Here is a 249,989-nt window from a genome sequence, read left to right on the forward strand (position 1 = left end):
TTCAGCCACCCTCCCATGCCTCCTCTCAGCCCTCTGCAAGTGGTGCCAGGAAATCCCAGCTGTAGAGAAACAAAGCTCCACGCAAGGTGTGGCCTCCTACCATGTCTTGTCTTCCCACACTGTTCTGCTTCCTAACATAACGTCTCCCTCTCTGAACTCTGTAAAAAGCAAAGCAATCCATCACAGAAGGTTTTTACCATTATCTCAGCCTTTATCCATCACTAAACAGGAAGGGAAAAATCAATATTTGTGACACCACATTAAGTGGCGTTATGTTTGACTGGGGGAAAAGGCCCCTGAAACAAAATTTAGTTTTAAGGAGCTGCTTTATAACAATGCAGCAAGTTTGAGTGAAGTTAGGCTGTTTTGGTCCTTCCCTTTCCTAATCCCAACACCCTGCAGCTCTTGTTTTGTACCGTACAGGAGGTGGAGGAGGTTGCTCTGAGGAAAGACATGGAAGGAATGATAATGAGTCTGCCCAGTCAGACTTGAATTTAACATGATTGCAGTGGTGGCACCAGGAGCACAGAGTATTTCCTTTGCAAGTGAATCCCCAGCAACTCTGAAGTGGCTTGGGGACTTCTGTTGATATTACTTCAAGAAACTGAACTGAAGCAAAAATCAGATTAGTCCTTAGGTGTGTGTTGTACAATCACATTCGACTGACTTTGATCATGATTGGGAACCCCTCGACTATTAGACACACCAGCTGCTGGAAAAAAATTCCAAACCCAACTAATGTCCACATAGGAATAAGGGACTAGGGATCCCATACAAAATTATTATTTTTATTGTTGCTTTTTTTTACCTCCAGTGGTAACGAAAGATGAACACTTTACATCCCTGGAGATCAAAGACAAGCAAGGAACCACTTTCTCCTATACCTCAGTGGTGTCCCAGAAAGGATCACCTATAAGGAACGTTATAGTTCAGTCACCACAGCCCATTCACCTCACAGTTATGACTGTCAACAGTTACTTCAGTGAATTTTATACTTAGTCTATTAACTGGACTAAGATCCCCAAACTCATTTCGCATAAGCAGCTGGAAAACGACCAGCTTTCAATAAAGCCTTACCCATCTCCTGAGACATTCAACGCCGCTTTCATTGTTGCTTTGTGAAGAGTAATTTCTACATCTTAGTATTCATCTGTCGGTGTAAAACTGACCTCAGAGATGTACCTCCATGTCTGTTTGACTTGCAGTATCATAAAAATGCTATTTTTGTAATAATGCCACATTCTTGTCTCCTGTGTCCTCTTAATATTGTACACACTGTTCCTGAACCAAAAGCACATGAAGATTCTACATAGAAATTTGTCTTAGTTCATGACTTATGGTTCAAAAAAACTTGTGGCAAATCAGTGAAGCTAATTTAAGAATGCAATTAGGTACTGAACCACAATATCACATAACTATTTTTAAACTGATTGCCATGTTCTGACAAATCTTACACAATTATTTCAATGCCTCAGACCTGTAGTTTCCATGTAGTGGGCCAAATAATTCCAAAGTAACTCCACTATAATCAAGGGGGTTACTTCAGGGATGAATTTGGGAGTGAGACCATGTTTCACAGACAGTGCAGCTGTTGCATATATACTTAACTATTTTCTTATGCAAATAGAAGACCTTTCATCCTCCTTCTCAGGAAGGAGAAAACTGGTGTCTTGAAGAGATGGTTCTTCTGATTGTTACCCAGTCAGTTTTTGATAAGCTAAGCAGATTCAGTACGGATTAGTATTTAAATGGGAGATCCTAAAGGAAAAATCCAAATGGTGCAGGATCAATCTATCTTATTGTTGGCCTAAGAGTTGCAGGACTGGGCCCCATCTCAGTACTTCTGGAAGTTGGTTGGATTCAGAGCTGCATTTTCATTTCAGGTTCAGTTACCAGAGGTGTTGAGCGCCCTGAACTTCCATTAAAGTTAGTAGTGGTTAACCATCACAAAGCAGGGGAAAAGAAGGATGGCTCTTAGAAGCAATGTTATTGACAGGCAGGAAAAAATGCTCAGCACCGTCTTATTCTTCATTAGTAATAGGGCATGAGTGATTTAGGCGTTCTGATATAACTTAAAGATATCTGCTGTGGTACAAAGGAATACATATATGTTCTGATTTACATCATAAGGGTAGTAATGGCAAAGGTCACTAATGTAAGAAATAGCTTAACAAATATAGCTTGTTCTTGCTTACTTTTAAAAAGGAGACACAGTTTCACCTAAAATATATATTAGTCTTTATGATATCATACAGTTGATGTTGGATACTATGACATGTCTTGGTATGCTCATGCAAAATATAAAATTGATGTCTGAAATATGGCACCTCTGATTATGGAGATAACAAATATGTAATGTTTTCCATAGCAGGTCTGTCTTGTGATGGAAAACTGCAATCTATCTTTGCCTCCTGTTGATATACCATTAGGTTAGCTCATGTACTGTGAAAATCCAAAATGAAATAAGTTAAAACAAAAAAATGACCCCGAAGTGGAAAAAAGATAGAAGATAAAAGTGAGATGACTACAAATAGGGAAAAATCCCAATAACTTTACTCCCTGGTATTGCCCCCAGGGAGAATGACCTTAATTGTTTTTTATCCTTCAAGACTCTCCAGAAATCAAATGGCCTCTCTAGTGTTTCGTCCCCCTAAGTGACACCTACAAATGCACAATGCCAATGGCAACATAACCAAAATATATTTTTTGCAAAAATTGAATAAGGGAACATTATTTAATCAAACATAAGATACAGTACAAAAGCATGTCTGTTTATTTGTTAGGAAAGTCCATAAAATAAAAAGAAAGTTCTAGCTATATCAAAAAGAAATATAAAATTAAAAAATGAGATCTTAGATAACAACAAACTTTATTATATCTGGATCACTATTGTTTATTATTTTCAAACCTCTGAGTTTATCTTGGGTATCATGTTTGCACACCTAACATTGCTAACATTGTGTGGCATCCCATGGCACCTTTGAGAGGAACTCAATGCACCCTGGTTAAGAATCATTGCTCTAAGTCCTCAGGAGTAGTTTGCACATCTTACCACACTATATCTAAAAAAGTTAAACTTGTTCCATAAAGGGCACATCTACATGCGCATGTTAATGTACAGTAACCTATTTTACTGTGCATTAAAGCAGTGCATAAAAATCCATGTTATTATGCTAATGTGCAGTGACATAGGTTACTGTGCATTAAGTGTCACCTAAAAAGCTTGCACTTGTACTACTGCACATTAGGGCAGCCTAATGCTCATTAATTTAGTACCTCACATTGGATGTACTAAATTTAATGTGCATTAGGGAAAGCTCATTAATGCACATCTAGACGCACCCAAAAAGTGTGGGAACTACCATATGAAACTTCATTCTCCAAACCTGCATTTGGCCAGGGACATAAGTGGGACAAATATAACTTTAAACATTCTTATGCCCCTGCCAGGACCCTAATGCCAATTAGAGCAGTGGTAGGACTCCTCTGATTTACATGATAGGCAATGAGGAACAGACAGTAAGTGCCGTGTAGTGCACTCATTCTGGCAAAACTCTAGAACTCTTGGTTCTGAGTTTTAAAGTTTTGCATTTCTTTTTGTCTCCAACTAGAATAGTTATCAAATTCCTCCCCCACCCCCCATTCTGCCAATGTGCTTGATATGCCATTGATCTACCTCCCATTAGTGGGGCAGGTGGAGAAACTTCATACCAGTTTCTTGAAAGCTCAGTGGCCTTCTCTATTGATTGCAAAGCTGATTTTGGGAGCAGTCTCATTGAAAAGAATGAGGCTACTCACAGCATAAAGCACTATACTGAGTGCTATACATTCGCAGGATGGAACCCCTATGTTGTAGGTTCTTGAGGATAATAGCTATGGGTGGCATTCTGTTCTGTGCCTCGTGGAACTTATTGGCCAGTAAGAAGAGGAGCTAACCTGGCTTTAAAGTTTTGTTTGCACTTTCCTATACCTGCACTGTCCGAGTCATGCCTCTAAAGTAGTCTGTTCTTAGCAACTATATTTGTCCCTAAGTGTGTATGGACAGTACTACTGCACAGGAGTTCCACGAAGCTGTATAATGCAGCTACTTCCCTCCCGCAAAGATATGACCCTCCATTCCCCAACGCCATCCTTCACTGAAGCCAAGTTTGGCAGGGTATCTGGGAGACAGCCTGCTATTATCTTCCTTACCCATAATTCTTAAACTGGAAGGGTTCTTCCTCAGACAGATCCAAGGCTTTGAGAGTCCTTTTACACCATGTCAGCCCCACACCTAATATCTTCTAATCTGTCTGCACATCACTATCCATATACATGCCACTATGTAAATAATACTACATGTAATTAATTAGCAATCCAAATAATTAAATTAAGCATAGTCAGTAAAGTCTTTTGAAAGAGTGTCTACCTTGTACACAAGTCTCTTTATCACAAACTGTGCTACTTAGCTATCAGGCTTGAGTCTGGCAGAACACTTTAACCTCCTTAGCCATTCCATGACTGACCTCGGAGTGCCTGTTCTTAGACAACAAACTTTAAACGTTAATTTGAATGGGGAATTGCAGAATTGTGTTAAGTATGGTCTGAACCAAGACTATGGATTCTTATCCCATTACTTGGATTAGTTTTTCTATCCCCTATGTCTCTCAATGTGTTAACTACTTTGTTTTTCTCTTTCCTACCCACCTTACCCCTCTCAGTTGCGTTCCTCCTTTTTCCTCCACTCTTCCCTACTCTTTGTATTCTAATCACTGCTTTCTATTTTGCAGCTCTACTTCCTTCAGTCCCTTCACACCATCTGAAGTAAGCCCACTGCTTATGAAAGCTTATACTACACATCTCTGATTTAGTTAGTCTATAAAAGTGCAAATCTACCCTGTTTTCTGCCTGACTTCTGACTAGCATGGTGAGATACCTCACTCTGCTAATATATATATAGTGCCATGTTTTAATAGATTACTAAAGTCCCTCTGTATTAAATAGGACATTTGGGGGTCAATTTATATTACAACTTAAAACACATTTATTTGACGTTCACATTCCTTCATGTTACTGAGAAAGTCACAGAAGAGTGCATGTAAAATAAAGCCAGGGTATTTGATGTGTTTCAGGACCCTGGACAGTTAAAAGCACACTGATGGCCTTTACACTTGCACAGGCAGAATGATCTTTCCAGAGAGAAGCTCTACTCTGAACTTGATGACATTTCTTTACTTGTGTGGGTTGGTTGGTTGAACTCTTCATCTGTACCAGCCCCCAGACAAGCCCCCAGCTCTGGCCATTGAGTGTAAAATGCTATCTTCTTAAGACAGGGGAAAAAAAATAATGGAAAAATTTACAAATCCCTCTGAGCATAGGAGCAGAAGGGAAGAGTGGTGGAGCCTGGTATAGAGAGGGGATTAATTGTGATATAAAGGTTCCCTGGTATGGGGAGAAAATTAGGAACACCTGTATAGGAGAAAAGAAATTGGAAGTACTTACTAGAGGAGTCACCCCAGAATGAATAGGGCAGAGGGAGCACAGGAAGCCAAAAAATGTAGCCTCAGTATATTTTTATTGTTCTCAGGCTCTCCAACACAGTGCAGCCTACACAATAGTCTATACTTGAAGCTACTCACTAATCCTGGGATAGAGTTTTCATTATGTTTATCAGCAATGCTCTGCTGGACTATACTATCCTATGCATTCAGTGGACATGTCCATAACAAACCCTTCCCATGGGTAAAAAGCATGGGTCTGATTCTGACCTCACATTGGTATAAAACACAAGAAGTCAAAGGAGCTACTGCAGAGTAAGTGACAGGAGAATCAAGCCTGATATAATCATTAATATGGGAATGCAAGAAACTCACAACAGAGGTGTTGGTAAAAGCCATGAGAGGAAAAGCTTGCCATTATTAAACCTCAAGAGAAGGATACCATAATCTCTCATCAAACCTTTTGGGGTTTTTTGTTTTTCTTTTTGTTTGCTTTTTTATCACATTTATATGCCACCCTTCCTAACACAGGCTTAGAGCAACTTACCGTAAGGCACAAAATAGTTTTAAAAATAGGCACGTATGAGTAGCCATTCTCTTGCAATGTGGAAGAGGTGAGGGTGTCATAGATTTGAAATCCTCCGCATGGCAGAGGGATCACAGACTAAGTTAGCACTTTAAACATCAATTGAAACTTACAAAAATCTCCCCAGATTTGTGTTTTAAGACAGAAGTAGTGAAAGTCTCGTAAGCTGAAATGCCTCTGATGAGATAAATCACCTTTTCCTTCCAAATGCAGTGAGCAAATAAATCTGATCCATGTGTCATGAAACAGAGGCTCACTCTATGTGTGGGAAGGATGTAAAGAGCTCCTCTGATGCACAGAATCATGCACTTTTCAGGTGACTTATTAAAGGTCTCAGAGTAGAATTGAGCCATTAGAATCCAGTTCTGCTTAGAGGTTTGCACCAGATATTTTTGATATAATAGTCCTATATGATCTCCTCCCACATAAAAGTGCACAGATGATCAAACTACTAGAGAAACTCTGTGGCTCGGCATGCATTTCCCCCTGAACCACAGGACAGGCAGGCATGGGAAGCTGGCAGAAGACAGAGCCAAGAGTTACATCAGAGACTGAAGCTGCATTACAGACTACAGTGTAGTGGAGGGATACTCAAGAAGCAGATAACAGTTATAATATTTACATGATGACATTTAAATAATAATCATAATAGTTTGTACCATCTCTACACTACACTGCAGTATGGATAAACTCATAGTAATAGGAAACTTCACATAAGCACACCCATTTAATTTGAGATCTCAACCAGCTATGTACTAAGACTCACATCTTGTAATTCTCTCTTCCTATGCTCTCAGTAGCCATGGCAGCAAAACTGCGCCACCTTTAGTTGCTAGGACAAATTTCAATCTGCAACTCTTCTGCGGTGTTGTATGTACTACAGAGCTTAATTCTGGTTCAAACATTTACCCTTTTACACATTTACAGGAAATTCCTTTGGATCTTGAGATAGGGCATTTCATTTTCCTCCAGCCATATCACCCTTTACATCTGTACACCCACAAACTATAAGCTAAGCAGATTTTTGCAGATAAGTGAGTTTTGCAGTGAAAATGATTCAGAATATCATTTTGGGTACAGTCTATATAGCCTTCAATCCCCTTGCCCCAGATAGATTGTGGTTTTCATTAGTACTTTTCCCCTTTCTATACTAAATAGCAGAGAGAAATATTGGAGAATGTTTAAGGGGATGATTGCAATTTTTTTTTGTATTTATCAACATGGGTTTTTTTAGAGCACTCCAAAGTAATAATAGGAATTTTAGAGAATATGGAACAGATGAGGTTGAGGTCCTTGTCCTGTGGAGTTTTAATAGATTCTAAATTAGGGAATATATTTCTCACATGGACCACCTGCAGACCACAGACAATGTAAGGCCCCAGTACTTGAAAGGTTGATGCCCTAAATCTGCATGTCTTCTGATGGATGATAATTTTCTTAGTGTAAATTAGAAATAATTTTTAAAGAGTAATACAAATTATGAATTATATTAAACAGGATACTATTTGTGCAAATGTATATGAATAGTAGTCACAATTAGCCCACTATCTACCAAGCATTGTAAAATCGAGCAGGAAAACCAGTTTATGCCCCAAAGATTTTATTATATAAGAAAGGAGTAACTTCCAAAGATGTAGACCCAAACACAAGTTATATTTTCCCTGAGTTTCTACCCAATTTTCACATATAGTAAATCAGAGATTTAAATGCAAACTCAAATGTATTTGTCATGCTCCCCGGTGGACTTGGATAAAATAAGGCAATGAATAGACTAGACTGATTCCAGAATACAATGTTGACATCGGTGACAAGTACAATGTTGATCACAGTCTCTGTTTTATTAACTATTTCAGAGCACCTTGTGGGAGAGAACATAATGGAATGGAAATTGCTTATATATATGTGAGGGGATTGCAGCACTTTGTCACATGCTCACTGTACACCAGCTTTTAGGCAACAGCATGACACAGTTAGCTAGTATGCCACAGCCCACTAACCAGCAGGTGACATGCATTTCACGGAATTTTGCAACCCACCACAAGAAATGGTCAAACAAGACCTGCCCACAACAAACCCATGCTGGCTGTCCCTTAGGATGTTAGCCTGGGCCAGTCCATCAAGGATGGCCTCCTTAATAAACTTTTCTGAGATCTTCCCCAGGATAGAAGTCAGGCTAATTGGCCTGTAGTTAGCTGGATCCACTTTCCTCCCTTTCTTGAAGATCGGCACCACATTGGCCTTCTTCCAGTCTTTGGGCACTACACCAGAGCGCCAGGAGTTTTCAAAGATCCATGCCAGGGGCTGGGCTATGACGCTCGCCAGCTCCTCGAGTACCCTGGGGTGCAGATTGTCAGGGCCGGCTGACTTGAAGGTATCCAGCTTCTCAAGATGTTCCTTCACGAGGTCAGCATTTATGGAGGGTAGGGGATCCCCATCACCCGGATCTCCCTGTCCCATAGCAGGCACGGGCATCCCATGGGACTGATGAAAGGCTGACGCAAAGTACCTATTTAATAGGTTGGCTTTTTCCTGGGCATCAGTTGCCCCATCTGGTTTAGCAGGGGTCCAAAGTTGCCCTTGCTTTTCCTCCAGCTCCCCACATATCTGAAAAAGGACTTTTTGTTGTCCTTGATGCTTGAAGCTAGTTGGAGTTCAGTTGCAGCCTTGGCTTTCCTGGTTTGCTCCCTGCAGGACCGGACCAGTGCAGAATAACGGTCTGAAAGGTCACAAACTCCTGCAAGACCGTTTCAGGCTGGACATAAGGAAGAATTTCTTTACTGTCCGAGCCCCCAAGGTCTGGAACAGTCTGCCAGTGGAGGTGGTTCAAGCACCTACATTGAACACCTTCAAGAGTAAATTGGATGCTTATCTTGCTGGGATCCTATGGCCCCAGCTGACTTCCTGCCCTTTGGGCAGGGGGCTGGACTCAATGATCTCCTGAGGTCCCTTCCAGCCCTGATGTCTGTGAAATCTATGAAATATATCAGTTTCCAGTTTGATTGTATATTTCTTTTGTGCCTGTCTTTTTCCAGGGTTTTTTGACCAGGTCTTTAAGTGCTCCAAAAGTGGCATAATTATTTCTGTATGGAATGTATACAACAGCATTGGTATCCTTCTGTATGAAAGGTACTATGTAAATTAAGGTATTATCAATATTTACACTTTAACATGATCTTTGTCTATGAAAATCACATTTTTAACATGTCAGATTTTTTTAAAATTTGCTTATTCACTCTCCCATTGCACTATAATGGTAAATGCTGAGGCATGGCTAATCTCCAGTTCCAAGAGATTATGACACATTTGTTCAACAGCCAGATCAAAAATATTAGCACAAGGAAAAGCGTGCACAGCTCAGATAAGCTCTCTTTTTCCCTTTCTCTCTTTGTTTGTTATTACAAAGAATCAATTTCACATGGCTGTTAGGGAAAGAGCCTGCTTCATTAAAATCCTCCTTTTCGAAATACTAAATAGTAATTGGGGATTGTGCCTATTATTTTGTAATACCAGCACCTGCTGTGTGGCAAAGATTTTCAGAACTGATGAGTGATTTTGTATCTATAACTAGAAATGGATTAAAGGAACCCGATTTTCTGACAGTGTTGAGCACCCATCCTAAGAAAATCAGGTAACTTTAAAGTCCTTCCATTGCTGGCATCAAGAGTTTAGGGTCCCTCCAAAATATACTGGCTTATAAGGACTAAAGCTTAGATCCACAAAAGTATTTAGGTGGCTGACTCCTATGTAGGTGATTAACTTCCACTGAAATCAAATTAAAATGAATGGGAGTTAGATATCTAAATAAATACCTTTGTGGATATGGCCCAAAGTACAAGAAGCTAAATCCATGTTTGATACAACTTCACTAACTTATACAGACAAGGAATCTAACACAAGTGACCTAGGGTTATCTATGGAAGAGGGCTATCTTCATCATTTTTCAACTTAAGTAGTTTGACTGGAAGAAGGGAAGAAAGATGCTGTTACTTTCTCAGTCCTTGATCCTAATTTTTACTAATGTGAATAGTTTTACATATGTACAGAGAAGTAAAAACTGACTCCCCCACAGAATCTAGAAATAGCATGGTCAAGTGTATTTGCTGTCCAAGTTGCTTTGAGTGCCAAGCTGGAGCTCAGAGCAAATATCATTATGGAAATGTTAGCAGACACTTAACTGTACTAATATTAGACATTACTAAACATATAAACAGCTTAGGAATGCCAGCTTGCCTATATCATAGAATCATATCATAGAATCATACAAGTTGGGTCAGAAGAGACCTTGTAGATCTTCAAATCCAAACCCCTGCCTGGACAGGAGAAAAACTGGGCTCAAATGACTCCAGCTAGGTAGGCATCAAGCCTCTTCTTAAAGACCCCCAGGGTAGGAGCCACGGCCACTTCCCTTGGAAGTTGGTTCCAGATCCTAGCTGCCCTAACTGTGAAGTAGTTCTTACGGACGTCTAATCTAAACCTACTCTCCAACAACTTGTGGCTGTTATTCCTTGTTATGCCAGGGGGTGCTAGGGGAAACAAGGTCTCTCCCAAACCCTTCTGGTCCCCCCAGTGAGTTTATAGATGGTCACCAGGTCCCCCCTCAGCCTTCTCTTGTGAAGGCTGAACAGGTTCAGGTCCTGCAGTCTCTCACTGTAGGGTCTGCCCTGTTGTCCCCGGATCATGCGGGTGGCCCTCCTCTGGACCCTTTCAATGTTGTCCACATCCCTCCTGAAATGGGGCGCACAGAACTGGATGCAGTACTCCAGCTGTGGCATGACCAGTGTCGCATAGAGAGGAAGGATCACCTCCTTGGCCCTACTTGAGATGCACCTGTGGATACACAACAAGGTCCAGTTAGCCCTACCAACCGTGACCTCGCATTGTCGGCCCATGTTCATCTTGGAGTCAATAATGACTACATAACTTAGGTCGATTCTACCTCAGGCTTTTTGAATTTCTGTACCTAGCCCATAATTTAAAATATATCCACCAAAGGTTCTTCAATTCTTCTCTTTTCAAGTCATAGTAATCTATGTTGTGTCAACCTATGAATGTAAATCTCACTTCACACTCTCCACCAATTAATTCCCTTGGTCTTTTCAATCACTATTTCATCTTTTTGAGGTGTACTGGACAAAAGTGGACAAAACACTTTAGTTAAGGATGTATTAATAATTTTATATATTACCACTGTAATATTTCTGCTTACATTTCAGCCCTTTCTGATATACTAAGGCATTATCTTTTCTCTGATAACTGCTGTGGTTTTCTGGGAAAACTGCAGAAAATCTAATGCCATATTACACCCTCACTCACTGCACAGATCTTTTGTAGATGGATTGAATTCTGCACTCATTTGTACTCTGCCAGGGAGGTTGCACAGTGTGTAGTATCATGCCTCTTCAGAACTCCCCCTGTCCTTCAGGGCTATACAATCTCCTGCAGAGCAGAATGGTTATTTGTTGAGTCAGGAAGGGAGCAGGAAGTGTAAAGAATTTAAGGATTTTGTATTTTAGACAGCCTGAATTTTAAACAGCTATGACTGTGGAGGTAAAAACAGACACCAGGTTTATCCAGCATCTGATTGTCCTGGGCTTTGACTAGCATCAAAACAAGCCAGGGACAGTCTTTTACACAGGCAGCTTGAATGGCAGATTGTCTGAGAGAAAAAGGTTAAGTGCAGACATTTGAAGTGGGGGGGGAGAGTGGTAAGGGGGAGGTTAGATTGTCAAAAACAGCCACCAGATCTAAGGTAAATGGTGATGGAGGGGGCTAGCAGGAGAGTTTGGGGGGTGGGGAGGCAAGCAGACTGGGGGGTGGGGATTAGGGATCCACAGGGGGGTTGGAGGGGCAAGTGGGTTCCATAGGAGCAATGGGAGGGCAAAGAGGATCTCTGGGAGTAATAAGGGGGCAGATGCACTCCATGGAGGGATGTGGAGGTGGCATCCGCAGGAGGGATGGGGGCAGATGGCATCCATGGGTGAAAGGGGAAGCAGGTACGATATGCAGGAGTGATGGGGGAGCAGCTGCAATCCACAGCAGGATTTGGGGGTAGACAGCATATGTGTTGGCATGGAAGGTGGGGGGACAGGTGGGATCTGTGGGAGTGATTGGGGGAGCTGGTGGGATCCACAGGGAGTTGCTGAAGTCCCAGAGGGTTTGGCAGAATCAGAAAGGTTCTACAGGGGGACCAGAGGTTATATTCAGCCCCCCATTCCCTCCTATGTACTTACATCCCCTCCCTCCTTCCCCTCTCCACCACAGATATTTACTTCCTTGGCTTCCAACATTGGTGAACAGTGATAAAACTGGCACCTGGAGCAATTTGTGGGATAGGGGATTTGGGGAGGGGGGCTGGTTGTTCCACGGGGGCAAGAGGGGACAGAGGAAGTGGGGGGGGGTAGGAAAATGGCCTGATGCCAGGGAGGCGAGTAGAAAAGGTGCAGCGCTAGGACTGGGGCCAGCTACTGAGCTTTCCAAGCCCTAGGGCTGATCAGGTTGTACTGAACTTCAATGCACTAGTCTAACCTAAATCAATTAAGTTTGAGTGTACATTAATCCAGGGCTGTCTTAAACTGGGTTCTTTTTTAGAACGATCTGTATGCACAGAACTTCTGTACAGTTATAGAATTAGATTGATTTCTGATCACTAGGGCCAGGTTTGAGTGTAAGGTCCACACGTGGGTGAATTAAGTTAGTGTTAAAAATGTTAACCTAAACTATCTAACTTCCCTCTGACCTCCACGAATGTCTGTGCTTAGCCAAAGTATTATATCTGATACTTCACAAATACTTAAAGTGAGACAAGTGGCTTGTACATCTATAGCAGGGGTGGGCAAAATACAGCTCATGGGCCAGATCCAGCCTGCGAGACCATTCTATCCAGCCCACGGGGCCCCTAAAAAAAATTTAGAAAATTAATATTGATCTGTCCTTGGTTCCTATCAAAAATGACAGAAACCAGGGGCAGTAGCACCCAGGGGAAGCCTGGCAGGCTTCCACAAGAGCACAGCCCACCTGGCCCTGCCCCACCAGCCAGAAGCCCCAGCAGGGGCTTCTGGCCTGGGACCACGTGGCTGCCCTGGCACCGGAGCCTCAGGTAAGGAGGCAAGGGGAGGGCGGGGGAGGACCCTGGGCAGGGAAGGGCCCAGAGAAAGGCTGAGCTCAGGGAAAAGCTGGCCCTTGCCCACCCCATGGCCGGCGCTCCCTGCTGCAGCTACTCACAGCCCATGTGGGGCTGTTCTGATCAAGCACAGGCAGCCCCACATGGGCTGCGAGCAGCTGCAGTGTGGGATGCTTGCCATGGGGTGGGCAAGGGGCTGCTTTTCCCCTGCACTCAGCAGCAGCTTGTAAGCCACCCCCGCTACCAGCCTGGGCCCCACGCTGGCTCTGAGCTCACCCGTCGGGGCTGCGCTGTGGCAGCAGCAGCTGCAGCCCCCACACTTGCCACGCTGGCAGCATTTGCTGCTGCTGCCCGCCCAGAGCTCACGCACTGGACATCCCAGAGGCAGCAATGGCAAACACTGCCCAGCATGGCAAGCAGGGTGAGGAGCTGCAGCTGCTGCCTCTGCAGCACAGCCCTGACAGGTGAGCCTGGAGCCAGCGCGGGGCCCAGGCTGGCAGCAGGGTAAGTTAGAAGCTGGTGCTGAGCACAGGGAAAAGCGGCCCCTCACCCACCCTGTGGCCAGCGCCCCACTTTGCAGCCACTCACAGCCCATGTGGGGCTACCTGTGCTTGATCAGGACAGCCCCGTACGGGCTGCAAGCAGCTGCAGCAGGAAACGTGGGCCACGGTGCAGGAAAGGGACTGCTTTTCCCTCTGCTCCACACCAACTCCTTCCCTGCCAGTGAGCATGGGGTCAGGGCTGTGTGCTACCCCACAACCTGTACCACGGGGCTGGAGGGCGCTGGGAGTGAGTGGGAACATGGGGCCACACCAGTGTCCCAGGGCCAGTGCCAGCAGGGCCCAGAGCGGGGCAGCAGGATTACAGGGTCCCAGCCAGCAGGCACTCTATGGAGCCAAGCTAGGTCCCCCCTCTCCCTGCTCGTGCAGCCCAGCCTGGCTCTACAGACCCCTGCCAGCCTGCACCCTGCTCTGGGCCCCACCAGCGCTGGCCCTGAGACATTGGTCCCAAGATGGTAACCAGGGAACGGGGCACCTGTCAAGAGACGGGGCTACCCATGAAGCCCTTGACAGCTTGCCAAAACTGGATAAGCGGCCCTCCACCCAAAATAATTGCCCGCCCCTGATCTATAGGATCCCAGGATACACGACTTTGTCCTGGGAAAAATGCAGAATCTCTTTTTAGCTTAAGTGCAGATCTGATCTTTAGTGATCAGGAGTTCTATGTATGCAGCCCAGTTCAAATGTGTGGCTATTTGTCATTAAACTTTTCAGAAGGAATAATTTTTTAAGGTTTGCTTTTGGTATCATGTAACTAATATAGGGGTCTATTTTTGGCCTATGCTATTCTCTACCATCACTTTCATTATTCATTAATCAGGGGTTAGTAAAAGAAGATAGTCATCCTCCTTTTGTTAGCAATTGTTTCTTATTCACAAATAGTAGGAGGAGGAAATCCAGCTGTTGTCAACATTGGATTCGTAAGTCTGACAGCCTATGGCATCTTTGCAGCTGGGGAGGCTGCCATGGGAACTAACTCTTAGTTTTCAAGCTGAAAGTAGGCCATTATTACTATATATTTCATTATTCTGGAGCATTAAGTTATTATCAGATATGTCACACTGCAAGCAGCAAAACAGTAGCTCCCTACCAACATCTAATCAGAAAAATCTTTTGAGACTCAAATAAAAAATATCATTGAACTTTTAAAAAGAAAAAAAATTAGCAACAGCCAAAGTCTAGTTTGATTTTCATGTAATAAAACTGCATTCATTTTCTCTTTCAGTCTGAGAGAAAACAGGAAACCAGAGAATGGCCACATCTGCAAATACCAGTTTTTGTCATGTGATTCAAATAATTCTTGTTTTTCAAACTATTGATAAATAACCAGCTCAAACCAGACCAAGGAAACAACCAGTATTCAAAATTCTGGATCGCAAGTCTGAAGGTGGCCAACCTGTGTCATGAGTGTGTGTGGCATGTCTGGGAGCCAAAGGTACAGAACAGTCACTTGTTTGTCTCCAGGGGATAGCAGGGCAACTGCAATAGCTAATTTTGTGTCCTATTCACAAACCTAGGGTTACTATATTTCCAGTTTCAAAAAAGAGGACACCTGTGGAGGGGTAATATGATTGAGGGGGGGCAGTGCCCTGCCCCTGCCCCTCACTCCCAAGCCACAGCCCCCCAGCCCTGCTGCTTCCCCTAACTTCCAAGCCACAGTACCCAAATCCACAGACTGTGCTGGTGCCAGACACTCCCAACCCTCAGCCAACTGACACTGCCTGTACCCCGTGCTCCCGGCCCATAGTCTCCTACCCTCCTGGTGCCCCTCACTCCCAACCCACAGCCACTACTTTCCCCCCAGCCCTGTTGGTGCCCCTCACTCCCAACCTATGGCCCCCTGCTCCCCCCACCCCAGCCTAAGGTTACCATATTTCCAGTTTCAAAAAAGAGAATACCTGTCGGGGAGGGGATAATATGATTGTGTGGGGACACTGATATGCCCGTCCCCTCTCCCTGCCCCTCTCTTCCAAGCCATAGCCCCCATAGACCTGCTGCTGCCCCTCATGCCCAACCAACAGTACTCCACCCCCAGACCATACTGTTGACTCTTACTCCCAACCCACAGCCCTTGCCCATCCCCAGCCCTGCCAGGGCATGTCCACACATGCAACGACATGCGCGTGCAGCAGCTCAAACAGAAGTGGTACAAATTTGAGCCAGGGCTTTTTGTCTCAGCGCACGTGCTTGGACATGCACTTTTCTGTGCAGCAAATTGTGCCACTTGGAGCAAAATAACCCTGCCTGGCTTGTCCCAGATCTGCAGCCAGGGGGAGCTAAAGCCCATGGCCAGCACCTGTCCTGGCCCCAGCAGTACAGAAACCTGCCCTGGCCAGCAGCTCAGGGTTACTTGACTTCAGGAGCTTCTGGGGCCTAGCATCATAATAAAATAAATCCTAAATATCTGTATGTTTTAATGTTTGCTTTGGGTTTATCACATGGTGTGTGCATGATAGAGGGGGTGGGAAGGCGGGTGGGGGGATGTGGGTGGGTGTGGAGGGATGTGGGAGGATGTGAGTCACTGTGTGGGTAGGTGTGGGGGGAATGTGGGTGTGGGGGCTGCTTAGGAGGGGTGGGTCCCCTACATAAATGCTGCATGACCTTGGTGGCTGGCAGGGCACAGCAGTGCTGGCAGCAGCAGTGGTAAGCAGGGAGCTTCCGCAGATGTTGCCAGCACTGTCAGCAGTTGGAGGAGGGATGGTGAGCAGCAAGCACCCACAGACACCAGCAGCGACAGCCGTGGCCAGTGGTGATTGCTGACTGCTGGCAGACACCTCTGGCAGCAGGGGTAGTGTTGGCAAGCGGTAACTCCCTACAGGCACTGCCAAAAGTGTCAGCAGCGCCTTTTTTGAGGGGGTGCACCACCATGCTATGGGGGTGCATGTGCACTCCCTATGCATCGCCAATGGTCCCCTGCCCCCCACAGGGCAGAGCTCCCCCCCCCAGCACATGGACTACCCTGCCTGCAGGGTCCCAAGCCCCCCCCAGGGGCTGAAGCTCCTCCCCACCTGCCTCTGGTCTCCGGCCCCCTGCTCATTCCCCTGCTTTTCTCCAGAGGCTGGAGATGAGCAGAAGAACAAGCAGGAGGCTGGAGAGAATAGGAGAATGAACAGGAGGCTCGTTCCCCCCACTCCCATTGGTTCCCCTGATCCCCATTCATTCCCTCATCCACAGTTCATTCCCCCTGCTACCCATTTATTCCCCCTGCCCCCGTTCATTCCCCACTTCTCCTGTTCATTCCCCCAGTTCCCTGCTTGCTTTCCCAGCTCCCCACACTCACTGGCAGTAGCAGAGAATGAGCAGAGGCTGGAGAGAGCAGAGGAAGTCTTCAGCTTATACCAGGGGCTTGTCTCCAGCCTTCTGCTGTTCTCCAGCCCCCTGCTTAGAAGGCTGGAGACAAGCAGGGGAAGGAGAAGGGGGCTGGAGACAGCAGGGGAATGTCTCTGGGGCTGTCTCCAGCCTTCTGCTTATTCTCTGGTACTGCTGGGGAGTGGAGGGGGTGGGGGCTGGGACAGGCAGCAGAGAGCTAGAGAAACAAGCGGGGGCCAGAGGGAACTAACTGGGAGTGGGGAGGATGAGGAGTGTGGGGAGTGAGCTGAGAGCTAGGGGAATGAACTGTGAGTGGGGAGAACAAATGGGGGGCAGGGAGAATAATCAGGAGTGGGGGGAATGAACAGGGAGTTGGGGGAGGTCCCCTCCCCCTGCTTACCTGGCAAAAGCAGGGTCCAGGTCCCTGAAGCTTGCAGGCAGTGTGCTTAAGGACCGGGGAAGGCCAATCACAGAGATGCTCTGGACCTCTGCAAGAATGTCTCTGGAGGACTGAGCCTCCAGCTGCTTCAGGGCATGATCTAGGACCGTGCCCTGACCTGGTTTTTTTTCCCCCAGGTTTTTGTTTGGCCCCTGAGCTAATTTTTCTCAAATTTGCAGCAGGTGGAACTTTTTTTTTTTGTTCCTCAAAGGGGTTTGAGATGCTGCAGGAGGCACCTGTGGGCTGGTCTGGACGTGCCCCCAGTGCCCTTCACTCTAGACTCACAGCTCCCTGCCCCACCGAGCTCTGGCTCAGAGTCAAAGCCAGAGCCTGGGGTTGCTACTCTGGTTGCATCCCTCAGTTACACTGCTCTCTAGCTCCACTTTCTTTAAGAGTAGTAAGTATTTTGCTTTATATGAATATTTTATTTTCTACTCCATCTATTTACTGTACTTTTCCACATACCCCTAAATAAGACAAACGCCTTCTTTCTGAGAAAGTAGAATGAAGGAGGGGAAAAAATATTTTTTCCATAGCTATGGGCACACAGAGTAGCTCACTCATCCCCCACCCCCTTTCCTGCTCGGGCAAATGCTACAGTTTTAACCCTTTCACAGATGAATTGCCAGCAGCTCTTGGCTGAAACTAGCTAACGCTAAAGGCTGAAGTCCATTGGGTGGCAGGATTTTGAAAAGAGCTAGAAATAGCCTGCAGGACTGCAAAATAGAAGAGAGACCAGAAATAGAGAACTTGCTGGAGAAAGAATAACTTGATCAGTGGACCATCAAGACCATTACAAAGGAGAGTGGGTTGTTATACCTGTGAAGACCTTGTGGTCTCAAGCAATACAGCAGGAGAATAAACATCATGGAAGGAAAATATCTTTCTGAGCTGAAGGACAGCATTGGCATCAAAATAAGTGAGTACAAATTGGTCATAAATAAATGTACAGCAGAAATTAGAACAGAGTTTCTAACCATTAGTGTAATGAGAGTCTGCAACAACCTTCTAAGAGGAGTAGCCCAAGCAGAAAACTTAGCTGATTTTAATATAGAGTTTGATTTGGTCATGAAAGCGCTTCTATAAAATGATTGCCTACAACAGGCAGAAAACTGAACTTGAAAGCCAAAGAAGCCCTTCAGACCCCATTTCCTATGCTTCTATATTCTAGTCCAGACATTTTTTGCAGGCATGAAGAGTGGACTGCTCCTTTCCAAGGTAATCCTTCAACCCCTTCTTGTCTGGTACAGTGTCTATACACCAGAGGTAGGCAAAGTTTTTTTGGCTGGAATGCCGAAAAAACCACAATGCCTACCTTGGAAGGTGCTGGAGTGCTGACATGCTGGAGCCCGGAGCAGCTGCTTGCAGTCTCTCGGCTGCAGCCAGCCTACAGAGCCCAGTCTGCTTGCAGCAGGGCTTGCAGCCTCCCAGCTACCTGCTGGGAACAGCCTGGGCTCTGTGGCTGGCAGTAGCTGCTTAGAGCCTGGGCTGGCAGTGGTGTGCTGAGGAAAATGGCATTGTGTGCCATGCTCAGCACACATACCAGGGGTTGCTGACCCCTGCTATACATCTTATCATGCTGTCCTTTTACTATCCACGGTTCTTCATTAATAATAGCAAGTAGCTTCTTTCATCTTATTGACATTAGTAATGCTACATGAGGGATATTTTGTACCCCATACTCAGCATTTATCAGTACTACTTATAATCTGTGGATCTCAGAAGTATTTTAACAAGTGATTCCATTTTTATTGATGAGGAATTAGATCAGGTCAATTTCAGTTTATTTTCATCAGTCTTATATATTTCTAAAGTGCTTACATCAATACCCAAAAACCAATCTAGGAGAAGTGGACTGTTTTCGTAAATTCTAGTTAATATTAGACTGAAATTCTGTGATTGTTGCAATATAACAAAATAAGCTAATTGCAATTTTTATTGTGAACTTTTCAGTTATAGTGAATTGTTCTGAAGCAATACTTCCATTAAAGGATTTTGATGCAATAGCTACATTTCATACTCTACATTTGCAGCTTTTGAAATTTTATTGCATGTTGTTCTCTTTAGCCTTACAGTTACAAATTATTCAGATTATTGTTGCTTGTAAAACAAAGCCTGCTAGATATTGTTTCCCAGTCTGTTTTCCCCATCCACCAACACACAAACAACAGCATTTATCTCTTTAGGAAAAAAATATAATATAGTGAACTATTCTTTTTAGAAGCTATTTTGACTTGTCTAAGCTCTAGTTCTTGACTGAGTTACGTTCCATGTTCATGCACAAAGCTGTGTGGATATTAAAAGTGCATTCAAATATTGTGACAAATTCAATCCTAGTGAAGGCAGGATTATAATTCCACTGAGTTCCATGGAGATCTTTCATTTACATCAGGGCCAATATGACCCATCATTTTCTGGTATTTAGTGAGATACATAATATATGAAATAGTATTTTGAATATGTGTTAATTCTTTTGATCAGTAACTATTATGACTAAGTATCTGCATATAACACAACAGGTGTTCATGTCACCTTACATAGAGAATAAAAACATATTTTAAAGTCTGAATGACTGATGTTAGATTCTCACTTACACAGTTTCTTTAAACTCCAATTACTCTTCAAATTAATCACTGTCAGCATTCTTTAATAAATACCAGTTTAAGGAAAATAGCGGGAATAGAACAACTCCCAGCAGTCAGCACTAATAAAATGCAGAAGCAGTTTTTCATTTTCATCCTCCTGGCTGTAAAGTTTGTAGAAACAGTAGGTATACAGAATGTGACACAGCGTAAGAATGAACAGTAAGCAGATTTAAGCTTCCTCTACGGCTACATTTTGCATTACAGCACAGAGTAGCCTCACTAGACCATGTAGGTGGGGCTAGGATTTATGGATTTTTTTTCTGACTGCATTTATAAATAGGCTTTTATAGACCACATGGATGGATGCAATAAGAATTCAGATAAGACTAAGAAAAAATATGCAAAGCTTCAGGCATGACAGCATTATATAGAGGGATTATTTATATTACTAAATATTAATATTTATTAATACTCCAAGGGAGATGTTTTCCTAATTTGATGAATAGGAAGATACTATAATTTTGTATCCATAGCCAGCCAATGCAACTGTGTATTCTTACTGGTAACTCTTCTAACACTCACTCATTACACTAGGTCTTGAATTAGATTGTAAGCTTTTCAAGACAGGGATCATCTCTTCCTAGTAGTTTGTACAGGGCCTAGCTCATGGGGCTCCAATTTTCTTGTTGCCTTTGAGCACTACTACCATACGAATAATAAATACAGTGTAACTAAAACAGAATAACCAAACTGCTGCCAACATGCAGTAAGTATTCATGCATGCAGTAAGCTTTCAGTAAGTATACATAGTGCATGAAGGAGTCCATAATTGTGACACACACAACATATTCTCCATGCATGAACTCCTATCCTGCTTATGTGCATTTGGTATCATTTGTCTTTTCCAATGTGTGCTGAAAAGGAAAATATCATGCAGAAGAAGAGAAGGAGAGACCACAAGCATTTAAGGCAGTGCTTCCCTTTTGCAAGACAGGGAGGAATATTGTAGACTCAGTTGCATCCCTGCTGTCTTGACAGTGACAGACCTTCCTCCTGGTGCATTTGTATACTGTATATTTAGGCTCCTTTAATTACATATTTTAAATTATTCTCTTCAAAGCCAAAAGGAAAAAAACATATTTACATGAGGCAAAGGCAGTGTAAGGCACCATACAAACAGTAATAAGGAAACGTCGGGAAGAATTAAACTAGCAAGCAATGCAAGAACCTTTGCAGTGTGTTGCCACAGGAGGCTGAGAATTTCAGACTCAGGGCAGCTCTAATGTATTGTGGCAGCTGATGGACAGAGAAACCGTAGAAATGGTTACATTCTTTAAGCAACAGAGATGTGTCGCCTAGTTACTAGAGAATGGTTGTGATACTCTTAAAATATTTTGTGCACCTAGGCATAGTTGATTCTTTTTCTTTTAAGGAAACTATTAGGTGGAAATGAAAAGAACACTAGGAAAGAGATTGTGAGAAGATAATTGGGGGCTGGACTGATCAGCTTTGTTATTGTCTGTTACTTACAACCCTAAGCACTCTGGATTTGATTTCCAGATTAAAGAATCATTGAGAAATTATTAAATTAGTTATAATGAAATACAGCAAAATTGATTAGAAGACTGCATCTTCTGCGTTGTCTGCATAATCCCCTAGCTCAGGGGTAGCTAACCTGTGGCATGAGTGTGTGTGGCATGCAGTAGGGCTGTGTGAAGCTTCAGGTGCTGATTCGATTCAGAGGAGATTTGGCCCGATTTGGTGGCCAAATCTCTGAATCTGAATTGAATCGGAAAACCAATGAAAAGGTCCAAATGGAATTGAAGCTCTCCAAATTGATTTGGAAAAGGTTTGGAAAGCTTCAGAGATTTGGACAATACCTGCTGGCTTCCACAGGGACCTGGACCTGGACTCCACGCTGATAAGTGGGGGTCAGGGGAGGGGCAACTGGAGAAGGGGGAAGGGGACCATGGGAGGACCCTCCCAGCCCCCCTGAGCACCCCTGGGCCCCTGTCTGCTCTCCCAGCCCACCCCCACCCATGGCTGCCTCACTGGGCCCCAGCTTCTGGATCTTTAACAAAAAAAAAAGCCTCTACTCACCAGCTGCTGCAGTAGCCATAGGGACTTTGGGGTCTCATGACAGAGCCCCCCATGCAGCATGGGTCAGTGGGGGGCAATGGAGATTGTTCCTCTCTGCATCCCACCTGGAAGGAGCTGGTGAGTGTGGGGTTTTTTTTGTATTTTTGTTTTAAAGAGCCAGGATTCTGGGGCTGTGTGGGGCAGCCATGGGGGAGGGGCTAGAAAAGTGAGCAGGGTTTGGGGGCTCATGGCAGAGCCCCCCACGCAGTGTTGGGCAGGAGGGGGCAGCGGGAATCGCCCTCAGGGATCGCGCCCCCCCCACACCTGGCAGCAGTTAGTGAATGGGGGCTTTTTTTTTTTAAAGAGCCAGTTGCTGGGGCTGAGAGAGTGGGTAGCAGATGGGGGCTTATGGCAGAGCCCCCAACACAACACAGGGCAGTGAGGGGCAGCAGGGATTGGCCCTGCCTGGCAGGAGCCCATGAGTTGGTATTTTTTTTTAAAGAGCTGGGAGATGGGGCTGGGCAGGGCAGCCACGGCGGGGGCAGGGGCAGGAGTGGGGGGAGGGGGTGTGGAGAAGGTCCTGTCCAATTCAGAGATTCAGCTAAACCAATTCAGGACAGTGATTCAAATTGCCAAATTGAATCACCGTCCCGTGAATCAGCCGAATCTGAAGTGAACACTAGCTGCTTTGCACAGGCCTAGCATGCAGCATATCAGGGAGGGCACAGTCAGAACCATGGGTGACTGGTGCCTCCCAAGTCTGGGGGGCACCAGATTGCCAATGTGGCAAGGAGGAGATCCCCCAGTGGCCAATCACCGAGCCAGCAGCACTGCACTCCTGGTTTCATGACTGACGCTTCCAGGGGGCGCACAGCTGATCTCAGGGGGTGCATGTGCACCCACATGCACCCCATACACAACACCAATGGGCAGAAGAGCAAAAGACAAGGAAGGAAGTAGAAAGCAGGGCAGGAGATGAGACAGCGTTACATGGTAGGGAGCAGAAAACAGAGCAGGAGATCAGACAGGGAGCACTGAGTAGGGAGTAGAGAGCAGAGCAGATCAGGCAGAGGAAGGGATCAGAGTGGCACTTGGGGAAGATACAGGGTTAATTTGTGGCACGCCTGCCGACAGGTTGACCCCCTGCTCTAACTTAATGCTATACATGTTTCATGACAATTTCTTTTGATGTTCTGTAGCAATTAATCTTGTCTTTAAATTTTCTGTAGTATGTGTAGGTAAACTGAAACTGAAATCATATTAAAGCAATCTCCATTTTCACAATATAAAGGGCTAAGTCTTCAAACTGGGATTTTCTACAGAGTCCAAAGCAGTTAAGTAGCCAAATTTGATTGAAATTAATAGGATTTTGACAACTAATTTCCTTTGGTTCTTTCCCAGATTAATGATTTAACAAATTATCAAGAACCTGTTTTATGGAGAGGGAAAAGTGTGACCTCTTTGAAGCTTTTTGAGGCTTCCTGAATCTGTACATTGAGTCTGCACTGAAAAGCCAGTATGATGGATATTCTCTGTGACATCATCACTTTCACAGTCAGAAGAAATATACCATGTAAGGCAAAACAGTGCACACTGCAATTCTCCAGCATAAGACTTAGCTATGACAAAGGGCAGGGTATTTGTGACATTATGGCTCATAAAAGTGCTGGAATACCATGGGGAATTAAGCACATTAGGAAGAATTTGATAGACGGACGGTCCCAAGAGCTTCAAAGTGCAAGGAATACTCTTCTTCTGCCTTTCCCCAGCAAGTTTAAACCAGTTCAAAGGAAACATTTCTACACAATTAGCTCAAAGAAGTTAATGTTACAGTATATAACAGAAGCCAGGAGTTTGGCAGTTTTCCAAAAAATATTGGATATCTGAATAGCTACTGAGACCAGCCAGTGATACAACAAAGCAAATACAAAAGTGATTTAAATACCAAATTTTCTTGCATATAACACACTTAGGAATAAGATATGCACCCTGCTTTTGAAAGGCAGAATGAAGGAAAAAAAGATCCTTCCTTGTAGTAAATAACGGAGTAGAGCAGCCAGGGAGCCAAGCCTGCTCACTCTTCTGCTCTCTGTGGGTTGTGTACAGAGTTACTTTTGTTTCTATCAGACAAACGCTTAAGCGCCAGAAACTATCATAACCACAGTTCCTCACTTGTAATATGCACCTCAATTTCCAACAGCTGTTATTTTTTTAAAGGTGTGTGTTGTATACAAGAAAATGAAGTCTCCATCTTTCAGGCATAAGTTAACTGCTAACTGATAGGGCTTAGGAAGGGACTTCTTTTTTGGATAAGTCATTCTATAACTGCCTGTTGTAGGGTTTCTTGTACCATTCTCTGAAAATATTTGATGCAGGCTTCTGTAAAAGAAAGACTTTTGGACCATATGGACCACTGGTCTGATCCAGCATGATCATTTATATGTAGGGTGGTTTGGCTGGGACAGTCATCCTGGTTTAGCTGGGACCGTCCTGGATTTCATAGACTGGTTCCCAACTGGTTGGTCAAAATTTAAACAGAAGTCCCATCCAGAATTGTGGAGCGGCATTGTGCGCCAGGCAGCAACATCTCCCTGCCGGACTGTGCCCATGTCTCTACTTGCCGGCCTCTGCCACAGCCTGTAGCAATGCCACTGACTTGGGCGCAGGGTGGGAGGGAGGGCAGTGTCCTGGATGTCCCAGATTTCCTTATGGCCACCTGTTTATATGTTGCTGTAAGTTAATGGGAGTTTGGGACTCATGGTACTTATCCTCCCACCCTTTGTTTTTGGAATGACTTTGAATTATTTCAGTTTCATTCACACACTTTTTCAGTGATGCTAGGAAAGGAAGTTATCTGCAGAAAAGGTATATTAATTTCATACTCTATAATCTTTTTTGGATGGTAGGAAGGAAATGTTTGAGGACAAAGATATTTCTTTTATAATTAACATTCCTTTTCCTTCCATGTCCCTGTGACATCTCGTGTTCAGGTGATTTTAATGCAGCACATTAATATTGATATTGCAAAGCAGTTATGGCATTAATTTAAACAGCTCTGATTTAATCAGGGTAATTTATCAACTTCTTTGGACTGGGTCAGACAATAAATTATGCCTTGGTTATTTCTTACTTACAGAATTGGAGTTTTATTTCATTCTTATCCCTCTGGCATATGTGTAAACATCTCTGAGGTAGTAAAACAGGCATTTACAACTCATTTAGACTCTTATCCATTATCTTGCCATTAGTCCAACTAATCACTCTACTTTGGGGGTGCAGGGGCTGAAAGTTGAATGGTACAATAGATAGCACCTACGTTATAACAGCTCTTTCTGCTAAACACTGTGGCTTCCTCTCCATGTTAACCATTCCAGGGAAGTTTCCTGGTGTTCTAGGGAAATGTCTTGACTGTAGAAGGACCAAAGGGTAAAAGAAACATTGTGATTTATCTGCACCAGGAGAGACAGACAGGTGTGACCAGACTCTGGAATAGACTCCCAGTGGGGGTGGTGCAGGCATCTACCCTGGAGATCTTCAAAAAGAGACTGGACACACACGTTGCTGGGGTTATTTGACCCCAGCAGTCTCCTGTCCAAAGCAGGGGGGCTGGACCCGATGATCACACGAGGTCCCTTCCAGCCCTAAATTTCTGTGAATCTGTGTGACACCCATGTCCTGCAGGGGCTTCATTCCAAGTGGTGTAGAAGGGTACAGGAGAAAAGGTGGAGACCTGGTAAGTAGATCCATGACCTGAGAGATTTTTTCACCCCAGGTCAGGGGAACCTTGCAATACAAAGACAGCAGTAATAGCCACACCATCCCCAGTGGTGGTTCAGGACATAGAGAACGGTGTCCCTTGGGCCCACAGCAAGAATCCTCTTGTAAAATCACCTTATTCTGGCTTTGGGAAAGAAGGAAAGTGTTGGTCTTGCTGGCTGCAGTCTCACTGGCTAAACTGCTGTTTCAGTTACAAATAAACAGAGAGCTATTTTAGTTACAGAACTATGAGAAATATCTATAAAGCTCCCTTACGTAAATTCACCTTTTAAATATTTCCTACAGGTGAGATAATTACAAAAAAACTCCATTTGCTCAACACTTTAGGGACAGAACAAGGTTAACTATGGAGAGAACCAGAATTTTAATTTGGCACAGTTTTTGTCTCACTGACAATAGAAAATGGCAAAGAAAATAGTTCATTTCGTCATCATGTTACTGAGGTTAATTATGAAATAGTACTTTTTATCCTTATGATATATATAGTATTATAGAGGTGTGGAGGTGTTTCAAATATTTTAGGATTAGAAAAGGAGCTCATAAGTCTTAATGACATAGTAGGAGGAGGCAGGTGGGGAATGAAAGGAATCATTATTCTTTCTTTCCCTTTTTTTCCTCAAAAAAAACAAAACAAAAAACCTTTGTTTTCTATTTTAGAGGATTTTCCTCTTCTAAGCTCAAACACCCCACAACACCATGTAAGGTTAGATATCATTAAACTCATTTTGCTGCCAAAGAAACTGAGCCAAAGAAGTTTTAATGCTTCATCCAGGGTCACAGAATAAGTCTGAGTCAGGAGCAGGAGTACAACTCAGTACGATTGAAGCCTGGCTCCGAGGTTCCCGCTCTAAGCTTCACCTCTGTTGGAGGCATGGGAATCTGCTGAGTTGCTGAGCAAGCCCCGAGGACCTCCCCCGCCGCGGGAAAAACAACATACAGCGCTTAGAAAGGCAAACCCAGGTTAAACACCTGGGGGGGGAGGGGGTGCAGAAACCAACAGAGCAGCATGAGTCTTTCCAAGGGGCTAACCCTACTGCTTCTTTTGGCAGAGCTGTTTATTTTGAAACGGGCCCAAGGAAACCGGCTCTAGCGCCGGGACACATTTTCAAGCCCTAGCTTGGTAGCTGCTTGGCTCTTTTCTCATTTTTTAAAACCATTTGATCATGACTGCAGGTGTGGCCGGTCCAAATGTATGACCCGATTCACTGGAGGGGGGGTGGCTGTCCCCAGGGACAGGCTCGGGCAAGCCGAGCTCACAAGCCAGGCCCACTGCCCCGGCCGCGTCTCCCCTCCGAGCTGGGCCGGGCCGGGCCGGGGCCAGGACGCGACTCTGCCGGCGACGTTCCCGTCGCCACAGCAACCCGGCCCCGCCCCGCGGAGGGGGAGGCGGCAGGCCGGGCCGGGCCGGGCCGGGCCGGGTGCGGCGAGCATGGGCGTCCGGATGGAGGGCGGCGGCGGCGGCAGCAGGAGCCCAGGTGCGCGGGGCCGGGCCGGGCCGGGTCCAGGCTCAATGGCGGCCCCTCTGGGGCAGACGCCGGGCCCGGTGGCGGGGGGGAAGGCGGGGCGGACGAGCGAGGTCCCGACCCTGGGGACGCCGCCGGCCCCTCAGCGCCCTCCCTGCGGCGGGCCCTCCGCTGCGCCGGGCCGGGCCGCACCAGGCTGCCCCTCGGCATTGGCCGCGCGCCCTTTCTTGCCCCCAGGAAACGAGGGGGCGGTTTTCCTCTCGCAGAGAACCGGGAGAGGCCCCGCGGCGGCTCCCAGCCGACGTCCCCGCCTCTGTCTTGTGAATCCCGCTGTGTAGCTCGTCGGGCTGCGGCCCTGTAGAGGCGCGCGCGGGCCAGGCCGGGCGGCCCTGCGTGTGCCGGCCGCTCCGCTCCCTTCCTGGCCGCTCTTGGTGGCGGCCGGGCAGTGAGGGTAGCGTGAGGCCCTGGCCCCGCATCCTTCCCAGCCACGTTGTCGTGTCAGAGCCTGGACCCACCGGGCCTCGTCTGCAGGGGCGAGGTTCGGCTTCCCAGGTCAGACCAGTGTGCCCGCTGCAGTCTGCTGAGAACTGTGACTCGTGGCACTAGAGGGATGGTTTGGGAATGGAAGGGCAAGGTTTGGAGATCTTTATAAAGCTTAGAATAGTGAAGTTCAGAGGAGGAAAGTATTTTGGGGCCAAGATTCATGCCATGAGAATCATAGAAAACTAGGGTTGGAAGGGACCTCAGGAGGTCACATCTAGTCCAACCCCCTGCTCAAAGGAGAACCATCCCTGACTAGATCATCACAGCCAAGGCTTTGTCTAGCCAGGTTTTAAAAACCTCCAAGGATGTAAAGTCAGCACCCTCTCTGGGTAGCCTGTTGCAGTGCTTTACTTCCCTCCTAGTGAGAACATTTTTCCTGATATCTAGCCTAAACTTCCCTTGCTGCAGCTTCAGAACATTGCTCCTTATTCTGTCATCTGCCACCACTGAAAACAGTCCAGCTACATCCTCTTTTGAACCCCCTTCTGGTAGTTGAAGGCTGCTGTTAAATCCTTTCTCTCTTCCTTTCTCTTCCCTTCACTAAATAAGCCCAGTTCCTCAGCCTCTCCACAGCAGTCATGTGCCTTAGCCCCCATTTTGTTGCCCTCTGTTGATCTCTCTCCAATTTGTCCGCATCCTTTCTGTAATGGGGGGCTCAAACCTGAACGCAGTGCTCCAGATGCTGCCTCAGCAGTGCCAAATAGAGGGGAATAATCACTTCCCTGGATCTGCTGGTAACAGTCCTACTAATGCAGTGTAACAGCTCCATGAAGGCTGCTTACATTGTTTCACTTGTCAGATTACTCGCTATGAAAAAGACCTTCTTAGAGACCTTTCCCTTGGAGGCAGCCCTTCATCCTCAAAATATTTGTTTCAGTGGATGGTTAGGAAGGATTCTTAAGGTATTGGCTTTCCATTGACCCTAGGCAGATAAATAAGACTTAGCATTTCTTCAGTGTCCAGTAGAACTTGCTTATGTAACTCCTGCTTCTGGGAGTTTCTGTTGATTCCAACAGGAATCCTGAGCAGTGGTCAAGGTTTAAAGTAGTGCCGTTAGTTATGTCATATTAGTCAGTGTTCTGTGTGCAGGGTGCTGTCTTTCAGGTGGTTTTCTTTGTGCTGGGCTGTATGTAATATGACTCCACAAAGTTCAAATAAAAGTAGGGTTTCTTGTCCCAGAAAAAAGTGTAATTTTGTTAAAATATGGACAATTTGTTCCTTTTTATTTGCCAAGATTAATTTCAAATGTACATGGTTCACTTTCTTCTTAAATTCTTGATGGAGAATTAAACCCAGTAATTATTCACTGCAGTGAGTCCAGAAGCCAGCCAATCACAGATTCATATAATTTATGGGCATATAAGAAATATGATAATCCTAAAGCAACTTTATTATTTAAAGCTAGTGGTCTTCATGAGGTTGTTGATCTTGTATCTTCTGTGCTTGGCACATTTCTGAACAATGATCAAATAATAGGCTCATTGCTAATCAATGACATATAAATACCATGTTATTGTCATGTTACTACAACTCAGGCATCATTTTATTACCACAAGGATGTTGCTGGGCTATTGATGTAATTTTAAGAGGTTTCAAAGTGTACCAAACATAACAGAAATACTTGATTTATTCAGAAATAATGCCAGGCCTTTCAGTTTCTTCCCACAACACATGCAGAGCCTGCCCAATGTAGCTGAAGGGCACTCAGGATATGAATATGCAACTATGACCAACAGCCTTCCTATCTTCCTTCAATACTCCATTGGATAGCTCAGAAAATCATTTTTAAATTGGAGCAAAGGTGTCATATCATGGGGCTAGTCTGAATTTTTCAGAGGTTGAAATTAGGGATGTAAATATTGTTTAAAAAATTACCCATTTACTTTCTTCTAATTATATCAGTTAAACAGTCTTTTAAACCCTAATAGCTCTGCCACGCAGCTTTGACCAGCTCTGCTCCCCCAGGTAGCTGTTAATTACCTCTCTGCCATAGCAGCCCCACAATGCTGCAGCCCAAATCCACACTGCCTCCCAGGCAGGCCCTGCTGGAGCCACTCCCCCAACAGTGGGCAGTACCACGCCAGGAGGTAAATGGTAAATAACAAACAGTATAAATATAATTACTGTTTAACCTTTTACATCCTTGGTTGAAATTGTCCAAAATGCCTATTTACCAATCAGGAAAACTGAAAAATAATGATTTAGTGGTCTCTAAGGAGGAAAAACAGTCTTAGAGATTATGTATGAAAGATTATCCCGCAACTTGGAGAATAGTATGTCCCATTGGGGAAGGGGAGGGAGGAACATCTCTGCCTATTTATCTGGTGAGAGGCTCAAGTCAGCAAAACATTTTTTTAAGAGTGCACTCAGTTGGACCATGAATAATCCTACCTCCATTCAGCAAAGTTCTTAAATTTATACCCGAATCAAGATACAAATCATTCCATTGACAGCATTATTGTTTTTTGTTTCATATTTGTATTGTGTCAATATCATGGAATTCACCAAATTGTGTTTCAAAAAGTCCAGAAAATGAATAAAATTGATCCGGTAGATGATGGATGTCAGATTAAATCATACCGTTAACTGTATTGCAGTTGTGTTCTTTGTACTATGATAATCAATGAGCATTTTGTCATGTGCAGCATTGAGACTGGAACACTGCCCAATGTGCTTATATTTCATAGATTTCATAGATTTTAGGGTAGGAAGGGACCTATTAGATCATTAAGTCTGACCCCCTGCCCTGGGCAGAAAAGAGTGCTGGGGTCAGATGACCCCAGCCAGGTGTTTGTCCAATCTCCAGGATCCAATCTTTAAGGATCCAGCCCACAGAGCAAGAGGATTTGGCACCACAGCTGGGCTGATGGAGAATTTTGTCAGTGCTGTGGTAGTGGGGAGTGGGGAGAAGTGGCAGCTGCAACAGCAGCCAGGTCCTAACATCATCCCACCTGGTCCCATTTTGGAGTTTTCTCCCTTTTCCTCCTTTTTTTAAATCAGAGAATTTGGGATTTTTAAACAGAGAAAACTAAGATCCCTCATTATTGGTTAACCATTTAACCAATATAATTATGGGAGGTTAAACAGATAATTTTAAAATGATATTTACATCCCTAGTGGAATGGTGGTTAATGATGAAGACAGTTCTGTTCTAAGGATTCTTTACATTTTACATGAAGGAGTCATCAAATAAAATGCATGGACAAGAAGCACCTTGTCCAAGACCCTAAATCTATTTCAGACTAAGACGTAAGTGCAGCGGAATGAACATTAACTGTGCACATGGAGGATGTGACATTTGTAGCAGGCTTATGCCATTTTTGACCTTTTAGAAATGTACATTTTAACCTATGTATTAAGTGGGCTCTTGAAAGGTACAACTGCTTTGCAAGCCACATGTGTTTCCAAACTAAAGGATGGCTTCCTCAGGTATGAATAGTAATTGGAGCAGGGACAGGAATATATGACATTTCTCCCAGATGAGTACTCCAACCACAAGACTATAGTTTTGCTGTCTTGCTATAGACTATCAATGAATCTTGAATTCATTTCTTCATGGTGACACAACTTCAGCAGGAGGAGTGAAGGAGTGTCCACACTTCAGTGTTACATATAGCCTGATAGCTAGTGCACACTCCAGGAGTGGGGGTATGAGAGTTTGAATCCTCTGAGAAAAAGTAGAAATTTGAATCTGGATTTTTCAGATCCTGGGTGATCTACTAAATTATTGCATTAAATAAGAGAAGCTCCACAACTACCACTGCTTCTTCCTCAGGCTGTTTAAAAAAAGAAAGAGGCGTGGGAGGGGGACGTGGGAAGAGGCGTGAGAGGAGATCAGTATGTTTTTGAAAGAAAGGCTGAGAAGCATACATTAAGATGACAGTTCTGGGCTGTCTCCAAATGGTCAGTCGTGGTCAGTCCACCTATGCTGCACTGGGGAAGGGATTTTAAGAACTTCCCTATCCCCAGGGTCTCCTCTTGACTCATCATTTCTGTACTACATCTGTTTTGCATCTAGTCTTTATTAGTGATTTTGAATAGTCAGTTGAACTTGACTGTCTAGTGTAATGTAATTCCTCCGAAGGTAAATGGAATTGATGAGTGTACAACAGGAGGATGTTGAGTAGAAATAGGGCAGTGCCATTACCATTACTAGCATATTCTGTCCTGTTTTGGAGCTTACAATTCAACCAATTGAAAAGGGTGCAGCAAAGAGTGAAAAGAAAGATGTGAGAAGAGAAAAACAGTCTTCCAGTGAGAGACCAAGGAGGCTCAACCTGTTTACTTTATTCAAGACAAGGTTAACAGGTTGTCTATAACAGTTATGGTCTGTGAGGGCTTCCACAAGGATGAGATTCTGATAGTAAGGGACCCCTTAGCAGACAAAGGTATAACAAAAAAGGCATAGCAGACAAAGATCCTAATGGTTGGATGCTTTATCTAGAGAAATTAAAAGAAGAAGCAGGGGTGTAGGTTTTTAACAGTGATGATAATTAACCACTGGAGTAATCTGACAAAGAATGTGGTTGTGTGGAGTCCTTTAAATCCATGCTGATATCTTTCTGAAAGACCTGCTATAACTCAAGTTCTGGGCTTGATGCAGAAAGCACGTGGTGAAATTCTACAGCATGTGTTATGCAGGAGGTCAGGTGCATATAGTCCCTTCTGACTTTAACATTTATGAATAAAGTTTTAAGGAACTGAATAATAAATGGTGGTTTAATACAATACTAGTAGGATGTCATATCTGTTATAGCAAAAATGTATAGAAAAATAAGCCCTGATCCTGAAAAGGTATGTAGCTTTTGTCACTTTATTTTCAGTGTAACTTGTTATATGCTTGAAAAAAGTTCAGACATAAGGGGATAATGTTTGCAGCATAAGGGGATAACAGTGTATTTTTATTAAATGTAGTAGCCATTGTGAATGGAGAAATCTGAGGCTTAACTTTGAAGCTTGTATTTAAACACTTCAAGGTGTGATTTCAAAAGAATCTTAGTAGTTTAGGAGTGCAGGTCTTATTAACTTAAAATTCTAAACTTTGATGAATGAATAAGTAAAGTGTGGTTGAAGTATGTCAGATTTTTTTATTTGTAGCCATTTAAAATATGAGAAGATTGTGTTTGGTGTAAAAATAGCAAGACAATAGCTCATCACTTTTGTGTTTGTGGTTAACATCTTTCTCATAGGAAGAATGTAAAATGAGACAATGGACTTGTATCTTTCAGCATTTAAAATGAAAATTTCATATTTAAAACTTCATGGTAGAAAAATGTATAAAATCTGAAATTGTGTTAAAAATTGCAAAATACCTACCTTGGCAATTTAAAACCATATTTCATAGAATCATAGACATTAGGTTGGAAGGGACCTCAGAAGATCAGTGAGTCCAGCCCCCTGCCCCAGGGGCAGGAAGTCAGCTAGGGTCAAAGGATCCCAGCAAGATAAGTGTCCAGATGTTTCTTAAGAGAGTCCAGAATAGGTGCTTGCACCACTTCTGGAGGGAGTCTATTCCAGGCCTTGGGGGCTCAGACAGTAAAGAATTTTTTCCTTGTGTCTAGCCTAAAAGGGTTTTGGAGGAGTTTGTGACCATGGAGCCTTGTCATCCCTTGGGGCGCTCTGATGAACAGGCATTCCCCAAGATCCTGGTGTACACCCTTTATATACTTATAGGCAGTCACTAAGTCATCCCTGAGCTTGCATTTTTCCAGGCTGAAGAGTCCCATGGCTCTCAGCCTCTCATCATGCCTATGGCTCTCCTCTGGACTCTCTCAAGCTTCTCCACATCCTTGTTAAATTGTGGAGCCCAGAATTGGATGCAGTACTCCAAGGTCAAGTACAGTGGGAGAATGATATCCTGAGATTTGCTTGAGAAGCATCTATGGATGCAAGCCAGAGTTTTGTTTGCTTTACCAGCTGTGACATCACATTGGCGGCTCATAAAAGGCAAATGCTCCAGGTAAGGTTTGAACTCACAACCTTGGCATTATTTTCCCAGTACTGCCTATTACCATGTGCTAACCCATTGCACCACTGAAGCTGACTGTATCAGTGGTGTTGGCATATTATTAATGGGATAATATTACTGAGGGAAAGTAAAGAACTAATAACAGATAAATTAAAATTACTTTTGTTTTTATATTTAAAAAAAAAATAATTTTGTGGGCAGGAAAAAATAATCAAGAATCTCTCAGCCTTTTTTCTTTTCAGACTGCAGTTTCCTGCATTCGCAAGCAAAATCCACAACAGGAAGAAATTAGAAACATTAATTTATACTAAATGACCTAATTGATTTTTTTGACATTTCTTACTTATTTTACTTATTTACTAGCAAAAATGATGCAGGGGCTGGAGCCCAGCCTTCAGCCCTATGCTCCCTCTCCCTGTTAACCTCGCCCGGCCCTGCCCACCACTGCTTTGGGCCTGCCCCCCGTCCCATCCCCTGGTGGTTCAGGTCTGGGTCACTCCCCCACTGTCCCATCCTGCCCTCCCACCGTGGTGACCCCAACTCCGTTCCTCCCCTCCCCTACCACGGCGGGTTCCCCACCACTTCCCAGCCATGGTGGGCCTGCCCCCACCCCCATAGTGTGGTGGGCCCAACTCTGTTCCTCCCTCCCAAGGGGGTCGAGGGGAAGCTTGCCAGCCATCCTCTCCATCCCCCTTGGCCAGCACCCCGTGCTGCCGTCGCCCATCAGCTCCATCCCTTTTGTCTCTGCCGTCATGGTGGCATTCCACCATGCTGTCTCCTGTTCGGATCACTGTTGAAGCACTCTGACTGGCTGCCAAGATGACCAATCAGAGTGTGAATAAAATATTACGGCCAGACAGACTGAGGCTTATATATACAGACAGAGAGAAAGAGAGAGAGAGAGAGATTACATTCTATACTTTGGGAGGATTTCATAGATTTCATAGACATTAGGGCTGGAAGGGACCTCAGGAGATCATCAAGTCCAGCCCCCTGCCCAAAGGATGCGCAGTATGAGAAGCTTTGCATAATTTACCCATTATTAGCAATCTGCTGTTTCTGGGATTTGAAAGAAATGTATGGATTCATATTGCAGTTATATATATAATAGACCAAATCCATGTATTTGTGTATTTATTATCAGGAAAACTTCAGTTTATAAAATTAGACACATGAACACCTCTGAGTAATTTCCTTAATCTAACTGGTTTGAAGACTTCCCAGTACAGTTCTGTATTTTCATTTCCTTAGAGTCATTGCAGGTGTTTATAATAGAATGCTTCATTCCTACAACAAAATGAAAAAAACAGACATTTATAATTTATATTGTGGTGCTAAAATAATCCCAATCTTGATTCCAAACATATGGTCCTTTCCTCAAAGAATTTATCATTTGAGAGCCATTCAGAGTAACTAAAGTCAGAGGGAAACCTGTCATTGGGAAGACTTCTGACAAGACTATAAGTTTGGGTTGTTTAAGGACAAGAGGCAGTTATGTTCCTTTCTCCCTTTCTTTCTACCTTCATTCAACAAAACATCTTTCTGCACTGCTCGACTATCCAAGTGCTCCAGCCACGCTGTAGCCATGGAAGTTATTGAAGAATTGCCTTCCCTTACATTAGGCTTAGATTTGAAAAAAATTATTCTTGATTTTAATTACTAGTCTTTGTCGTTGTGAATCTAACCTTGAAAATATGAATGGAATATAAACTGATTCAGTGTTATCTTCCTGAGTCTGCCAATGGTCTGAAACAATAGTTGTCACAGGTATGAATTGCTTCATTCTTTCAGTGAGCTATTAATTCTGAGACCTAAGGAAGACCATAAGTAGAAATATTGTCTACTTCACTTCTGATTATTTTGAATGATTTAGCTTGGCATCTCAGATGCTTGAACACCAGGACTTGTGTAAGGTAGATTCAAGTTGTCAGTGCAGAAAAAGGCACATTTAAAGTGTAATATGGAGGAAGGATAATTCAAGTAAATAATAAATGAGACAAGACAACTGTACTGATAGTGGTGTTCATGCTTAAGGTTACTTTTACTTACCATTTCAGTTTTTAAGTAAAGCTGCCATAGAAGGCCTGGCTCACTACACTAAAGTATCCATAATCCAGAAGCTTTGCCGCAGAATTAATGTCCAGCTTGTCATGAAGTGCATGGAAACTATAACACTAGGCACAAGATGGTACTGAGTGGTTGTTAATAGTTCTCTATATGAAAATATAACAGATTGCAATAAAACATTGGTATTTACTAATGGTGGGATATTATGCTGCTGTGAGCTTAACATTTTTATTTGTTTTAATCATTGCTGCGTGTGGAATCTAAGTAAGGGAGGAGCCTTTGTGCATGGTTCTCTATCTTCAAGAATATACAGGCAGTCCTAGACTTACAATGTTTCAAGTTACAACGTTTAGCACTTACAACATTTATAAATTGACACCCTGTGTCAACTTCCTGACATCAGTTTCAAGTTTACAACGCTTGATCCAGTGTGACGTGGCACCAGCGAACAAGTTTGCTGCATCGCCCGTCTCCCTGGAGAACATCTGTCCAAACTTTGTTGGACACTTTCTTTAAGAAAGCAGACAAGACTCCAGGAAAAACCTGCAGCCAAGACTCCTGAGAAGACCCCAGCCAAGAACCCTAAAAAAAGTCCAATCAAGAGCCCTTCAAAAAGTCCAGCAAAGTCACCTCAAATAAGTCCTTCCAAATCAATATGTTTGCCATTTACAATATAAATACATTAATGTAGCTATACTACTCATCTGTAATTGACTGAGTACAGAATTCTGGGTTATTTTTGGTGAAAAATCAGAATTTGCCCAATTTGCTTCCTAGAAGGATAATATATGTTGTCCTCTTGCATATATTCTTGAGTCCCTCACAGAAATAGAAACAGAAAAGGATAGATGGTATCGCTGAGGCATCTGTTCTCACTTCCCAGAAGATGGAGAATCATAAACACAGTTCCTCCCTTAGATTCCACACACAGCAATGATATTGCTTGAAAATACATAGAGCATTATTAACAACTGCCTTAAGGCCAAGTTTCCAAACTCTTGGTTGGCTCTACTGGTCAGATGTGACCCACTGGTCCAGGGTCAAGCACCCCTTATGTAGGGAGGAGGATTTGGGTGGGGGGAGGGATTGTTGTTGGGTTTTTTTAAGTCAGATGTACTAACAGTGAGAAGCTGAAAGAGTGACACAAGATACCTAACTTCTTCCAGCTTATCAGTGTGCCACCTGCTGGTGATAAAATGTTCTTCTTTATCAGATGGCAATACTGGAAAATAACGTTTAAGAATAAAAGGGCTGATTTCCTGCACTGCTTGCTGGTTTCAAGTAAAGACCATGAGAGTGATATGTCCTTGGGTACCTTTGAAAATCAAGCCAGATGTATAACTGATCTGAACCAGATGAGTTATTTTTGCAAGTATGTGTCTTTCTCCATCCTTAATGAGCCAATGGTACTCTTTGTAGTTCTCTCAGATAACATGTTAGAAATACTTTTACAGTATATATAGTCATACATACGTGTGTGTGTGTGTACACATATATGAATGTATATATATTATCTGCTAACAGATTTATACAATTTGAGTACAAAGGACTCAAAATTATAAAAATTGTAGGTAATATTTGAGCAGCTTGGGTTGAGACTGTCTTATCTTCCAGTCTTTCCAAAATTAACAAGCATAACTTCAAACATGTGAGTAGTTCTGTTGAGTCTAAATAATTGTGCTTTGCAGGCTGGAGGGCTAAATTAAATCCTAGACAGCATACAAAATCAGCAAACCTTAGTGGTTTTGGGGAAGAAAGGACATTAATGAAGGCAAGAAAAGGAGAAAGGTGGCATTTGGGTTTTAAAAGATTTAGTGATTTTTGTTGGATGCTTAGAATTCTACTAATTCCATTTAATATTTCTGTTTTTTAATTATAAGTATGCATGTTCACTGGCACCCATCATGAAAAGATTGTTTTTATGGAGAATTTGAATGAAAGACATGGGTCAACTGGCATACAAGATCAGTGATGCTATTTCAAGCAGCACAACATCACAGAAGATGGGTTAAAAGTGAAAGAAGGAAGAGCAGAAAGAAAAGAATATAGCTACATTAGCATTTTTTCTTCCAATTTTCTATCGATGTGCTACTACCAGTACCACTGAATTCTCTAAAATCCTTGTGCTATGACAACATTCCAGCCCTACTTCCAGTTGCCATGATATTTTATTTGTCTCATGTTTGAGGAAAGTTTAGTCATATAAATTTGTGGGCATTTCCTGAGATACAGCCCTTAAAAATTACCCTCAGCATTTCACATATTCTACCAACATTTTCTTTCTTGCATCAGAGACTTGAGCCATGCCTGTGATAATCCCCCAACTCAGTTGCTTGATATTTATCCCAGCCATTATGTGGTGCCCCTTTGGAGAAGCAATACTGAAAACATTTAGGAAAGAGTTTTGTTCAGTAGGTTAGCATGTACTAAACATACAACAAAGATTGTAAAGCTCACGTGGAAAAACTAAAAAGAATGCTAATTTACCGAGTGGAGAACCTGCATAATCAAGAAAGCATGTGAAGATCTTGCATGCTGCTGTTTGTGATATGTGTATGCTGCAGCAGGGGGCGCCAGATAGCAAGGAGCAACTTGTGTGTGTTAATAGCTTCTAAAGTCCTAAGAAATTTAATATATCAGGCAACCTTAACTCTGCATTAATGAAGTTTATTGTTAGTTGGTTGAGTATTTCCTGGTATATTAATCACCACAGACAAGATGGTGGTTCAGAGCATTTCTGAGTGATGTAATTAAACAACAGTAACCAGTACTGTGCAGTAATGCTCCTATCCCTGCTAGTCCCAAGGGGATTGCCAGAGTGATTGTATAACAGTGGAAAGTGAAGAAATATGCTAGTGTAACTGTGACTGAAGGTGGTAACTAGGCAGGAAGTTTCAATGAAGACAGAGAGGTAGGATGGAGAAAGATACAAAAGAAAGTAAGTGTGTAACACCAAAGACTTGTTAGTGAGATTCACAAGTGTGAACCTGATATGGAAAGACACCAGTGGAGGAATTCATATAAGGGATTCATGTGATCTGAACACTGAGCAAGAGAGGTGATAAAAGGAAAATTAACATTGTCACCTATTGGCTTTTTTTGGTCAGTACAGCTAATAATGTCACTGATAAAATGTTGTGTGCATGCGCTCAGGTGCAGGCATGCACGCAGCCAGGAATACAGCCAGGCAGCTTGGAGAGCAGCATCCAGTCAGTACATCTGGGATGGTGGGGGGAAGGGGAATGGGGGAGGGAAGGAGCTTGGGGATGCAGATTGAGGCCCCCATGGTGAGGAAGAGAGTGGGGCAGGGGCAGGTGCTGCCCAGCCAGGGTGCTGAATGGGACCATGGGGCCAGGACTGGGACAGAGTTGTAGGTGGCTAATCCAGAGGATGCAGGTGGGTGGGAAGGGGGAGGCAAAATCATTGCATCCCTAAATGCTGCTAAGAAAGCAAACAGCATACTAGGCTGCATTAGTAGGAGCATTGCCAGCAGATTGATGTAAGTGATTAATTATTCATTTCTCTTCTGCACTGGTGAGGCCATAGCTGGTGTACTCTGAACAATTTTGAGCCCCCCGCTATAGAAAGGATGAGGAGAAATTGGAGAGAGTCCAGCGGAAGGCAATAGAAATGGTTTGGGGAATGGGGCACATGACTTCGGAGAAGAGGCTAAGGAAACTGGGCTTATATAAGTATATAAAGGGCACATATCAGGGACTGGGAGAACTTTACAACTTGAGTGTCCAGGGTCTGGAATAGACTCCCCCCAGAGGTGGTACAATCACCTACTCTGGATATCTTCATAAAATGTCTGGATGCTCACCTTGCTCGGGTCATGTGACCCCAGCCGTCTTTCCTGCCCAAGTGGCTGGACCTGATGATCTTGAGAGGTCCCTTCCAGCCCCTAACACCTATGAATCTATTTATTCTGCAAAAGAGAAGACTGAAGGGGGGATTTGATAGTAACCTTTAACTTCCTAAAGCGTGGTTCCAAAGAGGATGGAGCTAGTCTGTTCTCAGTGGTGACAGAGGACAGACCAAGGGGGAATGGTTTCAAGTTGCAGTAAGGGAAGTTTAGGTTGGATATTAGGAAAAACTTTCTCACTAGGACAGTGGTGAAGCACTGGAACAGGTTATATGGAGAGGTCACTGAATCTGTAACCTTGGAAGTTTTTAAGGCCTGGCTCAAAAGCGCCCTGGCTGCAATGAAATAGTTGGTGATGTTCCTACTGTGAGCAGGGGGTTTAACTATATCAGCTCCTGAGATCTCTTTCAACCCTAATTTTCTATGATTCTGTTTGAAGACTGAAATGCCCCTCAGTTTTCTCTTCTCCAAACCAGAGTGGAAGAATCACTTCCCTTTATTTTCAAGTGACACTCCTGTTAATACAGGGCTGGGCAATTATTTTGGGCAGAGAGCCACTTACTGAGTTTCGGCAAGCCATTGAGGGCCTCATGACAGGCAGCCCAGGGCAGATTAATATTAATTTTTAAAATTTTTTAGGGGCCCTGTGGGTCAGATAGAATGGCCTGGTGGGCCACATTTTGCCTATCCCTGTATTAATACGAACCAGTATTCTCTTGGCCTTCTTTAATGAGAGCTTACTGTTGACTCATATTCACCTTATGGTCTGATGTAACCCCCATTTCCTTCTCTGTAGTACTGCAGCCTAACCAGTCATTCCCCAATCTGTGTTTGTGCATGCAACTAATTTGTCCTGAGTGAAAGATTTTACACTTAACCTTTTAAATTTAATTTGGCTAATGTAGACAGTTTTTCTGTTTTTTGTGGACCCTAGCCCTAACACTCTAGAGTTTCTGCAACTCCACTCAACTTGGTGTCATCCACAGATTTGCTAAATGTGCTCTCACACCCAGGACCCAGGACAGATCCCTGGGGAACCCACTTGATACCTCCTTTGAAGTAGACAATGAACCATTAATGTCTATTTGTTGAGCACAATGATTAAACCAGTTATGTATCCACCTTACAGCACTTTCATCTAGTCTGTATTTTCTTAGCTTTTTAATGAGGATGTTGTGGGAAACAGTATTCAAAGCCTTACTAAGTCAAGGTATATGACATCTGCTGCTCTCCCCTTATACACTGAGCCTGTCACCTTATAGAAGAAAATCAAGTTAGTCAGGTATGACTTGCTCCTGGTAAATCCATGCTGGCTGTTCCTGATCCCCTTTTTCTGCTCTAGGTGCTTCACAGTAAATTCCTTAAGGACCTGCTCCATGATGTTAGTAGGGATGAGTCTTGCAGATTGGGGTGGAGGAGGGAGATTCTTCCTCTCTATTCAGCACTGATAAGGCCTCACTTGGAGTACTATGTCCAGTTTTGGGCCCCATACTTTAAGAGGATGTGACCAGACTGGAAAGAGCCTGGTTTAGAGCAACAAAATGATTAGGGATCTGGGAAGCAAGACTTATGAGTAGGAATCTACTTAATTCACAATTTCACAGTTTTCATGGAAACTGCAAAAAAAAAAAGCGGTTTCTGTGATTACAAGACAAATTCTTTGCAATTCTGCACAGAATCACTGGGGGGAAAAAACTTACTAGTTTTTACTTACACCAGCCAAGATGAGAACTGCTGCCTCCTCCCTCTGCCGCTGATTGGCTGAGAGAGCTGCCTTTTGTGTGGCCCCACCCCTCTCCACCAGTCATTGGCAAGGGGCACGGCCACGTGAAGGGCAAGCCTCTCCACCAGTTAGTGGTGAGGGGTGGGGCCACTGGGGCCTCTTGCCCAATCAGCAGCAGGGGAGAAGGGGCTTGCCATGAAAAGGCTATGAAAATAGCACTGGGTACTGCAAGCAGTCTGCAATATTTGCTTCCCCCCTGCATGTTTTAAGTAGATCCCTACTTATGAGGAAAGGCTGAAGCAGCTAGGGTTATTTAGTCCAGAGAAGAAAAGACTGAGGCAGGATTTGATAACAGTCTTCCAATAGCTAAAGGGCACTAACAGAGAAGCTGAAGATGGTCTTTTATCTATGGCCGTAGGGGACAGGACTAGGAGCAATGCTCTAAAGATGCATCAGATTAAATTTAGGTTGGAGATTAGGAGGAATTTTCTGACTATGAGTTTGGTCAAGTACTGGAAAAGTCTACCTTGAGAAATTGTGGAATTTCCATCCCTGGAAATTTTCAAGAGCGAGATAGACACTTGGCTCGGATGTTTTCATTAGGGATGATCCTGTCTAGAGCAGGTGGCTGGATTAGAGGACCTTGTGAGGTCCCTTCCAGCCCTACTTTCTTATGATCTTTTGAGGTGTTGAGTTCTATAATTCCCTGTATTCTCCTCCTCTTTCCTAAAGATGGACATTATATTTTCTTTTTCCAGTCATCCAGGACCTCAGTCATAGAAGTAATGAAAACAGGGGCCAGTTAAGATACCAATAAAGGAAAAAAGGAGAGGAGGCCTTCCACAGTAAACTAACTCTTCACATTCTAAGAAAAGAGATGGCTAGTTCTTGGGTGTTAACTTGAGTAAGAGAAGTTACATCCGTACTCCCAAGGTGAAGCGCCTTGAATTGGGGAATTTAAAAAACAAAATACTTTAAAAATTAAATGTTTAAGTGTATTGTATATTTCTACACTTAAGAACAATCTTTTTCTTCACAATGCTTTATCTTATTTCTTAAAGTTATGAGTATTAGAGGGAATAACAGATTTCATATAGTGTAGGTGTACTGGAGACTTGCAGGATCCATTTATTGGTTACTGTCAGCCTCTGACATCACAGAGCATGTGAGATGTGTTTTTTTTCTATTTATGACTGCATACCTTGTCATGTGGTGTTACCTGCACACAGTACTGCTATAACTTGCCAAGTAAACATGGATAACATTTCAGACTCTCATAAGAGCTACAGGTGAGAGAAAGAAAATGGGAATGAGACCTATAAGTTGAGCCCTTGACTACAGTCACATTTTACTGGAAATTCAGTGTGAATTTTTAAAACCAGTAGTAAGTAGAGCAAATACGGTATGTTTATTTCAGGAACGGAATCTTTATTAAAATATTTAGACTTACTGGAGGTTTAAGTTCAGTATATGATGCTAAATTATATCACTTCTGTTGCCTGAAAAGATTATATTGTACATCATTTGGTGTAATGGAAATAATCCCAAATGAATCATTAAAAACAAGTTGTGTTTTAGTCCAGCCTAAATTTTCTAGGTTAAATAAAGAGGTATTTGGGTGGAATGTAAAGGCCCATAAAAAGGATGGACTTGATTATTTAATGGTCCTTAAATGTTATAAATCAATATAAAACATAGTGGTCCTATGTGGTCATAGCATTTAAGTAACAGGGGAAGATCATTAAATTGTGACAAAGTTGTATGCCATTTTCATTATAATGCTAAATAAATGTACTTTTCCAATGATCTTCTTGGTTGCCACAAATTCAAGCTACTACTAACAGCCTAAGTCGACCTTTGTACATTAAAGAAAACATGCTGTACTGTGTCAGCATTTATATTCCTTCTCTTCTAATTGCTTGGTATTTTTGTTAAAGGGAGTGAATACCCAACAACTGCGATTCTGAAATATGGTCCAGCAAGCCCGTTTAAAGGACACTTAAGTACTAAGAGTAATGGTAAGCAAAGTGCATGATTTCATAAAAGGGTTTGCATGACTGTGTTATATATTTTTTAAATATTTTTTCATGGAAACTTTTAACTTGAAGTTTTGTTTTCCAGAAGTTTTAACAGGAATGATTTGCAAATTTACTTGACTTTGATAAAGAACTTCTCTTTTTATCTAACAAGAAGGTTTTAAACATCCTTGTGCTTTTGTTGGCTAGGATGTCTACTGTCCAATAAAAATGTCTACTGTCCAACAAATGCTTTATTTTATCATTAAGCGTAGCTCTATAGTTATTTCCTATCAAGTATTTGTCTTAGTAGAATGAGGAACACAGCATACTGATATGATATTGAGTTTGTTTCCATTCAGAAAAGGAAGACAGAAACTGCCTCCCATTCAGCGGAGCACTTTAGTATGTTTAAGAACTTTTAAATTTGCAAGTAACCCCATCTCTGTTACGTAAACCCTGTAAGCTAAACTTTTCTAAACTGTGGGGATTTCTTGGGCCTGTCTAACCTAGAAGTTTTGTGCCCCAAAGAAATCTTAAAAAGTAGCAATTTAGACTTTGGGAACCCTGTAAATTGTTGACCATGTTGAACGCCCACTAACATGAGCACCTTTCAGTTTAGGATGTTACTCTAAAAGCCCTGAATTTAGAAATTTATCTTTTCAACATAGATTTGTAACATCTCTAATAACTCTAACAATATGAATGATATTTTCCTGCAAGCCCTATCTTGGGGCTTGGTAGGTAAGTGAATTGGGGGAAGAAACTGCTTTAAATATATGATATTGATAAAATATACACATTCTGTTATTTATTCACAATAAAACATTGTTTAAAAGTGTTATTTCTGCCCCTGTACAATCACAGACTATCTGTTCTTTCAACAGCTACGTCTGAATGAGATAGAAATGATGGGGGGAAAAATGAGTTTTAGCAACTCAACATTTTAGATATAAAATCCTACCAAGGCAGCTTGTTAATACGGATGAAAGAAAATGTGTGGGGATGATGAGCAGCAAGACAGCTGAACTTGAGATTCTCATGCTCTGCAAGCCAGCCTTTAAAGGGAGGAGACAGCACACTCTTCTGAGCACAGCCTGCAGTGTGCTTTCTTTAGAGCAGCGATTCTCAACTAGGGTACTGTGGCAGTCAGTTCACAAAAGTTAGGGTGTGTTGCTTGGAGTCTAACAAGGTTGAGAACCTTTTTTTTAGAGTTTACAGGAATCAGAATGAGTGCTTGGACACAGAAGAAGGAGAAAGGGTAGCAAGAGGAAATGAAATCTTTGAATGAAAACCTCAATACCCTCTTCCCTGTTTCTGAAATGGAAGCTTTGGAAAGATGTAACCTTGATGCATATCCAGCCTGAAGTTGGCAGGGCAAAGGCAAGAGCAAGTCAATCTTGGATATCTTGTGACCTTCACTATCTAACATTGACTGCTGTGTGGGCAGCTCTTGCTTGGAATAGTGTTTGGGTTTGAACTACACAATAACTACTTTCCTTTTAAGCATTTCTACACCAGGTTTTATAATACTCATGAATGTGTTTTTAATTTTACAGCTTTTTGCATTGATTCCTCTCGGAGCCTGTGTAAGCAGTACTTGATCAGGGATCACATGGTTGTTCATTATAACAAAATCCTTTCAGCCAAAGGTAAAAATGTCCATAAATGAGCCTTTTGAATCCAATTTGAGGTCCTTCATTCACTTTGCATTAGAATAGACCTGTCATAAGAATAGATGATTTGCATTGTAGAATTTCATTTTTTTCTGGTTCATTTCTTTTCTGACATTAGTTTGAGTAAAAGCTGCCTCATAATAATACAAAGCTGTGAAAATAAATTCAGTAACTGCCTATTGTTTGTTTTTATATGAATTTCCTTATTCATTATTCATTGGTGTGATTACAGCGTGTTTAATGCTACGTGCATTCATTTAACTTTTTAATTATTGATTTAAAGTAATAGAAAAGACAAAAGTATTATTTAAATGTGCAAATATCATAGCAAAAACAGATTAGTTGCTTTAGGAATAAACTTAGAACAATTTCATCATTAAAAAGAAACAGCATAATCTTAAAAGTTGCTAAGCACTGGGAGATCACACTGAAGTTTTGAGTATTCAGGATTTGAAAATTGCCCTAAATGTTGATAAATGATGACATGTTATTAATTATTATTTTTACAGTAGTACAAATAACAGATGATCTTTACATATAAGTAAATTCTGATTCTCCAGTAACATTTTTCAAAGAACAAATGTTAAGGAAACCTGGCAATCCAGAGCAAAGGTTACCTCCACACCTTCATTTTCTTCTGGTATAAGAATGAAAACACATGAGATGTATCAGGAAGATTGCTTTTGTCTGTGAAAAGACAAGGCTCATTTGGGGTGTCTGATAACACTGAGTTTATAATGGAGGGAGACAACCATTGTCTTTCCGTAGTGTAGATGTTGTTTCCTTATGAACTGAGAATCCAGCCCTCTGTCCTTTCTTCTTGTCTCACCCCTGTGATTGTATCCCCTAGTCTTTTGCTTGTTATAGGATGAAGGTTAAAGGAAAGGTGGAAAATGACACTGCTTATCCTAAGTATCCTATGATCTCACCATGAGATCATAAGAACATCACAAATACGAAGTTAATAATTAAAAAAACACTAGCGTTAGTGGACAGGTCATGCTTAAGAAAATGACCCGGTAGTTTCAGTATATGATGTTAATGCATGTGCCTCATCTGCAGTTATATTTCTTGAAAATATGATAGGAAGGAGAATATTGACTGTGCTGTCCATACCAATGCATTGCTAGTATACAAGTTAATGTAATTTAGCCAAGAACTTCTGTTTCTCCCTTGGATCTCTGCCAAGATTCTTGCTCCTACAGCATTCTTCCAAAGATGGTATGCTATCCTGATTAATACTTTACAGAAATATACTAGCATCAGTCAGATGAGAAATAAGGTTCACATTTTTATCAATGTGGGTAATAAACCATTGGAACAATTTTCCTAGGATTGTCACTTTATAATCTGTTAATCACGTTATTCTGCATTGCTTTATTATCCACTTTTTCTTACTAACCATGTAACTGCATTATTTAATTTTTTTATTAATTTAACATTTCAGGATTGCATGAAATTAGGGGCATTGGGGGCAGACAGTTTATTAATAACAAACGTACCTTCTGCTGCCAGCTGACTGGCAGAGCTGCCTTCAGTCCCAGGTCTGCTCACTTATAACTCCTTTGTCCAATTTGTCACTTAGTCTTCCATTTTTCTCAGTGCCCTGGGGTTTCTGGGAGTTACAGTCCAAACTGCACTCAGCGTGGTTCTGTAGGACTGCTCCCCCAGTTGACACACATCCAATCAGCCATCATTTTTCTTACGTCACCTTTCTATAAGCTTTGATTATTAATAATCGAAATAGTTTCTTGTCGGTCTGTGATTGTGAGGTAAAATCAATGTTTATCAATGTTTACCAATAAAAAATGAATCCTGTCAAGTCTACCCAGGCAGTAAAGTAAGGGAATGTATTGTGGCCTTCATTCTCACTGAAATGCAGGTTTCTGTGCAAAAAGTCTTTAATTTTGCATGCTAGATGTTGCACAAGTAGCCTGCTTGTGAATGCAAATACGATCTGGGAGTAGGGAAGCAGACTGGGAGCAGTCTGCTTTGCATGGTATGTTCACATGCACAACATTTTCATTTTCTTCTGCCAATTGAAATGCAGCGAATCCCAAGTATCCTACCTTGTATTGCATTTTTTATGTTTTTGTACCAAGGTGTAATTCAGATTTCCAACAAGCCTTTTCTAGCTCCTGAAACTGCTCTTTCCACTTAAATTACATGAAATAAATATTTAACTCCTGTCTTTTGTGCAACTTTAGTGTGTTTCTACAAAGATTAAATAATTATTACATTTTTAAAATCTGTGATCATGCCCTTATGCAAGATTGCTTATAAACATTAAAGAATCAAGTGAAAAACAGGTTACAAAGCTATGCTTCACATCATTTTTAAGTCACATACTAGAGTATGAAGTGGAAGTTAATTAGCAGTGGGTGTGTTTACACATGCATTAAGGAGGTTTTCCTAATGCACATTAGGTTTGGTACCTCCAGGCATTTACAGAAGGCAGCATGGGGGTGGAGGGAGAGGGCAGGGGGCAAGGATGCAAACTTTAATTAACTCAGCTGCAAATCTGTGCTAATTAAAAGTGCCCAGAGCATCATGTGCATCAGCATCCCTGTGCTAAAAAATGGCAGCAGGGTGCTTTGAACTAAAGTTTGTTGAATGAACTTTAAAGTGCCCCGATTGCCACTTTTCAGTGCCAGGATGCTGGTACACATGATGCTGGAGTCTGCTGGACACGGTAATTACCACACTCCAGGAGACTCGATTATTTTTAACCAAATCTGGTCTGACTTAATCAAGTCTGCTCTGACGCGCTGTAAATATAATGTGTCGAAACAATCTCCCTGTACATGTATAGGAGCTCTCTAATGTCAGGTATTAAACAAATGTGCATTAAATTTGGCACCTCCAATGTGAAGTACTAAACAAATGCGCATTAGGCTGCCCTATTGTGTGGTAACAGATGTGCAGTGTTTAAGTGATGCTTAATGTGCAGTAGCCTATTTTACTGTGCATTAGCATAAAAGCACAGTTTTTTTACGACACACTTTAATGTGCAGTAAAATAGGCTACTGCTCTTTAAAGTGCATGTGTAGACATGCCCAGTATGTTTAAAATTTAATATGCATAATAGTAAGAAAAGAAAAAAAACTGTAGGTTTTTGTTGTTTCTCATCACTTTGTAGCTCAGTCTCACTTTTTGTGACACAAACTGATTATTAGAGTTCCAATACTTAAATTGTTAATGCTCATGCTTTAAGCACATAAAGCACAACTGAAATTATCAGCTTTTTTCATGCTTAAAGTTAAGTAGTTAAGTGTTTGCTGGTTTGGAATCTACCTAATGGAAGGAAGACATTCCTTTCCTGCACCTCCCTGGATATGCATTATATTCTGCCATCTTCTGGTCCTTCTCAGAGAAGGTTTTGTAAATGGTAATGCCTATATTTATCCTTATCCAAGCATCACTACACATATCCTTAGGGTTTGCTTTAAAGACGGGAATATTTAAGCTTTTACATCCATTAAAGCCTAAAGTCAACAAATATATTTTATTAACTGCATTGCATTGGGGAGCAATAACTTCAGGTATACAGCTATAGGCAGTGTTGCGTTTTAATTAAATTGTTTTCCATAATTGCAAACATATAGAAGTGTGTACAGAGAATGCTTATTTAAATTCTCAGCATCAAGCTTTTTTCTTTGGCATTTAACTGAATCCTTTAAAACAAGCCCACTGATTTGATTACATAGTAAACACATTTAAAGAACAGACAAACTGCTAAGCTTTAATTGAATAATCCTTCTTTCAGAGCTGCTTTGAAGATATTTTGTTCTAACCATAGCTAATGCTAAGTAAAGGAAGTTGAATCACTCACTTCTTTTAATTTTGTGTTTATTTTCAGCTGCCGTAGATTGTTCTGTGCCAAAAAGCAGGTTGGCTAGCATCAAATGTAAGTATTTCTTTTGAGTTGTTAATTCTTATAAAGGTTTTAAAAAGTAGTGTTTTATTTGCTGTTAACAATTAGCCCTGAACTCTACAGCATCAAAATTTATGATAGGAGCCTCAGAAACACAAGAAAAATCCTTGTCCCTGGCAAAAATATAACACAATACAACACAAGTGAAAGCACAAATGAAAAAGGAAGGACATGGGAAGAGCAAGGTAATGATAAAAGATCACACAGTTACACAGTAAGGCACCTGCACAGCTGCACGGTCCCTTAATACTTTTTATTTCCCATCTTTGAAACACTCTGTAATAAATGTAATGTTAATGAAATATATCCAGTCAACTGTTGAGAGCTATGGAGATTGAAGTGGAGAGTGGCTGCATCACAAGGGGGAGTACTGCAGTGTTCTCTCTTCTTCCTCCCTGGCAATGTGGTGTAATCCTGACCTGAAGGCACCATACTTGGGATGGGGAGGAGATCCAATTTCTCTATGCCCTTACTTTCTTTGAGGCTTTCAGCAAAAGTGCCTGTTAACACCAGGTCTGAAGATGGTTTCTGAATGTGGACATCTGCCTGCCACAGGTGGAACCAGAATGAACCCTATTAGTTTGTTTCACAGAAAATATCATATCTCCATCAGGCAGCGATAACTACTTTCCTGGGCCAAACTGCATTTATTGGCATTGGTAGTTGTGTCTTTTATGTCTAGGACTATTTGTAATGACAGAATGTCTATTGTAACAATAGAAGAAGCTGAAAAGTAATGACTTTCAAATAATTAATTTACTGAGAACTGTACTAAATGAAGAGCATCAGTCAAAGTGGATGAATCTCAGTGGCTCATTAGCAAAGATATTTCTCCTCTAACTGCACTATATCCTTTTCAAGTTAGACAGTACTGATTTTCTGTATTTCCCTGTTTGTATTGTAATTAGTAACACATGCTGAGATTATGTTAAGTTACATTCGGGTATTCATTGTGGATGGGAGGAAGCTGCAAAGTGCTTCTTCCTCTTAAGGTGGAATCCTGACTCTCTTCTTGTTTCTCAGTTGGTCTAATAAAGGAGATCACATCTGCCCAAAGAACCTTGCCCACTTATGTCCTTAGAGACCAAAACAGCTACAACCAAAGACCCTCTTCTTTGTACTTTGTCACAAGTCAGTGTTGGTGGGGAAGGGATATCTGGCCTGGTGCAGGGGAGTTCAAATTCTCTTCCGGCAGGAAAATTTCACTGGGGATGTTCTTGCCAAAGGGGTCTCAGCTATCTATGGCTCTACTGCCTGTTGTGTTCAAGGATGCAGTGTGGAGAAAATCAGGGTCACTGGACATTACTACAGCTATGGTAAGAGTTTCAGATCAGCTGCCCTCAGAGTCACAGCTTGGGAGGTATGATTCCTTCTCTTGAGATCCAAGCTCTATCAAGAGCTTCTCTGTACCGATCTTGACAGTTTGACATTGGTGTAGGAAGGATTTACTATTACCTACGTGCCTTAACAAAGTAAGCCTTTGCTGTTACAGTTCTCTCTTGTTGCCTGTGCCTGGCCTTTCCCCTTCTCTGTCCCCATGTCCCATTGTTCTTTGAGCAAAGATGCATCTCACACCTCATGTGGTAGTAGTCAAGTCTTTCCAAACTCAGTTAATGCCGTGCTATTTTTATTTTTTTAAAACAACACTCCTGCACTAAGGACATAAGATATCATACATTTCACACTGGAGTATATTTTTCCAAATAATATGAGTTCATGCCACAGACTGTGACTGAGCATTAACCTTAACCTTAGCCAATAATTGTAATGACACTAGCAGGCATACTCCTGAGTGGGGAAGGTTTTACTTCAGATGGGCGACCTGGGTATAATCTGTTTTCCTTTCAGTTCATCTTACTCAGACCACTTTCTATGTATCTGTCATGGTTACAGATAGGGCTGCTCGAAGCTTCAGTCGCTGATTTGATTCAGCAGAGATTCAGCTCAATTTGGTGGCCGAATCTCTGAATCCTAACTGAATCAGGAGACCCTTTAATCTCTCTGAATTGAATTGGAACCCTCCGAATCCAAAGACATTCAGAAAGATTCAACGATTTGGACATAGACACAGATTTAAATGCTTTTTCTACATACCTCAAGGTACCAGGCAGCTCATGAATGCTGAGATTCTGGGGTGGATGGAGCATCCCACAGGAGCATGGGGGGGGTCCCCAGCGCACTCAGCAGCAGACCCAGAAGTGGACCATAAGCACTTTTGGTCCACTTCCAGGTCCCCCAGGGAACGTGCAGGGGGTCCTCCACACTCCCCCGGCTTGGCAACTGGTGCCTCCTGGGTCTGGGGGGGGAACCTGGGGTTGCCTCGTGACAGATCACCGAGCTGAGGGGATAAGGGGGGGCACCCCTGTGCACTTGGCGACAGACTCAGAAGTGGACCAGAAGTACTTCCGGTCCACTTCCGGGTTTGCTACTGAGCACGTGGGCCTCCCTACCCTCTCACTCCTGTGGGACGCTCCATCCACCCCACCGTTGCAGCATACACGAACTGCACCTGGTACCTCGAGGTATGTAGAAAAAATATTTAAAGCTGTATCTATGGCCAAATCACTGATTCTCTGACTCAGCAGCAAATCTTCAGATCTGGATTTGGCCCAATTGAATCGGGACAGTAATCCAACTCAACAAATCGAATCACTGTCCCCGATTTGGGCTGAATCCGAATTGAATATGGCCTGTTTTGCACAACCCTAATTATAGATACAGTATATATCTCCTTCCAGTGTATAATGCAAATGTTTCACTTTTGCTACTGCTGCTGTTTTTGCCCATCTGCTTAGTAAAAGCACTAAATCTTCAATAAATTGCTCTTTCATCTTAGTTTCAAAAGGGGCTGAAACTAGCTTATTTGTATCTCATTAGAACATGCAGAAAATCTCATCTTGCCAACACAACTGGAGCAAGATGTTTCTTAGTTACAGCAGAAAAACATTTTTAGACAAGCAAGAAAAATGAATACTTTCAGTTGGAATATCTGGAAATGTTTTTTACAAACCTTATGTTCAAGCCCTGTAGCTAAGGCCCAGACTTATCACGTACTACTGGGCTCTCCAGTTTATAAGTGTCCAGGGGCCACATGCCCCTGGGCTACACCAGCGGGGACCATTCACTCCACTGGCTGCACCAGCAGGGGTTATGGACCCCCAGGCCACATGCCACACTCCCTTCCGCACTGCAGTGCATACCCACATGGATGCCCCTCCTAAGCTACAACCCTGCACAGATACCCCTTTCCCCACAACTGCACCATGCACCTCCAGCCTCACACTGAGTTCCCTGTGTCATGCTTCATCACCCCCAAGGGCAGGTGCAGAGTACAGTGGCCACAGGAAGAAGGGGGAACTAGGAGACTCTAGCTAGGGTGATCATATGTTCGGGTTTAGCTGGGACAATCCCAGATTTTGGAGGCTGGTCCTGGCTGGCTGGTGTGAATTAAAATGAGCATCCCAGAAACCTTGGGGTGCAGGGCACAGTTTGATGGGGAGGTGAAGACGTGCAGAGTGGCACAAGTGCACCAGGAGGGCATTACTTGCCCACGGTACCACCCCACCCAACCTCATTCCTGCCTCTGCCTGCAGCAACACCACTGATTTGTGTGGAGGGTGGGGGTGGATAATGTCCCAGATGTCGCAGATGTCCTTATGATCTGCTTAACTCTAGCTGCCAGAGCAGGGGGAGTGGTATGATTGTGTGGAAGCCCAGAGGGTTAACTCATTAGGGGCTGCCAGTTGGACAGCCTGGACCTGTAATAAATTTAGCTCATCTCATTTCTAAAATAGGATTTAATTTTAAAATAATCTGCAACTCAAGAATTGGTGGGTTGTTCATGGCAATCTTAGGTTTATAACTAAAATGTGAGCCTTTCCCTTTCCTCAGCCTTTCACTGTTCTGAACCTCCTACTTTCTGAATCCTGTGATATTGCTGCTTTTTTGGATCCAGCTATGTTTTAACATATGGCTTGAATTGATTTTTAATTATTTTAATTAAATGGATAGTGCAGTTATGAGCTGTGACCATGAATTTGTCACATTGTAAAAATCTGTTAACAAAAATTATGTTGAATGCACCATAAAACTGGGTTTCCTTAATATCCCAGTTGGTATTACTCCTCTGCTCCAACCTTCAGCTTTTGTTTCTTAAACAGCTTTTATTTAGTAATGTCTGTAACAAAAAGATGAGAGAACTTGCTGAGTGAAAGACTGAAAGCAAGGGTTTCTTGCAAGTTAATGTAAGTTTAATTGTATTAAAATATCACCCCATACTGCTTTATATATAATTTTGCAGCCATGTGAGATGTTCTTCATATTTTTCATGTGAGATCATAGCATTTTGTGTAGCCAGATACTTATTACTTTTGCAACGAGATAGCTCAGCCCCTCACAAGGTCTATGTGCTTTCTATGAATTGCTGAGCAACTCTGAACATCTGACCTTGATAGTTTAGGGCTCTCAGTGCCTCAGAATCAGAGTTAGAGGTTTCAGCTGGTGTGCTTAAAGACAGCGGTGAAACTTTTTTGGCTCTTGTTTTGTCTCTAATGCCATCATTCTCAACCAGGGTGCTGTGGGGTTACCGCTATTAGGTGTGAAAATACCATTTACAAAATAAACACAGGTTTCAAAAAAGGAATCCATGGTGTTAACAATGTTTTGCCCTGCTGTGGTCCTTTTTATTTCTTTTCAACAGAAAAATTGCTTTATTATTTTTCCATAGCCAAAAAATGGGTGAGACCCAACAGTTGGCATTTTCCAAGAGGTACCTTGAGTCCAAAAAGGTTGAGAATCACTGCTTTAATAGTTCCCCTTAAATGATCCTGCTGGATTACATGCAGTCCTTTACTCCAGAACTCATTATCTGATGTCATAATGCAGGGTTGCTTCCCACCTTCACTGCATGCCACACTATGCAGAGTCCCTGGGTCCTCTGAGTCCCCTGACTGCAGATTCCCTTGGCAGCTGTGTCATCCTGCCCCTCCTTGCCCTCAGGCAGGAGCAAGAAGCAGAAGCTGGAGGTGGAAGGGAGAACCCAGAGACTCTGGCAGTCGCAACAGAAGTTGGAACAGTGGGGAGAGCGGTTTCTGGACTAGAAGCCCAGGGGCTTCAGCATAAGCCCACATGTGGCCCCCCCAGCCACCCGTTGGATAGCCCTGTCATAATGCATCACAAATTCAACTGCTTTCCAGCATGTCATGTCTTTTGTTAATTTAGGTATCCAATGTACCCTGTTTTCTTCTATTTACTATTCTGTTTACTAAAATTCAGCAGTACTGACAATCCTTGAATATTTAAATTAGTGTAGTATAGGTGTTTTCCAACTCTTCATTCCTTAGACGATGGGCCTAATTTCAGGATCTTAACACTAGCAAAACTCAGGGAAGGAATTCCATTGATTTCAGTGGAGCTAAACTCTCACCAGAAATTTTTAGCAATAGAATGCCAGAAGGACTACATTCAGCAGTTGGTGAGTAACATAATCATACCAGTTTTATATGGCTAGTTGTGGACAATGAAATATAAAGCAATTGCCTTTTTAACCTTATGTAAAATAGAGGCTTCATTGAAGTCAATGTCAAAAATGCACTCAATTACAACTCAACTAGAATTTTACTTAAGAACTTCTTTCATACTCAAAAATCAGCCTAATTTTGTGTATTCAAATCACATATGTGCCTCTTTATTAAATAAGTGCTTTGAGTCAGACATACTAAACACAAAACCCATCGGGGCTGAAATTTCCAGAGGTTTACCAAAGGTATAATTCCACTGGACATAACGTGTTCCCTTTCAGCATCATCCACTCTAGTGCATTCAACCCAATTAACATTTTTAGATTTCCTTTGTACAATATCAGCAAAATTCTGTTGAATTCTGTCTGTATATACAAGTGAAAACTATTGGTCTTAAGAGAAATTTCAGGCATTTTTTACCTTTAAGAAAGATGGTGTTTTTGTGGCAGACAGCAAACACATTGTGAATAGTGGAAGTGTGTTCCAAAAGCAAATATAAAAAGACTGTCATTAATTAATCTCTCAATTATATTTGCATGTTTGAGTTAGAGGACATGAAGTATAGTTCATTGCTTCTGTTGAGTCATACCAAATTACTATTTTTTCTTTTTGTATTACACATGAAATTGTTTCCTGATTATGAAAACATTTTGTCTGTACTACCATGATCTTTATTTACTGTCATTTAAATGACCTTTTTAGTGTTTGTAAACCGTCTAAAAACATTTTTTCAGATGCTGAATTTATGTGCCATTCTGCTCTAAAATCCTCTTCCTCCTTTACCCCCAGTGTCCTCAAAGCAGTACATTTTCAGTATGCTGCATGAGATTTATCAATATGGCTCCTATTAGCAGCAAAGCGTTGCGAAGAGAATCCCTTGAAAGTAGGTGTCTTAACCTGCTCAGATGGCCAGCAAGTATCCCTTTTGGGGCTGTTGCCATGAATCAGTCATTAGTTCTTAAGCATTAGCACAATACTATCTGTAGCTGGCATTCTCTCTGAACAACTGAATGTGTTCTGCTTTTAAAGTGGATTTGGTTTCCGCTGTTCTTTTCCTGGTATCTTAGCTGGCAGCAAGGCCAGCAAGCTGTCATGCCTCTGGGCCAGCAACAAGCATGTTCTTATGTATTAGATCAGCCTTATTGACTTAAAATAGTTGTTAAAATGTGAAACTTTTTGAAATATGAAACTTCTATGTTCAGAATTACACCAAGCATGTTGAATGATACAAGTGGCTACTATTACAAGTCGATGGTCATAGCTTTTGTGCCAGAGAACTTGACAACAGCCATGCCAAATAAAGACGGCTGCTGCTACACATGCCTGGCTTCTAATAGTAATAACGTTTTCAACCCATCTGTTTCGAGGTTTTTCCACAGAGCATATTGATAGAACAGCCTGAACTTAGTGATTAGACTGATTGAAAACACAGGTCTTTTGCTAAGGGAAAAAAACGCATTCTTGAGAAGTTGCCCACCAGAAATCTGGTGCATAGCACATAGTGGAGGAATATCAAGTCTGAACCTGCCATTACTAGAGACATCATTAAACTTAGAAGGTGTTAGGAAAAAAAAAAGGATAATAATATAGGTGTAGGCTAACTGCTTATTTTTATCTACTATATCCAAGCAAGAAAAGGGACTTTTATTTACTTATTTATTTATATTTTAGGCCTGATTTTTCAACCATCACCTCCATGTCATAAAACACATTACTCTGGTATACATGTTATGATACATGGTATTATGTCTGATTTTCTTAGTTAGTATCCAACGTAAGTCAGCTTAACTGCTTCTATGCAAAAAGTGTGCACACTGTCTTCCCCTTCGGAGTCCTGCCTCATTATATGCACTCCTACATTTTTAATGAGAAGGGTTTCCTTACATACATATGTGTTTTATTATTGGAATAGTAACAACTCTTTTTTAATATTTATTTGAAGTGGCAAGTTTTCATATATCTGTTCTCTCTTAATGGATCACTGTTCCTGTAAAAGCTATGTATATTTTTAACTTTTTTGTACTCAAAAATGTTAAAAACATTTTGTCAGATTTTCCAAAAAGTAACCCCCAGACTGAAAACCTGTCAAATGTAAAAATGTAAAGAAACTGCAATAAGTCCTTTTAACCAAGATACTGATGCAGTTCTGATGATCTTACTTTTGCCTCAGCTACATTATACATATTTTCTATTCTGCAGTAGATGCACATTTTTCCCTCTATAAAAGGCAATTCATTAGAAAAAGAAATTTATTAAAGTACAACATGCAATATTTTCCCCTAGATTTTAAGGTCAGAAGGCACAACCAGATCATGTAATCTGAGTTCTTGTGATACACAGGCCAGGAATTTCACCTGCTTATCATTGTATTCAAGCCAATAATTTGTGTCTGACTAAAGTATGCCTTGCAGAAAATCATCCAGTCTTGATAAGAGGACATTAAGAAGTAGAAGTTCCATCCTTCTCCATGTTTTTTTAATGGTTGCTCAACCTTATTGTTAAAAAACTGTCTCTCACTTTTAATTGAATTTGTCAGCCCTTAACTTCAAATCAGTAGTTTTTGTTATGACTTTGTCAAGTAGGTTAAACAGCCATTTTGTACCTGGTGTTTTGTCCCTGGGAAGGTATGTACACTGTAATCAGTCACCTCTTACTCTGTGATAAGGTAAACTAAGTGAAATTCACTGTGAGTTATTTTTCCTGCCCCTGAATAATTTTTGCAGTTCTTCTCTCTTGATCCAAGGATTAGCAACCCCCAGCTCACGTGGCAGAACATGGCATGCCGGGCCATTTTCTTCAGCACACCACAGCTGGCCTGGCCCCTGGGTGGCTGCCACTGGCCACAGCCAGGGTTGCTTGCAGCAGGCAGCCAGGAGGCTGCAAATCCTACTGCAAGCAGCCTATACTCCATAGCAGACATCTGGGAGACTTCAAACAGCTGCACAGAACTCCACAGCCCTAGCACAAGCTCCATGGCAGTGGCAGCTGCACACGCACCTCTGGGCACACAACCAGGATGGAGCCTTGGGCAATGCAAACTTTGCCCATCCCCTGCCATCTGCCCAGAGGAGTGCATGCAATGGCTGCTGTCATGGAGCCAGTTCTGTGGCTGTGGAGCCCCTTACAGCTGTTTGCAGCCTGCCCACCTCCTGCTGCAGAGATCAGCAGCCCTAGCCCTGGCCATTCTCCTTGGTGGGGACAAGCTTCTGGGAGGCAGAACAGGTTGGTCCTTCCACTCCCCCCACTTGCCCTGGTGTCCCCCTTCCTGGGGCCAGTAAAGGGGGATTTGGCCCAGACATGGGGCTCCTTGCAGGGGACAGTTTGGATACCCCCTGCCTGGGCCAGCACAATCGGGCTCCCTCCCTGCCTGCAGGCAGCCAAGAGGTTGCAAACAGCTGCACGGGGCTCTGCAGCCCTGGCACTGGCTCCGTCGTGGTGGCCACTGCACATGCACCTCTAGGCAGACAGTAGGGGAGGAGCTAGGTTTGTGCTGCCCTTGGTCCCTTTCCGCCTGGGTTCTGGGCAGCTGTATTAGGCAGGCTGCAAACAGCTGCACTGGGGTCCAGAGCACCAGCACTAGGTCTGTGGTAGCAGCAGGTGCATACATGCCTCGGAGCACATAGAGGGGAAGGGGCCAGGGCAACACAACCCCACCGCTTCCCCCACAGTCCACCCAGAGGGACACCTGCAGCTGCTGCCAGCATTGAGGATCAGGCCCCTCACAGCTCCCCCACCTCTAGCATGCCAAGTCAAGTTGGAGGTTTGGGTGTTTTTGGCACTCTGGCCAAAAACTTTGCTGACCCCTGGACTAGATGAACTAAGAATGCTTTATTTAAAGGTATTTGTGCTTACTGGATTATATGTCATTTTAAAGCTTATAGAGTGCAGATTTGCACAAAATTTCCTATAAACCAAAAAACAGCTCAAAGACCATTGGTCTACTTGACATTTTCACATTTTTTCTTTTCTTCTGTTTTGAATACCATGTTCTATTTTACCATGTGAGAGCCCTCAGGAAAAATTATGCTGAAGGGAAACCAGCATGGGTTCATAGCAGGTAGATCATGCCTGACTAATCTGGTCTCATTTTATGACCAGGTTACAAAACACCTGGACACAGGAGTAGGGGTTGACATCGTTTACTTAGACTTCAGGAAGGCCTTTGATATAATATCCCATCTCATACTGGTGAACAAGTTAAGAGGCTGTGATTTGGATGATTATACAGTCTGGTGGGTGGCAAATTGGCTAGAGGGTCATACCCAGAGAGTGGTAGTGGATGGGTTGGTATCAACCTGGAAGAGAGTGGGCAGTAGAGTCCTGCAGGGATCGGTCCTTGGACCGATACTCTTCAATGTCTTCATCAGTGACTTGGACGAGGGAGTGAAGTGTACTTTGTCCAAGTTTGCAGATGATACAAAACTGTGGGGAAAAGTGGACACACTGGAAGGCAGGGAACAACTACAGGCAGACCTGGACAGGTTAGACAAATGGGCAGAAAACGATAGAATGCAATTTAACAAAGAGAAATGCAAAGTGCTGCACCTAGGGAGGAAAAATGTCCAGCACACCTACTGCCTAGGAAATGACCTGCTTGGTAGCATGGAAGCAGAAAGGGGTCTTGGAGTCCTAGTGGGCTCCAAGACAAACATGAGTCGTCAGTGTGACAAAGTCATCAGAAAAGCTAACTGCACTTTTTGTCATGCATCTGCTCATGCATGACAAACAGAACCAAGGAAGTGATACTTCCCCTCTATTGGATGCTGGTCAGTTGGAATACTACATGCAGTTTTGGGCACCACACTTCAAGAGGGATGTGGATAACCTGGAGAGGGTCCAGAGGAGGGCCACTAGTATGGTTAAGGGCTTGCAGGCCAAGCCCTATGAGGAGAGACTAGGGCACCTGGACCTCTTCAGCCTCCGCAAGAGAAGGTTGAGAGGCAACCTTGTGGCTGCCTATAAATTCATCATGGGGGCACAGAAGGGAATTGGTGAGGCTCTACTCACTAAGGCGCCCCTGGGGTTACAAGAAATAATGGCCATAAGCTAGCAGAGAGCAAATTTAGACTGGACATTAGGAGGAACCTCTTCACAGTTAGAGTGGCCAAAATCTGGAATGGGCTCCCAAAGGAGGTGGTGCTCTCCCCTACCCTGGGGGTCTTCAAGAGGAGATTGGATGGACATCTGGCTGGGGTCATCTGAACCCAGCACTCTTTCCTGTCTATGTAGGGGGTCGGACTTGATGATCTATAGAGTTCCCTTCTGACCCTAACATCTATGAATCTATGAATAAAATTCAAATTATGGTAAAAACTCTGGTAAAAAAGTGTGATAAATTAATAGAAAATGTATTGTGCAATACAGTGTGTGTGCATGTGCCCACGCCACCTGTGAACACTTCATCCTGGCAGGCAATGCTGGGCTTCAGTCCTCTGTGAGGCTTCATGCAAAGCTGTGATTCTTTGCCCCAAAAACAAACACTTCAGTGCTATGAACGAGGACGTAATTGGAAATTACATTATTGGAAAAGAAGGGGTATACTTAAGCCTAAAGTCGATAATGAACATGGTAACAAGGATATCCAAAATCTGATCAAGTTTCTCAACAAATTTGTCACTGAGCAATTTGTCTCCCCACAGGCTCACATTTAAGGTGGGATTGATTGTGAAATCTGGTTTAATCAAAGGCACAAGACTTATTGTAAAAAGACTTTACAGTAACACTATAGACTTAGAAGAGGCTATTGGAAAACATTCTTTTGCCAAGAGTTACAGTATACCCATTGGACATAGCTCTACCTTTTAAGATACTCAAGAGGAAATTTGCTATCAGAGTAGCTTTTCTAATGGCTATCAAAAAAAACCAAGATCAAACATTTGATTGAGTAGGTATTTACCTACTGTAGTCTGTGTTTGGACATAGCCAGCTATTCATTGCAATGTCAAGAGTGAAATGATTTGACAACCTGAAAATGCAAATTATACTGACAAAGGATAAAGGAACATTACCAAACATAGAAGGTGTTTGACAAAAAAATGGGTGTGAAATCCAGTGAAGTTTGTAATTATAATATGCCCCCTCAAGATCACATGGTAATTTTCTACCTTTCGTGATTTCAAAATTCACTTCTGAATGTCTGTTCACATGATGCATTTGAATGCCCTTTTGAAGCTACTCTAAGTTCAACAAATGATTTCAAAGGTAAGTGGGCGCTTTTATTATATTTTTAATCCCAGTTTTATCCTAGGATTCTGTGGAAATATTTTGAAGCAAACGACCTAAACATCTTGAACAGATGTATTATGAGGTAGAAGAGTCAAAAAGCTCCTACAAACTAAGCCAAATTTTGAGGCAGAACGGATACGTTCTGTTTGCTTTCCTGATTTCAAGATTTTCAGAGCACATTTTTTGCAAATTCAACACAGAATTTGGCTGAAGAACAACAGGAAAAAAAAATCAAGAAGTAGCCAAATGTTAAAAGGAAATTGTACTGAGGCACAATGGAAGGAAGAAGAGAAGAAGTTGCAAGAAGCGATTAAATGAGCTTGAGTTTATCAATGGCATGATTGTGGTTGCATGTTTTAGCAAAAATTTGCTGTGTACACACTTGTAATTTCTTATTTTATAAAACAGTGGCAAATCATGAACTTTTTAAGATCTTTGGGAGAGTGTTAAAACAGACAAATCCTTTTCTCCTCCTGATGAAGTAAAAGATCCAAACAATGGGAGTAGTTGCCCTTATAGGCTGTGTCCAGATGAGTGCAGCTATGCAGCATGTGGTGCTGCAGACACATCCATAGTGCCACATACTACATGTTCAACTGTCCTCTGTGTTGCAAGGGAGTAGTGTGGAGGGTTTTTCTGACCTCTGGATATCCAGGGGTCAGAAAAACTTGTGGAGAAAAAAGGCAGAGCAGTGCATGCATGGGCTGTGCATGCCACTCAAAAATGGAGCCAAGGAGGCTGTAGTCATGCTGTGGCTGCTCGCCAGGCTCCGTGCAGCACACTCCTCACTGCTGCAGCCCCAGGAGGTCCCCAGGACCTCAGGTAAGGCTGCTGGGGCCAGCCCAGTGCTGGCCCCAGCCTCCCCTACCACTTCCAGGGTAATTTGCCACATGCCAGAGCATGCATGACATAGGTGTTCCTGGGGGACAACTAGCAGTGGTACAAGATGCACTGCTGCTAGTTGTCCCCGGAGAACCAGACATTCACACCACATGTGGACACAACCATAGAGTGTATCCAGACAAGTGTGCGCAAGCAGTTTGCGACTCTGCAGATTTATCTGCACATATGCACTTCTGCTGTGCTGCTCATTTGCAATATGGTGGGGTTTTTGGCACCAGGATCTTCTGTTGTCAAAAAAACCCACAGCAGAAAAAAGCAGGGCAGCACATGTGAGTGGCCATTTCTATTACAGTCACTGCACAAGTTGTGTTGATTTCAGTGAGGCTAGGAGTTCATACCACATGATTAAGTTGTGGTGTAGTTTGACTTCCTACTAATTGAGACCAGGCTGTGTGGGGAAGGAACAGTGTTGTGAAAGAAAACATTTGTTTCCAAAACCCACTTCATCCTGTGATGTTCCAAATATTTTAAATCATGGTCACTGACAGCTCATTAGGACTGAGGTTGGCATTTGTTCTTGGTCAATGGAATTCAGAAGGGAAAATAATGCCCAGAATTGTTTTGGTGTCTAAATAGTTGATTCTTATGGGGAAGTGAAGTGTTATTCAGTGTTAGATTATATTCTGAAACATTCTGCTTTTGGCTAAATGCAATAAAAGCATTCTTTGTGCAGTTGTTTTCAGGTGGACATGATTGGGTTATGTTGAAAAAAAATGACTTGGGAATTGTTTAGCACTGCAAGTTGTATCAAGTTGTGGTGTTTAATGAATGTAGAGATCCAAAAACTCAGAGGAAAGGGCAATCACTTGCACTAGGCAATTCTAAATTCATATCGTCTTTCTAACCACCAGACTTCCAAACCAGCTTGGAGCATGATAGATCTGAGATATTATTTTTAATTGCTCCTAAATTGTATCATCTCCTCAATCTTCATAGTAATTTTTATGTCCCAAGGCAGATTTCTAAAATATTGCTGCAAATATGGGCTTCAAGGAAGAGTCAAGCCTGTAGAGGGAGAAACTACTACAGGGAAGTAACTTTATAAGGAAAGGGTCTTTGATTTGTTTGGTGTATTCGAAATATTATTTGAAGAAAGAAAACAGTTGTCTAGTGAACAAAGCTGCTTCTATATAAGATTATATGAATGTCAGAATGCCATGGGTAGCTCAGGATTCTTTTAAAAAGTAATGGGTAGAAAAGAATACAATTCAAATTTTAAGAGCTCTTACGATCCTACTTACACCCCTTCTCAGTGCCAGCAGAATTAACAGAACAGATTCATAGAGTGGGTGGACTAGATTATGGAATTTAGATTTCACAGGCAATGCATCTGGTACATAGACACTAGTACTTTGCTTACAGTACAACATATCATTTCTGTTACAAAGTCTTGTAATGAAGAGCGTAATTGATGAGACACAGATCTTAGACTCAACTAATGAAATCTTGTAATTTGGATCTAGTATACATTTTATATTCTTAAATACTAAAAACTGCTATTTTTAGGAGTGATGACATGAACAGTGATTTTTTTTTTGCAACAAAATGTGAAAAACATCTTGACATTTGCTTGTTCAACATTACTGTCTAGTTTGGGGAGTCTAGAATTGAGGTTATTTGTAATTACAGCTTTATGGTGCCTTTTAACAAATTAGGTAGAGGTGTATCTTTTTTCAGTTAAATTATTCTGCTAGTAGTTAGGAACTTTTATTCCTTGTCATGATAATAAGAGTACACAGAGCCAAATTAATTATTGCTGTAACCTCGCTGAAACTAGGCTACATCAGGGATTAATTTGATCTAACATGCATTTAGGACAGAAAGAGGTGAAAAAGCTTACCTTTGTGTATTAAATTAATGTATAAGTTTCTCCCCTGCAAGACAACAAATTTCTTTCTTGATGTCTGTGTGGTGAAGTGGGTTTCACGCAGGCTAGCTGTCGCTGGCCTCCCACCTGCCTCTGGGCATACCGCCCACCTGTCTCGTCTGCCACGCCTCGTTGGAAAATTAATGAGTTGTTAAATAAGGTGGGAGGCTGCCCATTATTCTTTGTACCCCGATATTAGGGGGGCATCCGCAGCTCTGTACCACCCCTATACCATGGCCCAAGACTCACAGATGGCATCCAGATGTTATCAGTCACATCAGCCCCCACTAGACTCCAGAATCCTCCTGGCAGGACCCTCCTTTGATCCCTCCACCCAGGCAGCTTATGCCACCTTCATTTGGGCTGCTGAGCTCCTTGTAGCTGGCTCCCCTCTTGGGCGTGGTCCCCACTCAGGACCTTCGGCCATACACAGGCCCTGGCCTCACATCCAAGGGCAGGTGGGTTCCCAGGCCCACAACTCTGGGTGCTCCTTTTGGTGGGCACCTGGTCCTTTTGATGTTCTTGGTCCTGGCCCCAGCGTGGACCAGTCCAGGAGGCACTCTGCCCCTGGCCTCAATAGCCCTATACTCTCTCCAGGTCCCCTTTCCTGGATGTGGAGAGATGGGGTGACTCATACCATGACTGGTGCTCCAGAGTCTCACAGGGGACTCTCACTCCCCCCTGGAGCAGCAAGTCATGATGCTACTCTGAAATCCTCCTTGGGTGGGCTCAGGTGGCTGTAGCCATGCCTGGCCCCCTCTACCTCCAATGTCCTAACCCACCTGAATGTGGGAGCTGGGGTTAAGGCACCCCGCCTGCCTTTCACTGGGGTGGTAACTGGCCTGGCATTTCCTGGAGACTCCCACACCACTGAGAGCCCCACTGCCACCCAATCCCAGCAGGGTGCAGTTTTAGGACATGCTCAAGACCAGGAGCCTCCTATCCATCCCCTACAGCTCCTCCCTTACCTCCAGGAGGATACCAAAGGCCTTGCAGCTAGGCAATGTTGTTGCCTGACCTTCCAGCAGCAAAATGCCCTGTTTATATGGGCAACCCTAGATCCAAAATGGCTGCCCTCATCAGGCACCTGCCGGCTGCTAGCTTCAGGCCCTTAAAGTGGCAGGCACAAACAGTGCCCTCCCACAGTATGTCCAATGCTTGCTGTGTTGAATGTGTTCACAGTTCCAGCATTAGATGTCTTTGTTCATGATCTTTTGTAAATGGTGGTTAGTGCCATGAAGGGAATCAGATGTCGAAGGGGAGTGGTTGCTCCTTAAGGAGACGATCCTCCATGCCCAAAGGGAGGTAATCCCAACAAGGGTCAAAGGGAGCAGGAGGGCACATAAACCCCCATGGCTCACTAAGAGCATCCGGGAATGTCTCCTTGCTAAAAGGGAGGCATAAACCCAATGGAGAGATGGGGTCATCACCAAGAAGGACTATGTTACAGTCGCCCGAGGATGTAGGGGGGCAGTCAGGAGGGCCAAGGCAGAGTTGGAGATAGGACTAGCTTCCCGGATTAAGGACAATAAGAAGTCCTTCTTCAAATACATAGGGGGTAAAAAGAGGGTCCCGGGTAATGTGGGGCCCCTGCAGGACACGATGGGCAACTTAGTTATCACGCCAGATGACAAAGCTAACATATTTAACGATTTCTTTGCCTCTGTCTTCCTAAGTAGGGACCAGTTCAGCCACCTCCCTGCTGGGCCCCCCTCGGGCCCCGAGAGAGACACGCTTGGGCCAGGGGTTAGCGAGGAGTTAGTTAGGGTACTTCTGGAGAGGCTGGACGTGTTCAAGTCTGCTGGTCCGGACGATCTTCACCCTAGGGTTCTATAGGAACTGGCCGAGGTCATTGCGGGACCCCTGGCGCGGCTCTATGAGCACTCGTGGTGCTCTGGCGAGGTGCCGGAGGACTGGAAGAGGGCCAATGTGGTCCCTATCTTCAAAAAGGGAAAAAAAGAGGACCCGGGAAATTACAGGCCAGTTAGTCTTACCTCAATCCCGGGTAAGCTCTTTGAAAAAATTATCCTGGCACACATCCAGGAGGGCCTTGCGGGGGAATGCATGCTTAGGGGCAACCAACATGGGTTCATCAGTGGCAGGTCTTGTCAGACCAACCTGGTGGCCTTTTACGATCAGGTCACCAAATCATTAGACGCAGGGGTTGCTGTGGATGTAGTCTTTTTGGACTTCCGGAAGGCTTTCGACACTGTCTCTCACCCTGTCCTCATCAAAAAGCTGGGAGACTGTGGTGTCGATGCCCACACGGTCAAATGGGTCGCCAACTGGTTGGAGGGCCGCACCCAGAGGGTGGTAGTGGATGGGTTCTTCTCGACCTGGAAGGATGTGGGCAGTGGGGTTCCGCAGGGCTCGGTCCTCGGGCCCGCACTGTTCAACATCTTCATCAGTGACTTGGATGAGGGGGTAGAAAGCACCCTGTTCAAGTTTGCTGATGACACTAAGATGTGGGGGGATGTGGGTGCACTAGAAGGGTGCAATAGGCTACAAGCTGACCTTGACAGGTTGCAACGGTGGGCGGATGAGAATAGGATGGGGTTTAACACTGATAAGTGCAAGGTGTTGCACATGGGGAGGAAGAACCGGCACCACACTTACAGGTTGGGGAACTCCCCTCTTGCCAGCACGGAGACGGAAAAGGATCTTGGAGTCGTCATTGACTCCACGATGAACATGGGCCGGCAGTGTGGGGAGGCAGTCAAGAAGGCCAACCGTACCCTGTCATGCATCCACAGATGCATCTCGAGCAGGTCCAGGGAGGTGATCCTCCCCCTCTATGTGGCACTGGTCAGGCCGCAGCTGGAGTACTGCGTCCAGTTCTGGGCGCCACACTTCAAGAGGGACGTGGACGATATGGAAAGAGTCCAGAGGAGGGCCACTCGTATGATCAGGGGTCAGCAGGGCAGGCCTTATGAGGAGAGGCTACAGGACCTGAACCTGTTTAGCCTCCACAAGAGAAGGTTAAGGGGGGACCTTGTGGCCTGCTACAAACTGGTCAGGGGGGATCAGCGGGTATTGGGGGAGTCCCTGTTCCCCCGTGCGCTGCCAGGAGTGACCAGGAATAACGGTCACAAGCTGGCGGAGGGTAAGTTTAGATTAGATATTAGGAGGCGCTACTTCACAGTCAGGGTGGCTAGGGCCTGGAACCGGCTTCCAGGGGAAGTGGTGCAGGCTCCTAGCCTGGGGATTTTTAAAAGGAAGTTAGATAAGCACCTTGCCGGGGTCATCTGACCCCGGTGCTCTTTCCTGCCAAGGCAGGGGGTCGGACTAGATGATCTACCTAGGTCCCTTCCGACTCTAGCTACTATGATACTATGATACTATGCCTTCCAGTACAGCAACTGCTGTCACTAGTAGGACTCCTCAGTGTCTTACTCTAAGGCTCAGAGCTCATCCTCATTTATTGTCCAGGTGAACCCACACTTTAATGACTGGAGTCCCCAGACTGGATTATTATTCCACTCGGTATCACACCCAAGAGTAGGGGTTTAGACACCTCTGTACTTCTATGTGTTTCTCTTTATGTAGCAGCAACACAAGGGTTCCTCAGGAGTCCTCTACCTTGCATCCAGCTGCTTGCTACCCTGTTTCACCCTTACCAAAGGAACAGCCATTGCAGAATCAAAGTCAATAAGTATTATACACATAGAGAAGTAGAATCCATGAAAAGTATTCCCTAAGATGCAAGTAATGGGAAAGAAAGTAGGTTTATCTTGGCATCACATTTACTTAAACTTCATAAAAGATACAGCTGCTTCAGCCAATTCTAGAAGCTGAACTGTGTCTATCAACTTTGCATTTGCAGGTTGTATCCTGTCATTCTGTGTGTGTCTGTATCTTCAGTCATTTATGTAATGCTCATGTTGATCTTTACTTATCTGAGAAGAAGAGAATGCTTCTGTGGCTGCCTCCATGTCCATTAAATGAGTATAAACTGAGTGTTTTTGTGGCTCAGGCATATGGAAACTATCATTTTTGCTGTACTGGCTTCTTAGGACCTGTAGTTATCTTTCAAGTATGGTTACTATGAATGTTAGGACCAGTGTAGTCAGAAAGTACATTTGAGTAGCTAGCCGTGTAATGAGAATTAAATGTAGCAAGACTAACATGGAGTGTTAATTAATTTAATGATACAGTATATGTACTTTTACTTCTGTTACAACTGCTAATTTTAGTTCTGATTTATAATATTTAGCAAAGCTTATCCTTAGCTGGCAGTCTTCGTAGGATGAAATTCTCAGTAAAAAGCCAAGAGATAATATAAGGCATTCTAACAAAATATGCTGAAATAATCAGCAGCTGTGAAGGCAATTACTTTCATAGTTGTTAGGGGTTGGAAGGGTCCTTACAGATCATCGGGTCCAGCCCCCCTGCACTTGGGCAGGAAAGACTTCTGGGATCAGATGACCCCAGCAAGATGGGCATCAAGATGCTCTTTGAAGATCTCCAGGATGGGTGACTGTATCACTCCTGGGGGTAGCCTGTTCCAAACCCTCGAACTCAACTTCATAGATTTCATAGACATTAGGGCTTGAAGGAACCTCGGAAGATCATCAAGTCCAGCCCCCTGCCCAAAGGGCAGGAAGTCAGCTGGAGTCGTAGGATCCCAGCAAGATAAGCATCCAATTTACTCTTGAAGTTTTTCAGTGTAGGTGCTTGAACCACCTCCGATGGCAGGGTGTTCCAGACCTTGGGGGCTCGGACAGTAAAGAAATTCTTCCTTATGTCCAGCCTGAAATGGTCTCGTAATAGTTTATGACCGTTCAACCTCGTCATCCCTTGGGGTGCTCTGGTGAACAAACTTTCCCGCAGATACTGGTGGTCACCCCCAATAAACTTATAGGTGACCATCAGATCACCCCTGAGCCTGCGCATTTCCAGGCTAAAGAGCCCCATGGCTCTCAGTCTGTCATGGTAAGGTCTGTTTTCCTGCCCTCTGATCATGCGCATGGCTCTTCTCTGGACTCTCTTAAACTTTTCCACATCCTTTTTGAATTGTGGAGTCCAAAACTGGACGCAGTACTCCAGCTGTGGCCTCACCAAGGCCGAGCACAAGGGGAGAATGACGTCCCGGGATTTGCTCGAGAAGCATCTATGGATGCATGCCAGCGTTTTGGTCACTTTACTGCAGCTGCAGCATCGCACTGCAGGCTCATGTTCATCTTGTGGTCAATGATAACCCCCAAGTCTCTTTCTTCCGTAGTGCTAGCCAGCGTAGCACTGCCGAGCCTATAAGGATGCTGCAGGTTTTTCTTCCCAAGGTGGAGAACCTTGCATTTTTCGGTGTTAAACAACATCAGGTTCTCATCTGCCCATTTGCTGAGCCTGTCCAGGTCAGCCTGGATCACCCGCCTGTCTTCTGGCGTGGATGCTTTGCCCCAAAGTTTGGTGTCATCGGCGAACTTGGCCAGTCCACTCCTGACTCCAATGTCCACATCGTTAATGAAGATGTTGAACAGTATGGGTCCAAAGACAGAGCCTTGGGGGACCCCACTGGTCACATGATGAGTGACTGCCATCAGTTACAACCCTCTGGGTCCGACCACAGAGCCAATTTCCCAGCCAGCAGATCATGGTGGGCCCAAGGCCACAGTTGGCTAGTTTCGCCAAGAGGTGATCATGGATACCAGATCGAAGGGTTTTTGAAGTCAAGATATATGACATCAATCTCTTCTCCCTTGTCCAGGTGATAGGTCACCTGGAAATGAGATTGGTCAAGCAAGACCTACCTACAACAAACCCATGCTGGCTATCCCTTAGGATGTTGGCGTCTGCCAGTCCATTAAGGATGGCCTCTTTAATAAACTTTTCCAAGATCTTCTCCAGGATAGAAGTCAGGCTGATGGGCCTATAGTTAACCGGTTCCACTTTCCTCCCTTTCTTGCATATAGGCACCACATTCGCCTTTTCCCAGTCTTCGGGCGCTACACCAGAGCGCCAGGAGTTTTCAAAGATCCTTGCCAGGGGCTGGGCTATGATGCTCGCCAGCTCCTTGAGTACCGTGGGATGTAGATTGTCAGGGCTGGCTGACTTGAAGGTATCCAGCTTCTCAAGATGTTCCTTCACGAGGTCAGCATTTATGGAGGGCAGAGGATCTCCCCCACCCAGACCTCCCTGTCCCATAGCGGGCATAGGCATCCCATGGGACTGGTGAAAGACCGACACAAAGTACCCATTTAATAGGTTGGCTTTTTCCTGGGCGTCAGTTGCCCCATCTGGTTCAGCAGGGGTCCAGTGTTGCCCTTGCTTTTCCTCTGGCTCCCCACATATCTAAAGAAGGCCTTTTTATTGTCCTTGATGCTTGAAGCTAGTTGGAGTTCAGTTGCAGCCTTGGCTTTCCTGGTTTGCTCCCTGCAGGACCGGACCAGTGCAGAATAATCCTCCTTGGAGATGAATCCCGTCCTCCATCCTTTGTAGGCTTTTCTTTTTAGCCTTAGGAGGTTTGCTCGGTCCCTGGAGAGCCAGGGGAGCTGCTGTGCTCTCTTGCTGCCTTTTCTTCGAGATGGAATAGACTTAGCTTGTGCATTGGGGATCGCTCCCTTGGGGAGCAACCACTCTTCTTGAACTCCACTCTCCCTGGGGTCTTGGTCCCTTAGGGCCTGACTGACAAGCCTCCTGAGCTTGTCAAATTCGGCTTTTCTGAAGTCAAGGACTTCTGTGTTGCTGACTGACTTGCCAGCTTTATGGCGGATGGTGAAGGTAATCAGCTCGTGGTCGCTGTCACCCAGCTTCCCATTGATCACTAGGTTGCCAGTTAGGTCATCCCCTGTAGCCAGTAACAGGTCGAGCAGTGCTTTGCCTCTTGTTGGCCCATAGACTTCTTGAGTCAGGTAGAGGTCATCCATGCACGAGAGGAAGCTTTGCGACCACTTGGATTTTGCTGAGTAAGCCTCCCACAAGATGTCTGGGTAATTGAAGTCACCCATGACAACCATGGTCTGGAGCATGCAGCCTCAGCCAGCTCCCAGGCAAACTCCTGGTCAAGCTCAGGATTTTGGGTGGGAGGTCTGTAGTAGACTCCTACCATTGTGTTCCCTGTGCCATGTTCCCCATGAATTTTAACCCAAAGGGTCTCTAGCTGTCCACCTTGGTCACCAATATTGGCTTGCAGGGATATGTAGCTTTCCTTAACATAGAGAGCTACACCCCTGCCCCTTTTATCTACATGATCCCTCCTGTACAGGGTATAGCCATCTATACCCAAGGTCCAGTCATGGATGGAGTCCCACCAGGTCTCCGTTATCCCTATGACATTGTAATTATTTGCATTGAGCAGGAAGATGAGCTCCTCCTGCTTGTTCCCCAAGCTCCTGGGATTTGTGTACAGGCAGGCAAGTGTCTCCTTGGGGGCTCTTGCCTTGCCCACAGATTGTACCAGGGCTGGGGCAGGGGTGGGCTCCCTTAAGTGCCTTGGCTCACTGGCTTTGCAAGGGTTGCTCAGTGGGCCAGCAGTGGCAGTAGTCCCCCCGTCCCCCAGCGGGCTTAGTTTAAAGCCTGGTGAAGCAGATCAGCCAGTCTGGCTGAGAAGAGCCTCCTCCCCAGGGGAGAGAGGTGGAGGCCATCTCTTCCCAGCAGCTCGCTGCCTCTCTCGCCAAAGAGTGGGCTGTGGTCATGGAAGCCAAAGCCTTCCTGATGACACCAGCGCCGCAGTCTTTGGTTGACTACGTGGATCCTCCTCTCCCTCCTCAGCCCATAGCCCAAGACTGGGGGGATCGATGAGAACACCACCTGTGCTCCCAGACCCTTTAGCCCCACTCCCAAATCCCTGTAGCGCCTCATGACCCAGCTGGCAGCCGTGCCATTGGTGCCCACATGAATAAGGAGCATGGGATAGTGGTCTGTGGACTGGAGGAGCTTTGGGATCTTCTCTGCAATGTCTGGGATGCGGGCCCCAGGAAGCAGCAGACTTCCCGGGCTCAGGGGTCGGGGCGGCAGATTGCCCCCTCAGTCCCCCTCAGGATGAATGGAGTCTCCCACAACAAACACCTTACGTTTTGCCTTGGGGAGAGCGGGGATGGTAGCTGCAGGTGAGCCTGTGTTGCCTGTGGGAGTTGGCAACTGAGCAGGCTCTGCTGGAGCAGCAAGAGGTGTGTACCTATTGCTAAGCTCTGGGGGGCAGGGGCCTTGGTGCGGCAGACCTTAGGGCCCTTGACCACCTTGGTCCATGCTCCTGACTGGACAGACTGGACAGAGTGGGAGGTCCCGGAGTCCTCCTTTGTTCTGGAGGGAGACAGTGGTCTACCCTCCGGCTCCCGGGGGAGAAGGGCCTGGCAGTAGGAGTCAATCTCCTGCTCACAGTCCCTGATGGCACGTAGTCTCTGGACTGTGGCCTGGAGCTCCTCCAGCTGGCGCGCCAGAGACCCCAGTAGGGAGCAGACCCTGCAAGGGGAGGTGGCCATGCTCCTGGGCCCCAGAGCCTGAAAAAGGGACAGGTAGCCCGTGCAGCCAAGAGCCAGGGGCTCCGTCTGCGTGGAGCCCGGAACCATGGGCTCCGTCTGGGTGGCCGTCTCTGAGGTGCCCGATGGGGGGGGTCGCAGAGCCTGAGGGGACCCTTGGGGTGTGGCACGTGCCCACCCGTGTCATGCCTCTGGTAGGTTGGCTACGGCTAGGACTGATTACCCTGGGGGGTTCGCAGGCAGGGTCTCGGGCCCTCCCACGCCCCCTCTTGCGTGAACTCCGTTCTAACTCACGCACAGGCAAACAAGCACACCAGTTTGCGCAGCCTGTTCACGCGGCTCCGGTAGCGTGGCTCCCTGGGGGGCTGGGTGAAGTAGGGGCCTGGGCAGGGGCTTGACCCGGCCCGGCTCCATGCACCTGCCTCCTCCCACTCAGAGAGGGGTTAACCCCTTTCCACCATGAGCCCCACTTGCCTCCGGCTGTGCTGAGAGTCAGCAGGGGGCTCTGCAGCTGCTAGGAGGTTTCTGGGGGGCTTCAGGGGAGTGGGGGCACGGTGGGCTTTCACCCGCGCGTCTCTCACCACTCTGCAGCCTAACGGGGCTTTTTTTGCTGTTTTGCAAGAAGTTTTGTAAAAAAGTTTTTCCTTATGTCTAGTCTGAAGTGATCCTCAATCAGCTTGTGCTGTGTGTGTTATTTTTTACCCTCCCCTAGGGGACCTTTGTATCAGTCATGTCTGTTGTAAGAATTAAAAGCAGCAGAAATGGAAATTTGCCAAAGGAAGGAGATCTAGCACATTATGTATGGAAGTACCAATGCTGGCCCAATATTGGACTCAATTTTGCAAAATAATAATAATTTTTACATGAAAAGTGTTCCTCCAAGTCATTTATATAACCCATCTGTAAGATTAACATGTACAGAAGAATGCATTTTAAAGGTGAATGAAAGACCTGATACCTTGTCCCTCAGATCACCGTGTTTCTTTCGCAAGAGCCAAGAATAGAAGTGTCAGTGCCACCACATTCCCAAGATTACTGATATTCATATATGTAAAATTAAGACTATCATGTCAGTTAGTTGGTGTAGGATCGGGGCATAGTAGAGTATGAGTGAAATTTGCAGTGGGTAAATGAAACAGACATTAACAAAGGCCATCTGTGCTCAGAGATGCTGTTTCTGCATCAGGCAGACTGTACAGTCAGTGGGTTAAATAACATATAATGGTCCTATTTGCATAAACTGTAAAATTGCCCTTATTCTTTTGAGCTTCTTTATTCTCATTTAGAAATGTGCATGTTTTCACTCTGCCCCAGTTTGTTTTGTTGCTTTATGTATCAGATCATCCTTCAGAGTCTAACATGCCTCTGTGTACCTGGAATACAAATGAAAACTGTTATAACTTCAGAAATAAAAGCTCATATTGTTGCAGGTGATGGATGTGTGTAGCTACAGAAAACTCATGTTTGGCAGAAGTGCAAAGCAAATGTGACTGCATTTTTTTGGGTCTCATTTCTCATAGGCTGATGGCATAGCTGCCTTGCATGATAGAGAAACATTTGGGATGGTATCTTGAGCCAAGAACTATATGGTTACGTGACTCTTCCCTTGTGACTGAGGAGTGACTCTGACATACAGCCCCTGCCTAAGTTGTTCATGGTTCTGGCACGTAATGTAGTTTTGCGGTGCGTTTGTGTGGCCATTTTGGGGAATATTCAGAGTCCAGTTCTGACAAAAGTAGGATTTGGAGCATGAGGAACTTCCTCCATTTCCTTTGTACATATAAATTAACTGACATTTAACATACATACATACTTATTATTTAAGAATGGGTTTTTTTGCCAAAAGTTTCCATAATTATTCATCCAGACTAAATCAAAAGGGAACATATTTATGTCATGTTAGTCTGGGTCTTCCAATTCCAGTGTAGTCTTGTGTTAGCTGTAGAACTAAAGAATGCTAAATGAAAGAGAATCCAAATCCTGGCTGTTAAGTCACAACATCATTCTTGATATTTTGACAGTGAGAAATTTGTTATGATCATTCTACCCAAACTGCAACCCAATGGAACGTTTTGCTTTTCTGAGTGACTTGAAGTCTGTTGATGCATTTAGAATGAAGAGACCAGTACAGTTCTGTTTGAATCTCACTAATTTTATTCAGTTTTTTCTTTCATCAGTTTCAGATCAGCAACGAAGAGAGAAACTCAGGAAGGAAATAGCCAGGTACAAAAAGGAGATGACTTCAGCTAAAAACTCCTCACGGTCCAGCTCCAGAGGGAGTGGAAAGCCACTGTCATCTACTTTTGAACAGGTACTTGATTTAATATTGTTATAAAGTTTAGGTATTATGGGCCATGGCTTAAAGTCTTTATTTGGCTTTCACTTGCTCCTTGCTAAGGCAAACTCCTATGGATTTTAAAAGGACTTTCAGACCAAGTAAAAACTAAGGAAGAAACAAAGAATTTGGCCTTTTATGTATAAACAAAATGTAAATGATTAACAGTTTATATTCTCTTGTTGACATGCCCCTGAAACTTCCACCTCAGTTTAGATAGGTCCCTGGTAATAACTTACTCCCTAAAGTGGAAATTACCCACATGGAGCTTGAATGTGCAGGCTCTGTTTGGGTAGAGTATGGGGAATTTGAATGAGTGAAATTCAATACACACTCAATTCAGGCCTTGGACATAGGGCTGTTTCAGCCAGTGTGAAAGAGTATTGGACATATCCCTATTTTACAATGCACTGGGGGCAGTGGATTAATATCAGTGCAAATAGAGAATTCATACCCAAGTCTTGGATTGTGTTCAGCCCAAACCTGAAGCAGTCTTATGTGTCAGGTAAGAGCCGAGACCTTTTCTGCAGAAGACAGGAAGGTAGCACTCCGCTCAGCCAATTAATTTTACCTTCTGTATGTAATTCCTGTGCAACACTGAAGAACTAGGGGAAACCATGTGCCAGGCTATTCACAAATTAATTGCTGCTATGGGGGAAGTCAGAAGATTTGTATTCAGTGTCTCTGGTATTGTTAATACAGAAAGTGAAAAAAGTATTGGATGGATAATGATACTTCTGCTGATTAAGTAAGATCTGTTTATTTGTGTTAGACAGTTACATCCTGTTCCATTTCAGTAACAAGCTAGAGAGATGTCCCCTAAAATGTCAGGTACGGATGTCAGATATTATAATACTGGGAAATTTTTGACAATTAATTAGCCAGTACTACAGGTACCTTTCATCAAGAAAAAAGCAATTTGTGTGGTATTTCTGCATTATTGTGTGTGGTTGTGTTTTACAAAATCTACACAACTGTAACTGGCACAGGCATCTGTACAGAGTTTAAGAAGTGTCTTATGCAGAACTGATATTAATTAACACATATGAAGAAAAGTGAACATACTTTTATTTTCCTGTTCTACGCAACTTAGGAATGAAATTCATTGGCTATTGATAACTGCACTTTCACACAGCTGTCATTGCTCAAAAGTGGATCTTTCCCCCCCTTATTTCTTGCCTTCTATTTAACACATATTAAAAGAAAAAGAGAAATTTGCTATTTTTATAAGTTGACTTTTGCTAGCAAGAGGTTTATTCAAATATATGGCATATACTTCCAAGTAAGCAAAAAATAAATTGCCTGGATAGATTATGTTACCTTAGTAAGTGTTATTCACTACCCTGGGGTGGAATTGCATTAACCAGTAAAGAAAGCTTTTATCAACTTAGCATAAAAAAAAATCACATTATTTTTGATATGCTAACTTCAACATGGAGTGCTTGATCTCTTCAGAATTTTTTATCTGTTTAAAGCACGCCAAAAATACTGTAGATTCCCTGGTAATACATAAAACTGCTCATTAGTTTGTTTCTTTCTGCTTGACTGTATTTGACAATTTGAGTAATGACTTTATTAAAGTATAGTGTAATAATACTTCTTCAAAATGTTATGCATGACTCTTGGGTAAGTACAGGCCTGCATAAGAGAGAAATGTCAAACTAAAAATGTGAAATCCCAGATTTTATTCATTGTATTTTTTCCATGTTCATTAAATGCAGACCATCAGTTAAATTTACTCACAAACGGTTCTTGTGCAAGATGTGAGTATACATTAAAGAAAGTATCCTTAGGGTTTGAGAGCGTCGTGGCTACTTGTGTTTGTTTTAATTTCTACCCCCATACATAAAGTTATTTCAAGTAATATCTATCTCACTTAGCACTGCAAATTATTTATAGGTACCTCTCCATCAATATTGAACTTGCATAGTTTCATGGTGACTGCAGAGTAACTGCCAACAAGAACGTTACAGTTTTTCTTCTGTTTGGCAATATTTGAATGAAAAACTGATAAACTGCATGTTTGTGTGCAGACTTTAAAATATGTAAATACAATATTTTAGAAGCAGTCTTGAGGAAGAGCTAAGTGAGCAAAAACAGTAAGCTAAAATCAAGGTGGGGACTTAGTATAGTATGCATCACCTACTCCACAGAACCGCCCATATGCCTGCACTTAATCCAGCAGTAAATGGAAGCTGAACCACAGTAACTTAATGTATTCTAAAATGAAACAAGACAATCACAATTTAGTCATACCTATAGGGTAAATGCAGGCCTGCATATGCAGTTCTTTAGGTAGATGTGGTATCTTTTATTAGGGCAACTAAGTTGGAAAAACAATTCTAACATTGCCTTTTATTGGGGCTACTAAGTAGTTGGAAAAAGCCTTAACACTGCTGTCTGTCTGTCCATAACGCTCTGGGCCAACTGTGCATGTGCAGCCTGGAACCTTAGGACAGACAGACGGACAGGCAGAGGTGGGGGCCGAGGCAGGTGGGGCCAGGCTGTGGTCCCTGCCATGGTGACCGGCTGTGCAGGAGCATGGCTTGCAACCGGGGGGTGTGCCATGTGGCCATGCGGGGGGAGGGGGGCAGGGTGTGCCGGCGCAGGGTGCCAGGACGGGAGTGGGTGGGGGTGGCCGGCAGCACCTGCCAAATGCAGGCCACGGGGTGGGGCACATCCCCCTGCCTGCTCCCTGCACGGCACCCTGCAGCAATGTCCCACACTGCAGGTCAGCACCAAAATACAGGAGGGGCATGGCTCATGGCTGCAGGCAATGGAGCGCATAGGTGGGTTGGTGGGTGTGCATGTAGCTGAGTGTGTGTCATGCGAGTGTGGGTGGGTGTAGGTGTGGCTGTGGGGGGGTGTGGTTGGGTGTGTGTGTGGCATGTGGGTGTGTGTAGCTGGATGTGTGTCTGAGGTGGGGGGCACACAGGGTCAGACACAAAGGGGGGGGTGAGGGGTTGCATGCAGCGGGATGTGGGGCGGCAGCAGTGGGGGGCAGTGGGGTGACACTGTCCCTGCTGCCTGCCTGTCATTCTTGATGGCACTTTGCTAGTTTATTATAATTTTCTAGGTATAGAATCTAATTACTGGAGGCCTGCCTTGAATTTGTCCCCCTTCCACAGTTGCAGCAGGGAAAATAAATCTGGGGTGCCAGGTAGCTTCCATGCCCTCCACCGTACCACTTCATAGAATCCTAGAAAATTAGGGTTGGAAGGGACTTCAGGAGGTCATCTAGTCCCAACCCCCTGCTCAAAGCAGGACCAGCCCCAACTTGGTCATCCCAGCCAAAGCTTTGTCTAGCTGGGTCTTAAAAACCTCCAAGGATGGAGATTCCACAACCTCTCTGGGTAACCTGTTCCAGTGCTTTACTAACCTCCTTGTGAGAGAGTTTTTCCTAATATCTAACCTAAACTTCCCTTTCTTCAACTTGAGACCTTTGCTCCCTGTTTTGTCATCTGCCACCACTGAGAGCAGTTTAGCTCCATCCTCTTTAAAACCACGTTTCAGGTAGTTGAAGGCTGCTATTAAATCCACTCAGTCTTCTCATCTCCAGTTCCCTTAGCCTCTCATCAGAAGTTATATACCTCAGATTGTTCACATACTTTCTGTAGTAGTGGGGCCCAAAACTAGACACAGTACTCCAGATGTGGCCTCACCAGTACTGAATAGAGGGAGAAAATCACTTCCCTCAATCTGCTGGCAACATGTTTAGTAATGCACCCAGCATGCTGTTAGCCTTCTTTGCTACAAGGGCACATTGTTTGCTCACATTCAGCTTATTGTCTACTGTAACCCACAGGTCCTTTCCTGCAGAACTGCTACTTAGCCACTCAGCCCCCAGCCTGAACAAGGATATGGGATTGTTCTGTTTTAGGTGCAGGATTTTGTACTTGTCCTTACTGAACCTCATGAGATTTCTTTTGGTCCAAATCTCCAGTTTGTCAAGGTTTCTCTGAATCCTAGACCAACCCTTCAGTGTATCTACTACTTCCCCTAGCTTGATGTCATCTGTAAACTTGCTGAGGGTGTATTTCATCCCATCTTCCAGGTTGTTGATGAAAATATTGATCAAACCCAGCCTCAAGACCAACCCCTGGGGCACTCCACTTGATACTGGCTACCAACTAGACATTGAGCCATTGATTACTTTCCCCTGCAGCTCTTTCCCCACTCCTTATTGCCAGATCCTACTTTCCCTGAGCACATGGAAGTGAGGGGCAAATTTGAAAACATTGACCTTGAAATACACCTTGAAACAATTTGCATATTGGCAAATTTTTACAGGTACCCATAGATTTAGTTCATTCAGAACTGATGCAATTTACCTTTTTTTCAAACTGTTGCACACTAATCATATGCAACAGACTGATAGAAGGGATGACAGAGGGATTCTGGATGAACTGTTTGAGGCCCTGTTTGGTGATGTTTGCCAGGTATTTAAGGCTGATGAAGAAACAGGAATGTTTGGAAATGGAAAAGAAAGTCATAGCTCAGGTCTGGGAGTGAAGAGGAAGTAAAAATGTATCCAAGGTAGTCGCTCACTGTGAATTTAAGAAGAGCACTGAGGCTTTTTTTGGTAACAGGAGAAGGTGTTGTAGCTTGCTCTGGCCTTTCTGAGTGCCACCCTGGACTTGCAGTACCTATAGGCTCAGTGCTTTTCCCTTTTGGGGGAGCAGCTGCTCTTTTTTTTTTTTTTAAGGGACACACAAGAAAAGGTTCCTATCAGTATATTTGCCCAATATGGGCCACGTGTTTTATGGTCCTGGTCAGTGTTGGCTGTATTTAATCAGCTTCATAGTAGGTTCAGTTGGTTTCTATTACTGAGCACATGCTGCTTTTGCTAACAGTTCAGTGATAGACGATATATTTAATGGGGTTTCCTTGTATACAAATATAAGATGCAGAGGGAAAAAATCTTATCTTGATTTCAAGTAAATGTGGTAGTTACCAAGGAGCAGTCAACACCTGGTCAGTATTTCTCCTCACCACCACCCCCCTTTGATCCCGTAATTTTCCAGACCCTTTGATGATTTTCCATTTTAGTATTGGATAGCACTTAAAATGCCACCTATTTTTAACCAAACTGCTTTTTTTCTGGAGATCTTTTAATTCCCTAGCATACTATTTAGTGCTGGGTGAGTCCTACGAATGCTCATATTCATGGTTCGGAACAAAATGCAACCATCAAATCAGACCTGACCTTACCTGACCCGACCTGGCAATAAACATGATATAGAGTTTTTTTCTTAATTTAACAGAAATATTTTTAATCATTAGGAAGAAAATGTGTTTCTAAAAAGGGGCTCTTTCTAGAAGAATGGGCAGAGGTAGTAATTAGTTATTCTTATTTTTGCACAAAAAACAAGGTAGTATTAAGCACTGTTTAATTCACTAGCTAATATATTATTTTTCAGAAGTTTCCTGAAGTGCTCAAGGAGAAGTATTCTAGTTAATCTATTGGGTACCTCATAATGCATCCTTAGTGTAAGTAACCGGGGTGTAGCTGGTCTGGCTTAATGGTTAGAACACTGAGGGAAAGCAGGGGGCTCAGCCTGGGTCAGAGGGTGGGAGTCATTATACAGAAATGAGGGAAATCCAGGGGCAGATTCCACAGTACAATCCAGGGTCAGGATCCAGGGATCAAATGCCAAGGCGGGGCCCCCAGGGCAAAGTCCAAAAACAGCCAAACTGGAGTCAGGAGTCAGGAAACAGATCCATAGAGGGAAACAAAGCCAAAATCCAGAAATAAGCCAAAAACCAGGGTCAGGAGCCAGGAGGCTTGCTGCAGTAGGACTGTTGACTGGCCTGCAAACCCAGGGCCCCAGCTGGTATTAAATGGGTAGGCAGTAGGGCTGTGCGAAATTTCACTGGCCGTTTCGTTTTGACACTATTTTGACTCATTTCAAGGTGAAAACAGCAAAATCAAAATGAAACACAGGGCTTCGAAACCACCTCAAAACAAATGAGGCTAGTCAAAATACTTCAAAAGTCGAAATGTTTTGACCATAGTGCTGGGGATGGAAGTCAGTCCAGCTGAGTTGACTTCCCACCCCGGCATTAGATCAGGTCATGGCCAAGAAGTCAGCCCAGCTGGGCAATCTCCCCATCCCCACTGCTCGGTCAGATGGGGGCTGGGAAGTCATCCCAGCTGGGGCTGGGGGGGGGGGGCAGGGAGTCACCCCCGGCCTGATCCAGCGCTGTGGGTGGGAAGTCATCCCAGCTGGGCTGACTTCCTGTCCCCCCCCCACCCAATCTAGTACCGGACATGGAAAGTCAGCCCAGCTGGGCTGACTCTCCATCGCTGGTCGATCTAGTGAAACTCAAAACAGAGTCGAAACAGCCTCACTGTTTTGATGAAGCAAACCGGAACAGCTGTTTTGAATCAAAATGAAATTCGATACAAAACGCTGTTCCATGGAAACCTTGAAACTCAAGGTGAAATGGAACAGTGCCGTTTTGCACAGTCTTAGTAGGCAGCACTCCCAGCAGCCAATAAGGATGCTCGCTGCTCCTTAACTGGGGCAGAGTTTGTCAACTGAGGCTTACTGCAGGCATGGCTGCTGAGGTCCTAGGCTTAGGTTGGCCTGTTGGACACTTACGGCAGCATAACCACTGTAATCAACGTTGTTTTTTTAGATGTAGCAGTACATAGATGTGGCAAAAAACCATAAGATGGGCTGCATGCAGATGTTAAAAAAAAATGCTTTACTGAAAGAAGCAGTGCATTACTTCAACCCAGCTCTGCAGCATCTGTATTGATCAGATGCTTCAGTGGGGCTTTTTGCTGCTTTTATCTAACGCTGATTCAATCGGTTATTAGATAAAAGCACCCAAAAAGCCCCACTAAAGCTCCCAGTCTGTACAGATCTTGGGCAATCTGGGTTCTACTAATGCGATGCCTCTTCTGGGCATGTGTGGGGCTTGGTGCAGGAGCACACTGAGTTTGAAATAATGCTCCATTTTGTTTTGTTCTGATATCTGCAAGCAGCCATAATTTCTAAATATGCCTCTTGAAAGATATGGTAGGGCAGAGAACTGTCATCACACAATGTAATCACGCTACTACTGCTCTATTGACATTTTCAGTTTAAGAATACTTAAACAAAAGGTGTGCCTGCCTTGAATCATACTTCTTGCCCAATAAAATTTGCCCTTGTAAAATGTATATATCCAGCTCAAAGTAATGTGTGTGTGTGTGTGTGTGTGTGTGTGTGTGTGTGTGTGTGTGTGTATTATCACCTGTAATTCTGGCAAGGTGAATGTCTGGATGGATTTATCTGCCAAAAATGTGCTAATCAGCTTTGATTTATGCACCTGACTTTCTATTTTTGAACAGCTTCATTCATTAGTATTCACTTCTCATACATACTGGTTAGTCCGGTATTCTTTTTTTCCTCATTTTTCACTCTTTCTTGTGATTGCATTTATTATTATTTAAGGCTGTAGTAGGACACAGAGGTATCAGTCTCAACTAGTGCTCTGTTGTGTGTGTTGTACAAACACAAAGGTAAAAGTCATCATTCCCCCTAAGAGCTGTATTGTATGCTGTTGAATGTGCTCATACCTCTAATAGTCTATTCAGCATGTCATCTTACACATAGAGCCAACTACATGAAGGAATAAATACAGTATTGTTTGCTCCAGAATGACCCACTACTAGATTGTTTTTGTGTAAAAACTGTCATTCAAAATTAACCATTCATAGGCTGAAATTTGCAACTACAAGTTCTTTAGATGTAATGGCTACAATTAGAACAGTAATATTCATGGGCGACTGGTGCCTTCCGAGTCTGGGGGGGGCACCAGATCACTGACTGGGGCTGGAGGGTCCCCCCAGCGGCCAGTCATCAACCAGGGAGGGAGGGTCCTCCAGCGGCAGATCACCAAGCCCGAAATCACCAGCAGCAAAACCGGAAGTGCACTTCTGCTGGCACTTCTGGTTTTGCAGCTGGCATTTCAGGGGGTGCACAGCCAATCTCAGGGGGTGCATGTGCACCCGCATGCACCCCCTACGCATCACCAATGGTAATACTACATGTTTCATTCTTTAAAAAGTTACTGTGGTGACTGAATTTCAAAACCCCAGCTTCTGTTACACCTACACACAGATTCTTTGTCTTACTTTTTACTAAACTGAGGGTGCATCTACATGTTCAATTAATTTGAAGCAATAAATTCTGGTTCATATTATGCCAGAGTTTATTGCTCCCAGCCACCACATTTGAATGTGTGCCCAGGACCACAGCACACTGAGATGGATTGGAGCAGCTCTGGCTGATAGGGGGCTCACGGGTCAGACTGCCAACCTGACGAGGTGCTTCAGTGCAGGACTAGCTGGCAGGCAGCCCCTGCACTGAAGCTCCCTCTTTCCCCAGCCAGCCCCATCAGTATCCATGCATGCATTGCTGCACAGTAAATAACTCCACTGTAGGACAATACTTGTATTTAAAAGTACTTTCCTACAGCAGAGTTTATTAGTTTACGACAGCTTAATAGGGCCACACATGTAGATGGGGAGACTTTACTGCAGAGTTAATTAGGCAGCTCCACAGTGTCTTATAGATATGCCTAGGTTGACCTTAGAAAGCACTTAAATCAGCATGATAAAAATGTTTAACAGTGTCTGTCACTCAAAGGTGTCAGATGTTTCCTGGCACGTAGAAGAGGAGATAAATGGGGTAACACCATGTAGGGCATTGGATGGGATACAGAGGGCAAACAATTGACAAAGTAACAGTAAACATAACTTAGAGCAGTCTCAAGGCAAATCCCTGTTCTAGGTGAGGACATAGATCAGGGAAAGCATAAAAATAGATTAGACTCACCTTTTGCTCTCATCATACAGAACAAATGAGAGCAATTGGAAAAGAAAATCAGAGGAGCAGTTTATTAATTTTCATGGAGGGCACTATTTCCCAGTGTAACATTGTGATTCTTCAAGACAGAGCTTTCCCCCACTTCAGTAAAACCTGGTATTAGATTGCATTTGCAGCATTTCTAAGGTTTCTAGAGCCAACCTATTTCATGATAGCTCTGCAAAGTGTCTGATATGCAGGAAGCTTTGTGGCTTGTTTTGTAGAGTCATGGTTATTCAATAGCAGCCTCTGTGTTACAGATTCTTTTGTTTCTGAAGAACCAACACTCTGATACTGTTTTAGCAGCTAAGTGACTTCTTTTTTTTTTAAATTATAGTTGTGGGTTAGAGTCTAAATATGATTCCAGAGGAGAGAAATCCCAGAGAAATTCCTTTTTTTTTTTTTTTTGGACCTGAGATTTTCTATAAATCTTACCAATTTCTTCAGTCTATGGTGACCCAAAAGCTGTCAGAAATGATAGCTTCCTTCATTTTTAGCTTCAAATGGCATTCATAACAACAACTTACTTATATGGCACCTAGATAGACAAGGTTCTTTGGGTGAATCTGAAATCTTTTATTAGACCAACTTAAATCATTGGCAAAAAATTTTCTTAGCAAGCTTTCAGGTTCAAAAACCTTTTGTCAGGCTGAGGAAGCCTCTGCAGTTGGTGTGTGTTCTTCCTGGATAGAATGAATAGAAGAACACACACCAACCCCAGAGGCTTCCTCAGCCTGACAAAAGGTTTTTAAACCTGAAAGCTTGCTAAGAAAATTTTTTTCCAGTGATTTAAGGTGGACTAATAAAAGATATTAGATTCACCCAAAGAACCTTGTCTGCTTATGTCTTTAGATCAACATGGCTACAACCTACACCCCTGTTATATGGCACGTTCATCCCAGAAGTTCCCAAAATACCATACAGTCCATATGCACAGAGCACCACTGAAGTGTAGCCATCCCTGGGGTAGATAACCGCAACCAGGAGGACAGTATAGTAGCATATAACTCACCCACAAATGCTTACATTTTGACAGTTGTTACAGTATCTTTTAAGCTGTCATGAAAGATCCACTTCTTTTGAACTGCATGAAACTTTGTGTATCCACCTCTGAAGGGTCTGATTTTATCCTGCTAGGAGTCAAATTTGTGATGCAAGCAAGATGAGATACTTCAGAACCAATGCTCAGACCATCCTATTCATGGGTGCTTCTGACTGGTAATGGAAAATTTCAGGATACACAGCCATGCCAAAAGCCAACCTAGATTCCTGGGTTATTTTTTTAACTGTCCCCTAACCATGACTCCCAAAGAGTAAATCACAGCCAATTTTAAGTTATGATAGGGTAAAGAAACAATTGTCTTGGTTTACCTTTGATTTTGGTGGTGTGATAAGAAGCAACTCTGCAAAAGTCAGGAAAGTTACACTGACATATAAAAGCCATGTAGGATGGAGACCCAGTACATTTCTCTTTATTATTGTTGCAACTTTTTGTTTTAAAAAGGGATGGGAGAAAAATGGCTGGTCACTTTCACTATGTAGCATGTGTTTTTGCTATGTTTTGGAAAAAATAAAATAGCAGGTGTGACCGTTTTGAAACGTGCTAGTGTGCAAGAAATATATACTAGAAATGCTTTTAATTTTTAAATTCTGTTAATTCCAGATGCACTATATGTGCATATATAGCAAGATCAACCGGCTTGAAACATTTACGTATATTGACATTAATGTTCTTAGGATATATTATATTCAAATTAGCATTGTCTAAGCGAAATACTTGGACTCCTAAGGAAACACAGATACCTCTTAAATAGCACCCCTGCATATATAGTAAATACAAACATTGAAAACAAGGTGACCTCCACTACATAATTAAAACTAATTTTTCTTTGCTGGGCAGAGTTAAAATCTCTCATGCAGTCCCAAACGGAATGTTTGCAATTCTTTCTCTGTAATGGCAAAAGTGTTGCTACTTTCATTTTCTTCTTTAGATAAATCTCCAGTGGTAAGATGTGTCATAACAAAACCAGATAATATATGCATTTACAGTTTGATTGTTTATACAGAAAGAACTGTTTAAATTTCCAAATCTGTTGATTACATGCAGGCCGTGTCTACATTAGACACTGACTAGTTAGTAGCCTGTGACTACTGCGCAGTAGTGTCAGGTGGCAGAAAGTATGACATGACACTACTGCACAGCAGTCTCAGGCTAGTGCACAGTTAGTGTCACAAAAAAGTCATTTGGCAGTGCTACTGCAGAGAAACTCCAGTTACTGCAGTCATACAGGTACTAAATGACTGTGCAGTAATGACCGTGCAGTCGGCATCTCATGTAGATGCGCATGGCCACTTAATGGCAGAGTTTAGAGATTCCTTTTATTCCAGCTGACACCCCTTGTGCCATGAAATTTGTGAGCTAGTTCCTGGACCCTGAGGGAATGTCTTTGTACCTCCTTGACAGTACTAAGAAACCTTAAAACTGACATGTTTGGAGAACTGCACATTGCCCCAGTTGCAGGGGACGGGGTACTTCATTGGTTTCTATAGGAAGATAATCTCAGGTGTGTCTATAGTATTGCACTGGTCCAGCAATCCCTGACAGGTGTAAGAATTTGGCCCCAGCAGCCCCAGAAATAGGGAGAAAGAAAAAATGGGATGCTACCATCTTTATTTTTTTTATTCCCCTTTAATTTGTGCCAGATTCAAGGACTAGGTCCCACTGGATTTTCATGAGGTATAATCAGTGGAGTAATTGGTCCAGAACCCATAACAACCAAAGAAATAGTATTTATTTTAGATACTACTTCAGAGTTCCCACTTGTCAAAGGTTACCATAGGCTCCCAAAGTATGATTTACTGTGTGGCTTATTTTCACAGATTCATAGAAAATTTGGGTTCGAAGGGACCTCAGGAGGTCATCTAGTCCAATCCTGTGCTTAAAGCAGGACCATTGCCAACTAAATCATCCCAGCCAAGGCTTTTCCTACCTGGGTCTTAAAAACTTCCCAAGATGGAGAAACCACAACCTCTCTGAGTAACAAGTTCCAGTGCTTTACTTTATTTTGAGAAGTGCCTATACCAGTTGTTTTTATAACTGGTAGGCAATTTGCAATTTGCTTTCAAAAACATTCAAATAGGTGGGTTCCAAAACTTTCCAGTGTTATCTGTTTTCCATAGTGCTGAACTACAGCTGCAACTATTTTACATTTAAACAATCACTCTGGTAAACCTTATTATGCTGCCTGCTAACACAGGCATTTGTTTGGTATTGTTATTGCAGGTTATCAGTTCAGCACTTAATTGTGCTGCAGCAATACAATGAAGTTGGCTCACATGAAACACCATCAAGAAGGGTTTATTTCATTTCTACTAACTGTAAAAACATTAGCTCTTTGCCTTAGTCATTAGCATGTAAACACATTTCAAATATTTTCTCTGACTAGACTACTTGTACCTTCTTTATTAAATTTAGAGAAAAGTGGAAAGAGGGAATATGGGGAAGAGGTATTATATGAGCATAGTGTGGGCTGTGATTTATTTTTGATGGTATCCCTTGTTTGGGTTTTTTTTAAATACATTTTAAGCAGTGTTATTAATGTGTTGCAGTAGCAATGTTGATTACCTGAAGTTTTAACCTAAAATGCCATGCAGTCTTGAGATTTCAGCATGGATCAGTCTTGAGATATCAGCAAGGATATCATGGAAAAATGAAGTAAACCAAGGATTTTACCTTTACTGAAGGCAAACGCAGATTTCTCATTTTACTAGAGAAACCTGTGGATTTTGCAGTTTTACAATAAACTCTCTGCAGGCTGGCAGAGTTGCAGCCTGCAAGGGGCTGGGAGGGAGTGGGAGGAGGGCAATCAGGCTGGGGGCACCATGTGCATGTACATACACATGGCCCAGGCAGCCTGGAGAGCAGGTCCCGCCAGTAACTGTGGGGGTGAGAAGGGGATTGAGGTCCCCAAAATGAGGGAGGGACGGAGTTGGACAGAGCTGGGGCTGGGGCTGCGGCTGCTGCCCAGGTGGGTGATGTGTGGGGCCTGTGGCTGCAATACGCAGCTGCAGAGCCCCAGCTGGGAGCGGGATGGGGCCATGGGATGCTCATCTGGGGGGTGAGAGAGTGGAAGAGTGGAGCTGGCTCCTCGGTGCAGCAGTCACTGCCAGGGAGAACCCATGCCCCTAGATCTGTGTGCGGGTAGGGGGCAGGGCAGATGCGAACTTGGGCTCCCGCCCTGCTGCCTTCCCCTGGGGCCTCTGCAGCCTGGCAGGCATGACCCAGCACTGCAGGGAAGAGTGTGGCCATGCAGGAAAGCTGAAAGCTCCACACTGACTTGGTGATGCATCCCCTGCATGTGCAGCATCTTTGAGGGGCACAACCCCATGCCACTGCCCTCACTGCAGCTACTTATGCAGGGGATGCATCTCCAAGGCAGCGCAGAGCTCAAGAGGTTTCCTGTGTGGCCCCACTCTGCCCTGCAGTGCTGGGTCACACCCGCTGGGCTGCAGAGGCCCCAGGGGAGGGCAGCAGGGCAGAAGCCCACAGCATGCAGTCTATACCCAACCTGTGCACATATCTGGGGGGCACAGATCCCTCCTGCCCCCCAGGAGTGCAGGCTGGAGCGGTGAGCTGTCCTCCCCACCCCCAGCCCGCAGCAGGGTGGAGTTGGGCTCCTCTCAGCTACAGTAGACACTGCCTCCTGCTGGAGGCAGAGGGCTACGGATGCAGGTCCCTTGCCCCATAGCCCTGACAGCTGGGGGGCCCCTGCAGCTGGGATGGGGATCAGGGCCTGTGGGTGGGGGGTAGGGGGCACAACCAGTACCAGGAGGCTGTGGGGAGTGAGAGGCACAAGCAGGGCTAGGGGAGAACTGGCAGGGGTAATTTTAATCACAGATTTTGTGGGGTTTATTAGAGAATTTGAGATTTTTTATCAGAGAACTTGCGATTTTTTTTTATCAGGGAAAACCAGGATTCCTGGGTAGCAGAGACACAAAGATTAATTAATAGTTATTGGGAAATAATGCAAATTTTTTTATACAGCAGGAAGTCATATTGCCTAGAGCAGGATTACCAAACTGTAGTACGCATACTCTACGGGGTGCGCCAGGTATCTCGGGGGGAGGAGGGGGAATGCGAAAGAAATTGTGTTATGGTGGATTTAATTTTCATTATAATAATACTTGGCATTTAAGGAGGTAAAATATAAAATGTATACTGGTAGGGATACGCAGGCAGCTTCTAAATTTGGAAGGGGGTATGCAATAAGGAAACCTCTGGCCTAGAACTTTAAAAAATGCTGTTGTTTGGGGAAGGCAAAAGCAGGAGGTGTACCATGGGGAGCCATTCTACTTTTAGGAACAGTTTGGTTTATTTTAGTTCTAATGTTTATGATTCTCTGATGTGAATCATGTATCTTAATAGTTGCCAGACTGCACACTACAGCAGACAAAATGTTCAGGAATTTGCTCATTCTTGTTCATTTTCAGTGGGAGACTAGAAGCGTCTCATGCATATCTGGAGATTATTCTACAAAAGGTCCACAGCTACTAACAGCACTTCCCACAATATTAACCTTGTGCCATCAGTTCCTTATGCCATCTTATTAGTAGAGGAAAGTTGCACACCCACCCTTCACTGCACATTTATCAGCTTATTTTTAATTTATTCTTGAATGTTAATTTTAAATAATGAAGAAACCCAAGAGACCTTAAGTGCCTTCCTCTACTCAAGCAGCACAAAGCAGGCTTAACCGATTGAATCTGCCCTCCTGGCAGATTCTTCCCTCACAAAGCAATTTTCAGCAGCCGTGCCACCCCCACACAGCCCCCAGAGAGGGAGCATGGCCAAGATATCTCTAAGCAGTGGCAATACATGGTTGCTGGAATAGTCCTTGTCCCTGGCACCTGTCATAGATTAGAGCAGTTATCAGGCTACTTCACTTCAAACCAGAAACTAGTTTAGGACCAGGCAGTTTGGAGATAAGTGGCATAAAGTCACTTTGGTAAATACTCACAAACCTGCTCTGGGCAGAGCTTGTATAAGCCCAGGACCTGTGTTCAAACACTGAAGACTTTATTTTAGTGATGGAGAGAGCAAAATACTGCCTGTTTGTGTCTAACAACATAGATACTGTCTTGAATTCTGCTACAACACTGGCATGTCACCCAATACAATCCTCTCTTTTATGTTTCAAAGTGACAATACTTCATCTAAACAAACTCTCAGCTGAAATTATAATAAATACTTTGCATTTTCAGTTAGTTCCTATGCAAATATCAATGAATTGTCTATATATCATTTAGATGGGTGACGATGTTCTTTACTTCCTGCCTTAAGCTCTTGTGTGTGACTGGTGTGCACTGTGACACAGAAACTTCCTGTACTGAATTAGATGTAGCTCCATTTTTATGTCAGCCAATATATATAAATTGAGAACCAAAGGCCAGTTATAGCTCTCTGATTCTGTGTCCCAGCCCAAGTTAGTGCTGCTCCCAAGCTGGCCAAATATTTGAGCTGGCAGTGGTTCCCTGTGAGCTATCCATTATCTGGAGATAGCTGGAATGGAACATGCTCCCATGTGAACGGGCTTTGGGAGGGAGGCATTGGGCCAGGTCAGACTGGTTACACACCTGCTGGAGGATTCCCCACTGTAATGAAATACCTAGCAGGGGAATTGCAGGTCATTTCCACTCGCCGTTCTCTGTCCATGCAGCACAAAGGGAGCCAATTTGGTCAGTGAAGGTATTAACTTTTTTTTCTTTTGGCTTTTTAAAGTATATTCAGCTATTGGACTGAAAAGAAATAAACCTGTGGCTTAATGCACAGGCTAAAATGCTGAGAGTTGGCATCTTTTCAGCCTCTCTGTGGCTATTTTGAGTGTAAAAAGTAACATTTTAAGTGTTAATCTCCACCTTCCAGGCCTTTACTCTTGTAATTCTTCACCGGTTAGAGGTGACAAAAAATATCAGCTGTAACACTTCTTTGTAACAGATTTAACTTTGCTGAAAGGCAAAACCATTCAGAAAAACACCCTGGCAGCTTGGTAAAACTGCCATAGGAGCAGCAGAGACCCCCAATGAGCAAAGCTGTTGTCTGCTTGCTTAGCAATTAAATCATGTTTTAACTTTGTGTTTTCCTAGGTTTCCTGTGAAACAGAAGACAATGAGCAGCTATCTCCCTGCACACAAAATTCACAGAAGTATTTATCTAGGTCATTGTCATTTTCAGACAGGCAAGGCCTGGATGTCTCCAGTCCCACAAAGTGCGGCAGGAAAGATACTCAGAAAACATCTAATGCCTCTGCCTCTAAGTCAAGTGTCAGTAATTCAAGTCCATTGAGAAAACACTCTGAGGTTTCATATAGTTTCTCTGCTGATAGTGTTATGAGCGTTGGTCATTCACACACACAGCAGGAGGCTGAATGCAAACTCTATAGTGGTGATCTCCTAGATAAGCATTCAGATCTCTTTACTGACAACCACCAACCATTCACACCGCGCACCTTAAAATCAGAAGCAAAATCTTTCTTGTCAGAGTACAGGTACTACACTCCTGCTAAAAGAAAAAGGAAGAACATTCGCAAGCAGCAGGTGGAAGCAGAAACACAGACTGATGTAAGCAGGTACAGAAATTAAAATTTTCTTTTGAAATAGTGTGGTTTGTTAATCAGACAAGGCTTTTCATAAGGCTAAAAACTACACCAAATTCTGCCCTCTTTTACCCAGTTAGAAATCTAGGAAAATGAAAGTGAGATCCTTTGACTTATTATTATAAAACTTAGAACAGAACAACTTGGCCTGCTCTTTTTAAGAACCTCTAAGATTCATTCCATTCTGCCTCATAGATCTTGGGCCTGATTCTTTACTGCCTTGTATCCTGTGTTGTCATTTATACCAATACAATTTAGGTTTGAAACGCTACCATGTCCAAACTGCATTGTACTTGAGGGAATTTGCATTGGTGTAAATAGCAGCATGTGTTGGTAGGAAATCAAGGAGCACGCCCTGTGTCTTTGCTCTCCCGGTCCTCTCTCTCTGATATGTACTAGTGTTGGTGGCACACAAACCTTCCACTCGGCAGCCCCTGCCATCTCAGGCAGTTCTCTAATTCTCCAGTTCCTTTTTTAAAAATCTTATAAAGTGATTCAAAGATTCCTTTTCTGTCCTTTTTTTTAATCTTATAAAGTGATCCAAAAATGCCTTTTCTCTCCTTGAATATCTTTTCATTGCCCTTTTAAAAACAAGACACAATAAAAGTGTGAATCTGTGTTTTTGTTAAATTATTTAGGCTATAATTGGTATGAAGCATTATGTACAAAATCAATTGCCTTTGCCTGTGTTGTGTTCTTTCCAAAGTAATAATCCCTTACTGTCTTAGGGTCCCAGTCTCTTCAATGCCTGTATCCCTAACTCTCCTTTTTTTCCTTTCTCTCTCTCTTAGGATAATTTTTTTCTCATGTATCAGATCACTCTTAAGATGGTTACTGGGAGATCTACCATCTTTTGAGGGAATAGAGGATAATCACAGGGTGCCAGTCATGGGAGGGGGTGAATGGCTCAGCTCCCACTGAAGTTCATAGGAGTGCTAAGAGCGCCATAATCTCACGGCTGAATCCACAGAGTTGAATTTGGAGCAGTGACTTCAGCACTCCTGAAACCACTTGGCAGAGAATTAAAAGTAGGAATGTAATTTTCCAACACCTGGGAAGATCTCAGCTGTTGCCTGCAGTCCAGCTGATTAAACTAGGGCACCAGATCTGAAATCCGAGCTTACCTAGTGGGTGTAATTTAAATGATTTAACAGTCACATTTGCAAGACACTCTATGAGCCTTTCTTCTTTCCATCTCCTCTGTTAACTTTATCACTCTCTTATGACACAGGCTGTGATCAAAGTACTGTGGTCTAATTATATTTCAACACAGATGAAATGCCAAAATATCATTAGGTATATTAACATTTTTGGAAAGGCAGCCATTTTATTAAGGCAGGTACACGCCTCACATAGAATTCCTATTAATAACAAGGGGAGAATGGGCATTTTAACATCTGTTTAAAATAAACATCCATTTCTCTCACTTGTCTGTAGCAAAAAGGCAGATAAAAGAAACTTTAAAGCAATTGTATTTATACAGTGTTCTGAATTTTTCAGAAAACATCATTTTTGTTTCTAATACATGAATTTTGGATGCTTCAACCTAATCATTTAAATTATAATTCTTAAGCTTCTTAGGCTTCCGTGAACCTTTTTGAGCATTTCTACTGCATTTTCATTTTACTTTTTCCTTGTTAAATTAAAATTTGAAGTTTTTGATCAAGAAGGGCAATGTATTGGGCAAAATGAACTCTCTGGGCCATTTTTTCCCCTATTTTTCTTTTTTTTTTAAATCTGAACGCCAAGCTGCAGAATTTCTGTTTTCTTCTTTACTGCATTTTCCTGTGCTGGAAGAGAGTTGAGGCTTGCTGCTTTTATTCTATAGATTTTATGAGACTGGGTGTGTCTACATGTGCATTAAGGTGCTTTTTTTAATGTACATTAACTTGAGTACCTCCAATGTGAGGTACTAAAGAAATGCACATTAGACTGCATTAATGTGCAGTAATGAATGCATGTGGTTTTCAAGTTATGCTTAATGCACAGTAGCCTATTTTACTGCTTATTAGCATAATCACCTGTTTTTTTTACATGATGCTTTAATGCACAGTAAAATAGGCTACTGTGCATTAAAGCACATATGTAGACATGCCCACAGAGTGATAACTTACAAAGTTGCATATTTCTACCATTGACTTGCTGAGGATGAATCCCACACATCACCCCTGATGTGTTTTATGTTGAAGTATAGGATAGTTTCCACTTCCAACTATTCTGAATGTTCTATTTACTAGGCCTGTGCGAATGGGGAAGTATTCAATTTGGATTCGGATTCAGCCAATCTGGAGGACAGTGATTCGATTCGGTGATTCGAATCACTGTCCCCATTCAATTTGGCTGAATCAGAATTGGAGATCTGGGGCTGATTCAGAGATACAGATCTACTGGGAACCCAGGCAGGGGGAGCCGCAGAAGAAGCCCCCATGGCTGCCCTGCCCAACTCCAGCCCCAGCCCCCGCCCGGCCCCAGCCTTCCTCCATTTAAAACAAACAAAAAAAAGCCCCACGCTCACCTGGTGCAGCAGGGGCTGTGGGGGCTCTGGGACCTCCTGGCAGACCCCCCCACCGTGCAGACCTCACACCCCAGTTTAAAGTGCCAGGAGGCTCAGGTCGGGTGGGGTATGGGGCTAGGAAGGGCAGCCATGGGGGCTTCTCTTGGTAGCTCCCCCCGCCTAGGGAGAGGCAAGCACAGCTGGAGAAGCCAGGGGAGAACCTGTAGCTACCCGACTATGCCTGCCTCTCTGTGATGGATCCAAATCTCTGAATCTTTTCTGAATTGATTCAAAGGATTCAGATTCAATTCGGACATTTTAATGGGTCTCCCGATTTGATTTGGATTCAGAGATTAGGCCACTGAATCAGGCCAAATTCTGGATCAAATCAGTGACTGCAGCTTCGCACGTCCTACTATTTACCCTCAGTAACTATCCAGTCAGGAGATGGATTTAGATGATCTAAAAATGACTTTATTGCTTTAAATGTTGGCAAACTGAAAACTGACAATCACTTGCTTTTCATATTTAAGTAGCAGCCATGGCACATATTTTCAAATCTGTCAGAGGGATATGAATGCCCAGTTCCCTTTAAAATTGATGGACATTGAGTGTTCCTATCCCCAAGGTGACTTTAAAAAATCCAAGCCTATGTTATGGAAAGTAGACTATTGGCCTATGATGTCCATATATTGTGAGCAGTCTGTCTAATATTTATTTTTTAACTTTGTAGTTTTCAATCTGAGTCGAAAGCATCTGAGAGAAAAGTTACTGACTTCCAAAAGATCATAACACAGGTAATAAAAAAGTATATTTATCAATCATCTAGATGTTTACAAAACATCCTTCAGCATGGTAGCAGAGCACATATTTCATCTGTCACTGCAGCTTAGAGCAAAATCCAGTTTCATTTTCTAGATGGGTTGACAGCTGAATTCACCATGTTCAGAGGCCTGGGTTCCAAAGAAATGAGAGGGAATGATAAGAAATAGGCCCTTGGCAGATGGTCATTTAAAGGTGCCATAGGATCTGATTCACAGTCCTAACAATCAAGCTTCCTGCCATGCTGCATGTGTATGGCAGGAAGTGCAATTCTGGGTAGAGGATCAGATCTCCATTGCACCCTATTGCCAGTACAGAAGGAGCCTGGGATCATGGTCCTGGGCTCCCCCTGCACCAGCAAATAGGAAGCCAGTCAGCTGATCACCTATCTTAGCCTCAGGAGCACAATGGATTCAAGGCCTCCGCTGTGCCCTAGAGGCTAGGAGCCCCAGTTAGCTGTCAATCCCAGCCTCCAGGTTCAGCAGAATCTAGGAGCACCTGTACACACCACAGGTTTTAATTCTCATTAAATTAAATAGATTTATAAAATCTAAATTTGTTTATTTTAGAGCATCACATCTATGTTTACATGCACTAGGTTTTCAAACGAATTAAACCTTAGAGAGTCGCATTTGTGCTTACACGTGTCATGTATTGCAGTCCCTTGTGGACCTGTAGGACACCGCCTTCCGCTCGACTAGGATGATATATATTGTAATTGATGATCTACACGCCCACGTTTTTCCTGCCACAACTTGATGTTAATGGAGTTGGTTCATTACCTGTACATGTAGTCCAATTAGTAGTCTCACCGTTGTCCCGTGGGGTCCTGCGCTCCTGAGGGCTCTGCCACCCCTACACCCTCGCCCGTTCCACCGGGGTCTAACCAGCCAGTTGGTCCTGCCACGTGTTCCAATCAAACAACCAACAAAAGACCAAAAAGAAAACAAGAAAGCAGAGAAGGCTCTCCTGGCCTGTGTCAATGTTCCTGCTGTTTGCAGCCAATATCTAAACCAAAATTGATCTTCGTGTGGCCAGTCCCTCTTTGGTGGCTGTCTCTCTCAGAGCCTCTTGTGGAGGTCACCACGACTTCTTTCATCACCGTGAGCCCATCTCTAACACCATCTTATTGGTTTCTGCCACTTTTACATGTATTACTGTACCGTGAAAGTCTATGCTGCCCCTCTATTACGGTTATTATGGTACCACCTTCCCTGCTGGGCTCTGCCAGCTCCCAGCGTGTAAACAAACAGTTCTGTGCCCCGCAGGGTTAGTAGACTTGGCTCTAAGTCCCCGCTGTGGGTTTTACTCTCTGCAAGAGTCTCCTACCAGCACTCCACGTCGCTTTCAGAGTTCCCTGCAGCATGTGCCGGCTCGCTCCTCCTTCTACTCTTTCCAGTCCTGCGCTCCTCTCGCTTTCCTGTCCCGGGCTTTTCTTTATACTGGCGCAGGAGTTCTCTGCCCCTCCCCTCCCAAAACACCTGGGTAAGGGAGATTTCTGCCGGGCTCCTGGGGCTGCGGACCTGGGGCCGCTGAGCTGTTGTTTAGCCTGTGTGCTTTGGAGCCCTGTGGCTCCTTCTCTCTCTCACAACACGCACTAGGTTTTCAAACAGATTAAACCAGGTTCCTGGCTGGTGCTGCAGGAGGGCAGGATGGTCCAATGCTGTCTCTTCCACCCCAGCCCAGAGCCTCCTACCCACCTCATGCCCGTGCCCCGTCACACAGCTGTGGAAGCAGGGAGCGAAAACCACCCAAGAAAAGAAAAATGAAAGCAATTCAAAAGTGAAAGCAATTTGAAGGGGTGAACTATGAAAAATTTGCAGTGTTAGCTGGTGGACAAAGAGGCTTATTACATGTCTTTGAGTGTCTTTGTGTTTGCATGCAACAAATCCATGGACACAAAACTTTAATTCCGGGTGAGCCAAACTAAACTACATCCAAGGACTTTTAGTTTAACGCACAACAAAGACTTTTAAAGCATCAGGAAATCTTTTTCATGCAAACAAACATGCAGTTTCAGTGCATGAAAGGGCAAAAATCGTGGTGTGTACAAGTAACAATACAGGTAAAAGTAGATGCAAATAAGAAAACAGGCTTTGAGTGCAGCATTCATAAACAGGAGCATATGTTCAGGGCCTTGCTTCCAAGGTGGCTTTTATAATATACTTTAAACAGTCACTGGACAGGGTGCTTAAACGGTCCTTGGAGCAGGGACCAGAACCCAGGACTCTCCTCCCAGGTTAATTACCTAACTGCTAAGATACAGAGTGAGGTTTTCTTTTGCTCTCTGTCAGGTTTAATATATGTTGCATTCTGCACAGTAGTACAGTTTCAACAAAGAGGGTAAAAAGTGTCCCAGCCGCCTGTGGAGGGTTTAGATTGAGAGTGTGGTCAGGGGTAGAAAGGTAAGAAAGATTTATTACTATAACAAAAACACAACTACGTGTAGTAACAAGACAAACGATGAAAGACAAAAGCAATTCACGTCGGCAACTTATCGGCAGTCCCTCTGATGCCTGATACACAGCAAGCTTCTCTTTCCAGAAAGTTCAGCGAGGTCAGGCGTCCCCGAACAATGCTGTCTGAGGGGTACCGGGAAGGACCCTGGAATGCAGTTCTTGGGCTCCTCAAGGTCCATGGGCCCACTGATTCAGGCAACAGCTAACTAATTCTTTCCATAGAGCTGCATCTTCCTTCTGAATGTTTTCCAAATATTTCAGCTAATGTATAGCTTCTGAAGGACACTGATAACGTATGACCACTTAGATTTCTTTTTCTTCAACTGTCCTTAGACTGACCAATAGCAGTACAAGCCTTGCATTCCTTTAATAAGGTAATTTTAACTGCACCACAGGGCCTTACTACTTCTAGGCTTTGCTAAATTTACTAGGCCTTACTTTATACAAAGCCTTACTACATCTTAAACTATCTTTAGGCTTTTAGCAGCAACTTATAGCTTAATATCTAAACAAATACAGAAAAATACTTGATCTAATCTTCATAGAGCCTTCAGCAAGCACTTTTATCACACAGACATACTTTTCAGCTGCCACAAAGAGTAATAGCAAAATAACAAGAACTTATATCAAGCTTTTCAAGGGACTTCATGGGAGGAATGCTACTTTAGTGGTTTTCAACCTTTTTCGACTCAAGGCACCCCTTAGAAGACTGAAGGCACTCCTCCATAATTTTTTTTTAAATTAAAGCGGCAACCTGATTTAGTTATTACAGTCCTAACCTCCTTGTAGAAGGGGCAAGCAGGGAGATCCTGAGCCTTATTTCCTTACACTTCCTGTGGCCCCCTTCAAAGGATCTGGGCACACATGAGAGGTTCAGTTTCTGGCATCCAAAATATGTTAAAGTCAAAATAAGGGCACGGTGTAATTTAGGAACCTCCTGAGTTAGGAAGCATCTGAGCAGGAATTTTGGATCACAGTTGTAGAGCTTGGTGCCCAGATTCTGCCCATATCCTGCTTTATGCCCTTGAGTTCTCTGCTGGATGTTATTCTAAGGTACTATGCCTGAGCAAGGGTGGTAGAATCTGTCCCTCAGATACAATATGTAGTCTTCTGACAATAACGACAATGGTGTATACATTCATCTCTTATACCGGATAATTCTTACTAACGTTTATGTCATGGTATTGATTGATGCTGTTTATGGTGGGGGTTTTATAGCTGAACAAGCTGAATAAATCCTGGTTATCTGGACTTCCCAATAGCACTGCAGTATGTTTATATTTTGGGAGTCTTGAATACATTTTGTTTTATACCAGTAAAGTGAAATTACATCTAACCTCCTCCCTGTCTCTTTAATCTCCCCCTCCCTTTGAAGAGATGAAATAATTTCCCTGGCTTCAGATTGTTGTAACCTTTCCCCATCTTGCTCAGTTTTCCCATGGAAGAGCTTGACATGGAATTTAGGTTCCTCATACAGATAATTTAACACACGCTGGATTTCATCCACAGCCAGTACACTGACAAGAAGTCTTTAAACACAAGTCCTGTCAAAGTTAATAGAGTTACTTGCCTGAGTTGGATTTTGCAGGACCCTTTATGTTTCTGATTATGAATAAAGCAAGTAGTTCTGTCTGTCCCGAGGTGGCTTCATCTGAATTGATTAAAGACAGGTATAGAAGTTACTTGAATGCTATTAAGAAAGCTTTCCTCAAGGTTATCAGAAGATTTTGGTTTTACATTAGACTTTATTTTTCCTGGCTGTTGAGAAAAGGAAAGGAAGCCATATAGTGAGTGCCCTTTTCTGGGTGTCATCATTTAAAATGCATGCAGTAGACGACTTGATCTTCAAGCTGAGTGACTGAAACAATATGCTGTAGGCTAATGGTTACAAGTGCCAAGCCTTATTACTTCATAGAATCATAGAAGTAGGGTCAGAAGGGACCTTGTAGATCTTCAAGTCCGACCCCCCGCCTGGGTGGGAGAAAAGACTGGACTCAAATGAGTCCAGCCAGGTTGTCATCAAGCCTCTTCTTAAAGATCCCCAGGGTAGGAGCCAGCACCACTTCCCTAGGAAGTTGGTTCCAGCTCCTAGCCACCCTAACTGTGAAGTAGTTCTTGTGAATGTCTAATCTAAATCTACTCTCTAATAATTTGTGTCCATCGTTCCTTGTCATGTCAGGGGGCGCTAGGGGAAACAATATCTCCCCTATATCCCAGTATCCCCAGTATCTGGTCCTTCCAGTGAGTTTATAGACAGTCACCAGGTCCCCCCTCAGCCTTCTCTCACTGTAGGGTCTGCCCTGTAGTCCCTGGATCATGCAGGTGGCCCTCCTCTGGACCCTTTCAATGTTGTCCACATCCCTCCTGAAATGGGGCACACAGAACTGGATGCAGTACTCCAGCTGTGGCCTGACCAGCGTCGCATAGAGGGGGAGGATCACCTCTCTGGCTCTACTTGAGATGCATCTGTGGATGCACGACAAGGTCCAATTAGCCCTACCAACCATGACCTCGCATTGTAGGCCCATGTTCATCTTGGAGTCAGTAATGGGGTCATCATTGACTCCAAGATGAACATGGGCCGGCAGTGTGGGGAGGCAGTTAGAAAGACCAACCGCACCTTGTCATGCATCCACAGATGCATCTCGAGCAGGTCCAAAGAGGTGATCCTCCCCCTCTATGTTGCAACAGGCTACAATCAGACCTAGACAGGTTACAAGGGTGGGCAGACGAGAATAGGATGGGTTTCAACACAGACAAGTGCAAGGTGATGCACCTCGGGAGGAACAACCAGCACCATACCTACAGGTTGGGGAACTCCCCTCTTGTCAGCACGGAGGTGGAAAAGGATTTTGGGGTCATCATTGACTCCAAGATGAACATGGGCCGGCAGTGTGGGGAGGCAGTCAGGAAGGCCAACTGCACCTTGGCATGCGTCCACAGATGCATCTCGAGTAGGTCCAAAGAGGTTATCCTCCCCCTCTATGCAGCACTGGTCAGGCCTCAGCTGGAGTATTGCGTCCAGTTCTGGGCGCCGCACTTCAAGAGGGATGTCGACAGCATGGAGAGGGTCCAGAGGAGGGCCACTCGTATGATCAGGGGACAACAGGGCAGGCCCTATGAAGAGAGGCTACGGGACCTGAACCTGTTCAGCCTCCAAAAGAGAAGGCTGAGGGGGGATCTAGTGGCCTGTTACAAACTAGTCAGGGGGGATCAGCAGGCACTGGGGGAGTCACTGTTTCCCTGAGCACCGCCAGGAGTGACCAGGAATAACGGTCACAAGCTGGCAGAGGGCAGGTTTAGGTTAGATATCAGGAGGCGCTATTTCACGGTCAGGGCAGCTACGGTCTGGAACCAACTTCCAAGAGAAGTGGTGCAGGCTCCTACCTTGGGGGTGTTTAAGAGGAGGCTAGATGAACACCTTGCTGGGGTCATTTGACCCCAGTATTCTTTCCTGCCATGGCAGGGGGTCGGACTAGATGATCTGCTCAGGTCCCTTCCGACCCTAGAAACTACGAAACTAGAGTATGAGGTGCTGAGCCGATCTGAGAATTAGGCCCTTAACTGACAGCTGCTTCATTTATCTCCCTTCACAAAGGTTTTGTTGGCTATTTGGAAAGTAATCCTGATTATGTACTTTCACTCAAGTGTTCCTGCATTCTTGGGTGCACATGCTTTATGCTTATAGTTTTAAACCAAAGTGTTTTTAATAAAATTGTATTAAAAATATTGCTAATACATTTTCTGAGCCACATGGTTATATAAGATTTTCATAGTAGAATTATCCCAAGTCTTTGAAGCAGGTATTTCCTTATGGACATTTTCTTCTCATTCCCTGATCCCTTGTGATCAATTGTGGTCCTTGTCTTCTGTGTATTGTTGCTTCAATAATAAAGGTATTATTTCTGCATTGTAGGCGGAAGATGTGAAGTCTGCAACAGATGAGCCTGAGGGAAGAATGGATGCATTTCAGTATTCTTTATCAAGGTGCATGCAATAGGAAACCAGTTTTGAAACGTTTTTTATTGCTTGTCCTACAGCTGCTTAGGCTTGTTAGCCACAATTGCTGTTTCTCTCTCTGAGTTCCTTCATCTACCAGAGTGTTTTTGAAGATTAATAATTTTATGCATAACAATATTCACATTTTCCTTATGGTAAAGTTCTATCCTGAAGCCAATTGAGTGGGATACTTTTGAAATATATGACTATATCTGTATGTACTATGGCATCTCTTATCATGGAAATTGCTATGCTCTTGCACCCAGTTTTCCCCTGTTTATTGAGCAGTGGTTCCTATTAGGCAGGACTGAGGCTGACAGTGCCAACATTACCCTTAATTCCTATGGACATGTGAACTAAGAGCAAAACTTGCAAACTTGGTATTTCTTTCAGTAAGATGATGGTGGACATTATTGATACAGCTTCACACAAGGACATGGGTGTAGAGTATGTTTCAGAGGAAAAAGGAGCCCAGACATCTTATAATCAAAATTTAATCTCTCTGTCCTGAACCAAGGTCATATGCTGCCAGTTTTCCTAGGTCTAGTTTAGTACCTCCCTTCAGCAGGGAGTCATAATATTAGATCAGGTGGATAAGACTTGGGCTTTTTTTCCTCCCTTTTGTTCATAGCTATTTCCCTGCTTTTTTACAATCCTAACTTTGCATCCCTGCCTCAGCTTCACGTGCCTTTTGGCACTATGTCCGCCATAGCTGACAAACTCCTCTGTATTACTGCATATACCACACAGCCAGACTCTCAGTCTGCCCTCCTTCATGCTCTGAAGGTTGATATTTTGCTAGGCAAAAACACCAGGTCTGTCAGATAATGAGTCTTTATCTACTTGCAGAGGCTAAAAATAAATATGTATGGCTAGAATCTACCCAGGGTGCCTAAATCCCATGCTCCAGAGTAATATTAGGACTTTTTCCATTCTGAGACACCTTCCATCTTAATGACATGGGTTCTGTCTGCATCACTATTCAATTTTTTACTTTACTGAGGATGGGAAGGAAGATCTCTTCTAGCTTGGAAGTAAGAAATGGAGTTTCCTGACTGAGCAAGCAGTGTTTTTTTAGAGAAGTGAAATGGATGATGGGTGTAACCCTCACTGATTGAGCAAAACTGTCATTATGCAGTAAGATTAATGTTATTTTTGATGTGGCTATATATGGCTATATGAACAAGGTAAGGTAAGTTAGGGTATAGACTGCAGTTACTCCATTTAATGTGAGATAGTTTACCCCACTTTTACTGAGGGGCAGTCTACTTCCCGTATGTCACAAGGAAGACTGTACACATGGACAGGTACTGCAGAGAAGCTAATGGGTTGTAAATTCATCCAGTAGATTAATTCACAGTAACTTGTTCATGTTGTCATATGCTTTGGTATATGCTTTTGGCAGAGGGGCAGCTCAAGAAAGAGTGTTAATTGCAGGAGAATTAGCTGTTTTTAGGAAATTGCTTAATGCCATTTTTCACTGTTATATTTTCTGACTAGGGAGACATCCTCATATTCTGAGCAGTCTTCAGCAAGGATTAAAATCCAGGCTGAGTAAGTATATTTTTGCCTTTCTTTGAGTTAGAATAAGCTGGCGCATCACTGAATGTCCTGGAACAGGCATGGTTGCAAACAAAGAAATCGGTTAAACAGTAGCTGAAGTATCATTCACAGAACCAGTTTTGCAGACTAGATCTGTTTTATTGTAGAGATCTAAAGCTCCTGATGCTTATTTCCCATGTTCTTTTCTTGTTACTGACATGCAGCAAGTGTTTCCAGAGAACAGAAGTATAATGTCACAATCACACATCAGATGGGAAACAAGTAGCAGGAGCAGAGAAACTTTTCACGGTTATGTAGTAGGGAATGTTGTGTCTATGTATTCTTATATACAAGCATGGACTGAATTTCCAGGATACCAAAGTTTTAATGTGAGCAAGCACAAAAGGTTGGCTTTGTTAGTTTGGAATGTGCTAAGAACTAGACAGAAAAAAGAGTCTGGTATGCTAATAAGCAATAAAGGTATTAAACAACAGCAAGAAGATTAATTTGTAACAGCTTTAGCCCAGCAGTAAAGGTAAACAAGGCAGGTAGAAAGGAGTTTCTCAGTTTTGGAAAGGTAAAGTAGGTGTATAGGTGAGTGGCAGGCTGGATCTGTCCAGTTTCAGGAAAGCAGATACCCCAAAATATGATAATGTAGTTGGAAATCTATGGAAATAAAATTGAAGGAGAAAGTTGTTCTTTGCTAGTGTCAGCTAGATCCCAGGAGCCTGGAGCAGCTAGAGTTACTCCCTTACTAGCCCAGTTAAAGGTACTCCAACTAAATGCATGTCATTCTAACTGCCTTTCTATACGTTCTGTACAATGCTTCTAGTAAAATTTTATAAAAACTTGATTAAAATAATCTGTAGAAAAGTTAAATGTTATTTCATAAAGAAATTTTTACCAGAACTGTTGATGGTCTGTCAAATTTCAGCAGTCATCATGATCACTGTTTTTCTTTTAAGCTGAATCCATGCTTTCAGCACCAAACATTTACTTGGTTGAGTTTTTCCCTGATTCAGGAATTGGGGGATTTATGTTGAATTTATGCACTTTCCAGAACTGATTTGGATTGCAGCAGAGCTTAGGCAGGAGTGAGATCTTTAGGTAGTCTGGATTTCTTCTGATCTTCTAATGCCAAAGTGTAGGCAGCAATAAATGCATCTAATAAATCTAGACATGTAGGTGGTTTTGCAGCTGTTAAGCAAGGTCAGTTACAATCACAGAGGTATCTGAACTTCTAAAGTTTGTTTTAGGCATTCAGAGGTTGATAAGCTTGGGACCTGATGGTCACTGAACTAAGAGATAGTGCCAAAAGCCAAAAATGCGTTGATCTTCTTGGAGTTTGTAAATTATTTCCCTGATCAGGTAAAGCTACTTGTTCCACTCTCCTAGATGTCTCTACTTTTATATATTCATAGTGGATTTTCTGTTCTTTGTGCAGAGAGGAAGAACTTCTGTATCTGACTTTCATTGAAGAAGTAACAGATGAAATTCTTAAGCTTGGATTATTTTCCAACAGGTTGGATATATTTCTTTTCAAGTTCACAATTACTGCGTTTGAACAGACCAGATCCTATAAGCTGTGTGAAATGGCACTTGTCTCCAACACTGGTGTGACCTTTTTAGAATAAATGTTAGCATTTAACCTTCTGTTAAATATATTTTAAAAAATATTATTCTCCATCTCTCTGTTTGCCCTTCCTTTCCCTTATACAGAGGAACAAAGAGGTGGAGGGCAATTTCTGGGTAATCTGGTCTAATCCCCTGCAATTGTAGGCAACCATGTCATATGGTTCATAAACTGATCAAGCTCTAACATAGAACCATCGTTTTTGCCCCCATGACACCTGGGAAGCTGTGCTGGAATCCCTGTCCTCTGATGGCTTAGAAACCTTCAGCTGATTTCTAACCAAAGCTTATTTGTTCTATTAGGGTTGGCCCTTAGCTTAAATGGGTCTTCTCCCTACATGTTTACTTTGCTGACATGCAAAGTAATTGCATTGCTCCTAACCCCTCTACACAAAACCAGGCAACATCTGTTAGTCTCTTTGTGGAAAATAAGATCTCTGTTCCCCTTATTTAGACTACTCTCGCTTCCTGCATCTGTTCCAATTTGACTTCATCTCTCTGGAATGTGGGTGACCAAAATTGCATGCAGTATTTCAAGTGTGGTCTTACCAGTGTCTTGTATAATGACATCAGTACGTCCCTATTTCTTCTGGAATATATCACCATATATATCCTAGAATTGCCCTTGCCTTTTCCATAACCATATCACAGAAGTGATTCCTAGTTATGATTAGTTGATCACAAGGCACTGACCTCTTTCTCCTGTATTTTTTTCTAAGTGATGGGCTTTCAACCAGTAGCACAGATTCCAAAGTGCATGAAATAGCACTTGCTTCCTTCCTTCTGATCTGGTCCTTACTCTTTGGATAAGGTGGAAAAGAAAGGCACAGCTCGTACCAAGAAATAGGGTACTGAGCTGCTTTCCCCTGATTCTGTCTTTGGAGTGTTAGGCTAATAGTTACTTCTCAGTCTCTGGAGAGGGAGTACAGAGATCTTTTCACTGAGCTGGAGCAGAAACTAGGTCTCCACTTGTTTAACTGAGTTGAGGTTAGTTCCAACAGGGTACAGCCTACCAGCCAGTGTTCACATGTATCCTGAAGGTTACTGGCTTTTGCTTTGACGGGCACTTGTTCATGAAGCAACTGTCTAGTAGCATGAAGGCTCAGTATGGGTTTTTCTGTAACTGTGCATAATTAGGGCTATTCAAGCAAGAAAAATCATGAAAATTCTGGAGTTTGGATCTTAACTCTCTAGACTTGTTTCAAATATTTCCTGAAAATACTGTGACTGAGCTTTGTTTGCTTGTCTTAGAGTATTGGAACGATTGTTTGACCGTCACATAGAAGAAAATAGGCACCGTTTGGATGAGGTAAGTCCATTCTCAGAGCAGGGTTGTAACATTCCCCATTTCTGTCAGTGACATCAAAAGGCATTTGATAATGGCAAGCTGGTAAATGTAGCTAGAACACTCAGTGCAGATCCACTAGTAGAATAAAAGATTGTGGATTGGTACTGTGACTCATGCCACTTAGGTTGCCCACATCATGTATAGTCTCATACCCAGACAGCAGTTGTTTCAGGAACTTGATGACAGTTTGCAGCATAGTAATAATAAGAAAAGATTAGGCACTTGCTTTCAAGTATCCTTTCTTTCTTTTAACGTTTGGCCAAACCAAACATTCCAATTAGAAAAAGGTCATTAAAATAATTCAGATATTCACAGCAGGTGTTGGCAGTGTTTTCTAGCCAGAATGACCCAGGCAAACTGGGCCATCTCCACCTCTTCTCCCTGCTGCCCAGCTGTAGCATGGCACAAAAGGAGTTGCCCCTGTACTAAAGCCCTGGGCACCTCCCCTCTATCAAAGCCCCCAGTGCCCAGCTGTGGTGCAGTACGAGCAGAGCTCCCTGCTGCCAAATGTTGCCAAAGCCACATCTCCATGGGCTGTAATTATTGACCCTTGATTTACAGAATAAAAATCAGCTACAAATTCGATCTTACTCCTGCAAGCAGTTATGGAGAGAGCCATCACTAAACTTAAGCACTGTATTTCTTCCTTTAAATTCTAGAACAAAATGCGCCACCTACTGGATGTCCTCAAAGTGGACCTAGGCTGTAGCACAGAGGAGAAATCTGAGAAAGTCAATGGGAATGTGGAGGCATTTGATCCGGAAAAGTCTGAAACCATGGATCAGCTTCAAATTACCAGCAAAAATCAAGGGCGAAATAAGATTACAAAGAGCAGTGAGTTCCTGAAAGCCATGGATTTATCATCAAAGGTTCCAAACAAATTAAAGCCCCAGTCATATTGTGAAACTCCAGAGGAGATATGTGGCCAGAATGGCTTTTCAAAAGATCTTACTGAAGTAGTGAGCATTGGAACAGATCCTTACTCTTCAGTGAAATCTGAATCCGTCCCAGATATTTCACACTCTTGGGAGCCAACATTAAACTCAACCACTTGTGAGAGTGACTTTGAAACCAATAAGGGACTTGATGATCTTGAAGAAAGCTTTGTAGAGGCCCTTCAAATCTCAAATGACTATGTAGAAGAATAGACCAGAATTAACTGCAAAACAGTAATGCAGACAGTACTGTGGAGAGCCAATGTTTGTCAAATAAATACTAGTGAATCATTAATTTTTATCTTTAACTTTCCTATTCAAATGCTGCTATTAGCCTCACAAGAAGGGGTACATGTATTATCAATCAGGCATTAACTGATCTAGGTACTAACATAAGCTGTAATGGTTTAAAAGTTATTGCTCAAAAAGAATGTTTTTGTAATTTAAGCTAAGAGTACAATTTTGGAACTAGCTGCTGACACTGCTAAAATTAGAGTATATATATTTTTAGGTTTATTGAAGATGTAATAATTTATATTATTTATTGTTTATTTATAATAAACGAATGCAGTACCTGTGCCATTGTAAACACATTTCTGGTATAACATGCCATCAAGAGCTAAGATCGTATTTTCAGGAGTTGTTGGGAAGTCTTTATCACTTTCTGAGAACAATTTAATGCAGACAAGCATAAAAAAACCCCACAGTGCATAAACCTGTGGAAAGCTTGCAAAGTGAGCACAGACCATTTCATCAACCATGGGGTGGAGGGGAGGAAGTATCTGCACTTAGAACTCCCTGCCCATTTTTCAAAGTTGTCTTCCTAAGTTCCTACAGGAGATGAGCCTCGCAAATCCAGTTGCTCTCTTAACAATAATGTGAGAGTTAATGAGCATTCTGCTACATTTTCTGCATCAAAAATACCTATTCATCTTGAAGTAAAACCTGAATCAAGAACAATCTATGTATATGCAATCACAACAGCAGACACATAAGCATATCCTTTGGATGGCAGCCAGCAGTTAGTGGGTAATCTGTTCTTTTCACACCCTTCTTCCCTCTCTGTACCTAGTCCTCTTTCCCCTTTGTCTACCTGGCAAAAAGAAGTAGGCCTGCTCTAGTAATAGCAGCCCTCTGTTTTCACTTAACTTTCTGCCATCTTGCTTGATTAGGAAAGGACATTTTTTGCTAATGGCTCTGCTGTGCTGGGCTGGCTGATGTGCTCTTTATATCCTAGATGTTCATGACTCAACTACTATTTTTGGAGTATGACTACAGCAACTGGTTTTCAAATTGTGCAGCACTACATTGTATAATTCCATTTCTTACACCAAAGGTGGCCTTGACCTAATAGCCTTTCTAAAAAAATAAAATAATGAGAGTTGGGCCCTCACTCAAGGGCAGGCATGTCCATGGCGCTGTACATCAAAGAACAATTCACATCCTCAACGAGCAGCACTGGGTGAAAGGAGGGGCAGACTGAAATGGTCTGGGTCAGAATACAAGGGGGTTGGGGGGAAAGGGAATTAATGGTGGGAGTCTACTACAGACTACCCAACCAGGGAGAAGAGCTAGACCAGGAATTCTCAGGTCAGCTCATGGAGGCAGTTAAGTCAAAGGATGTGGTTATCATGGGTGACCTGAACTATCTGGACATTTGCTGGGAAGAGCAGTCAGCCAGGTCTGACCGCTCATTCCTAGCCATGTTACAGGACTTCCATCTAACCCAGGAAATGCACAGTCCCACCAGGAGAAATGCCTTGTTACACCTGGCCCTGGCCACAAAAGACGACTGCGGGTGCTCGATCACCTGGGCAATAGCAATCATCGCCTGTTGGAATTCACCATCCAGCGCAAGGTGGCAAAGGTCTGCAGCAAGACAGCAGCCCTGGACTTCAGGAGGGTAGATTTCATTGACCTAAGGAGACTAGTCGGGGAGGCACTGAGGTCCCGAAGGGGTGGGGAGTTGGGAGTCCAAGAAGAGTGGTCGTTCCTGAAGGAGACGATCCTCCAAGCCCAAAGGGTGGCAGTCCCAACACGGATCAAAGAGGGCAAGAGTGCTCAAAGGCCTCCATGGCTCACCAAAAGCATCCAGGAATGTCTCAAAGCTGAGAAGGAGGCACACACCCAATGGAAGAGAGGGGCCATCACCAGGGAGGACTATACCTCCATTCCTTGGGATTGTAGGGGGGCTGTTAGGAAGACCAAGGCAGAGATGGAACTGGGACTAGTGACCCAGATCAAGGATAACAAGAGAAACTTTTTTAAATACACAGGGGGTAAAAAGAAGGTTCCAGGTAATGTGGGGGCCTCTGCAGGCCATGCTTGGAAATCTGGTGGTCTCACCAGACGACAAAGCTAACCTAACAATTTCTTTGCCCCCATTTTTCTGAGCAGGGATCAGGTCACCCTCCCCCCCCCACCGGGATCCCTGATGGTCCAGGGGAGGCACAGCCAGGCCCCAGGGTCAGTGAGGACCTAGTCAGGGAACTTCTGGTGGGACTGGATGTGTTCAAATCAGCAGGTCCTGACGATCTCCACCCCAAAGTGCTGAGGGAATTAGCAGAGTTCATTGTGGGACCACTGGCACAGCTTTACAAGCACTCATGGTGCTCTGGCGAGGTGCCAGAGGACTGGAAAAGGGCCAATGTCCCCATTTTCAAAAAGGAGAAAGGAGGACCCAGGAAATTATAGGCCTGTTAGTCTTACCTCGGTCTTGGGGAAGTTCTTTGAGAAAATTATCCAGATGTACATCTGTGAGGGGCAAGCAGGGGAGTGTATGCTTAGGGGCAACCAACATGGGTTAATTAGAGGCAGGTTCTGTCAGACCAACCTGGTGGCTTTCTATGACCAGGTCACAAAATCCTTAGATGCAGGGGTAGCAGTGGACGTAGTCTTTCTGGACTTTAGGAAGGCCTTCGATATTGTCTCTCACCCTATCCTCATTAAAAAATTAGGAGATTGTGGTGCCGATGCCTACACAGACAGAAAGGTCGCCAACTGGCTGGAGGGCCGCACCCAGAGAGTGGTGGTGGATGGGTCATTTTCGACCTGGAGGGATGTGGGCAGTGGGGTTCCCCAGGGCTCGGTCCTCAGGCCCGCACTGTTCAACATCTTCATCAGTGACTTGGAAAAGGGGGTGAAAAGCACCTTTTTCAAATTCGCAAATGACATTAAGATGTGGGGAGAAGTGGGCACGCTAGAAGGGAGGGACAGGCTGCAACTAGATCTGGAAAGGTTACAGGGGTGGGCAGACAAGAACAGGATGGGTTTCAACACTGACAAGTGCAAGGTACTGTGCCTACGGAGGAAGAACCAGCACCATACCTACAGGCTGGAGAACTCCCTTCTCATCAGCACATAGGCAGAAAGGGATCTTGGAGTCATTATAGACTCCAAGATGAACATGGGCCGCCAATGCGGGGCCGCAGTCAGGAAGGCTAACCGTACCTTGTCATGCATCCACAGATGCATCACAAGCAGGTCCAAGGAGGTGATCCTCCCCCTCTATGCGGCACTGGTCAGGCTGCAGCTGGAGTACTGCGTCCAGTTCTGGGCGCCGCACTTTACGAGTGATGTGGACAGCATCGAGAGAGTCCAGAGGAGGGCCACTCACATGATCAGAGGGCAGTAGTGTAGGCCCTATGAGGAGAGGCTACGAGATCTGAACCTGTTCAGCCTCCACAAGAGAAGGCTGAGGGGGGATCTAGTGACCATCTGTAAACTGGCCAAGGGAGACCATCAGGCTATGGGAGAGTCCTTGTTCCCCTGAGCACTACCAAGAGTAACAAGGAAGAACGGCCATAAGCTGACTGAGAGTAGATTCAAGCTAGACATCAGGAGCACTACTTCACAGTCAGGGTGGCTAGGATCTGGAACCAGCTTCCAAGGGAAGTGGTGCTGGCTCCTACCCTGGGGGTCTTCAAAAGGAGGCTAGATAATCACCTAGCCGGGGTCGTTTGACCCCAGTATTCTTTCCTGCCCATGGCAGGGGGTCAGACTTGATGATCTGCTCAGGTCCCTTCCGACCCTACCAACTATGAAACTATCAGGCATCAGGTAGAAAATGTAGAGAGGCAGGCTAATTTATTATACAGCTTTACTGAATGTAGTACACTGCCTGCCTGTATCCTGAAGTTCACTGTTCATCCAGAATACAGCCAGGACCTGGGCAGAGATCGTTCAAGTTTCTGTCTGTATCTCTACCAATTTACCTTCATGCTCAGAGGCACAGCTGGGCAGTTCTGCAGCTACAGCTGACCTGGCCACCGACACCGGCAGCCCATCCCAAGTCAGCAGCTGGGACTGGGGTCCCACTCACCCTCCACCCCCTTAGTTAGAATACTGTCTCTACTGTCCTGCAAGCGACACCTTTAAAATAAGAGAGGGTAGCATTATGGATTAGCATTGTGTTTTGCTTGCGAGTATTGCAGGCTTTGTAAGGCATTCATTTTACTATGGAGTCCTGAAATAGTTAAGCTAAGCTGGTGCATGCACTCATCACAACTCCATGTGGTACTTGAAACTTCACTTGTTTAAGGCTGTACACAAGCCAGTAATGTTTGTTCAGGAGTCAAAGGTGCATTCATTTCTATGGCTGCAGTTTTCAGTAATGAAGTTACCCAGGGTCACTACACTGGTAACATTTACTAGGGCTGTGTGAAGCTTCAGTAGACGATTCTGTTCGGAGGACATTCAGCCCGATTTGGCGGTCAAATCTCCAAATCCAAACTAAATCAGGAGACCCGTTAAAAGGTCTGAATATAATTGGAAGCCTCCGAATCGATTCAGAAAAGATTTGGTGCTGCTTTGGAGATTTGGCCATAGACTAAACAGGCAGCAATCCTCAACGCTGGACACAGCTGCTTCCCGCTGGTAAGTCTGTTGTGGAGGACAGAGGGGGAGAGAAGGGACGGGGGCAGATCAACGCCCCCACAGTGAGGGAGGGATTGGGGCTGGGGCTGTGGCTGGGACGCAGGCTGGGGCAAGCGCAGCCCAAGGAAGGGGTGAGGCAGCTCGCACCACTACGCGCCACCAGTCTGGGAGCTGTTTGTGTGGTGGCTTGTCCTGTGGTTTGCACTGCTGCTCCCACCACCAGTCAGGGAAGGCACGGGGTGTGGGCACGTGCCTCAGGATTAGCGTGGGCTGCAGGGCCTGGGCTGTGCCAGGTTAAAGGCAGAAGGCGCTGGGAGTGGAAGCTGTCTGCCCGCCCCTCACCCAGCCAGTGTGGGGCCTGCGTGAGACCCGGGTCCCTGTGCTGCCTCCGGACGAGCAGCAGCTTCGCCCCAGCTGGGAGAGCAGCGGCAGCACATGTTGGGGAGTGGGGCCATGTGCCTCCAGAGTGGGGTGGGTGGTGGAGGGGGGCCGGGGGGGGCTGCAGTGAGTTTTTGGGGGGCCGCTGCTAGTCCGTGAGGCATGGGCACCCGAGGCTGGTTCCGGCCACTGTGTGCTGCTTGTCCAGAGGCAGCGCAGTGGCTCAGTCTCGCGATGGCCCTGCACCAGCTAGGGGGGCAGCGGAGGGGCATAGCCCCTGCTCCCAGTGCCTTCTGCCCAGCACAGCCCTGGCTCTGCCCACCCTGCACAGATCCTGGGGCACTTGCCTCTGCCCCATACCCTCCCAGACCAGCGGCGGGAGCAGCAGAAAGAGCTGCCGGACAAGCTGCCACATGAGCAGCTCCCAGACCAGCGGTGCACGGTGGGCCCCCTCCCCGGCCAGGGCTTCGCTGCGGGCAGCAAGCCCCCACTGCCGGGCTGCGCTTTGCGGGGGGTGGAGCCAGGGCTGCGCTCCAGGAGGCTCGCCCCAGCTGCAGCCCTGCCAGGCCCCAAAGCGCAGCCCTGGCCCCACCTGCCCCACGAGCACGGCCCAGCACAGCGCGCCATTCGCTGTCCCTCCAAATTGGCCAAATCCAAATCCGAATCAAATACTTGCTGCTTTGCACAGGCCTAACATTTACCAGCAATGCAAGCTTTGTCTTCCCTCTCAGTGTTTTTTGTATGATATATAATTTCCTGCGTCACCTAAGTCCAGTTCTGTTTTCTCTTGTACTGTGGTACATTTAAATTTTGCCTGATGTAGGTTTAAACTAAGAAAATCTGGTGGGAATGTGTTACATCTTCTAACTAGTACTAACTACTCAGGTTAGTTAGTACATGGAGCTCCTGTATGTATTCAGGTAACAGCCATATTTTAAAAACACTTTCCTTAATGATACACTATGTTGCAGATGGTTCATGGAATATACCAGACTTCGGGGAAATGAAATTTCAACACCAGGGGGCAGCACTACATTTTGAATAGCAGGCTCAGAAGGAGTCAGTGTGCAAGAGAAACAATTTACTGTTCAAGGCCACTTTTATAAGCTACTTCTCTGTTTACAATAGCACCCACAAGGAGTTGCTCCCAGGAGCTCACAGACTAGGAAGAGCACAGAGACAGACATGGGTGAGTGGAGAAGGAACAGCAGATAGAATCATAGAAACACAGGGTTGGAGGGGATCTCAGGAGGTCACCTAGTCCAACCCTCTGTACAAAGCAGGACCATCCCCAGCTAGGTCATCCCAGCCAAAGCTTTGTCTAGCTGGACTTTGAAAACCTCCAAGGGTGGAGCCTCCGCCACCTCTCTGGGTAACCTGATCCAGTGCTTTACTGTCCTCCTAGTGAGGGAATTCTTACTAATATTCTAACTTAAACTTCCCTTGCTGCAACTTGAGACCGTTGATCCTTGTTCACCATCTGCCACCACTGAGAACAGTCCAGCTCCATCCTCTTTTGAACCCCCTTCAGGTAGCTGAAGGCTGCTATTAATGCCCTCTCAGTCTTCTCTTCTCTAGACTAAATAAGACCAGTTCCCTCAGTCTTTCTTCATAAGTCATGTGCCCCAGCAACCTCACCATTTTGTCACCCTCCACTGGACTCTTTCCAATTTGTCCACATCCTTTCTGTCCCAAAACTGAACGCAGTACTGTAGATGTGGCCTCACCAGTGCTGTATACGGGGGAAGAATCACTTCCTTTGACTTATAGAAATGCACCTACAAATGCAGCCCAGTATGCCATTACAACAAGGGCACACAATTGGCTCATATCCATCCTATTGTCCACTGTAACCCCCAGGTCCTTTTCTGCAGAGCTGCTGCTTAGCCAGTTGGTCCCAAGACTGTAGCAGTGCATAGGATTGTTACATCCTAAGTGCAGGACTTTGCACTTGTCCTTGTTGAACCTCATGAGATTTCTTTTGGCCCAATCCTCCAACTTGTCTAGGTCACTGAATCCTAGCCCTATGCTCCAGCATATCTACTAATCCCTGCAGCTTGGTGTCATCTACAGACTTGCTGAGGGTGCACTCTATACCATCTTTCAGGTCATTGATGAAGACACGGAACAAAATCAGGCCCAGGACAGACCCCTGGTGCACTCTACTTGATCCTGGCTGCCATACAGGCATTGATTACTACCGTCTGAGCCTGATGCTTCAGTCAGTTTTCTATCCACCTTACAGTCCATTCATCCAGCCTATATTTCCTTAGCTTGCCTGCGAGAATGTTGTGAGAGACCATATCAAAAGCCTTCTAAAATCAAGGTGCAGCACATCCACCAGTCTCCCCACATCCACAGAGCCAGTCATCTCATCATAGAAGGCAATCAGGTTGGTCAGGCATAACTTGCCCTTGGTAAATCCATGCTGACTGTTTCTAATCACCTTTTTCTCCTCCAAGTGCTTAGAAATTGATTCCTTGAGGACCTGCTCCATGATTTTTCCAGGGACTGAGTTGAGGCTGACTGATCTGTAGTCCCTGGATTTTCTTTTTTCCCTTTCTTAAACATGGGCGCCGTGTTTGCCCTTTTCCAAACATCCAGGACCTCTCCTGATTACCGTGAGTTTTTAAAGATGATGGCCAGTGGTTCTGCAATCTCATCAGCCAACTCCCTCGGCACCCTCAGGTGCATCCTATCCAGCCTCAAGGACTTGTACACGTCCAGCTTTTCAAAGTAGTCCCTAACCTGTTCTTTCACCACTGAGAGCTCCTCGCCTCCTCCCCAAACTGTGCTGCCCAGTGCAGTAGTTTGGAAGCTGACATTGCCTGTGAAGACTGATGCAAAAGAGGCATTGGGCACTTCAGTTTTTTCTGCATCCTCTGTCAATAGGTTGCCTCCCCGATTCAGTAAGGGACCCACACTTTTCCTAATCCTCCTCTTGCTACCAGCAAACTTATAGAAACCCTTCTTGTTACCCTTCACATCCCTTGCTAGCTGCAACTCCAATGAGAGCACCTCCCCTGTTGCCCCTTCCTGCTTCCTGTTCCTCCAGGTAGGGATGAAGAACTCAGGGGCACTTGCAGGCAGCCTCACCTTTCTCTTACTCCACCCTAAAACAAGTCGATGCCCTTCAGAAAGGGTCTTTGTCACATTTCTTCCCAGAGAAATGAAACTGGTTGTATGAACAAGTGAACAATAAAACAAACCACTTCAGCAGCTGCAGTAGTGGTCCCTACCGGTCAAGAGATTCATGTATGAATTCTGGGCCAGCAGGAGTTGTATGTGCAGCAGGGGCGATGCAGCTCTGGGAGGAAGAGCAGACTACTGGCCACCAGGCAGTTTCTTCCCAGTTGGGCCTAAGAGCAGCTCTGAGCTTCTCTAAGATTGGGACTGCTTAACAGCAAACTGAGAAGGGCTGAAAACAGCATCCAGCCCATGACCAGGAACAAGGAAGGTTAAACCCAGGGAAGGAAACTAAAGCTAAATATGCTTCACGTACTGGAGACTGGGCTTTCTATTATATGAAAACCCACCTAATAGGTGGGTTTTCTCTCTTCAGTCCCAAAAGCAGAGGGCCTCACCTTGCAGCCTTTACTCTTATTTCAGCTTACTACCAGGGGTAGGAGGTGTAGCTGATAACCAGATCAGCTGCTCACATAAGCATCACAGGTTCTTTCATCATTGAAATGGGAGCTATTAGGCTGGCTGGCAAGAACCACAGGGCTTTAAACCCAGAAGCATTCTCTTACCTACTTCCAGTGGCTGGGAACAGTGGAGGAGATGAATGCCTCTGTGGTTAGGCATGACTTACATACTTGAGCAGGATTGCTCATACTGATTACAGAATTGTGTACATGGTCTCCCATGGAGTCTTGTCCAGCCTGCAGCTGGAATGGTGGTGGGCATGAAATTAGACCTTGAGGAAGGGCAAGTAAAGGCTACACACATAGTGTAGGGAGGTATGTAAGACTCAAAATAAACCTGTACACAAAGCTCAGCTAGGCAACCCACAGAGCTATGCTTGCTCGGCTCAGAACGTGTGATCTGCCACATGGCGCTCACAGCTCTGAAGTCATCCCAAAAATTTGACAAGAACGTAGGACTCCCCTTACAGTATCTGGACAGGAGCGACAGCACACATAGCAGCTAGCAGTAGAGACAGGTTCCAGGAGATGAATCACACAGCCACAAGACTGTCCCAAACTAGACCCTGCTGTCTAGATTTCACTCATGCGCCCACACTCAAAATAAGAAACTAGACTAATTGTAGTAGGATACCAGCCCATCTCACCAGCATCAGAGTGCTCTCATAGAGCCAGCCAGCTCTTGAGTAGGCAGCCAGCCCACAAATATGTAGCACATTGCTTTTTGTTGGATGTTTTACAGATACAAGAGGCAGGGTGTGCCCTTCTCAGTAACCAAGTCCTCCGGCTTCTGGCCCTGCTACTACCTCAATTTTCCTTTCCTTTCTCCAGGAAATTAAACTCACACTACGGGTGTTTTATAAATACCGCTTGCTTCTGGGGAATCTGCTTTAACAAAGAGCATAATACATGTCTTTCCCCAGCCCTCCCAGATACCTCACATCTTGAATGCCCAAAGGGGGAGTGCCAGGTGCTTAGTTCTGTCCCTGCTGAAGCTTTCTGCCCAGCAGGTGCCTATTTTGCAGGTCTTATACTCTCCAGTTTCCTAGACCACAACCCAATCCCCCCTTACCCACCTCTTCCTAGCTCTTCTTACACTATTTAAAGACACGCTCACTGCCTGGGGTCTCTTCTCAAATCACTTCAGGTTGCCCTCAGATTCCCCAGTGGGCCTGTTTCTGAGTTGCATCTTCTCCACCCGATGACTCGGTGATCATATCCTCCAGCTGGGTAGAAGACCGAGCCTGACGTTTGTGAGGCCAGTCCCCAACCACCCTAAAGGCCCAGCTCATCTGTGACACACAAACAACAAAAAATCTGCTGCTGAACAAGCAAACAGTGCCATTAATCACTGGTGGATGGGAAAGGGCAACTCCACACCTGCTGCGTAAATCATGGATTGCAAGAATTGGGTTCATATATGTCTGAGTGCACATCACTGCCAAATCTGCATTTTATTCAGATCCTCTGCAAGCCAGTGAGATGCAAGGGAAAATGAACTTCAGCTCTGCTCATTTGTCATTATTTAATAGCTAACTGTGTGGAGGGCTAAATAGGATAACCTGCCCCATGAACAACGACTCAGCTGGAGAGATCAGTGCCAGCTGAGTGGCATAAATACACTCAGAGCCAAATTCACCCCTGGCAGATCTCCTACGCAAATTCACTCTGCCAGCTTCACTGGCTTAGATAGTCACCACCCTCCAGTGACAAATTATTAGACAATTCATGCAAGGATATTTTTAATTTCATGCAGATTTCTTTATAGGATACGATACATCAAAGCCAGTTCATCTAAGACCCCCTGTCTGGTTCTATATAGATCTTTTTCTTGATGTTGAAGTAGAACAGCACTTTTTGCTCCTGAATCATAGGCTGACTGGGAAGATGACAAAAGCTTAATGTATAACCAAAATATGTCTTTATGTTTGTATATAGCAGCACTTTACTGCTTTCTCTCATTAAATTCTGATCTGGATTGTATTTTATTAGGAGTTGATCCAGAGGGAAGAGTAAAGGTGAGAACTGATGTGCTGCTTTGTGTATTGTTCTGGGCACATGAATGTTGTCTAAACAGCGGGGGTGGATCTGGGGAAAAGGGGCGCGCTGGTGCAGTTACACCTGTCTCTGATTCCTACTCCATGCAAAGTTTAAAACCAACTGCCTGGCAGTGGCAGTAGCATTTCTAGTCAAGCAGTGCTGAGGGAGTCCATTGATTTAATGGCTCATTTTAATCTACCTGATCCCTTCTAAACACATAATTCCACAAGTGTTAACAACACTTTCTTCTTTTGAATGGTCTTGATGTTCCACCAATCAAGCTATCCTTTGTCCTGCAATTCTACTGTCAGTTAACAGCTCCTGGTAATGAAGTACCTATTTCCCAGTCCTACAGATTGTTTTTAACTCACTCCAATGAAGTTTTATTTGTCTTTCCTTCAATGCAGCCCTAGCATATTAAAGTAAAGCTTCATTTTTAACTGGAGAAAAATATGTGTTGTTTCACGTGATGATGCAACTCACCAGCTGCACCCCCCCCCCGTTTTCAAAATTCCAGATCCACCCATGTAGACAGCAGCATTAGACAAAAAATTGTCTGCATTACTTGCTGTGCTCCTTCAGTTTGTAAGATTATTCTAACCAGAAAGTGTGAATTCTTAGCTAAAATACTCTCCCCTCAGGAAAGGCCCAGCTGAATAGGTAACAAAAAACGGTGTGTTGTTGACTGTTAGCTTCCTCAGATTAGCTTGGCTTGATCGTGATGTCCCATCCAGGTGTAGGTAAACACATTTAAAGCTATTGTGGCTATTGGTGTTTCAGCTGTCTTGTATCTTGGTGTGCCATTGCAATTGCTATGCTAAGTGAACTGAGCTAAAAGTAGAAAAACAGAAGTCACTCTGCCTATGGCTGCTGGAGCGACCTAGCTGAGACTACAGGGTAGGGAGTGTTTGGATGGGAGTGAGGGTCTGTCAGGGTAGACAGCTGATGCTGTATATGGAGGAGGGCCAGTGTCATATTCCCTGTGTGCAGGACAGTCCTCCCAATGGAAGTCATCACTGGAGAAGAAAGAGAAGGAGCAGCTACACCAGAAACCAGGATACAACCTCTATAATCCTAACTCCTGGGCAAAGAGGCAGCCTGTAACATCCCAGCAGGCTCCCCTGGGGCATCTAACATTTTGAGTTAAACATGGCATTTTCCTTACTTTGGTCAAGCACAGCACATTCACCAGTCTCCTTTCCTGGGACAGCTGGGTCCCTCACTCCCACCCCTTTGGAGGCGACAGAAGCATCTTATAGGGGACACCCTGTCAGTTTGGTAAATATTTGAGATCCTTGGCTAGTGTTTGTCCTTCACTCCTAATAGGTCTTAAAAAGCTAATCAACTTTTTTTTCTGATGGCAGTAGTGGGCCCAGTAACTGTAGCAGGGCTCCTAATAGTAGGAGGAACAGAATATAGAACAACCCTATTAAAAATAAGCTTATGGTATGCAAATGATGCAGTAGATATATTAATCATATTCCTTACATATAAAATTGAGTCACTGCATTATTTGCATCCAATCTCTGGCTTTCTGAACCTGCAGCCTCCACTGGTCAGTTTGCCAGTGACCTCTCAGAACTCAGGGAGTGAACTGGACCTCGAGTCACTTGAGTGGGACCTGCTGTGCCTGACCCTTAGGAAAGGTCGAATTTTGTGCAGGACTCACTATTTCTGGAGGCTCAGAGAAGAAGTTACTAGCTGAGGGGTCTGTTTGTAACTGAAGGAGAAGTATAGGAAATGAAAATCATATACTTGTGAGTGTGAATAACTCCCTGACAATCCAACTCAAACAGTTTTGAAAATAACGCTTGTTGCAGCATTTTGGTAGAGCTTTTGCCCACAGAATTGTATTTCAGTTTTATTCAGTGCAATGATAAAACAACAGATATGTTTAATATGCATGAGTGGCATCAGTATGTAGCTAATTTAGATCACTGATTATCAGTAGTAAACAGGTTTTACAGAGGGTCTTTTAAGTACTTAAATCGTAGCAAAAATTCTTCATTGGCCTCTGAATATTAGAAGCCTGGATCTGGTCTTAAAAAGATGGGCATTTTTTCTAAATTTACATAAGGGCACATGACTGCCACCTTAGAAATGCTAATAACAACAAAATAATAATAATCTGAACTAAATAAAATATTAATGAACCTGATCAGCCCCCCTGCCAAGTCTTGTCTAGTGGTTTTGTTCATTACAGCAGATACCGTAAATCCATAGACTAGCAGAGCTGTAAATAATACTGGCTTGGTATGTGTGGATGACAGATGTTCGATTTAAATTTAGGTATCCATCTGAGGGTTTGTTATGCAGAGCAGTTTTGGAGATGTGATTAGTCAGAAATGGGATAGAAGAATTTTTCTTAGGCTGACTACATATAATCTCCTATATTTGTGTTATGTCCTTTCATTCCCAAGCACTAGACAAGCTATAGGCCCTGCCCTGGAGTCCTAACTCCAACATAATCGCTGCTGAGGCTTTCAGGAAGGACATGGGATCAAATGTTGATCCTTGTCCTTCCCACTGCATATCACAGAGAGGAAAAAAAAATCTTGAAATAGGCACAGAGCTACCAATAGGCTGCTCGCTGTACTGGCTCTCCTTTGAATCACCCCAAGGTCATTACCCTGATTTAAAAATTCTTTATGGAGCTAACCCTACTTCTTGCAGCTGTCACATCCCACAGGGCTTAATGTTCCACTTGAGCCACAGAACAGCACTGAACCAGTGAAAGTGCAATGACTGCATGAGGAAGAAGACAAGACCAAGTCTGTGTGCACTCGTTCAAATGATATAACAAACCTGGGAGAATTCTTTCTCGATAGAAAAACTTGCCTGAAGATGCCTGAATAGACATTTGAAAGCTGAGCCCACAAAGAGTAGAGAACTTACAATGCTGACACTTCACAGCCATCTAAGCGTGCTCTGTGGGCTCCCTCAGTCTGCCTGGAGATAAACAGCAACAGTGCACGGGGCAGCTCTGATCACCTGACCCAGATTTTTCAGGGTCAGCTTGTGTCTTTCTGCAGCACAATTTAGGAATTATGAAGGGGGATATTCTTTTTTTCTGCTCCAGTAAGCAACACACAGTTTCCACTGGGGGAGAGAAGCTGGAAGCAAAGCACTCTGGGATGCTGAAGGACTGTGCTATGGCTTCTGGACAACAATCTCAGCCAGCATTGGGAAGACAGATAGATGGAGGGACACAAAATAGGAGGTCTTAAAAGGCAGGGATTAAGCCTTCTTTTAGTTTTACAGGGCACCAAGCCCTCTACTGAAACTAAATAATAATTAAAAAGAGATGGGGCATTATCAAAGTAATGGGAACAGCAGGAAGAGAAATGGATTTTAAAATCAGCATGTGATATCAACCAGCTTTACCTACAATTTATACAGGGCTGTGATATCCTACAAATCCCTGTCCACTTCCAGACTAGTACTACAGAAAAAAAAAAATGATGTGACCTCTGACTTCAGCAGCAGCAAACTCTAACTGCTGCTCCCACACCACAACTGCAGCTCTGCCCTCCCTACTGCTGAATGCTCTAGAGCAGTGGTCTCCAAACTTTTTTGACAGCGCACCCCTATCAGTAAAAAATTTTTGAGTATGCACCCCCAAAATATATGTATATTTATATAAATAGAAATAGAAGTTCTAATATTTTCTTCCCGCACCCCCAATGGATCATCTTGCGCACCCCACTTTGGAGACCACTGCTCTAGAGTAGGAGCTAGAGCCAGTGGCAGTGGAATGAAGGTGCAGAGCAGGAGGCAGGGAGGACTGCCCAGGGCACAGTACTGGCTAGTTACACCTCAGTTTCTGACCAACTCTTTGGAATGCACCCCTGCCATCACAATCTTGAGTTAAGAAGGCTTTTGGAACAAGTGCAATAATTCAGTTCACCAACTGTGCTTTTCAGCAATGTAACAAAATCCAGAATTCCATCAAATATTTATTTCCATGGCAAAAATAGACTATGATATATTCATTTCACATATATTACATATACAGTAATACAAGCTTTTCTGTCTATGAAACACAATTTGTACATAGCTTTACAAACCAATTTCTGTTGTACAGGAATTAAAGATGTATGGATTATACATTTTTACAGTTTTGTTGGCAAGACAGCAAAACAGACACGTTAACCATTAGCTTCACACTAGAAAATAATACTTGAAAATCCATGTGTGCTACTGCTTAAATGAAGGACTGTGTAAATCCCTGCATACTGGCTCAATGAGAAAGAAGCAATGAGGATCAGGTCCTGCATTCCTTTGACACCCAGAACATATTCCCGCAAGGTGCTGAACAGCCTCAATGGCCACCAACTTCAGCAGGAGTTAGGGGATCTCAGCAACTTGCAGGTGTGTAAGTGCTCGGCACTCTTCAGGATCAAGCCATTAAAACTCCCACCGAAAAGGTCCCCCCCAACATCAACAATCAAGAAGATGAGCATTCTGGGTGCAGAAGCGTTTGAGGAAAGGACCTTGTAAAAGGCCAGCATATATACTATCTTGGTTGGAATTCTCCAGGTTAGGAGATGGGACTGGATTGTCTAATGAGTTCCTTTCCATCTAATTTCTAGGATTCTAGAAATTTCATTCACTATGCTGAAAAATCTGCCTCAAAGTATTTTGGTGTCTCCTAACCTTTACTTTAGCACTTCTCAATAGGAAAAGAAAAATTACATCTTATTTCCCTTTATAAGGCTAGCCATCTTCTTAAAAAACAAACAAACAAATAACCCCTGTGCTTCATAAAAGTTTTCATTTGGTAAAATTCTGATTGGTGCATATCTGAAACAAAACAACATGACAGTGGGCACAGTAGCACTGCCAGGCACTAATCGTGTGGTAATGATGCTACGCAGTAGTAACAAGTGACTGAGCAGTAACGTTGGGAAAAAACCATGCAGTGAAGGCACTGCATGGTAATGCCAGTTACTGCACAGTCATTTAGTACTTGCGTAAGTACTAATTGACTACGTAGTAACAACTGCATAACCTGCCGCTTGTGTAGACACAGCTAGTATATACAAAACAAATCTAGCTCTCCACAGTATAGTATTTTATGTCACTGCTTTCATTAGCATGTTTCATTTGATTCCTGACTGCCTTCATAATCTGTAACCAAAGAAAAACATTTAGAGAAAATATACTGGAGGCACGTTTTTCATTGCCCAATGCAGCACCATGTGGAAAACTGTGAAGAATACAGTCAAAGCTCACTTACTGACTTTTTTGAGATGCCCATAAAGAAGTGGATTTTTATACAATAGAGCTCCTTGCTGACTTTAGTAAAAAAAAAATTATAATATGCATTACCCCAACAGAATGAACCAAGTTAGCTGGTCCCAACAAAATCTATTTAGTAAGTTTTGACTGTACAGCCACACCTGCAAAACTTGTTGAAGTTTGTAATTACTGGTTTTTTTTCAATATAGCAATAGAGATGATGTGCACTGTTAAGATCACTATTCTGCATATGCTGCACCAACAAGGCTTCTAAGCACATGATAAAGGCCTGGTTTTTCATCTATCTGTAACTCGGCACAATTCAAGTCATTCATACCTACTGTAAACACTTTAGGGCATCCACAAAGTATATACTTAGACATCTAAACCTAAATTGCACCCATAAGTAAATATGAGCACAAACTGCACTCATGATTAGTTTCCCCTGCAGTTTGCATGTATGAAACTAGAGACGAGTATTTGAAAAAAATGACTGTAATTTGTAAACAGAAATTGAGCTGACAGGTTACACTGAATGAATTTGCAGCTCCACCATCCCCAAGTCTCCAAAACAAAAAAAAAAAGAAGGAAAAAAATAAGAGCTTCTGAACAAGAATATTTGGAGTTTCTAAAAGCACATTTTAAAAAAGAGTAAAAATAGAATCTATGACTAAATGTTCACTTATCCTATCATGCCATGAAAAACATACTAAACAAATCAAACCATTCTAGCTGCTCTAATGCACATAAAAATTGTTCCAATACTTTTCGATTTGCTGTTGGCCGTTCCCCACCACATCCTCTGTCCCGTTCTACACTTCCATGTTCTCACAAAGGGATGCATCTCAAGCTGTGTGTCTGAACTGCTTTTACTTTTAAAATTTCAGCCTGCAAATGTTTTGGTTTCTTTGAGTGACCTGTGTTTAAATGTGAAAGGCGATGTGATTATTTTGGCTCGAAGGATCTGAGCCCAAATTCTTAGCGAGTGCTTTCAATTACCATTGATTTCAGTGTGTACTGGGGGCATGGGCATATGTATACTTGTACAGGTTTCAAAAGGCGAGGGGGACCTGCTGCTTAGGAGCAGCAGTTAGGCTGTAACTAGTACCTGTACATGATTCTGTAGTGATACAAGCAAGTTAAACTGCTCCAACTTTGACCCTAGATGAGCAGTACACCTCCCCCCTCTCTACTTAAGGCCACTACACCTGTATGTTTTTTCCAGATCCTGAGAGCTTCATACATCGTGAGACTGGATTTTGGCTTTGCAGGAGTTTGTAGATGTGGATAGAACTTTACATGTACAGTTGCCTGCAAATTTCAGTTATGCTGCTTGCCTTTTTAAACTGACATCCATCCGTACCACCCATTCACTTGCCCAAGGAGATCTTGGTTTCTAATCTACCTTTTCCATTTTATTTCTATAGGAGGTGTATGGCAGATTCATTAACTTGAGTAGGGAATGCAAAAATTGCTTAATGTCCCCTCTAAAATGGTCTTTTCTACTAACAAGACTTTGAAAAGAAATATGTCTATTCTTTTCTGAAAATCTTAAGAGGCAAATTAAATCTGCTTATTTAGGCTTGAGGGGGTTGTTTGTTTTTTTAGTTTACAATGAAACCATGCTGTAAAACTCCTCTGAGTTCATTAACTTACTTTGTGGCATTGGTCAGGTATGTTTTTAGTCTGAGGCACAATATCACAGATACTCTGTAAGCTATTTATCAGTGCCACAGCTATTAACCCAGATATATATGCATGTAGAGTTACATAGGAGGTCAGAAGCATGAACACTAATTTACCAACAATTCTTCAGTTTAGCCCATCTGCATGATATTTATAACCCTCTTCTACATTTTTTTTTAAATTGCCAATGACACCTTCAAGCTGCATTTGATCAAAAACAAGTTCAAACTCTGCCTTGCCAGGTTCCCTTTAATGAGATGTATTTCTAAAAATTTCTAAAACATTATATACTCAGAGTCATGGGCAAGTATAAATCTTATTCAGCTATCCATAGGGGCAGAAGTTACTGGAGAATCACCACTGTTTCACTGTGCAGGCTGTAGAGAAGCTATGCAGAGGAATGCTGCATATGCAGTGCAGTTGCTCCATGGTGACTCACTCCACAGAACTACAGAGGAGTGATTTTCCAACCCAAAGCCCACTGAAGTTAGTATACTCTTTTCACTGATTTCTAGGTCTTTGGGTTAAGCTCTCAGTGAAAAGCTACTTACTCCATGAACACACAGATCCACTGGCCACCACACTGATGAAGGAGTGTAAAGTCATTAGAATAGTTTCTAAATTTCTGTAATGATTCTTTACTCAAGCTTTAAATAACCATATCAAATTTGATCCCAAAGCAGTAGTTTCTATTTAGCCTGCAACAGACAGTAAACACCAGCTATTTACAGTAAAGACTGTCCATAATTGTCCCTGAGAATGCTATACTATCTTAAAAAGGGCAACATCCAGAGAGTAGTGGTGGACAGGTCTTATTCAACCTGGAGGGACGTGGGCAGTGGGGTTTCCCAGGGCTTGGTCCTCGGGCCCGCACTGTTCAACATCTTCATCAGTGACTTGGACGGGAGGTAAAAAGCACCCTGTTCAAATTCGCAGATGACACTAAGATGTGGGGGGATGTGGGAATGCTGGAAGGGAGGAATAGACTGCAATCGGACCTAGTCAAGTGGGCAGACGAGAACAGGATGGGTTTCAATGCTGACAAGTGCAAGGTGCTGCACCTGGGGAGGAAGAACCAGCACCATACCTACAGGCTGGGGAACTCCCTTCTTGTCAGTACAGAGGCAGAAAAGGATCTTGGAGTCATTATTGATGCCAAAACAAACATGAGCCGGCAGTGTGGGGACACAGTCAGGAAGGCCAACCGCACCTTGTCATCATCTGTATATGCATCTCGAGCAGGTCCAAGGAGGTGATTCCCCCCCCCCCCCCATGCGGCACTGGTCAGGCCACAGCTGGAGTACTGCGTTCAGTTCTGGGCGCTGCACTTCAAGAGGGATGTGGACAACATGGAGAGGGTCCAGAGGAGGGCCACTCGCGTGATCGGGGGGCAGCAGGGCAGGTCCTATGAGGAAAGGCTATGGGACATGAACCTGTTCAGCTTCCACAGGAGACAGCTGAGGAGGGATCTAGTGGCCTGTTACAAACTAGTCGAGGGGACCAGCAGGCACTGGGGGAGTCCCTGTTCCCCCGAGCACTCCCAGGAGTGACAAGAAATAACTGTCACAAGCTGGCAGAGGGGAGATTCAGACTAGAAGACATCAGGAGGCGCAACTTCACTGTCAGGGCAGCTTGGATCTGGAACAAACTTCCAAGAGAAGTGGTGCTGGCTCCTACCCTGGGGGGCTTTAAGAGGAGGCTGGATGAACACCTCCCTGGGGTTGTTTGACCCCCAGTACTTTTTCCTGCCATGGCAGGGGGGTTAGACTTGATGCTCTGCTCAGGTCCCTTCCGACCCAACCAACTATGAAACTATGAAATCTTTTCCCTGTTATTTATTGCAAGATCCTTACTTGAAAGGCTCCCATTATAGTGACCAAGTTTTAACCTTCATTATAGTCATTTCCCAGAATTTCCAAATTAGGAGGGTAGGGAAGAGGCATTGATGAACCCAGACAGGATTGAAGTGGAATTAAGTTTTCAACAAACAGAGCAACTCAGGCTGACACCAGACTTAGACAACAGATTCCCTTACTACACTCAATACTTCATGAAGAAGAACGCAAGGCAACTCTCCATCACTTATACACACAAATACGTCCTTTGAAGGTTCCAAACATTTGAGCACTGAAAACTAAAAACATCTACATTTTTACTTAGCAAAGTAAATTTAGGCAGATTTAAATTGCAGTTTACAGAAGACAACTGAATTTAATTCTTATTGAGAAAGCTCTAGGAAAGAAATTGCTAGTTTCCAATGCTTAGACAGAGCTCATTCAGCAGCTGTTAAAGGTAGGGACATACCTAAATCACAGTGTGCTGCGCAGCGGCTCCTTTAATTTTGCTCTTTTTGCTGCCTGCCCTCTCCCCCTGTCCGGCTGCTGATTGGTTATAGGGCCCCAGCTGCCCCACCACTTACCGCTGATCAGCCAGAAGGCAAAAACCATGGTTTAAAATTTGCTGCAGTATTTTCCTCCTGACCAATCAACATCAAGCTGTGATGCTAGCGGGGCCCTCAGCCAATCAGGAGCAGGAGGCATAAGCCATGGCATATTTAAAATCATGGTTTTTGCCTCCTTTCCAATCAGCAGCAAGTGGTGGGGCTGACAGGACCCCTCCACAAATCAGTGGTGGCATGTGCAGCAAAAAGAGCAAAATTAAAAGGAGCTGCTGCACAGCACAGTTCCACCATGATTTAAGTAGGTCCCTAGTTATAAGTCCCTAGTTATCAGACTTTCAACTTCAGTCTGAGGACATACATTAAGTACAGTTTGTTCTTACAGGATCTACAAAAATTGGGTCTAGGAGACCTGCTTCTGAGAGGCAGTGGCCACCCACAACTTTACTTGAATTGAATGGGGCACATATAAATGTCCCAACCAGTCAGAAATTAGGCCCGTCATGGTTAAAGAATACACATCTGTGGCTGCTTAAAAATACAATCTCTTCCAACAGAAGGGACACATTTACATTTTTTCTCCTGACATACATCTTGCGATATGGTGGTGTAATTAGCAAGTTTTGCATCCCAGGAAAAAGTGTGCCAGAGAGCAGCTGGGTTAGGATTGTCACAGTCTTACCTGTCCATGGACTCAGAATCACCTGCTGCTGCCATAGCAGTTTGCCCATCATTTGTTGTTGCTACCGCTGCTAAAAACAGCAGTCTGGTATCCCTGCACCCAGCTTCTGCTACTGCAGCAGTGGCTTGGGGCTGCTGATGCACTGCAGACTCCCCAAGGGAGCTATTACAAAACCAGGATAACAGGTGCCTGCTACTTGGTCTCAAAATTTACTACCAGGAAAACACAACCAATACGTATTGGCTAGCCCTTGAACAGGGATTTTCATATCTCACTCTCAAAGCACTTTACACAGGTAAGCAAGCATCACCGTCTGCTCTCTCCTGTGCCCTCTTTACATTGGCACCCAGGTTGGTGCCTCACTCACCCAACCTTAGATACACTACTGCTATACTATACCACAAATTTAAGTATAAATCCTCATGCTTGTTTTACTACCTCAGAGCAGACACTCTGCAGAGGTAACTACTGCTGCTAACGACTCTCAGGCTTATCTATTTGACTGTTTAAAATTACGTCCTTTATAATTTAAAACAAACCAGGTAAAAATAATGGATGAGGACGATGGTCCAAAATTCAGAAGGAAAACAGTACAAATCAGGTTCTACTGTGTGATTTCCTATCTGAAAATGTAAAAGATCTTGGAGGTTTCATTTATGAATTATGATATCAATCTGGCAATGCCTTCAAGACAGAGGGTACAATCTAGAGACCCAACAATTCTGACAAACAACAAATAAGACAAATGGGTGTATCTGTAGGTTTGCATGTATTTAGGCTGGCTATTGTCTGGGCTAAGGCATTATTCCTTCCAGGCTTGACGAGCTGTTTTCTTAGGTCTGAACTTCTTTACTGTCCGAGCCCCCAAGGTTTGGAATAGACTGCCACCAGAGGTGATTCAAGCACCCACTTTGAACGCCTTCAAGACATATTTGGATGCTTATCTTGCTGGGATCATATGTTCCCCGCTGACTTCCCGCCCCTGGGGCAGGGGGCTGGACTCGATGATCCTCCAGAGTCCCTTCCAGCCCAAACGTCTATGAAATCTATGAAGTCTGCAGTTACAGGAAGAGTGTTTTTGTTTTGTTTTTTTTAATCTGATATGCTCAATCTCATTTTGCTGAGGAAAGAACTTCTTTACTGTCCGAGCCCCCAGGGTTTGGAATAGACTGCTGCTGGAGGTGGTTCAAGCACCCACTTTGAATGCTTTGAAGAGATATTTGGATGTTTATCTTGCTGGGATCATATGATCCCTGCTGACTTCCTGTCCCTCGGGCAGGGGGCTGGACTCGATGATCTTCCGAGGTCCCTTCTAGGCCTAACGTCTATGAATCTATGAATTTTTATGAAGGTCAGTATGAATGAGAAGGTTCAAAAGGGTGCTGAGAACTGTAAAAGGATATTGCAACCTACCCCAACGTAACGTATTTGTTATGGAAGTGTTATGTTAACATGGTGTCATTTGGACTCTGTGTTTATCTTTTTTGAGATCAGATTATTATAGAGGAAAATAAAGCAACCCTTGCATTTCTTCTTAAGATTAGCAGATGCCATTTTTTTTCTTGTTTCAAAGGAGGTATTTAATCATTCAAACTATTTTTAATCTTAAATCTTCCTCATGGCCAAAAACAAGGAGGTATCACAATCTCAGTAGTAACAGAAATGAGCAAAAAATATCAATCCTAATCTTTCTGCTGAGTAGGTATGATGGGGGGTGCAATTTGTTGTTCTATTTGTCTATTAACTGGTTTTGAAAAGGTTTGGGCTTGAGTTTACCAGACAAGAGCAAACACTACAAAATGGTTAGCTCTTGAACAGGGTTGTTCATCCCCCCCACCCAAGCCCTCACAAAGGTATATAAGCATCATTATCTGTCTTCTCCAAATAGAAGAAGTGGGGCACAGAGTGGTGCTGTGATCCAAACAAAGACACAATGGGTGTGTTTACACATGAGGTTTACTGCAGAGCTGACTAATTAACTCTAAAGCAGGGTTTTCAACCTTTTATAACAAGTGTACCCCCGGCAGCTCCCTTTTAAATAAGTGTACCCGGGGGGAGGCATGGCAAGTGTGGGGCAACCACAGTGACTGCTGCTGCAGCAGTGACCGCTGTACCACCCCTGGGAGGAATGAGCGAGCCGAGCTTGTGGAACAAGAGCCTGGGCCCCTCCCCCCACCCAGCACCTCCCCGTCTCCCTTTCCACTGTGAGCAGCTGGCACTTATGGCCCCCAGCTGCCTGCGGGCAGCACTGCGCGCACCTGCCTGCCCGGACATGTGGGGCACAGCAGCTCCGGCACACACGGGGCAATGCTGGACATGGAGCAAGGTGGGGTAGCCAAATGCAGAGCGGTGGCTGCACTGCGTGCAAGCTTCCCCTGCCCCCTGCGTCCGGCCAGGTGGGTGGCACTTGCACAGCAGTGCGGATGGTGTATGGCAGCTCTCCATCCCCATCTGCCTACACATATCCCTTAGGGCTTTCTCAAATACCCCCAGGGGCACACATACCTCCAGTTGACAACCCCTGCTCTACAGTAAATATTTCAGCATCTATATGTGGGCCCCTATTAGGGCGCAGGAAACTAATAAACTCCTCAGCAGGGTAATATTTGTAAATACAAGTTTTTTCAGAGTTTTTTCATGCGCAGTGGCGCATATGTAGATGCTGCTCTGGCTGGCTGGGGTGCGAGGGTGCTTCAGTGTAAGGGCTGCCTGACAGTTAGCTCTGCAATAAAGTAATCTCGTGCCCCAGCCAGCCTCTCCACAGCACACTGAGCCCAGGGGAGCAGCCCCAGGCTAGCAGGCTGACCCCCGGGCTCCCCAGCAACCTAGAGCTGCTCTGACTGGGCTCCATGCGCTACGCATGAATAAGCCTTGGAGCTGATTGCTCCAGAGTTAATTGCTTCTGGACACACATTTAAATAGCACATCTGAGAGCAAAAAACTCTGAAGCAATAAGCTCCAGCATTTATTCATGTGCACTAACTGCATGTGTGCATGCCCACTGTGAGCAATGGACAGAACAGGAAATAGAACTGGAAATCAGGATTTGGGTCTGTGCCCTTGACTCTTGCTGCCTCCACATCACCTAAGAATTCATTAAAATATCCACATCTCCAATGTTATCAAGTGTAGTTTCTCCATGTCTCTGGCATTTTCAAACAGCCAAGAACACCCTCAACACAACCATGCGATACAATGTTAGCAATACCTTTCTGCTGACTGACATAAGAATTCTATTGTAACTGATGATGTTTTTAAGCTTCTCTTGATTGTGAGTGTAAAAACTAAAACTTGCACTAACTGTGTAACCAACAATCACAGCTATCACACTTGTATCATCACATTGCACATACTCATTTCCAATTCACCACTATGCAAGTCCCTACTTTAATTTCTGTTCACTCACTTCATCCTCTTAAAGGGTCTAAAACAACTTTCAGCTAGGTTAGTAATGGTACATTATTAAAGAAGATATGATTACAGTTCACATGTATATAAATAATGCAACAAAAAGTGCGTAAAACATAATTTGCATCCACTTCGATTTCAACCAGTAAAATCAAACTGTCCTCTAAATATATGAATAATACTGAATATATATTTCCTCTTGTCCATTAACAAGAGCAATAGCATTCTCTTGCTCATTTTTATCTAAATCCCTGCAATCATAATCATCTTCCCCATACTTAACTAAAAACTCTAAGTAAACATCTCTTCCTTACCTGTTAAGTTACCTAGAAATCTGTAGGTAACAATGTCTCCCACCTGCCTATTATATTACCTAGCATTCTGCAGATAACAAAACCTTTTCCAATTTTATCACCTACAGAACTCCGTAGATGCCAACATTTCCCTCTTGGACTTCTCTTTTTGTACAAATTCTGAAAAGATAAATTTGAGTGTGTCTTCATTTGTCCTTGACTCTGAACAAATTGTGCTGTTCATACACAAATAGCTTTTTGAAAATAAAAAATTAAATTTCCTGAATACAAAAATAATTGTCCTAACTGCCAACTTTAGGTTTCTAGCAGCTGCTGGTTCTGCTAAGAGAACCAAAAGAAACCAAAAGTTTATTTTAAAAAATATATTAGCATTGTTTTCCATACAAAACTGAAAGTAGATCAAGACCATTTAAGACCTTGGCATTTCAGGAGGATGAGCTTGCCCCCGCAATATAAATCTACAGATTTTATATTTTTCACTCTCAGAGTTGAGGTTAGAAAAAAAGCAATTTGGACTAAAAAACAATGAATTATTTCCAAAATTACCCAGTGTACTTTCAGTAAAACAGACTGCCAATATGCCTACAGTAACATACTCACAACTTGTGCAAGTACTGCACATCAGCAGACGAAAGCACGACTGCTTTATGTTAGATCCATCACTCTTTTAGCTGCAGTTAAACACAGGAAGATGCGTTAGTCCAGTCTATACCTTGCTTTGCAAAGACTGATACGTTGCACTTGCACTTAACATCCCCATACCATGACAAAAAGGTAACTCTGTATGGGTCGTCCATTGAGGAAAACACCGGATAGAAAAACTGCCTGGACAATTACATTTCCTCTCGTAAACTCTCAAGATGAATGTGCCCCACAGAAAATGGTGGAGGTTATATAAGCCTAGAACTTTTGAGGAACTGAATGAGAACTCCATAGACAAAAGTATACTGAGCGAGAGTCTGCACCACCATCATCCTCTGCTGCCGCAACATGTCTAGCACTCTTGGGACATCCAGAATCTAGAGAGACAAAAAAAATCAGCTGTTATAAACACTGGTCAAAAAAGAACACGGTTTGGACTTTCCAATCCAATATATATATCCCTTTCCCGCTTAAATAAATGCTGTACATGCACACCTGCACCTGCACAGATCTAATGATCACAGTTATGGAGCAGTCAGCCACTCTGGGCATTTTTACACATGCTCTGGCAGGCACAGGGGTGGGGCACTTTAATTAGCAAGCGCTTTTAATTAAAAGCACCTGAGAGTCACGTGCATCAGCATCCCCAGTGCTGAAAAATGGCAGCAGGTGCTTTGAATTAAAGCTCAACATATGAGCTTCAGTTTAAAGCGCCCCACTACTATTTTTCAGTGCAGAGATGCTAATACATGTGATGCCAGGGTCTGCCGAGCACGTTTTATTTCTGTGCTCCAACATGCTGGATTTCCACCGTGTCAGAGTTGGCTCCCTGCACATGTATAGGAGACCTCTAACCTCACAGCTCTGACAAATTCTATGTGAACTTGATCAAGGCATTTAAATTCTCTCTTCCATTTTCCCTAATTGTCAAAAGGACATGAGATTAACCTGCTCATTTCGCAGGGATGCCGTGGGTCCATCTGATTTAATGTTTGTCAGTTAGTTTGAATATACAAAGCACGTTGAATGTTCTATGGCTCAAGCTCATGATCATAGCTTAATTTCAGTATCAACTCTCTTAAATGAAAAAGCTAACAACAACCATAATAATCTTTAGCTATTCATCCTGCTCATCTACTTAACAGGGGTGTGCAAATAGTGATACACCAAAAATGAAGGCAAATGAAGTACTGGGCTATAAAACGTCTCTTCTAACATTAAAGTAAAAAAATCAATTATAAAACAAAACTTGCAGATCCAGGAGCTGATGCTGATCACTATCAGTTCTCACCAACGGCACACAGCCTTACACAGAAGTTGTTCAGTACTCTGCAGGATCCATGTCTCAAATCAACAGGCACATTTCAATGCATAACTTCTATATGGGCAAACATATTCAAGAACAGTCAGTGGCAACCTCTTCAGCAGGCAGGACAAAAAATTAGTCCCACGCCCTCTTTGAGTGCCACTCCAATCCTCTTGATCTGCTGCTCGTCTTTTTGCTTCCTGCCCTGCCTGCTACTGCGCTGCCCCTCCTCTCCTCAGTCTGTAGTGCACCATATGCAGAGGCTGCCCATGCCACTTGTGGCATGGGTGCTGCAGATTGGCAAACCCTATTCTAGAATAGTACTAGCAGTGGCAAGAGGTTTCACACTGCAGCAATAAATATTTTCCAAAGGCAACATCATCAAGGTCCAGGTGATCAGGCAACAATACATACTAGCTGTGTACTCCACTAAAGCTTTTATTTTAAAACATGAAAAAAAAATAACCTCATTGTGTTCCAAACAGGCAATCATGATCTCTGACAATATGACAACTCCAGTTCTTCCTACGCCTGCGCTGCAATGCACCAGTAGAGGAGGGTTAGGGTTTTTAGGATCCACTGTGCTGTTTGTATGGCGCCGCACTGACTGTATCTCTTCTAAGTATGCTGTTGGTTCCAATAGAAAAAAAAAGACATATAGATGCATACTCCACCATGTTATTCTCTAATGAAAGTTGCAACAGTCAATTGTCATATGGCATTAAATGCTATTCCTGCTAACAATGTTTCAATAAGTAAATTAATATCCCATTCAAAGCAATAGGAAGTTGCAAAGATTATTATCTCTTTACTTGGTGTTTTGTGCCTGGGAAGCATTTTCCTGGCAAGGTGGCCTATGACCTGAGCTTCTGTTGCTGGCAAACATGAATGGCATGCAATGTAATTATATTTTGATTTATAGGGATTTTAATAAATAAACTGCATCATCTTAGAGGCAGAAATAGAACTTTAATAAATGGACAAATATATTCCTGCCAAAAATACCAATCCAGCCTCCATCACTAGTGTGAAAAAAACTCTTATATCAGGATGTTTCAAGGTCCTATACTGAAGCCATATTAGGTGGTTTTGTTGCAGAGGGGATTAATACAACTTACAAAGAAATCCCTTTATATCCTCTGGGCAGCCATGCTCTGGCCAGTCGGTGTACTGAAGGTGCCACACTGTTCTCTCCTGCCCCGTGAGAAGGTGTTTGATCTTCAAGCCTGTAGTTGCATAGCAGCCTGAGTCTGTACGGAATCGTGTGGTAATCTTAAATCTCCCATATGTGACAGTGTTGTGTCTTGACCCAAGTCGTGGCCAGTACCTAAAACACTTTTCTCTCCCAGCCTCCTTGAAAACAAGGTTTTGTAAATATCAGGTGTGAAAATATACAAAACTGACAGTGTTGTACCAATTCCAGCATTTCCATCCTACTATGTACTCCTAAAGGCTTCTTCACAAGCTTAACTAGTCATCAGTTCATGAAGAAGCCAATACTAAGGCCTGCTCTATGTAATCCAGGACTTTCCAATAGCGTTATGCCAATAAATCTGTCGAGTGGAGGCAAGCCACACCTATCCCCCTTGAAAGAATCCTTTTTGCCACTGTAACTGTCATCACTAGACTTTTTGCCCCAACCAACTTTATCATACCAACAGAAGTTTCTAGTGTAGACTTGGCCTCAACAGCAAGTACCTACCTCTTCTCCTGTCACCATTGCAATAATGGCAACCCCTTGTTCCCACACCATCTGCCAGAAATCCTGACATGTACTCTGCAAAGGGCCTTGTGTAGCAATATAATCCCACTCAATGCCCCCAACGGAAACCTGTTAAAAAAGGAGAAAAAAAATGAGGAATCTGTGAGGTTATAAGGAACATGCTCTGTGAAAGTGTAGAAGTTGAAAGAAAATAGTAAAAATAAAGGACTGAAGGTAGGTATTCCAAGTCATGTAATCCTTCCTGGTTCACTCCCTACCATTACCACCACAACAACTATAAACAGGTTGAAGGAAATAGGTATATTTAGTTTAGAGAAAAGGAGATTAAGGCAAGACATGACCACAATTTTCAATAATCTGAAAGCTGCTAAAAAAGAGAGGAAGAACAAACTGAAGGGAATGGGATTAAACTACAGCAAAAACAGATTTTGATTAAATCTCAGGGAGAAAAAAACTTCCTGGAGCACATGACCTCTGAGGTCCCTTTCAAGCCTCTAATTCTCTCTTATTTTAAACATATATACAAAAGAAAAATACAATTAAGGAGATGTATTTTAAATACACAATATATACTATAACTGAGGGAAAAAAATAATGTGTCCTACTGGGGAAACTGTATGCATTTAGAAGAACTTGGTTTTAGAGAAGTATTCTAGCTATCATGTGGGTAGTGCCATTTTTACAGAATTAAGGAGAGTGTTCCTTGGTCAGTGAATGAAGGTTTTCCCTTCAGATTTCTAAGTTGATTCAGGAAAGCCAAAAGGACCTATTTTCAGGTTCTGTTTTCACATACACCAACTATTTGGTTGGTATTATGCCAAATCCCACTAAAAACATATAACTGCCTACCAGTACCTAAGAGACCTTAACTTTCTTCAAAAGCCTCAAATGATTTGAAGTTATATCCTGGAAAAGGGCAAGAGCCCTGAAAATACATTGAAATTCACTTCAGAAAGTTTCCTTATAAGGTTTAAGAAAAGGGGCACATAGCCAGGGGTGATGGTGGAAGATAAGTGAAGAACAGCTTCCTATCCAACTCCATTTCCTTCCTGTAGCCATCCAAAAAAAGCTCTGGCACAGAGCGGGCACTGCCACTTTAAAAGTCTGGTCCACAGAAGCAGAAGGAATAACAGTGCACTTAATTTTAAGTTATTTAGGTTTAAAAGTGGCACATACCTATAGACACACACACAGTTTTATATATAAAATTTGCTTAAAATGGAGACAAGACTCATATACACAGTCCTTTAAGAAATGATCCAGTACATTTTCACAGAATCACAGAAGTAGGGTTGGAAGGGACCTTGTAGATCTTCAAGTCCAACCTCCTGTCTGGGCAGGAGAAAAAACTGCGCTCAAATGATCCCAAGTTAGGTAGGCATCAAGCCTCCTCTTAAAGACCCCCAGGGTAGGAGCCATGGCCACTTCCCTTGGAAGTTGGTTCCAGCTCCTAGCCACCCTACCTGTGAAGTAGTTCTTACAGATGTCTAATCTAAACCTACTCTCCAACAACTTGTGGCTGTTATTCTTTGTTATGGTGCTAGGGGAAACAAGGTCTCTCCCAAACCCTTCTGGTCCCCCCTAGTGAGTTTATAGATGGTCACCAGGTCCCCCCTCAGCCTTCTCTTGTGAAGGCTGAACAGGTTCAGGTCCCGCAGTCTCTCACTGTAGGGTCTGCACTGTTGTCCCCGGATCATGCGGATGCCCTTCTCTGGACCCTCGATGTTGTCCACATCCCTGCTGAAGTGGGGCGCACAGAACTATATGCAGTACTCCAGCTGCGGCCTGACCAGTGTTGCGTAGAGAGGGAGGATCACCCCCTTGGACCTGCTTGAGATGCACCTGTGGATGCACAACAATGTCCGGTTAGCCCTGCCAACCGTGACCTCGCATTGTTGGCCCATGTTCATCTTGGAGTCAATAATGACTCCAAGATCCTTTTCTGCCTCCATGCTCTCAAGAAGGGAGTTTCCCATCTTATAAGTGTGCTGCTGGTTTTGAGGGTTATTACAGATTTTTCCACAACTTTAAGGTACAAACTTGCCTCCCATTAGCACAAAAAGAAAAAAGTGATGGAATAAATGCCATACAGCAGATGTCTCCAGTACCTGATCCTGAATTCTTTCCAGCTGTCCAAGAAAAACACCTCTTCCCCAAAAAGTCAACATTAGCATGAAAAGGAAAAAGAGAACAGACAAGATATTAACTGCCCCCCCAGCCACCATATTTTTTCTTCAATCTAAATATTTCTAAGTACAGAACCAACTGACAAACATTTCTTCAGCTGTACTTTTCTTACCTTAATGTGAGATGCATTGATGTAACCTGTGTTATTTTCTTTGGTTGGGACCAGCTCCACTCTGGTATCATCATAGGGAAGGACATCCTGGAACCTGTTTCTCTCAGCATTTTCAGGGAGCCGGGCTATTGAACACTCACCATCAGTGAGCCTTTTCTTTTGAATCCGCTCATATTCTGTAAACACCATGCCCTGCTCTAATCGTTGTTCAAGAATTTTACACTACAAGACAGAAGAAGAAAGCATACAAAGTTTCAGCCCAATTCAGTTTTACTAGTAACAATGCAGTGAAAATAATTTAATATAAATAAAATGCACAGATTTTTCTCATTTCTAATTTTTGTAATTACTTCCCAGATATCCCTGTTTGTATAGCACGTCACAGTAAACCTGGAGTGGCAAATTCTGAAGTCCTTAACCAGGCAAATCTTTAGGCAGTGGGAGTTCTGCTGAAGTGGGAGCTGACTCAGAACTTCAAGCTATGGCAGTTAGACACAGAGATGGTAAATAACATTCAAAAATGATTTTTTAATTTCTGTAGAGATAACACAGTCAGACATGGAACCAGTTTTGCTAGACAAGGTAATTACGGCATTTCCCCAGATTTGGATGAAGATGTTTAGAAACTTTTCTGCTCGGTTTAGCAGGTTGGACTGGGTATTTTGACTTGATGGAAGTCCAATTTATTTTTTCAAAACCAAATACTTTCTAAATCATGAGAGACTTCTGGTATTTCTGTTTGGCAAAAATAATTAAATGAATAAGACAGAGATTTAAGCCAATAAACTACTTCTGTTGTCACAAGCAGCCAGACTCATGTTAACATCTGAATGTCCATGTAGCTATCAGACAAGTCAGGAATTTTGTTGCAAACAGATGCCATTACCACATGCTACAGGAAAAAGCACTAAATCTCTACTGACAATGTCTATACTAAAACACTCCAGAGCAGCAGCCTCTTCCACTTTTTTTTTTTGCCAAGATTTCTAGCACAGAATGGACAAGAAAGGGCACCGTATCACAAAGCTGAGCATGAAAGACTTTGAACAAACATAAAGTAAACTTGATATTCTAAGAACCTTTGAAATCCTGTGAAACTGGACCTTCTTTCTTCTTTCTATTACATGTGCCTGAACTATTTTGTCTATCTCCTATTTAGACTGCAAACTTCTTCAGCCAGGAACGTTCAATTTATAGAGCATCAAGCACAAGTACACTCAGTGCTAGAACAGTGGCAACATTTTTAAAGCTTTAAGTATTTACCTCATCAACAGCCCCATTCTTTGAGGGCAGCGTTAGAAAACTGCTCCCTTATCCTGATGGATCTTTTGCACAGTCCTATTCTATTTAACATGTATTTCAGATGAGGCTGCTTAACAAGGAAATGAGGTGATGTGCACACAGAGGGCACACATCTCTGAAACCTCTGAAGGGTTCAGTGAAGACTCTCTGTTTTCCCAGCTGTTTGGTTCCAACTTAAAAAACTATAAATATTATATACTGCCCACTTGCCCAAGGACTGGGGCTAAGGCAAATTACACAAATCTAAGGAAAATAAGGAGTTATAAACTTGTATACAACTCCCATCCTTAGTCTTCTTAGGTACTTTTACCAAGAGCCCGTCAGGAATTACAAGTCTCATTCACCAATTACCCTCTACATCTGACTCAATTTAAAACTAAGATGTTCTAGCAGTTAGCCTTTGCTAATGTATTTCATTTTTAAGATTCTAGTCCTAAGGAGAAAGCAAATATTCCAGAAAATTGAGACATACCCTTTCATCATTTGTTGCTCTAGTAGACTCTTCCTTACCCTCATCTGGCAGAGGCATTCGAGACAAGGTTAGTCCATTTAGGGCAGCTAGCTTTAGGGGCCCTATTTTTCTTGCATCGGTTTTGTTTTTTTTCATTCCCTGCCAGAAAAAAAATAAAGTTATACCCTCTAGAAAACACTGGACAAATAACAAAGCAAACTTAGGAGGGGTTCAGCTTTTGGAACAGAGGACTACCCTTGTTATTATCTTTGAAAGCCAGCGTGGTAAAAGATTCTGGTGGTAGAACCACATTCTTTCACAGGACCCGACACCAGTCTGTCTTCATTCCAGACAAGTTACTGAAACTTCACAAGAATGGGAAATATTGTTCTCTACAGGTTAGGTCCTAGGGCAAGGAGCAGTTTGGAGAGACTGACATTCTTAAACAGAATTAGACTCTCCAACAGTTCAGAATAAAACACAAAAATACCACATATACAATCAGTTTCATCTGTATTAGACAACATTGTTTGTGGACCCAATTTTCAGAAATGATCTCAATTTTGTAGGTGTATTTTACCTTATCTAGGTGTGTCTAAGCATTTCACTGAACCTACAAATCAGGTATTTAAGGTATCACAGTAGTAAAAAGTGTGCCTTCAATGAACTGCAGATACTAAATCATGGGCACAGAATTAGAGGCTGAAATGAAGTGCCTTGGAAATCATTCCTTACAGCAGCACCTAAAATGTGCTAGGCACTGTACAAACACACAGAAAGACAAAGCCCCTGCCCTAAGGAATTGCAAAATATACCAAAGAAGTAAAGCCAGAGAGGATCATGAATGACTTCGCACAGTTGTGCACAAACATATAAAATTTTGTAAAGCAGAAGTTGTGGAAGAGATGGGTAGCTTGCTTGACCAGGAGAAATTGAATTTGTAAGACACAGAATGGTTAGAAGGCGAGACAAAAGGGGAGAGGGAACCTGAGGAGGAAAGAAAAGAAAAAATGGAGGAAGTGAATAGAAAGAAGGGTGAAGGAAAAGGACATGGGAAAGAATGAGGGAAAAGGAGATGGTACATCTAGTGCTTCATGACGTTATGTTAAGTGGGGGAGGGAGAAGAGTCTAGAAAATACACATGACCACTCAAGTCCTGTGGTTCAACTCAGAGAATGGGTCTAATGCTGTCAGAAAGCTGCTAGTGGAGAGGAGGAAACTACTCCTGTTCCAGCCGGAAGGGGCATCAGAAGCTAGCTCCTCATGGATCTGAGATTGATCAAACAGGAAGTGGGAGGACCAGATGAATGGGTGAAACAGTGACAGAAAATAGAGGGGAAAAGAGGTACAGAAGGGAAGAAAGGAGAGAAAACAAGAAAATAAAAATGGGGGGTGGACATTTGTTGGTACATTTCAAAACTCTTGAGAGGTGTATTTTTAAAACCCATCAGACATGTTCTATCTACCAGCATGAGCCCTGGAAAAAAACAAAACAAAACAAAATAAAACAAAACAAAAAGAAATATCTACTTACACCTAAAGGTGGAAGACCTTCCACAATATTCTTCTTCCCAGACAGAAGATCAGACACAGGTCTCTTCTTCACAGAGTCCTTTCTAACTCTGTACCTTCCTGAAGTTGTAAGGTCAGATTCTGACATAGATGGAGTCAGCAAACCTTCACCTCTTCTCTGCACCTGTGACTCAGCTAGTAAATGGACTGGGCTCATATCTTTCATCCTCTTTTCTGGCTCTGTAATATGTAACTTAGGTTCAAGGATATGCAAAGGGCCAGCAGGTGAAGCAACAGAACTGTAAGGATAACTTAAAAGAGACTCAGAAGGATGACCACCCATGATACCAGAAAGCTGGGCTTGGCCTTCAGAGAGAGGAGACAAACTTGTATGAGCTTTTTCTTCTTCAAATTCCTCCTCCTCCTCACTGCTGTGAATCAGCATAGTTGCATCTGAAAGAGACTTTTTATGACCACAGTTCATGCCTTCTTCTTGCTCCTCATTTTCTTCTTGCTTTGTCCTTTCCATTAGAACACTGGGCTGTGACCCTCTTGGAAGGGCCACATCTGCTGCTGATGCTGACATGGTTCTCTCCTTAATTCTGACTCCTTCAAAGCTGTGGACCAGCCCTGCTATTTCAATACTATTTCTTTTCTGTAACTGAGCATGGCGCGCTGATGTTAAGGGTTCACTCACTTCCTGAAGAGAATGTGCAACAGGCAGACTGTCTTCCTGAAATGTCTGGACAGAATGGTGGACTCGTCTTGTGATGAGATCTGGATTGCTGCTGCTTATATAAAGGTGTCGGGAAAGGTCTGGAGTACTGTTTGCAGGTCTTGGGTAGGGGTAAGGAGGAGGCGGTCGATAGACCTGAGTCTTCATGATATTTGGTGCTGGATAATCCTGAGCCTGAAGCTGCACATTTGTCAACTCCGGCACACTGACTGCTCCAACAACTGGTCGCTTTTCAGCAGGATATGGGTATGGAGACTGGCTATGAAAACTGTAATTCAGGTTAAACGGATAGTGATTAGATTGAGGTGAAGTGAAGTGAGCATGTTCTCGGATTTCAGGTTGGCTGTAAACCAGGGCATCAGGTCTACTGTAAGCATATGAATTGCTGATGTTAAGATTTCTCATTGAATGACTCTGCTTATCCGTGTGTATCATTCCCCTGTTAAGCTGTCTCATCACAGTTTCATAATCTGGGGTAGGCCGATAAGAAGGTGGTATTAGTGCACTATGTCGATGTGATGGGACATAATCAGGTCTCAGGACATCACTTCCAGTAATACTTGGGTTAGAGGACATGGGAGATGGCTGCAAGTAGTGCTGTGGGTTATTCAAAGAGTTTGTGCTGTGCGCACTGTAGACACTACCATTGCGGATTCTACCATTGTAGTCATGTGGAGCTCTATCCAAGCTAGTCTGAGAGTGGTAGTAGTATCCGTTCTGATTGTTCACAAAGAGGTTATCTGAAAAGAAAGCGTTTAAACAAACTCTACCGTTAGGTCCAAACATAAAGAAGGAACTTCTACGAGACATCTTGAATCAGATATTGGTATTTTCAAAAACTTTCTCCCATCATGACATGGGTTTAAAAATACAGCCATATCTCCATGTTGACCACTGTTTGGCTTGCAGCAATGGAAGATTTAGAGCTACAAATCTTTTAATACACTGCACTACACAGCTGCTACCTATTGATAATATTTCTGTCTTACTTACTGGATCTGCCTTTGGCACTGTACTGATTTCTAATACAGCATGGGGAAGACTTGTGTATGGCACTGCCTCCTCTCCCTAGTCACTTATGTGAACTGATTAATAATGGCTCAGGGGAGACTTTCCCTCAACTGTTATAAGCCTCACAAAGCCTTACAGCAATTGCATCCACTGAGGACCAGGAGGATTACAAGAACTACTGGGCCACATCTGGGAAAAAATGGAAGAGACTGTAAGCCTGCTTCTGATCATCTTTCTTTAGATTTTATTTACCCCAGGGATATAAATACTCTCGATACGTACCCATATGAGGCTTGGTCTTTGTGGGCTATTGCTTTAGCACAGGGGTGGGCAAAATGCGGCCTGCGGGCCAGATGCAGCCCACCAGCCCGTTCTATCCAGCCCGCGGGGCCCCTCAAAAATTCAGAAAATGAATACTTATCTGCCCCTGGCTACCTGCCATGCGGCCCCTGATGGCTTGCCAAAACTCAGTAAGTGGCCCTCTGCCCAAAATAATTGCCTACCCCTGCTAAGGTGACAATTTAAACCAGTGCAAATTCCCATGTGGATACATTATTTTAAGGATAGCTTTTTCCAACTTTCACTTGGGTTGACAAACAGATTTTAATTAAGCAAAATAAACCAAAGTTAAGCTACTCTTAAACTGAAATAAACCAGTACAAACTCTGCGTTTAATTATTCAGGAAGCCACAACTAAACCAGTTCAACTTTACCATACAGACAAGCATAAGTGGCAGCAAAATCAGACTCACTGTCTATAAACAGATATCAGTGAAACCTGCAATAAGTGACCTTACTGACAGCCAAGGGAACAACTCCTTAAAAAATATATATATATATCAAACTAAAGTTTTCAGGAAAATCTGGGACTATTTTAAAGTATAACCAGTTATTGCTGATGTGTGTTTTACCTATCACTGGTTTCACTGTATGTAGCAAAGTACGTTATCTATTGTTTTATGCATTCAACATATATGAAACAATGGATTCCAGGCCAGTTGCTCCATTTTGTAGGAGTCACCACTTTATGTAGTTTTTGTGCATGTAGCTTTTTTTAAGCTGCTACTGGAAAACTCCTTGTCAAGCCAACCATAATCTCCTGAATGCCCTTAATGTTTCTGCTTTCTATATAGACTATGCTAATTACTCATATACCAATGGTTTCCACACTGGTTTACAGATCATGCTCGCCACAGCACATCACAAGAGTGATGGAAAAAATTGTTCCTTGTATGTCTTGAAAGTATTTGCTATTAAAAGTTTGATGGCAAGGATGCATTGTGGCGCAGCAGAAATTCTGGGTGTTGACAGTGGTTAATTGGTCAAAAAAAGTTTGGAACCATTTTCTATACTAGTTATAACAGGCAATAAAAGCCTTTCTCTTGCTTGGGTCTCTCGCACCTGACCCTTGGAAGTCTCTACTGCTTTCAGGGCCTCAGCTGGTTCCTTGCAGCATGCAGAGGAAGGAAGACACAAAGTCCATTGATAATTTATTGCTCACTGGCACCCTAGAGGTTCAGGGATATGAAGAAATTACTCAGTTCTGTTCAGTACCTCACCTCCTCAAAGTTGCCTATAACCAGAGTAGCCATCAGCTAATTTAACCTCATCCAAGAGGGATTATACCTATATCTACTGCGGTCATAATCAGTAAATCAGTGTTCATTTTCTTAGCTCCCTGTCACATACTCATATCTTTCCATAAGTAAAATTAGAGCAAACACAGCAACAAAGGCAATACTGGGGGCCTGAATCACATTTCTATGACTTTTTAAAAAAACTGTAGGTGTGCAAAGGGGCATCAGAGTATAATGCAACGAGCCCTCATTTTAAGGTCATAGATTCAGATGTTGGGGTCGGAAGGGACCTCAATAGATCATTGAGTCCAACCCCCTACATAGACAGGAAAGAGTGCTGGGTTCAGATGACCCCAGCCAGAGGCCTATCTAACCTCCTCTTGAAGACCCTCAGGGTAGGGGAGAGCACCACCTCCCTTGGGATTCCATTCCAGATTTTGGCCACTCTAATAGTGAAGATCTTCCTGATGTCCAGTCTAAATCTGCTAGCTTACGGCCATTATTTCTTGTGACCCGAGGTGCTCTGGTGAGTAGAGCCTCACCAATTCCCTTCTGCACCCCCATGATGAATTTATAGGCAGCCACAAGGTCGCCTCTCAACCTTCTCTTGTGGAGGCTGAAGAGGTCCAGGTGCCCTAGTCTCTCCTCGTAGCGCTTGGCCTGCAAGCCCTTAACCATATGAGTAGCCCTCCTCTGGACCCTCTCCAGGTTATCCACATCCCTCTTGAAGTGTGGTGCCTAAAATTGCACACGGTATTCCAACTGCGGTCTGACCAGTGCCTAATAGAGGGGAAGTATCACCTCCTTGGTTCTGTTTGTCATGCATCTGCTGATGCATGATAAAGTGCAGTTAGCTTTGCTGATGACTTCATCACACTGATGACTCATGTTCATCTTGGAGTCCACTAACACTCCGAGATCCCTTTCTGCTTCTGTGTTACCAAGCAGGTCATTTCCTAGGCAGTAGGTGTGCTGGACATTTTTCCTCCCTAGGTGCAGCACTTTGCAATTCTCCTTGTTAAACTGCATTCTATCATTTTCTGCCCATTTGTCCAACCTGTCCAGGTCTGCCTGTAGTTGTTCCCTGCCCTCTGGTGTGTCAACTTTTCCCCACAGTTTTGTATCATCTGCAAACTTGGACAGAGTACACTTCACTCCCTCGTCCAAGTCACTGATGAAGACATTGAAGAGTATCGGTCCAAGGACTGAGCCCTGCGGGACCCCACTGCCCACATCCTTCCAAATCAATACCGACCCATCCACCACCACTCTCTGGGTACGACCCTCTAGCCAATTTGCCACCCACCGGACTGTGTAATCATCCAAGTCACAGCCTCTTAACTTGTTCACCAGTATGGGGTGAGATACCATATCAAAGGCCTTCCCGAAGTCTAAGTAAATTATATCTACTCCTACTCCTGCATCCAGGTGTTTTGTAACCTGGTCATAAAAAGAAACTAGATTAGTCAGGCATGATCTACCTGCTACGAACCCGTGCTGGTTTGCCCTCAGCATAACTTTTCTTGCTGGGCTCTCACATATATGAGCCTTAATAATCTTTTCGAAGACTTTGCCAAGGATGGAGGCAAGACTGACTGGCCTATATTTGCCTGAATCCTCCTTCCTCCTTTTCTTGAAAATAGGGACCACATTGGCCCTTTTCCAGTCCTCTGGGACCTGGCCCATGTGCCATGAGTCCTCAATATTCTTGCCTGCGGCTATGCAATGACATCAGCCAGTGCCTTCAGTACCCTCGGATGGAGCTCATCCAGGCCTGCCGACTTAAATGCATCCAGTCCTTCCAAGTGACTCTGCACCATCTCATGGTCAACACTTGGTAGTCTGGTGCCCAGCTGTTGCCCTTCTACAATCTCATTGTGAGACTTGTCTTGCCCCTTGTTTAGGAACACTGAGGCAAAGAACTCATTGAGGAGTTCAGCCTTGTCCCCCGTCTGTCACCAACTGCATTTGTCCATTCAGTAATGGTCCTATACCTCCCTGGGCCTTCCTTTTACTCCCTGTGTATCTGAAAAACAATTTTTTGTTATCCTTAACTTGGGATGCCATCCTCAGTTCCATGGTAGCTTTGGCCTTTCTAACTGCCTCCCTACAACTTTGAGCTGAGGAGGAATCTCTCCCCGTTTCCACTGCTTGTATGCCCCCCTTTTTGCCCTTAGGCTGTTCTAGATTTCTCTGGTGAGCCAAGGAAGCCTCTTGGCCCCTTTTCCCCAGTCTTTTTTTACTTCCAAAATCGTATAAGGTGGTGTTATTGTAAATGAAAATTGGCACTTGTGTGGTTTTAATGATTGCATCTGTATGTAGAATAATTTAAGAATTAAACATTGCAACCACATTTTAATTTACCTTGGGATGATGTATATGGTTCCGTGTAGTGTCCATTGTAATGCAACTGAGGTGGTGCTGGCATCATGTAAGGCTGTGGCTTAGGCTAAAAAAGAAGGTTTTTAAAAGTAGTTAAAATCTACAGGACACATTAAAAAGAAGAATGAGGGGCTATTCTAAAATGAATTCTCTTAATGTTAAAGCATAAAATATTGGTTCACAGGACCAGAAAAGAATAAAAGCCATCAATGTAGTGAGACACTTAGAACAGTCTCCAACACACACTGGAAGATTTTAAATTGAAAACTGAAGTATCCAAAATAATTAAAATAGTGTTGGTAGTAACAGTAGTTAAACATAGACAATAAGCAAGAGTGGGCTCAACTGTGAGACTACTTGATATACATACCAAAGACATCCTGGAAGAAGACCGTCTTCTAACTGGATTCACTGTAACAGTCTGGGTTTGTCTATAAAGAAAGCCATATGGTAAGCTAATTTTTTTAGAACACTTTTAGATCCAGTCCTGCTAGGTGCTCATGACCTCCATTCAGGGCAGCAGCAGTACTTGGAATTAGGCCCTATCTTGCCTCCCACCAGTCCCAAAAGGAAGGCCTATATGCTCAAATCACTATCATTGTTAGAAAAACCAGCAAGGAAAAAAAAAAAGGGTGAGGAGGGACCCATTTATTTCCACTGCTTCTTCTCTTCACCCTCCTCTCTAGGCTGTTCTTGCACAATGGGCTTCCCTAGTAGCCATTTTCCTATGGTCATCCACTAAATTCAAACCCCTGTGCTACCCTGCAAGCTCCCTGGCCAGGATGGTTGTCTTCATAATTACCAATAAAAAAGCCTCAACACATGCCACATTATACAAATACTAAACCACTGCCACAGCTGAATTAGGATTCTGCATCCTTGAACAAAAATTTTAGGCATGCAAATATTGTCACTATCACTAACATTTTGTATTCACCAAATAACTGAATGTTGGACTAGTCAGAAACATACAGACCATTTTCTCAACCCTGCACTGTTCCTGTACCCCATAGCTGTAAGTAAAACAATGACCAGGAGGATACCAGGGCAGTATAAACACAGGACATGCAACATCTCAGAAAGATAGGTAATTTTCCAGCTCACCCTTTGGGAAGAGTAGGACGGGAAAGGATTGGAAAGCGTGGAAAAGAAAGAATGTGGAAAGATTTCTGAGAGCCTTCCACAGGTGGAGAGTCTGGGGAATCTCTAAAGACAAGGTATATGCAGACAAAATGGAGACAGTCAACTAGTATATTGAAAAGAAAGGCACTTGTTACCAAGAGAGAAGGCATTTTAATTGAGCTTAGGCAGGTCTAAAACAACGTTTTGCAGCCTGGATAACAAGATAACCTTGCCCCTCTAATACTGCAGAATAGCAGAAAAGTCTTGAGTATCTGCAAGGAAGTTCCAAGTCTGGGAAAAATTAAGAATCACTGTTCTAAACGATTCAATTATTTTACAAAAAGCAGTTATTGTGAAAGATGAAGAATTAACAGCTGTGGAGTTTGACATTCACTATGTAACAACAGAGCAGATAACACTTCAGATAACAACACCACATGCTTCCCACAAACATACAACTTCAAATAAGAAGGTCCCCCTTTCTCTTTTCAGAGGCTGTGATGGCAATTTAGTTTCTATTCCAAACCAATCCTACAACTCTTCTGAGAGTTATAACAAGTGAGTCAATTAGTTGTACTAGAAGCTTTTGTGGCATCATCTCTTTGCTGACTTCAGCAGGCTCTGAATTAGGCCTTTTGTAAATAACTTAGTGCTTGGCTATGAAAAAAGGAATGAAATTAAGTATTCAGGGAATTAGACTTAATACAACAGTCTACCCACTGAGCCCAAATTGTTTGTCTCGGGCTTATATACATCTAGTAATTTGACAGAAAGCAAAATAATTATTTCAATGTAGAAGAGAAGACAAGAGTTGGGATCTTGATTTGTATCTGGGGAACTAGTCCACTTAAATTTAATTTACTTAATTGTATTTTATTTATTTTTATTTACTGATACTACTTCAGCTATATGGATTTTGTATCTATCTAAATGACTTCATACATTACAACCATCAACCCAGCACTTGTCAAGAAATCTACATGTACTTCCCTTGCCTAAAATAAGTCCAACATCCTTTAACAATTCAGTCAAAAGTGCATTCAGAACTCCATGGATTTCAGTACCTTGCAAATACAATAGTATTAATAGCTCACATAAATGCACACATGCATAAATGCACTTACAGAACTGAGATCCAGTAACATAAAGAATGTTATGATTTTAGTTATGTCTCCAGTTTAAAAAAACAGTCTTCTATTATAAGGGTGCAAGTGTATAATGTAAGCAGTTTCTATAATGTAAATCTTAGAATTGGCAAATAATCTTTGGTCAAAAGCATAACATGTAATTAATTACTGTAATCTACAATAAATTACAGATGATATATAACATTTACATTCATTACGGTATTCAGATGCTTGGAGTCCTTCCAAGACTATTCTACTTACATGCTACATTTATTTAGTCTGTAAAATTTGTGTCTGGCCACACACATCCTCCACACATATTTTGCTGTTTCCATGTCTTCCTGCCAAACACACAATCAAACAAAACATGTATTAGAAAAATTATGCAGGCTCAACCCTCAATTGCATCAAAGTCGAAAGACTTTTACCACCTAGTCGCATCAAAACAAGATTTGGTTCCTCTTCATTGTGATGGGGGAAGTTTTCAAGTTTCTTAAAACCTGAGTAAATTCGCAGGCCTAATGGAACCGAAAATAACAGTCTTCTCTTGAAGACAATCTTAGGAACCATAAAACTGAACAATCTTTTATACTGTATATATCACATTCCTATGCCTTTTGGAAAAATTACAGCTTTGAAAAGGGAAACAGACATTCTTTTTGAGCCAAATTCTATAAGATGCTCAGCACTGATTCAATCTAGCAAGGCCTCAAATATGTGCTTATCTTTAAACATGTGAATAGTACCATTCACTTCATTTAAAATTAAGTACATGCTTAAGTACTTTCTTGGATTGGACCAGAATGCTCAGCACGTAAGAACATATGTAAGAACATAAGACGTGCCATTCACTGGGTCAGACCATAGGTCCCATCTTGCCCAGTATCCTGTGTCACACTGTGGCAGAGAGAGGATGACGAAAGGGAAAGTGAACTGGGCATGATCAGGGCTTTTTCCACTGTTCTTCTCTCACTTGCAGCCTCCAGCATTTCAGGTCTAGGAAGAGGTCTGAATCAAAGGCTATACAGCACCTTCTGAAAAGGGATCAAACCTTAAGTTTATTTACTTAAAGGGCTGAATTTTTAATATCGTTTACTTTGCTAGAAAATGGCTGAACCAGCCACAGAAATTAAAATGCTGTAATATTTGTGTTATCCTTACTTAAATCTATCACATATCAAATACAAACGTGAAACATATTTGGACAAAAGTAGCTTTTTAAAGTCTTTCCTGTTTTGTGGTTTGGTGATATAGAAAGACAAATTAAAAATTAATTCACTTACAGTTTGGAATTGGATGGTCTCTTCTTTATTTGCCAGCTCTAGTGCAAAAAAGGACTTGTTGTGGGACATGTTGGCAATGTCATGCCACCTAAGGACAGAAGGGAAACAGTGCAGGAATTAAGCTCTGCATTTGCATGGTATAGCAAAGGTAACCTAGGAACAAAAAGTATCTTGAGGGGTTAGGGTAGGGGTGGGCAAAACGCAGTCTGCAGGCTGGATGTGGCTTGCCAACTGATTGGGTCTGGGTCACAGGGAGATGCCCACCAACTGATTATATCTGGCCCACGGCTAGCCCTGTGGCAGTCTGCAAAGGGTCAAGCCTTGCCCATTCTCAACTGGGGAACCCTGTACTGCCCTCCTGTCCACCAATGGCCCTGGCTACCATGCATAGCTTCCCAGCGGGACTGCTCCTGGTGCTCCTGCAGCTGCCTGGATGTTCTTGGCTCCCCCATGCTCCTGCTGTGCCATTCAAAGCAGCAGCTAGCACAGGGAAAGGCAGCAGCCATGCAGATGCACATTGGGCACCACAGGCCCAGCCAGGCTGGGGGGAACTCCTGCCCTGGCATGTGGGAATCCAGCTCCAGGTCCTGGCCACCATCTATCCACTTGGCAGCTTGCAGGTGGCTGGCTGCTCACTGCACTGGGTGCGTGGGTGATTGGGTGGGCAGCATGGATAGAACATGGCCAAGAGCTGGAGCCCCATGCACTGGGACAGGAGCTACCCAACTGCAGCTTCCCCCTCATCTCACTGGGCTTGTGGTGCCTGGCACACATCCCTGTGACTTCCCGGCATAAGCTACTGCCTGGAGCAGTGCAGCAGGAGCCAGAGGAGGAGGAGGAGTCACTGACAGGGAGGGAAAGGGGGGAAGAGTGGGCACCAGCACGAGTGCAGAGCAGGCTACCCCAGGTGGGAGCAGGAGGGGCCCAGCCCCATGTGGAATGCCGCAGGGCCAGATGGGGGGTGCACAACATGCCTGCAATGCATTACCCAGGCAAGCTCTGAAGCATGCACCCCCTGCCCCCGCTTCCTTCCCCCACCCCAGCCAGCTCCTGTGACCTAGTGCGCAGGCAGACCTGCACGCCCACACATGTACACTCATCCCATTGGACACAACCCCCACACACGCCCCTGAACCCCTCAAACACACCTCCGCGCCCTCCCCCACATATAATATACAAGAGTAAGACTATTTTGAGCTCTTATGCAGTTGCCTCTAGATACACTACTTAAGAAACACAGATAAGGACAAAAATTATTTTTTGAAATAAAATTAAAATATTTAACATAATAGTAAGTAGATGTTTGATTTTTAGTATATGATTTGTTTATCTATAATTTGTTAACTTTATATCTTCTGAAAGATTTTGTGTGTAGCCCTCGACAGGTCACCAAAACTCGTTAAGTGCCCTCCAGCCAAAATAACTGCCCACCCCTGGGTTAAGTGGAGATTAATTAATATTCTTTTTGATCAATGTGAATCAAGTTTAGCAAACTGTGCAGTACCAAGGAAATAAGCAGAACACTTCTTGCCTGCCCATTAAAACTATTTTAAAAGGAAGAGGGGATATAATTACAATTCTTCAGCTGGGATAGTATCATTAATAATGTATAATGCTTCGCTATTCATGCTGTACTGTTTGTCTTTTAACGACTTGAGCTACATGAATTCTTAATTGCATCAACATCATCTCTAATTAAGAGAAAAGCAAATTCTGACATAACTGTAAGATATATAAAATTGTACGTATGCTTGACTTCTTACTCAAATTTCAACTGCCAGAAGCACTGTGCCTAAAAAACAAATGACACTGTACTACACATTTTGCACTTGGTACTACATAAAAACAGGGTAAAATATAATTTTCATAGCAGATTACAATGAAGGTGTTTTTTTGGTCCTCAGTACCTGAATTTTGATGTACCTTAATTGGTTCACAATCTTTAATGTACTTATTTATCCTCACAACCGTGAAGTAGGAAATCATCATCATCCTAGTGTTATAGACAGGGGACTGATGGACAGAGAAGGGTCAGATTTACAAAGATGGGTAAATGCTTAGAGCTGCAGAAACCACGTTTCATGTCTCATTTGCTAGACACATTTGACTATCTCACTAGCTATCCATTTCCATTTTCAGACACCAAAATAACTTGATAAATCTGATTGCAAAAAACATCTGTGGTTAGAGGTGCACCGATGCATCAGTCCAATATTGGATCAGCACCGATATAAAGAAAATTGATTGCATCAGAAATCGGCCAAATGTGGCTGATAATTTGGCTGATAAATGCCCGTGCATGTGCGCAGCTGCAGTGCAGCACCCATGCAGCAAGGAGCACAGCCTGGCAGCTTGGAGAGCTGCGTGCAGCTGGTAAATCTGTTACGGTGGAGGGGGAGGGGGGAGGAAAGGGACGTGGGGGGTGCAGATCAGTGCCCCCCGCAGAGAGGGAGGGAATGGGGCAGGGGCTGTGCTTGGGGCAGGTAACAGTGGTGCTTGAAAGGGGAAGTTACGGGGGGCCTACAGCAAAATCTGGGGTAGCTGAAGCACCCCCTGTAGCCCACCTCCCAGCGCTGCCACCACCTGCCCCAAGCGCAGCTCGTCTCAGCCCCAGCCAGAAAGAGCCTGGCACAGTGCCAGCGCCAGCTCCAGCCTGCAGCTGCAGCCCACTCTGTGCAGATCTGGGGGGCACATGCCTCCCTCCCCCCCATGCCCTTCTGAGCTGGGCAGTACCTACCCCAGCCCCATAGGCCTTGATCTGCCCCTCCCCCCTCATGCCCTTTCCTTTCCACTGCAACAGACTTACCAGTTGCACGCAGCTGTATCAGAAATCAGATCAGTATAGGCCGATATGCCTCCTTAAAAATTGGCTATTGGTATTGGTGCACCCCTGTTTGTGGTAGAGCAGGGAACTGAATCCAGGTCTCCTTGGCCTATCCTTACTCACTGCTATCAGTTCATGCAGTTAAGCTCTTTAAGATAATAGTTAAGATGTTACATCTTCCATGACTATATCCTTGAAAAGATGCTGTTTAAACAATCACTTAAAATCATGTAATTGGCAGTGAAGCAAGTAAAAATTATACAACCAACTGACAGGCTAAATCAGCTTTTGGAAATGGAACATGAGTATTTTCTGTAGATATATTACATAATGGTGCCAATTTTATTCCTACCATCTTTGCCCACTTAAGGAGTCTGTGGGACAGTAAACATTTCCAAATGTATCTTTAGTTACTTCAAAAACAAATACACTTTTTGGAAAGCAAAAGTAATTTTCTGTGATTGTGATGTGTACAAGAATATGTAGGAAAACAGAACTATAAATCTTGTAATCTAGTGCAGCTAGGCCCCCTTGTATGGAAAAGAAGGTAAAAGTTAGATGCTAGAAAAAGAATTCTTCATGTCTATGTTGGATACATGAAAATAAATGCAAGACAAAATTATACATGTAAGAAGCTGAAGTCTGAGAAGCAACATGTATTTAACTATTGATCAACTATATGAAGATAAGGGGAAAAGCTGAAGCCACTTAACTTCTGGCAATTTTTTCAAGAGAAAAAGAATTTTTATTGACGATACTCTATACACTCTTAGGGCACCTATAGATATGCAATGAGACTACTCCAACACACTTAATCGAGTCTGCTAGAGCATGGTAATTACCACGTTTCAGCAGAGTCCAGCATGAAATGTATTAGCATCCCCATGCTAAAAAATGGTGGTAGTGGGGGCACTTTAACTAAAGCTCATTTGATGATACACATGATGCTGTTGGAGCTGCTCTAATTAAAGTGCCCCCCTACTTCCTGAGCACGTGTATAAACGCCCTTATAGCTTATCTGATAACTTCCAATCTCACACAACTGTACAACTTGATGTAACATCTTCAATATACCTCAGACAGGCAAACCCATAAGAGGGAAATACTGTCTTCACAAAGCAATTCAAAATACAGAACCAAATCCTTATAACTACTAGCAGGGAAAGCCAGAAAACCCAATAGAGCTGTTTCTGTTCTACTGTATACAAAAACAGTCCAAAGCACAGTAAAACCAAATTTTACAACAGCACTCCCTGCAAGAGCATAAAAAGGGTGCCTGGCATGAGCAAGGACAGGAATGACAAGATAGCAACTATGGAAAGTCACTAACCAAAGCTCCCAGCATACAGGCAGGTTGCTACCTTGGACCCTGACAGAGATCCACAGTGCATGGGCCACTTACTCAAGAGTTTTATAAGGTTTGCAAGATTTGGCTCTTAATTAAAATTCAATCTCCTCAGATGAAAACCACCAAAAACAAGGTATACCTGGCCACAATAACACTAAAAGCCAATAAGTCTCTAGATGTGTAGCTACTAGATTCTCATTCAATAGGACAAATTCTGTTCACTGATGCATACGTGCATCTCCTATTGAAGACAGTAAAAGTAAAGTGATACTTCCTTTTCAAGTGTATTTTTTGTTGAGAAAGTTTAGCAATTGCAAATACATAATAAATTTAACAGGGCTTAAATTGTAGCAATTACACAAACAAAATTTGAATTGACCTCATATATATTTAAAGCTGTGAAAAGCACTGCAAATGAATAAAAATGCTATTTCTCAAAGATGCCACCAAAGTAGCTGAGGCAGCACATCAAATGACATTTGTAAAATACTCTGTGTTATTCTTATGGGGTTTGACACTTACCTGAATACAACAGGAGGCCGACCATTTTTGTGTTTCACAAAGACACCGTCAAGACAAGCTCCAACGAATATGTCGCTTCCCTGACTGTCCTGCAAGTAGTAGCCAGAAATATAGCAAGTACAAGAAAAAAAACTCTTTGGATGCCTGTCTGTGTGCGAGGACACTGCTCTGATGCACTGTAATTATAGCGCATTGGAGCAGACTCAATTAATCAAGTCTAATTAGCGTGTTCCAGCAGCTTCTGTGTCTCATGTATTCAGTGTTCCCACTCAGCTTTAGTTAAAGCACCCCTGCTGCCATTTTCAAGTGCAAGATGCTGAATACACAAGCTGCAGGCACTTTAATGAGAGCGGTTCTCAGAGCCACTGTAATTAAAGTGCCTCCTCTCCTCCCCCAACCATGTTTCAGGGGTATAGATTGTAGCCATGTTGGTCTAAGGACATAGGCAGATAAGGTTCTTTGGACAAATATGATACCTTTTATTAGACCAACTCAAATAGTTGGAAAAATTCTTCTTTGCAAGCTTTCAGGTACCAGGTACCCTTCATCAGGCTGAGGAAGCATATGCAGTTGGTCTGTGCTCTTCCTGGTTGGAATAGTAAAGCAGCAAGAGGCCAGAACATATGCAAGAAAGCCAGCCAGAGAAAATGTAAATTGGGCTAGTCAGTGGATGAGAGACAGACAGGGGTGGGAAGGAAGGGGAATGAATGTTTCTTTCTTGCATACGTACTGGCCTCTGGCTGCTTTACTATTCCATCCAAGAAGAACACAGACCAATTGCAGATGCTTCCTCAGCCTGATGAAGGGTACCTGTACCTGAAAGCTTGCAAAGAAGAATTTTTCCAACTATTTGAGTTGGTCTAATAAAAGACATTGGATTTACCCAAAGAATCATATTTAACGATTTCTTTGCCTCCATTTTCCTGGGCAGAGACTGGAACAGCCACCCCCACTCTGGACCCCCCTTACACCCCAGGGGAGGTGCATCTAGGCCAAGGAGGAACTTGTTAAGGAACTTCTGGAGGGACTGGATGTATTCAAATCAGCTGGTCCAGACGACCTCCACCCTTGAGTACTGAGGGATTTGGCTGAGGTCACTGCAGGACCCCTGGCACGGCTTTATGAGCACTCATGGTAGTCTAGTGTAGTGCCAGAGGACTGGAAGACGGCCAACATGGTTCCCATCTTCAAAAAGGGGAGGAAGGAGGACCTGAGAAACTATAGGCCAGTTAGTCTTACCTCAATCCTGGGCAAGCTTTTTGAGAGAATTATTCTGGCACATGTCCATGAGGGGCCAGCAGGGGAGCTTATGCTTAGGGGCAACCAACACGGCTTCATTAGAGGCAAGTCTTGTCAAACCAACCTGGAGGCCTGCTACGACCAGATCACCAGATCATTAGATGCAGGGGTAGCAGTGGATATAATCTTCCTGGACTTTTGGAAGGCTTTTGACACTGTCTCTCACCCTGTTCTCATTAAGAAACTGGGGGGCTGTGGTGTAGACATGCACACAGTCAAACGGGTCGCCAACTGGCTGGAGGGCCGCACCCAGAGGGTGGTAGTGGATGGGTCCTTCTCAACCTGGAAGGACGTGGGCAGTGGGGTTCCGCAGGGCTCGGTCCTTGGGCCCGCACTGTTCAACATCTTCATTAGTGACTTGGACAAGGGGGTGAAAAGCGCTCTGTTCAAATTTACTGATGACACTAAGATGTGGGGGGCTTTGGGCACCCTAAAAGGGAGGAATAGACTGCAATCAGACCTAGACAGGTTACAGGGGTGGGCGGATGAGAATAGGATGGGATTCAACACCGACAAGTGCAAGGTGATGTACCCGAGGAGGAACAATCAGCACCATACCTACAGGTTGGGGAACTCCCTTCTTGTCAGTACAGAGGCAGAAAAGGATCTTGGAGTCATCACTGATGCCAAGATGAACATGGGCCGGCAGTGTGGGGATGCAGTCAGGAAGGCCAACCGCACCTTGTCATGCATCCACAGATGCATCTCAAGCAGGTCCAAAGAGGTGATCCTTGCCCTCTATGCGGCACTGGTCAGGCCGCAGTTGGAGCACTGCGTCCAGTTCTGGGTGCTGCACTTCAAGAGGGATGTGGACAACATGGAGAGGGTCCAGAGGAGGGCCACCCACATGATCAGGGGGCAGCAGGGCAGGCCCCATGAGAAGAGGTTACGGGACCTGAACCTGTTCAGCCTCCACAAGAGAAGGCTCAGGGGGGATCTAGTGGCCTGTTACAAACTAGTCAGGGGGGATCAGCAGGCATTGGGGGAGTCCCTGTTCCCCCAAGCACTACCAGGAGTGACCAGGAATAATGGTCACAAACTGGCAGAGGGTCGATTTAGGCTAGATATCAGGAGGCACTACTTCACAGTCAGGGTGGCTAGGATCCGGAACCAACTTCCAAATGAAGTGGTGCTGGCTCCTACCCTGGGGGTCTTTAAGAGGAGGCTAGATGTACACCTTGCTGGGGTCGTTTGACCCCAGTACTTTTTCCTGCCATGGCAGGGGGTCGGACTCGATGATCTGCTCAGGTCCATTCTGACCTTAGAAACGATGAATCTTGTCTGCACCCCCACCCACAGAGCATAAGTAAGGACGCCCTTTGTGAACAAAAGTTGCAGAAGCATAAATTATCAACTTGTGCGAGTTCACTAAAATATTCTTACAAAGGCAATGCAAGGAGGTATCTAGATTTAAATCTTTAGTTTAAGATATAACAATCTTTCCTCAACATAATGCACACATACTGGACCCCATGATAGAGCCATTCTACACCTGAATAGTCTCAGTGAAGTCAATGGGATGGTACAAATGACTACAGAGTACTAGGCCCAAAAGTTTATTTTATATTGCAGTTACCTTTTTCAATGCAAAAAACCCCCAAACATTAGGAAACAAAAAAACATTACAATGATTACCCTTAAGTTAAGGCAGAGTATCAAAGCCACCCTTACCTTTGCAGGGTAGCTCTCTTCACCATAGCCCTCCATTCTCTCCACCTCTTGCATATACAACATTTCTGCATCAGGAGGTGTAAGGCCTCTACAAATAAACACAATGGTTCATTTTAATGCAATGATTTAATTTAAATTTAATGACCTTGTATGTATTCCTCTGAACTACACTCTCAAAGCTGGAAAATCCTGAAGAAAAGCATCCAATAATTGTGAAGTCTTGCTGCTTTATATGCACCCCATGAGTAGCCCCAAAAAATCCCATGACCTTCTGGTCAACCTCCTCTTGGGCTTAGGCAACTTGACCATCTCTCCACCCTTCCAAGAAGGAGGTTCTGACTAGAAGGAGACCAGGTGACTGGGGGGGTCTCTGGCACTCCCTTGTCTGTGCACATCTCTGAGTGCAGTTAGACTCACAAGCTCCTTAGATATGTTCAGGGAGTAAAGGATGCTATTTGGAGTTCTCTTCTCAGTGACACTCCTTGGCACCCTACTTATTAGCCTATCACCTGTATTGCTGATCCTGTTTTCTCAATTGGTCCCAAAGAATTAGTTGTTGTACATTTAGTGGCCTCCTTCCAGTCACTGAAGGAGGGCTGTAGTTCCTGGTGATCCCAAACCCGCCAATGAATAACACTCTTGACTCATTTAACATGTTCCTCTCAAGCTTCCCAGAATTCTCTCTAATTTCTCTCCACTCCATTCATATACACCACTTAAATTTACCTTCTACCCTGATTCAAACCATTATCACATCCTTCTTGAAATCCATCTCGTTTCCCCATTGCTCACCTTATCAAAATTAAAAATGCGAGTACTTCCATTCAAGGAGCTTCATAATTTTGTCACCCAGCATTTCAAATATCTCTAGCACCAACACTGTGCTAGGGGTTGCACAATTTGAAAAATAACACCCACTTAGTTCTTATAATGTTCTTTCTCTTTTTCCTTTTTCTCCAATAATATCAATCTCCTCCACTTCTTTCCCCACTCCCATCTTTACTCCTCTTCCTCTACTAAACTTTATGCACAGAACAATCTCTCAGTCCAGCTATGTCACTTCAAAATCCTCTCATTAAACCCTCCTAAAGAGTTACTGTTTGTGCTGCCTCAGAACACCCACAAAACCATATCACACTTTTTCTTCACCATGGCATTAGAGGAGAAATGAGCAAGATCAAAAAATTAAAATAAACCCAATAAAGAAACCGCATCTAAACCTTTCCTCTGAGGTTTCTAACGTATTACGTTTTACAAGAATTTGTCAGTAATTTGTCTGAGCATATTTCGTACATAACAGGTAAACCTACACCTACACCTGTGCAGTGAACTAATCTATGTGAACTAATTGCAGTAAACTAATCTATTGTGTACTAAGTCATCGCCATGTAACTGTGAGCAGCTGTATGCAACAACTGCTGCAGTTACATCATCATGTAACTGCAGCAGCTACTGTACTGTTAATTAGGCTAATTGTTAATTGGAGCTCCCCCTGGATGCTGCAGCAGGGCAGAGCAAGGCATGGTGGCTAGAGCATCTTTGGTCTCAACTGCTCCCACTGAGAGCAAATTTGCTCCCAAGTGGAGGCACTTGTAGACCCCTTCCCAGATGCAGTTTACTGCACCTTATTTTATTGCACAGTTACCTTACTGTGTATTAACAGCAGTTCTACACAGTTACCTTACTGTGTAGAAGCATCTACCAAATACTACTGCTCTAACTGTGGTCACTACTTCCCTACCATAACCTGAGATATTAAGTTACATGAATGGTTTAATAAGCATTATACAAATGGAGACACCATTTTATTTTTGTCCCCCATAAGCAGCATGAAGTACAGTGGTTTCAAAACGTTTGCAATCAAGGTAGACTCCTAGAGATGTGCTGGCATTCTTTGTTTTCTGGTAAGTCTGTGCTTGTGGCAGGTCTGGAATCTTATGGAAGCTCATAGCATAGAATAGAACTATCAGCACTCTCATGCCGTCTAAATCTGACTCACCTGTGACATGGACGAACGACCTCTCTGAGAGACAGCACACTATCCTTTCCTATTTACATATTGCCAGTTAATCATACCTAGATTCTAGTGACCTGGAGACCTGTAGTCTGGATGCTCTGCTGAGATGACACAAAAGGTAGTAATTTCAGTCCCAGTGAGCCAGAATGGCCTTCAACCATAGTCACAGTGTAACATATACACTATACTCAAGTGGGGTCCCTCAAGGCTCTGTCCTGGGACCCATACTGTTCAACATCTTCATTAATGATGTGGACACTGGAGTTAGGAGTGGACTGGCCAAGTTCGCTGATGACACCAAACTTTGGGGCAAAGCATCCACGCCAGAAGATAGGCGGGTGATCCAGGATGACCTGGACAAGCTCAGCAAATGGGCAGACGAGAACCTCATGGTGTTTAACACCGAAAAATGCAAGGTTCTCCACCTTGGGAGGAAAAACCTGCAGCACCCTTATAGGCTCGGCAGTGCTACGTTGGTTAGCACTACAGAAGAAAAAGACTTGGGGGTCATCATTGACCACAACATGAACATGAGCCTCCAATGCGATGCTGTGGCTAGTAAAGCGACCAAAATGCTGGCGTGCATCCATAGATGCTTCTCGAGCAAATCCCGGGACGTCATTCTCCCCTTGTACTCGGCCTTGGTGAGGCCGCAGCTGGAGTACTGCGTCCAGTTTTGGGCTCCACAATTCAAAAAGGATGTGGAGAAGCTTGAGAGAGTCCAGAGGAGAGCCACGTGCGTGATCAGAGGTCAGGAAAACAGATCTTACAATGACAGGCTGAGAGCCATGGGACTCTTTAGCCTGGAAAAGCGCAAGGCTCAGGGGTGATCTGATGGCCACCTATAAGTTTATCGGGGTGACCACCAGGATCTGGGGGAACGTCTGTTCACCAGAGTGCCCCAAGGGATGATGAGGTCGAACGGTCACAAACTCCTGCAAGACCGTTTCAGGCTGGACATAAGGAAGAATTTCTTTACTGTCCGAGCCCCCAAGGTCTGGAACAGTCTGCCAGCGGAGGTGGTTCAAGCACCTACATTGAACACCTTCAAGAGTAAATTGGATGCTTATCTTGCTGGGATCCTATGACCCCAGCTAACTTCCTGACCTTTGGGCAGGGGGCTGGACTCGATGATCTCCCGAGGTCCCTTCCAGCCCTAATGTCTATGAAATCTATGAAACTATATATCTAACCTAATTCAGTATTATCTACATCCTTATGCTTCAAATCAATCTTCTTTGCATGCCCTTCCCTTTCTTTATAAGCACATTGATCTTGGTGTTCCTTTTCTTTATGCCTTTTTCACTCCATTTTTTACTGTCTTGAGGTTTTGAGTTTTCTTAATGTCACATGTCTGAAGTGCTTCAAAATCTCAATATTTTAGTACTCTTACCTGTACTTTTGATGCAACAAGGCCACTTTCTGTGTTGCTTCTTCCAGTATGTTTTCCTCTTGTAGCCAACCCTTAAGGTAAATACATTTTGCTTTAATGCAGTATTAGTGGATTTTCAAAGGATAAAATAATTGGTTTATTCCCTAAATAGGATCATGACTTCCATCAGAGCCTGCAGTTAGCTTATTATCAATCAACTACTATGAAAAAATATACCAAAAGTAGCTCCCTTTTCTGAGTTTTTCCCTCCATCTAATGTTTACCATAGATAAATATACGTTTTGCAATCCCTAGTGTTTATTGTGCACATCAAAGCAGTATGTCCAAATCAAGTCTCTGATAAACACTTTAATTATATCTGCAAGTGCAGAGAATCTGTGATTTGTGCTCTGATTAATTTGGGAGCACTAAACTACAGAGAGAACAAAAGGCTGCATTAAAATGCCTCTCAGATCAAGTACTGATATTTGTTGGTATAGTGTTTGCACATTTTTGTGCCTAATGAAGGGGCTCTCCAAATCATTTCCTTTCTTTCAACAGATTCTGAAAAGAAGTACTTACCACAGGAAACAAGGCAAATCTTTGTAGAAACTCCTGAGATTCATATTGATCATAGTCTCCAAAGTCAGCTAAAAAATGAAAGAGAACAGATAGGATTCAAGAATAGTATTTCCTAATTATAAGATGACCCCCAATTATTAGATTCTATATACAGAAAATTTATAAATTTGTTATAAATTTTCCAGGTATAGAATCTAATTACTGGATGTGTGCTTTGAATTTGTCCCCTTCCCACTGCTATAGCAGGGGAAAAAAAATCTAGGGAATCGGATAGCTCTTTGCTTTTTGCCCCCCACTATTTTTTTCCTCTGACAGCCCCTTCCCCCTCCCCCAGACCCCGCTTTCCCTGAGCACAAGGAAGAGACGAGAACATTTGAAAACAGTAACTTTGAAATTAAACATGACTGTAGCAATTTGCATACAGTACCCACAGACTTAGTTCATCCAGGATGATGCATGTTACCTTTTTTTTTTTTAAAACAGCTACAGGTTTTAGCACGGTTGTTTTGTAAATACACTTTTGAGCATATTTTTATATATATATATATATATATAAACACACACACACACACACGAGTTTTGTTTCAAGGGCCAAATCAGTTCCAGAACCAACTGGGCAAAACCCAATAGTCAAGTTCCAAGCTATTGACTGAGCAGAGCTCAATCATCAAGTCTGGGTGGCTCTACCACTGGGCAAGCATTCTCCCCTCCCCCAGACCCATCAGTCTAGGGCTTCAGATATTCCCCAAATCCACAGCAGGTATCCTACAGGCAGGCCCCAGGCCCAGAAGCTGTGGGGTTCAGATGCCCCCAGTCTCATTTGCTCCTAGCCAAAAGGCTGAGCAGCAAACCAGAGGGAAAGCACACGCACCGTGACCCCAATGCATGTGTGCATGGGAGGACAAGTACACGGTACAGTTATTGTAAAGAGAATGATAATGCTGCAACTGTAAACATGTGGTTTGGGCTACTGAATGAACCATATTGGTTTTGAGACAGATACGGGGGGGGGGTATGTGTGTATACACATACACCTACACCCCTTTATATAAAATATATGTATATATACACACACCTGAGGAGGGGGGATTTGTTTTATTTATATACTTACACACACACACACACACACACACACACACACACACATCAGCCTTTATATATTTTATATCAGCATTTTCTTGACCTCTTGGGCTAAAATCAAGTGATCAGCTGAAAGCCTGATCAATGCCTTAAGGGCAAAGGAGTGTGTCAGGGTATAAGGAGTAGAGGAGGGAAACCCAAAGCTCAAAACAATGGCAGTAGTGGCAAGTAACCAGGAGGTGGAAAGTAGAATGAAGAGCAGAAAAGAAAGGCTAGAGACATGTGGAAGGTGGACAATGGTGGAGAAGCAGAGAAAAAAGATGAAGAAGATAATAGAAGCAACAGCAGAAGTAGCAGCAACAACAGAGGCAGTGACAAAGAAAGTGATGGGGAGATGAACAAGGCCAAATGGAAGACAGGAGCAGAGGAGAATGTGACAGAGTGGGAACAGCAGGAAAAGGTAAGTCAGACGAGAGGCAGAAAACAACAGGAACATGACAGAATACCAGCCCACTGGGAGTGGCACAGCAGGAAGACACAGAAGATGCACCAAGAGATGTCAGGAAGGATAGGAAACTGTGGATAAAAGCAACATTAACCTGTGATGGGATGTAGACAGGATCAATGATGGACAGATATGAGTTCATAGAAATGGTACTGTTTGAGATACTGGAAGTGCAGGTGGAACATCTCACCAGCCTGATTGCTTTCCAAAACAGATAGACTTGGGAGTTAATTTACTGGAACAATGAAGAGTATGAACATTTTTGGAAGAAACATGCAGAGGAATGTGGGAGGGAGGAATTAAGAAGGATAAAGTTTATAGCAGGGGAAAAGTCAAGGGAATGAGTAATTACAGTAAGAATGTAAATGGATTTATTAGAGGCAGAAGACAGAAAGATGGATTGAATTGTATGTGTAAAGAGTAATGTGTGTAGAGAAGACGGGACAAATACGGTATTTGGACAGGGTCATGCAGGGCACAAGTTTCAAAGAGAGCAAATGAGTGGAGCCCAGGTGGGGTGCAGCACCTCCTGTCTGCAATCCAGCTGCAGCCCCACTGGGGTTTTCTAATATACCATGGGAAACCAAAGGAATGCAGCAAGGATGGGCACCTGAAGGCCACCTACACACTGCTCCCCCATGGTGTGCTACAGATGTGAAGGTAAGGGGCACAGAGCTGCAGAGTCCCTAAAATGCATGAGCTGTGGTGGGGGAGGGACACCTATTCCACAGGTGTCTCAAGACTCTATACAAGCAAGGTAAGACCCTCTGAGGAACAGCATGAATCAGAAAGGGACAGTGGGGGAGAAGAGAAGGGTGAGAGTGAAGTAGAAATGGTGGAGAAGATCCATGTGACGGAGGAGAGAAGGAGGAGTGTGTGATACTTGTAACTGAGGAAACTCAAGAAAAAACAGAAGAAAAGGAAGGGGAGTGGGAAAGAGCCCAGACAGAGGTGGGGCGGGGGGGTGGAGAAAGAAATCAAACAAGCAGAAGAAATGGAGGTAGAACAAATAAAAGCACCCAGGAGTCAGGGAGGGAAAAGGAAGAAAACACAAGGGAAGAAAATCAGGAAAAAGAAACCTGAAAACGTGGGGAATGAGACAGTCAGAGCCAGAGAGCCACTTCCCACTATTAATTCCTCCAGGCTCCAGCCGAGATGGAGGAGCTGGAGGCAGGAAGTGGCAGGGAGGTGGGGAAATAGAAGCTTTCCTGAAAGCAAAGGCAGTCAAGCAGCCTGCAAAAGTGACAGGCATGAAAGTGGGGAAGAGCAGGGGGAGTGAATCATGATGAGCAGCAGTTCTGGGAACCTTAAAAGGGACAGGCACACTCTTTTTAAAACAAGCACAACAGCACTGATTATAGAATCTATTAAGGTCTGGAGCACGCTAACAAGGAAGAGATGGCAACAGATTGAACCAATGTTAAAAAAGTAAGGAAAGCTATAATATGCCTACAAGAATGTGTGATATTAAGGGAAAGGGATTATAAGTGCTTTGAGAAAAGGTGGAGATTGGGACCATCCTGGTGGTGAGGGACAAATGAAAACAAAGTGGCTGGAGTGGCAATACGAGTCAAGAATCCAGAGGTGGAAGACATCATCAGTGGCAGACTGCAGCAAATGATACTATTAGTCAGAGGAGCAGAATTAGAAGTTTTCAACATATATACAACACCAGAGTATGGAGTGGGGTGGGAAGGAGGAAGGGTGTGTTTAAAAAGCTAGCAGTTTATGTAGTAGAAGGGAGACTGAGGATAATAGAGGGGAACTTCAGTTGCATAATAGAAGCAGGTGACAGAACAGGGGAAGGGGGAGACAGAACTTTAGACAGTAAAAACCCGAGATTGTTAGCAAATATAATAAAAGCAGAGGCTGCTTGTACACACCATGGGGTTTTAATTCAGTTTAGTTCTCCCTAAATTGAATTGGTGGTTTTTTAAAAACACCACTTCAATTTAGGGCAAATTAAACTGAACTAAACTGCTGTGGCATGTACACAAGGGTGGGGGCCTGATCCTTACCTGCCTCTTCAGCAAGGGCGGGTAGGGGGGAGCTGCTGGCAGGCCAAGTAGTCCCTGAGCTGTGTGGGGACCCCCCAGGCAGCATCCACCCACCCACTTGCACCCAGTCCAGGCAGTCCCAGGGGGCACCACAGTCACAGAAGGAAGCACTGCCCCCTGCAGCCACAGAGGTAAACACCAGGCCCCCGCACAGCTCAGGCAGGCAGGCAGGCTCCAGGGAGAAAAAAAAGAAAAAGATCAGGCTCACCACTTTTTTTTTCTCTCTTCCGTGGAGGCTTCCTGAATGGGCTGCTGCTGGGTCTTGCAGCCCCTGAGCTGTGCGGGGCCCACCAAGCTCCAAGCACGTTGGCTTCCAGCACCCTATGCACTGCTGCACTTTGTTAGGTAGCAAACTAAAACACCTCAAAGGTGTTTTATCTTGCTATGTACCAAAGTCATTTAAAGCAGAATATGCCACTGAACATGCAAACAGCACCACCATTAAAGCAGTGCAAAAGGACATTTAAGCTGCTTTAAAGGCCAGTTTTGTGGCATGTACAAAGGCCCAGATTCACTAAGAGATGTGTGGGCAGGGGAGAAAGTTTTTACTAGAACTGACCCTAGTGGAAAGAAAGAATCAAGAACTGACTTTGTGTTTGTATCAAAACAAATAGAGATAAGGAAGAAAAAAACCATAGCTGTGGCATTTAGTGATCACCAGATGCTGAGGATGGAATTGAGTCCTGGTAAGAGCTCTGTTAGATGAAGGCGAATTTGGAAGTTAAATGTACAACGGCTACAAGATGAAGGGATTATGTCAAGCATACATGTGACAGTATGAGGGGTGGAGAACACTGATGAAATACCAGAGAACGGTGGATGATGGTGAAGAAGAGGACAGGAAAGTTCTTCAAGAAGGAAAGTCGAAGAACTGTGGGGAAAAGAATGAAAGAGCTGGGAGCACTACAAAAAAAGATGCAGGAGCTGCTAAAGGAAGCCACATAAGGAAGGCAGGAATGAAAAAAGCCTAGAAGGCAAGAGATAGAAATCTGGTTTAAAAGAAAGAAGAGAGAAAAAATGTTTTTAGCACAAGTGCCCTGGGTGGGAGAAAACAAAGAGTGGTCCTGATACTTTTCAGCTAGAGTTAAGACAGCAAAAGGAGAGCTAAAAGCAGCGCAGGAAACTGGTATCTGGGTGGAAAAGGAGAAGCTGGTGTTGGAGTCAATGAAGAGATTTTATGAATAGCTATATCAGAAGAAGTTGCAGCAAGGGAGGTTTATGATGGATATTAGGAAAAGGTTCTCACTAGGAGGGTGGTGAAGCACTGGAACAGGTTACCTAGAGAGGTGGTAGAATCTCCATCTTTGGAGGTTTTTAAGATCTGGCTTGACAAGGCCCTGGCTGGGATGATCTGGGGATTGGACTAGATGACCTTCTAAGGTCCCTTCCAACCCTAATTGTCTATGATTCTAAGGAAATAGACAGGAAGAATATGAAGGTTTTGCTGGAAGAGACTGAAGAGAAAGTAAAGGAGGAGGAAGCAAAGAAGACGGAAGACAAGATAAGCTTAAAGGAAGTGGAAAAATGCTTAAAAATGGAGGTTTAAATATCTTTAAAAGAGGGAATTTACCAAGAGCAGAAGGATTACCTATGGAATTTTACAAGAAGTTTTGGGTTTGGGTAGAGAAGGATAGAGTGGGAGTGTTTGCGGAAATAACAAAAACAGGAAAGGCAAGGAAAAATTTTACAAGTGGTGTTGTGATCTTACTCTTCAAGAAAGGGGAGAAGGAACTTCTCAAAAACTGGAGACCAATTACAGACTGACAACAAGTTAATGATCAAGACACTGGTTTTGAGGATGAGAAAAAATCTCCAGAAGATAATACACGAAGACCAAGTATGCACAGTACCAGGTAGAAGGATCTCTGAAACGATCAGAGTGATGAGAGATATATTGTCCCACAGCCAAGAGAGGAAAATAAACACAATTATAGCAAACCTAGTTTTAGAAAAAGCATATGACAGAGTGGATCATGATTACATATTCAAAGTGCTGGGAAAAACAGGGTTCCCAGAGAAATGTACATGTTGGGAAAAGTTACTGTAAGAGATATGGAGAGTCAAGTCCTAATTAATGGGCATCTAAGCAAGGCTTTTAAAATCCATACGCGGGTGAGACAAGGATGCCTTTCTGTTGCCACTACTATTTGTGGGCGGCAGAGAACTGTTAGCACAAAGAATCAGCAAAGACAAGGTCATAAGTGGAGTAAAGATACCAGGATGGGGAGAGGTAAAATGCATACATGAAGGATATAAAGGTAAGACAGACTTTCAATGGAAAAGGTGCCAAAGCATACATCAGAGTGTGGAGAAACGACAGGGACTAAACTACAGATAAAAAAGCACCATAATAGGAGTGGGAAACTGGAGGGACTTAGAGAAGTTGGGCCTTCAAATAAGAGACAGAAATAACAGAGTGCCAGGGATCCCAATGGATGCTGAGGGGAAAGGTAACACAGCATGAGAAACGGTGACAGCAAGGATACAGCAAATACTTTGGTTATGGTCTGGAAGGACTCTGTCCTTTGACAGAAAAATGGCAGCAGTTAAGGCCATGCAACTGCCGATTATTCTATATATGGGAATTGTACTTCCACTGATATGGCGACAGAGAGCAAAAGAACAGGGGGAACGATGTGTGTTCTTCTGGAATGCCAGGAGAGAAAGGTTGGCTAGAGCCGAATTGTACAAAAGCAAGAGAGATGGGGGGAGGATAGCAGCTGACACACTTGGAATTGTTCATCCATGCAAAATACGTAAGCACTATATGCAAGGCAGTAATGAAGGGAGAAGGGAAAGCAGTGCATATCACCCGATTTCATGCAGCTGTAATTTTGAGGAAATGGGAAGTATATCAGACCTTTTTAAAGAGTTCATATGTGTGGCAACTGCAGATTCGTTACATCAGGATGAAAGGTTTCATGCAGAGATATAAAATAAGGAAGGTTGGGCTAAAGGTCCTGAAGGATCATAAGAAATTGATAGAAGTAGTAAGGAAGAGACAGGAAGGCACCAGTGGGAAACTTCACAGACGGACAAGTGAAGAAGATGAGGAATGGTGGCGGGTAAACAGCTAAACGATAAACATGCTGACCTAGTAAGGATGGTTGTAAGAAATATCTTGCTGGTGAGAAAGGTGCAACACAGATGGAGCTTGACAAGCTTATCAAGGTGCCAACAGGAGAGGAATGGGGAAGAAGCAGCAGTGGGACATACATTTTGGGACTGTACACATACAAAGGAGATGGTACCATATGGACTCATACCAAAGGTATGATAGTACTATATGGACTTACTTATTAGTATGTGTTAAAACTGGTTCATAGAAAGTAAGAAACCTATGGGTTTTTAAGGGGTTGACTTTCACTGAAAGGGAGTGGCGGAAGCTGGGGCTGCATGAAATTTAATACTGTATTAATCAGGACACAGAAAATATCAGAGAAGAAGAGGTGGAGAAGAAGCGTAGGAAAAAGGACCTGACGCACTTGTTTCACTCACTGAACCAACAGAGAGAACTGATGGGAAGAGCGGATATTAATAGAGGTAATCATTTTTCATGGGGCCCTGTATGAAAAAAGAGTTCTGTAAACGTTTTTTGTGGAAAGTTGATTATGTTGTTTAAAGGTTTAATATATATAGTTGTATGTTTTTGGATATACAGCTGTTTTTGCAATATGAAATTTTGGTAAAACACGGGTGCTCAATATGTGAAGCTTTGCAGATGTAAGGTGATAAGTGTGTTGTTAGTAAAATTTGTAAAAAATAAGGTTCCCACCATCATTTTTGGCCCAGTGGAGGGTGTCAGCACTTGCTCCGGCCTGTCCAAATGCTGGCCTCATATTGCAATGCCTCTAGGCCTGGTGCTCGTTCACTCCTGGGGGGAGCAACTACTCGTTTTGTTTTTGTTTTTTTAAGTCACACAAACAAAAAAAGGTTCCCATCAGCATATTTGCCCATGTGGGCCATGTGTTTTAGTGTCACACTCAGTGTTGACTGCATTTAATCAACTTCATAGTTGGTTTCCACTGCTCTGCACATGCTGCTTTTGGCAGTAGTTTAATGATAGGCAAATTATTTAGTGTGATTTCCTTCCATGCAATTACAAGATGAGAGGCTTTTTGCCTCATGCCAACTGGGGGGAAAAACTTCATCTTGGAATCAAGTTAAAAGAGTGTTTGTGACAAAGACATTTAGTAAAACATGAAAAATATGATCTCTCTATAACAAAACTTTATCACAGCAGACATTTGTTTGAAAGGCATGATACTGTACAAAAAGCAGGGAGCTTTATAAGGAAAACAGTTAAATCATGTGTTCTTTTATTCCTCTTTCCCTCCACAGGCTTCCTGTATAGTCACGTTTCTCTTCCAACTGGTCAAAATCATTTTGAATTTAAATCATTAGGAACTGAGCATGCTTATACACGTGCAGTGAGGCTGCTCCACTGCACTGTATTTGATTGAGTCTGCTGCAGTGTGGTAATTACCGCACTCCAGCAGACTCCAGCATCAGGTGTATCAGTGTTCCCACACTGAAAAATGGTTGTGGGGGTGCTTTAACTAAAGCTCGTTCAATGAGCTTTAGTTAAAGTGCCCCTGCCAGCATTTTTCAGTGCAGGGACGCTGATACATGTGACACTCCTGGCACTTTAATAAAAGCAGCTCTCAGAGACACTCTAATTAAAGTACCCTGCCCCACATGTATAAACATTCTTAGTTCCCTTTTCTGTCTTCAACCAGCATCCTCAGTAGAAAGCAGCCTCACCAGCTGCTCTAAATTAACAGCACTTCTAATGGGTACAAGAAAGTGGGGGAAGGGGCAAAGTAGTCAGGGATTGGCCAGTTTCCTGATTATCTATCCCAGTCCCATTGTTAGTGGATGTGTGAGCACACAGGGATTGCTCTAACTTGCATCAGTTGGGTATGGTTCCATACATCAGATGCAAATAGTCAGATCACGCTGGCTCCTGACCATTACTCCTCTCCATCCTTATAACAGTCCCTATCCTATGTTCTTATTTACAAATATCACAAGAAACATAATTAACATTTCTACAGGCAACCCTGCCTAACACTCTTAATTGGTTCTGGAAAAACTGAGCGCTAAGCAAAACAGTGTTAAGCAAAAACCATTCTCCATAGGGTTTAATGTAAATAAATATAATTGGTTTTGCACCACCTGCCAGCCCTGGCCCTCCCGCTCCCGGCAAGGCACTGTACAGGCTCTGCCAGGGAAGGAATTGGCTCCTCCCAGCCTCATTGCTCCGCCACTGCAATGGCCCCTGCTGGCCACCAGCGCACCTGTGTGTGGCCCCAGCTGCCGGCCTGAGTCAGGGACCTGCCTGCCCAGGGATTAACAGCAAGGCGGCAATGGGGTTCCAGCCAGCGCAAGGGAAGCTCAGGATAGTGTCTGCGCCCCACGGGTGAGTGCGTACCCGAAGTGCAACGGGTCACAGGCTGAAGCCCGGGGACAGGGGGGCTCCGTGGGTTTGGCCCCACTGTTGCCTGGGGAGGAGGACATTGTGCATGTGTCCTTGAGTACTGGCTCGCACCTGCTCAGGCCCCACACTCCTGCCAGCCCTGGCTTTGGGCCCCCTGCTCCTGCCACCCTGCTGGTCCGGGCCGCGAGCACCAGCCTGGACCCTGTGCTCACACTCCCTTCCTGCCCCTTCTCACCGCCACCGCTGCTCCTCCCCACCTGCCAGCTGCTCCAGCACCACATGTCATAGCAGACCCTGGGCTCCTGCCACTTCGCCCTGGGCCCTGCTGGTTCGGGCTCCATGCTTATGCTGCTTGGCCCCCTGCCCGCCCCTTCTTGCCGCTGCTCCTCCCCACCTGCTCCAGTACCACATGCCAGAGTGGACCCCGAGCTCCTGCCACCCCACCCTCGGCTCTGCCGGCTGCCAATCACTGATTCACTTGACAATGACAATGCCATCACCGCTGCCACCACTGCTTCTCCCCACCCACTACGCTGAGTGTTATAACGAAACGCTCTGCGCGCTAAGTGGAACCAGGTAGGTATTTTAAATAAGAGCTATTGCAAAACCATGGTAAGCAAAACTGCATTAAGTGAGGGTTGCCTGTATGATGAATTAACAGTTGTTGTGTAGGTGACAACTGGCATTTAAATGAGACTTTTACTGTTTCAGAATAAGTTAGTACTCATGATGAAAACTGAGTTCAGAACTGACTTACTGAAACTATTACAATTGCAGATCAGTGGAAACAAAAACAAATCACCAGTATATTTTTTCTTTAGTTCAACTTAACTGATCCATGCGTATAAACTACTGTAGTCTCATGCAACACCCATCCAAAGGCTGGGGTTTTTTCTGTCCTGTTTTCTCACTCTGTTACTAACACATACAACCCTTTTCTTACCACCCTGCCAGACTGAATGAGGAATGCAAAGGCTAAAAGGATAAATATTTTCCAGCTGAAAAGAGGATTATATGGAAAGATTCCTATAAACAATTCACTGAGCAGAAAGACATTTACACTATCCAAAGAGTATGAAAAGAATTAAGTGAGAACTTGTTAGAGGAAGAGTATAAAGACATGGCTTGTATTAAACAAAAACACTGTTGCATAAATAAGGCATTAGTTCTTTTTGGCCCACTTCACTGGTAAATGTGTTCTCAAAAAAGCAGATTCTCTTCTTAATGTTAAACTCACAACGTGTACATTGAATCAAAAATCAAACAGTAAGCATAAAGTGTGACACATTGCAAATGAAGCCAAATTCTTTGCCATTTTTATCCTGGGCATAAAGCCCATTTTCTTTTTCATTAAACTGTGTTCCTCCCTCTTGCTACTGTCCTACAAAGAAGCATATGCAGAAATAGAACAAGAAAATGACCTCAGCAAAACACTAAAGCCAAGATCCTCCAAGTTACTTAGATGCCTAACTCCAAATAAATTCAAATAGGAATTAGGCACTTAAATACCTTCGAGGATTTGGGTCAGAGTGCCCAGAACTCCTGGGCTACCAGCTCCCCTGTGGCTTTGGGAAATAGGCTTCTGAGGATCAAATCCTTAATGAGTAGCTGAGCTACAAGGCACCATAACTGAGGCATAGTGAGATTATAAATTCAAAACAAATATATGTTTCACAAAAAGAGGAAGGCCCAGTGTCATGTAACCAAATACAGAGCACCTTCTAGAGCAGCATTTATCAACCCATGGGTCTCAAGAACATTGTAAGAGGTCCCACGGATTTATGTGGTTTCCCCATCCAGGCTGCAATACTGGCAGCCTACATGGAGCCAGCACACAGCAGGAGGGGGGGCGAAGCAAGCACACAACCTTCTGAGAACAGTCCCAGGAGCCCGAGAGGAAGGCAGGGGGCTGGAGCGGGGAGAGAAAGACAGACAGACAGACTGTGGGTTGGGGCCCGGGGGGGTGTGGGTCGGGGCCAGCTGATAATTATGCTAATGGATCCCGGTGTGAAAAAGGTTGAGAACCACTGCCCTAGAGCAGTGGTTTTCAACCTTTTTTCATTTGCAGACCCCTAAAAAATTCTGAATTGAGCTGCATACCCCTTTGAATTGTAAGTATGGGGCCTCACATGCTTTTGATTGCTCATAGTCATCTTTCACAGATTCCTTAGACATAGTTTTTGAACCCCCAGGAGTCCACAGAATACAGGTTATAAAGTCCTAGAGTAATGGTGTTCACTTACATAACAAATATAAAATATGCATTCAAACAGATTGGTCTCCATCCTTAAAAATAGCCACTGAGCACAGTTCCTCAACTTACCCTGAACAGCTAAACCAGCCAGATGAATTGCTTGCTCTAATGTGCAAGGAATGTTTCCCTCCAAGATATCTTTCTTCAGTTGCAAATAATACTGATATCTACAGAAAGAAAGCATATGTTAGCATTTCCATTTTTTCAGTTTCAGGACAATTCAGTTACAAACCAAGACATTTATAAACCTATGAATGTACACGCATCTGTCCTCCATAATCCAAGGACATTTTTCTCTTCCTTGCCACTCAGGCCCATGATTTGGAGGTCATTTCTAAGTCTTCTCTAACCACTCACACCTACAGTAGGTTGAAATCCTGCCACTACTTCTAAAGCAAGATCTGACCTTTTCTGTCTGCCATCAAAAACACTCATTCATGCCCTCATCAATCCTTTATTTAATATTATTCCTTCTTCTTGAGCATCCCTGGCATCACTTTTTCTACAGACCATTAAGAATATCGAATCTAGCACTGTATTCTCTGCTGATTAATCTACCAGTGTCATCCATTTCTCTGAATCACACTAATGACTTCTACATCATGTTTAACACAATCTATTTGTCCTCACCTTGAAAGAAGAGCTGCATAAATAAATATTTCCTTATCCACTTACTCTTCTCCTGTTCTTTCCTGTGCTCACAAACAACACCAGCCACAATGCCCCATATGTCCAGTCTTTCCACAACTGTTTTCTTGCACTCATCTGTGCAACCCCCTAAGAACAGAACATTCTTCCAGAGCTAGTCTAGCAAAACACTGGCCTCTCTTCATTCAAAGCATCTCTTTATACCCACTAATCATTGTGAATGTCACTTCAATGTGTTGCATCATGTTGAATATTAGTTTGTGTACTCTTTGCAGAAGAGATTCAATCTTCCAGTTGTGCAGGTGCCTTATGTCAATAGAAATAATAAGTAGGTGAAAGCCAAACTAAATGCATGTTGAGAAAGACAACATATTTTCCACCTTTGCCAGAAAGTGTTAAATACATGTTCTCTGTAACATTCTCTAGAACATTTTATCTACTTCTACAATAATGCCACATGCTGCACAACAGTGCGATATAGATTACAGACAAAGGGCTCAGGCTAAGTCCTGGCTCTACAGTTGCAGGAAAAGTGATCTCCCTACTCAGAAAGCAGTTCTCTTGTTTGTTCTGCAGGATAACAGCTAAAAGAAAATATATTCTCAAACATATAAGGCCAGTACCTTCCTGCCACTGTTCCACTGCAATATGGGCAACGTTCTCTTTTTGTTTCCCAGCTTGTTTAGAATTTAGTATAACATGCATTAATTTTGTTTGTACCAATGTAGTTCAGGAGTAACACTTTAAACTTTGCTGAGGTTAAGCCAAATTTTCTATGATGTAAATTAGAGCAGAATCTGGCACATTAGATCCATTTTCCAAAGGCACAGGAACTCAAAGTCTGCACCTGAACTTGTCTGTTGCATGGCAATATAACATAATATTACTGAGCTATTACCTCAACAGACACTGCTTTCTTTATGAGAATACCCAAGTTAGACCTACTGGAATATTTCACCCTATTCCCATATTTTCTCACATGTATTCATTCACTGGCAGCTACTGGTCTTGGGAGACCATGGGGACTGTGGCTTTGATAGGCTATCTTCTTCAGTGGCTGAGAAGTCCAATGCGCAACAGACACACCCTCTGGCAAGCTGCACATACAAACTCAGTTGAGCTTGAACTGGCATGCTGAACACCATTTTTTATTGCCTGCCTCCAACATCTCTTCTCTAGATCATCACGGACCCTCTCCATTTCATCATGACATAGGCCCTGCTTTATGGCAGCTTTCCATTCACAGTAGTTTAAAGCGACTCATTCCCAGCATTGGCCATCAATGAACAGCTCACAAAGGTGTTTCTTGCAGACATAAACAAAATGGAGCTTGGGCCATCCAAGCTGACATTCAGCATTGGCCAGCTCACCGCAGAGTATGTCCTTGGGAATTTAGCCAACGGTCATATGGTTCACATGTCCTAACCAATGGGGGTGTCTCTGTCTCAGAAGCACAAACATATTGAGTATCTTGGTCTATTCCAGAACAGAGAAGTTGGAGATTTTGTCAAGCCATGCCCAGGATACAGCAGAGACACTGAAGATGGAAACTGTTCAGTTTTCTGTCTTCCTTGGCATAAGGAGTCCATGTTTCACTGCTGTACAATAGAAAGCTAAATTTGCAAACACTGTAGAACAACATCTCTGTCGACGCAGTTTTTCCAAACTCTTTGTCGACTCTGTTTTTCCAAACTCTTTTTTGAAGTTAAAACATGGCACTGCTGGCCTTTCCAATGTGAACGTTAATTTAGGCTTCCAAGCCAAGATTTTCTGAGACGGTGAAGCCCAAGTGAATTTTTCAACCACTTCTAGGCTTTCATCATTTATTCTAACTTCAGAAGGGCAGTCAACTTGTCAACCTCTCACAAACAACATACCCCAAAATCACCCCCCAAAAATTGAGGTGTACATATTAAGCCAGGAAGCTGATTTTCTGCCCAGGATAGAAGCACTCTGCTTTGATTCCTGCTCCACAGTGCAGCAGGTATTGCATTATGAGGGAGTCAGGTGACTTGTTCTTCATTTCAGAGGCATTTACAATAAAATCTCCTTTTAGTGGTCTCAATGAGCCATTAATCAAGTTAACTTTTCTTAGGGCAATTCTGCTGTCTAGTAGCTGCTCCTGGTTTTTCTCCTCCTATTTCACAGCTTTGGAGACACTTTTGCTGTTTTCAAAATCATATCTCCACCTATGGAGACCTATCTTCAGCAGCTGCTATTGTTTGAGTTTTAATTAAATAGGAAAGGAAGGGTGAGTAAGCTGAAGATTAAGCTCTATCCCTGCCCTGCATAGCCATAACTCTGGAAAAATCTTTTTCTTCTTCATTCTGCCTTTCAAAAACAAAGTTAATAGTCTATAATAATTGAAAGTCTTAGGACTGAATTACCTCTGTGAGCAACATTACTTGTGTGAATAAGCTTAAATAGATTCCTAAGATCACTGGGAAAATTCATCCTTCACGTAACTCAATATATATTCTATAATCTAAAGGAATAATAAGTGCTACAGTTTAGGCAAAGTTTTTGCCTTAAGTTTGATTTTCAACCTTTGAAGAAGTGGAAATTCAAGCAATAATTACTATTTTAAGATACATACTAGAATGTTAAAAGCTGAAATTAAAAATATGTACAGCTCACCTGGTAATTTCCTGCTGAAGCTGAGAAACAGTAGGCACATAAAATACCACTCCAAAATACACAGTTGGCTCCAAAGCATATTTGTCTAGCTGCTTTTTCAGAGGCTTGTCCAAATCCACCCACCGGCGCTGGTTCTGCTTATTGTAATACCACAGACTGAAATAAGTAATCTGAAAAAGAAGGAAGCAGTTCAGTGATTAAACAAGGCAGGTATTGCAATGCCAGAAAAAATAAATCTAGTATATAAAGCTGTTACTGTTTCCAGCCTCACAGAAGGTTTAAAACCATTTAAAACCTAGAAGTCATTATATCATCTATAGACTTTATGATTCAAAATTGTCAAAAGAATTGACATATTTTTTAAAGTAACAGCATGTCATATTAAATTTTGTTAAATAAAAAAAATAAATAGCGGTACTTGAAAAAAAATACAGGATTTCATTGTCCCATCAATAAATTAGAGGCCCAAAAAACCTAGCTAGCAGATGGACTTTGCTAATGCAAGTGTTCCCAATGATTTTGATGGGACAAATCACAGAATTAAAAGATATGCTTGGTAGTAAGTTTCAGTACTTCATGATACAACATGAACTTCAAAACAGAGTCAGATTCATCAAAACCCAAACTTCCTGCCATACAAGAAGTGACCAGTCACACTAGAGCCAGCAGCTTCATTGAGTGAGATTTCAGAATTGGGTTCTCAAATGAACATGAAGTAACCTTAGTTTAACCTTAACTTTTCACAGCAAAATTAGATCCAATCAAGAGTACTTTTACAAAATTAAGGCTTATAATCTAGCAATGCTGTGCACAAATATCTGCAATACTAAGAAAGATCCCCAGATAGTGACCACCCATCCCTAACTGGGTGGGGTAGTCCTAAAATGGGAACCTCAAGTCCCGGTCCCAGGCTGTATGGCTCCAGGACAGCACTTGTCCTGGATTCGCAGTGTTGCGCGGGGATCCAGGTTTTCTGTTCCGTGTGGGAAACAATGGGTTTCCCCTTGCAGGTTGGCAGCGTTCCAGCCTGGAAGGGCCTGTCAGGAGTGGGACGCAGGGGGCACCACATGCATGTACATGCCCACACACATGCAGGTGGCCAGGAATACAGGCAGGCAGCTTAGAGAACAGCTCCTTCTAGGTAAATTTATGGGGGGGAAGGGAATGGATGGGGGGCACACTGTGGCTCCCACAGTGAGGAAGGGAGTGGGGCAGGAGCTGGGGTGATGCCCATCTGGGGTGGTGCTTGGGGCCTAGAGCTGGGAACAGGATGGACCCCTGGGTCATCCAGGGGGCAGAGGTAGGGGCATGGCTCCCTGCCACTGCACACACTCCTGGGAGGCATATGGGAGGAGAATGTGCCCCCCCTCCACCCCAAGATTTGTGCACAGGGTGGGGGTGAAGGCAGACTGTCTGCTGCTGGCTCAGGGCTCCTTCCCCCCAGTGGCACCATGGTGAGGCAACCCCTGCCTACCTGGCAGCAGCGGAGGTGGCAGCAGAGGCAGCATGAAGTTGTGCTCCCTACTGCTGCTGGGCAGGCAGGGGGTGTGCAGCCGTCACAGGGCTCCCAGGGGAAGGCAGGGTGGGGAGCCCTGTGCCTGCAGCCCACATCCATCCCCACTCCACTCAGTGGGGAAATAGCCTTTTTCATCTTGGATTTGAGTATGAGGCAGTGGGGGAGCATAAGGCCACTGCAACTCCAGCTCTGGCCCTGCACTGCAGCTGCTGCTTACCCCTCCACCACCTCTGTTCCATGTCGTGGGTGTACCTCCAAGGATGAAGCTGCTGCCAGTGCCACTGCCTCTGCCACAGCCCACTACCAGGCCAGACTGAGCACAGTCCAGGGATGTGCTCCGTGACATGGGCTGGAGTGGGGCCGAAGCCTCCCAAAGCCAGAGGGGAAGTGGCACCTGGGAGAGGCAGAGGCTATGGGGGTGGTGGGAGGCAGTGGGAGCGAAAGGCAGGGGTGAGGCGAGGTACCATCTCCCCCACTGCCTGCCCTCCGCGACCACCTGCCCACCTACTGTCTCCCCCAGTGCCTGCCCCTTTGCCACTGTTTCCCCACAGCAGAGGTGGGAGAGAGGAGAGAACAAATTTAAGATGAGTCTCCAATATTTAGATTCTATACATGGAAAACTGTAGCAAATGTATAAACTTTTCCTGTACAGAATCTAATTATCAGGGAAGAAGGCCAATGTGGTGCTTATCTTCAAGAAAGGGAGGAGAGTGGATCTGGCTAACTATAAGCCCATTAGCCTGACTTCTATCCTGGGGAAGATCTTAGAAAAGTTTATTAAAGAGGCCATCCTTAATGGACTGGTCAACGCCAACATCCTAAGGGATAGCCAGCACAGGTTTGTTGTGGGTAGGTCTTGTTTGACCAGTCTCATTTCCTTCTACAACCAGGTGACCTACCACCTGGACAAGGGAGATGAGATTGATGTCAGATATCTTGACTTCAAAAAAGCCTTTGATCTGGTATCCCATGATCAGCTCTTGGTGAAACTGGCCAATTGTGGCCTTGGGTCCACCACGATCCGTTGGCTGGGAAATTGGCTCCGTGGTCAGACCCAGAGGGTTGTAATTGATGGCAGTCACTCATCGTGGTGCCCTGTGACCAGTGGAGTCCCTCAAGGCTCTGTCCTTGGACCCATATTGTTCAACTTCTTCATTAATGATGTGGACATTGGAGTCAGGAGTGGACTGGCCAAGTTCGCCGATGACACCAAACTTTGGGGCAAAGCATCCACGCCAGAAGATAGGCGGGTGATCCAGGCTGACCTGGACAGGCTCAGCAAATGGGCAGATGAGAACCTCATGGTGTTTCACGCCGAAAAATGCAAGGTTCTCCACCTTGGGAGGAAAAACCTGCAGCACCCTTATAGGCTCGGCAGTGCTACGTTGGTTAGCACTACAGAAGAAAGAGACTTGGGGGTCATCATTGACCACAAGATGAACATGAGCCTCCAATGCGATGCTGCGGCTAGTAAAGCGACCAAAATGCTGGCGTGCATCCATAGATGCTTCTCAAGCAAATCCCGGGATGTCATTCTCCCCTTGTACTCAGCCTTGCTGAGGCCGCAGCCGGAGTACTGTGTCCAGTTTTGGGCTCCACAATTCAAAAAGGATGTTGAGAGGCTTGAGAGTCCAGAGAAGAGCCATGCGCATGATCAGAGGTGAGGAAGATGGACCTTACCATGACAGACTGAGAGCCATGGGGCTCTTTAGCCTGGAAAAGTGCAGGCTCAGGGGTGATCTGATGGCCACCTATAAGTTTATCAGGGGTGACCACCAGTGTCTGGGGGAACGTTTGTTCACCAGAGCGCCCCAAGGGATGACGAGGTCGAACAGTCATAAACTCCTGCAAGACCATTTCAGGCTGGACATAAGGAGAAATTTCTTTACTGTCTGAGCCCCTAAGGTCTGGAGCAGTCTGCCACTGGAGGTGGTTCAAGCACCTACACTGAACACCTTCAAGAGCAAATTGGATGCTTATCTTGCTGGGATCCTATGACCCCAGCTGATTTCCTGCCCTTTGGGCGGGGGGCTGGACCCAATGATCTTCCGAGGTCCCTTCCAGCCCTAATGTCTATGAAATCTTGGATTTGAATAAATACAGTAGTTAAGATGGCCCAATATGGTTATTTAATGAAGTGTGTTCAGTTGCTTCTCATAACTTCACCAAACTTAAATTGTTCAGACTGAAATGTTCCGACTCTTGTCAAGCACACTAAGGAAAACTTATGAAAACTGACCTACAGCCAAATCCTATTCTACCTTGTAAGTTTCTGAGGGGAAAGACAGAAGTGCAGCTCCCTGCTGTGACAGCGAATGCTTTGCAGGAAGTGTTATAAATTACAATGATCTCTCAGACCAAACAGAAGTTCACTGATGGTTCCATGTTCTCCTGGCAACAGTCCCTTCTCTCTCCCAGCCTGTCCCTGTTTCAGAAAGGGAGCAGAGGGAGCTTGCCCTAGGTGTTCTCCAGCCAGCACTAGAGAGTGGGATGGGTGAACTGGAGCTCCTCTATTCGGGTGGGGGGGAGGGCTCCAATACACCCTCCCCACCCTCTAGCAGGGGCTGAAAAAAACCCCAGACCGAATTTCCTATGCTTCCTTTCTCCACTCCTATTCCAAAAACTGTGAGAGTCTGGGAGGCAGCACAGACAGAAGTTACCGAAGACGCTTTGTTTTGAAATGCCTTCACCTGACCCCTCATGCCATTTTTCAAGTGGTCTGCAGCCATGCACTTGTGTTTGGTCACGGCTATAAACTGCTTTCTGTGGCCAGAATGAGCAAAAATTGTCACTGCTGTCTGTGCCCCAAGTGCTACCTTATGCCATTGTATAAGAGTCCCAGAAGAAATAATTAGTTTTGTAACATATCTTTATCTTATACTTTACAGAAGGCCATAGATAGGTGTTAAATATGCGTCAGGAGAAAATCCTCTCTCCCACCACAAGCAGTGTATAACCATTCAACGGGTTTCTTACTGAAGAAAACTTCCACAAGAAAGTTAGATCACTTCCTATCAAGACCTTCCTTGTCCTGCACTAACTTGGTTATATGCTTCTCTTTGGTGTTGAGGACACACAATATCCCACAGTCCTCTGCTCACCTAGGGGCAAGCTCTCAGAGACATCCCCCCTCCCCCCCATTTGCAGGTGGGGAGGAGCAGGAGTTCTCATGTGGCAAGAACCCTCCCAGAGTTTCAAAAGCATTGTGGCCAAGGGAGAATGGCCCCTCACCCAACCCTCCCTGGGGCTGGGGTACAGCCACACTGTACACAGCAGCAGCCTTCCTGGGGCTCCAAGAGTTTTGCAACAGCAAAAGAATCATCCCCCACTACCGGCACTTCTCCCGGTGGACCCATAGCAGTGTATGGAGCAGGGACTATTCCCCTGCAGCAGAAACTAGGTTTCCTGCTGTGGAAGAATGGCTCTCCTATCCTGCCAATCAGCTATTTGGCAGGATGGGGGGCTGGAACCCTCCTGGGGCAGTCTCCTTTTCAGCACCTGCTAACTGCCTATTGACAACCTGCCTCCCTTCCCAGGCAGGTGAGAGGGCAGGTTGCCAATCAATGGGCAGGGGTGACCCAAGGTACAGCCCTCCAGTGTCCCGACTGGAGAGCTCACTTATGTACCTCTCCAGCCAGGGGACTGAAACACATATTTGCTTTAACTCCTAGGCTATTTTTCTAGTGCTAAGAATTTCATAGTAAGAGAACACCTGTCAGTGGCCTTAGTCAAAAAATGTAGTGAGGTGGAAAAGGATCCACCACCCATCTTTTGCATTAGCAGTTTTTCAAGGACTTAAGCAGGGTGTAAGAGGCTAATACTTAAACAAATAACAGATGGCATAGGATCTGACCCCAAATACTAATATATGAAATGCTCCCCCACAAAAAATTGAGTTACTTTGTTCTGAAGCTCCAAATTTTATTGAAGGCATGAACAAGACATAAAACTATAACTGAAAGGGGGAAGAACCCTGAGGCTTGTGTTGAAAGGGCTACCAACTAGATACCTGGATTTTTAATGTGTCTGGCTCAAAATAAATACTGAAATATAAGTTGAATAAGTAGCCTGCTTTTCAGAAGTTATGACCACTTACAGTTCGCATTTTCTTTAGAAAGTAAGCTACTTATTTACTTGACTAAATAGAGAACCAAGTTGTTACTTGTACTTCAGATGAAAAAAATGGTTTTTAGATATTATTTTTAACCCAGAGTCTTTTTAAAATCTTTTTCCATTATGGTAGCTCCTCTCTCCCCTCCATGTGTTTACTTTTTGAATGCTCAAAAGAAACATATTAAAGCCCAATATAACACCAGAGACCAAATCTTGTCTGCTGATTTAAATACAAGTCCTCCTTCGACTTCAAGGACAGAATGTGGTCCTATGAGTTCTCAGTGGAGTTTATGCACCCTGGAATACTGACTGATAAAAATAGAAACCATTTTTACTCATTGCTGAAAGTCTATTAATAGAAACGTATGGCATTACATAATTCTAAAAATATGATGTGGCATAACTCTTAAAATATGTTAAGCTTCTGAGATTAACACTGTTTTGAAGTTTTAGTGACTTACTCATCATTCAAGCCCTGCGTCGAAAAACAAACCTGAATAAAAAGAACTGTAGAATTTCTATGTAATTACTTTCCAACTAATTGTATTCTACATTATAAAAAGAAATAGCAGGGCTTATAAAGAATTCAAAAGAATAAATAAGGAAGTAATAATATAGGTCTAGGGTTGAATACTAATATGAAATCCAGAACTTTATGAAGAAACTGTTGCCTCTATCACCCACATCCATTCCACCACCCTGCTTTATGGCAAAAAGACCTTATAGGCTAAGCAAGTAGGGTTCAAATCATACATCTGAGGAACATACAATATTATATGATTAAGCAGGTGGTGCACTACTAAATCTTTTCTGTCATTACACAGCAAAAGGTGATGATAAAAATGCCTTGTGTAAGTTTTTACCTGCACTTAAATTACAAGGTAGTTTTCAAACACTTGTGATCTTTTAAAAGCCTATACCAAAAACAGAAGAATTATATTGGTTCCTTGTCACATTCTAAATCTAAAAAATACATGCGCCTCCCTTGATTCGTTTTAGCTGGACACCATAGTTTTCTCTTCTTGTCCCAACCTGTTGTGTAGCATGGATTGATCATGTTAATCAGCAATGCAAAAGATCTCTGCACAGTCAGCCAATCTCAACCCTAATGCAAGTTCAGCTGCTTGCCGATGTTAAAAAAAAAAAAAAAGGTGCTTTACTTTAAATTGGGTGTGCTCCTGCACTGAGCCCAGCACATGCAGCATGTTAGTTGAACCTGGCTTATCCAACATCATTACAGATCAGGCGCTTTAGAGATGATTTTTTGGCACTTTTATGTAATAGCTGATTCGATGAGCTTTAGTTAAAAGCACCAAAAAGCCCCACTGAAGCGCCCAACCTATACAGATGCTGCGGTGCCAGGTCAAAGTAATGCACTGCTTCTTCCAGTAAAGTGTGGTTTGTGGGGGTGGGTTTAATGTCTGTAAGCAGCCTTTATTTACTTTAGTTGAGTTATACTAGAAATGAATATGGCTGCACCGATACCTCGGATTAAATATGCCCTGCAAGCTGAAAGGTGTTTGTGGGGGTGGGTTTAATGTCTGTAAGCAGCCTTTATTTACTTTAGTTGAGTTATACCAGAAATGAATATGGCTGCACTGATACCTTGGATTAAATATGCCCTGTAAGCTGAAAGGTGTTTTACACTTATAAATTATTCTAATTTCTCTGTGTTGGCGAATGTATTTTTGTACAGTATCTTGAAACCATTCCTAGTTGGGTTTTATGCTGTCTGGAGAAACACCTGTAAAGATAACATAAATGTCAGTAACTCATATGATTTTCTCTCCCATAAAAACTCTGTAGCCCTTGCTGCAATTCCAGGATTTGGCTTTGTCTTCAGTTTCTCTGGCAATGAGCATCAACTTAAATTTTATTTCTCTAGGACTTTTCAGTCCAACTTTGCTGTTGCCTCTTGAAAGTATTTACAATCGCAGGCAATTATGCTGCTACAAACATACTAATGCTTCCAGACTGACACAAGTCATACATCTTTGGGCCTACTATGGCCAGGTCACTCTAGACAAGTGGTGCTCAACGTTTTGGCCCTGCAGGCCAGATGAGTGTCACAGGAACTGTCTGTGGGCCAGATCCAGGCTTGGGGCCTGGCACTGCCCCATATGTTAGGATTGGGCATGGGGGCCCAGCACTGCTCCTTCCAACTAGACGTGGGCTCTGTGGGCCTGGCACTGCTTCTACTCAGCCCTGTACACTGGGATTAGGCAACAGATCCAGCATACAGGGCCCTGGGCTCTTCATGTGTCGGGAGATTTAGCAGTAGGGAAATGGTAGCACTGCTCTCCCACTGCCACAGGGAGCCCCACAGGTAAGATGACATGGGGCTGTGGGTTGAATCTGACCCATGGGCCAGCAGTTGAGCACCCCCTGCTCCAGACTAAAAGTTTTGAAGATAGGAGTAGGAAGCCAAACCTCTACCTTACTGGCAAAACCCTATGTCAACAACCATACTTTTGTCAGTTTAGCTATGTTGTTCAGGAAGATGGTGTAGCTATGCTGGCAGAAAAACTCCTTTTGTTGGCCCAACCTACACTATGGGTCTTTTCTAGCATAGCTGCATCAGCAAAGGCTTTATTGTGTAAATAAGCCCTATAGCACACATTCCTTATGGGGATGTCAGTGATGATCAGGCATCCTGGCTTTCTCTGTAACCTACCAGCACCTCAATCATTATAATAAAATAAATCCTAAACACCTATATATTTTGGCATTTGATTTTTTTATCATGGAAAAATCAGAGCTCCCCCTGCCCCCTTCGCTCACCAGGACACGGATCCAGCTGCAGCTGTCCCCCATGTTGCTTTGTGGTGTTAAGCACCCTGATATGCCAGTACCACTCACTCCCCACTCCTGGCCTCTTGGCCCTGCCAGTGCCCCTCACTCCCCACCCACGGCCTCCTGGCCCTGCCAGTGCCCCTCACTCCCCACCCACAACTCCCTGGCCCTGCTGGTACCCCCACTCCTACTGGTGCCCCTCACTCCCAAACCACTGCCCCTTAACACCCTAGTATGCAAGGAAGGGAGTGGGTGTGTGGAGAACAGGGTGGGTATGTGGGGAAGAGGGGGTGTGGTGGGGCGAGGAGGCACAGGTGATGTGGTGATGCAGTGGGGAGGCGGGGGGGCAAGTGCCCCCCCAAGATTTCTGCGCCCAAATCAGGGTGTAGGGCTACAGCCAGGCCAGACCAGCTCTGAGCAGGAGCTGCCTGTGCGACCCAGCAGGCAGGACACTGTGCAGGAAGCAGTGCCGCACCACCACAGTGAGGTGCAGCAGCAGTGTCACAGAGTGCTGCCCGCCCCCCCACGCTGAGCAGGCAACAGGCACCTCACCTTGGCAGCCATGGCAGCATGGCACAGCACTAGATCCCAATGCTGGGTCCTGCCTTTTGGGCTGAGGAGGTATCGCTTCTGAAGCTGATGTGGCCCAGCTACAGCTCCACAACCCCCCATGGGCACAGAAATCTCAGAAAGCATGTGCCCCCACAACGCATAGCCTGTGACCCCCACTATCCCTACAGATTTACCTGAAGGGAGCTGCAGAAGATGCTCTCCACCACACTGCCTGGCTGCCACATGTATGTGCGTGCACACGTGTATGTGGTGACCCCTGCATCCTGCTGTTTCCAGACCTAAGCAGTCCCTTGAAGGCTGGGACTCTGCCAGCCTGCAAGAAGAAGCCTGTGGTTTCCCATGCTTTTCTCCATTAAAGGAGAAAATCTGTTTTCCCACAGCAAGTGAAACACTCAGATCTCTGGTGATGATAGCTGTTTCATAGCTAATTGCAACAACTTATCTTTGTATAAAGGGATCAAAAACAGTGTTGGCAGCATTTACAATTACAGATAGCAGAAGAAGAGCATAGCACTTGAAATTTCACAAATTAATTGTGGGAAAGAAGAAATTTTATTTTTTACTCACCTAAAACAATAGCAAGTTACATTACATGAAGAGTGCCTAGTTCTCAAATAAAGATACATAAACCAGAGAGGACAGCAGTCCAGCAAAGAGTGAAAATGTCTTTTATCATTTTATACCTCTGAGCAGAGACAAGAAACTGCAATCAATATATATTTACAGTTCTGGACTCTATTGCAGGAATACAAAGAAAAAGAAACCACCCCCCAAAACTAACAGAAGAACTCACCAAAATAAGCGGAAAGATTTTCCTGAAAATGTCAGACTTTTAGATCAGGCCCTAATTATTTAGCATATGCACTGCAGTCATGCCTACAGTCAAAGTCAGATAAGGACCCCATTGTGCACTGTCCACGCATACAGTAGAGACAGTCCTTGCTCTTAAGGACTTTACAGTACAAGAGCAGAAGTGACTTACAAAAAGTGTGTGGGTGTATGTGCAAAAATATGAGGAGTGAACAGTGAAACGCTTGCAGACACAATGATCTAGACAAAAAACAATAAGGGTGTCGTATTGTGCACTACTTAATTATCAGAAGAGCCAGAGCCACACTGTATAATTAAGGGCCACATTGTACTGTCCTGGGATAGAAGCAAAAGAAGGGGACAGAGAAATTTAAAATACTCATTTTGAGACATGTTTATAATTAACTGACAAATTTTTAAATGGCTAGAACATTTTCATTTCTGGCTATCTATGGAAAAGATTTAGTAGAACAATGCCCAGGTCATTGGAATGTATGACTCAATGATTACAAACAGAAATCAATTCCAAGTCTAAATCCTTTCAGAATGTAAATCTTTTAACTAATCCCCAAATGAATTTTTCCTAATTATTTCAATATCCCTTTAATAAGAACTAGTTAAAACAAAGCAGAATAGGTACTAATAGCAGCTAAGTCGGGGGGAGGGTTGGAATTGTGTGTATTTTATTTAATCATAAATCTATATATAAACACGATCAGCATAGGGTCTTAGTTGTGTTATCTTTTTACCTTTCCTTGAATAATAGTAGCTGCAAGCTTCCCACTAAAGGGGAGGGTAGGTATAGATTCATAGACATTAGGGACTGGAAGGGACCTTGTGAGATCAGAGTCCAGTCCCTCTGCCATAGGTAGGAAGTCAGCTGGGATCAAGTGATCCTAGCAAGAAAAACATCCATATGTCTTTTGAAAGAGTCCAGAGTAGGTGCCTGCACCACCTCTCGGGGGAGTATGTTCTAGACCCTGGACACTCACACCATAAGGAACTTTTTTCTTACATCTAGTCTAAATCGGCCTTCCTACAGTTTATGGTCATTAGGCCTCATTATCACTTGAGGAGCTCTGGTGAACAGCTGTTCTCCCAGGTCCTGATGTACCCCTCTTATATATTTGTAGGCTTCTAACAAGTCCCCCCTGAGCCTTCTCTCTTCCAGACTGAAGAGTCCCAAATCCCTCAGCCTCTCCTCGTATGGTCTGCCTTCCAGGTCTTGGATCATACGAGTGGCTCTCCTCTCTCCTCTGGACTCTCTCAAGCTTTTCCACATCCCTCCTGAAGTGGAAGGCCCAAAACTGGATGCAGTATTCCAGCTGCGGCCTCATCAAGGCCAAGTAAAGCGGGAGGATGACATCTCTGGTTTTGCTTGAGATGCATCAGTAGATGCATGCCAGAGTTTGGTTCACTTTGCCAGCTACAGCATCGCATTGGTGACTCATATTCATCTTGTGGTCAATTAGGACCCGCAAGCCTCTTTTTGGTCATGGTGCTAGTGAGTGTAGCATTGCCAAGCTTGTAAGTGTGTTGAGGGTTCTTTCTACTGAGGTGCAGCACCTTGCACTTTTCAAAATTGAAGGCCATCAGGTTTTGGTCACCCCACCTTGAAAGTGTATCCAAGTTGGCCTGTATCCCTACCCTGTCCTGCGGGGTGACCGCCCTCTCCCATAATTTGGTGTTATCCACGAACTTTGCCAGTTTGCATCTGACTCCTAACTCCAGATTGTTAATGAAAATGTTAACGAGTACCGGCCCAAGTACCAAGCCCTGAGGGACTCCACTGGTCACCCTGCACCACACTGAGTTGCTCCCGTCAACTAGTACTCTTTGGGTCTGACCCCATAGCCAGTTACCTAGCCATCAGATCATAAGATGATCAAGGTCACAGTTGTCCAGCTTAGCCATGAGGACATCGTGGGGAACTAGGTCAAAGGCTTTCCTGAAATCTAGATATATGACATCCATGTCATTTCCCCTGTCCAGGGCTCATGTCACCTAGTCATAGAAGGAGATGAGGTTGGTCAGGCAAGACCTGAAAATCACAAAGCCATGTTGGCTAGCCTTCTGTTAGTCTGGTGTTGATGAATCCCTTGACAATATTCTCTAGGGTTTTTCCAGGGATGGACGGTCAGACTGATTGTTCTCTAATTCCCTGAGCCATCCCTCCTCCCTTTCTTGAAGATAGGGATCACATTGGCCCTTTTCCAGTCTTCCAGGACTTCACCCGAACACCATGAATTTTCAAATATCTTTGCCAAGGGGGGTGCGATGATGTCTGCCAGCTCCTTTAAGACTCTCAGGTGCATTCCATCTGGGCCCATGGACTTGTGAATGTCCAGATTCTCAAGGTGTTCCTTCAGCTGATCAGCATCAATTTTGGACCTGCCACCCACTCCTGGGCTGGTTTGTATAAGGTTACTAGTTACTGTGACTGCATACAGACATTATATGTCTACTGAAAGAAATACTGTCCTGTAGAAAAACAGCTGTGGAGCTGGACTGTACAGGCATTTCTGAAGCCTCATGATTGGAAAGCTTCACAAGTGAGTTCTCATGCCAGGGAGCACTAGTGGGTTGCCCCCAGAGCCAGCCCTGTCCTGCCCACAGCCTACCTTCTCCCTGCCTGGCAAGGGGACAGCCTGTGAAGTGACAGTTAAGAGTCAGCAACTGCGGGCTGCCCAGTTTGGGAAAGAGGCTACTGCTCCCCTCATCCCCCAGTTTACAGGAGTAGCTGCTCCTCATATCATCTCAAGAACTGGGTGACCCCAATCTCAGGAAAGCAGGAAACCTTTTCCCCAGCTTCACAGGCGAGTTCTCAAGCCAGGGGGAAAACATATAGATGTTCAGTTTCCTGGGAGAAACTCTCCTGGGACCAATTTACCTTGGTTGTTGCTAGGTGATTTTTCTCTCAGAGGGGCCATTTTTGCTTCAGGATTAAAAATATGAACACCTATACACTTTCAATTTTCTACCAGGAGAACAAACTGCTAACATGCTGATTAGAGTAGTATACCCTGAGTTCTGATCTCTCTCAAAAAGACAGTTTAGCTGCCAAAATGGTTTAGAGTTATCATTTTGTTAATTTTATTTTGTGCCACTTTATTACTGTTCAGTGAAGAGACTCGCTTTTTTCTGTCAATTTGGTACAACAGACTAAACCTTGAAAGTGGCATGTTCTTTATTTTCTAGAATTTATTCACAATTATAAAATGTAAAAAATATTCAAGGTAGTGCTGAGCATTACAAATGCAAACAAAAGGCAAATTACTGAGTTTCAGCACTACAGAAAAAATAGTTCTCATGCACTCAAAGAAGTGAATGATGTGGATGAAAGATTGCATTCAAAATTAGTGTAAAATTATATTGAAGAAAAAGTCACTGATACTAAAATAAAGCAAATATGTAATTTCAGTTTCTGACTTAACTTGATAACAGTGAAAGAATTCAGAGTTAATGTTACCCGATTGCATCTCAATTTTTCAATAAAAACTATCATCCATTTTTGTCCTGTTCAGCTTTATGAGCACAGAATGAGAAAACGTGTACTATATACACAATTTTTTTTCCAGGCAAAGGAAAGATCCTTCATCCTTTCCTCTACAGCTTTTCAATGTATAGGAACTTCCATTCCATTGGCCCTACCCTTGCTTGGTCCACCTGCAATTTCATCCCAGATGGTAGTATATAGGATGCTTTGTGGTTTGTGAAATGAATGTGCTTTTAGATGGAATAATATTTGTAGTGCTCACTCTAGGTTTTAATAAACAAATACTTCTTAAACTAACAAGAACTTAAAGAATCACATGAGAAAACTCCTAAGGATTTCTGTATTATATGAACTTCCACCAAAACAGATCTCAGAGGTAGGCTGGACACCAAAACTTATCCATTCCAGCCCACAACTCCGTTCTGCTCTTACAGGTACCTGTCAAAGTTTTGCCTAACACTTTGTCATACTTAGCCTATTAAGCTTGGCATGAGCATGAGTATGTGCACCAAGGTGTCGTTCCTGGTCTTGCAACAAAGTTTAATCTACCAGTTATTCTTCTGATACCATTTTTAAAAGTATGTTTGGTTGTACATCCGTAGCAATGATATTATGACAGCATTTGGCTTAGCAATCCAACCAAACCAACCTGTGTATTTATCTCATAAATTCACATTAAAAAAAAACTGAATTCAAAGTACTTATGGATGTGCTTTCTCTAAAGATACTCAAGACAGTGGGCAACAAAATCTGACTGTAGCCAAGTCAAGTCTCTCTGATGTTTGCTAATGCTTACGTTCATGCCTAGAGTATACACAAATGAGATTACATGTTGGAAACAAACACCTTTAAACCCATTTGCAACCAGGTTCACAACTAGAGTTCTTGATTCTTTGTCAAATCCGCAAGATTAGAATTTTCTCTTCTGATAAACACAGCCTTTGAGTTTAGGTTACATAGGACAGCCTCGTCTCTATGAATTCTTTTGGAAAGCTGTGCAGATAGCTGAATTTGTTCAGATATGTGAAATGGGAGCATCTTGTAAGGAGTTATGCATGCCAACCATGATGCACAGTGTAAAACCAGAACAAACTTAACAGGACAAATTTACATATGATAAAACTTGCACAAGAACAGCCTCTTATACAACACCAAAAGTTACAAGTTTGCAAACAAACTTGTATTCCCCTCTTGCAGCAACAACAAACAGTTGGACTGAAGCACTGTTGAGAGTGAATCTGAGAGTGTTTTTGACTAGGCTTCTCACCCAGACTTTGTGATTTAAGGGAGGTGGGTTATATTTACATTTCCTCAGATTCATATTCTGGGAACTCAGTGACTTATTTTTCACTGTCTAATAGATTCTTCCTTACTTTTTTTGTGACGTTTATAGTCACTGCCATGCCCAAGTTGATAGTAGACACAGATTTCCTGAACCTTCTTCCTCTTACCAGTATACCACACCACCTTACTAACACAGCCACTGGAACTGGTAAAGCCAGTGTCTAATAACACGAAACAGGACTTAAAACCATTAATACTTTTTTTTAAAAAGTTACCTCTAGAACTGACCGGCATTAAAAAAAAGAAGTAGTTTTAAAATAAAAATCTTAACAAATTTTTTCTCAGAATCCCACGTTCAGTAACTATAACAAACTACAGTAAACAGGAAATGAAATAAAATTTCTATAACTATTAGATGTTTTCTTTAAACTGTCTTTAACATACAGATTTAAAACAATCCCATTGGAAAAGGCTGTGTGTTAAAAGACTGCCTACTTTACTACAATATCGTACCTGCATATCCCATGTACAACACCTGAACCACTTTCTAGTTTTCACAGTAATTGGGCTAAACCACAATCACCTCAATGAACAGGCATTATCTGACGTGGCCCGGAGCACCCTCAACTCCTATTAATGTCGACCCGACATGAGGACTCTTAATACATTAATAAGCAGCATCTCACAGAAGCACTCAATGTTTCACAGGATCAAGGCCTAAATCTGCTGCTACAAAACTAAATGAGGCCATGAGTGACAAAGTTTCCTTCCTGGAGGCCTTGTACTTAAGCAGTCAGGACATATTCAGTGCCTGTTGGAATAAACATTTAAAGGCAAATAGCATTCTTCTGAGGGGGACTTTAAGAATGATGATTTATATCCCCATCTCCAGCTCTATTTCACTTCAGCACATTTCTCTGCCAAAATAATCCATGTAAGAATGTGTTACCAGAAGAATTTGTTCAAAGTTCAGCAGTCTGGCTTTTACTCCCTACATCTCTGGCATGCTCAATTATAATTGAGGGAACTTCCATCATTTTGGGAAGATGTCAGGACCAATAGCAAAAAGGGAGAGATAATGGAAAGCAAAGTCAAGAAAGTGCATTCCCTTGGACCACTCATAAGACTTAATATATGTCAGGGAAGGCTCCTCCAGAGTAGATAACACCTATGCTTTTTGCAAACCAAATGAATTAAGATCTCTTCTTACTGCAGTAAATTGTCTCAGCATTAATTGGGTTTACCGCTTTCAGATGCCACCAAACTCCACTAAAAACCACACATTCTAGTTTTGTAAAAAATACACCATCCAGAGCTGCTACAATACATGTTGGTACAACACCGAGATAATTAGGAGGCCATCATGTATTTTTTCTTTGGCTACAGCACAGCATGACAAGAATACAAGGCAGTGAAAAATCAACTGCCTTGTGTAGGGAAAAAAAACACAACATTTTAAAATAATAGGTTTAAAAAGACAGCAGATAATAACCTACAAGAGAGATGACAAGGGAGAGTATACCTCCTCTGCTTGGGCCTGTAGGGGGGCTGTCAGGAAAGCTAAGGCGGACATAGAGCTAGGACTAGCGTCCAAGATCAAGGATAATAAAAAGTCCTTTTTCAAATACATAGGGAGGATGAAGAAGGTACCGGGTAATGTGGGGCCCCTGCAAAGTACGCTGGGCAATCTGGTGGTTGCGCCAGAGGAGAAAGCGGAACTCTTTAACCAATTCTTCACCTCTGTTTTCCTGTGCAGGGACCGGGACTTCCCCGCTGTGATGCCAGATGGACTCGAGGGGAACGCCTCCAGACCTCAGGCTGGGGAGGACCGGGTTAGAGAGCTTCTGGAGGGGCTGGACGTGTTCAGGTCAGAGGGTCCAGATGCTCTCCACCCCAGGGTGTTGAGGGAGCTAGCTGGGGTTATTGCAGGGCCCTTGGCACGGCTTTACGAGCGCTCGCGGTGCTCAGGCCCGGTGCCAGATGACTGGAAGATAGCCAACGTGGTCCCCATCTTCAAAAAAGGGAAGAGAGAGGACCTGGGCAACTATAGGCCCATCAGTCTTACTTCTATCCTTGGGAAACTCTTTGAGAAGATCCTCAAGGAGCACATCTGTGATGGGCCAGCTTCAGGGATGATGCTCAAGGGCAACCAGCACAGTTACACTGGGGGCAGGTCATGTCAGACCAACCTGATTGCCTTTTATGATCAGGTCACAAAGGCAATGGATGCAAGTGTTGCCATGGACATAGTCTTTCTAGACTTCAGCAAGGCCTTTGACACCGCCTCCCACCCCATCCTCATTAAAAAACCAGGTGACGGTGGCATTGATGCCTACACAGTCAGATGGATTGCAGATTGGCTCAAGGGTCGTACTCAGAGGGTGGTGGTGGACGGGTCATATTCAACCTAGGGAGAAGTGGGCAGCGGGGTCCCCCAGGGCTTAGTCCTGGGGCCTGCGCTGTTCAATTTCTTCATCAGCGATTTGGAAGACGGGGTGAAATGCAACCTGTTTAAATTCGCTGATGATACCAAAATTTGGGCTGAGGTGAGCACGCTAGTAGGGAGGGAAAAATTGCAGCAAGATCTGGATAGGTTACAGGAGTGGGCTGACATAAACAGGATGCGTTTCAATACTGACAAGTGCAGGGTGCTGCACTTAGGCAGTAGAAACCAGCAGCACACTTATAGAATGGGAAACTCCCTTCTTGAGAGCACGGAGGCAGAAAGGGATCTTGGAGTCAATAATGACTCCAAGATGAACATGGGCCAACAATGCGAGGTCACAGTTGCCAGGGCCAACCGGACCTTGTTGTGTATCCACAGGTGCATCTCAAGTAGAGCCAGGGAGGTGATCCTCCCCCTCTATGTGACGCTGGTCAGGCCACAACTGGAGTACTGCGTCCAGTTCTGTGCGCCACACTTCAGGAGGGATGTGGACAACATTGAAAGGGTCCAGAGGAGGGCCACCCACATGATCCGGGGACAACAGGGCAGACCCTACATTGAAAGACTGCGGGACCTGAACCTGTTCAGCCTTCACAAGAGAAGGCTGAGGGGGGACCTGGTGACTGTCTATAAACTCACTAGAGGGGACCAGTAGGGTTTAGGGGAGACACTGTTTCCCCTAGCGCCCCCCGGCATGACAAGGAACAATGGACACAATTATTAGAGAGTAGATTTAGATTAGACATCCGCAAGAACTACTTCACAGTTAGGGCGGCTAGGAGCTGGAACCAACTTCCTAGGAAAGTGGTGCTGGCTCCTAACCTGGGGATCTTTAAGAAGACGCTTGATGACTACCTGGCTGGACTCATTTGAGTCCAGTCTTTTCTGATGCCCAGGCGGGGGGTCGGACTTGAAGATCTACAAGGTCCCTTCTGACCCTACTTCTATGATTTTATGATTCTTCTATGATTCTATGATACAACAACTAACAAGTCACAGTAAGCAAGTGCTGAAAAAAAATCAACGGATTTATGTGGGGTGTTTTCTATGCATCTGTTATTAAACTATTCAGACAGAATAAAAGGCCATTTTATAGAATTCAGCCCCATTCTGTACATAAGAGTATTTGCAAGACATGCCCCATATAAGTTTGCCCCAAAAGTTACTGCAGTTGTTTTAAGCTAGAAATATATTTTGATAAATTGATGAGTTATTAATTACCCATAACTGAAAAAGACATTTATTTTCCAGATTCCTTTTCTATTTATGTTGTGTATCTCAGTCTGAGATTTTATCCTATGTTTAAGTCCCGTTTATAGGCAGGCATTCAGTGTATGCGAACAAATAGTAATCGAAAATATTATAATAATAATAGTTGCTCTTTGGCTAGTAATATCATGCAGAATATGGTCATTCCTGTTTTGCACCTCTTCTACTTCATATGTTTTTACTTCATTTTCTGCCAAAAAGGGAAATCAATACATTTGTAATGCTCCACAAGATAATGCAATATCATGGTTCTTACAATAAGTCAGACTGATTTGCTATTCTGGAATGCAGCATAACTTTCAGATTGTGTCAACAGCATACAACCAAAGGGGCCATATTTGTCTCTGGCATGCTTCCACTGAAGCTAATGGAATTACAACAAAAACAAATACAGCCCTTTCAAAGCAGGCCTGTGTGTACCCACATCCTTAAATAAATGGAAATCTAAAAGCTCAGTTTTATAATTCAATATTTTAGATGTGAATAATGTAAAGAATGAACAGCCTCAGTCATGTGGTCATAACGTAGTTGTGATGATGGAGGAAATACGTAAGACGAAACATTTGTAAGGTGAAGAATTATGTTTTATTGGACCAACTTATATTAGGGGGAAATGTTAGATAAGGTTTCTAGCACAAAATGCTCTTCCTCAAGTCTGGAAAAGGAGCAGATAAGGTCTAAGATAAATACCAGTTAGAACAATTAGCTTTGTTTTAACCTCAATAATAAAAGTGATCACTTAAAACAGACATGGGTAGTAAACCTGCAGAGGAAAGAAAAAGTATCAGAAGTAGCTATATACCCAATAAAGAACGTTAGTTATATCTAATAAGACCATTCCAAAGGAAGCGTGGCCATTAGCACCTGGGGAGCAAAGGGAGGGTTATCAGGGAAAGCAAGAAAGTTATAATGAGCCGTAAAACCATTGTCTGTATCAATTCCATGTTTTCCAAATGTTTGTTCCCAGGTCTATCTTCTGTAGGTGTGGTATAAAAGTTTTCTTGGAGGAAGTCAGTCCCCAGTGAGTTAGACCAAAGTAAACAAGAGTTACTAGGAGTATACTTCATCCCAAATTAACTTAATTTTCAAAATTAATTTGAGTATCCAAATACTATGCTAGTGCAAATCAAGCATCTCTTTGTGATGAGCTATGCATTTAACTGGCTATGGGCTAGCTCAAGCACAGAATGTAGGCACACACATGCATGCATGCACATCCATGCACACACAGCTGCAAATACCCAGGCACCAGTGTGCACTGGTACTGGTGTACTGATACTTTGAATCTTTTCCCAGCACCAGTTTACCAGGAACCCAAGCAAGCAAATAAGTTTGTCAGGACATAAGTTTGTCATAAAAACTTTTCCTTTATCCAGTTAGCTGAATATTTGTTTAGAAATTATTCATCTTATCTCTGGCCCTTTGAGTTGTCTTGTCTCACACAGTGCCACAAACACGGTCAGTGTTTAACAAATAATAACCAATATCTTTTGCCCAGCACAGGAAACTTCTATGCTAAACCTGATGCACACCTGCCATGTCCCATTCTTTTGTGCATTCGTTTTAATGTAAACTGCAAGATGAACTGCTCCAAAAGCCAAAGTTCCACTTTGGATCAGAACATACGTAATTAAAGGGAAGCTGAGATGTCTAGTACAGGACAAAAATTTAATCTGATTATTTTCAAGGGCACACTTTGTTGTGTGAAATAGTAAAGAATCACTGGGTTAGGTAATCCACTGCAAGAGATGGCTAGAGAAGTCAAGGTGTCCAGTTGCTAGTTTGCTTACCTCCCGAAGTTCAAGCCTCTGAGCTACAGCCTCCAGGCTTTCCTGGCCCGTGCTCTCCACAGAGAGGGTGAACTCCACAAATTCATGGTTGAGCAACTGGATGCGAGCCACCAAGCAGCTCTTGCTGGACACTGTATAACGTCGAGTTCGTTTCAATTTCAGCCCAAAAGGCAGTGGCATCTTCTTTTTCCACCCGTGTGGTCAGTGGAAAAAATACCACCACACGGAAAAATAAATAAGGGAAGTAGATGTAGCCTCCCAAGGAGTAAGGAACTGTAAAGTCTCCCACTGATCAACCAGCGGCAGCAGCAGCCATTAAAGGAGAGCAGGTTCTCCACCAAGGTCTTAATGGAGGGAACATTAGCAAGAACTCTAAAGAGGGAGAAGAAGAGAGAAAGTCAGAAGCAATTTACTTGAAAGGGCAATACAATAAGAAACTTGTGAAATCTACAAAATTACAGTATATATTTCTCTAAATCCATCATGCATTTTTCTCCTTCAGAGAACTCTGTTTAGGGTTGGAAAAGTGAAACAGGAACTAGAATTTCTGGCTTTGCCACAGACTGATAGAATGCCCTTTGGTAAGTCACAACAGCTCAGTTTTATTCATCAGCAAGATGATGTAATGAGTAAAGCTGTTAAACGACTGTAGAGGAAAAAGGGCCGTATGAATGACTAATAAGTTCATGAACTGAATCAGTACTTGTATGAAAAATCTCCTGGGAAAACCTAGGTGCTCCAAGCATTTGGAACTGCAAGTCAGTATACAGAACTATTTGCTTTCTGTCAAAGCTCTCCCTATACGTGCAAGTAAAGGTGGAATGGGATCTACTCCACAGAATCACACCTCCTCCCTGCCACACATGCATGGCATGACGTGTGATTGTGGGATCATGCCTTAGATCCCACAGCGCTTTACTGCTGGTGCAGGCTCCCCCCACACTGGCAAGAGACAAGCTCTTGTAGCTGGAAGCCCCCTAAGACAGGGAGGTTTCTGCAGCAGAGATCTCCCTGCTCCACGGGTTTCAGCACCCCTGGGCCTGGCAGAGCACAGCTGTGCCCTGTGGCTGTCAGGGTCCAGCTTGGCTCAGCACTTTGCTCAGGCCCACAGCTGCGGGACTCTAGGTCTTAGCAGCTGAGGGACTCAAAGCCTTGGCTGGGCAAGGTGCACCCCTGTGGCTAGGAGCCCACAACTGACAGAATTCCCAGCCACAGAGAAGAACCTGCTACACATTCAAATTAAAGCTGGATAGCACCAGCTATAAAGTTAGTACATAGCAGGTCTAACTTTATAGCTGGTTGGAGCTTTTTATGGTGTGATAGCTACTTTGCACAAGTAGCTGGTCTCCAATTAATTCCATATATGTATAGTGCAAAGAGGGGGCCAGAGAAACCAGGGTTCCAACACTGCCTTAGAGCTACTCACTACTGTATCATTTGAGGCCTTCCCTTTTGGGCAAAATGCAGCTTTCATTTTTGGTCACAGAAGGGGTGTAACAACTTCATCCTAACCAATGCCAGTGTCATTCGTTCTATTCCTTTAATATTCCCCAAATCAGCACTTAGCTGCAACCCCGAGCAGCTGTTTCAAGTGCCAGCACTCCTTTCTCCTTCTCCATTCTCCCCCCCCCCCCGCAACAAGTGGGGTCCATTTCAGTGGGGGGGGAGTGGGAATACTTTATTTTCTAAATTCCCTCCTCAAACAACAAAGGCTTCTTTCATGAGCCCTACAAACCTCAGTCATCTAGTGACCCGCTCATCCCAAATGCTGCCTCAAGGTCTGCTCGCTGTTAAAAAAAAAAATCCATGAACACATTACAGCATGCAGGGGCCTGTGCCAAAGACAGCTGTTGGCCATGGCATGATGCACACAGGGCAGATGACCCTGCAGTCAGGCCAGGCAGCACAGAGCCTGGGTGCAGGGTAAGGAGATCAAACACCGAGGCTGGTGTCTCCCACTGACAGCCAGTCTATGCTGGTGGGGCAGTGATGCCCCACCCCACGCCTCGGCCAGCATTCCTCAAGCAGAACCTGTAGCTGTCTTCACACTGGAGCCTGTGAGGGGATTGCACCAGCCACGGCAACATGGGGGCACTGCTTTGCCAGCAGGAGCAGAACCAGAAAACACATCTCCCTGTAGCCTACTGGAAGAACAAGAACCATGACCCGAAGGCACCAGAGCCCTCACCTTGGAGCACAGTTGTCTACCCAGTCCTGAACCAGAAATTTGCAGCACTGCAGTGGGGCTCGTCCCCAAGCCTGCGCTACAGGAGCTTCCACTCAGTCCTGTTCTGGAGGGATTGGCACCTGGGCCAAAGATCCACATGAGGGCATCAACCCACCCACAACAGAGAATAAGACCCTCAACGCTCCCTTGCTTTTGGTAAGAAAGAACCAAACCATCCATGCTGAGTTCCCAAAGATGTGCTACCTCTGTCACAATCCCCCAATTTCCCAACTGTCTCATCAGATTGGGACACATGAATAATATACCTCGCAGATGAGGTGCTGGCCTGGATTTCTATAAACTGGCCACTCTCACCATTTCCTAAGTCTTCTCTTGCTTCAATTCTAAACACCTATTGCTAGAACACAGCATGACTGTGTCAGGGCAGGAAGAACTGGACTTCCTGAGCACACTCTAGGTTTAGCCCCTTAATACACTTGATGCTCAGATCCATATTTAGGTGCTAGATTATTTTAATGCAATCAAAGAAAAAACATTACTTGACTCCTCACCCTGAGTTATGTAGTTCCTTCTTTCATGCTGAAAGTTTCCAGCACAATAGAAAAGAATAAAGGAAAGCAAGGAGGAGGTGATGGGATAAGACACAGGAGAGAAAGGAACCGGTGCCATGCTTGCAGCTCTGGGTCAGAAGACCCTCCATGTCTGCTTGGCAGGAGCTTCTAATGGTTGGCTGCCCCTCTTCCCTGTCCCAGCTACTGGAAGATTTCAAAGGCAAGAGGGCACAGCTTAGCTCAGAACCTGAGTCTTCCCGTGTGTCTAAGCAATACCTAACCCATTTCTGGATGCTACTACAATACTAACAGACAGAAACAGGTTTCCCTGCAGAGCCAAGTGGGTTTATTTCCGGTCCCAAAACCTTTGGCTCACTGACCTCAGCTCACATCCCTGTGCCTTGGTTAAGCAGGTTGTACAATAGACCATAGCACCATTCTCTCACACACCTTCACTGTCCCTCTTTACTAAGGCAAGCCAAATGCTGAAGACTTGTGCAAGTTTCAGGCACAACTTTAGTGCTGATTGATCATGGTTTTAAAGGAACATAATTAAGTTTTTCACAATCTTTTTTTCATCCCCCGAAATCCTTTAAATAGACACCAAATAATGTTGCCAAATAATATCTATACAACTCAAAACCTCCAGAAAGACGGGCAGGTGACATTATAAGAATGTTAACACTTCGATTAACAAGCATAATCAACATCACTCATTTCTATCATTTTATTTTAATGCAAACAAAAAAAAATTGCCTAGGAAGGAATTTTAAATCAGACTTAATGTTCCCTTATCCAAAGAAGGAATTTTTAAAGGTCATATTGTATTCTCTGAACATTTTTCTTAAAAAATCCCCCAATTTTCACTTTAATAATTAGACATTTTGGTAGCATTTTCTTGTTTCTACAATACACTTACTTCATTTAAAAACACTGCCAGAAACGTACAACAAGTTCAAATACCTGTACTGAGCATAGATCCCAGTGTCTCTTATGTACTACACCAGAGGTAGCCCCTGATAAATAACAAAATACACTAGCATTGCACAAGAAAGGGAACGGAGGAGTAATACTGGTCACAAGTCATCTGACAACTTCTACTGCTGGCCAAGCACAGTTCTTGCAAACAGTACAATATTGTTTTTATTTAGCAGCTGTCATTTCCAAGGACCAGCTGGTATCATATCTGCCTCTCATTATTTCAACCTACTGCTACTTCGGAACAAAAGAGCCCGGTGCTATAGTGCCAGAAGTTGGAAATGCAAAAGTCTGGCTGCTCTTTAGACTTCTTGTGAATGTTCCCTTTATTAAGAAGGCCTAGTATCTATCTGGGAATTATAAACATTTTTTGTCTGATTTTACACATCTATATCTGAACGCATATATATTGTTTTCAATATTCACAAGCCAAACAGGAGTCCCAAGGATTGTCATAGGTAGCTCCTCTTTCGCTACAACTCCTAGCTCCTCTCTGAGAATTGCCTCATATTTGACTTAAAACAGGTGAAGCTGCAGGGATGAGTCTGCCTCATAAAAGTGCAGCGAAGGGCAGAGAAACAAGGTGCCCAGGATGGCCAACACTTGCAGCTCACACCTTTATTTTGCGGTTATGCAGAGCAGCCTAACAAGGGGGGGCACTTTCTTCCCCATCTCAGGCCACCCCTGGCACAGCTCTGCAAAGCGCACCAGCAAACTATCACGAATTTCCCCTGGCACCTCCGTCCCCCAGGCTGCTTCTAGTCACCTCACCAGCCGGGGGAGAAAGAAACAAAGCAGGGAGGAAGAGCCCCACTGTCCCCCGCGGCGCGGGCCCCGGCCCCGTTACCTGCCGCCGGGATCCGGGGACACGCAGGCGCCTTGCCCAGCCCGGGGCGCACGGCCCGACTGTGCCGGGACAGCTGCCGCCCGCCCGCCCGCCCCTATTGAAGACAGCCCCGCCGCGGGTCACGGCGCTGGGCGGGGAGTCGGGACCGGCCCGGCAAAGTAACCCTGGCGCAGGCTGGCGCTGGCGCTGGGGCTGGAGCCGGAGGCGCTGTGCGCGGGTAGTGTCGTAGCCTGGAGGCGTTCCCCGGCCGTGCGGAAGGATAGGCGGAACCGCCGGCTGCTCGCCCGCAGCCCGTGACCTCAGGGAGGAGGAATGTGCGGGGCGGGGCAGCGCCGCTGCTGCTTCTCTTCCTGCCGCCCCCCGGGAGCTGCCCCCTCTTGCCGCCCCGCGCGCACCCCCGGCGCAGCGCTGGCTGGAGGGGCCGGGCTGCCCTCGCCTCAGGCGGGCGCAAAACGCGGCACCTGCCCGGAGCACCCCCCGCCCCGGGATGTGCCGGGAACAAGGAGCCTCTACTCGGTGCCTGTCACAAGCACCAAGCAGAGGCCTGAGCCCCCGCTGACTGACGGAAGGTGCCACGATCGTGTAGCCCGGGCCCAGGCGGGCGATGCCGCCACGCCGGCTGGTGCTCAACTGCCCCCGCGCCAGCTCCGTGCAGCGGCGCACGCGCACTAGGGCGCAGGGCTGGGCCCGGAGCCGGGGCTCTGCGTCCTCGTGTGTCAGGGCCGCCCGGCTCCCGGCAGCCGCACCTCGGGCACTGCCCAACCTTGCGGGGTACGACGGCCATGGTGTCTAAGATCGTTCCAGTCCTCGTACAAGCAGGGTCAATAATAGTGAAAGTGTTTAAAACGTATGATGACTTTTGAGGCAGGTCACTGATGCAGCGAATGCAAAACCCAAGTCACTCAGAGAATCTTAATCTGGTTTTGGGCTGGCTGTCAGCACCTCCTAATGACTGCACCTCTTGACATAAATAAGTGCTTCCACTTCCACCACCCGGTTCTCGCTTGCGGACTGGCGACTTACAGTGATCAATATAAAGTACAGAAGAAGACGTATTTGCATGCATTTTCAGTGTACGATAGTTTTTTTCCCCCCTGGCAAATGCAGTAATTTTGAGCTTCCAATACAATCATTTCGTATTTAAGACCTGGCACCATCTCCCCAGGGCCCCAAAGATCATAAGTACAAGGAATCTCTAATCCAGCAGGGTCTCCTCCCGTGCATAGGCGGCGTGGCACATGCCCCCCCAAGATTGGCTGACACCGCCGCTGGCTTCTGTGGGCGGTTGCTGATCACTGCTCACTGCAGCCAACTTCTGCAGGTAGCCTCTGCTCGCCACTGCCAACACCACTGCCGGCTTCTGTGGGCATTTGCCAATCGCCACTCATAACGCCCCTCTCCCAGCTGGCTTGCACCGGTGGTCACCGCTCACCACCATGCCACCAACACTGCCGTCCACAAATTGTGCCCCCCCCCCCAGTTCAGGAGGTACCAGTCATTTATGCTCCCGTGTGTGGCGCATGGGGAGTGGGGGAGGGAGAGGAGGGAGGAAGTCTGCAAAAAAAACCTGACTGGGGTCAAGATGTGCACAGATCCCCACCAGTACTGTGGGGCCAGGGCCAGCAGCAGTGGCAGCCAGAAAGAGCGGCTGAAAAAGGCACAGGGTGGGCTGGGAGCTGTGTGCAGCAGTGTGTGGGCTCCGGGCCGTTGCAGGGGGGGTTCTCTTATGGGGAGGGCTCAGCCCCCCCCAAGCTCCCCCATAACTCAAAACCTGGCAGCGTGGCCCTTTGCGCTGAGCTGGCCTCATGGGAGAGGAGACCAGAAGTGAGGCTGGTTGTTCCTCCTGAAGGAAACAGGTTCCAACAGGCTGTGCCTTAGGGCAGGGGTTTTCAATCTTTTTTAATAAGTGTACCCCTGGCAGCCTCCTTTTTAATATGTGTACCCCGGGGGGTAAGAGGCATGGCAAGCACAGGTCAGCCGCAGCAGCCATTCCCTGGGGAGGAATGAGCTAGCAGAGCTCCTGGAACAAGGGACTGGGCCCCTCCCTGCACCTCCCCACTTTCCCCTCCCCTCCCTTCCCTTTCCACCTGAGCAGCTGGCACTCGCGGCCCCCAGCTGTCTGTGCACAGCCCTGTGTGCACCTGCCGCCTGCCCAGACACGCAGAGCACATACAGCTCAAAAGGGGGCCACCTGGCCCCGGCCTCAGCACACATGGGGCAATGCTGGATGTGGAGTGGTAGGAGGTAGTGCATGGCCAAATGCAGAGTTGCTGCAGCCACCGCATGTGAGCTTCCCCTGCCCTCTGTGTCCGGCTGGGTAGGTGGTACCTGTGTGGCAGCACAAGGTGGTGGGTGGCAGCACTCCACCCCCACCCACCTGCATGCACCTACTAGGGACTTCTCAATTACCCCCAGGGGTACACGTACCCTCAGCTGACAACCCCTGCCTTAGGGACAGGCTGCATGCAGCTGTCTCCAGACAGCATTCATGAAGTGAGCTTCAGCTCAGGAAAACTTGTGTGCACATGCTATTGGGGGCAAGTCTACCCTGCCTTCTAAACTTGAGACTGTGTCTTTCTCCTTCCTTTTCCTAACTGTATGTTGGCTATGCCTGAGAATTTCTCTCAGACCCTCCGCTAGGTGGTGCATAACTTGCTGTGCCCGGCTTCCTAGATTCAGAAACCTGAGGAAGAATGGCTTACATGGGGAAGCTTGTCTAACTTTATCCCAACTACACAGCTGGTCCAAGAAAAGATATTGCTCTAAGAAAATTTTGCCTCTTGCATCTGGACCATCATGGCTACAACATAACTTACACTACCTTTCTCCAGCCTGGCAGCGCTGGTCAGTACAGCCAGGATATGTTTGTTTGTACAGGTAGTTAAATCTACCTTGCCCATACCCCAGGCTTCGGTAATCCCAGGGCTGGCGTGGGACCAGACTCTAATGGAAGGAGCATGCTTGGAACTGTACCTACAATGGATGGGATGACATCCAGTGATCTCTGCATCAAGAGACATCTCCACACAGTTCTCATCAGATCAGTGAGAAGATCCTGATTCCTGAAAAAAGAAGAGAAGAAAAAAAAGAGATGACTAGCAATTATTGCAGGGGGAGTGGTTAAAATCATATCTCCTTTTTACGAATCTATTTTCTTCCCCACTTTCCTTTTGCTCTTTTTTCACGGCATCTCTGAGACCTTGTGGACATTGGGGAAGAATGCCACGATCTAATTTATTCATCGGCAGCGAAAAGCAGAAGGTGCCCTGTGAAGTGTCAGACATACCCAGCCTTTGGCAGGTTACAACAAATCCACATCCTTTCTATGCAGATTAAATGTTCATCCCTGTTTACTTGACTGCAGTCCCTCCATTTAGGACAGTCTCTACCCCAGCTCACTGACAGGTTTGACAGTGGCAAAGCATGGCCCAACCCCAATCGGCTGTGCTTGCTGCTCGGGCAATGGGCAGGGGGGTCAGGCGGGAGCACCAGTGCCCTCCCTGCGAGCACTGGCTGGGGGGTGGGGGCGCTGTCGGTGAGAACAGCCGTGGGGGGACCCCCACCTGGTCAGCGAGAGTGGCTGCTGACTGGTCACTGGGGGGGGCATGTGCCCCACCCCCAACTAAGGTGGCACTAGATGCCCATGGGTCTTGAGGTGACTTCAGAGCCCAGTCCTTGAGCCACAGACCTGTCTGCAGAAGTTGCAAGTCTTTCTGCAGGGGAGAACAGGCCGTAGGCCAGGACGTCTCTCTTTTTCCTTCCTCTGCTCTCTCCTGTGCTTCAAGGGTGAGTGGCTTTGCCTCAAAATGGGCAGCTGCTTGGTTGAGGCTGCCGCGCCACTGGACTCAGTGGGCAGCCAGCCCCTCCCGGCTCTTGGTACGGGCTCCCTGTCCCCTGCAAACAGACCTCTGCCTGAGCTATATTACCTTATTGTGGGGCGGAGGTGGACTTTTGATGAGGACTGAGAGCGGTGCTTGAAACAGGACTCTCCCAGCCCTTGGGGCAACACCCGACCATGTCCAAAGCCCCCAGGTATGAGTACTTCAAGCGCATTTTAAAATGCGGCCGCCTCCTGCCCACTGCCCGGGCGCGCCGGGGCCGGGCCGGGCCCGACAGGCGGCGCAGGCCGAGGCCCGGGAACGCGCTGGGGGCGGGGGAGGAGCGGAGGCCCCGGCTCCCCTGCGCGCCAGCAGGGGGCGCTGCGGGCGGCGGCCGCGCTCTCCCCGGCGCCGTCCCCCGGCTCCGGCGCGGTCCGCGGCTGAGGGAGCCATCGCGGCCATGGAGATCGGCACTGAGATCAGCCGCAAGATCCGGGTGAGGCGGCGGCGGCGGCGCCCCCAGCCCAGCCCCACCGCGGGGTCGGGGCCCGGGAGCACGGCCGGCGCGGCAGGGAGCGGGGCCGGGGCCGGGGCAGACCCCCTCCCCGCTCCTGCCTAACGCAAGTGTGTCTTTCCCCAGGGCGCCATCAAGGGGAAGCTGCAGGAGCTGGGCGCCTACGTGGGTGAGTGTCCGGGTGGGCTCGGGGCCGCGGCCGGGGTCGGACTCGGCCTGGCCGCCCAGGTGCTCCTTGCTGGGCCCGCGGGCGAGGCTAGGCGCCTCCCGCCCCCGCAGCGCAGACTCGTGGACGGGAAGGGGCCTCCAGAGGCCGCTAGCGCGGCCGGCACAAGCCATGTCCAAGCCTCCCCGGCAGCCGATCGTCTGCCCGCGACATGAGACTAACGTCAGCCGCGAGACCGCCCACCCCACGAGTCAGGCAGCTCCTGCTCCTGTAAAGCCTTGTTAACATGCACGCAAGAGGTCGCAGGAGGAGGGCCCCCGCTATCGCCCCTACCAGTCTTACTGTGGGGTAAAATTCCTTGCTGACCCCCAATACGCCAGTCGGTCTGAACCTGAGCAGATAGTCTCTGCCCCTGAAGCTGCTAACAGGAGTCGAAAACAAAAACCACGCTTTACCTGACGAAGCAGTGCGTTAGTTCAGCCCTGCTTCACAGCATTTGTATAGATCCGGCATGCTTTTATCTACAGCTGATTCAACCTGCTATTAGATAACAGTGCCAAAAAAGCCCATTAAGGCACCCGATCTGTACAGAAGTTGGGGGAGCCAGGTCCAACTAATGTGTTGCCTCTTTTTGCGCGGCAAAAATACAGAGGCACACAGAGTTTAAAGTAAAGCACTGATTTTGGGAGGAATTACTTCTATAAGCAGCCTAAGTGCATATACTCAAGAAGAGACAGTAGGTGGGTGCTGACCAGTGTGGGAGACAAGGATATAACAAGGCAGCCCTTGGTCCAAAAGCACTCTCAGACTAAGCTTTGTCAACGTTTTTGTAAGTCCTGAGGAAAGGAGTCTTAACAATGAGAAGTGGCTTTGCAGGTGCTTACGGGCATGTGCTTACAGGCAGCTCTTCCCAAGTAAGGGGCAGCCAAAAGGAACAAAGGTGTGTGTCTAATGCAGCCTGAAGTTATGCGCCAGGTGGAGCCTGGAGTCGACCTCAGCATTGCATGAAAGCATGGGAAGGATGAGGATCGGTTGGAGGGCTTTGAAAATGTTGACAAGTGGTGTACGTTGGATGTGATGAAGAAGGGGGAAACCAGAGAGACAGGCTAAGATTTTTAGGATAGATAAGGAAGCAGTAATTATTACCCTGTAGTGATAGGTGGAGATGTGAATTGTCTGTGTAGAGACAGTAGCTGCATTTGTGTTTGTGGATGAGCTTTACCCAAAGATAAGTGAGCAAGGGAGAAAAATGGGCCCCAAAGAAAGAGCACTATTAAATGTAATTTCTCCCATGACTGCAAATTCAGCAGGCTGCATTTTTTGTTTTAGTGCAGCCAAAGTGAGTTTTAATAGACAGTTGTGAGAAGAGATTCAATCCTCAAACTGGGTATATGTTTATAGTTCAGGGGTGGATGAAATGCGGCCCTGGGGGCCAGATGCGGCTCGCCAGGCCATTCTGTCCGGCCTGCAGGGCCCCTAAAAAATTTAGAAAATTAATATTTATATGCTCCTGGCTGCCTATCATGCAGCCCTTGATGGCTTGCCAAAACTCAGTAAGCGACCCTCTGCCCCAGTTATAGTTGCTCACCCCTGTTATAGTTCCTCTTGTGGTACCATACAGAATCCAGGTGAAGTAGTCCATAGGAGGTTGGCTACATGAGTTCAGGAATCATCTTGCACTTGTGGGATCAAGCCCAAACCTCATAACTGGATCCTAGATTATCCTGTTAGAGATGGCAAATGGATAGCTGCATTTGCAAACCAATACAAAATGATTTTGAAAGGATGTCCATCCTATCCTCTTTTCAAACTCAGCATGTCCTGAGGAAGAGGGCTCATCATTTTTACCTTGCAAGTTTTCTTCCCAATTTTTTCTGTCAATAGTATTTTTTTTTTTTTAGTTTCTGTTATCCAAGCTTGCAACCTACACATGCTTAGTTTTTGTTCCCTCTTCCTCTCTCACTAGGCTTGCAGTACTTCTGCCTTTTTTGTCATCACCACTATCCTTTCCCATTTCTAGTGCCAAGATATTATTAATAATCTCTGATTTCAGCTGCTTCTACTGTCTCCTAAGTTTTCTTTTCACTAAGTCCATTCACTACAAAGGTCATCTTTACAATGGCTTTAACTCTTTTCAGTTAACTTTGACTTTTCAAAATTAATTTTAATGTTTTCCTCATTCAGTTCTAACACACTGCCCTCATTGTATCCTTTCCCGTTTCTGACTACCTGCACTACGCCCAAGTTTCTGTGATCATTTCTTTTATTCCTTTCTTACTCCTGACCTATTAGTGCTTGGATCAGCATTCCAGTTAATGTTTACCAAGTGTCCCTACTTCTCTTCAGAAAATTGATCAATTATTCTCTAACTACCCTAGACATAGACTGTTTTCTGTGTGTGTACTTTTATTCTGTCTTGTGACAGGTGGTACTGTTTATTCCTTTGTAAGATTGCTTGAGACAAAGTTTTCTATCTTGTCAATAGAATTGTTAAAGGAAAGTTTCACTCCATAGGAAATTAAATAATGGAGAAAAACATAAATATTAATCCATAATTTATCAACATTGTTTAAAAATTGAACATACTCTTCTGTTTACCAGTGTGCCAGTAATTCCTGCATGTGGTAGTAAGATAACTGCATGTTTGGAAACAGTAATAATGTGTCACAAACTAGTGGTATAGGGCAAAATGTAATCTTAAGAATTTTTGGTTTGGTATATGAATATAACTACTATAGTCACATATTCAAAAAATGAAATAGACTGGTAGATCGAATTGCAGCAGTTATAATAGTATTGCACTCCTGTCCATAGCTGGGAAAAACCTGGCTGCATTCTCCTTAACAGACTCACTTTCCTGGCTGAGGAGATTCTACCTGAGTATCAGCACAGTTTCAGACTGCTCAGGGGTACAGTAGATGTGATCTTTTTTGCTAGACAGCTGCAGGAAGAATGCTATGAGCAACACCAAGATCTTACATTGACCTGACTGAGGCCTTTAATTCAACCAGCAATGAAGCTGCCAAAATTTGTTACCATTATCAGATTTCTTCATGATGACATGGCAACAGCCATCTTAAGCAGTGGCTTAGAAATGGACTCCTTCACTATTAGAACTGGATTCAAGCAAGGCTGCGAGGTTACACTAATGTTCTTTTTTCCATCTGTATCGCAGCTGTGGTGCATCACGTTGCTGATAGACTTCCATCTGGAGTCAGCATCCAATATTGCATGGATGGAGCCTCTTTAACATCAAACAGTTACGGTCCAAATTCAAGATAATCCAACGTCTCCATTACCGATCTATAATGTGCAGATGATTGTGTCATATATGCTCAGTCAATCAAAGAGTTCCAGGTCACTCTTGATTGCTTCTGTGAAATATGTGAAATACTTGGGCTCACTCTCACAAAACCCAAGATACTTTACCAACGTATCCCAAGCCAAGTGCTGTTCCAGGTGTTACAACTAGAGTGTGAATGTTGAGCATTTCCCCTAGCTGGGTAGCCACTTTTCTCAAAAAGTAAACATAGATAATGGTTTTAGAAGTAAACATAGATCACAGCCCCTAGTTCTGGTATTTCAGATTTACAGAGAGACTGGAGAACATTGATTATTTCCTGTACCTCAGAAGCCACCTCTAGCAAAAGGCTGACATCAATGAAGAAGTCCAACATCAGCTTAAAAGTGCAAATCCGGTCTTCAAACACCTAAGGAAACAAGTGTTTGAAGATTGCACCATCAGATTTGAAACCATGCTTATAGTTTATTGAGCAGTTGTGATCCCCACCTTACTGTATGGACCTGAGACATGGACAGTGTACAAGAGATGCCTCAAGTTGTGGGAGAATTCTATCGACGCTGCCTGTGGAAGATCCTTAGAATCCAGTGGGAAGACGGATGAGATGCATCAACATTATCGTCCTCTTGGAAGCAAACACCATGAGCATTGGTGGGATGATCATCCAAAATCAACTTTGCTGGGCCGGCTACATCATCCAGATGTCTGACTCTAGACTCCCAAAGCTAGTTTTATTTTCCCACTTCAGTCAAGGCGTATGCTCAACAGGAGAGCAGAGAAAGCTCTTCAAGCATCCTCAAAGCCAACTTGGAAAAAATGTAATATTAACATCAACTCACAGATGATTATCACCTATGACCACTCTAGATGGTGGAAGAGTCTGCTGCAAGGATTTCACTACTTTGAAACCTTACAATGACAACAGGAGACAAAAAAGCAGGAACAGCAGAAACAGTGTGTCATGGACTGAATCAAGAATCCAGAGCCACCCACCCTGCACAGAAACACATGCCTGAGTTGCAACAGTCTGTCGATCTCAGAACGATCTCATTAGCCATCTTCGGACCCACAGATAAAGGAATCATGGAAGACAATCATCCTCAAATGCAAGGGATTGCTGATGATTCAACACCAGATAAAATCTGGTGGTGCTGCCTTTGGATGTTTCTGATACCTTGTCATTAATATCTTGGGTCTTTAAGGGACCCAAACCAAACTTCTCATCTACTGTTGGCATCCCTACCTTGTTGTATGGGTGTGAAACTTGGACAATATATCTGTCTTTGGAAAATCCTCCATATCCATAGGAGGAACAGAAGAATGAATGTCATTGCTCTGGCTTAAGCAAACACCGCCAGCATTGAAGCCATGTTTATATGGCATTAGCTCTGTTGGACAGGAGTTGTCCCAAGGATGCCTGACAACTGGCTCCTGAAATAGGTCCTATACTCCCAATTCACCGGTAGTCACTGCTCTAGAGGTGGGCAAAAAAAGAGATTCAAGGGCACTCTGAATGCTAATCTGAAGTACTGCAATATTAACATCAATACCTGGGAGACTCAAGTACCAATTGTCCCCAAAGGCACAGTGATCTATGATAAGGGATTAACCATGTTGAGCAAATACATCTCACTTTGGAGGTAGGTAGATGAGAGAGACAAATAAAAAGAGCTGTGATCTGACATCACCAGATCTACTCCTTCCTCCTGGAGCTATTTGCCATGTCTGTAGTAGAACGTGGATTTCGGATCAGCCTTCTCAATCATCTTCGGACTCCCCTGTGACTTCCCTATTTCCCTTGTATTGAGGGTTGTATCAGATACAGTAATAAGGAGGTGATAATATCCATAAAGGGTTACAGGAAAAAATGTAACCCTGATCACTTGTGTTTTATTTATATTTAAGCATTCCAGGCTCTCTTTTCTTTATACCTTGATACAGCAAAGAGTTTTGCACTTGTTATACAAGTCCTGCTGTAATCCAGAAGGCTACCTACATTATGTGAATTTAAGCAGAACAGATGTTTCAGGATCAGGATGTTTAAAAAAAAAATGGATGTACTGCAACTTCCTACCAGTACTATCCTGACTTCTTCATAGGACAGGTGAAGGTTTGAACTGAATTCTCCTCAGTTAATGTTATTGGATCTCCTTTTTGTTTATTGATAACAATAGCTTGCTGGTTGAACAACATTTTTGAGTAAAAAATAAATGAATAAATAAGATCTCTGACTCTCTTCATAAAAGCTTTTAAAAATATGGCTGCCTCAAGAGCTATGTGGATATTTATAATATACTACTTTGCACTTCTCTGTAGTCTTTATCTCAAAGTACCTTATACACAGTAAGGAGCGAAAGTAGGAAGACTCTTTCACTAATGTTCATTTGAACCTGTTAACCCTCCCAGTGCCATTGCCGTCTGCCCCAAGCACAGCCCAGCCCAGCCCAGTCCCTGCCGGGAAGAGCCCAGGACAGCCCAGGCCCCAGCCTACAGCTGTAGCCCACCCCGCCTGCACCCTGTGCAGATCTAGGTACATGTGGGCCCCACCCCCCGTTGCCCTCCTGGGGTGGAGCCGCACCCCCCATATGAGCTGTGACTCGGTCTGTGCTCTATGCCAGCTGGGCAGCGCTTGCCCCAGCCTCCCTCCCTCGCCACAGGGGCCTTGATCTGCCCCCCATACCCCTTCCCTTCCCCCTCTTCTAGTACAACAGACTTACTAGCTGCACACAGCTATGTCAGAAATTGAATCAGTATCAGCTAATATGCCTCAAAAATTGGCTATCAGTATCAGCCCCCAAAATCTGTATTGGTGCACCCCTAGTTTTAACCTGCATACAAGCCTAGGTTCCCGTTCAGGAAAGCACTTGAATTTGTCCATTTTTACCTGGCTTTGGGATTTCTAGTGGGTTGGTTCTATACATGCTGATGTGGTTTGTTCACTATCTCCCTGTGCCCCCGAAGTGTAAAGCAGTGGTCACCAACCTGGGGATCCCAACCGACAGGTAGATCCTGGAGCCTCTTTGGGTTGATCCTGAGCTGGGATGACAGCTGGGTACGCATGCATGCATGCACCCACCGGCCCCAGCCTCAGCAGGTTAATCTGTGGCAAAGGGAAGGGGTGGGGGCCAGATTGAGGCCTACATGAGCGACTGACTCTGTGGCCCAGCCAGAAGCAGGGGAAAGTAAGGGTGGTGGGAGGATTGGAGCCTGGGGGGCTCCCTCCCCATCTCTGTGGGGGCGGAGGCAGCCTAGGCGGCTGCTGCTGCACCTCAAGTCATGCAGCAGCTGGCTAGGTGCAGGCACGGCTCAGCTCGGCGGCAGGGATGAGTCCACCTGGACCTGGGAAGATCTGGTTGTCCAGGGGTGTGGGGCTGGTTCCTGCTGCTGGGCACAGCCTGGCAGAGGCTCCGGGGGCCCATGCCCCACACCTATGCTGGCGGGGGGTGGCACATGAGGGGTGCGGTAGATCCTGGGGTGCCCTTTACTTCCAAAAGGTGATCTTCACCATAAAAAGGTTGGACCACTGGTATAGAAGGTCTTAGATAAGAGCCATTTAGTCTCTGTTAGTGGAGGAGAAAGCAGTTGCAGCATAGGGCTGTTAGCTTTAAAAGTATTTGAATAAATGAGAAAATGTATCTTGTAGTAGACAACTGTCTGTCCTTCTGGACCACAGTATATGTGTGAGAGGTCACCGTGCCTTTCGATGCATATATGTAGGCAGGGGAGTGGAGGGTACTCAGACTTTCCATCCCCTGCTTAGGCCATTGAGACAGAATCCAAAGGCCAGACAGTCTGAATGTTCAGAGGCCTGATAGCTGTAGTTATATGTGAACCTGGGTCAGGATTCTACCACTGAACCACAACAGTGGGTTATTATATCATGCGTGTTCAAATAAAAGTCTGTCATACAAAAATGAAAAGGTATTTTGATATCCTTTTTCTTTTCATTTCCTGTGTGTGTGTACTTCATTTATTTATTCATTTTTAAGTTTTATTATTTCTTTTCATTTGAGCTCTAATAGAGTTGACAATCTTATGTGCTTTAGCTATGTCTGAAGCTTGTATTGAAGTATAAAAATTTGTCTCTGAAAATATTGTTTGTTCATTTGCTTATTAGAGAATCTCCCTGTTGTGCTGTCATAAATAAGTATTCCATAACATAAAAAAGGGTTTTGCTAAAGTATCTTTGTGTTATGGTAATATTGTCAGTGATACAGGGTGGGTTTACACATTCATTAATGCTCTTTAGGTAATGTGCATTAAATCTAGTACCTCCATTGTGAGGTACTAGAAAATGTGCATTAGCCTATTTTAATGCATATTAGCTAAAGAGCACATTTTTGTGGCACTTTAATGTACATGAAAGCACACGTGTAGACATGCCCACAGAATAGTTTGTACAAATGACAGGACTTTTAAAACTTTGCAGTTTGCATACAGATTTGCAGGAAATTATTAGAGGACTTAAATATACCACTTTGGTCAAGATTTTAGTCTTTATTACTTCATTTAGTACTAACTAATTAATAAACATCTTCTGTGATGTTTATAATAAAATTGGGGAAATAGTCTGATTTTTTGGGGGGTTGTAATCACTGCCTCCATTCTAGGTCTGCCATACTTTAAAAATATCTTTAAAATATATCATTGCTGACTGAAAAGCTACTTTAAAGGTAACATACAGGTTTATTCTTTCCTTTTCAAATTAGATGAAGAGCTTCCTGATTATATCATGGTCATGGTTGCCAATAAGAAGAGTCAGGAACAGATGACAGAGGATCTTTCTCTTTTCCTTGGAAACAACACTGTCAGGTTTACTGTATGGTATGTTTATCACTTCTCCATAAGCTTACTTAATACAGTTGTTTTGTGAGTGCTTTCTGTAAATGAGGTTTGAGCTTATGAGAAATTGTGTATCTTATCACTGCAAATAACACTGATCAAGTAATTGGTTTTTTATATGTAAAGTGAGATAGTATTGGGAAAATGGTCGTTAAAAATATTATGCTTAGCTTGTCAGTAATTAAGTAATTATTATACTAACAAATACATACAAAAATAAGTGATTAAGAAGCTAGTATTCCCTGTGTATTCATTGTTCCTGCTGAACCTTTTTATAAGGCTTTGAAATGTTATGGTAAATGAGGGGACTGTATTCATAAAGGTTAACAAAATGAATTTCAAACATTTGAATCCTATCAAGGGAATTGTTTTCAGAAAGTTATTACTGCAGAATTCCAGATGAACTTGAGAACATCATGCAGTGCAGTCACATCTGGTTAAAGTAGATTTATTTTGTAAATGTCTCTTTTGTGCATTGTCACGGGCTTAGATGATGATATTATACACCTGCTGTAGATACATAGGAATTAGTGTGTCTGGTCCATCTGGTCCTGTGTCCCCTCTTTCACAGTAACTAGTACTGTATGCTTCACAAAGAGGAATATGCCCAACACCCTAAAAAAACCCAAATACTTATGAACTATTAGGAACCAGCCTAGTTATATGGGAAATTTCTTCTAGGCCATCCAGTCAGGAGCTTAGTTTGTATCCTAAAACATCACTGGTTATACCCTAGGGTTACCATATTTCCAGGTCAAAAAAGAGGACACCTGTCATGTGAGAGGAGGGCAGGGGGGAGTATGATGGGAGAGGCAGTGACATACTGGTGCCCTGTCCCTACCCATTCAGTTGCCCCTCACTGCCAAGCCATAGCCCCCGCCCCCCAGCCCTGCTGCTACCCCTCACTTGTGACCCATTGATCTGGGCCCTGCCAGCGCCCCTCACTTCCAAGCCACAGTACCTAGGCCACCCTAGACCATGATGGTGCCCTTCATTCCCAAGCCACAGCCCCCACACTGTCCCTGGTGGTGCCCCTCACTCCCAACCCACAGCTTCCTGGTATGGTGCCAGCGCCCTGCACTTCCAACTAACCCCCTCTTCCCCACCCCAGCCCTGTTGGAGGGGCCCCAGCTGTTCCTCTCTTGATCAGGTCAGAGATGTCAGATGTCCGGGATTTTGCTTTGCTCTGCTGGTAGGAGCAGGGAGGGGGCGATCGGGAGTACCACATGGGTCTGCGTGCTCCTCTGCAGGTGCAGGCAGGTACACCTGTGTTCCCCGTTACCTCTGATTGCCCTCCTCCTGCTCCCACCAACAGAGCAAAGCAAAGTCCCAGAGATTTGGTCAGATCTAAAAAATCCCACCCAGACAGAGATCAGGGGGGTCAAAAAGATGATATCTGGAAAAACCTGGATGTATGGTAACCCTATATAATTTTCACCTTGTCACAGGGCGGGGACCCAGGAGCAGGCGTGATCTCTCCTGGTGCCCCTACCGTGCCAAGTTGTCTGTCAAGCACCCTTGTTCTTGCCCGCCACGTCTTTGATGGTATTTGTATTCTAAGGGAGGCTGCCTTCTTGTCCCCCTGGACATGGTGCTCTTATTTATCCTGGTGCCTGTTCTGTGTAGAGTGATTTGGTGCACCCAGCCCTATGAGCTATGCATGGCTCCTGCCACCCCTAATACCATGCCCCAAACCTCTTAGTACCGGACATTGTTGGGTCAACTAACTAGTGCCCGCACCCTTGCGAATGACCTCCAGGGCTCACCTCTGTGGGCTCGCGCCCCCTCCGGGGCTCTTATTTCTGCATGCCCTCAGTGGGCTTCTATACTTGTGCGCCCCCTTTGGGCTATTCGCCAATGCACCCGCACGGGCACTCCCTAGCTTCTTCTGCGGCTGCTGCCCGCCTTGGACCTTTTCCCCGCGGTCTGTGTACAATCACCCTCCCTGGGGCTTTTCCCACACAGCACTGCCACACTGGGCCTTGCTTGCGCACGTGCCCACACTGGGGCCTGTCTCTGCAATCACGCCACCCGCGCTGGGTCCTGTCTCCGCGATCACGCCGCCCACACTGGGGCCTTGCCTCGCGGCTCCTGCAGTTGAGGCTCAGGTGGCCGCAGCCATGCCTGGCCTGCAGACCCCTTTTCCAGGTCCTACGCCCCACTGGGGCTTCCCACAATTGGGTTCAGGCAGCCTCGGCCTTACCTGGCCCTTCAGTCCACTGAACCCCCTTCTCAGGGTTGGGGTCAGTCCACCCCCTAACTACTCTGCCCTCTCTGGCACCAGGAACCCCTACGCTACTGGGGAGCTCCTATGAGGCTTCCTCCAACCCCTACAGCCTCACCCGGTCCTCCAGTCTAATAACAAACAACGACCAAACAGAATGACATGAGCCAACTGGCTATAACTCAAACAAAGCCTCCTGGCTCAAATGTGACCCCAAACCATCTGGTAGCTTATCCTCTCAAAATCCCTACCAGGGTTTTCTTCACCTGGTCTCCTCACTCGGGAGCTGATTCAGGCCCTCAGCTTCTGTAGGCTGCAGCACGTCAACAGAGCTCTTACTCCATCAGCTGCCAGAGGAGAACTGACCCTGGTCTCAGCCTGGCATGTTTATATACGCCAGGCCATGCCCTCTCCTGGTCAGCTGACCCCTGTGGTTGCCCCGGCAATCAACACCTGCCCTTCTATAGGAGCAGGCACTTCGGTGCCCTGAGACACACCTATTTAAAACAACTCTCTAGTGGTTTATGGAGTTAACCTTTTCTTATGTTCAGGTCTGTAGTATTTTAAAGAGATACTGTGTCATTCTGGAGATTTCCTGACTTTCTGAAAGTTTTTGTCATCATATCGAACTGGTTTCTGGTTTTTCTTCATCTGGTTGCAAGTGATATTTTTAATTGAAATCCATTTTTCTCACTTGGCTTGTTTCGCTTCACAGCAATTTGTATATGATCAGTTTAAATGTTCCCTGTATAATTAGTCAAGTTTCTTTTTCTTTATTTGAGTCTTTCGTATAGCAAAAGGGCAGGAAAGTAATTTTAAAGGATGGGGAAAGAAAACAGTAAAGGGGTGAAAATTATCAGGAGAAGCTGATGGGCAGGTGTTTACCTCAAACTCTACTTATCAAGTAGATTTTCATGTTGCATTTATGTTTCTTGGGCATATTTTTCAATTGTGGTAAAGTGTTATATCTCACTTTTTCTTGACACCATCAGAAGTATCAGAAAAGAGTATGCAATGTAATACTTAAAAAAAATAGGAAGACTTTTACTCACTCATTGATTATTTATCTTCCTGTACGTAAACACTGTTTTAGCTTGTCAGTTAAGTAGAGAATGATACATTTGTGTCTTTCTTCCCTAGTGACTGTGAATACTTTCAAAAACAATATAGATACTCTCAATTTCAGTACTAGAATTTTCCCTAACAATTTTTAGACAGACTTTGTCCCAGACTACGTTATAAAATACTTACTTGAATAAAAGACAAGGTTTTCCACTCTAATCAGCGGGGAGGGCGCGGGGAAGGAAGCTCCTTGTCTTACATTCCTGTACATGGAAACCTCATTAAATACATTGTCTATCATTATACTGCTGCTAAAAGCAGCATGTGCTCAGCAATGGAAACTAGCTGTGAAGTAGATTAAATGTAGCCAACACTGTGCATGACTATAAAACACATGGCCTATATGGGACAAGCATACTGATGGGAACCTACCACAAAAATAAGTTAGTGCACCCCATCTGGGTAAGTTGCGTGGTATTAGCCGTTGCATGTATTTCCCCTCAACACCAACTCTGAAGTCATGGTGAGCCACCACACTGAATACACTTTACTTTTTCTTCACCCCCACAATTGAGCTGCCCCTTTCTTTTCTGTTTCCAGTGATTCCTGTTTCTTCATCAGCCTTAAATGTCTGACAGACATCACTAAACAGGACCTCAAACAGTTCATTTAGAATCTGTTTTGCCCCCTCTCTCAGCCTGTTGCACATGATTAGTGTGGCCCTGCCCTCCATGAAGTGGAGCCAGACCAGGTTACCCTACACCTCATTTGCATATAAAAGTTTGAAGGATCTCAGAACTTGTGATAACACCTGTTTCCTGTCATAAGCAGAGGGGTGGGGATTATTAGCTCTTGAATCTTTTGTAGGGGGTATCTGAAGTACACAGAAACTGAGCAATACTGAGCTGTGGGATCACCATGGCTTGAAACATTGTTTGTTTACTGTGGTGGGGCCCAACCCAGTGAGCCATATGGTAAATTGAGTGTTTTAGTTTTGGGCTAATATCATGCATACTTTGTATTATGTATAAGTAGGTGCTGAAGTGCTACTTAAAATGTGTTTATGGAGCACCTATGCTAAAAATTGCAGCAGTTTCAAAAAAATATAAAAAAATGTGAATTCTGGATGAGCTATCGATATGACATGCAAATTACTACAGCTATATTTATTTAAGTCTTTTTTTTCAAATTTGCTTCTCATTTCTGTGTGCTTAGAGAGAGGAGGGTTGAAAAGTAAGGAGGCAGGGAAGGAGCTGCAGGAGAAAGAAATTGAGGGGGTTAGAGGGCAAAGGGGCTACGTGACCCACCAGATTTATTTTCCCTTCTGTAGCAGTGGGAAGGGGATAAATTCAAGACAAATGCCTAAAAATTACATTCTATATTTATACATTTTCCATATATAGAATCTAATTATTAGGGGGTGATTTTATAATCGACGTTGTCTTGTATTCGAGTAAATGCAGTGGTATGAGAGAAGGTAGTATGTAAGAGAGAGTAATGTTGTTCATTTAGTCTTGAAGTTTAAAGCATTTGTTCATAATGAAGTAGGGGGGATAGAGAATTTGAGGTGTAAAAAGAAAATAAAAAGTGATTCTTTATTGTTGAATAGTATTGTCAAGATTGATTCATTTTTTTAGATTGCTGATTTTAACAATATCCTTTTAAGCTATAAAGAGAAATAAGAGTCCTGATCTATAAGAGTAATATAAATTCACTTTATAACAAATGTTTTAGCAAATATAAATATTGAAGAATATAGTAGTTAAAAACAGAAAAGATTAAGATTATGTGAAGCATAAATTTATGCTACCATTTAAAAAATTAAATGGTAAAAGAAAAATCAAAAGAGATTAGTATTTTGAAATTTGGCTTTTATGGTCAGATCTCCATTTCCTAGATTTGCTTCTCTAACAGACGGTTCTAATTCTTATGTAAGAAGTTTGAGGTTTGAGTTCCAAAAGTAGACACACATTTTTGGTTTTGTCACTTTTAAATTTTACACAGGGTTGATTTATGCCTTTTAAAGTAGTATCTATTTGGTGTCTCTTCATACATTCTTCATGCTAAGACATTGAATTTGATCTGGCTAAAATTCATTCATTTTTTAACATATCTCTTAAGAGCATTGCCTATAAATCCAACATCTGTTAGAAATATGGAGACTGACTAGATTAGGTGCAGTACACAGCATTTTCAAAAAGGTTGGCTGTAGAGTCATTTTTAGCTGCAGTTCATATTATAACTGAAAGGTTATTTAGATACAAATGTTGACTGGTTTTCTTTTGCAGTTGGACATCGAAATGGAGGGTTGATTGATAGATGAAAAGTGGGATGTCCCACAAATTAGATGCACAGAGTGGAATATAAATCTAAATAATAATAATTGTAACAATAACATATATAAAAAATCTATAGAATGAGGATGACTTTTGAAAGATTATTGCTTTGAAACAATTTGAATAACTCATCTTTTCTTTCTCCTTTTTCCCCACCTCTCAGGCTCCATGGTGTGTTGGATAAACTTAGATCTGTAACTACTGGTAAGTAAAGTTTGTCCAGAAGAGCAATAACTTAGCTTTGGAAATAGGCATCCATGCAGTTTTGTATGCATTCCATATACGCTTGGCAGGTATTTTTCAAGTTATTAACTGATTATCCTTAGTTTGTATGATTTTTATATAGTTTATGTAAACTTAAGGGTCTTGGCCATTGAGAAAAATGTTGTATGTTGCTTTGGCATTTCAGAAAATGTGATTTTGCAAATGGATCTTGCTGCTTTTTTACATTGGAATCAAGTTGCTGCTGATGGTTAGTTTCCCACTCTTTTGTAGTTTTGAGGTTGCACTTGCTGCTTACATTTTACTTCTTAAATTTTATGTAAAGGTCAAATGTAACTTTCTCCACAGAACCGACTAGCCTAAAATCCTCAGAATCTAGCATCTTTGAGAGCAGCTTGCCTCCCAGCAAAAACAGTTCAGGTGGGAGTGATGAGAGAAGACGTGAGGAAATCTTACAGCCTCTTACAGTCTCCAACTCTCGGTCTGAAAGAAATGACTCGCGCGTTTCAACCAGCTCACAAGAGCAAAGAGCCAATGCTGTACGGTACGTCTGCTAATTGGCAGGTACACAGACTACATGAAATATGTTACTCTTGTTATTCCCTACTGCTCTTTGAAACAATTAGATGGTGAGATCAGAACTAAGATATGGAACCTATTTCAGCTTCAAGAAGAAAACAAGTTTGCATAAACATCATGTTATACCAGGAAAGTTATCTTTATGCTGTTTCATGCAATAAATGTGCATAGTTTATCTATCAAAAGATAGAGGTTAAATCTGTCAGAATTCTTAAGGAATCAATCTTGTATTTTTCTTTCTTATCCTTACCTGCCAAAATGGCTTTTCCAATCTTTTTTTATAAATGTTTATTTGGGAATTAGTTAAGTATTTGCAACCTCTTCTTTCACCAGGCAGTCTTGTGAAGATGGATCTGCATCCCGCTTGATGTCAACAGTCAAGCCCCTGAGGGAGTTGTCACCTTCTGAAGCTGTGATTGACATTAAACCTGAACCAGATGATCTCATTGATGAAGACCTAAATTTTGTTCAGGAAAATCCGTTGTCACGGAAGAAACCTATTGTAACTGTAACTTACAGCTCTTCTCGTCCTGCTGCTGAAATCTACAGACCACCAGCTAGCAGAAGTACAGATGCTGGCATGCACTTAAACAGATTGCTGCAGCAAGGTGGCCAACAGGGAGGCAGGCAGTTAGACATGCAAAGCTGCAGGTCTTTGGAGGCAATCCAGCTATGCAATCCAGAAGCATTTGGCAGCTTAGCAGAGAGTTACAGGCCTGCCTCCAAACTAAGTGCTGATAAAATAAGCAATGAGGTTAGTGTACAGATGTAAATTATATTCGTGCTAGACCCACATGCAACAAAGACATAGGCCACGTGTACACATGGTGTGGACGTTTGGTTCCTCAGAGACAACTAGCAGCAGCGCACCTTGCACTGCTGCTTGTCCCCAGGGAACACCTGTGCCATGCATGCTCTTGCACACAGCGTGTTACCCTGGGGGCGGTAGGGGAGGCTGCAGCCAGCACTGGGCTGGCCCCAGCAGCCTTACCTGAGGACCTCCTGGGGCTGCGGCAGTGGTGATTCTGCTGCATGGAGCCTGGCTGGCAGCCACAGTGCGGCTCTGGGTGCCCAGCTCCACTTTTGAGGAGTGCACGCTGCTGTGTGTGCAGTGCTCCACTTCTATTCTCTGCAGGATTTTTTGACCCCTGGAATAGCACAGAAAATAACTGAACATGCGGTATATGGTGTCACACATGTGTTTGCAGTGCCACATACTGCATGGCCACGCTGATCTGAACGCGGCCATAATGGGCATCTACAGCTAAATCTTGCCCTCATGGAGGTCATTGGGAGTTTGACATTTATTTCATCTGGAACAAGTTTTTACCCATTGTGTTTCCCATCCCAAACTGATTGTATAATTTTTTAAAAATTGTCTCAAAAGTTGCTGACTAATTTGATAGAGCAGCTCTAGTTGGATGCTTTACTGATTTGGAGTATTGAAAGACCATATTTACTTAAATAGCACATGCACCTTTTCCCCCAAAACCAGCCTCCCAAAATTGGGATGCATGTCTTAATCAGGGAAGCTGATTTCTATGCCAGAATGGAAGCTTGGGGGCAGTGGGATGGCTGTTCCACTTCTCTCTCCTGATTGCCAAATTGAGGGAGGAGCAGAGTCCACTCTTCAGCGTCACAACTACAGCCACTGCCAAATTGGATTCAGCTTTTGGCTGCTTAGTCAAAGGCTGCTGCCATTCAGCAGTGGCTATGAATGGCTGTGTAGATTTTGGCTAAGCAGCCAGGGGAAGGGTGAGTGACCTGAAGAGTATACTCTGCCACTGCCCCATGTGGTCAGAATTCATCCATGATTCTGGAAGAGTCTTTTGGTATGTGGTATGGAAGTGAATACAGTAAAAATGATGGTAATTTTGATCTCTAGGCCATTGGAATAGTTGTGGTCTTGCATGAATTCTTTGCAGATCTGTCAAATAAAGACTGACAGTAAAGAGTGAAAGAGAAATATATCTATCTACTTGTTTATGTACATATTTCTGTATTTTTAATGTGCCAAGCACCTCAGTATCCAAGTTGCTTGAATCTTGGTCTTAAAAGCATTATTATTTGCATTTCAAATAACGAACCATAGTCGCAGACCAGGATCCTGTTATGCTAAATATTGTACAGACACAGATTAAAAGATGGTTCCTGTTCTGCTCTATTATGGAAGCCAAAATCCTTTTGACAGCTAGCTGATCATTTAAGGAGTATCCAGGTATATTTTTGTGACATCTGTGTGTATGAACGAAAAAGGAATAGCTGACTTTCAGGTTATTAGGGCTCCCAGCTTCTTAATGAAGTTTAATGTTTATTTAGGAAAATACAAGGAATATGAAAGATCCCTTTCCCAGCCAGGTTTCATCTTATGTTAACTCAGAAGGAGTTGACTTGCCTACAAGACCTCATTCTTTCTATTAATGTTAGTTGGACTGTCTCTAAGTAACTCTCTTTTTTTGCTCGCTGCTATTTAATGTTTAACCATGGAAAATTGCCAATAATTAAAATAGCTGTTTTTTCACATCCTTTGAACTCAGGTTCTCAATGTTTTCTGTACACAGTAAAAAAAAATCTCCATGTCCTAGGTATTGTTTAACAGGAGTTTACCATCTTTTCCCTTTCAGCAGAGTAATGGTTTTTTTCCTTGTTTGTATATCAATGCAAATCTGATCAGTGAATTGTTTTGACTGCCTGGTTAGTTGCAGGAAGAAAGCTCCAGGAAGAGAAAATTGCCAGTTATAAGCTCAGTGGTCAAAGTGAAAAAATTCAGTAATGATGGAGAAGAGGAGGAGGAAGAAGAAGAGTATGGGTTACGGATAGGAAGCATCTCCAGCAGTGTTTCTGTACCGGCAAAACCTGAAAGAAGGTACTTGAAAATTTCTATGATCTCAAATTTTTCATTATCAGTCTAATAGGGAACAGAAAGCCTTGAGAGTTGATTTTCTGTGCCCCGTGGTGTTGCGATGGGAAATGAAAGTAAACACTGTTTACTTTCATTCCCACACCTTGTCCCTCCCCCAGCCCCTCAGCAGCTTCCTGATGGTTGCTGAAGGGCGGGGGAAGGGACAAGGTTCCCCACACGCACCGCGTCAGCTTGACGTTGCCGACGCGGTGCGTGTGGGAAGAGGAGTAGCCATGTGCTGCTGGGGACAGGATGAGCCCAGATGGGGCGGCAGCTGCACCTTCCCCCTACCTGCACTGGTCAGTCCTGAGCAGCAGCTGGCTCCACCGCTGCTTCTGCTGCCTGGTGCTGACCCAGGCGGGTCTGTCCCTTCCGGAGCAGCACGCAGCTGAAGCTGGATTCCCATGTGCTGCTGGGGACAGGAGGAGGCTGACCAGGTCAGCACCAGCCAGCAGAAGCAGTGGCGGAGCCATGTGCCGCTCGGGACTGACCGGCGCAGGCAGGGGGAAAATGCAGCTGAGCCCCTGCTGCTCCGGCAGGGCTCGTCCCATCCCGAGTGGCACACGGCTCCACCGCTGCTTTGAATTTTTACTAAGGATTTTGGTTCATTGCTGCCTGGTTACCTGGTCAATTGGTTGAAAACATTTCGGTGGAAAAAAGGATTACTTAATCGTATAAACATATCATTTGTAGAGTGTTATGATAGTGGATATTATGTCAGTTAAAATGATAAACAAGTACCTACAGTGGCCAGCTGAATTCATATATCTGCATAGAAAATTAATAGTATTTCTCCCTCTCTCTCTCAGACCTTCACTGCCACCTTCCAAACAGGCAAATAAGAATTTAATTTTGAAAGCAATCTCTGAAGCCCAGGAATCGGTTACAAAAACAACCAATTACTCCACAGGTAATGCATACTGTTTTTATGCTTGGCAAAGCTATGCTATTTCTACATCATATCTGATAAATCAGCATTAATGTATGGTGTTGCAAGGAAAATAAAAGTGTAATTTGAAACCTGATGTAGTTATACAACTTGATCTATGGAGAATTCTTTATATATTCTGTATCTGGCAATAACCTATAGAGAGAAATTTTGGAAATAGAGCATAAACAAAGAAGAAAAAATGCTTAAAATATTTGAAATTAGAAGTGGTAGAGAAATGCAAAAAGGCTTCCCCCAGTGTTAGGAGCTGCACAGGAAAAGTCATATGTTCCAGCAGTAAGGGGCTTCTCTAGTGTAACTGCTAACATCTGGAACTAGTTACCTTTTAGTTTTTAACCCTTTTGACTTGTGAAATATGTGCTGTTTGGCCAGTTGCTACTTTTCACCTCCTTCACATATTCTCTTCCTGCTCTCATAAAAAATGAAGCTAAGTAGATAGCAATGGGGCAGGCCACATGGGATTTATGAATAACGAAACCTGTCAAAACTCCATCAATGATGCTTCAGTCATATTTCCTGAACTCTGAACATACTCTAGATAGGAGGATTGTAACTCCATTTGAGTGGTTCATGGATACCTTTGAACAGCTGTCCAAATATAGGCATTAAGTTCTAGGAAAGGATTTAACTACAAATGAGTGATTCTTCCCATTTCTGCCAGTGTCTGCACCTTTCCACTGACACATATGAGTAACTCACATACGATAGTACTGGATGTGGTCTACCTTGACTTTAGCATGGCTTTTGATACAATCTCACAGAACATTCTCACAGGCAAGCTAAGGAAATATGGGTTGGATGAATGGACTATAAGGTGGATAAAAAACTGCCTGGATCATTGGGTTTGGAGACTAGTAGTCACAGGCTTAATGTCTAGTTGCCAGGCAGCCAATTAGACATCAAGTGGCGTGCCCCAAGGGTTAGTCCTGGGACTGGTTTTGTTCAGTATCTTCATCAATGACCTGGAAGGTAGCAGGTGACACAAAGCTGGTGGGGAGTAATAGATATGTTGTGGGGGTAGGATTAAGATTCAGAGAGACTTAGACAAATTGGAGGACTGGACCAAAAGAAATCTCATGAGATTCCATAAGAGAAGTGCAAAGTCCTGCACTTAGGACAGAAAAATCCCATGCACTGGTACAGGCTGGGGTCTGACTGGCTAGGCAGCAGCTTTTGCAGAAAAGGACCTGGGGGTTATAGTGGACAATAAGCTGAATATGAGCCAACACGTGTGCCTTTGTTGCCAGGAAGGCTAATGGTATACTGAGCTGCATTGGTAGCACTAATGAGTCCTGATGCACAGGTCCTGGAGTACTACATTCAGGTTTGGGCCTCCCGCTACACAGGGGATATGTGGAGAGAGTCCAGCAGAGGACAATGAAAATGGTGAGCAGGCTGGGGCACGTAACTGCTGAGGAGAGCCTGAGGGAACTTGGCTGCTTTAGTCTGCAGAAGAGATTTAATAGCAGCCTTCAACTCCCTAAAGGGGGGTCCAAAGAGGATGGAGTTGGACTGGAACAGATTACTCAGAGAGGTTGTGGAATCTCCATCTTGGGTGGTTTTTAAGACCCAGACAGGAAATGTGTCATTAAAGATATGTATCCAGTAGCTAACTGTATTGATTGATACCACCTGAAGGTTAAAGATAACATTAAGATGAAAGACATTTAGAAGGGAATCTGAAAATAGCATAGATCTGTAGCATGGTTTTGGCTGAATGGTTGAGGATTACTCTGAGGTCAAGGTGATTTCTTCTTAGCAAGGCTTCTTTTCTTTTGCTAGATCAAAAAAAATCAGAACTGAGAGGTATTTTGGAGAAGAATTTTAATACTGGATACTTATTTTTTTAAGTCTAGTACAGTATGTTTGCAGAAGACTTCAAATATCTGTTTGAAAGAGCTGGAGAATGTAGTTTGCAAAAAGTTATCGACTGGTGGTATAGGGAAAAATATAGGGAATGGTGTCAAATAGGTAGCATGACCCTTGAGGCATGAATTTCCTTAAGAAAAGATGTGTCCTACAAAGAGGAAATAAAGAAGATGGGGAAAATACTGAGATTACATAAGGTGTTATAATTAAAAGGATTCTTATACTGAGAGAGAAGACGGAGGAAGCATGGCTATAGAATGAACTGGTATAAATTTAAATGGGGATGGAATGAATAGTATGAGGAGGAGGCAAAAATCACTACCATCTTTGGAAATAAAGAAACAATGAAGTTAGGTCGTTTGGGAGAATAATTTATTGAATCACTGTTATAAAACACATTCCATACAAAAATAAACTATTAAAAGAACATTTTAATGGCTGAAGTTAATCACTCATAAATTAGGAAATGCCCAATGTAAAGTAATCTGTACATTATTAATCATGTCTTTGGGTATAAGCATTCCAACATAGCTTTTAATTGCATGTTCACATACTAATTTCTTCACAGGCCCCTTGCCCATTCGGTGCCCAATGAAGGAGGTGGCTATTCATTACCTTTTTCTTTTTATCCTCACTATGCAGTGTCTTTCACTAAATAGTCTTCAAATCCTCCAATAAGTAATGGAAGTTTCAGTTCTTCCTGGAGCTTTCTTTCACTCCTACCACAGTATGTGAGCACCTCTCAGGCCACTAATGAACTTGTTTTCAAGAGTTAGGAGGACCATGTTATGCCCATTTTACTGATGAGGAGCAGAATTATTAAAACAAGCTAATGAAAGAGATATGAGAAGTCAAACCTATAAGTCCTGACTCCAACCCAGACATTTACAATCAAATGGCTTTGGCAGCAGGCTCCTTAAATGTACCATGAAACATTACAGGAGGCTCAGTGGAGCCTGGGAGCACATACATTGCAGGAGAGGAAATGTGGCCAGAAACATTTACAAATCCACTGAAAACTTTACTTTACTGTGCTTGCAACAACAATCATTTTGTGTGGTTTTTAACTTGGCCAAAATGGGAACATATACCAGGAAGAGCTGGGGCTGCACCAGGTGGGCAGTGGTGGCACTGGGAGATGGGGCTATGGGGGGCTGCAGTCCTGCCCCATAGCCCCCCTTCGCATGCCACTGCTTCCCACCCTGACCCCAGCTCCCACTGAGAAGAGCCCAGCACAGCTGCAGCTCTACCCTGTAGTGCAGCCTGTCTGCCCCACCCCACGCAGATCTGAGGGACACATGCCCCGCTTCCCTCATGCCCCCCGGATGAACTGCAGCTCCATTCCCTGCCCCTTCCTGGCTGAGCAGCACCTATCCCAGCCTCTGCCCCACTCCCTTCCTCACCGTGGGGAGTGTTGATCTGCCTTCCCCTTCCACCACAGTGGACTTACCAGCTGCACGCAGGTCTCCAAGCTGCAGGGCTGTGCTCCTTGTTGCCTGCGTGCTGCGCTGCGGCTGCACTCACACACAGGCATTTATTGGCTGCATTGGGCTGATTTCCAATGCACATGAAATTCATTTAGACTACAGCAGACCATCCCCCTCCCCACCAGCACACACACACGGTCTGTTTACCATTTTATTCTTTATTTGATTATAATGCTTCTTTGTCTGGGAAAGTGGGTTCATGTATGCTGTTGCTATTACTAATGCGTTTGCTTCAGTGGAGGCTACTGATAGAGCCCGCTAGCTTTTGTGAGAGGTCAAAAATATGTCTTACAGCTAGGTGTTTTGAGAAGCAGGCCAGTCCATATACTGCTTTTATTGTATATATTTACTTAATTTTTGAGAAATAAATTGCATGTAATACCAAAATAAATCTAGCATCACTGCTTTATATTTCACTGTTATCGTGCTCAACTTTTGTTCTCATGATTTAAAGTTCCACAGAAACAGACGGTTCCAGTTGCACCCAGAACTCGAGTTGCCCAGAATGAAACTCAGTTAGAAGTAATCCATGTGCAGACCCGACCATCTAGACCATGCTCGCAGACTCAGGCAGAAGAACTAAAAGACCAGACAATAGAAAGAATTCAAGGTAATTCTAACAATGCTGTTCAAAAAGCAATAAATAGTAAAACTCCTATGCATGAAAGCCTAAAATAGGCTACATCAATTTGCTGCATCATAATGCAAAAATTGATGCCTGTTGTTGGCTTTAAAAGTAGGTATCAGTTATAAGCAAGGGGTGCATACAAGTATTACGTTTCTACCAGTGGAATTGCAATTCAGCAAGTGCGCACGTGCCTCCAGTTTGAAATGCTACAAGAGGCTGCAAATGAAAAAATTCCCCACACTGGAAATCCAGGTATCAAAAAAAAAAAAAAACACCCCGCAGGAAAAAAGCAGGGCAAGGTACAGTCCTGAACCGTGCCCTGAGGTAATCCGAAAGCCAGTTCTCCAGAGCAACGCTCTGGTTTCTGGACCAGGAAAGCTGTGCGCTAGCAGGGCAGACCAGCCTGGGTCCACTCAGTGTGTACAGAGCCCATGTCACACAGCACGGTGATGCCACAGGGCGGGGGGCGGGCAGCATGTGGAGGCTCCTGCTCAAGCCACCCACTTGCCCAGTGCTAGTATTCTAGCACTGCTAGCCTGCCGGGCCATGTCCAGTGCAGTGCTGCTGGACCCACAGTCTGAGTGGGCTCAGTGTGACCTGACCTGGCACGGCACAACGCACTAGCGTGCCTTTGCACAGGACTGGGACGTACAGCTGGCCCCCGGTGCTGGCCCTGGGCTCTAGCTCCCCCTGGCTGCAGATCTGGGAGGAGCTGGGCAGGGCCATTTTGCCTCAAGTGGCACAACTTGCCCCATGCCAAAGTGCATGTCCAGGCACGTGCGCTAAGGCAAAAATCCCCAGCACAAATTTGTCTGAGCTGCTGCAAGAGCACGTGCCTGCGTGTGTGGATGTGCCCTAAGTGTAAAAGCCTTCAAGCAGTTTCTGTCAGAGCAAAAGTAGCAGATCTGGTAGAAACTTCCACCACCTCTGAGGAGATAAAAGTAGAGTTTCTACTGGAGAAATGAACACTTGTATACTTTACCTCTCCAACAGAAGCCTCCATGCTATTTTCTGGCTTCCCAGAGTGCAGAGCTCTAGTCCCTTCCCCTCCAGAGAGACAGTCTGTGATATAGCTGGACTCTGCTGCTGTGGCCTAGCACCAAAGCAAACCTTTCCCCTTGTCAGTTTTGGGGCTGAGAAAACCCCCAGCCCCTCTCCACAGCTCCAGGGATGTGCAACTGACAAGTCCCGTGACCAGTGCCTAGGCTTTAAATGCTGCCCCCATTGCCCATCCTAGCAATGGAAGTGGTATTTAAAGCCTGGGTGCCAGGAACGGAGTAGGGAAGCTGCTGCTGCCCACTCCCCAGATGGAAATTCCTAGTGTGAGGAGTCAGTGGAGGAGTGGCCCTGTTGCTCAGTCCACTTGGGAGCTCCTTGGTGTGAGCAATGCCACAAGGGTCTGCTCGCTCACATCTGAGGTTCTGGTTTGAGGAGTGAGTAGGGGATTTGCCCCACTGTTCCAGTACTGCACTCCCAGGACCATCTAACCCCAACCACACACACCTGCCCTGCACTGAAACTGGGAACGTGGGCTGATGCAAAGAGTAAGGCTCCAGGGCTGCTGGCAAGGAAATTGACAGGCTTGAAAAGTTAGTAGTGGGTTTTCTGTCTGAAAGCTTGATAGCTGAGAGAGAGGGGGGGGGTTGTGAGGAGGACAGATGGCCCCCTCAGCCAGCCAGCCCTGACCTGTTTCTTTGGATACTGTCAGCTGTCTCCAAGCTAACAGGGGAGCCTGCGAAGTACTTGGGGGCCCCTTGGCTAGGTGCTGTTGGCAGCACAGACCGTCTCAGAGCACTTACCCAGACAGACTCATGGAACCTTGCACAAGCGTTACACAGTAGTGTTTGTAGCTGCTCAGACTAAACTGGTTAACTTCTACTGGTTCATTTGAGAACTTGCATGCACCCAAGGTTTGTTATAATGAAGTTTTACTATAATATATAACAGACATGATTTGTTGGAGCAATAGGACCTAAACCTTCTAAAATCTCTTGAAAGATGGATAAAAGTACCTAAGCACTTTTGAAGATTGGACTTGGGAGCCTAAGTCCTGTTATATCAAAGAATTGCTCCTAAGTCACTTAACATAGGCATGTTTGAAGATATTACTTGTCTTTTAATATCATACAGCTGAATTCCTTGAACCATATGTGTGAGTTGAATATAAACTGTGTATACAAATATCTGGCCAATGTTGTACCTACAAACTGGTGTTCTTTAGTATTGGTCTTGCCTACTAGAGTTCACTGTTTGTTCTATATGCTCAGTTAGCCTCAGTTTTGCAAATACACATTGTCTTAGGTTGTCCTTTCACAATGATAAATCCTGCAGGTATTTGAAGGGCTGTTCTCTTGTTCAGTAGAAACATTTTTGTGGAAATGTCTTTGAAAAACTATTTTCGTTGTGACTTGGCTGTAAACTAATGGTTCCCAAACAGAAGTTTGTGAACATTGGTGGCCTGAAAAGCCATAATCAACAGTCTAATGATCACGCCCTTATTTAGTATGCTTACTTTTTAATTAAAAGTTTGATGATAAGGTGCCTCATAGTTCTTGAGAAATACTTGGTCATATGCATAACAGTGGTGGGTTGTAGCACGTGTTCCAATGAGAAATGTTCAGAGAAATTAATTCTTTGTTTTTTAAAGAAGATACCAGACTTAGAATTTATTTATTCATATTAAACATGTAGAATAAGTTAAAATGTTACGTGGACTTGAGTGGGATGACTGTCAGATTGGTTACATTTTATTGCATAAAAGTGGTCACCGTTTTGCATTAAAGTAATGTAATTGCTGTTTTTTTAATGCCTTTTTTTTTGTTTAGTCATATTTTCTCTAGTATTTTATGCAGGCAGAATATTTCAGCATTAGAATCATTTGGAATAATATATAGTAATACATAGTAAATAACTTTTCTGGTTTAGTTTAGTTTATAAAAATGCGTCTGTGTGTGAGTCTTTGTGTGTGTGTTACTGCGTGCATCATGTTTCCTTAAAATGTGTAGAGGGGGACTGGTGTAATAGTTTTTCCAGGTCCTAACAACATATCTAATGCAGAAGACTGCTAAGCTAATTTATCTAGTAGTTTTAATGTCACCATAAATTAACCTTTCTTTGAGTTAGTTCCCTGCCTTCAAGCATGCACGTGCTCTTAATCCATCTAAAACCTGGAGGAAGGAAGGTGCTGACAGATTTGGTCTTTCTTGTACTGTTTCTGCCTGAATATTCTGCATCTACAAACACGTTCAACAGCCAGGGACAACAGTGAGAGAGACTAGGGTCTTTCAGTAGCTGGATATTGCCATGATCCTATCCTGTTGCAGGACATTTCTTACTGCTTTTGAAAAATTTGAGAAAGAACACAAAAATTGCAGGAAGGCAGATGTTAGATGTTATGTATTTTAAGACTGGAAAGAATTAGCACCTGCTTTGGTGTTCTCATTCACCCTGTAGGTTTAATTTTGCCGTGCAATAAAATATGCTTCTAATTTCTGTTTTCTTTAGAAACTGAACAAAAGCAGCTGTTTTCTCGGCTCCAGATTGACCCTTATGTTGAAGAAACTTTGCAGATGGCTCAAGGTCCAAAGTCTTTTCTTTCATGAAAAGTTTCTACCATGTGTTACTCTTTACTTTGCCACAAATGGGTCAAAATAGTTTTCCCTTTCAGTTAGTTATATACTGATTTATAATATTTTTTGGTTTGTAGAGCTTATGAAGTGAAGTCCCTCTGTCAATAAGTGCCAAAGTCTGAGGTTTTGGCATATGAATTCTCTCCAGCGCCCACCCCAGTAACAAAGTGTTGGTCAGGCTCAGGCTGGAAACAGACGTCTTTGGTAGAGCGCTCTATCATCTGTGCTGCGATATGTTGTGGCACAACTCACTGCACTCCAGAGACATCTACAGCTGTCCCCAGTGCCACCCCCCAATTTGGGGCACATCTGCAAGTGGGGGAAGCCCCTGCTTATAGAATTGCCCCTCATGTTGGGGAATGGGGAAATTTTCCATGGGTGTCCTTCCACACCTGCAGGCGCACGTGGGGGAATTCCTCTTCAGAGGAAACTCCCTGTGGGAGTTTGAGGGACCCAGTCCTGACTGAGCTTTAAAACCGGGCTTTTCCCTGCCCAGCCAGACCTGCCCCTTTGCAGGTCTGGGTAAGTGGGGAACCCTTACTTCCATACTTGGAGAAGCACCCCAAAATTCCCTGGGGTGCCTCCGTGAGCGGGAAAAACAGGCAGGTGGCCCAGGGGCTTGAGGGGCCCTCAGCATCCTGGAGCACCTGCCTGGGGTGGTGGGAGAGTACAAGCAGCTCAGGCTGCTGCACTCTTCTGCCACAGAGGTAATAGACATTCATTGCAATAATGTGGCAGAGTCTGTTACTGTCTTTTAAGCCACTGATATTCTTTTGATGTGGTGGGACAAAGGATATCAATGTCTGTTTCCTCACTATTTGTGTTGCCATAAAAATGTTTTTGGTGGCACAAATGAGACATTAGGTGATATCTGTTTCTACCCTCAGTGTTGCAATAGTGTCAGCTGATATAATCAGTGTTTGGTGATGTAAGTAAGGAAGTAAAATGATTTTTCTATCAATAACTGTTAGAAAGAGTTGAAAACAAATTGCTAGTTGGTCAGCCTTTGCTAAGTATATATTTAAAAACAAATAGTTGAACAATGGAGTACAATAAAGTGATTTTTGCCTTATCCAGGTTATTATGACGTGGAGTCTGTGGTCCACACAGACACTAGATCGTTTATTCTGAAGAAGCCGAAGCTGTCTGAGGAAGTAATGCCGCAGAACCCGGAACTGGGGAAGAGGGCTGCAGAAGCCATGCAGGCGCTGTCAGGACGTCTCATACAGACACGGTAAAATGTCATTTCTTTAAATGCAAGTAAAGGGTTAGAGGCCCAAATGTATATATGCTAAGCCATCCTCTGGTAATACATTTTTTCCACCTACTGTGTTGATTTAGCTATAATGGGATTCACAATTAGAGCAGCAATTAAGTATGTGTCTTGGTTTTTGTATGTTGCAAAAGTCCATTTAGGATTGCCAAAAAAAAAAATGGGCAACTGTGCTGGCAGTATAGAAGGAAGGGATACAATCTGACATGGATTTCTTTTAGGGTGAAGATGGATTCCAGGTTTGAATGTAGCTTGAGCAGGTCATTGGAATTGGGTAGCTTGCAAGTATGCGACTATTGGCCTACTTGTACTGTCCTTTTTATATTTATACTTGTTATGTTCTGCTATGTTAGCAGGAAGATGCCTGGGCTGATAAGAAGTTTAGTTTGTTTAACTCTTGTACTAGTTTTATTTATTCTTAGCCTGTCAGACATCACTAATGAAATAATTCTAGTTGTATCGATAACCTCTTGCTTGCCATCATTTTAAACAATAGTTAAGCAAAGAGTTGGTGGCAAACAAGGTTGATTTTTTTTTGATGGTGGAGATAGCAGCTGTGTCCTGATTAGGATTTCCTGGGAGTGTAGGTAAAAATTTTGCTGCTATTACTGTTGAATCATTGCCCAGGAGCAAGCAAATGGCTCGTTAAGGGAGTAGGGTGTGCAGGGAGGGAAACTAAGCAGAATTGGCCTTTAAAGAATTTGACCAAGGGGAAGTGTGGGACTTGGGGCAACTGAGAACAGTCCATATTAGTGAGTCCTTTTCATTAGCTTAACTCAGTGACCAGTGGCAATAATGCTTTTATTTAATCTTACAGCTAAGTAACTCCCACCAGTGAGGGTGGTGGGGAGGGTGTACACACACCCTCCAGCATCTTAAATATGGTCTCATTGAACTACAAACCACTTTTGTGGAAGTAAGTTGCCCTGTGTTGAGTGGTATTTAGCAGACTCCTTTGACCACTTCACTGCTACTCTGTTTTTCGTTTAGCATCCTTAGAAAACTTCTGATATTTCCACCCCTTGAGCAACTGCAAACAGCCTCTGTTTAAAGAGAAACCATTTTCCACATTTTCCTGCTCTGAGAATGGAATTTGCGTATCAAAATTTCACCGACTTGAGGCCCAAATGGGCATGATTCAGTTCAGCACTAGTGACATAGTGAGGGTCCCAATAACTCAGTGGTCTCCAAAGTGGGGTGCACAAGACGATCCATTGGGGTGTGGGGAGAAAATATTAGAACCTCTATTTATATTTATCTAAAAAAATAAGAAAGAAATTAAGCTTTACTAATATTTAATATACGGATTGACACTGGTGTCTTCACTCGGTCCATATGTTAGACGGTCACATGTCACGTACGGTACACGAGGTATCCTGAGGGAAGAGCGGGAGTTCCACAATGCGGAGGTACAGTAGTACAGTGTACAGTGGTCTCAAACTTTCTACAGTGTTACACTGAGTAGTACATTTATATAATTTATAAATAAATAAATATACATATATTGGGGGTGCATGCTCAGAATTTTTTTACTGATAGAGGTGCACAATCAAAAAAATTTGGAGACCACTGCAATAACTTGTGGCCCTCCAGGGCTTACAGTTACTCCTTTATATCAGCAGTATGAGTTGAGCCATCCCACCTAAGGGGCCCCAGCTTTGACTTCTATCATGAAAGAGTCAACTTATTGGGCCTTAAGCTGGTAATAGTTTTTATGCATTTAAAAAATGTCTGTTTTTGGAGGTGTGTGTTAAACTTTAGTTGTTTTTCCCTCTGTAACGTATTTAGGACAGAGCTGTATCAGCACTTGTTTGGGATAGCTGCTGAATGCACTTGTGCCTTTTCAGCTTGTGTAATGCAGGCACCCCAAACTCATGCTTGTAAAATCTTTAAAATGTATCAGGATAGATGTTTGGGCCTGTCTGTGTGGGGACAAGTGCACATGCATTGGATACTTCTTTTCCAAACTTGATTTCTCTTGAACAGCTTGATTCGATGGTTTTCAACCTTTTTTAATAAGTGTACCCCTGGTGGCTGGATTGCAGGGAGTGGGGAATGGTGCATGGCTGGACGTGGGGGGGCGGGATTTGGGTCACGGTCAGACATGGAGTGGCGGCAGTGCAGGGTGTTGGGTGGCAGTGCCCCATCCCTGCCTGCACATACCCCCGAGGGCCTTCCCAAGTACCCCCTGGCTTAATTGACAACCCCTGGCTTAATTGTAACCCTTTGGTAAGTTTTGCATAAATGCTTCTCCGATCAGTCCACTGGGTCAGAGTGCACTATTGTGAAGCTTACCACTGTGGTGCAATTGCCTGCTCTACACTGTGGCAAAAACCAGTTCTAGTTGAGTTTCACTGAGACCTCAAGCAACACTGAAATTTGAGGCTAATTATTATTGTTAGAGAAGTTCAGTTCCAGTGAGTGAAAAGGCTCCTCGTGCTTAACTTTCAATCTCTGGATTTGTTGGTAGAGCTCTGTATCAGTACAGCTTGCTTCACATGAACTTCTTTTCACTTACAATGGTTGTGATTAGTACATTGTGTTCTGTTTTGTCTGGTAGAGAACAGCCTGCACAGCCAGAAAAGCCTCCTAGTCCCAAGTTCATAGTGACACTGGATGGTGTCCCCAGCCCACCAGGGTACGTGTCTGATCAGGAGGAGGAAGAGCTGTGTATAACTGAAGGACTGAAACCAGTTACCCAACATTCAGTCACAAGCAAGGGATTAAAAATCCCTCGAGCACAGCAGATGCAAGTTGTAACCAGACAGCTGGGGAGCCCTGAAGGTAATTATTCTAGCCAGTGGGACCTTTGTGCTAGGGTGGATGAGGGGCTACACTTGGGAGAACACTTAGGTTGGTTTATTTATTTATTTTAATCTTAAACATCGCTGCTTTCACCTGTTTTAATACTCAGTATCTCATTGATATAACAGTGAGAGTCCCCTTAGATAAGTGAAATATTGCAGGAGGTTAAAGGTGATATAACCTTAGTGGTATTTAATTTGGTGAACCAGTTTCACACCGGGAATTCAGCTCCACACAGTTTAATACCCTGGTAAAATGTGTTTGTTATTTCTGCAATTCCCTGGATTTCCAAATGCCTCATTACACTGTTTGATCCAGGAGTGTTTTAGTTCCACGTAGAAGAGCAGGAGATTCTGAGATGCACCTTTTTACTTAACTTACCATGAACCTCTGGGAATGTATCAGTTTGGTTATTAACTGTAATCTTTCGAATCAGGTTTGCCCAAAGCTCTTTTTCACTATAGCCTACATATCTATATCACTTCGCCTATAATTTGATGATTCAGAATGGAGGGATAGAATGCCATTTCCTTCCCAATTGCTTCATCAGTCAATGCAGAGATTTTAAGAATAGTCTAAGGAGCAAGCCACAGTAAGGAAAACAGAAAGGCTGAGAATCCTCAGAGGTATTAAGATCTTGATTTCAGTGGGAAGTAGACACCCAGGTTGCTTATTCGTGTGCTGTGGGAGATGGAGCACTTTAATTATTGTGGCTCCAAGAACCGTTCTAATTAAAGCACCTGGAGCATCATGTGTATCAGTGTCCCTGCACTGAAAAATGGCATTGGGGGGTACTTTAACTAAAGCTTATCAAACAAGCTTTAGTTAAAGCGCCTCCACTGCCATTTTTCAGTGTTGGGACACTGAATACCCATGATGCTGGAATCTGCTGGAGAGCGGTAATTACCACACTCCAGCAGACTCGATTAATTACGTCCACTCTGATGCACTGTAATTACAGCACATCAGAGCAGCCTTAGTGCACGTGTATAGGTGCCCCCAAATACCTTATAAGGATGCAGGCCCAATCACTAATGTACAGGAACTGCTAGAAAGTGGGGGCATAATAATGAGGACTTCTAACTCAACAGATCAGGCCTCAGAGTAATAAGGTTTCCTATTGCTTATTAGCTTAGTGTCAGAAATAACTTTTTTATGCTTCTTTTGCATAATGGCTTTGGCTCTGAAAGACTGTCCCAGAGAAATGGAGCAGCGTTGTGTAAACTCATGCTTCAGCAAGACAGTTAACTAAGTCTGAACTGAAGAGGAAGGGAGGACCCAGATTAATGTTCATATCTGAGGTTGGGCTTACAAAGCGGGCAGAAAATAAATCTGAGTTCATTTGTAGTCTGAGTGATTTCCATTTTTGTCTGACATCAACCCTGTGCTGGGCATGTGCTGCATATAAGGTGATCTGTTTCATATACGGTATTGCGCACGCAGTAGGAAATGTCCCTTTGTATTTTTCCCTTCTACAGTGGAGATAGAGCAAATGAGTGTGCCACAGAAACAGGAGAAGGTGCTTGAGCGTTGCAAGTACTGGCCTGCTTGTAAGAATGGAGATGAATGTGCATACCATCACCCCACGCTGCCGTGCAAGTGAGTGACACAAAGCTTCTCTCCCTGAGTTCTGATCTTCACTGCCCTTCTGCGTTCCAGATATTGCTTCAGATATTTCACCTTCTTTATTAGAAGAACATGGTTCAAGCCAGTGTAAAGCTGGTCATCTGAGGGCTAAGCTAAGCCCCCTCCCCTTCTTTTTTCTACTGATTGCTGAGAAGTAGTGAGTTTTCTCATTAGTGGGATCACAGCTGTGCTGTTCAGGGGAGAGAGCAGGAGTACTTCTCAGTGAGGGGCCACAAGAGACTTGAACACAAAAGCTAAGAGCCTGGTTATGTAGATCTTTAAAAAACAAGGCCTGTGGATGTTGTTATGCCATTGACTTCTTTTGAATAGGCGGTGGCTGTCCAGGATAATGTTTTCTTGCCACTGTCATCCTGGCAGGTAGGTGAGCATTTTGCTGAACCAGGGAGTGGAGGAGCCTACTGCTTTAGTGTGAGTTTATTATTAAGTTTGGCCTCCATCAGTCGTGGTTTGATCTCACTCAAGAAGGTCATTTTAAATTATATCCTTAGAACACAAATCAAAAGCTTGAAGTCTCACCTTTTTCCAGGCAGATAAGCTGTATACACGTGTCTGTATGCAGTCATTACTGTGCAGTAGGCTGGAGGGTGTATTTATGTGCACCAGTTATTCTATGCTATCTCCCCCTGTGCACAGTAAGCGCAGGGAAAATTACTGCACTTACTTTACACTGAAGGCCAGGTTCTCTTCCATCTTTTACATACAGTAGTGGAATTAGGTGCCTACGTGCAGTTCTATTCCACCTCACCCAAATCCCTGAAAAACTGAGTGCAGAAGGTGGGTGGGTTCTCCTCCTCCTCACTGCTTTGTTTGACTGACTTGGTCTTAAAAGACCATGTGTTACAGCAGTAGATGCATTAATGGATTTTCAGAACTTGAACAGGCTGAAATAGACTCCCAAATGGAGGCATAATTGGTGTAGAATGTGGTTCTGAAAGCACCAGAGTAGCTAGCACAGAGTAGCTAGTGTGCTACAAGTGGACCCTGTGGCTTATTTGGCAGAAACTATCCCATGTAGACAAGCCCGGGGTGCTGCCACAGACCATATCTCACCCTAGGAACTCTTCTGCTTCAGGAGGGGGTGTGCAGGAGCTGCTCTGTGGACAACGCCTAAAATAATTGGTTTGTTTTTTCCCTAAGAGTCTTTCCCAATTGCAAATTTGCTGACAAATGCCTGTTTATTCACCCAAACTGTAAATATGACGCCAAGTGCACCAAGCCAGACTGCCCCTACACCCATGCCAGCCGACGCACCCCATTGCCACCTCCAAAACCAGGTGAGCAGGTTTTACTACAACCATGGGAATTTCATTGAGTAGGGGAGAGATGGTGCATAGAGGGCTGGGAGCTTCCCTAGCAAAATCTGATTTGGTGAATCCAAGTGGGGCATAGCATGTGCTAGATTAGACAGTTTTGACTTTATTACCCACCTGGCACTGGGACTAAATGATGTCAGAAAGACAAGGAACAATGTCAGCCAGGCCACTGTCACTGTTGTGTTGGTTGTGTTGCCCTTGGTTGCAGGAAGCTGAGTTGTGTGTCGCCAAGGTGATGGCTCAAGCACTTGTAATAGCTCAAATAAAGCAGCAGCTATGCAAGAGCAACACATCTAAGCTTGGCCCAGGTTTGATGTGCAGTGGAACAGGGACTCTCTCGACACAAACTGCAGACTTACTTTCCAGAAGCTGGCTTGGCCACCAAATTTTACATGCTTGCCATCTGATGGATCTTTTACTCCAGAAATCATAGCAACTCACTTTCTGGAGTGAAACAGCTTACTGGAAATTTGGTTAGTCTCAGCCTACAAAAGCTTGTGCTATACAGAAATTTACTTTAATTAGTCTGTAAAATGCAAATCTACCCTGCCTTCTGCTAGAATTACTTAGGTTGATGATCCTTTAAGTCACATCCCAAAGACCGTACCTCCACTGGTATGGTGCTTTCTGCTGTCCTACACAGATGTCAGGACACAATCCAGTATAGTGATTGGCAGCATGGTGCCATTTCCCGGCAGTCCTAAGTGTTTGTGGGATAAACCCCACCCACAGCCTAAATACAGTCTTTGAGCCATTCTGCCTAAATTCTGGTGCAGAGTTGGAAAGAGTACTTGGCACCTTCTGTACAGATGCACTGAAGAGCTTTTTCATGTGGCTACATCATTGTCTTGTTCCATCCCAATTTTTGTGGTACTTTAGTGCACCATAGAAAAGTAGGGCTAGCAGGGGCCAAAAGTAGGGCTAGAAGGGTGGTCAGGGTCATCTAGGAGACCAGCTTTTTTTGGCAGGTATGCCATAGACTGGTCCCACAGTCTCCTTAAATGCCATTCCCATCCCCTTCTTCTGCCCGTTCTGCTGCTCTGCTTTCTGCTCAATATTCAGTGTTCCCTATCCAATTGCTTGCTCTGCTTTCAACTCCCTGCCCTAGTACCCAACTTGATATCTTCTCCCTTCTGCTTCCTGCCCTATCTGTCCCCTCCTTGTTCTGTCACAGGCCACATGCAGAGGCTGGCTCTGCCACTTACGGTACTCTGTTGCAGGTTGGCCACCCATGATCTAGTCCAACCCCTTACTCAAGGCAGGATCATCCCTGTCTGAATCATCTTAGATTAGTAATTCTCAACCTTTTCAGACTCAGGCACCCCCTTGGAAAATGCCAGCTCTTAGCTTTCACTTGTGTTTTTTGAGTGTGGAAAAATACTAGAGCAATTCTTCTTTTGCAAAAAACTCAAGGAAGTTCTGACCACAACAAGCCAGGATGTTTTTGACACTGGAGTCCCATTCAAAATCTTCCGGTCTTAATAGTGCTAATATTGTATAGCTCCCACGGCATCTTTAAAATGATCTTGCATCATTTAGATCCCTGTTACAGATAACTGTCTGTCTGTTCTGCTCTTAAAAAACTTGGAAACAACTGTCACATAAATCACCGAGCTATGATAAGGTTTAATTGTTTGAGATCCTCAGACCTAAGGGTGCTCAAGGTTCAAACTGTTAATTGATGGGAATGTGGAATCACTTTGGCCCCTGCAGCATTTTTGTTTTTGTGTTACTAGCACCACTGCCGGCACTGCCTGTGTCCTCCAGCAGCCTGCTCTGCAAATTCTTTCCTGCTTGTAAGAAAATGGAATGTCCATTTTACCATCCCAGGGTAAGTGCCCCTCTTTGCTCCTCTTTTCCTTTCTAGTGGGATATCTGAAATGTGTTATGTGGTTATGTGCTGTATTTACATACATTACTTTGAATTACTATTTTACTAATGATATTTTAATGTCCATTAAGAACATTTTCATACTTTCAAGGGCCCCCAGTTACCGTATCCCCCCATTTCCCATATGTCACAGATTGTGATGCAGGTGGATGCTATTCAGTACATAAAATTAAAACCTGAAGGCCAAAATAAACCAAGCCAGAGAGTCAAACTGTCCACTGGTAGTAACTCTAAACAAAGGTTAAAACTTTTTGAGATTTGTCTGCAGCTTGTATCATAGGGTGTCCACAGTGCATTTATAATGTGCATTCCTGCATGCTCACGTAGAAAGTATGCTGGTGGCAGGGTCAAGACTGTGGGATTTACTTTGTGTAAGTAATATGCAGACCTTAGATATATTACCCAGCACCAAGTAGCTGAGGACAAAGGACTTAAGTACATGGGAAAGTGAACCAGCAGTAACTATCCCATGTGTGATGACATGGCTAGAGCTCTAAGGTGTAATACTGAGTGGAACACACATGTTATTGTGGGGAGCAGTGCAGTACAGACATGCCCCGGTGCTATTCACTAACCTGAATACACAGGTTGCCCAGGCTGCACCTTCTGAGATGCAAGCTTTCCTTGGTCTGAAATACTGGTCCCCTAAACTGGATGAACCGTATGCTGCAGTTGATGCTGTCCCATGATACATACTTCCCAACACTGTCCACCCCCCAGGTGTTAATCAAATCAGTAACTGTATCTTTCAGTGCAGTTTATTCCAATGTATGTTTTCATGCTCATTATTCATGAAATACCTTGTGCATGTACAGGAAGTAGCATCTCTTCTACCATCGGGCTCTATTAACAATGCGATTCATTTGTCAAGTTATTAACCCATGATAGTATGTTAGATCATACAGCACTATGTACTTGTGCATCCAGTGTGCCAGGTTAGGTTGCTTGTGGATTTAGGAGACTAATTTGAGTCCTTTCTGAATGTCTCTAATCTGATTTGTTAGCATTGTAGATTTAACACGCAGTGTACAAGACCAGATTGTACGTTCTACCATCCAGCTGTTGCCGTACCTCCACGCCATGCCTTGAAGTGGACTCGAACTCAAGCCAGGTGAGCTTAAGCAGCCTTTCCTCTGGTTAGGTTTAAGGCCCTGATCCCATAAATATTTATGCATGTGTGCAACTTTACTGACATAAGAGTCTGAATGATCAGGGCCTAAGACTGTTTGCAAGAAGCAGCTTCCCTAATATTTATTTAAAAATCCTATTATAGAACCGTGGTCTAAGTTTTAGAACTGTATATTTTTTTATTAAGTTATTTAAATATTTACTTATTTAACCTTAGAACAGTGATACTCAGCTTATCTGGCTGTTGTGGGAGGAAGAAGGGGACATACCAGATCAGGCTGTATTGTATCTTGATCAGTTCTGCCTTAGAACATGGAGGAACTAGAACAGAGTTGACTGGATTTGTGACCTCTGAGTAGACCTTACTGTTCTCCACTTGAGCTGCAAACAGATTTCTTCTTCCACCTTGTGTTATATGATGATGTAGATTCCTCTTACCCCTAGCTGTTAATTAGCCCACATCTTAAACAATGAGATTTTTCTAATGTGGTGTGAACTGATACATTAGTAACCATTTTTGGAAAATATTAATTACTTCTGAAAATATTAATAGGAGGAGAAATTTTACCTCTAAAACTTCTGTTGTACAGAGAGAAATGAATTAAAAGAATGTAATATAAAATAGTCATAATTTACAGCTGACTTAGTTTGTGCTGAGAGGGTCATTGCTTGCGAGTTTTCCTGTTTCACTATAAAGATTTAAGATCACTGTGAATATGTTTTTCTGCATGTTTTGCATATTCTGGTAGTAACAGTTTATTGGTTTGTTGTTTCTTATATTTACATAACAGTTTCTACAAGTTACCAGCTTTATGCCAGAAAAACCTTTGTAAAAATCTCGTTAAGAAAATCTGTACCTTTAACCTATTTCTCTTTATATTCCAGTTCCCCTTAAAGTAAATGCTTATGTAGCAGCAGGATTTACGGTTTTGAAAACAAACTCTGAAAGCCAAAACTTTCAAACTTAGATGTCAAACTTCAAATCACCTAAGTGAATGGCCTAGTTTTCAGAAGTGTTCCAACAGAAGTTGAACCAGGCCTGTCCTGGAATAAAATGCCTAAACAGAGATTTAAGAGCTTAGATTTAGGTGTCAAATGCTGGCTTGCCTTAAAAGTTCAAATCTTTGGAGCCTTTTTTTTTTTTTTTTTTTTTACCTGAAAAGGAAGTTTTGCTGCTTTGACTGTTAACTGAATGGGATGGCATAGCACTCCTCCCATCACCTTTCGTAAGTGGTTAATTGTGTGGGGTTTTTTCCCTCTCCAGTGAATAATTATGATACATCTTGTGGATAAAAGTTACCACCTTTGGACAGAGTGGAGAGGAACATTCACTAGAAGGAAAAGAGGATGCTACAGAACTTTACACAATATGAACTTTGAATATATATTGTTTTCATAAGACAAATTTGATTGCATATTTGAAATGTCTCTAATTTTTCCAAGTTTGTAAGTTTAATAGCTGGTTTTACATTTTTTTACACTGTAAAGAGAAAATGTCTGTGTAGGGAGAGGTTTTACTTTAAATTCCATTAAAAAGTTTCAAGGCACAGGTTGGTCATCTGCTGTTTGTTTGGCCCTGTTCTGTCATTACTCAAAGATCATATACTTAATCCATTTCTTAAAATAGAACCAACTTTTTACAGAGCTTGTTCCTCCAGCTTAGGTCACCATGATATTTTTTTAGGGGTGAGTAATGGACAGTGTTATCTCCAGATGTGTCTAAAGTTGAAGTGATAGGCAAGGGAAGCAGTGTTCTTAATTCTCTCATGCAGCCACTTCTGGCATGTGGGAAAGATGGAGGTGCTGATGAATATCCTACTCTGTAGGCAGGTTAATGCTTTCTAGTTTTTAAGCAAAAAGACACAGACCCTTGCTAAATTGCCAGAGAGCAGGAGATGAGAACAAGAGTGAAAGCTGTCATTCATAAGCAGTTCTTTTTAAACATCCCAGGCAAAGGGATGAGTTATTCCACTGTTCCGAATTAAAGAGCAATCAAAATGGAAATCCAGGTTGAAAGTTCTGAGCACACAGCCATCAGCAAGCAAGAGGACATCATCTGGAATGGTTCTTCCAGAAACCATTTTTCCACAGGCACCCAATCCGACTGAGTATACTCTTGTCTCACTCTAGAGACCGTTTACAACTCACATGACAAAGACAGACTCCGTTAGAATAATAACTCTAAACAGTTTAAAATCTGTAATTCACCCGCTGGAATGACAAAGTGTTAAACAGTAACATGAATGCACTTTTTTATTAAATCTTTTGTATCTTTTGGGGAATTACATTTTCACAAAAATATACAAAAGATATTTTGTCTTTACAAATATTTACATTAGATACCAGAAAACAATGTTAGCTACATATATATAACTTAAATTTGACAACTATACTTTTGAATTCTGAAACTTAACACTCCAGGAAATTATTTTCAAATATATTTGTGAGATTAAGTACTTTAAGTTTAGCTTATATTCAAATTTAAAAAAAATCTTAATTTTTGCAAAATCTGAAGTTTTAATTTATATATTTAAACAACATAGAAACTACAATGTTGCATGGTTACAGGGGTTACATGGTCATGGTGAAAAACAAAATGGGAGCACGCTTAAAACCATGATCCTTATTACAGTAATACATGATCATACACCTTTGGACTAGTTCAGAGTACATTTTTTTTGGTTAAAGCAAGAGGGATTATCTGACAAACACTTCATAATAAAACGCAACAAATATAAAAAGACATCTGGGATCTGTGATTTTAAGCTTAAATAACTACAGTAAGATATTTTCCTAAAATGACCTGACAGCTGAGTGGAGGGGCACAGGATAGGATCTTTTCCCATAAGGAACAGTGCTGAAATACTCTTCTTTTTTCCCCCGAAATAAAGAGACTGCAAATGAAATTATTGTTATACAGAATTTTAAAATATTTCCATTAGCTGCACTTTTCAGAAGTACACTTGTTAGCAGGAAGCTGTTTTAACCTTTTGAGTATGAGAGAAAAGAAAAACATCATCATTGGTGGGGTAGCAGAACAGATTCATAATATCTTCACTACTGAATTTTGACAGCTTTGATGTTTTATCTCCAACTGTACAGTATTTAGCATAAGGCAATCTGCTAATACTCTTCACTAATAAAAATAGTGGTTAACCAAGCCACAAACTTAAAAGGATATGTAGTTTCAGACAGAGGGGAATGTTTTCTAATGTGTGCCATTTAGATTAATTTTAATTATTTTAAATGCCTACTGTGGTCTTGATTTTATTCTTATGTAAAACTTTACATAAGACGTACATTAACTTTCTTTACAAATTAATAAAGCAGCTTCTCCATTACGTAGCATAATATACGGTATACTCAGAAATTAACTAAAAAGTAGTTGAACAAAGCTCACAAGTACCGGCTGCTTCTTTGTTAAACTTACAGTAGCTATGCCAAGCCTGAAGAGCACAACAGGATGATAACTAATAATAAGTAAAGGAAAATGACTAGAAATATGGAAAGCATTACCTGACAACACCAAAATTGCCACAAGAGTAGTAAACCAACTTTATCATGCAGTTTGTGCCAGTGTTCATGCTTGGAGTTTATAAAATGCATTTAATATATTCCCAAAGAATTCCATAATTGAGCATGTCCTGGGTACAGCAGATGTTTGAAAAAAAGCACAGAATTATGGAAGTGCCACATGCAGCTCCAACGTTACAGGTGAGTAGTAAGCTTTAAGTCTTGCACTGAAAGCTGGGGATCAAGCATTTTATTCTGTATGAAGAACACACTATCATTCAAGATTGCAGCCCTTACTTTTAAATCCAGAATGTTTTTTCTGAGAATGCAGAAGTCAATCTACAAACCAGTTTGAGCTCACCGGTTTTAAAGTGGACTATAACAATTGAAATGTTGTCTAGCAACTGTTTTATTTCAAATGACAGACTCTGCAAACTTCCTGCGTAGTTCAAGCTTAATGACAGTCAGAGTCACAGAGAAGTAAGGCTGAAAGGGATCTCAAGAGGGTCCAACCCCCTGCCTAAGGCAGTATCATCTTTATCCAAACCACCCCATACAACCATAATCTAAACTGCATAAGTCTGCCCTCAACCTTGACACAACATAGACCTACCACAGGTAGGTCACCCTAACCTGCCACAGGTAAAGCAGGGAAACCACAGCAGCCAATGTCCTGCTCCTATAAAATGTCAATATATACTCAAGAGGTTCCAGGTAGAGGCCCACGCCCCCTGCTTCAGAGGAAGGCAAAAACCCCATAATCCATACCAGTCTGACCATGGGGTAAAATTCCTTCCTGACCCCAGATGTGGCGAGCGGGCAGACCCTGAGCAGGAGGCAAGACCCTCTAGCCTGGAACGTCTGGCTTTGCTCTTAGCAGGTGCAGCAAACACCCAGTGCTTCTGGGAAGGCTTAAAAACATCTTGACATGTATAGCAGAAAAAGGGTGAGAGAAGGGGTAGAGCAGGGTGGGAGCAACCAGCAAAGCCCAGAAACCTGCATAATACCCGCAGCAGAAAATCGGTATAGCTACATCTAGATCATCCCCAACCAGTGGCTGTCCAACCCCTTCTTGAATACCTCCAGTCATGAAGAGTCCACAACTTCCCTAGGCAGTCCAGTTTCACCATCTCACTGTAAAGACATTTTTCTTGATATATAATCTAAATTTACTTTGCTGCAACTTCAAGCCATTGGTCTATGTCCTCTCTGCAGCAAGAGGGAAACGGAGCTTTTCCTCTTCTTTGTGGAAGCCCCTCAGGTATTTGAAGACCACTATCATGTCCCCGCATAAGTGCCTTTTTTGCAAGCTGGACATGCCTAAATCCTTCAGCTTCTCTTCATACAACTTGCCTTCCAAGCCTTTGATCCTCTTTGTTGCCTGCCTGTGTACCCTTTCTAACTTGTCCACATGTTTTTTAAAATGTGGAGCCCAGAACTGCACACTGCTCCAGATGAGGTGTAAATAGGGCTGAGTAGAGAGACACTATCACCCTGGTGTCTGCGCTCAATGAAGCCCAAAACCAGATTAGCCTTTTGTGTGACTGCATCACACTGCAGACTCGTACCAAGTTTGTGGTCTACCAAGACTCCCCAAGTCCTTTTCCATATTGCCATCCAGCCAAGTGTCCCCCATTTTGAATGCATGTTTTTGATTATTCCTCCCGAGGTGCAGCATTTTGCATTTGTCTACACTGAACTTCATCCTGTTAGCTCCAGCCCAGTTTTCCAATCTGTCAAGATCTTTCTGAATTGCATTTACATTTGGTTCACAATTCTTCCCAGTTTCATGTTGTCTGCAAACATGCTCAAGAAGCTTTCCATGCCAGCATCCAAACTGTTAATACACATGTTAAACAGGACAGACAGACCCCTGTGGGACTCCACTTGAAACCTAGCACTCTGATGCAGACCCATTAATAACTATTCTTTGCTTGTGGCTATTGAGCCAGTTATCTACCACCTTGTAGTTTTATCCAGCCCACATTTTTCCAATTTATCTATCTCATGCACTGACTACATTTGTTTAAGATCAACTTCTAGTTTTTGCCATTATTCTTAATTTTCTTCTTCAACGGGCTGACAACAGTGTTCTTTACAGAAAATTCCAGGGAAAAGTGTCCTGGGAAAAATGTCTCTTAAAATACCCATGAATGAAATAGGGCATTTCTGCAAGTGCATGTTCTTCGTGAAATCGGCTGAAAAAGGTGTTCCTCACGCAGTACTGAAGAAGAAACTAAAGGAGAACATTCAACCTTAATTTTTGTTTAAAGAAAAGAGGTTTACAAGCAAAAGAGAGTAGTGGTAGGCTTCATAGAGGTGTGCAAAGGGAGTTGTGGGGTGAGGGGAAACTGGTATGTGGGTGGTTGTGGGGGAACATAGAGGTCACACACCGCATCACCCTTGACTGGTTGAGAGCCACTGCTCTAAGGGAACTGGCCACAATACTCCAGCTGTGCTGCACTGCTCCAGCCTGAGAAACTGCAGGAGTGCACTGGTAAATCTAGGCCTCAAAATGAAAGGATGATACTATCTATCTTTACATCGTGAAAAATATCCCATGGCAACATTTGTTGGGATTTCATAATGGTCTTTTATGAACATCTAAGCAGTTTGGTAAAAACTCCCAGCTAATATCTACAATAACATGGAGGTACGACAGAAAACACATATCAGTAATTTAAGTATAAAAGCACCATAACTGTCCCAGTGGATCCCAAAGGAAGTGTTATGAACCCAGGAAGTTCATGTAGGTTAAAATAAAAAAAGAAAACGAGACTATACACCTACGGTACTAATAAATCTCAATTCTGTCCTCTAGTGATACTAAGAGGAAAAAAACTAAAGCATTTAAATCCCAGTTTAGGATGACATATGTGCTGTGTGTCACTGCAGTTCTACAGTGCTTGCATGGTATTTCTTCAGGGCCAAATAAGAGTTTTTCAGGTGACTAACTGGATTTCCAAACTTGAAAAGATTTGGATATTAGCAGTTTTAACCTATTTCCTGCATTCACAACAATTTTTCTGGAGATAACTAAAAAACTAATGATTTTTTCCCCTTATGTTGCTGCTAAGTGTTCATTACTTTAATTCACATCTTAATATAATGTATGTTTGGGAATTTAAACAAGGACTAGTGTGTAAAGCCTCCTGAAAGGGGGAGACAGATTTTTTAGGATAGGGAGGTCAAGCTAACCTGGGCCCTGGGGGTGGCTCAGGACTGTGGGGCTGCCCAGAGGCCGGATTTGGGTTTGACAGTGGCTGCGCAGGAGTTAACATAGCTGTCACGTGCCCCCGCCCTGCTGCTGCCATATTCCAGCTGGGACTCCGCAGCTGAGAGTTTGGCCCTCTAGGGGCCCTGAAGACTGATTGAAATGGCTCTATGGTCTCTGTCTTTGATAGCTCTGTAGTAGGAGATGGTGATCATTTGTCCTAGGGAAGTTGGGGACAACCAGTTTTTGGAGGAGGAAGTGGCACACGAGCTTGTGTTGCTGAAGAGCTGGTCAGCAATACAGCTCAGAGTTACAGGACTCCAGTAGTTAACATCGCTCTACTCCACCCCTAGGACAGAGCTGGGCAAAAGTGGTGAGGAGGAAGGGGATCCCTGTCGTGCCCGCTGGTGCTGCGTAGCGAGGGGATAATCCCATCTCTGAGTCAAGGAGGCCTCTTAGCTCTGGGCAAAGAGCACATGCTGTCCTCAAGAGCAGAGCCAGGCACACGGGGCTAATTTCTCCACCAGGGAGCCAGACAGCCTGGCAAGTCCCTTTCCCCATGCTGGACAAAGTCCAGGGTGGTGCAAAAATCCTTCCCCTGAGCCAAGCAAGTGACACACAAAGGAAATCCCTCCATGAGGAGCAAAGCAGTGTGTGGAGAGGGGGAGGGGAGGGGAGGGAAGGACGCGGAGATTACTCCGTCAGTAGGGAGCCAAGTGCCTCGGGAAGCCCCTGCCCTGTGCACAGCAAGGAGAGAGCCCCTCCCTTTCCATGCACCGAGCAAAGCACGGGGGGGACAGTTACCACCAGAATAGAGCCAGGCACACAGGGAAAGCCTTTCTCAGTGCAGAGCAGGACCCGGGCTGTTGCCTCCCTCTCCTTATACCAAGCAAAGCACAGGTGAGTAGGGGAATTCCTGTCTGGCTCCATGCAATTTCCCCCTCACCTTGCCCTTTGCTTACTTTGGGGAGAGAAAAGATATCCCCAGTCCATGCTGGGAGCTGGGGAAGGGTCTTCCCCATGTTCTGGGGGTTAGTCTCAGTCCCCACCGTGCCTTGCTCTGGGAGGGTTTTTTCCTCGTTCCAGAAGTCTTCTCTCACAGCTACGTGGGATGTGAGTGGCAAGACAACAGATTAGGACACAAGTTACCTTTCAGGAGCAGCTGCAACTTCCCGGGAATAGAAGGCATGGGATATGCCCTGTTGCCTTCTATTAGAGAGTCCCAGACTACACCTCAGGTGACACCAAGTCCTGTCCCCTCCTCCCTACCAGCCTTACACAGCCAGTGGGCCCTCGGGATAGCAGCAGGGTGCAGTTGTAGGTTGTCTGACTCATTCTTTCATCTTGCACCCTCAGTTACAGCCCTCCTCACTACTGCCTACCTCACTCTCCAACCTTTACCCTGTTTTTTCTTTCTCTCCTGTTTTTTCTTTCTCTATACTTCCCTTGTTCCTATTTTCTCATCCTCTCAATTAAAAAAAATGAAAATAATGACAATGCTATGGGTATACTTCTTCCCCCAACCTCTTATCTTCTTAGATTGTACGGGAAGGATGACTCTCTTCCTGGACATTTTTAAGTTGCCACCCACCCAACTAAGTGGGCCCCAATCCTGATCAATGGTTTTAACCCAGATGATGCACATAGATTAGAATTATAATCTGCACTCTTGGGGTGGGAGGGGCCTGTTTCAACCATAAATTTATAAATAACTCAGTTTCTAATAACCCAATTTTTCAGTAATTCAATATGAACAAGACAAAAAAAAAAGTCAGCTGCTGCGATTTCACTCAGTTATTTGTGAATTATTTGGGCAATCATATCCACTGCAGTCACACTCCACATTATACACACATTGTTTTCTTTCTCCTAAATAATTGGGCATTCAGAGTTTGTTTCAAGATCAGTTTGTTAAGAGACCAGAAGTACAAGAAAACCAAAAGCAAGAAAGGGATTTGGTCTGACTGTACCACAGAGTCTGGTACAAAGAGTGCACAGCAGGCTTTGGCATGCTTCCATCTATTCATGCAAGAAAAAAAATCATGGTATCACGGCCACTGGGGGAAAACAAGTTGCAAAGAGAAATAAAGAGTCTGCAGGTATAGAAGAGCATGCATATGAACCACAGGTAGGAGCACTAAAACACAAGTGTTACAACTAATATGGCAGTTTACAGTGTGACCTGCAATATTTTTCTTCTCTTTGCTTAGGGGTGGTACATTCAGGAAGACGGCCACAGTATGATTCACTCACTGTCCAAAACACGAGCAAGAAGTTCATAGATTCACAGATATTAGGGTCAGAAGGGACCTCAGTAAGTCACCAAGTCCGACCCCCTGCCCTGGGCAAGAAAGAGCACTGGGGACCCCAGCTACGTGCTTGTCCAGTCTCCTCTTGAAGACCTCCAAGGTAGGGGACCTCCCTTGAAAGCT

General features: G+C 43.9%; 3 protein-coding genes across 7 annotated transcripts; 2 read left to right on the forward strand and 1 right to left on the reverse strand.

Moving 5' to 3' along the window:
* The first annotated feature begins 27,266 nt into the window (after window positions 1-27,266).
* On the forward strand, window positions 27,267-106,771 carry SPATA7 (spermatogenesis associated 7). 2 transcript variants are annotated; one of them, XM_090033851.1, is made up of 12 exons: window positions 27,267-27,407; window positions 43,499-43,579; window positions 45,136-45,228; window positions 49,112-49,159; window positions 74,292-74,425; window positions 90,454-90,935; window positions 94,190-94,253; window positions 100,654-100,724; window positions 102,237-102,290; window positions 103,723-103,800; window positions 105,162-105,219; window positions 105,918-106,771. In XM_090033851.1, exons 1-12 carry the CDS (start codon window positions 27,362-27,364, stop codon window positions 106,404-106,406), a joined length of 1,698 nt encoding a protein of 565 aa, XP_089889977.1. In that variant the 5' UTR covers window positions 27,267-27,361; the 3' UTR covers window positions 106,407-106,771. The 2 variants fall into 2 exon arrangements, with proteins under 2 accessions (XP_089889977.1, XP_089889978.1); XM_090033852.1 differs by lacking the exon at window positions 27,267-27,407 and adding an exon at window positions 41,103-41,120.
* Window positions 106,772-121,075: 14,304 nt separating this feature from the next.
* PTPN21 (protein tyrosine phosphatase non-receptor type 21) lies at window positions 121,076-204,311 on the reverse strand. 3 transcript variants are annotated; one of them, XM_090033855.1, is made up of 21 exons: window positions 204,172-204,311; window positions 203,223-203,307; window positions 195,682-196,053; window positions 175,592-175,761; window positions 172,376-172,473; window positions 160,971-161,038; window positions 160,410-160,480; window positions 157,000-157,087; window positions 154,030-154,118; window positions 149,336-149,423; window positions 148,314-148,393; window positions 146,908-147,009; window positions 146,174-146,234; window positions 145,786-145,870; window positions 140,120-141,573; window positions 138,607-138,744; window positions 136,833-137,054; window positions 134,513-134,641; window positions 133,929-134,163; window positions 133,277-133,437; window positions 121,076-131,881 (listed from the first exon to the last, which is right to left on the reverse strand). In XM_090033855.1, exons 3-21 carry the CDS (start codon window positions 195,859-195,861, stop codon window positions 131,753-131,755), a joined length of 3,648 nt encoding a protein of 1,215 aa, XP_089889981.1. In that variant the 5' UTR covers window positions 195,862-196,053; window positions 203,223-203,307; window positions 204,172-204,311; the 3' UTR covers window positions 121,076-131,752. The 3 variants fall into 3 exon arrangements, with proteins under 3 accessions (XP_089889981.1, XP_089889980.1, XP_089889982.1); XM_090033854.1 differs by lacking the exons at window positions 203,223-203,307; window positions 204,172-204,311 and adding an exon at window positions 200,246-200,787; XM_090033856.1 differs by lacking the exons at window positions 146,908-147,009; window positions 203,223-203,307; window positions 204,172-204,311 and adding an exon at window positions 200,246-200,785.
* A 132-nt stretch (window positions 204,312-204,443) lies between these two features.
* On the forward strand, window positions 204,444-242,377 carry ZC3H14 (zinc finger CCCH-type containing 14). Of its 2 annotated transcripts, none has more exons than XM_090033858.1 (17): window positions 204,444-204,559; window positions 204,704-204,746; window positions 212,754-212,868; window positions 218,672-218,712; window positions 219,079-219,274; window positions 219,643-220,063; window positions 222,009-222,175; window positions 223,021-223,121; window positions 226,971-227,126; window positions 230,649-230,723; window positions 231,851-232,007; window positions 234,607-234,830; window positions 236,330-236,450; window positions 237,636-237,772; window positions 239,548-239,642; window positions 240,707-240,813; window positions 242,095-242,377. In XM_090033858.1, exons 1-17 carry the CDS (start codon window positions 204,524-204,526, stop codon window positions 242,099-242,101), a joined length of 2,199 nt encoding a protein of 732 aa, XP_089889984.1. In that variant the 5' UTR covers window positions 204,444-204,523; the 3' UTR covers window positions 242,102-242,377. The 2 variants fall into 2 exon arrangements, with proteins under 2 accessions (XP_089889984.1, XP_089889985.1); XM_090033859.1 differs by having other exon boundaries at window positions 237,706-237,772.
* Window positions 242,378-249,989: the final 7,612 nt, after the last annotated feature.

The sequence above is a fragment of the Crocodylus siamensis genome, chromosome 2 (genome assembly GCF_052110815.1).
Source record: "Crocodylus siamensis isolate JL-2025a chromosome 2, ASM5211081v1, whole genome shotgun sequence".
In the NCBI taxonomy this organism is placed as follows: domain Eukaryota; kingdom Metazoa; phylum Chordata; order Crocodylia; family Crocodylidae; genus Crocodylus; species Crocodylus siamensis.

Excerpts from the sequence above, each read along its gene's own strand:
- SPATA7 (XM_090033851.1), top strand. The coding sequence starts at position 27,362 with ATGGGCGTCCGGATGGAGGGCGGCGGCGGCGGCAGCAGGAGCCCAG. Across the intron at positions 90,936-94,189 it reads ACACAGACTGATGTAAGCAG|TTTTCAATCTGAGTCGAAAG; the intron begins GTACAGAAATTA and ends TTAACTTTGTAG. Across the intron at positions 103,801-105,161 it reads CTTGGATTATTTTCCAACAG|AGTATTGGAACGATTGTTTG; the intron begins GTTGGATATATT and ends TGCTTGTCTTAG.
- ZC3H14 (XM_090033858.1), top strand. The coding sequence starts at position 204,524 with ATGGAGATCGGCACTGAGATCAGCCGCAAGATCCGG. Across the intron at positions 230,724-231,850 it reads AACTTTGCAGATGGCTCAAG|GTTATTATGACGTGGAGTCT; the intron begins GTCCAAAGTCTT and ends TGCCTTATCCAG. Across the intron at positions 237,773-239,547 it reads ATTGCCACCTCCAAAACCAG|CACCACTGCCGGCACTGCCT; the intron begins GTGAGCAGGTTT and ends TTGTGTTACTAG.
- PTPN21 (XM_090033855.1), bottom strand. The coding sequence starts at position 195,861 with ATGCCACTGCCTTTTGGGCTGAAATTGAAACGAACTCGACGTTATACA. Across the intron at positions 161,039-172,375 it reads GGCTGGTTTAGCTGTTCAGG|CTGACTTTGGAGACTATGAT; the intron begins GTAAGTTGAGGA and ends TTCATTTTTTAG. Across the intron at positions 147,010-148,313 it reads AGACTAAATAAATGTAGCAT|AGATTCCCCAGACTCTCCAC; the intron begins GTAAGTAGAATA and ends CCTTGTCTTTAG.